At 52.2% G+C, this 286,764-nt stretch overlaps 3 protein-coding genes and 1 pseudogene across 6 annotated transcripts; 1 reads left to right on the top strand and 3 right to left on the bottom strand.

Annotated features, from left to right (window-relative positions):
* Positions 1-59,309: 59,309 nt before the first annotated feature.
* Positions 59,310-168,459, bottom strand: RNF144A (ring finger protein 144A). Of its 3 annotated transcripts, none has more exons than XM_062208916.1 (9): positions 168,404-168,459; positions 148,638-148,904; positions 97,117-97,262; positions 87,077-87,181; positions 85,957-86,017; positions 80,402-80,609; positions 75,815-75,962; positions 70,644-70,733; positions 59,310-63,142 (listed from the first exon to the last, which is right to left on the bottom strand). In XM_062208916.1, the coding sequence occupies exons 2-9, from the start codon at positions 148,780-148,782 to the stop codon at positions 63,011-63,013; spliced, it is 1,035 nt and encodes a 344-aa protein (XP_062064900.1). In that variant the 5' UTR covers positions 148,783-148,904; positions 168,404-168,459; the 3' UTR covers positions 59,310-63,010. The 3 variants fall into 3 exon arrangements, with proteins under 3 accessions (XP_062064900.1, XP_062064901.1, XP_062064902.1); XM_062208917.1 differs by having other exon boundaries at positions 148,726-148,904; XM_062208918.1 differs by lacking the exons at positions 97,117-97,262; positions 148,638-148,904; positions 168,404-168,459 and adding an exon at positions 96,949-96,959.
* Positions 168,460-181,123: 12,664 nt separating this feature from the next.
* On the bottom strand, positions 181,124-194,862 carry RSAD2 (radical S-adenosyl methionine domain containing 2). Of its 2 annotated transcripts, XM_062208913.1 has the most exons (6): positions 194,403-194,861; positions 192,116-192,277; positions 188,092-188,321; positions 186,923-187,072; positions 184,682-184,714; positions 181,124-183,434 (listed from the first exon to the last, which is right to left on the bottom strand). In XM_062208913.1, the coding sequence occupies exons 1-6, from the start codon at positions 194,752-194,754 to the stop codon at positions 183,270-183,272; spliced, it is 1,092 nt and encodes a 363-aa protein (XP_062064897.1). In that variant the 5' UTR covers positions 194,755-194,861; the 3' UTR covers positions 181,124-183,269. The 2 variants fall into 2 exon arrangements, with proteins under 2 accessions (XP_062064897.1, XP_062064898.1); XM_062208914.1 differs by lacking the exon at positions 192,116-192,277 and having other exon boundaries at positions 194,403-194,862.
* Positions 194,863-201,368: 6,506 nt separating this feature from the next.
* CMPK2 (cytidine/uridine monophosphate kinase 2) lies at positions 201,369-217,992 on the top strand. Its single transcript, XM_062208912.1, has 5 exons — positions 201,369-202,064; positions 203,348-203,462; positions 205,790-205,991; positions 211,817-212,050; positions 213,532-217,992. Exons 1-5 carry the CDS (start codon positions 201,384-201,386, stop codon positions 213,653-213,655), a joined length of 1,356 nt encoding a protein of 451 aa, XP_062064896.1. The 5' UTR covers positions 201,369-201,383; the 3' UTR covers positions 213,656-217,992.
* A 56,766-nt stretch (positions 217,993-274,758) lies between these two features.
* LOC133772981 (uncharacterized protein C1orf131-like) lies at positions 274,759-275,599 on the bottom strand (annotated as a pseudogene).
* Between the last annotated feature and the right edge of the window lie 11,165 nt (positions 275,600-286,764).

The following is a 286,764-nucleotide window of genomic DNA, read 5'->3' as shown; positions in this document are numbered from 1 at the left end:
TCCTGTTAATAATTCCACACACATCGATCTCACAGCAGCTGGTGATTATTTGGCACAAAACCCTCTGGATTTATTTTAAATTTAGAAAAATTTTGCTCCTGTACCTGCTTCCTGCTTGGGCATTTCCTTGGGAGACCAGAGTATTCTGAATACGTTGATGAAAATGACCAGTGTTCTGTTCTCAACAACAACAAAGCTTCACACTTTTCATCCAGCTGCCCACGGGAAGAGGAAAAATTTTTTTCTATTCAACTGAATCCCTTCAAGCAGTGTTGGAAACAGGCCATTCACAGCCATCGCAGCTCGCTCAGGCATAAACTGCTGCACAGGCGCTGGCTGGCTAAGACCAGCTTGCTTTCTCTGTTCTCCCCACTCCAAAAAAGAAAAAAAAGTCATCATGGTTATTTGTCACCAACTTCCTGCTGCCCCTCCTGGGAACACATTTCCTGCTGCAGTCGAAGCCGCCTTAACGCAGTGCTGGGTCATTCACGGTAGCACCTGTAACAGTGCTGAGTATACAGTAGGTGCTCAAACATTTTTTTTTTAACTTATTTGACTGGTAGAGTTAGACAGTGAGAGAGAGAGAGACAGAGAGAAAGGTCTTCCTTCTGCTGGTCCCCTCCACCTCGCAAATGGCCGCTACGGCTGGTGCTGTGCCAATCCGAAGCCAGGAGCCAGGTGCTTCCTCCTGGTCTCCCACGCGGGTGCAGGGCCCAATCACCTGGGCCATCCTCCACTGCCCTCCCGGCCCACAGCAGAGAGCTGGACTGCAAGAGGAACTGCCTGGATTAGAACCCGGTGCCCATATAGGATGCCAGCACTGTAGGCGAAGGATTACCCAAGTGAGCCACAGCGCCAGCCCCTCAAACATTATTGTGATTTATCAAGCAGACTGTACGCTGTTGTCTACTGGGTGCTTATGGTTACCCTTGTCAGGTACTGAAGGTGGATGAAGCTCTCTCTGGGTATGTACAGCTGGCTCTCTAACTGTAACTGCGTTCCCAAGAGATTTTTGGCCCTTCTGAGATAATGGTGCACCTGCTAATTCAAGGGAGGGAAACATGTCACTGGCAGGCAGGGAGGGGAATCAGAGGAATCAGCAGCCAGAGCCAGCCCATGCTAAAACAGTGGTCGGGGCAGCCGAACACATTTTGAGCTGTTTTGAGGTCTCCTGGCAGCTTGGTCTCCCCCCGGCAGGTCCTCCCTGCCCCTGCCCACTCCTCCTTGTGTAGCAAAGCTCTCTGGCCAGCTGAGTGTTTTGCCCGTCCCTCGACGCGACCCTCCATGGTGTCCCTCTCTCCACTCTGAACAACACTTCTGATTTTCCTAGTGCCCTGGGGCAATGGGATTCGAAGGTCACCTTCTCCATGGTGCTCTCAGCCCCTGGTCAAAGCCTGGCCGCAGCACAGTGCCCCCACCTGGCTCCTCATCTGTGTCACCTGTACAGCATGGGGACCCTGCCCACTACAGCCAGAGGCTCTGAACACACACATTACACCTGCTTTAAATGTTTATCAATTGCATGCAACTGCCATTCAAGCCATCCTGGTCAGATCCAGGGTCGTGGAGGGTAAAAGAATCTAACATTCCAGAAAGATATTTGCGGGCTGATGCCTCTACCTATGGTTATAGTAGGCAATAGACTGTCGTGACCACAAATGATTCTCACCAAACATGTGGGTCAGGTAATATCGCTGTCACCACTTCACAAATGAGGTAACTGGTGAAGGGGTTTTTCCAGGTGTCACTATAATTGTCCTGTAGTCAAAATTAGCAATGTGATTTTGGCTTTTTCTTGTCCTCAAACTCAGAACGAATGATGCAAAAGACCTTTTTTTAAGATGTATTTATTTATTTGAAGGGCAGAGTTATGAAGAGGCAGAGAGAGAGAGACCTTCCATCCCCTGGTTCACTCACCAAATGGTCCCAGTGGCCAAAGCTGGGCCGATCCAAAGCCAGGAGCCAGGAGCTTCCTCCAGTCTCCCACATGGATGCAGGGACACAAGGATTTGCACCATCTTCTGCTGCATTCCCAGGCACATAGCAGGGATCTGGATTGGAAGTGGAGCAGCCAGGACTTGAACCGGCACCCATAAGGGGGTGCCGGCAATGCAGGCTTTGTTTTTATCCACCACGCCACGGCTCTGGCTCCGGTACAGTAGGTTTTCACAGGCACTGAAGGAGGAGGGCTTGCTTTTGCTGCCTTGCTTGGAGGAGGCTTCTGGAAATGCGGCTTGGAGAAGGAAAGCTGACGAGTGGAGCAGCTCTGACAGCCAGTCTGTGCACAGAGGAGAGAGCGAACATGTGGCCTTCGGGGTGCAAAGTTGCTGGCTGGGGATAATTCCAGACAGTCGCAAGCGCTGGTTGGAGCTCAAAGTCACCTTAAAGACTATTGGAGTGCCTGGTTCCAGTCCTGGCAGTTCTGTTTCTAATCCACCTCCTGCTGAGTGGGAGGGGCTTCCTGGCTCCTGGTTTTGGCCTGGCCCAGCTCCAGCCCTGACAGGGATTTAGGGAAGATTCTCTCTCTGCTGCCCCTGCTCTCTCTGTCACTCTGCCTTTCAAATACATAAGCAAATCTTTCAAAAATGAAAAGAATGAAATGCAGAAAATTGCTAGAGACACTTAAGAACTTAAAACAATAAAAAAGGAATTCTATGCCCATGATTTAAAAACCTTAGATAAAACTGAGCAATTCCTTGAAAGGACCAAAATACCAAATCTAACTGAAGAAACAAGTAACATATTTTCCTTTGTTAAATAAATAAATTGGATCTGTACTTCCAAAAACATCCAATAAAGAAAACTGCAGGCCCAGATATTTTATTAGAAAAAAATACAACAAATATGTAAGAAAGAAATTCTATCAATCCTATGCACTCTCTTTCAAAGCATAGAGCAGGAAATACCTCCCACATTATCTGATGCAAATTTTATCCTCTTTGCACCAAATCCAGAAAAAGAAATTTCAATAAAATTATTAACCAATAAGTCTAAAAATGTTTGCAAATTGAAGTCAGTAGCATATAATGAGATATTTAATGTAGCTTCATGGTATACCTGACTCCAGGATGTTAATATTTTTTTCTCAAAGCATTTTTCTAAGTATAGTTTGTAAGTAGAGGAAAGACAGAATTTTTATCTCTTCTCCTCTGTAGGCAAAGTGTCTCTTTCTCTCTCTCTCTTTCTTTCACTCTCACTTCTTTCTAGGTTTTTCTTTATCTTCAATTCTCTATAGTTTGATAATAATATGCTTAGATGTGGTGTTTTTGAAATTTACCCTGCTTGGTGTTCTTGGAGTTCAAGGTTCTATGGTTTAGTGTCTGGCTTTAAATTTGGTGGAAATTCTCAGTCATTATTTTCCCAACTATTTTCTTATGTTCCTTCCTTTGTTTCTTCTCCTTCGGATGTTCCCATTGTACCCAGTTCCACCTTTTGTAGGTGCCCCACAGTTTTGGATATTCTGTTCTATTTTTTCATGGCCTTTTTTTCTTTGATTTTTCAGGTTTGGAACTTTCTAAGGAGCTATCACCAAGTCAGAGTTTCTTCCTTCAGCTACTTCCAGCCCAGCCACTAGCCCCTGTCCAGTCTCATTTCCCAGCCACTAGCCCCTGTCCAGTCTCATTTCCTCATCCACGTCCAGTCCTTTGGTTCTGGCTTTGGCAAGGCAATAGACACCTGTACCTTTCCATGGAGCAGGTAACACAGTTTGAAGTAAACACATCATGAGATCAAACTTGGGAGCTGAGCTGCCTTGGAATACAGACTGGGAACAACCAGTTGTCCTTTGGGTGCTCGGAGGAGCAATGTGGGTGTCACAGTTTGACGTCATCTGGGACCTGTGGCAGGAAGAAGAAAGTGCCTGAAGAAGAGTTAAAGACTGGGAATGGGAGAGGGCTTGGGTTTGGATCTTAAGAGGTTGCCTGTCCCCTGGAGTGAGGAGTGTGCAATAAACCCAGAGGAAGAACAGGCAGGGTGTGGGAAAGAGTCAGCCAGCCTGTTCATAGAGGCCCAGGGGCTGCACTTTCTTGCCAATTTCTTCTTCAGAATTGCAACTGAAATGGAGGTTTAAGTGCCACTGTGCTCCCGTACAGAGGCTTCCAGATCCTGAATGGCTTGAGATTGTCATTGTCTAGCAAGACTCTTCATGGCCTTTTTTTTTTTTTTTTTTTGGTGAATGATGTTAATCCTTCAACTTCTGCAACACCCATAATCTAAATTTGGCTACTTAGAAGAATTGCAAGGTCTTATTTGAATTTATATTTGATAAAAATAATAATCTTAGCTTTTGAAGTCAAAGAACACTGCCTCCAGTTTACCCAGAAGTTTCCAACTGTGTGACATTCCATACAGAGCAGGTAAGACTCTCCTAGCTTCAACATTTGCAAGGAGCTTTAAAAATTTTGCAGAGGATGCAAACCACGAAAGAAACCACACATGGATTTCTGACATTTTTTGCACCAAAATAAACTTATATTTTTATTCTGTTTTTCCACAAACTCTTTGAAGTTCCTTCCTGTGTGTCTATTCCCAATGTGTCTACCAATACTTATTGCTTCTCACTGCACTGTATGCTGTTGAGATATAGCTGGTAAGTTTGTAATTGCTGTGTACAAATAACTTTCTTTTCAATAGCATAGCATAATGTTATTTTCTAAGCAATATGTTATGAGACACTCAGGGATTTAAATTTAAATTAAAATTCAACTATGTGTTGTACTACCAAGGCATGTAATTTACTTGGGATGACAATCTGAAGTCCAGAACTGTTTACACATGGATAAGTTTGCCTGTAGAACAGCAGCTTCAATGCTATGACAACTCTTTTCCCTTCAAGGCAGCCGACAACTCCAGCTTCTTACAAAAAATGAAGACAAAACTCAATATTATAAATATTCATGGAGTAGGCAGGTTAGAAAGGCAGAACTTCAGCATCAATCAATGGAACAGAAAAATATTTGGAAAGATAATGGCTTTTTTCTAAACCTGGTGGGAGATATAAACTCACAGATTCAATAAGCTCAACAGACTCAAATCAAGCAAAATGTAAAGAAATTTACAGGTAATAAAACTAAGCACATATTGTCAAATTGCTGAAAACCAAATGCAAAGAGAAACTCTTAAAAAGAGCTAGAAAAAAATGATCCATTATATTCAAGGGAGCCACAATAATATGTCTCAACAGCTGGAAACCAAGATAATAGAATCGCTTCCTTAAAGTGCAGTAAAATTATATTTTAAAAAAACCTCTCAAAATATTATCTTATCCCCAATTAAAAAAAATGGTTCTCCAAAACAGTGGCAAAATAAAAACCAAAGAGTCATTTTCAGACACAAGAGAATTTATGGTTAGCAGAAGGATATCACAAAAATTACTAAAGAAATTCTTCCCAGTGACAAAGGTGATGGTAACATGCAGAGCAGAACCACGGTGAGCAATGTGACAGACAGAGATGGAAAGCAAGGGCTTCACCATATAGTGGGGTTCTGTATGGTTTTGCCACATTCACTTTTATTCTTCAAAAAATAATACCAGATATATAAAATTCTGGACTTTATATGAGTAAAATTATATGGCATGTGTTCTTCAGGCACTTGCCTTTTTATTTAAATTTTTTTCCTAAGGTTCAATTATTCTTTGACTACAACTGCAATTCATTTCCATTTCTCTCTCACATCTAATTTCACAAACAAATCAAGCGATCCATGTGCTATGCAGGACGTTACGCAATTCTCACACTTGTAATGAGCATCAGGGGATCTGTTTCTGAGGTGTGTACTCGGTGCACAGCCATTGCCTCACTGGTGAGCATCACTCTGACAGCACTAGACAGTGTGGTTTGCTTCCCAGAATTCAGATATCATGGGCAGTGCACGTGACCCAGCAATGCCCCACTCTTGCCTACACTTGTATTGCCGGTCTTTCAAACTGCTGCTAGGGGTGAGTGTTTGGCACAGCAGCTAAGACACCTCTTGGGAAGTGCACCCCCCATATCAGCATGCCTGAGTGTAAGTCCTGGCTCTGTCCCAGATTCCAGCTTCCTGGTAATATGTACCCTGGAGGCAGCAGGTGATGGCTCAAGTAGTTGGGTTCCTGTCACCCACATAGAGACCCAGATAGAGTTTCTGGCTCCTGGCTTCAGCCTGGACTATCCCTTGCTATGGGCACTATGGGCACTTGGGAATGAAACAGCCGATTAGAAGTCTCAGTCTCATATAGTCTCATATTCTCTCTCTCTCTCTCTCTCTCTATATATATATATATATATATATGTGTGTGTGTGTGTGTGTGTGTGTGTGTGCATGTGTGTGTGTATATATATATATATATAAAATAAATAAGTTTTAAAAATAAAATTGTTGTGGATGGTGTTGTGGTGTAGTGGGTACAACTACTGCCTGAAATGCTGGCATCCCATATGAGTGCCTGTTCGAGTCCTGGCTGCTCTACTTCTGATCCAGCTCCCTGCTACTGTACCTGGGAGAGGAGTGGAAGATGGCCCAAGTGCTTGGGCCCCTGCAACCACGTGGGAGACCTGGAAGAAGCTCCTGGATCCTGGCTTCAGTCTGGCCCAGGCCTGGTCATTGCAGCCATTTGGGGAGTGAACCAACAGATGGAAGATTTCTCTCTGTCTCCCCTTCTCTTTCTGTTAACTCTGTCTTTCAAATAAATAAAATAAATCATAAAAAATTAGTAAATAGAAAATAAAAATAAATAAAATTGCGGCCAATCTTGTGAGCAGATTGTTATTGTGTACTTAGTTCTCTTTTGCTGATTACTAATCAAAGTGAGTATTTTTTTCAGTTTTAAACAATTTTATTTATTATTCCCTTTTTTTTTTTTTTGAAAGAGAGAGACAGAGATCTTCTATTTACTGGACCATTCCCCCAAAGCCTCAACACAACAGCCAGGACTGGGCCAGGTTGAAGTCAGGAGGCCATAATTCAGTCTAGGTCTCCCACATGCATGGCAGGGACCAAGTGCTTGACCCATTGCCTGCAGCTTCCAAGGTGCACATTATCAGAAAGTTGGAATTGGAAACAAAGCTGAAACCTGAACCCAAGCACTGTGATAGGGGAATTGGTTGTCCCAAGAGCAGCAAACAGCAGCCTTGGACATTTTTTCACATACCTATTGGCAATCTGAGTTTCTTTTTCTGTGAAATTCCTTTCTAGCTTCGTGTTGTTATTTCTATTGAGTTGTTCATTTCATCATATGGGTATATAGTATTTTTTTAAATATATTGTGTATATAGATCACTTTTCAATTACATGCTTAAACAATAACTTTCCAATACATTGTATCCATTGTCTTTCTTTGAGGTATATCAAGGGTCATCAAAAACTTCATTGAAAGTGTATTATGAAAAAGATATGCATGGGTTTCAAACCTGTTTATACCAACATAAATATATCTTTTGGCTCTACTTTTCCATGAACATTTTGAAGTATTCTCATATTTGATAGGAGAGATTCTTAATCTTAAGGGAACTTCATTCTGCATTTGTTAACTTTGTGATTCTTATTAAAAGTTATGTCTCAGTATGATTAAAAAACAGTATCTTCAATTCATATTAAAGGTTTATACCTATGCCCTCTCTTCTCTACGTACCTGCAACACCAGGGATGCCACCAGATCTCTAACATCAAATGCTGACTATGGGTCCTTGGTTCCAATGCCTGGGTTGACTGGTCTACCATCACCAGTGCCCCCACTTTCCTTGTCTTTATTAACATGGTGCCAGGAGCCCCACTGTCTCACAAGGAGCCACCTCTCACTGTGCTACCCCAGTCATTGCCATGTTCTTCTTCAAAGTTTTGGCTCTTTTGAGCCATTTACTATTTCACTTAAATTTCCAAACCTTTATATTTTTAATGTTTATGTAGCTCCTAACTTTATATATAGTAAAATCTATTTTATATGTCTTATGGTAACCTTGAATAGATCGCACCTCCTTCTCATGTACCGCTTTCTGCCTTCAAGTTTGATGCGTCTGACATCACAGCTCTTGGGGGTTAGTATTTGTGTTCTCCTTAAGCCTTTATTTCAGATGTGGTTCTTGAAAGAGCACATCACTCTCTCAACAAATCCATTTTCACCAAGTCTCGTATTCTCTGTCCTCTAAGTGTAGATGCACACATACGCACAGGCACTCACCTCTGCCACAGGATTCGCTGCTTCCACGCTGATCCATGCCTCACTTTAAATTGGGTAAATGCTCCTTTAATATTCTTCTGCTCCATTAGTTTGGAAATTACTCACTCTGTTAGGTTTTCAGGGGTTCCTGTAGACAACTTAGCTTGCAAACACAACCACTTACAGACTAAACAAAAAAGAACTGCACCTTCCACATCAGCTCTGGAGATCTTGAGATGCATACATTCCGTGGCTCTTCTCCTGACTCCTAGGCTATCACTGTCACTCACTCTAGTGCTTTCTCTGATATCAGTCTTCATTATTGCTCACGGTGGTTTGGATTCCTCTGTCAGTCGTACGTGGTCCTCAGACTTCCTCACAACACTGACTTTCCTTCTGTGCATAGAGCAGCCTTCAGACATGACTCTGCCTGCTGTAACAAGACTTTCTATGTGCACAAAAATCCTTGCTCTATTCTCTCATATATATATATATATATATATATATATATATATATAAATATTCTCACTTTATATATAACTTTACCCTATTATGTATGTTCCCTCAGCCTATTCCAAATATTATTTTCAGCTTTAATTGTGGCTTTTAATAAAGCAGGTATAGCATTATGAGTCTTGTAAGTATGATTCTGTTCTTTCTGTTTTAAAGGTCTGTTCTTTATCGTTGTTTTTTGTGCTTTCCAGCTTCATTAAAATGTGTTCATTTAAGGTTTTCTTTTTACTACTCACCCTTGGAGTTTTGAGATTTCTTTGATCAATGGATTGATTTCTTTTGATAATTCTGGTAAGTCTGAAGCCATTACACACTTCAATGTTGCTTCACCTCCCGCCCCCATCCCCACTCCTGCAGGAACTCCTGTTTGACACCTGTTAACAATTCTCATCTGTTCTTCCAGGGTTTCTACACTTTCCTGTGTGGCATCCATTTATCACTCGCTACTGCATTGACTGTAATTTCACTAAGTTTCTCTTCTATCATATCTGATCCTCTCTTTATTCTCTCCAGCAAAATTTTGAGTTCAGTTAGAGTGTTCTCATTTCAACCACATAAGTTATTTCTCTAACAACATTCCTTATAATTTTTTACTCTTGTTTTTGGAGACATTATCAAGCTAATGTCTCTAAGTACACAGATGCTAGACAGATGTGTGCCATACGAAAGATGTCCAGAGCCTGAAATCTGTGAATAGATTACTTTAAAAGGCAAGGGGGACTGTGCAGATGCGATTGAGGTTACAGAACTCGAGAAAATAATAGCAAAAAAGGAGGGCACGTTCTGTTGTGGGAAGTGCCAGAGATTGCAACAGACCTGCTGTGGGACCTGCACACCTTGCTATAGGATGACTGTGACTGACAGGAGGTGTCTTGGAGTTAACACTGGCTCCCAGGTGACAGTCATGAGAGAAGTGGGTCCTTATGCACAAGGACACAGATTCTGCCCAAGATGTGAGTGTATCTGGAAGTGAACTCTCTCCAACAGCCCAGCCACCTGACACCTTGATTTGGGGGTTGTGAAACCTTGAAGAGAGAATTCTGCTGAGCCAAGGCAGTCTTCTCACCTGCAGGCCTATGAGATTGTGAGTGGGTTGGTTTCACTGCCATGGACAATGAACATTGCATTCTTAAACATGATAACAAAACTCCTCTGCTTACGGTGTGGTCCACAGAGGAGCAGCACTGGCAAGCCCTGACTCTTTGTCAGAGATGCAGATGCTCATGTCCTACGGTTAGCATTTCCCCGGGCATTCAGACACCCACTGTGTAGTCACATCCACGGGCCACGTCTGGCTCCCGTGATGGCTCTGTCTCTGGTTTCTGCTCATGCTTGCTCATGGTGCCTTGACCCCCTGTGTCCTGTACAATTTCTTTTTGACTGTCAGTTCCAGGGATTTGGAGCTTTGGGGAATTTCTGTACACACATGTGCTTACAGGGGTGAGCTGAGCAGATCTGGGAGTGGTTCTGAAGTCAACGTTTCTAGCAAGGAGAATTCTCCCAGACAGGAATTGCATTTGCTGATACCTGGCTTGACATTTTCCACGCTACACAGGGGGTGGGAATTCGATGTCCAACCCTATGTCAGGTTCTGCTTGTGGGTCTCAATTCTACAGGAGGGTTTCTTTTTACCTTCCACATAGACTAATGTCTGAGACAGGTGGATTCCCTCCTCATTGAATGCCAAGTGAGTAGATTTGAGGCAACAAGAGTTGCAGGACCAGGAGCTGGACCAGGCCGAAAACAGGAGCCAGGAACTTCATTTGGGTCTCCCACGTGGGTGCCAGAGGCCCAAGCACTTGGGCCATCTTCCATTGCTTTCCCAGGTTCATTAGCAGGGAGCTTATCAGAAGTGGAACAGCCGGAAACAAACCGGTGCCCATACGAGATGCTGGTGTTGCAGGCGGCCATTTAACCCCCTTTGCCACAACACCATTCCCAACTTCCTCTGTTTCTAAGAAGGGATCTTAGAAGCCGGGTAAGTGGCACCATCTTAATGGTTTTCATCACTAATGTTAATCAGGAGAGGAGGCTCGAGCAGCGAGTCCCCGACGAGGGCAAGGCAGGAACGGGGCCATGCTCACGCCTCCCCGTGCTCCCATTACATCCTCAGCACTGTGCCTGTCATTCCCACAGATTCTCCTGGGATTAGTCTGCGCCTGGTTTGTTATCACTTTCAAGATCAAACAATGTGGCCAGCGCCGCGGCTCAATAGGCTAATCCTTCGCCTTGCGGCGCCGGCACACCGGGTTCTAGTCCCGGTTGGGGCGCCGGATTCTGTCCCGGTTGCCCCTCTTCCAGGCCAGCTCTCTGCTATGGCCCGGGAGTGCAGTGGAGGATGGCCCAAGTGCTTGGGCCCTGCACCCCATGGGAGACCAGGAGAAGCACCTGGCTCCTGCCATTGGATCAGCGCAGTGTGCCAGCCGCAGCGTACCGGCCGCAGTGGCCATTGGAGGGTGAACCAATGGTAAAGGAAGACCTTTCTCTCTGTCTCTCTCTCTGTCCACTCTGCCTGTCAAAAAATTTTTAAAAAAAAATGGGGGCAGAAAAACACAATGTGTAACAACTTGGAGCAACCATGATAAGGACAAATATTTCACACAGTCAGCAAGACAAAGCTGTGGCTCCTGGCAAGGAGATTAGCAGAGTCACAAAGAAGGCTTCTTGGAAGAGGGGGGCTGTAGGATCCGGCCTACAGCCTACAGGCGGCCATTGGAGGGTGAACCAACGCAAAAGGAAGACCTTTCTCTCTGTCTCTCTCTCTCACTGTCCACTCTGCCTGTCAAAAAAAAATGTTTTTGTATGAATGATCCATGTGTACTCACAGCAAGGCTGCTCTAACAGGAGAATTCTGACAGCAGGCACACCTGAGAGAGGTGGGCAGGAGACAGAGGTGTTTGTTTACCTCATTATCTCCTTGCAAAAAGAAGTCCTCAAGATTCAATTTATTTTCAAGTGGTATGATGTTGTATGCGGTTATTTAATCTTCTTCTAAACAAACAAACAAAGCAGGAGCAACAGAAGGTACATGCCATAAACAGAAGCTGAGAAACCTCCAGAGAGGTAATCTGAGCTCCGCCTTCCCCAGCTCAGCTTAGCTCCAGGTGCTGCCTTGGAGCACCTGCAGAATTACAGCCCCAGGGAAGAAGCCCCAGGCGCAGACTCCGCCTGACAGTGGACAAGTCTGGACTGGCAGTGGGTGCTTTGCCGGACCTGGAACCCAGGCTGTGTGGATCAGTGGGACCCTGAGCTGGGACGCTCTCTCTGCATTCCTGTACCCACGCTGGTGCCACCACTTGGCTCTGGGTCCTGCCCGGCTCTTTGCACCGCCTACAGCCCAGCCCAGACTTCTCTATGCTGAAGAAATCCTGGAACTGATCTTGGCTAGAATGTCTCCATTCAGACCAGGCCACCCTGACAGTGACACTGGCGAGGAGCTGCCACCCCCAGCCCCTCCCCACCCTGGCTAAGTCTCTAAGTCTCTTGAGACGGCCCCCTCTCCGTTCAGGCGATCTGGGGTGGACCCCGCAGCCAGCTCTGGTCTGGTCACGGTGTCCCTCCCCTCCACATCAGCGCAGGCCATCACCTCTGCAAGCCCAGGTGGCACAGAACTGTTTAGAGAAGGGAAGTCCACGAAACCTGGAGTTCTCTAGATTTCCTTGCTTTACTCGACAAACACTGATTGCTGGACTATGATGGGTGCCCCAGGCTCTGTGGCAAGAAGAGCAAGAAAAGAGGTCCCTCTGCTGACCTCGGCGGGCGATGGTCCAGGGGAGTGCAGTGGGAGAGAGGGCAGAGTGGTCACATGGATGGAGCTGTCAGGTGGAATGGAACCTTAGAGCAATAAGCAAGACGAGGGCAAAGGAGTCCCCGGGGAGGCGTGAGCAGGGGGAGGAGTCCACGCAGTCTGCAGGACCCCGGTATTTGAGCAGAGGCCTGGCGCAGGGGCAGAAGGGTCACAGTGGGAGGCCCAGGCAGATGCCTGCACAGCTTGTTCAAGGGACCAATGGACGGAGCAGGGATGTCAGAGCGGCCTGGGAGCTGGCGGCAGAGCAGTGGGGACAGAGAAGCGGAGACACGTGGGACGAGACGGGAACCCTCAGAAGCTGTGAGCAGAGGAGGCACATCGCTGGGCTTCCAGATGAAGGGCTCACTCTGGATTCTGGGTGGGAACCAGACAAGAGGGCTCGGTCCGGTGGAGGCAATCCCAGTCGTCCAGGAGTGAGGCATGGGTGTTGAAGCCAGGAGCACACAGAATTTGGTCTGCTCCCCCTCATGGACCAGAAGGGGTAAGCAGGACTCGGCGGCTACTAACAAAGCAGCAGAACAGTACGAGAGCCTGGGCAGCCCCCCAGGGCCTCCATTCTGGATTGCTGTGTGCAAGTGGAGTGGTTGAGCCCTGAACAAAATTTGAATTCTACACTGTGGCTGTGAAGAGCCCATCTGTCAGGAGACGTGTAGAGGGGCACCGGTTCAAGACCCGGCTGCTCCACTTCCAATCAACTCCCTGCTTATGCGCCTGGGAAAGCAGTGGAGGAGAGCCAAGTCCTTGGGCCCCTGCACCCACGTGGGAGGCCTGGAAGAAGCTCCCGGCTCCTGGCTCCAGCCTGGCCAACCCCTGGCTGTTGCAGCCATTTGGGCAGTGAACCAGAGGATGGAAGATCTCTTTCTCTCTCTCTCCCTCTCTCTCTCTCCCTCTCTCTCTCTCCCCCCCCCTCTCTCTCTCTCCCTCTCTCTCTCTCTCCCTCTCTCTCTCTCTGGCCTGGGAAATCAGTAGAAGACAGCCCAAGTACTTCAGCCCCTGCATCTGCATGGAAAACCCAGAGGAGGCTCCTGGATCCCAGCCTCAGATCGGCCCAGCTCTGGCCGTTGCAGCCATTTGGGGAGTGAACCAGTGGATGGAAGACTTCTCTCTGCCTCTGCCTCTCTGTAACTCTCCTTGTCAAGTAATTAAGTAAATCTTTAAAAAATAATGAAAAATAAATAAATCTCAAAAAAAAAGAGTGGTACAGCAGGACACGTGGAAAGGTTGGTGAATTGAATCCCCAACACATCGCTGTTTTTGGAAAAGAGCACCTGTTTGTCTTTCACAGGATAGCAAAGTTCTCTCTGATGGCCAAGTCTCTGACAGCTGATGGTGGATGGGATATAGGATTCAGGAAGAGAAGTGATGCCAAGTCTTCCCTCTCTAATGGTGTTTACTTAACATATTTTTATGTTTTAAAAAAAAGTGTGCTTTCCATCATAACACCTCTCCCTCACCTCCATCAACCCTGAAAGACAGGAGAAACTGCCCCCACTTTACCTGTTTGGCCGAAGGTCATGTACCAACTCTATCAGAGCCTGGATGGGAGTGAGCATCCAGACCAGAGGCTGAGACACCTACGTCCCACCCGGGAGTACCTGGGTTCAAGTCACAGCTCCGGCTCCTGACCCCAGCTTCCTAACTGTACAGCTCGGGAAGACAGTGGTGGTTTAAGGGACTTGGTTCCTGCCATCCACAGGGCTGTGTTCTCAGCTCCCAGCTCCAGCCCTGGCTGTTGCAAGCATTTGGGGAGACTCTGTCTCTCTCTCTCTCTGTTTCTTTGCTTCTCTAATAAAATAAAAAAATCCATATTTATATATAATAAATATATGAAATAATATATATTTAATATGATATATAATAATATATTATATATAATAATATATAATAAATATAAATAATTATATGAATTTAAGACCTTGGTTCTTTTAACTCCTAATACTTCTGAATGGATCATGTGGTCTTTTCTCATCAGATTTAACATGTGACACTTCCCATTTTCATAAGGCAATACCAAAGAATCTCAAGATTATTCTAATAACGCAAGGTAATGGGTTCATTTTGAAGACAGAACCAGCTGCAACACATCCAGATAGTTGAGCTAAAACTTAGACAGAAATTCATCTGCAGACTCGCTCTAGTCTGAAGTCTACAACAAGAAGATTTTGCCATTTAAAAAGAAAAAAAAAACCACAAATTTTTAAGTTGAAGTAAATTTTCACCTGTGGAAGGATACTGTCTATTATATGAATAGCATTAAAACCCCAAGGCAAAGCTAACAGAAGTAGCACATTTTTTACAAAACTGCAGAAGCATGATTTAGTCAGTGAGAATTTCTTCTTCACGTGAATTTTTGTCATCTCTCTCAGCTCCAGGGGCCCCTTGATGACAGATTAGCAAGGTGCCACTGTCTTGAAACTCGAAGGCGTTTTAGCACATTACATCCAGCATTGTGACCTGCTTCTTGCTAGACTGCTAATTAATATTTGCACTGGCTACAGAATCCACTTGTATTTTAGACTCTTTCACATTCAAAGGCTCTAAAAGAGGCCATTTTTTTATCTGCAAGCCAATTCCAACTTTGTGGTGTTAATATTCATCAGAAGAACTATTCCTCAGTTCTATTTTTTCCTAGACTGTGCAGACAACGTGCATACTTCACATCATCTCAACTGTACTACAATCAGGCGAGACAAACAGCATCACCCCCATGTGGCGGGTAAGCGAGCTAAGCTTTGTAAGCTTCGAGAATCTTCCCAAGATCCCGTGCTTGGTGAGGGCTGCAGCTGAGCACCCGATGCCCTGTCTTAACCTGAAGATGCTCTGGACTCCACCACACAATGCAGATAAAGAAGCCTACTGGGAAGAGGACTAGACATGGATCCAAAATGCCAGCAGGTGCACTCCCGCTGTGGACTGAGGGTTTCATTCCATGTTGAAGCCTCACTTCCCATGCAATCACGTTTGGAGTTGGGGTCTTCGAGAAGTGATTGAGTCACATGGATGGAGCCCTCTGAGTAGAATCAGTGCTCTGATAAGAGATGAGAGGACCTGCCTCACTGGGCCTCATTCTCTCTCTCTCTCTCTCTCTCTCTCTCTCTCTCTCTCTCTCTCTCCCTCTCTCTCTCTCTCTCTCTCTCTCTCTTCCTCTCCTCCTCCTCCTCTCCATCTCCATCTCTCTCTCTCCGATACCTGGAGCAAACAGCCATCTGCAACCAGGAAGAGAGCCTTCCCCAGACTCTGGAATTGCTGGTGCCTTGATCTTGGACTCCCAACCCCAGAACTGTGAGAATTAAATGTCTGATATTTCAGCTGCCCAGTATTTTCTCATAGCAGTCCTGAGACAATTGCCTTAGCAGACTGTTACTAACTGCTTGCTCCAAGAAGAGAAGCAAAATACTCTTCAAAGCCAAACGGTTAGACGGTAAGTCATGTGAATGGTCCGACAAGAAGTCATGTGAACGGTCCAACTGGAAGTCATGTTGCCAGAGTTGAAACATAAGATCTCTCTACTGTTCACCAGTGTGCAAGTGTGAGCACCAAGAGATTGTTGCTGAACAAGCTGCCTTCGTTACCATAATCAGAACTGGTTCTGAAATATTTTGAACATATCAACAAAGAACAGGAGATGCCTCTTCCAGGGCTTCTTTGTGGAAAAAGACCATTTCCTTGATAGAAAAATGGAGATGCATCAACAGATACTCTGCCTGTGGGGGCGCTTCAAAAAGTTCATGGAAGATGACATTAAAAGAGGGGACTTTAGGCCAGCGCCGTGGCTCACTTGGCTAATCCTCCGCCTTGCGGCGCCGGCACACCGGGTTCTAGTCCCGGTCGGGGCGCCGGATTCTGTCCCGGTTGCCCCTCTTTCAGGCCAGCTCTCTGCTGGGAGTGCAGTGGAGGATGGCCCAAGTGCTTGGGCCATGCACCCCATGGGAGACCAGGAGAAGCACCTGTCTCCTGCCTTCGGATCAGCACGGTGCGCCGGCTGTCAAAAAAAAAAAAAAAGAGGAGACTTTAGTGCAATTTTTAAAAAAATTTGTTTTTTGTTTTTTTCAACTTTCATTTAATAAATATAAATTTCCAAAGTACAACTTTTGGATTATAGTTGCCTTTCCCCCCATAACATCCCTCCCACCCGCAACATCCCATCTCCCAGTCCCTCTCCCATCCCATTCTTCATCAATATTCATTGTCAATTATCTTTATATACAGAAGATCAACTTAGTATATACCAAGTAAAGATTTCAACAGTTTGTACCCACACAGACACAAAAAGTATAGAGAACTGTTTTAGTAATAGTTTTACCCTTAATTCGCATAGTACAACACATGAAGGACAGAGATCCTACATGGGGAGTAGGTGCACAGTGACTCCTGTTGTTGACTTAACAATTGACACTCTTATTTATTACATCAGTTATCACCCAAGGCTCTTGTCATGAGTTGCCAAGGCTATAGATGCCTCTTGAGCTCACAAACTAATCTTATTTCTACAAGGTCGTAGTCAAAGCGGAAGTTCTCTCCTCCCTTCAGAGAAAGGTACCTCCTTCTTTGATGGCCCATTCTTTTCGCTGGGATCTGACTCACAGAGATCTTTCATTTAGGTCACTTTTTTGCCATAGTGTCTTGGCTTTCCATGCCTGAAATGCTCTCATGGGCTTTTTTGCCAAATCTGAATGCCTTAAGGGCTGATTCTGAGGCCAGAGTGCTGTTTAGGACATCTGCCATTCTATGAGTCTGCTGTATATCCCACTCTTATATTTAACAGGGATCACTTTTCAGTTAAATTTAAATGCCTAAGAATGATTGTGTGTTAATTACAGAGTTCAACTAACGGTATTAAGTAGAACAAAAAATACTAAAAGGAATAAAGTAGTAAATCTATGCACAAGAGGGGTCTTCAAAAACTTTACAGCAGATGCATGTTATGAGACAAACAACTGCAGAGCTCAACTCTTCCAGGGCACAAACAAATCTCGAGCTCCTGCTTGACTCTAGGAGTGGCACCTGCGCCACAGCCATGTGCTGGTCACTGTTTCACGTCTGTAGGACCACACACACCACCAAGCACGTACCCTGCCATGGGACATGGGGACAGCCTACAGCTAGCAATGGAAATAAGAGGCTCATGACATGCATACATGTTTGTGAATTAGCTATGTTGAGAAAGTAGGACACAGATTGAACACTTGTTATAGTTAAGATTGCAAACATGATTTGTATGTTGGGCAAGGACATGAATGGGATCCCAGGAGACTCTCCTTAGGAACAGCTTCAGGACCCAGGGGGCTGTGCGCTCACTGCCTGGACGCACCCAGGATCCAATGCCGACTGTCCCAACACCTCCAGGCTTCTCCCAGGAAGTGTACTTTGTTCTGTGATTTGACTGTGCTGTAAGTCTCAGAATTCTCTTCCGTATTCCTGTTCTAAGTCCACTTTTACTTCCCCCATGATCTAGGTCAATCCTGGAACAGGTGGCAGCTTGCATTTCCAAACTGGAGCATGGAAGACATTGAGAGAGAGGCACACAAGGTCCTAAACTGAAAAACCTTACATTTAGAAAGAACTTGCTATGACAAAGAGGTCAAATAACTGTCAATTTCTTGTTTGAAAGAAGAGATGTTCAAATTCAGGCTGACAATTTACTCATTTTTAAATTTTTGACTTTAATTACTGTGAGCATACAACAAATGCAGTTATCTGGAAAGGTGGGAACACAGGGAATAAAAAAGTAAGGAAAGGGGTAATGAGCTGTCAGGATCAGCTTGCTGTGGCTCAGTCTTAACCCAACTTGGAATAAATGTATTTCCTTATAACACTTTTGGATCTTGTCTTTTTTATATCCTATAGATTTCTAGTGTGCTGTATGTGTGTGTAATAGACAATGAAATCATACTGTCTGCATTCATTGTATTATTTAATTGGTTTTTTCAGATTAGTAAATAAAGTGCTCATTGTAAGTTCAGTGGCCAAGCTGCTCCATCAGTCTTTTTTTTTTTTTAAAAAAAATATTTATTTATTTATTTGAAAGTCAGAGTTACACAGAGAGAGAAGGAGAGGCAGAGAAAGAGAGAGGTCTTACATTTGCTGGTTTACTCTCCAGTTGGTTGCAATGGCTGGAGCTATGCTGATCCAAAGTCAAGGGTCAGGATCTTCTTCCAGGTCTCCCACATGAGGCAGGGGCCCGAGGACTTGGCCATCTTCTACTGCTTTCCCAAGCCATAGCAGAGAGCTGGATCAGAAGTGGAGCAGCTGAGACTCGAACCAGCTCCCACTGGGATGGCGGCACTGCAGGCGGCAGCTTTACCTGCTACACCACAGTGCTGGCCCCTCCATCAGCCTTATTGCTGTTACTTGCTACACATACCTCAGTTATTGGTGTTGCAATTGATTAACTCTGTTATTTTAAGAAGCGTTTTGACGACCATCCTCATGTACCCCCATTTTGACACTTGACTCATCATTTCCTAACAGTAAATCCTGAGAAGCAGGTTAAAGCAGCATTTTTAAGCATTTGATGCATTCCCTCAAGAGGTTAAGCAATGTGTTTTCAGAAAAGCTGTGCCTGAGTATGCCAAACCCCTCTTACTCTCTCCTGCACTGTGTATTTTTATTCTGTTTAATCATTGTCTCTCACTGTGGCCTAATTTAGCCTACTCATTTCAAGCTATGCATGATACATTGAAAATACAGCAGAAAACCTGAACGTATTTGGGTTTTATGCTAGACGTTTTTAATACTATTTTTAACAGCATATCCTTACTGAGATTCTCCCCCCTGGAAGTTCAACATCTACTCTAGCAAGAACTCAAAGCATAAAGCCCAGGACTGGGGCTTTTCTGGGTCTTCTCAGCCTCACAGGTGCAGGGCAGGGTCAACCGTAGAGTGCCCACCGCTTAGGGACTCCCAGGAAAGGACTCCCACGTCTCCTGGCCATCCCTCCACCCGGAATAGTGGCCTGCGTTTATTTTCTCTTAGTAGTTACCCTTTCAAAATTCATTCTTGGTGCTTTCTACAAACTCACTCATTTTGCAAAAGACAAAGGCCTGGGGCTGAAGGAGAGACGTCCCCCTTGCTTTCGGCTGGATGCTGCTACATAGGCATGGCTGCCCCGCTGGGGGACTGGACAGACAGTGGTGCCCAGCAGCCTCAGGCTCCCTGAAGCTCCTGCGATTCTGCATCGGCCACCACAGGGAACTGGATGAACAACGGAATTGGGAGAGGCAGGGTTCGGGATATCCTGAGTGAGGCGCTCCATCCTGGATGGGAAATGGGTCACACAAGGTGGCCCCTTCATTGGAACCCCCACAGACACGAACGGGTTAAACACTGGAGCCCTAAGCTTTGGTCATCCAAGGAACCTGGTTGACATTGGCAGGATGGACATGGATCTGTTGTCATTTCAGAACAGAATGTAGATGTCATTCTTCAAAGAGGAATGCAAGTAAACAAAACCCACGGATTTTAAAGAGCTCCTGAAATATCCATGGCATGGGAAACACAGAATGTTTGCATGGGACAGGTAGAAGCAGTTGATGAGCACACGTGGGCACACACAGAGCTACGCCTGCCCACGCAGAGAGAGAGGTAATTATCCCACCCCACCTATAAAGCAGAGGGAGGAGGACAAACCTTCACAGTCACGCTGTTGATAAGGAAAGCCACTCACATTGGACAGCCAGGACTTTCTGAAATTATTAAAAGAATATAATAAAATGACATCCATGTTGCATGGGCCCAGGGAGCACGGCACCTGGCACCTGCAGAAGTGATCGTCGGAGAGAGGCAAGGAGAATAAGAGCCAGCAGGGAGACTCAGGAGAGATGTCCGCAGAGATAAGCATCTCAGTCGCCCTTGGTTGCAGAAAGTAGCATTCCCCGGGGAGGCAGGAGGTGGTTGTGGGTGAACAGGCTCAGTAAAATGTGAAGAGCGCTGCTGCCCGCTCCACTCCACTCCTGAACTGCTCATCTTGCCATTTTCAAAGGAAAATGAAGGAGACCTTGGATACTGTAGGAGGGAGGTGCTGGATCTACGACAAGCTGAATCGTGCACCAAGACGCAGGTGGGAGAAGGTGCACAGGCTAAGGTAGCAGCCACCACGGGGAGTGGCCTGGGGCAGGTGTGCTGGGCTGCACCTGCTACATCCTGTGCTCCACACTGTCTCCCAGGCACTTGATCCCTTCCCTGGCCTCACGCCTGGGATACCCCCGCATGTCTCAGCTCAGCAGACAGCACAAAGTGTGACGGTCGCTCCAAGGGAGTCCAGTCCCTTGCAGCTCCAAACCAATCAAGTGGGGCTCACGCAACAAGACCGCGGCTTGTCTGCTATGGCAGTGCAGAACTCAAGTCCTTCCACCCCCAAGTTCACCCTGGCCCCGTCTCTGAACCTGCTCCCACCGGAATGCAGGAATCGGAGGGGTGGGGAAAGTGCAGGGAGGAAAGAGGAGGGAAGAACTTGGCTCCTTGGAATGAGAGCTGCCCCAAGCCCCAGAGGGTCATCTCGAGCTCTTGCTACCCTGCTTCCAGTGACAGTCATGTCTTAAATTATGGCTCTTGGGCCCAGCACAGGGCCCAGGCTGAACCTGCTCTTTGGCCGGCGTCTATCTCGAGTGCTGTAGGTGAGTGTTTTGAAGGACACTTGGGCCAGAAGTTGCTCCGCTGGGGTCAGGGAAGAGTCCCTACAGGTTTCCGTCTAAGCACATCCTCTTGTGTCTTTCTGATAGACACTTAGCCTTGGCCCTGTACGTGCAGCCTAGGTAGAACAATTGCAGCTGCCCATAGTGGTGAGGGCTTCAGCTGTCACCAGTCCCACTGCTCTGCTCCCCAGGGAAGGGTTTCCAAGCCCTAGGCACGGCATGTCGTGTTGCACGGATGATTTCCAGTCTTCCACGAGGTCGTGCGTTCGTTTTGGAATCTCTGTGGCCAAGTCTGCGTCTCACATTGGGCCTTTTCTCTCCTGTATAAAAATATCTCCCAGCTGGCCCCAGCCCTGCAAGCGGCGGGGTTTTCTGCTGCAGCAGCGACACCTGCTGTTGAGGACAGCACGGTTGATGCTGCAAAGAAAACCCCCAGTGGGGTCAGGATTGTTTCAGATTTCCAACATCTGGGAAGATAAGTGGACTCATTTTGAGGGGAATAAGTACTGCTGCGCTGAACAAGCAAAATCAAAGGCGAGGCCAGGGACGGGGAGAGAGAAGAAAAGGAAACAGCGTTTGCTGGGTTGAAAAACAAAGAAATCAAAGACCCCTCTGGCACAAGGCAGCCAGACCGTGCGTCTGCTCTGACCGGGAAGGCTCTAGAAGACGAGGCCTTTTCCAGGGAGATCCCCCCAAATCTCAGCGGGTGCCTCCTCTGCTTCTATCCCGGGAGCCAAGACTGGACTTTGGAGCAGGAGGGGAACCCTACCCACGCAGAGGCTCTGCACCCTTTCACACAGCCGCAAGGGGCAAGGCAAATCCTGGGCCTTTGTCTTCCCTGCATTTGGGGGAGTGTGCTGGGGCCGCAGGCTCACCCGAGCTTGCCGTGCAAGGCCGCCTGCAAAGACACAGTGCTCTGATTTTATTACAACCCTACAAGTTGTAACAGCATTTACACGCCACACACAATACACAGGTTATAATAGCATCAACGACTAATTTGCATTTGCTTTGCATCTTCAGAAATCATTCTATCGTTGCCATTTTAGTTCATCTGAACTTTATTTTTGAATTCTTTTTAAAGTTCTCTGTGTGTCTCTTATTTATTTATTTATTTATTTATTTATTTATTTGGAAGGCAGAGTTACAGATGGCTGCAATGGCTGGAGCTGTGCTGATCCGGAACCAAGAGCCAGGAGCTTCTTCTAGGTCTCCTCTGTGGGTGGGTGTAAGGGCCCAAGACTTGGGCCATCTTCTAGTCCTTTCCCAGGTCATAGCAGAGAGCTTGATAAGAAGTGGAGCAGCCTGGACTCAAACTGTCACCCAGATGGGATGCCGGCACTGCAGGTGGTGGCTTTTACCTGCCAGGCCACAGTGCCAGCCTCTCTGAACTTTAAATTAAGGCAGAATTTCATGTTTCTACAAGTGATCAAGGGGGTACCTTATTAATATAAACTTTAAAAGACAACCTTTAAAATGATCTGCTTTTGAAGTGGCTATATAAATACTTCTTTTTAAAAAATATTTATTTATTTATTTGAAAGGCACAGTTATGGCGTTGGGGGACAAACAGAGAGAGAGATCCTCCATCCGCTGGTTCAGTCCTCAAATGGCTGCAACAGCCAGGGCAGGGCCAGGAGCTCCATCTGGCTGTGCCTTGTGGGTGCAGTGGCCCAAGGACTTGGGCCATCTTTTGCTGCTATCCCAGGCTGTTAGCAGGGAGCTGGACTGGAAGTGGAGCAGCTGGGACTTGAACCAGCAACCATCATATGGGATGCCAGCATTGTAGGTGGCAGCTTAACCTATCCGACTGCATTAGCGGCTCCTATAAATACATTCAAAATGATTGTTTTCAGGTTCCAAAATTATTTTCTCCCCTTTCTGAATCTGAAGCTCAGCTTCTATTTCAAGCCCAATCTTCCTCCCCAGTGGGAAGTTCCTCAAGTGAGCATCACTGGTGCTTGAAAGGGAAGAAGTCCAGTTTGGTGGCAGCCATGGAGGTCTTGGCATCACTGGGGTGCCCCTGGGGGGCAGGGTCTTCTTGCCGGGCTGTTGTCCTTACGGAACCAAATCAGGAAGCCAGAGTTATCCCCCATGAGTTTTCGAACTTCCAAGAAAATCACTGATTCCTTTGTGCATACACAGACACCGGGCCTCGTGGTTACCGTGGGAATCAGCGCACACGGGGCCTCGTGGTTACCGTTGGGAATCAGCGCAGGCACCGCTGGCCTCCGGGTCTCCACCAGGAAGTAAGAGCTGTCAGCCACGGGAGCAAGAGTGGCGGAAGCATGGCCGCCTTGGCCCTGGGTCACGAAGGCTGTTTCCTTCCCTCTTCACACCAGCTCCCTAGGACTCTGCCTGCAGCTCTGCAGGTTCAGGGGAATCCCGCCGTCCAGCCGCTCACACCAGGGGTGGTCCTCGTACCTCCTTCCTGGGACTCCAGCCCAGGGCTCATTGGGCCACTGCCCTGTCTCCCCACCCACACGCCCAGTTGCTTTGAGCTCTGTAATTCTGGAGCGCACCCTCAGGCTCGCTCTGCAAAGGGGCACGGCTCTGCCCGAGGACAGGAAACCAACCATCCGCAGGCTCCAGCGTGTGGTGTGTGAGTGCTGCCTCCCCCTGCAGGCCGGCCCACATGCAACGTGTGAGCAGCAGCTGCACCTGCCCGCCCTGTCTCTCCAAGGTGTTTCCAGCACGTTTTCCTGGGCTGCCCTGACTCCTCTGCCCCAGGTGTGCGTCTTCATGGGTACCTGTGGGAGCCTCCAAGGAACACACTTGCATTGCACATGGCACCTGCACTGGACATCACAGCGACACCTCCTTTTCCTTTGGCTCCCTTGTTGATTTCCCCCTTATCGTTCTAGGCCTGGGCCTCTTGTTGGCATCTGGACTGAAGGCTGCAACACCAACACTGAAAGACCAAATCAATTAAAAAAAAAAAAAGGAGCAAAATATTCCCATTTCAGATGGAGGAGCAGATGGGGCTCTTGGCACTGCAGAGGATTAAAACTGACCACCAGCACCAAGCCAGGGGAAGACAGGCTGTCACCACCGACGAAGAGGCACTACAGAGCCACAGCGCCTGGCGCACGCTGCAGCATTTCGGAAATCTCTGCTCTCTGAGCGTGGGGCGAGAGGAAACCGTCAGACTTATTCTGAACCTCCTGGAATGGGAAAACACAGCTGCAGAACCTGAGACAGCCCAAGGCAGCCAGGTCCCCCCTTCCCCATCCCCTCCCCACCCCTCCCCACCCCTCCCCACCCTCTCCCCACCCCTCCCCACCCTGTCCCACTTCTGAGATCTGAACTCGTCTGCTTCTGAGCCTATTTCCCACTGGGAGATGGGAATGAGCCACCTGGTCCCCCATCGCTGAGATGGAACGAGATCCACGCAGGCACAAGTGCACAGCTCGGCTCCTTGCACCTAAGAGATTCGGTATATTTGACTTTCTTTCTTTTGCTTTAGTGCACGTGAAATGTTTGGACTCTCTTCACAATTTTCTCTTTCAGTGCTGGAAAATTAAGGGTCAGGTGGGCAGTGCCGACCTACCGTTAGATGGCATTTATAAAGTAAGCTCCATCTATCCATAGGACGAGTGCAATGAGCACTTGAGATACGGGCGTCTTGCCTTAAACAGGTTTTGAGCTTGCCTGCAAATCTTTAAAAATGCAGGAACCTTGGGCAACCTTTAGTCACAAATCTGGAAGCTGTCCTCCTGTTCCCTTATCAAAATATGTTCCAAATCTCTCTGTCCGTGATCCACGTTCAGCTATTTTCAGCACTGGCTTTGTTTGATATGTGTGAATTGTTCATTTTAATAGCAATTTAAAAACTGCTCCAAACAAATCAAGTTCTCTGTGCTCATTCCTGAAAAAAGTGGCCAAAGCCAAGATTAGCTGAACTAACTAAAGGGTTCCTTTATTACACATCACTTCAAAATCAAAGAAAGGCAGAGGTTTATCAATAAAAATATTATCAGAAAGGTTGTGAAAGCAGAAATAGGAGTAGGAAAAGAAGAGAAACCAAGTGGAGAGGCCAGGGCAATAAAGGAGAGAAAGGCGGTGAGCACGGCCTCGTTTGAGCTGCTGGACAGACACCGCTTTTCCATTTGAAACTCTCCGTAGACACTCTTCATCCACACAGTGAGTTCCACCTGCAAGGCACAGCACATGGGCGCTTTCCCAGATGGTTGGGTCTCAATCTCTCCGGACTCATTCTTGATGCTCTCCTCCGTACCCCCCCCCCCCCCCCGGCGATTGCACTGCCCAAAGCCTCACCTACCCCAGATCCTGCCTGGCAGAACTGGGCCCTGGCATGGGTTCAGTGGTCCCAGCCAAGAGACAAACCTAAAATTAAAAAAGCACTGTATTTAAGTCAACAGGACCATATCAGTTCTCAGAAATCACAGCATCCACTTACTTCTAGAAGCAGGAGTAGGAAAACAGGCAGAGAAGAGAACTGACGGATGCCCTCCCAGAGTGCACTGCACCTGCAGCACCCACGCATCTTCAGGCATGAATGCAAGATGCTCACCGGAAGCAGCAATCAGCCGGCATCTGCAGACCAGAGGAGAGGGCAGATAAAGCGGAGACAGACGACAGGGAACAAGGGAAGCCCTCGTGATGAAGAGGACCACATCCCTCCCCCTTCTCTCACAGGCTCCCTGCGCAGCACAGGCAGAATAGGAGAGAACCGATGTCAAGGATGCAAAAGCCAGGAGACAGGGCATGGCCCAAGGACACAACCGCACCCAGGCCAAGTGCCAGTCACTCTCCACGAGGCTTCCCCACTCAGGAGCTGTCCACGCACACACTTCCCAATCAGTGTTTTAGCTCTTAACTTCCTAAGCAGCAAGACAAGAAGCTCCAGACATCTGAGGGAAGCTTCCAACGTGAAAGACGTGAAAGACGGATCAAAACTTAAGAGCAGGGGGGAAATAAACTGAGACAATGTAATGAGACCTCGCTAACACCCAGATGCAGAGTTTCTTTTCTTCTAGGCCATCGCATGCAGTCATAAAAATCAGATAAAATGAGTTACTGAAAAAACTTTAAAAAACCCCAGAGCAAACAGCCATGGCGAGACTTCAGAAGCCCAGACGCAAGGCTGAGAGCCAGGTTTGCAGAGGAGAAGCGAATGTCTTCGAAGGCCCAGGACTCGGGCAGAAACCACATTTATGTGACGTACAATGATTTAGAACACAACGCAGCAGGTCTGCACAGTCTAACCTTCTGAGGGTGAAATCACGTCTGATCTAGAATGCAATATCCAATGAACACAAGACGGCAGGCCCATAATTTCATGGTGGTCAGGCCATGTCTCACTGAAATCACCTCCCACACTCCAGTTCTTAAGAAGACCCGGGGGGATACGTTCTGGCAATGGAAGGAGGAAACCCCAAGCGAAAGAGGAAGTCTCAAAACCCAGCGAAACGGGAAGCCAAGTCAGTGCAAAGTGAGTTTCCAGGAAGCTGATTGAGGGAAGTCCCAAGCGGACAGCTGTGCCGTGGACCCCGTGAGGACTCATCAGTGCTGCAGCAGGGTTGGGAGGTCCTGAAGGACATCGCCACAGCAGCCACAGACAGCAGCTGGCGCCCACGGCCTGGGTGTGGACCGCCGTGGTGGGGGTCCACTCTCCTTACAAAGGATCTGCTGGGTACATAGGAAAGAGTCAGGTTTTGTTGTTGTTGTTGTTTTTAATGAATGAGTGATGTGGCATAATCCTAAATCCTCACCATCCACAGAACATCTTAAATGTTTTTTTTCCAAAAATGAATAATCATATTGGTTAGAAATCAGAAGTTGTGTAACAGAAGAAATTAGCAAAGGAGTTTGAAGTAGTTTGAATAACCTAGGTGGAATATGACAAAGGTCTGGTTTTTTCTTAGCCTGATTTCCTCTTTGATTAAAAAAAAGCAAACTTGTCACCACGATTTTGTGAAAAATAAATCAGGCCTCTGTCTGCAGATGGTTTTACATGGGTCATCATCTCTCCTGTGTAGTTAGGTAACTTCCTGTATCTTTCTTTGTTAATTCCTCTCCATATTATTACAACCTAGTTCAAAAATGCGAGTTTAAGGCGACAAAACCAACGGTTAGAGAAATCAAGTTGTACATACTGCAGACAACATGATCCAGGCTCCCCACGGGTTGCCCCAACTGTGGGTCCTGCCAAACCCATGAGCAAGGTGGACCTGTAAGGCAGGCAGGGTAAGAGATCGGCAGCAGTGACTCAGAGTAAAACAGAGCACTTCTCCCTCCCACGTGGGAGCAGGGGCCCATGAACTTGGGCCATCCTCCACTGCTTTCCCAGGCACACTAGCAGGAAGCTGGATGGGAAGTACAGCAGCTGGGACAGGAACCGGCGCCCACCTGGGATGCGGTGCTGTAGGCAGCACCTGTACCCGCCTTGCCACAGGGCCGGCCTCCGTGGGTAACTCAAGCTGTGAGTCACACACTGTTCCTTCTGAGTGGTGTGATGAAATTCTCACCTCACTGCCCCACCGTGTTGCCCAGTGTATCCACACTGTGTGTTCTCCCGGCCCAAGGGTCACTCAGCAGCCAGCCTGACCAACAGGCTGCAAGGCACCCAGAGGAGGCCCCTGGCTCCTGGCTTTGGCCTGACCCAGCCCCAGCCATGGTGGCCATTTGGGGAGCAAGAAAGTAGATGGAAGACCCCTTTCTCACTATCTCTGCCTCTCTCTGTGTCACTCTGCCTTTCAAATAAATAAGTCTTAAAAAAAAGTTACCGATTGCTTGTTACTGGAATTTTCCATGTAATATTTGTGAACCATGGTTGACTGTGGGAAACAAACTACAGAAAGCAAGGCCACGCATGAGGAGGGACCACGGCATATCCGTGGCAGAAGAACAAGGCAGAGCAAGGAAGCCCACAAACCATGACTACCCTGACGTAGGATCTTCCACCCAGCAGTGCGCATCTCTGAGTATTAGCTCGTGGCTTCCCCTCTACCTTCCCACGCGGTGGGTTAGGACAGATCTTTCACCAAGACTGACCGTATCTGGGTGGCCAGCGGCCTTGATGTCTAGCACGCAGTGGACTCAGCCCCCGTCTCTGATCTGTCCCACCTGGTCCTCAGCCTTCCAGGCCGTATGGAGGCCAAAAGCACCCAGTCTCAGCAGGAAGTCCGGTGAGCCCGAATCCTGCCCAAAGAAGAGACATGTGCTGGGTGTCTGGCCATACAGGATGCACCACGCACTGCCTTGGAGGCCCAGGAGTGTGGCACCGGCACAGGACATCACGGTGAGAATGCACATGTACAGGTCGGAGAGAGGACAGGGAGCTCTCTGGATGTACCTCACTCCAGAACTCACTGGATCCCTTCCAAGGCCAGCACCGCCTCTGAAAGGTCCCGCCACCTCTTTGTGTGGCTCCACGGCAGCCACACTCCCTGCCATGAACCCCTGGGGCACACACTCAGGCCCTGTGTACCCCACAGCAGTGGCCACCGCACAGAAATCACCCACTCAGAAACATTACAAAACATTACAAACACACTTTGGGATCCAACACATGGCCACACAGGGGCGAGAAAGCCCACACAGACTCCTCACGGAGATGACAGCTTTCTCGAGAGCATCCCAAGGAGCCGTCCCTGTGGTCCACTCACTCCCCACCCTGTCCTCCCTGGCTCATCTGTACTTCTGTACTTCACATCTCATCTGTACTTCACAGTGTCCCCTACATACATGTGGCTCCGTGTCCCTCTCTCCCCTCTACATCTCCTCAGGGTTTGGGTTTCCCTAAATCATAGACCCTAGAGGGTTTGGCATTTATTGGCATCTACTAAAAATAAGTGCCCAGCACTAGGGGAAAGGACAGGTGCTCCGACTGCCCATGATGGCCATGTTCAATTCCTGGGAGCTGCTGCATGGGGGTTCTCGGATGCTGGGGGCAGAGAAGCAGTCCTTTTCGGGGGGAGACAACCGGTGCAGTTCTGTGGGTCCACAGTAGACGGGGCCAGGCCCTGGTCCAGGAACACACAGCACCGCCAATGCTGGAGAGATAGCCCTGTGCAATCGGTCATTTCAAAGAATGGTTCTGAAATGGAAAGTCATGGAAATGAATGCCAGACGACCCTTTCTCCTGAGAATCCTCGCTCCCCTGGAGGTGGGGTTTGCAGGCAAACTGAACCTTGACCTGGCCAGGGGCTTGCGCCTGCTGCCAGAGTGGAGACCCCCACGCTGGGGGCTGCTAGCTGGGCCTGGGGGCTGCGACCAGGGGTGGACAAACTGAGGTGCCTCTTGCTCTGTCTGCGTGGGCGTTTTTCCTGACAGGAGCTGATTTTTCCACTGCCATTCACTGCAGCTGCCAAGAAGCAGCAATAACGGCCCCCGGCGCGGCGTCCTGGCCGGAGCCCACGCAGTGGCCCAGCTGCAGATGGACGCAGCAGCTGCTCCTGAGAGCGACCGAGCAGCCCCAACACATGCGCACACAGGACTGGGGCCAGCAGCCCGCCCTGCCCGCCCACATGTATAAAGCAGAACAGAGAAGGCCCGCGGCTCCTTCTGCTTCTTCCTGGGACAACACACACCTAACTGTCCCTTAGCTCTCTCGGCTGCAGCCAGTGCCTGTCACCTGCAAGTCTGTCGGGAGCCCTGGCGCAAAGGACAGCGTCAGGTGCAAGTGACCTGTGGTGCCTGCAGGACAGAGCAGGCCGACAGCTGCCCCTCGGAGCTGGACTCTCGCTGTGGCTCTGCTCTGTGGCCACAGACTGCCACCGGACGGTGGGAAGGGGGGCGCTGCTCAGATGGAGCCGTCAAGGGAGCTCCTGGGGCCAGCAGAGCTGTCTCTGAGAGACCTGTGCCCGCGAGCACCTCCTGAGGAGCCTCGCGGACTGGCCATTTAACCACAGGAGGTCCACCCTCGCCCAGTGACAGCGCTGTCTCTGCATAGAGCTCCAAGACTCAGATTAGGTCTGGGGCTGGACTCCAGCCACTCATTCTACACGTAAGGAGACCGAGGTCTGCGGAGTCTGAGCAGCTTGCCCAGGCTTACCCAAGGGCTCTGAGACAGGGCAGAAGTAGAATTAGCTTCCCGATACATACACTCACTCCCCAGGTAAATTTGGGTCAGCAAGGCAACCTCGTCATTTCTGTCCCAAACGAAAACAGATGACGTGCTAACCACACGGCAGAAGGCGTCAAATTCCCTGATGTCACCCGACGGGCGGTGACCTCAGAGTCCGAGCTGGGTCAGCTCACCAGTGGATGCGACGGCAGTGGATTGACTAGGGTAAATGTGCAGACCGTGTTTTAAGTGAAAGGAATCGTACAGAGCCTGAGGCTTTACATCTATGATGTCAACATCTGGATTTGGGGGAGAAAATGTAAGAGGCAAGGAGTAGGGGCCGGTGCTGAAGGAGCAGAGCTGTCAGGTGTGTGTTTGGAGCCTGAAGCAGACACCAGCGGCCAAGGCTGAGACAGACTGGGATTTCCACATAGGCCATTGCTGTATAAAGGGTTTTCCTTTGTTGACCCCGGGTTGGGGTCATCCAGCTCCTTGCTCCCATCACTAACTAGATTATGACTTCCTTATACATAGAGGTCAGCTATATCATCCTCAGAGACCCTTGTGTCCAGCACAACTCCAAGCACAGAGTAAGCCGATTGTTATGGAACAAACACGTGATGGGATATTTGAGATTGCAAACATTGCCTGCTCTCCATCCCTAAAGTTCAACAGATGCTGTATTGCTGGAGTTGAAGAACTAAAATCACCACCACAGCAAAACCGAGCTATTGAAAAATAGGAAACACGGCTGTCCCGGAAGAAATGGGTTTCTCCACCTGTTGCTTGCATTGCTCCTCAGCCCATGCCACACAGTGATATCTGGAGCTGAGAGAGGACACCAGGTCCTTGGTCTCAGCCCCAAGTTTCTGCTTTGTGCTCTGCGTGCGGCCTTGGCCTTGCTGTGCTCCCAAGCTTCCTGGGTTCCGACATGCAGCGATCAAAGCTTGAGAAACCCAGCGCTGGTGGGCTGCACAGCCCTGGACCGGAGACCAGGCCCTCTACTTCCGCCCATTTACTCCTGGACAAAACGGGACACACGGTGGAACAAAGTCACGTAGCTCCCAATGGACTTTTGATGAGGTGCCCATGAGCAGTTTGGGACTTGTCAAAACAGGATGGCATCCAGCTGTCAGCCGTCCCTTGGGACACTCTGCACACAGAGGAAGCCCATGAAACTGCAGATTCAAAATGGGACAAGATCGACGAACGATGACCCCAGGAATTGTTGCCCCAAACTTCCTGTGAAATCTCGAACATTAACCCCCACATTCGGCCCACGAGTCGTCCTCACCGTCAACAGCTGCTTCATGTACAGGGCAGTTCTGCAGGCACCATCGGCTTGGTAAAAACCAGGTCACATTTTCTGCAGGCTGACGGCTTTTAGGCGGTGCTGGCAATGGCTGCCGCGTGGCTCCCGAGCTCCTGGTTCAAGCACAGTAGGGGTCTCCTGCCTCTGAGGATTCAGGGGAGCCACAGCGGAGGCTCTCCAAGTGCGCGCAGGTGCTCGGTGCTGCTGGAACACAGAAGATTGGGGCGACAGGCGGCCTTGGCCAGACCGACGCCCTTGTGCACCTGCCTTTAGGTGTCCAGACACTACAGTCCCCAGTGCTGGAAGTAAGCAACCCCCACCTACATAAACAGTCATAATGGACTTCAGAAGACGGCTAAATACAGGGCAATCGAGGGCTCTCAGGGGCCGCTTCACACCCTCTGCGTGCTGGGGCTTCTGGTGGGGACGCCCACTCTGCGTACAGACTGCCCTGTGCCTCCATTCGCCCCAGACCCCAGGTTTCATTGCTGAGAAGAGCACCTGTTTTTAAAGGCACATGGCTTTGTGATCATTAACCTCTGTTCCATAAAGTGAAACCTTTAAGCAGGCTAAAGAGAGCAGATGTTCCCGGGGCTCCATGAAAACGCGTTCTGACAGGAGCTGACCCGCTCAGTCGCGTGCCTTGTAAAACAAACCTCCTCACGGGGAGTCTGGATGAGATGGGTGGGATCTGCCGCTGGTTGTCCCAAGTCGGGATGAGTAAACAGCACACACTCGCCAATGCACACCTGCTCCCGGGCGTGTGCACACACTCACACAGCACCCGGCTGCCTGCAGAAGACATGTGAATAAACACACGGCCGTGAGTGCACTTCAAGCTGGAGCTAACCCTCCGCTGGCCTCTGGGAGCCTGGACAAATGCAGAGCCCTGAGGCCAGGTGCCAGAGAGGGCAAGGGCACCGACTGTGAGCCCAGTCACTCTGGGTTCCGCTCTGGAGCTGCGTGAAGCCTGGCATGCGATCCATCTCCAAACCCTTTGCTTCCTCTGCAGCCCGAATGGGGGTGGTTTTGATGACTAAATACCCTATACACAGCAATTCTTCCACGGCTGGGCTGGGAAAGTGTTTGTACAGCAGCTGAGCCCTGGGAAGGATTTTCACAGATGAGGGATTGGCCCATCTCCGTGAGCAGCCTTCCTGCTCTCCACCGCCTGCAAGCTCTCTGCACCGTGGACCAAGGGTGTGCCGGGGATCTTGTTTTCCTGACCGGGTACCCAAAGACCTCCCTCCAGGATGGAAGGTGCCCCTGTCCCAGGCTAACGGCGCTCTCACAGTCAGAGTCAGATGCAAGGCTCTTCCAAGCACTGGGAGAGCAAGGCGCAGCAGCAGTTTGCACTCAGGCCACACGGATGGTGGCAGCACCTCCAGGCCTCCGTCCAGGCTGGCCAGGAGCCCCTAACCCTGCCCAGTGCTTGAGCTCCTGATACAAACCTGGTGTACAGAAATCACCTGAGCTCAGGCCACTGCTCCAGGCTGGCTCTGTCCCCTGTACTTTCATCCTCCCACTCAGTCCAGCTCAGTTTGCTTCCCAGCCCGCGGGGTCCTCTTCCTTCTGACTGCCCACAACCCAGAACAACCCGCTTGCCCAAGCATGCTGGCTTCTCAGAAACACACAGCCTCACTCATTTCCCCTAAGTCAACTCGTCATTGCAAATGAGCCCCCGGGTGGACACCTGCCCCTGGTAAGAAGCCAGTGCCCAGAGCAGCAGCCTGGGTAAACTGGTGCAGACAGCCCCGTCCACCCGTGAGCAGGCACACGCCTTGCTCGGAGACCATCTTCTGTAGAGTGGGCTGTTTGCCATCTGTGAGCGCTCATGATGTGCACCATTGAGAGTGTTTGCGTGTAAATCACAACATTCCCCAATTCTACTCATCTGGTTGGTTCTTGCCAATCCACGGTCACTGCCTCGTGTTCTAATGCCCAATGCTGTGTGTCCTCTTCCGGCACATCGAAGCAAAAGTGACATGTTGTCTACACCCCCAACACATGCCAGGCCCTGGGTCAGGTCTACCCACAGCCAGGCCCTCTGCGTTACTACAGTAATGACTGTCACTGATTGAGGGGCCCAGGCACACTCAGTTTCAAACACTTTTGCAAGCACGGTGCCATTTACTGCTCACATACACCAGAGTGAAAGCTTGGCAAGGCTGCTCCTGGGACACTGCGACCTGGCCAGCAATGGTCACACAGCGACCTGGCCAGCAGTGATCACACAGCGACCTGGCCAGCAGTGGTCACACAGCGTCCTGGCCAGCAGTGATCACACAACGTCCTGGCCAGCAGTGGTCACACAGCAACCTGGCCAGCAGTGGTCACACAGCGACCTGGCCAGCAGTGGTCACACGGCGTCCTGGCCAGCAGTGGTCACACAGCGTCCTGGCCAGCAGTGGTCACACAGCGTCCTGGCCAGCAGTGGTCACACAGCAACCTGGCCAGCAGTGATCACACAGCGTCCTGGCCAGCAGTGGCCACACAGAGACCTGGCCAGCAGTGGTCACACAGGCTGTTTTGTGACATCACTTCTGGCTCCAGCTAGGGCACCAAGGGCACCACTTCCATCCTGCAATTCGGGTGGCTCAGAGACTCAGTCAGGGCTGGGGTCCTCCGAGTCTCTGGCTCTCATCCTTCCTTGGCCACAGGCCCATGCGTTGTCCTTTGACCCAGAGGCTGGACCGATCCCCTGGCTGTGCAGGAAGTCTCTCCTTGAGTTGGCTTTGCAGCTGGGACATGGCACATAAGACAGGAGCGATGCTCCTGGCGCCTCCTCCTGGACCAGGCCTGGCTGTCAGTTTGTGCAGAATCCTCAGCCCCTCGCTGGAGTCTAAGCTGGGTCTCCTTGTTATCTGTGCACCATTAGAAGTCAGGTTAGGTCCTAAAGCATCACTCATCTCAGCCACTGCTAAACCCCCCATATGCACTTTTTTTCCCAGTTAACAGAACGCTGAATGTATTTGAATTCCCACCAGTAATTCATGGGCGTAGAGTGGATAAGCAAGCTGTAGTCCAGTGATGGACAAGGTCCCTGGTCTGAGAAGTGGACGGGGGAGCCCACTCCCCAGCCCAGAGCCCCTTCAGAGGATCAAATGGCATTGAGTACTGAAGCCACTGGTGGAAGAGGCGGCTGTGTGCGATTGGTCTCACTCTCCCCACCCTGGGGGCCAGGGCCCAGCAGGAACAATGTCCCCAGTGAGGCCATGGAGGACATGTGCAGTGGGGTGACATGCCCAGGCTGCACACGCGTGACTGGCAGAACACAGGCCACAGCCCCGTGTGTGTGTGTGTGTGTGTGTGTGTGAGCCTTGGGGGCTCCTGCTGTTTTTTTCACAAAGAAGGAAAATCGCCAGGCAAAGACATGATTGCCCCAGGAAAGGCAAAGGGAACGTGACCGCAGGCCTCTAAGGCAGAGGTGAGGACTGTGCCGTCCTGGAGGCGCTGGACCCGGTGCCCGGAACAGGTGCCTCTTGGCCAACTCCCCCAGGACTGCAGGCCCAGGCCCAGGCACGTGGCCGCAGAGCTCTGGTTAGAGCATGGAGCTGCAGAGCACAGCCCAGGTGACTGCCCCAGACCACACCGTTCTTCCTGAAAGTGACCACCCCTTTTCTCTCTCCTCACTGCCTTTTCGTGTTCCGGATTATCACAGCGCAAAAGTGTTCTGGAAGAAGCTGGGAGGGGGCTGGGCAGGCATAGGGTGGAAGGTCCTGGAGCAGACACAAAAACCCACCACAAACCAGAAAAAACAGAGTCCGGCAGATCCACTAACAAAGAACCCTGGAGCGCAAGGCTCCAACATTTCCACGAAGTGCGTGCCTGCCCCCTGCTGGCCAGCTTCTGACACTGCATTGTGCCTTCTGCCCCTCCTCTGGATTCCAGGTATCCTGCTACCTACAGAGGTTCTCAGGCCAGTCCTGAAAGCCATTCTGAAATTGAGTCTTAACTTTCACTTCCCAGGATAACCCCTTGGGGGCCCCCGTTCCATAAAAATTAGTGCTAATTCCCTAGCCTGGTGCCCAAGGATGCGAGACCCCGGCCTCAGCTGTGCCCCAGCCCCGCTTCCCCAAGCTCTGTTGGTCAAATCAAAGCCTCTTTGCAGGTTCAGTACCAGGCCCCTCCTCCCCCATCTCCTCAGAAGCTCCTCCTCCCCTGACTTCCAGGGTCCCACCCCTTTCTCTGGCTCTTGTCCAGCACTAGGCCCCTCCCCCTGCACATCCTCGGACCCTAACCCAGGAGACCCTGGAGGAGGAAGCATCTGACTCATTCCTCCGAGCAGGACACAGTGCCCGCCATGCCGGAGCCTCCCAGCCAACGTGCGCTGGGTCACCGGGGGTCGGCTCCGTGCTGGCAAAGTGAGCTCCAGTCCCTTTACCTGGGTCTAGCGGCGCTTGGCCTACGCCGTGAATTTCAAGGCTTCCGTGCAGTGGTCATTTCTGTAATGACACTGACGGGGAGTCTGGCGTTCCCCCCTCCCCTTGGCCCTGCCTCTCAGGTCTGGCACAGGTGTTGACTCGCGGATGCGCAGACCTGCCCGGAAGAGGCTCCGTCCTGTCCGGCACGCCCAGCAGATGAAGCTGGCCCAGGGCAAGCCTGTGCGTCAGCCTCTGCCAGAGAGGGTGACCCTGAGGCGTCCTTTCCCCCACTTCCTTCCCCTGGGGCAAGACCATGGCCCCTCATCCAGGATTTCTTTTATTTATTATGTATTTATTTGTTTGAAATGCAGAGTGGCAGAGAGAGAAAGACAGGGATCTTCCATCCACTGCCGCATTCCCCAATGGCCTCAACGCCAAGGCTGGGCCAGGCCAAAGCCAGGAACTCCATCCTGGTCTCCGGCATGGGTGGCAGGGGCCCAAGCACTTAAGCCCTCTTCTGCTGCTTTCCCAGACACATTAGCAGGGAGCTGGACTGGAAGTGGAGCAGCGGGGATTCAAACCCGTGCCCATATGGGATGCTGGTGTCACAGGCGGCAGCTTAGCCACCGGGACACAAGGACTTACAGATTTGAGCTTCTCCGAGGACACCATCCCCTGTTTCAGATCACCAGCATCTACATGGGATTATGACTCAGGCTCCGGGTTAGGGACCTGTTAGATGCAATGAGGGAAACCGGCTGCAGCCCGAGTCCGGCCTCTCAACCCCAGCTGCAGACATGCAACAGCCCAAGCCCTCTGCCACAGCGCCCACTGCAGTCTTCCTCTTCAGGGCTACCTTGGGTTCCCTGCACAGTGACCCAGTCCCCTCACCAGGTTTACGTCAGTGAGCACGCACATACATGTGCACACACACGCACACGCATGCACACCCACACACCTACCCACTCACACACACACGTGCATGGACACACATGCACTGCACTTCAGCCCCACAAACTAAAGAGCTAAGATGCTCTGGGCCAGACCCAGGCACCCTGCACCCCCCAGCCCTGTCTCTGGTCCTGCATCAGCTGCCCAGGCCTGATGCCCCTTTCGTCCCAGGTCGGCCGACCACAGGCAACTTCAAAAAGTTTGTGGAAAATGGAATCCGAAGATAAGCTTATTTTAAAACATCAGAAACGCAAGCCCATGAGAAATGGCATGTGCCCCTCAAAAGTTTTTGCCCCAACATAAACTCGTCTTCGGATCCCATTTGCCCCACGTGAGCTGAAGCCCATGTTTCCGCAGCTTCGTCTTCGAGCCAGCGTGGAGGGTTGCCGGTCGGCAGTGCAGGCCCTGGCCACACGCCCTCTCCTCCTGTCCTCTCCTCCTCAGATGGGACCAGCAGCTCAGCCCCAACAGTGGGGAGCAGGCGGCCGTGCTGGGTCCCCTGCATGGCAGCCCCGGTGTTCTCATCTCTTCAGCCTTAAGGAGGGCCCCGCGGGGTACAGGGGCAAGGGGGGAGCAGGCAGAGCTGGGCTCCTGGGTGTTCTCCAGCCTGTCCCGAGTGGAGGGCTGAGGCCCGGAAACTTTCCTCTACCTGTCTTTGAAACAGGATTCCTGTTTGACCAGCGGGAGGCAGAACACCCAGGATCCAAGCGCACGGCATCCCCACAGCCAGCTGAGTGCATCAGGGGGTGAGCATCTAACTCGTTTCCCAAACACATCTCAACCTCCCTCCACGCCACCCCTCACCTTCGCTTTATCGAGTCGAGAGCAAGGACAATGTTTGCAAACACCTGGCAGCACCCCTAGAACCTAGTTTGAGAAACGCCAGATCACAGGACAAAGACCAAACTGCCAGGTGCGGTGACCAGGGCAGCCGCCTCCTCCATCCCCCCTCACCTGCGCGGGTGTCTCTGCAGGGGCATCACACTCACATCCAACTCCGCACCAGCCTGTCTTCTCCATGGCGTTTGTGTCCGTTAATATCTCCCTTCCCAACCTGTCCCCCTCGAATGCCATGTGCCCTGATCACGACCACCTTCCAGGCCTGGCTCGAAGCCCCTCCCAGCGAAGCCCACACCCTCTTGCTCTTGGCTGAGCTTCCTGGCAGGCTGTGACCTCCACTCCAGCAAGCACGTGGGGGATGCACACCCAAGGCCGTCCTCCAGCGTCTCCAGTAACGGCTGGCGTGAGCCCGGCCTCCGAGCCCCTCAAGCCAGGATCCCCTCCTGCAGCGCCTGCCTCCCGGCACCCCCAGCCTCCTAACCAGGGCCCAGGGCAGCAGCGCGGGCCTCGGGGTCTACTGCCATTTAAGCTAAAAGGCACAGAGGCACACAGGCTGCGGAACGCGACCTCGCCCGCGTGGCTCTGGGAGACTCAGTCTTTCTAAGGCTTAGCAGCCTCGCTGGCGAGTCAAGGGGAGGACCCCGATGGGGGTGTTGAAACGCCGAGCGTGGCGGAATCTGGACGGGAAGCTTGGGGCACGAAGGAAGGAAGCCCCAGTGTGCGAAGTGCTGCAGCTGCAGGCGGCAGTGGCCTGACGTCCGCGTCCTCGGGCTCGGTGACCTCTAGAGCGGCCTTGGAGATCAGCAGTTCACGGAAAACCGGGGGCAGCCTGGGGAAGTCTGCTCTCAGCCCAGCCGGGTGAGGTCGTCAGTGGCGGCAAAGCTCCGAGGATGCATCCCCCCGGAAGTCTGAGTCCCCCTCGGCCTCCACCAGCTCCTCCGCTCCCCGCGGGAGTGCCACCGGCAGAGCAGTCCGCACAGAGGTGTTCGACGCTGGGCCTCAGAAGAAACCGAAACGCACACAGGAGCAGCAAGAGGAGCGGGAAATGTACTTCCCTGGGTATTTGAAAATGCTGGTTCTGGCTGGGTTCGGTCGCGGCGGGGGGTGCTCTGTGGTTGATGCTCATGAGCGTCACCAGGGGGCGCTGGACCTAGACGGGTCCGACAGGCCTCCGCCCCACCGCTGGATGTCCTAGGTTGGCAGAGGTCTATTTGGAGGAGCAATTCCAGGGAATTCCGGCACGCATCCCAGTGTAAGAGCCACTGCAGGCCGTGGCTGTGTCAGTGAGATCCCAGGATTCCCCCACTCGATGCAGAGCTGAGCGTCCTCGTGTTCCCGGCCGAGGACTTACAGGTGGGACGGGCACTAGGGAAGACAGGCTGCAGGGAGCAGAAGGTGGCTGGCGGTGAAGACGGGCTGAGGGCTGACCACAGCCGCTCAAGGACAGAGCACAGGCCTGGCCCTGGCCGGGGTGCTGGGCAGGCCTCCCGCCAACCTTCCCTTCCACTGGAAGCCTGAAGGACCTGCTCCCTGGATCCTGGGATTGAAGCAGGGGACTTATTCTTGGCCGTATGTGCACGTGTTTGCTTGTTGTTGGCAAACCATAGCCTGATATTTCTTTTTTACAAGTAAAATTTTGTCGGCACATCCACCACCATTTGCTGACACTGTCATGGCTGCTCCTGGCACTACAGCCAGACCGCACAGCTGCGCTCGACACAGGTCTCCTGCAGGCCCTAACGTGCTTACTCCCCAATCCTTCATGCACAAAGCCAACCAGTCCCTGCTGTACAGCATCCTGCCTGCCACAGCAACCCACCTGGTCAGGAGCCGCGGCAGAGCAGCAGAGCACCACAGACCAGGGGCAGACGGCAGGAGTGTCCCACCTCCTGGGTCTGCTGAGTTCTGTGCCCTGGGGGTGTGGCCAGCCACCTTTTCCATTTATATACTAAAATTTTTAGCCATTTTTTAAAGATTTATTTTTTATTTGAAAGTCAGAGTTACACACAGAGAGAGAAAGAGAGCCAGAGAGAGAGAGAGAGAGAGAGGTTTTCCATCCACTGGTTCACTCCCCAATTGGCCGCAACAGCCAGAGCTGCGCTGATCCAAAGTCAGAAGCCAGGAGTTTCTCCGGGTCTCCCATTCAGATACAGGGGCCCAAGGACTTGGGCCATCTTCTGCTGCTTTCTCAGACCATAGCAGAGAGCTGGATTGGAAGTGGAGCAGCCGGGACTCGAACTGGCACCCATATGCGATGCCAGAGCTGCAGGCGGCAGCTTTACCTGCTGTGCCACATCACTAGCCGCAAGTCACATCTTTTTAATGCTTCAGATATGAAAATGCCATTCCCCTGGGTTGCCCTGAGATACTGGTGGGGGGGCATCTACCACTCCCAGCTCAGCTTCTGACATGTCCATCCCGCAGTCTCCCTTAAACAACTGCCCTGAACACACTTATGTGGGAAGGGATGGTGCTCCCTCCTCCTGCTTCCATGGCCTCTACAAAGTCTCCTACTTCTGACCGTACTGTTTCAGCAGCAATGATAGCAGTAGCTTTTCTACCTCCTTCCACATTAAACTAGCACAAGTGCCTTGCTAACTATCTGTGTGTGTTTGTAAGGTTTTAATTAGAAAGGAAGACAAGAAGGGAGGGAGGGAGGGAGGGAAGGAGAGAAGGAAGGAAGTTAATCAGGCGAGAAAGAAAGCAAGGAAAAGAAGGCAGAAAAGGGGGAGGGAGGGAGGGAGGGAGGGAGGAAGGAAGGAAGGAAGGAAGGAAGGAAGGAAGGAAGGAAGGAAGGAAGGAAGGAGAAATAAGACTCTCGTTTGGGGGTGATCTGGAGAGCTCCTTTGGCCCAGCTTTCAAGGCAAATGCCCAGGGCCTCTCCAGCTTAACGCAGTGGCACAAACCGTGGTGGTCCCAGAGGGGCGGGGTGGCTGTGATAATGGAGAGCGTGCTCTAGACAGAACACCTGTCTTTCCCTAATGCCCCAGATGATGAGAACTGCACCTGTGGACAATGTTGACTGGGGTGTACAAGCATTGTCTGCTCAAGGGAGTTCGCGTTCATTGCCAAGCTCAGCTGCAGTGAGAACAGAATTATCGCCATGAATTAATGTGACTTTGTCGGCCAGCAGGAGCTGGTGAGCCCGGTAGGTGGATCACCGTGGTGGAGCAGAGGGCTGGCAGCCTGTGACCTTTCCCGTGACAGTGGGATCCTCTCAGCCGGCCATTGTCTGGATCTGTTCTTGAGAAGTCAGAGCTGAGCTAAGGAAGAAGACAGCCTGGCAGCTCGAGCAACATCATGTTGGGTTCTAGACCCTACAGACAAGTGAGCCCTGGCCAGTTCCCCACAGCACAGAAGCCTCTGCCATTCTGGAAGCAGGGGTTCAAGACACAAAAGCAGAGGTCTGCTATGACGTATATAGAGACGTCACACAGGAGGCCTCAGAGAAACCTGGGGATGTTGTGGGGGACTTCTCGCAGCTGGGGAGGGAGACAGCAGGGAAGAAGGTAAATGTGTAGACACGGCTTGTACTCCCCATCTACTCCCAGTTCATGCATTAGAAACTTAATCCCCAAATTCAAACACTAATGGTATTTGAAGTGGGGCCCATGGCACAGGATCGGGGTTAGATGAGGTCAGGTGGCCAGGGACCCCACAAAGGCAATGGTGTCTTCATAAAAGAGCAAGGGCAGCCTGAGCATGCCCATGTGCCCCGATCCACCAGGCGATGCCCTTGGCCATGCTGGGACACGGCAAGCGGGCCCCAGCCACACACTGGGCAGGTGTCATGCTAGGCTCTTGGACCATGAGCCAAATACGCCTCTACACTGTAGAGTGCCTGGTCCTGAACAGACCAGCAGAGTAACAGGACATGCACTGAGTCAGCTTCGTCACCACTCCAGGATCAACTCTTCAGACTGAAGACTCTGGGGTCAGCCAACTCCAGCTTAGCACTTCCTAATAATGTCCTGTTAGGCAGGCTTCCTTGGCGTGTCTGGCACAGTTTCTCCTTTGTCCTTTTCAAAGTAAAGCCCACTCCTCAGAGTTGAAGAAAGGCTTTGAAACACTAAGGAGCCATCGCTGGGCACAGTAGGTGCCTCCTAAACGGCATTCCAGAGGTGGCTCGGCCTAGCTTTTGCAAGGATGCTGGCTGCTGGGTGGAGAGAGCAGCTGGGGACACTTCCGGGCTGCTCCAGCTCTCATTCCTGCCACAGGATAGCCTCAGGCAAACAGGGCTGCAAGAGGCAGAACATTCCAAGTAGATGTCATCGCCCACTGCCCCGTGCAGCTCTGAGTAGAGCCACAGTGGCTCCATTGTTAAGGAAGCTGTGTCAAGTCACAGCACAAATAACGCATTTATTTATATTGAGTTATATTGCAAAAATTATGGGGAATGAAGGGCCCCACATGTTTATTCAGTGGGGAGTGACGGTCTCCTCTGTATTCAATGGCCCATGGCCCAGGCGGCCGGGAGCCAGCACCTAGCTTCCTGCAGGCCAGTCTTGCATGCCAGCTCCCCAGGCATGCTGAGCACTGCACGAGGCCTTGGCAAGAGAACGGGCTTCTGGGTTACTCTGGAAGTCAGGAAAAACTGATCTCAGGAGCTGTGCCGGGCGTTGGGGCGCTCGTGTGTGATAGGTAGATTTAGGCCTGAATTCTCCAAGGACAGAGCTGATGTGCTGGCTTTTCCTCAGCATAGAACACCAGAGTCTTTACAGCACTAAGCAAGGCATGGCGGACCAGCCAAGGGTTCTCTCTGACAAAACAGTGACCTTGGAGGCAGAAAGCATGACCCGCTGTGCTGAGATAGCGATCCCACCCCTGCTGCACACTCTCGACATGGCCACTTAACCATGGTGGGGTGCAGACAGCAGCTCCCCACTCTGGAGTTCTGGTCTACCTTCCTGCTGGCAGGACACCCTGTAAGCTCAGGTCACTCCCCAGTCAACGGACAAAGCATCTTTGTCCATTAATTGTCCCTGCCTGCCATCATCTCCCTTCTTTTGTCTGTACATTGAACACCTCATCTTTCAAGTCTGAATTTAAGTGTTAGCTCCTTTGGGAAAATTCCAGAATGCCTTCTTCACTCCCACCACTGGACCGACCCCATGAAGGGCATCCTCTTAGAACCTGGTATTCACAGAAGGGTGAAACCACTTGACGCTAGTTTGCACATGTCTTTGTTACAACCTGTATCTCATGGTCTTAGAAGAATTTGCCCAAAAACTCATCTGTGTCTTGCTGACAACCCTCCCCAGCAAGGAACCAGGAAACACAGCAAATGGCATCCTGGGGAGTGAACACCTCTCCTGTCTCTGTCTCCTCTGTGCAAGGTGTTGGCATGGGCTCTGGGCGACGTGCAGGGTCATGCCTGCCCTCCAGAACTCGCAGTCTTGTCTGGGGGACGGGGCAAGGGATGTGTTGTCAGCTGAGTAGTAAAACAGATGGGCAGACACTCCTTGGCAGGGTTGAAAGAGCCCGGGAGAGGGGGCAGGGAAGAGCTGCTGTTTGTGGTGTGCCCCCTTCATGTCCTCCCAGGCCAGCCAAGGACCTGGCTGAGGAGCCGGCGGAACATTCCAGGCCAATTTTGATCTCCGTGCTGCCGTTCCCTTGTCTGGGGAATGAACACCTTGGAGGTATCTGCCTCCTGCAATGCCGTCAGGATGAAATGAGGTCACGCACTTGGAGCCTGGCGCCACGTAAGTGCTTGACCAACATCAGTGCATCATAGTCATTGCTTTTTGCTTCCCGGCATTCGGTCACCAGGCATTGGGTTCCTCTGCTTGCCTGGGGTAGCAGTGCCAGACCTCCAGCAGAAACACAGTTATCTCCAAGGGTGAGTGTGAACTTAAAAACCCACCCAGTCCTCAGTCCTCAGTCCTCGTTCCGTGGGACACTCTGCTTCCTTCTTCCAGAAATTATGATGTCTATGCACGTCTATGAGAAATGTGAATACGAATCAGACGCTCGAAGCAGGGTTCCGATACTTCACACACAAGTGAAGCCAGGTCCCTCCTGCCTTCCAGGGATCACAATCAATGTCCACGTGGTGACACGCGTGTTGGTAAAGTGGTGTGACAGAGGACAACAGAGTGTACACACGGCAGACGGATTTCCCAGCCGTCAGATGTGGGGGGAAGAGGACTTGGACTCACATCCAGCACACAACAGCTCCATCCCCCTGGCTCTGCCCCTAGAGCTCCATGCTTCCGGAAGCCCCCAAGGGTCCCCAAATCCAGTCTGGTTAAGCCTGGCCCAGCCCTGACTTGGGAAGCACTGGAGACCTGCTTCTCCCTCCATAGGCCATGTTTTGATTAAGACAATTGCGTCATTATTTCAGCATTTTCCCACACAGAATAGAGACAGCTACAAGCTCAAGCAGGAGAGCTGTTAACAGTATATTGGGGCCAGCGCCGTGGCTCACTAGGCTAATCCTCCACCTGCGGTGCTGGCATACTGAGTTCTAGTCCCAGTTGGGGCGCCGGATTCTGTCCCAGTTGCTCCTCTTCCAGTCCAGCTCTCTGCTGTGGCCCGGGAAGGCAGTGGAGGATGGCCCAGGTCCTTGGGCCCTGCACCCGCATGGGAGACCAGGAGGAAGCACCTGGCTCCTGGCTTCGGATTGGCGCAGCGCGCCGGCCACAATGTGCTGGCCGTAGAGGCCACTTGGGGGGTGAACCAACAGAAAAAGGAAGACCTTTCTCTCTGTCTCTCTCTCTCTCTCTCTCTAACTCTGCCTGTCAAAAAAATAATAATTAAAAAAAAAAAAACCAGTATATTGGGGGCCAGCGCTGTGGCCACAGCGGGTTAAAGCCCTGACCTGAATCGCCAGCATCCCATATGGGCTCCAGTTCGAGTCCCAGCTGCTCCACTTCCAATCCAGCTCTCTGCTATGACCTGGGAAAGCAGTAGAAGATGGCTCAAGTCTTTGGGCCCCTGCACCTGCGTGGAAGACCTAGAAGAAGCTCCTGGCTCCTAGCTTCGGATTGGTGCAGCTCCAGCCATTGCAGCCAACTGGGAGGTGAACCAGCAAATGGAAGACCTCTCGCTCTCTCTGCCTCTCTAACTCTGTCTTTCAAATAAATAAAATAAATCTTTCAAAAACAACAGCAATATATCAGAGGCTAAGCTGATTCTCATCATTAAATGTAAAAACTAAACTTTTCAGGGAGTTAGTCTCGGTTCTCTTAGAGTGATAATAACTTGCATCCCCTTGCCATTTTATAGAGTGTCTTTCCACTCCAGCTTACTGAGTATAAGCTGGCCTGAGTTCTCAGATACCTGAACTCACCCTATTCTCAACACCCCAACTTTTGGGAGCAGAAGTGAGTGATTAAGTAGCATTTATTTACCCACAGAAGAGATTCTACTGCAAGCTACTAACATAAGGAAAAGAGAATCAGGCAGTGCGAGAAAGAGAGAGAGACGAGCCTGCAAAGTCAGAGACAGGAAGAAGTGAGGTAGACACAGGTAACATGAGAAAGAGGCCGGCAAAGAGAGAGGATGTGGAATGAACGAAGGTGAGGCTGGTGCCCAGCAGGGTGAGCAGACATTTCTGGAATGATGCTACAAAAGCACACAGCCTGGCAGAGTGCCCACACTTGCTCTCTTACCACTGGAAGGACGGCAGGGAGCTGTTACGTCCACAGCCCGCGCGCGGGGCAGGCGGCTCTGGCACCTGGGAGGGAGGCCCTGGGCTCCTTTGCTTTCAGATCGCTGAGTCAGGGAGCGCTGCTGCTCCGCACCCGGCACCCACTAGCTCCACCTGACAGGGCTGACGGGAACCCACGGGCATGGGCGGCTCACAGCCGATCAGTTTCCTTGCTGTGCCACCACTGCCTTTAGGCAAATTAGTTAATCTCTCACTCCCCAGGTTTCCTCGACTGTGGCGCTGCTCCGAGGACGAGCCTTGACCTGGAACGTGGGAAAGCACCGGGCTCAGAGCCTGAACAGCGGGAGGTGCCTGTCGCTCCCACATCCGCATATGTGGTGGCTTCAGCGTCTGTGCAGGGGACACTCAGGTCTCTGCACACCCCATGGGTTCCAAGCTCTCCTTGCCCACATCCTTATTATCAGGGACCCTGCCGTGATGGCATCTCTCCATGACCATCCCTTCCAGGAGCTGGACGGCCAAACCTTCCTCTCTGATGACCTCTAATTTCATCAGCCTCACACACACCTGCTGCTGTGCTCAGAGCAGCCCACCGCCCGCCCTCAGAGTCTGGCTTCGCTCATCTCACCTGGAGCCTCCAGCATGGCTCCCCATTGTGAAGTTTTCTTCCACTCTTCTTGATGGTCATAATCTAGACGGATGCACCAACACCCCGAGTTCTCACTATGTCCCTTTCCTTCTGACCATTCCATTTGTAGTTTATGTTACTAAGACCAGCCTCTAGGCTGGAGGAAACCAAAGCTCAGTCCACTCTTTGTGTCTGTGTTAAGATTTATTTGTTTACTTGAAAGGCAGAGTTAGAGAGAGAGGGAGACAGAGAAAGTCACAGAGGGCTTCCATCTGCTGGTTCACTCCCCAAATGGCTGCAACAGAGGCAGCTGGGCCAAGCCAAAGCCAGGAGCCTGGAACTCCATCCAGGTCTCATATGTGGATGCAGGGGCCCAGGCTCTGGGGCCATCTTCCACTGGTTTCCCAGGTGCATTCGCAGGGAGCTGAATCGGAAGTGGAACAACCAGGTTCTGAACTGGAGCTCATATGGGATGCTGGCATTGCAAGCAGCAGCTTAACCCAGTGCACCACAAAGCCAGCCCCTCAACTCACTCTTAATTCTCTGTTCTTCCATAATATATGAACGCCAACCAGATGCTACCATCATTTTCACTACAAGTTTACCTTTACCACTACTTAAATTATTTAACTCCTCTGTTTTAGCTCCATCACCTTTAAAGTGTGGGAAAGGCTACCCATGTCTCAGGATTGGCTATCATGGAGAAGGGACACCTAATGTTATATCTCCAAGAGTCCCCTCATTTTACTACAGAAAAACTAGCCAATGACACTTGTTAAATCACAAGTCAGAGTGACAAGTCCATCACCTTATAGAGACCATTGCAATGACATTTTCTAATGGAGGAGAGAAACTGGTTCAATTCTAAACACATCATGGGCAAGTGGACACCAGGAGATAAGGGCACGAAAAACACCGGAGGTGGTGATGGGAGTCCTAGATAAAGCAACATAGCAGGATTTTGGTGGAGGCAGAGCAGGGTGGTAGCCAGCGCCTGGAGGACGGTGGAGGACCACAGAGTGACAGTGCGAGGATAGCAAGGGTGAGGATTCCCGCAGAAATGACCTTGCTGGGTGTTTTTGGTAAAACTGGACTTTATCCAGAAGTACTCAGATAGCCCAGAGAAGGTCAGGAGCCTGGCTGAAGTTTACCAGGCAAAGAATTGTTGTCATCCCTTACTGTTAAAGGAGAGAGGAAACGCTCTTTCTTCTGAGTGACAAGTCCACCCCATCATTTACCAGTCTCTCGGTCATTATCTCTGCGTCATTAAGGACCACTTAAGTCATTTGTTGGGACATCGCCATAGAGGATATTTGCCAGATGTTGCTAAGGCATTTAATGAAGAAAAATTTCTGTGACCTTAAGGAGGAACAAAGGTTACTGGTTAGAGGCCCAGCGTCAGAGGCAGGGCAGCCGGTGCAGAAGAGCACTTGCGGCTGCACTTGCAGGCGGTGCCAGTTCTCCCGGTCGCGGTCTGCATGCCCAAGGTTGGCATCACAGACGCTGCTGTGATTTTCTGAGATCTGTGTCAAGTTGTCCAGCTTCGTCTTGCCAGGTTTCAGGGGAAGGGCAGCTTTGACTCCAGTGATTCTAAGTCAGAAAATGGGAGGGATTTTGAAATAGCAGAACTCTGGCCAGGCAGTCGAGCAAAGTGGAGGGATTCGGGATCAGGTTTAGTTCGCAGGTAAATAACAAAACCTCAAGACCAATGAGTCGGGCTATAATTTAATAACAAGTGGGTTGGGGCCTTCACTGTGGCATACTGGGTAAAGCCTGCAGTGCCGGCATCCCATATGGGCACTGGTTCAAGTCCCAGTTGCTCCACGTCCCATCCAGCTCTCTGTTATGGCCTGGGAAAGCAGTGGAAGATGGCCTAAGTCCTTGGGCCTCTGCACCTGCATGGGAAGACCAGAAGAAGCTCGTGGCTCCCAGCTTCAGATTGGTGCAGCTCCAATCATTGTAATCATCTAGCGAGTGAACCAGTGGATGGAAGACCTCTCTCTCTCTCTCTCTCTCTCTCTCTCTCTCTCTCTCTCTCTGCCTCTCTTTAACTCTACGTTTCAAATAAATAAATAAATCTTAAAAAAAAAAAAGTGAGCTATGGTTTTCTGCTGAAGCAGATTATTCTATATCAGCCCCACTCTAACAAAAGAAAGTAAAAGGCTGCTTTGTTTGTGAACATGTTCAGATTGTGGCTTTTTATTTACATAAGCCCATGTAGTATCTTTTGGAGCTCTCTTTACCTGAACTGTTTCACAAGAAATCTAAGCTTGGACTTTGGAAAACCAGGAAAACAAGCCTAGCTCTTACCATGAGACGGCCTGCAATATTGGGTGAATTCCTCTCTTCTCATTGTCCTCAATATACCCTGGTGTTCCTGTGCCTTCCAGGAACACCTACCTACATCTGAGAGACCCAGGTAGGGGAACCAGTGCTCTTCTCCAAGGGGCGAAAGTTGCTCTGTAAAATCAACCATGGTTCCTTTATCTGAACATATCTGAAAATACAGCATTCCAGTCAAAGTGTTGGTAACATGAGGGGACGGCAAACATGTTGTGGAACATGGAATTAAAAGATAAATTTATTTGGGCACATTTTTGAAGTCCAGGAGTAATGTTTCCCTAAGACACATTTTCCATGAAGCTTACTTATTGTAACCATGCTTGCAACCATGCTCTGTCTACCCGTCCACCAGCCTGGTAGTCCTCACATCATCACTTCTGACCAAGTAATGTATGTCACAGCCAGTGAAACGCAACAGTGAGCTCACGCTCGTAAACTCACTGGACCTGCAAGCATCTGGCATGGTCGCATGGGGGACACGATCTCTTAGGATGCAGTTACAGGGACAGCTGGATGACAATGATGCACGGGTCTCGGGAAACGTTCTCCAGCAGCTACATAACCTCTAATTCAGAATCCACTATCGGATGCTACTTTTCTGGCAACCTGGATTCACGGGTCCATGAATTAAGAAATAGAAGAATCACCAGCACTCCTAGCCATCCACTACCACGTTTTCCTCCTTACTCCCATGACTTTAGCCCCTCCTGGCCTGGAGGTCTTGGTTCAAGAAGGAAGAATGCTCCTAGGAGGAGACTCAACAATAAAGCCATTGGACTGGAAGTTAAGCCTCCACCTGGCCACTCTGGCCTCTTGTGTCTGTCAGTAAGGGGTGAGAGTTGTGGTGCTGGCTGGGGTGACTGAGCCCCACTACCAAGAGAAACTGCATCTGTGAGATGACCTCAGCCGGCCCTTCCCCACCCTCCGGAGCTTCTACCAGAGTAGTTCCCGGACTTCTCCCCGACCTACAGCCTGGGAGCCACATGCTCACCACCCTGTTTTCCACTGTGACTGAACCCAAGGAGATCCCTCTTGCTGCTTGGCTGAGGTCCTGGGCGTTATCACAGAGGAGCCCCTCAACTCCCTTCAGCCTCATCCAGGAGCTTGCCTGCCCCCGCTGCCTTAGCCTAACCTCCTGCAGCCACAGTAGGAGCATTTCCTCTTTCCGGGGTGCCCTCTCCCCAGGGTCTCCCCAACAATCCTTCCTGCCCAGTGACTACATCATGTAAACGCATGCGACCTTATTGCACCTGCATTGTTTCCCCTCTCTGGTACCAGTCTGTGTCTTCTGTACTTCTTCATTCAGACCTCTTCGAAGCGTGGTCCCTGCCTCTCACCCTCTGGTTTCCATCTCTGTCTTCCATGAAGCTGAACTCGCCAAGTTCACCAGCCATCTCCTCCTTGCCTGCGATAGCGGATACCTTCACAGGCCTGCCCTGCATCTCTGCTGCCACTGGGCCCTTCCTTCCACGCACAGCATCTCCTCCACTCTTCCTCCCTGCACCCCATGCCGCTCCTCGTCTGCCAGTGCTGAGCGCTGCCCTGCTGTCTTGAGCCTCTTCCCCTCAGGAGAAGGCCACCAGAGTCCCTCCTGGCTCCCATAGTCCCTTTACGCCATAATGATTAAAACTATTCCTGCCCTGAGCTGTGTTCCCTTGTATCCACCTGCCCGTTGGACTGTTCTATTAGTTCCACAGAAGCAAACCAGGTTCAGCGTCTGTAACTAAAGCCCACTCCCACAGCCCACTCCCATCCTGCGTTCACCGCTGTGGGATGCTCTGCACCTTCACCCAGGGTCGGGACCGCTTATTTTCCCATCATTGCCACACCTAAGCAGCTTGCAAGGTCCACTGGTAAACCTCTTGTAAATGTGTCGCTCTCTTCTCCGGACTACCACCAGCGCTCTGGTGAGGACCTTCCTCATCTCCTGCCTGAATTCCTGCTCTGTTACCTGCTTTTGGTGCTCTGCAATCTGGCACTGCCGTCTACACAGGGTGCTTCTCTCAGATGGCAAGGTTGAGTGCCGCCCCCTTGTTTGTCAATTAGCCTCTGGACAGGGGTCAAGCCTTTTAGCTTTCCCATGTCCACATATTATGTGGAATACAAATATTTTTCAATGAATTACTGCAGTTTTTGTTTGTTTGTATTATGTCTGTTGTTTCCCAAAATGAAGAGCTTTTAGAGAAAGAAGATCCATGGGTACACGATGCTCGCCAAGACCATCCCACGCCTAGTTCTGTGCTGGAGTTGACAGTAGCACACCAGTCACCTCCTGCCCCAGGGGAAGACTGCACCCCAGGTAGCAGGGACACAGTGAAGCCAGGGATAGCTGAGGGGACTTCAGAAAGTTCTTGGAAAATGTGTGAGTGTGTGTGTACGTAAATAAACTATGCATGGATTTCAAAGTGTTTACACCAAAACAAACTTATCTTTTAATTCCACTTTTCGACAATCTTTTGGAAGTGCCCCTCATCCTTTGTCCCCTTCCTCAGATCCCTCCACTCAGCACTGGGCCCTGGCATCAGCAGTGAGCGACCTTCATCCACCCACCCTGTTTCAGAGTTGTCCAGAACCAACTTACTTTGCCCTGGGGTCCGCATGTCCTCCTGCCATGAATGCAGTGTCTTTTGTGACCTCTCCCCTTTGAGACGGGAAGCCCCCTTCTACTGCTCTTTGTCGGGTCCCCATCATGTTCGCAGAAGGCATCTGTGATTGGTCCCAGGGCTCCCTCTGTGCATAAGCTTGGCCGCGTGACCACCAGCAGTGCTGGCCAGAGGCGGAAGGCCTTTCCCTCTCCTGACTGCAGCACCACTCTTGAGTCCTAAGACAAAAACAGCTGCAGGCCAGCACTGCCAAGAAAACAACACCATAGAATTCAGCTCTCCGTTTTAAGCCAGACTTCAAGAGACTATGCCTATCTCTGCTCATTCTGGAGCCACTGCCCAGGCTGCTACAGACAATTCCAGCAGGAAGTGAGGCTGCAAGGGGCAGAGCCAAGTCAGTCCATCTGTCCCAGCAGAGCTCAAGACACGGGAAGGGCCCAGCCTTGGTCAGCAGAACCGGGAGCCCCACCAGCCAGAGGTAGCTGCAGTTCATTGTCAACGCTGAGACCAGAACTGCCCAAGTGACCACTGGACCCAACACTAAGCACTTTGAGCCACTGGATTCTGGAGGGATTAGTATTTGCAATAGCAAACAGACATACTATCTCTTACCTATTTTCTGTATCAGAGTGAAGTGAGAAACAGCGGCTATCCTATATGTACTATTTATAAAACATACTAATACTTGATAATTCTTTGCAAATATATATCAAAAGCACATAGTAGGCACTCAGAGTATCAGTTCTTCTTTTGTATTAACTTCTAAAATTCTAGAAATATTTCTCATTCTTGTGTTGAGATGTTTGAGGAGCAATGTTATCACAGTGAATGTGGCTGCGGGGTGGGCGTGCAGCACAGGGTTAAGACGCTGTTTGGGACCCCACATCCCACCTGGGAGTGCCTGGGCTCATATCCTGGTTCTTCTCCCTATTCCAGTTTCCTGCTAAGCCCAGCTCACGAGTGCCTGCCACCATATGGGAGACCCAGGTTGAGCTTCTGGCTTCTGGTTTGGGCCTAGCCTTTCTCTCTCTTTCTCTCTAATAAATGAAATAAATATTTTTTAAAAACTGAGTGCCAGATGCAACTCCAGGCCTCGGAATTTGTCCTAAGTCATAACCTCCAAGAGCAGGTGGGCCGACGTCCGCCAATCCCGACAGAGCAGGCTACTGCAGAGCTTCACCGGCTGTGTGGCGAGGGAACTCCAGCCGGGCCTGTGGGAGTGCTGCAGACCGACACGAGAGCTAAGGAGTCTCCGTGAAAGCCTCGGCTGGGGCTGTACTCTGTTCCTCAAAGAAGACAAATCATAAACCTCCCCGTGTGGCTTGGCTCCTCTCGCCCTAGAGTACAATTGAGCTCTCTGAACAATAAGTCTTCCAGGAACAATAGAAAGCAGCTACTGTGGAATCTTGATCAATATTCAGTGGAAGGCTGGAGGGAGGGCTCTGCTGCCACCAGGGCTCGGTGCTGACACTGGGAATCAGCAACCAAGTTGGAGACTGAAACCGAGCAGGGAACATTTACACAGTGAGCTTGGGTGAGACGGCTGAGCGCCATGCTCTGTTTCCACGAGGACACTGGGCATTGATTTGGCCCTGACGCAGTCTGGATGCAGGTCTGCAGTGCTAGCCTCCTCCGTCCACCTGCAAGCAGCCTGGGGGTGCAATGTCGGGGGGAACAGAATGAGGTTTCTCAGGCCACCGCCCCAGTAGAGCCCAGGGCACCCACATAGCACTTTATTTCCTCTTTGCGTCTACCTACTCTTTTCGAAATCCTTTGTTCTCCAGCTACCAGACACCAGGAAAAACAAAATGCTAGACTCAGACCCTGTCTGCTGTCAAGGCAACGACATTCCAGAGGGAAAGACAGACAGGCAGGTAGGTCATTGCAGTTCAACCCGAGCCCCAACGAGGGGATTTGACCAAGCTCTATGGGAGCCGGAAATGGCAGGGCAGGGTGGATGGATGCACAGAGAGGGAGAGAGGCTCTCTGAAGGATGAGACACTGGACCTGGGTCTCTGGATGGAGACCAAGAGTTCCTGCAGGTGAGAGAAGTGGGCGGGAGGAGCCGCGTGTCTCCACAGTGGGCAGGGACACAGGCAAGGACAATAATCCGCTTCGGGAGCCAGGATCGGAAAAGTCAGTGCTGAACCTGAACAGTGACCTGGGGTCCAAGAATTGCGGTGACTTCCCCCCTCACTTCACTTGGGTTTGTTCTGGCTGAAGTCCTGCAGGAGGGCATGCCGATGCAAGGCAGTGGGATGTGCACCTGTACAAATCCCTGGGGAGGTGGGAGGAGTAAGACGCAGTCAGGCCTGCAGGTCCCCATGGTCAACAGCCGGTTCACTATTCGAGTCTTAGCTGAAGTCTTATTCTCGGAGCAGAAACCCCCAGAAGTTGCACAGTGCTTTGGACACGGATGAGCAATGAGAGCTCCCAAGCCCTCTTCTCCTGGGACCTCAACTCAAGACCTCAGACACAGCAGCAGCTACACAAGTCCTTCCGTGGGTTTGGATGTCCACAGCAGCCTGACTTCATTGTTCCACCTCCAGCATCCCTTCCATTCAAGAGCAGAAAATCAAATTTCAAGCAGTTCCAGTGAGACAAACAGCTCAGGGCTCCCTCTAGCCCAGGGGCTTAGCATTCCTGTCTCACGCGTTCCCCCGGGTCAGCATAACCTCTCCAGCACACGGGCCCTGGCAGGGAAATGTTGGGGTCCCAGGCGTCTGTATGTCTCCCCACTGGGATATGCTGAGGGTTGCATGTGACTGCTGCACTGGGGTGCAGTGCTGGGGGTGTCCACCTCCATCTGGTGCCCAGGCTCTCTCCACGCCGGTCCCTCTGCATCCTCACCAACCTCTTCAGCCACGTGAGAGCCTTCCTTGACTCTTGGGTCTCTACCTCTCCGTGTGCTTGATCTCGTAACTCTGCCCACAAAACTCCAGCACAGACTCCCTCCATGCCTGGCTTGGACATGGTGGGCTGGAGGGGAGACCAGGAGGCACTGGGCCTTTAAGGGGTATTTTACATTACGACCCTGGTACATCTGTAGCATTTCTCTTAAAGGCCCTCATCCCTTCTCCTCTCCATTCCCTGTACAACACCTGCTTTAAGCTCTGTAAATGCACCTCACAGATTAACCATAGCTGCATACGTGAACACTATGCAGGAGGGGGAGAGCATACTTACAGCTCAAAGGGACACAGCACACAAAATGCCCAATGTTCCTTCAAAAAAAAAAGTACACATAAAAAATTAGAGGGGAGAAAAATCTAGTCAAGAGAATTAGGCATGGCCAGCAATTACAGCGTGTCCCCCTTTCTTGGATCTCCATAAATCCAACTACTAAGAAGTCTATGGCATCATAGAGATGTAGACGCCAACCAGGGCTCTGTGGTGTAAAAAAATCTTCAAAGCTCTTCGCTGAGATAGTAGTGCTCGAGCTATGTTTAATTAAGAACCTCACCCTCGACAACCACTTTGGGAACCATTGCAGGTTGGTCACAAACACCTGCTATTTGCTTCAGAAGCCAAAGTCAGAAAGTGCAATGCAGAGAAAGGCTCCTTTCTAAGCATCTGTGGAAAATGGAGTTAAAAGGGAAGCTTAGTTTGAGGTAAAATATTCTGAAGCCCACGCACATGTGGGTCCTCAAAATGTCCACGGAAAGTGAGCTCTAGGAAAAGGATCAAGGATTTCGACTTTGTTTGCACCAAAATAAAGTTACCTTTGAAGTCCGCCTTCCACAGATGGAACAGGCGGGTGGCCCTGGTCTGGAGACGGTTGCAGATGCTGTTTAATTCCTAGAGGTCCCTGTTCTACTCCGTATGTTTCTGGAGGTAAAGTGAAAAGCTTTAAAGAACCTGAGCATGGCTTCCTCTGTGCTGTGCCTGCTGCATGGCCTCTTCTCTCACAACCAGGGCCAAGGCTCTGTCCTCCTCTCCGCCTGAGAGCCCTTTCTTGATTACAGGTGGCCTTCCCTCTCCTCCCTCATCCAGTTCCTGCCCGCCTTCCTGTCTCAGCTCCTGAGCTGTCCTCGGACCCCGGGAGGAGCTGGGTGTCCACACCGCAGCCATATCAGGTACCAGGCTGGCTCACTCTGTGCCTTACCTATCAAGCACAGGGCCTGCGTGCTGCCAGCATTTTCACTACAGAGAACAGGGTGGACACTTGCACAACAGAGCCACTGCTAGACCACACCCCACATCTGTGTGTCTGGGATGGAGGCCCGCATACACCCCCGATCCAGCTTCCTGCTAATGCACATCTTGGGAACCAGCAGATGATGGGCCAAGCACTTGAATCTCTGCCTCCCATATGGGAGATCCACACTGAGCTCTAGACACCTGCTTCAGCCTGGCTGGTCCTGGATATTGCAGGAATTTGGAGAGTGAACCAGCAGGTGGGAGATTCTCTCTCTCTCTCTCTCTCTCTCTCTCCCTCTCTCTGCCTTTCAAATACATAGAAAAAAGTAAACTTAAAAAAAATGATGCTCTTCTTACTGCTCAGCGGGCACAGATGCCTAGACCTTGTGTTCCTTCTCCCAACCCCTGTGGCTTAGAAATAACCATGGAAACCCTCAGACACACTTCTACCCAATGCCACAGCTGGCGTTTCCCTGTCTTAAAAATCATGACAGGCAGAGGGCCCCGTCTCAGGTCGAGCTGCCATAGTCAATTCTTCATTCATTCATTCATTCACTTATACCACGGCAGGTGAGTTGTGTCTTCAAAGGCGCATGTACCCATGAGGAGGCTGCTGCTGCCTCCAAGGACCCGGCATCCGAAGGAGAGGATGAAGCAGACTCCAAGGAAAAGGAGTGGGGGCTGCAGACAGCAGGGATGGCCTCCCCTGCACACCCAGGCTTGGCGTCACAGAGGACTCGCTACTCGAGCTGGGTCTCAGCAGCTGAGGTGTGGAATGTCTAGAGAAAAGAAGGAAGAGGAGTTGTTGCTGGTGGCTCTGCAGCACAGAGGCGGCACAGCGGCCGACAGCGCTCCTCTGATCCGGGGCTGCCTGCCCTTCCCCAGGGCCCCAGCCATGCTTACCTGGGAAATATGAGTTGCTTTGAGCATCTCTGCCGTGGGGTGAGGGTAAAGTGGAGTCTCAGGGGCAACGAAGACTTTGGATGTGGTCATGCAGGTGACCAGATGGGTTTAGTCCCCGAGGGCCCCTGGTCATCTCTTTATTTATTTGTTTGTTTAATTTGAAAGGCAGGCAGAGTGACAGAGATCTTCAATCTGCTGGTTCACCCCTCAACACCTGCAATGTCTGGGGCTCGGCTGGGGTTAAAGTGAGGAGTCAGGAGCTCCGTGTGGGTCTCCCACATGGGTGGCAGAGACCCAGACACTTGAGCCATCACCTGCTGCCTTCCAGGGAGCACGGTAGCAGGAAGCTGGAACTGTAAGGGGAGCCTGGACTCAAACGGGGCACTCCTCTATGGGACGCCGATGTCCCAAGTGGCGTCTTAACCTCTGTGCCAAGCTCTTGTGCCCACAAAGAGTTTTTAACAGAAGCAACAGAGATAGAGAAAATGACATTGGAAACAGGACGGTGTGGGGGCAGGGCTGCAGCAACAGAGGGACGAGTCTGGGGGCCCTGGGCGCATCTGCGAGAGGTTGAAGAGGACCCAAAGCAAGGCTGCGTGAAAAACTGAGTCTGGCTCCGGGGCGGATCCACCCCCAGGAAAGACAAACTGTCCTCTGTTCTGAGTCCTGCCAGGCTTCCAAGGTGCAGCCCAAAGGAGGCGACAGGGTGTCCAGTACATTTTCAGCTGGGGGGAGGGAGGCAGAGGACAGATCCCTGCCATCACCACGGCCATGGCTATCACCAGCTTCATCACGTGTGCACTCCTGGCAGCTCCAAAGCTCACTGCCCTGGGACTGCTTCCCCACGAAGGCTGCTCTGGGCTTCTCCACAGCATGCATCTTCTTGCAGGTGCCTTTGCTTGCTGCTTTGTCGTAACTTTCCCTCTTTGTCCCTTCTCATTGTCACAGCTCCTCACTGGTGTTTGTAAAAACTCCCAGTTTAGTCTCATCTGTGTATTTCATTAACATGCTGATTGCTCCTTTGTCGTTAATAAAAACATCAAATGATTATTTAACATCCATTGTGCACCAACAATGTATTGGGAGTTGTGCAGAAGAGAGCTAGATTCTGCTCTAACTCAACCTCATTTCTCCTCTCTGAAAAACTCCTCCCATAGCCGAGCGCAGTTGAGGTTTTGTCTTTTTCCTCCTTTGAGGACCAGAGGGAGGTCACCTGGCAGCATCTTGTGCACAGAGGGGCATCAGCATACACAATCTCCTGGGAGCAGGTGATGCTGCCTCATTGGTGACTTCACATCGACTGCTTTGTCCCTGATCAGGAATTTATACCCCACCTGCTTCACTTCATCCCTGAACTTCAACCATGCGAACGATTATTGATTGGCTCACTCAAGCAATTAACATTAACTGAGCATCGATTGTGCCCAACCACTGTGCAAGGATCTCTGAACATGTCACACCATCACACCTGTTCTTCCTTCCTCCCAGCCAAGCTCTGGTCAGCCCCTGGTACCCAGCTTGGAGAGCTGCACCTGGAACCTTCTCAGAGGTTCTCTGCAAGTGCTCCTCCCCCGTGAGCCCCACACAGCATCGTGACCTCTGCACTGCACCTGCTGCCACACGGTATTCAGCCAGACCTGAAGGTCAAGGAGTACTGCACAGAGGATGCAGTACCTGCGGGGTTTTAAGTGTCGCTATGGCTCCTGTTTACTCAGATGGTGAGGGATGTAATTTCCAGGGAGACCCTTCCCAAGGGGTTTTGCTGCCATGGGAACTGTTTGGAGAGGTCCGTGGCCTGGGGCTGGTGGCCCTCATGACCAGCCCTACTCACAGCCTCTCTGCAGGGAAGCAGGTGCCATCACTTCCCCTCAGTGTCTGACAGCTTTGGGCCTCTTCCTACGTCCAGCTCCAGGCTGCAGGGCTGACTCTGACGCTGAATCTGGATTTCTCACCTACAAAGTGAAGACTGTGACAGTAAGAATGCTCCTGTTCTCCCTCCAGGAGGCTGTGGGATGGGCTCCTCCCTAAAACAGAATACTGATGCAGGCACAGCGTGTGTCCTGCAGAGGGCAGTGCCTCCAGCCCCATGCTCCAGACACCCTGCAGGGCCCTGTGGTGGCTGGGGCGGGGGCGTGGCTGCAGGATGTGAAAGCATCCCAAGTGGAAGGTGTTTCTGAGTCCTGAGGGTCCCCTGGGGATTCCCTGGGCCACCTTTCTCATGCATGCAGCTGACATGAAAACTGGGTCTTCCAAGTGTCACGCTATCCTCAGGCAGGGGACAGAAAGCAGCCACTACACACGCTGAGGGACATCCCACGGGTCGATGGGGGTGAGTCAGGAGGAAGGCTCAGGACAACTGTGAAGCAGCTAGGACGTGGGCACCCCACTCCACAAAGCCACTTACCGTGGGTGCCGCCCTTGGCCCCTGGGCATCTCTGAGCCCGTTTGCTCGCAGGAACGTGGAGCTGATGAGACTTGCAGGCTGTGCACCTTCCCCCCAACTGGGACAGTGAAAACCTGCCCTGAGGTCCTGTTACAGCAGCCCTAGGCGACTCACACCTCCACGGCCTTACAAGGAAGGCCAAGTTCCCGAGCTATGCACCTGCTGCCACCCCTAGGAGGCCAGACATGTGAGTAACCCTCCTCCTCCACCTGCCCGTCAGACCAAGCCACCCACACTGGCTGGATCAGCCCACTCCCTGGGTTCCCCGTCTCGTCGGTGTACTGCTAATGCCTGCTTCCCTGCAAAGCCTGGCTCATGGTCAGCATTCTCTGTGAAGTACTCCTTGGCCTTCAGGCCTGGCTGAATACCCACTCATGTGTCCCCAAAGCCTGCTGTATACAGCACTTGTCACGCCTCATTATGACAGCAGGCTGCCACATCTACCCCCTTTCAGACTAAAGGTCCCGTGAGCACAGGTACGTTGAGTCTTCACACCCACGTGGCCCAGTTGGCCGTACGCCACCCTGTCTGCACCCTGAGACGCTACGGGCGGTGCGTTAACTCCAACTCTGGACAGGGCGCTCCTGTTCATGGTGACGTACAGGTTCTCCCATGAAGCTCAGACAAGGCCAATGAAAATCAAGGTGGGCAATTATTATTATTTCTATTAAACAAGAAACATCCACATCTATCCCATATTTTCCCAGCAGAGAAAGGCTACACCCTGGCTGTTCTGATACCCCACGCAGCACCGCGTAGCTGGTAAGGTGCTTGTCCCACGTGGGCTGCTTCCTGGCGTGGCGCTCCAGGCTCAGCACCACAGAGGAGCCAGGGGATGGTGGGGCACAGCAATCTGCATTACCCTGGCACCTGAGGGTTGAAACACTCCTGAGAGAAACCCTCAGGATACAAAGGTTGATTCCTAGTGACATCACACACACACACACACACACCTCGCCCTCTCTCCCCTTCCACCTTCACCTCCACAAAATTTGTTTTCAGGGCCACACTAAAGAAAGCATCCACAAAACACAGAGCCAAGCAGCTTTTACAAAAGTCACCTGTATTCCAGCCAAAATATCTTGAAAAAGACACCCCTTCTGAAGGGCGAGGAGGCAGCCTACGTCGGACACAATACGTGTAAAATATGTACTGGAATTACATCAGGAGTCCCAGGTACAAAACACAGCATGGAACGGCATTCGGACAGCTCCTGTATACATCACAGTGTTGGTGGCACACAATGTACTGATGTTGCAAAAACACAAACCAAATCGTTTTACCACACTTGTCACACATACATAATGCATGCGTGTGCAGGAGCCATCCATGCGTATTTTACACAAGATTAAAATACACCCATGGTCAAGTGAGCCGAGGCAGACGGGGGATCAGGCATGGGCACGGAGCGGCCCCCAGCTGGACCTGTGGACGACTGCACGGAGCAGAGGCGAGGCGTGAATGGCGAGGCAGCAGCTCGCCTGGTCGTGAAGCACTAGCGGGTGTGTGCAATGCAGGCCCCTCCGTTCCACGCGGTGCTGCTGGCAACACCAGTCTTCGGCGCTTTGCTTTGTTGATGCTCACAGGGCTTGGGTTCATTACAAGAAAGAGACAAACTTTGGTATTTTTTTTTTACAGAGACCTTCCTGAAGTGTTATTTATACATGCGTGTCATTTATACGTGTGTGTGTGTGTGTGTACACACAAGTCTACTTATTAATATAGGAAAATCTGAGAACTATACAAAAACCCGCCCTAATTCTTCCCAAACCCCTGATTGCTAAAGAGAAATTTTCTCTTCCAACTTGATAAAAAAAAAAAAAACTTTAAATTTCGTAATCTAAGGGGGAAAGAGAAACTCCTCTTGAGGTCCTGTCTGTATCTGATGACCCCTCTCTCTCTCCAGGGGCCTGAGTCAGGATGTGAGCTGGCTTCTACGCTGGTTCTGTGGAACCGTCTGCTGTAAAGAGAAGGTTTTCTTCTCCAGAAGGTTGCCTGCGTGGTGGATGCTGGCTCCACGGTCTGCAGGGACTTCTGGGAGTGGGGGAAGAACCGGCCTGCATGGTGTTCCCTGAAATCAAGGGTTTTGTGTATGCTCATTGCTAAGCCACTCTCTGCTGCATGGACGAACACCCCACTTCTGGGGCGCAGGCCTCTTGTGAGGTCACACAGCTGTGCTGGCCGGGCCCTAGGGTCCACGGCAGAGCCTGATGGACGGATCAGACATCAAGTAAAGCCACATAATGGGGTCAGCTGCCCAAAGGCCTCAGATGACTGCAGGTCAGTCATGTGCTCGGCAGGCACAGCCCCGAGCAGCCACACAGCCTGGCTGCACGGCCAGGGCGGAAAGGCCTCTGAACAAGTGAGCGTCGTGCTTCCACAGTGCCCCAGGGCAAACCACCGGGCAATGTGCGCGTCCTCTCCCACCGCAGATGGGCCATGCTGAGTGACAGCAACAGCATCGGCTCTGCCTGCCAGGTGGAGAGCTCCCCATACCGACTGGACCACAGAGGGACGGCAACATTCCAATCTCCATCTCCCCATGTTCTATAGACAGCGGACATGGAGCGTGGGGAAGACTGCATCAGGAACACAAACGGGTCTGGCTTCCCGACTCCAAGCAAGGTGTCATGGGGGCGGGGAGGGGGGGCAAGCTTACCATGGAGCAATTATTGGATTACTAAATCAGACAGAGCAAATAGAGGCATGCTGGACAGGAAAACTCCGGGCAGGCAGGTGCTGATCGGATTGTCCCTGGCTGGCCCCGGGACCGCTGGTCACTTCCTGGGTCAAACCATGTGCTGATGAAACACACAGGTGCAAGTGAAGGCACAAGGACGTTTGGGACTACAGACATGCATGATTGGGTCAGAGACGCCCCTGAGAGGGGAGGACATCCTGTCCCCCTAGGAATGGGGGGTCTGAGCGGTAGCCCTAAGAGTGCAATCTTTCCAAAGGCCCTGGCTCCCACCTAGAGGACACGGCTCCCCTGAAGACCCAGCTACACTCGGCAGGAAAGACAGGGCATCGTCAAGGCTGTCCCGTGGACCACCGGGGACTGAGCCACAGGCCTGCCCCCTTTGATTGGCATTTCTGAGGGCAGTGGCCACTGCTGCAGCCGCACAGGGCAGCCCACGACTCACGGAGCTGTCACCCCTCTTCCAGAAAAGCCATTCTACCATCACAACATCTCAAACGACAGAGACTCTCGGCCCGGGCATCATCCGGAAAGACGGGCTCCGGCATGATCACACAGAGCCGCAATCCCGGGAGCTCCGGAGCATCCGGCTGACACCAGCTGAACTGTCTACGGCTTCATCTGCACAGACAAAGCCGATGCACATGGGGCAGAGGGCTGTGCTGTTGCTTCTGCTCATCGGTGCCTGCAATGGGTAAGCCACTTCGATGGAGAAATTGTGTTCTTGTTTGCTTCTCTGCAGGATGCGTCGCACGTTTTAAGAAATTCCACCCTGATAAATGTACAGCCTCTGCCTTCTGCTCCTTCAAAGCACGCGTGGCTTTGAAAGTGACTTCTTGGAAGAACGCACGTTCCCTGCTTTCGTCAAGGTCAGTGGATGCAGGGGCGTGTGTCTTCTTCGTGACTGGTGCATTTTGCTGCCACACATCACACCGCCCTACGGTCACCAGCGGTAGAATCTTCACGTGGAAGCATACAGGACGCGCGAGTTTGTTGCTTGATTTGTTTTTTCCAGCAAGGGCAAAATGGTTATTAGAACGTGACTCGAGCTGTGTAAGACACACACGTTTTCAAAGTAAAGAGTGGGCAAATCCAGCAGCTGCTCCTTAGCCCAGGCCTGCCGTGGAGGCTGACGGCGCGAGAAGTCAGCGGAGAAAGCACTCCGACTCTATGCAGAATGGGGTCCTGGAAAAACATTTGGTTTGAAGACATAGAAAGGGGCGCGCTGCTGCCTGGGTGAGAAGGGCTGACCCCCGCTAGAGCAGACAGCACGGGGCCATCTGGGGGCAACGGTCCCTTAGACACATCCGCACCGTCCAAGAAATGCAACCATACAGGAGCCGCACTCGGACAGTACACAGTTTACAGCTTTCGAAAAGTTATCACAGCAAGCTTCCAGAGGGCCACACAGGGCGCATAAGGCTTTCCAAATCTCCTGGAAGTGGCCACGCCAGCAAAGTCGCTTCACCGTAACTGCTCAAAACGCACATTTCAAGAAAGGCCTAGGATGGTTTATATGCACCTTATTGATTTTTTCACTACTCAGTTGGAAAGAAAAAGAAACGCCTTCTAAAAAGGATTTTACTAAATGCCATTAGTAATAAAAAAACAGTTGTCATAAACAGAGTGTTTCTCCCAGGCCACACCGGAATAATCAGATTCTGCCTGAAGAGAGGGGAAATCCTCGCGAGACTTCTCTCAACAACACGGCGCCATCTTGAAGCCAAGGAGGAGACGGACAAGGTTTCCTATGAGCAGGTCTCAGGCCCCACCAGACGCTCCCAGGCCATCGCCCAGTTTGCTTCCCACAGCCCCCGTCCTGCCAAGTCTGCAGAGACCGACGGTGGGGGACCTGCCAGCCCGATGCCTGCCTCGTCTTCCCCACGCCCAGCTCCTGACACCGGTCCCTGAAATCATGGCGCCCGGCTTGACCCTGTGAAGCTCAATGGGGCACATAAGGCAAGAAAGATGTTTAGTGAGAGAGGGGCAGCAGGGCAGGGCGGGGAGAGCCACGCTTCCCGGAGGCGGGGTCTGGTCCAGCACTGCGTCTTCCTCTAGGTGGGTAACGGGTCATCGTCACCTTTACTGCACTTGCACTTGCAGCAAAGTACAAACGGGGTGGCCAGGAGCAGGAAAGGCGAGGCCACCAAGAGCAGGAGGCCGAATCCAGCAAAAATGCCCACAACCTGGAAGAAGGACACAAGGGGGCAGAGGTAAGAGGCAGGCCCGTAGGTTCCACAGCTGGAGCTGCAGTTCCACAGTCAGCCACCCAGCCGTTATCCACCCATCCGTCCATCCGTCTGTCCAGCTATCCATCTATCCAGCACCCACCTATCCATTACCCATCCACCCATCTGTCCATCTCTCCAGTCATCCATTGAGCCATCACCCACATGTCCATCCATTTACCTGTCTAGCTGTCCATCATCCACTCATCCACCCATCCATGAATCCATACATCCATCCACCCACCCATCTATTCATCTGCACAGCCATCCATCTATCCCTACCCATCATTCACACATCTGTGCGTCCAACCATCCATCCAAGGATCCAACATCCCTCCATTCATCTCCCCAGCCATCCAGCTGTCCACTCATCTATCATCGACACATCTATCCAACAGCTATCCATTCATGTGTCTGGCCAGCCACCTATCCATCATCCACCCAACCATCTATGGTTATCCATACATCTAACCATCCATCCACCCATAATCTACATCCATCCAACCATCCATCCATTCACCTGACCACCCTCTTATCCAGCATCCCCACACCCACTCATTCATCCAGTCATCCAACCACCCATCCATCAAACAAGCACAATTCACCTATCCCAATCAACAAGCCACCCTCCATGGACCCATCCGCCCACTAGCTTCCCACCCATCCAGATGTTCTGCCCTTCACTCTTGTCCACTCCCTCCCCTCTCTCCCTTTTCTTCCTTCTCCCCTTCCATCTAAGCACCCAAACACCCATCCATCAATTAACCAACAAGATTCCCATGAGACAGACACTCCATGATGTGCTGCAAACACTAACGTGCATGAGATCTTGGCCTTCAAAGAGCATCCTGTCCAGTGGAAAGAGACCAACAGCCAATCAACTGATAAGAAACATTTTACAGAAACTACCCCCGGGGGCCTGGTGCAAAGGGATCCCCATGTGACAAACAGGTACAGTCGCTCAGGGTAAGGGGGCTTCCGTGGGAGATGGCTGGAGGGGATAGGACACACGAAGGCACGGGGTAAGGTTTTCCAGGTGACGGTACAGTAGACACAGGTGGGGGACATCAGAGGATGGCCTGACACTTGTCACTCCAGGAGCTTAAAGCTCAAAACCGTAGGTATTGTGATTTTTTGTTTGAAAACACATTTACCCCTACGTATGGGTAAACGCTGAAAGAAAAAAGTCTCAAAGGTAGACATGTTGTCATTTAAATGTCACCTTGTGGCTGACCGAAACCACGTGGTTTGCTTTTGTCCATTAAGGGTATCAGGCCCAGAACAGCACAGAACCAAAATCAGAAGATGGAGTTAGACCGCCACCTAGTGTTCACAGTGATGAGCGCATGAATGCGCTTGGCACGTGGTTCTGTCTTCACTTCTGTTTTCTGGCTATAAAATAAAGGCGCTAAAAGCTCCAAGAGCCACTCTTCACTCTCAAGCATGCTGGCATGCTAACGCATCCCAGATGTGTGAAACCAGGGGCTCCTTGACTTGGACTTCTCCTGAAATGCCCCCCACCTGCTCGGCGCCCGTATGCCCATGTGTGCGTTTCTAATTATGACTGCCTTCTAAGATGGCATTTACCAATTGCACCTGCTGGATAACTCATTCGTCTGAAGGGCAGAGCCACATGGTCTGATTCCAGAACAGGCTTTTGTGAAATCACATGCAGACTGGTATCCGAGCACACAGAAGACAAGCTTGCCCATCGCAGGACACCTGAGAATCCCCGTTACCCAGACACAGCTGTGCACCTCCAGGGAGCCAGAGAGTCTGCGGTTAGAAACAGCCAAATCCTCTACCCTCCTCTTAACTTTTCATTGTTTGTCCTCTTATTTTGCACGCTATGTGATACGCTGGGTTACCCAGCCCATTGCCAAGTAGCGTGGGCAGATATTGCCAGCAGCACATCACAGCCGATGAGATGAGAAACAAATATCACAATAAAGCACTGGCTTGGCAACACGCTATGCAGCCAGGCCCTGATGACGCACGTAGGCACCAGAGAGCCAGGAAATGGCTTCAGGCTCCAGGGAGACTTGCTGTCCGTCACAGTGGATTGTATTCTGGGAAACGCTGAGATCGGAAAGAATGGGAGAGTGTTGTGGCACGGCGGGTGAAGCTGCCACCTGTGACATCGGCGTCCCACATCCCACATGGGCACAGGTTCATGCCCAGATGTTCCACTTTCCCAGCTCCCTGCTAATGATTGGAGCAAAGCAGCGGAAGATGGCCCAAGTGCGCCCATCTGGGAGACCCCTCAGATAAAACTCCTGGCTCCTGGCTTTGGCCTGGCCCTGCACTGGCCATTGCGGCCAACTGGGGAGTGAACCAGCACATGAAAGGTCTCTGTCTGCTTCTCCCTCCATCTCCATAACTCTGATTTTCAAATAAACAAACAAATATTAAAAAAAAAGCCCACTCCTTCCCCCCAACCTGTGTTTGTCACGCTGTACTCTACGTAAGAGCAGAACCTGTTCTGTGAACATTGTAAGGCCCCAACACAGCTCAATGCCCCCCGCTTTAAAATATTTATTTTTAGTTATTTGAAATGCAGAGTTACCGAGGAAGGGAGAGATCCACGGGTTCACTCCCCCACTGGCTACAATAGCCAGGACTGGACCAGGAGCCTGGAGCTCCATCTGGGTCTCTTACGTAGGTGACAGGGGCCCGAGTACCTGAGCAGTCTTCTGGTGCTTTCCCAGGTACACCAGCAGGGAGCTGGATCGGAAGTGGAACAGCCAGGCCTGGAACCACCAGCACCTGTCTCGTGAGCATGTGGCATGTGTTCAGTTTACGGCATGAAGCCGTGAACAGAACACCACACTCAAGGGCTTGGGAAAACCCAGTCCACAGCAAAGCTGCAGGCAGGTGAAGGGAATGTCTAAGCCACAGAAGGCTGGCAGTCACACATGGCTCAAGGAATAATCTGGTCCAATTTTCTCATCCCACAGGCACACAGCCAAGGGCCAGAGAAGCTGTCCAAGGGTCCCAATGTTTGCCTAGGACACACAGAGCTGGCATCCTAGTGTCAATGCCAAGATCTTGTGCACATTTCAGCGAGTTCTGTGAATAACACCCTTCGTCACTGCACACAGCTTCCAAGACACGGGCACGTATGCAGTCCCCAGGCAGCCCTGCCCCTGCACTCAGCGGGGGAGGGCACTCACTGCGCGTGTGACCGCGGGTCAGTGGTAGCCAGCTGGCTCTGCTAATGGCCACCCTTTGGCTGAGAATGGGCTCTTCCCTCTGTCACAGGGGGAGCTGGGGACAGAAGGAAGAGGCCATGCGGGCGGCAGCACCCCATCAGGTGCATCCCCAGCAGGTGGACTGCCTCGAGTGCAGAGACAGCAGCCCCCCTGGGTCTCCCGCGGGGGCCGGGTGCTGGGACAAGGCAGGGAGATACCTCACAGCCATCATGTAGGCAGCCAAGGTGGGAGGGGCAGAGGAGCCCAGGGCTGCACGGAACGAAGCTCACACCCAGGAGCTCGGGGCTGAGGATTCAGACGGCCGCTCACAGCCAGCATCACGCACGCCTGCGCGTCACCCCACCGTCCTTACTGCTGTCTGTCAGAGCAGGAGACCTTGGGACCACTGGGGACTAAATACACGTACAAACCCTGGGGCCGGCGCTGTGGCCCAGCAAGCCAAGCTGCTTCCTGCAACACACAACACCAGCATCCCATACGGGCGTCCGTTCAAGTCCTGGCTGCTCTGCTTCCCATCCAGCTCCCTGCTGATGCACCTGGGAAAGCAGCAGAAGATGGCCCAGGTGTTTGGGCCCCAGCACCCTTGTGGGAGAGCAGGAAGAAGCTCCTGGCTCCTGGCTTCGGTCTGACGCAGCCCTGGCTGTTGCACTCATCTAGGGAGTGAACCCGCATATTGAAGATTTCCCTCTCTCTCTCATCATTCTCGCTCTGTAACTCTTTCAAATGAATAAATAAATATTTTTTAAAAAGTGTACAAAACCTTCACACAACGGAGACACAGCTTCCTGTTCACAGCATGAGGTCTGACTAGAAAGCTACATCTGACACAGGTGCCAGGCCAAACGGACTGAGCGTGTGACGCTTTTACTCCTATGAAAACAGTGACAGCAACCTGCCATCGCCCTGACCTTCGTTCTAATCTCTCAGAGCAACGTTACTGAGCGTCAGATCTCCAGGCAGGAAGAGGTAGGGAGCAGGGACCCTGCTGTGGGACTAACACCATGGGTTTAGAATCACAGCACACAGACTGGAGGGTGCATTTTCTTTTCATTTGAGGAGCAGAGAGAGCGAGCAATCCAAAGAGAGCGAGAGGGAGCCCTGAAGCCAAAAGCCAAGAACTCAGTGCAGGTCTCCCACAGGGCCGGCAGGGGCCCAGCCCACTGAGCCATCGCCACTGCCCCCGGGGTCTCCATCTGCAGGGAGCTGGAGTCAGTGGCTGGCCCGAGCATCCAGCCAGGCACTCTGGTGCGGAATGGAGGCATCTCAGCTGCCTGGCCAGACGCCCTCCCCAGGGGTGTATGTTTGAGGACCACAGAGGTTCAGGTCAGGCAAGGCGCCGAGGGAGACAAGTCTTTTCCCCAGGAAGCTTACGAAACCCAGCTCTGGCAAGAAGTTCTCAGCGATGGTGCCCCTGCCCCGTGTGGGGGCATTGGATCAACACAGCGGATCAAGGCTTGGATGTCAGGCAACAGAGGAGAGTAGGAAACACACGCAGGGAGCACGTGTGGGTGTGCACAGGCAGGCTACAGTGTTGCCCTGTGGCTGCCTGGAGGAGGCGGGCTGGGGCATGGTCTTAGCAACAGACAGCTGATGGTCGGGATCCAGTGCAAGGAGCAGGTAGAGTGGGTGGGGGAGGAGGAGGGGACGGGGGGCCACCTGAGCAGGCAGGTCCCTTCTGAGGGGCCGCCCGACAGGTTACTCCTGCTGTGTAGACACGGAGACGAGGCGAAGGCCAGATGCAGGAGACCGGAGTGTTCAACTCTGCTGCTCTAAGACCTTCTGCTGCTCCCCAGTGCCGTGCAGCCTGCAGCCTCAGGTCTGCACCCTGACTCCCCATCCTCTCGTTTCCTGTCAGCTGCACCCCCAGAGGCCCCCCCACAGCCCACCAGGGTCTCCTCCTGAGCCTACACTCCTGATTCCCTTCCCCAGCCCCCAGATCCTGGTTTTCCGGAACCTTCCAGGTGGTTATCAACAAGGAAAGCATCTTTCTCCCACTATCTCAGCCTGCCTGGCCGTCTCCTGCAGACCCGAGCCTGGTACGTGGTTTTGCTCAGAGCCGCAGTGCACAGAGGCTGCAGGATCACTACACACACACACCTCCCCCCCTGCAAGGCAGCTGCAGGCTCTGAAGCACTGCTTTGTCCCAGGCACAGGGTCGGGGGGGTCACAAGCCCCTGCCACAAAGAACAGTTCTGGGTGTTTATCAGAGAAGAGATGGAGACTGAGAGAGCAGGGGCCGCTGGCAACGCTGACGCCAACGGGGCCACCGCATGGGGGAACTGAGGCACGGAGCTGAGCACCCCGGGAATCCCGAGGGGCAGGTGGGGTGAGGACCTGGCAGCGGAGGGGCAGGGAGCTCACAGGGGTCTCAGTGCCGAGGCCCTGGAGGTGCGAGAACGGGGCGACCACCCACGTGCAGGCCCAAATCCCCAGGGCTTCAGCCGTTAGCACCACCCAGGCTGGTGCAGCTCTGCCAAGGCCATAAAGAGGCCGGGAAGACGCTGACATAGGAGATACTGAGGCTGCTTTTGTGCGTCGAGAGCTCTGCCACAGACACAGAGCCAAACTGTGAGTCCCAGGGTCATTATCTGCCAAGGCCAAGTCCTGCTCCCAGCTGAGCAGCCTGCAGGAAGGGGAGGGGAGCAGCGGGCTCTTGGAAAGAGGACTTTCTGAGTGAGCAGCCTGGGGTCGGCCTCACTGCTGGAGGTAAACTGCAGGACCAGGAGGTCACCACTGTGTTGGGATGGATCAGAGCTTGGAGAGCCAAACGCAAAAGCCATACACAGCCAACAGAAGAGGGGTGTCTACACTGGGTGGGCGTGCCTCGTGCACAGCATCCCAAGGGTGTCTACACTGGGTGGGCATGCCCCGTGCACAGAATCCGGGGGGTGTCTATACTGAGAGGGGCCTGTCCTGTGTACAGCATGCCGGGGGCGTCTACATTGGGTGGGGCCTGTCCTGTGCACACCATCCCAGGGGTGTCTATGAATGGGAGGGGCCTGTCCCGTATACAGCATCCCCTGGGGGTGTCTACACTGGGTGGGTGTGCCCGTGCACAGCATCCCGGGGGTGTCTACACTGAGTGGGGCCTGGCACATGCACTACATCCTGAGGTTATCTACACTGGGTGGGGTTTGCCTCGTGCACAGCATCTCAAGGGTGTCTACACTGGCTGGGCATGCCCCGTGCACAGAATCCGGGGAGTGTCTACACTGAGAGGGGCCTGTCCTGTGCACACCATCCCAGGGGTGTCTAGAATGGGAGGGGCCTGCCCCGTATACAGCATCCCCTGGGGATGTCTACACTGGGTGGGTGTGCCCCGTGCACAGCATCCCATGGGTGTCTACACTGGGTGGGGCCTGCCATGCGCACAGCATCCCCGCAATGTCTCCATAGAGGGCGGCTCTGCCAGCGCCTGCACTTCAGCCGGTGAGCTCTGAGCGACCACGCACCACCGCCATGCGGGGCTGGGTGTCCCGAGACACGCACCGATACGCCTTGTTACCGCGCCAGAGCCAACTCACATGGGCGTGTGGGGGCAAGCACGGGAGCTGGGTGCTGAAGAGAACGACGGCTCCCTGAGGGAGGGGCATGCACGTCTCACGCACGGGTGTGAAGAGTCACTCTGGAACCGTGCCTGGTGGTGCTAGAGAAGTGTTGCAAACACAAGGAACGTGGGCGCAGAGGCCGGCCCTTGACCAGCTGTGCGGGCTGGGCCGGCCTCACAGCTTGGGTTCGCTCCGTTCCTCCCCGCCACGCTCTCCCTCACCAACAAGCTGGCCTCGGGTCTGGATAGCAAACCCTCCATTAGGGCAAAGCAGTCCGTAGCTGGACCATGACCCGGGCCAGGAAAAATGTGGATCCAAGGTCTGCTATTAACTCTCCCCCGTGTGCTAAAAGTGAGCCATATTTACCGTGGCTCGGTAAGTTCAACCTCAGAACAGCTAGAATCCCAGCAGGAGCCACGCTGGCCAGCTCTGCTTTCCTGTATGGCAGGCCTCAGGAAACCACACGCACCCGCACACGTGTAATCCCTCCTCCCACCCCGAGCAAAGCCCCCGGCCTGCCTGCCTACCTGCGTCCGATGCCAGATACACCTGCACACATGTGCCCACCCCCCACCCCCACCCCGAGCAAAGCCCCCGGCCTGCCTGCCTGCCTACCTGTGTCCGATGCCAGATACACCTGCACACATGTCCCCACCCCCCACCTCCACCCCGAGCAAAGCCCCCAGCCTGCCTGCCTACCTGCGTCCGATGCCAGATGACAGAGGCGCGGGAGTGGCCCAGCTTGTTGCGGCAGGGTCCCTTGTCGTAATGGATCAGGAGGAAGTCGTCCTGGGAGGTGCAGAGAGAGAGAGCAGCCATCAGCGAGGCGTTCCTGCTGGGCCTGGGGAAGGCTGCACCCGAGCCAGCTCACGGTGACTGGAGGCCCAGGAGGGAGCCGGCCAGGGAGACAGGCACGCCCCTGGGCACCCTGGCTCTGCGTCCGGACCAGTGGTCCCTCCCGATCTCTGGGGAGCAGCCCAGAGGGCACAGCCAGCCTGGGGCACTAGGAGGAGTCTCGGCCAGAATTCCATCTGCAGCTCCAGGGAGGGCCTCCCTGGGCACAGGGGCTACCTCTGGAGCTCACCAGGAGGAGCACATTTTGTGTGGACACACGGCAACTGTGAGGGCTTACACAGGATCTGGGTGTGCACTCACACAGGTCGGTAACCCGAAGTCCTAAGTTAACGATACACAGAGGGCGTAAACCTAACCTGAGTGCTGGGTCCAGGCGGTGGCATGCTGCGAGGCCCTGGGGTCACTGGGGTCATGCCCTGGGCAGGCGGCTCTCTCTAGGAGGCTCTGTCTGCTCCTGGCTCCCAGGGGGTGCTCCCTCTGCAACACCCCAACTTTGCCGTGCACCAGCCTCACAGAAGCTGGCCAGGGGCCACCAACCTCAGACATGAGCATCCTAGCCAGGGGCTCTAGGATCCTCTTCTCTTCCTGAAGTGAGTGTTCTCGTGCACTTCACCACAGGCATGAAAAGCCGACCACTACGGCCTGAGTGACAGCTCAGAGGCCTGTCCTGGCCCTGGCTTGGAGTCCACAGCATCCCCCAGATGGATGGCGTCCCCCACCGCTGCCACACAGGCTTCCGGCAGGTCAGACCCCAGCTCCTCTCGGTGGTCACAATGCAGCCTAGCAGCCACTGTCTTCTGGGTGCCCCAGGAAACACCTGTCAAGGCCTTGTCCAGGTGTTCTCACTCCCCAACCCCAGGACCTCCAAGCACTGCCTTAGGGCAACCCTCATTGGCCACACAGGGTCTCCTGGAGTCCGGCCGCTCATACGTGCCGACTTCTCGAATGACGTGGCCTTCCCCAATTCAGGGTTGGGTCCCAACTCCCTGCACACCCCACTGAGCAGGAGTGGAGTGGCCTTTCTAAGCGAAGCCTACAGGAGGCGCTGCCTTCCAGTCTATGCCAGTAAAGGATCAGGGAAACAGGACCAGGAGGGGCAAGGGCTGTGCGCTCGCCGCACGGAGCCTGGACACAGACCGCCTCCTTCTGCGAGGAGAGCCGATAAACTCAGGGCCCTGTGTGTCCCAGAGAGTAGGAAGTCACCTCTGAACCAGGCAGACGGGGACAGGGGTCGCTGCTCCCTGCCCCTCCCAGCACCTGTGCTACCATGAACCTTGGTGACTGTGGCTCATTTTCCTTTTGTACCGAGAAGGCACCAGCCTTGCATCCACTGATCCGAGTCAAGCTTCCGGTGTCCTGGTGCCTCCTGGCATGTCCATAAATCCTGGCTTTCAGTAGGCAGGGGCAAGAAGCCTCTGCAGGGACTGCAAGTCCAACGGCTACTGCCTGCTCATCTCCATCGGGACACCCGGTCTATGCCATGGATACAGGAGGGGCAGACACAGACAAGGGTTCTCCCAGCCCCCCACGTGCCTCCGGCTTTTCCATGTAGGATGAGCTCCTCCTAGAACTCTCCACCGCACCCCACGCCACACAGCTGCCGACGCACACAAGGCTGGAGCCCAGCTGCGGTTTGACACCTGGTTTCCCACGCTGCCGATCATGACGGCTTGTGCCATAGGCTCTTGCTCGAGCTTGCTTCCTGAGACACTGCACAAACCACATGGCCACAGGGTTGAGAAGCCATTAGGGTCTCCAGCTGTGGAAGAGGCCACAGGGTTGGCACGTGGGAGTCACCAGCAGCGCAGGTCTCAGGCAGGGTCCCCACATCCTTGGACGGCCACTTGGGAAGCACAGGGCCTTGCATTGGAGGCCCAGGTCCTCAGCTTGGCACCCACACCTGCAGGATGCTCTCTTCCCAGCGTTCGTGTCGGTGCTCAGGCCACAGGGATCTCCGTGTGCTTCTCGCTCGTGTCCACATCTTTGGGAGCTCCGGGCTCAGCACCTTCTTTCCCTGATGAGCAAATTCCCACTGAGCCTTGTGACCTCCGCTGTCCCCCATGCCCCCAGACCAGGGCCTCCTCTAGCTGTGGGTGGACTTTTCTCCCACTGTAGATGGCCCTCATCACAGGGTCTTGATAGCACATGTTACGGGGGTCTTTGCCAAGAACAAGTCAGGTCCCTTAAGGCCAAGGACTTCTGCTCCCCTCCTCCAACCCCAGCAGAGCTGGGGACGCTCAGCGCAGGGGTCACGAACAAGATGAACGCGTATGTAGGATGCACCGATCTTATCGCCTGATCAAAGTGCTCTGTGGCGCTCAACGTATAAATATCTCAGGTTTGCCATTGAAGCCCCTGGGTCTGGCTTCCCTGGCAGCTTCTGGGAATCTGGCTCCCTGTTCACGACCAGAGCATTTCCCTTGCTGTTGTTCAGAGACGTGTCATTAAAGCCTTCTCCAACCTTCATTGAAAAGAAGCACTCGCACCTGCTACAGAACAGTGCAACCTGGCACAGGCTACAGAGCAGTACAACCAGTGAGATGCTCGGAGATCAGAACAAATCGATGCCGCGATTACTGCACGCACCTGCAGATTAACGCTTCCTGCCACACTCTGGATGGACATAGCCATCCAGGTGCAAAGATGACGGCTCTAGAGTCTGAAAGAGGAGCGACTGGACCTGGATCCCGCCTGCTGACCCCCTGGACTTGCTCTCCTGAAGGCATGAGACGCGGCTGGCACTGTGATGTAGCGGGTAAAGCCGCTGCCTGCGACATCAGCATCCCATGGGAGTGCTGGTTCCAGTCCTGGCTGCTCCACTTCCCGTCCACCTCCCTGCTAATGTGCCCGGGAAAGCAGCAGAGGATGACCCAAGAGGATGGCTTGGGTCCCTGCATCCACGTGAGAGACCTGGATGAAGCTCCGGGCTCCTGGCTTCCACCTGGCACAGCCTTGGCTATTGTGGCCATTTGGGGAATGAGCCAGCAGGTGGAAAATTCCTCTCTCTGCTTCTCTAAGTATCTCTGCTTTCAAATAAATAAAAAATAAATCTTTTTTTAAGAAGCAGGCATGAAGCAGTCACTCCAACTCATAGACACACCACACTCAGTAAACAGAGCAGGCATGCAGGGCAAGTGACACAGGGCAGCACGTCACAACGATCTCAGTCTACGGCAAACTCTCCCCTGTCCCTTGAAGAAACGAAGGGGGAAGGAAGCTGCACACGGCCCTTTCGGCCGGAAGCAGTGGACGCTGGGCCAGCGCTTACTGCTGAGATCCAGGGAGGGGCCCCCCAGGTGCCCACCACAGGGAGTAGGGACACGACGAGCCGGAAGCGCTGGGATAGTCTCTAACTGCTGGAGCCTGCGTGTGCAGGAACGTGCACCTCGGTGCAGCACCCTGAGAGCAGCGAAAAGCTACGGACGCCCCCTCCGCTATGAGGACGACCTGGGGGCCTCGGGCCACGTGTGTTTCCACCCTCGCGCTCCATCACTGTCAGTGCCCCTGTCATCACCCCAAGGCGGATCCTCTTCCAGGTCTCCATGGCAACAGTCGTTTCCCAGCAGCGCTGCATCTGTACAGGCAGCCCCCGGCTGACAGCTGTGATGGAGGGCCAGCGTGGAGCGGCTCCTGTGGCGCAGGCGAGGCAGGAGTGGGGGTGACAGCAGGGGGTGCACAGCTTTCAGAGCAGGGGAGGACGGCGGTGCTCCCCCCGCCAGCCTGAGACGGTGTCCTGGCAGCTGCGGAGGGCGCTGAGAAACCTCAGTCCGCTGGAACTCCACCTTCCTGTCTGCAGACTTCCAACGCTGGTCCCCGGAAGTCCTCGGGTGGGCCTGACGACACGTCGGCAAGCTGGCCATCCGCGTCCCTCCTCCTTAGGCAGAGTCATGGCCGCTGGCTGGCAGGCCCGACTGTTGCATCAGGTTCGAAAGGGACAGGACACAGTAAGATGCGATCCATCAGCAAATGCATTACCAACGCGAGACTCTGAAGGAGAACAGGTGCTGACAAGCGGCGGCGATCGTGTGAGGCCAGGCCGCTCCAGGACAGTCTGGGCCTCTGTGTGTGTTGGGGGGGGGCACCCCGGCAAGCCCGGCTCCTGCAGGCGCAGGCAGCTCTGCAGGCCGGGCAACGCTCTGAGCACAGGAGCCTCAGCACACAGCTCGCCCGGGCTCTCCAGCGAGCGGACGTCTTCCTCCCTGACACCCAGCAGAGCTGACCCTTCAGGCCCTGCAGACCATGTGGGTGTAGACACTGGAAACTGCCCCATGCCTGGCGAGCTCGGCCATCTGTGGCCTCAGTCCCCCTGTGCCACTGCCCTAACAGACCCGCACGTGGTCTCGGTGTCTGTCTGACACCGGCATCCCATACAGGTGCTGGTTCATATCCTAGCTGCTCCACTTCTGAACCAGCTCCCTGCTAATGTGCCTGACAAGCAGAAAATGGCCCAGGTGCTTGGGTCTCTGCACCTGCATGGGAGACCAGGAAGAAGCTCCTGGCTCCTGGCTCCTGGCTTCGGATCAGCCCAGCTCCAGCCATTGCAGCCACTTGGTTCTGGAGTGAACCAGTGAACGGAAGACCTCTCTCTCTGTCTCTTCCTCTCTCTGTCTGTAACTCTGCCTCCCAAATAAATAAATTAAAAAAATCTTAAAAAAAAAAAAAACAAAGAAATAGCTGTTGTTTAAGCCACACAGTCTACGCTAGTCTCTTATTGTGGCCTGAGCTGACCAAGACAGTGGCCCCTTAGATAAAACCTGAGATCCTCCACAGCCCTTCAACACCCAGGCTGAATCTCAGGCCGGCACCGGGCCCCCCAGCCTCAGAATCCCTATCCCTGCCCGAGCTGCTGCCTCCTGATACCACTGCACACAGTGAACAAGCGCTTTCACAGAGGCACCGGGTAACGGGGCGACTTCTCTGTCCAGCTCTTTAGACCGTGACTGCCCTGCTGTTGTCCTTGCAAACCTGAGCCTGAGAGCCCGGCACAGCGAGCGAAGCCGGGGCGGGGTACTCACGTCCAGGGACTCCAGGCAGTACCAGCAGAAGGCATGCTTGCAGTTCTTGCACATCATCTGCGCGCAGCCCTCGTCGCGTTCGATGTAGACTTTGCACTTGGGGCAGCGCTTGATGGAGGCGTCGTCGTCTCCCAGTTTGAACGCGGCGCTGCGGGAGACACATCGTGAGGCTCGCGCACAGGGGCCCTGCCTCGCTGGGCAGCGTCGGCACACTGCAAGCATTTGCTCAGCTGGAGGGACCGCGGTCTCCGATAGTAAATGAAATAAAAGCAAGGCATGGAAACTCCAGAAAAGACAATCTAAACATCGGGAACCAGCCAGTTCTAGGGGAAAAACAGAGCGATGGCAGCATCCATCTGAATGCATACATGTACAGACAAAGCCCAAGAAATTGTGGCAAAGAGCTTATAGTCGGGGTGTCTGAGTAAGGCTCTTACGACCAACACCATGTCCTTATTCCTGTATTTGCGTGCTTTCCAAAGGGCTGATAACAAATTTAATGCACTTTCCTAGTATCAGAAAAAAACAGGGGGCCAGCACTGTGGTGTGGTGGGTTAAGCCACCGCCTGCAGTGCCGGAATCCCATGTGGATACTGGTTCAAGTCCCGGCTGCTCCACATCCAATCCAGCTCTCTGCTATGGCCTGGGAAAGCAGTGGAAGATGGCCCAAGTCCTTGGACCCCTGCAGCTATGTAGGAGACTGGGAAGAAGCTCCTGGCTCCTGGCTTTGGATCGGCACAGCTCAGGACGTTGCGTTCAACTGGGGAGTGAAGACCTCCCCTCCCCCCGTAACTCTTTCAAATAAATAAATAAATCTTAAAAAAAAGCAAAAAACAGATGCTACACACACACACACACACACACCCCAGCACACCCTGGTTGCTTAGACAGACCTAACTGGCTTGCTGGATCAAGTTGCCTTCCTGAGAAGTCTGGCAGGGTCTGTAGTGGTTGGTAGCACAAAGGTCTTTCATGTATGCCTGGGCAAGCGCTTGCTCTGCTACACACGAGCTGTGTGACAATGTCTGAGCTTCACAGTGTGAGCTGGGAGGAGACGAGGCATCAGAGCACAGGCAGCACCCCGCACGTGCACAGCGTCCAGCGAAAAGCAGCGACGGCCCAGATACTGAGGCCTCATGAGGGAGGCTCGCCCCCTCCTGCTGCTCGCGACGTCAGTGACAGCACCCGCCAGGATACTGGTGCGCTGTAGAGCAGTGATCCCCGTCGTGGGAGGCTGCTCTTGCTCTACCGTTTGAACTGACTACAAACCATCTAATGGCACCAGGAGAAAAACCACTCCCCTTTGAGGGGCGTGGTCTTTGAAGAACTTAACACACGCATGAGTGGCCATTCACCGAAGCTGAGAAACACTGGTATTGTGACTGCATTCCCGCGGAAATACCTCCCCCAAGCATCAGGGGACACAAGGACTGAACACCCTTTAGGGTGCGGCAGCTCAGGATGAGCAGTGGGACGTTTCTTACGGGCAAGGTGAGTCTACTTTGTGAGTGGAGAGGGTGACAGTGAAGAAATTCTGGAAGGAAGCCATGAGCCCTGCAGGCAGGAGCGCTCTGGAGACTAACGAATCCTGGCTGTGCTACTGATGAACCACCAGTCTGAGTCTCCTCCTTTGCAAAATGTGCTAGCGACATTGCTCCCGCAGGGCTGCCGTGAGGATTAAGGAGTGCATGCAAGTTACGCACACAGGCAAAGAAACCAGCACGCTGACAACCACTCAACAAGCGGTAGCTGGTAGCCATACTATTCCTGAATGATCCTAAAACCACGGCTCTAAGCCTACTCCGGTTCAGAAGACCAGGCAGGCTGCACACCTCGGAGTGTCCAATGAGCAGGTGCTGCAATCCACACAAGAGCCAACATGCAGCAAGTGCCTCCAACAGGACCCCACAGCGTAACTGCGGCCTCCTCCTAAGACCAGATCTGGTTTTGCAAAGACCAGGAGTCATGAGGTACCAAATCCCATGACCGAGGAGGGTTATGAAGTTCGGTAAAGACTGTGGTGGCGTGACTTTGAAGTAATGAGACTGACACTCTCAAGTGACTCGCAAGCTAAGCCTCACATAAATGACAGAGCAGGGAGGCAGCCACTGGAGTGTGCAGAGGAGGTTAAAATCTGTAGGTTCCTGTGCGTGGTTTCATGCGGCAACATGTGCATGGTGGTGACAACCAAGGGTTCTCAAGCATGCCCTGGTGTCTGGGTTATATGCAATACTGTCACTGATGAAGTCGAATTTACTGGGGGAGACAGAGTTTGTGAATCCATCCTACCTGCCCCCAGCATCTCCAGGCGGCACACAGGGTGCCGGTCAGAAGCATGGGGAAGGGGAGGGGCCACCTTAAGGAAACCCCACACAGGAAGAGTGAATGAGCATCTGCTGGTCATGGACTCATGCTCGGCCTCTGCTCCTGGGAGCCAGGAGCGGGCGTCGAGGGCTGAGAGCTTTGCATCCCCAGATGCTTCCAGAGAGGTGGCCGCTGCACTGCTGGCTATGAGTGCAAGGGCCCGAGCTCGGTGTGGCTGGACCTGCTCCTCTCCTGGAGGAGCGTTTTTATGTGAAATCTTCTGACTTGTAAATTTCTACAAAATGAGAGTCGTGAATTTTGATTTCACTCGTCCCTGTGGAAAATCACAGGAGAAGACAAATCGAGCCACCAGACCCCAAGGACTCCGCCTCTTTCCCTGGAACAGGGGTTCACACTAGCAGCAAAGCTGGCGCCACTGCATCTGAGCAGGACAATGCTCACTCGTCCTCACTCCTCGATGGAGCCGGACACAACGCCGGCAATGCACGCACTCATGCCAAGGGGGTTCTCTTGGAAGCACAGGGCTCTGCTGCTGTGCCAGGGCGCATGTCACAGTCTGCCTTCTACTCACCGCCTCCCCACCATGGAAACCAAGCCCTGCCAATTATTTTAATCTCATCAAACCAAGGAGCAGGGTTCTTCTTGCAAAAACCCCTAAGTCTGGGTGACACGATGCCTGCCATTGTTGGAGAGAGGGGGACCGAGATCCAACACAGGCAGGTGCCGAGGGCGGCTCAGCCTGATGGGAGAACCAGCCCTGTCGACAGGGGCACCAAGACGCAGTGTGTGCACACACAGAGGGTGCCGGCAGCAGCCCTGCCCTGGGAACCGGGAGCTTGACAAAGGGGACGCGGGCCCTGTCCTGCAGGGTGGTGAGCAGTCTCCAGGGCAGAGAGAGGTGCTCCAGGTACAGGAACAAATGTGTGAACAAGGGGTGGGTGGCAGGGATGCTGAGAGCCCTGTGGCTGGAACAAGGTGCCCAGGGCAACCGGGCTGGGCAGCTGGATGGGAGGATGGAGGAAAGCAGGGAGCAGCTGGCCACACTTCCGGGTGCGGGGCAGCCAGGCAGTGCCTGGCTCAGGAGCGGCCTCAATGCCTGTGGAGTTGGACCTTGTGACATTGCAGGCATTTCAGGACAGGAAGACCCAGATACTAGCGATTTTGTGTGGGTCCATCCATGAAATTTCCAAGTGCACAGAACGACGCTGCAGTGTCCACTGGGCAAGCAGCCCGGCCATCTGGCTACCCAGAGAAGAGAGCAGAAACACAAGTGTTCCCACATCCTCCACAAACAGGAAAACGCAGCCCGGGGCCCAAGTGGCTGCGAGCCTGTTGTGGGGGAGCCTTCTGGGGTTGACTGCTGACCCCCCACTCTCATTCCTGTGCTTACACCTCCATTTTGGATCATCCTCAACACAGTGGGGTCTCGGAAAAACCTCAGGTATCTGTGAACTTAAAATCCACACGGCAGGGCCCTGTGCATGCATGTGTGCTTCCAGCAATGCACTGTGCACACGTGTGTGCATCCAGCAATGCACTGTGTACACGTGTGTGCTTCCAGCAATGCACTGTGTACACGTGTGTGCTTCCAGAAATGTACTGTGTACACATGTGTGCTTCCAGCAATGCACTGTGCACATGTGTGTTCTTCCAGGAGGCCAGGCAGAGTGTGGTTCTGAAGCATCTGTCTGTCCGTGGGGCTTCACACAACACCTGGTGCAAAGTCAGTTCTCAAAGATACATACAGGGGCCAGCACTGTGGCATAGTGGGTAAAGCTGCCGCCTGCATTGCCGGCATCCCATATGGGTGCTGGTTTGAGTCCTGGCTGCTCCACTTCCAAACCAGCTCTCTGCTGTGGCCTGGGAAAGCAGTAGAAGATGGCCCAAGTCCTTGGGCCCCTGCACCCACGTGGGAGACCTGGAAGAAGCTCCTGGCTCCTGGCTTTGGATTGGTGCAGCTACAGCTGTTGTGGCTATATGGGGAGTGAACCAGCAGATGGAAGACCTCCCCCCACCCCTCTCTGCCTCTGCCTCTCTGTAATTCTACCTTTTAAATAAATGAATAAATCTTTGAAAAATGCATGCATACACCCACAGATAAAACAAGAAGGTTGACGTGTGAGGAAGAGGAAGACGTGTGAGGGCTGACCCAGCAGCAGCCGTATCCCCACCCTGGTAGCACCTTCAGGAAGGCCCTCTCCTGCTTCTCTCAGCCCAGGCCTCCAGGCCACACCCTCTGCAGCAGCTCGTGCGCCAACGTACCTGCTCTCCCCAGGAAGGAAGGTGATGGGCCTGGTCTCTGGGCAGCCTTGGCCAGGGTGCCAGCGGGCTTTGCAGGCCGAGCAGAACTCCATGTCACAGGCCTTGCACTGCACGAGCTGGGGCGTCTGCAGCCCCAGGTCCTGGAGCTGGCACACGGCCTGGCAGGTGGACGCTGGGCACCATGTCCGACAGGGATCGAAGAGCACCTCTGGCATGGGGAGGAAAAATGCACATCAAAGCCAGGAGCTACAGGGTCTCGGGGTTCAGCACAGGGGACCCTCTGGTGCCTTCCCCAACATGCCACCATTGAGACAGTGCATGACTGGCCAGCACAGCTCTCTGCCCGCTGTGTCCTTCTACCTCCCCTCCCAGCACTCCCAAACCCCTCCCCACTCCCACAGGGCAGCAGCAGGTCTCCAGACAGCTGCATCGTCTTCAGAGAAGCTGTCTGCATCCAGCATGCTCGTGGTCCCTGGGAGACCCTGGGTGCCCTGCAGGCTCAACGCTCTGCCCCCAGGCCCCACACCTGCAGCCAGGACCCGGCCCCAGGCAGACTGCACCGCCAGTACTGGGAAAGCAGGACAGGGACGGAAGATGGCTGAACTGTCCCAAGCCAACTGCGGCGAGGAAGTGCCCTCAGCAGTGTGTTTCCCTCTGAAACAGAGTCCCCACTAAGAGGAATTAAGACGCTTGTTTTTATAAACAGGATGCACTTGCAAGCCTGGTCCCTAGCATCCTTGCCCAAACATTGCAGTAACTGAAATAACTGGGCCTGAGCGCCCTTTGTCTGGTCCAGGCTGACGCTGAATTCTCAATGAGGGAGGAGCCACCCAGAACACGGGTGCCCTGCAGGAAGCATGGCGGCCTAAAGTGGTGGGTTGGGGGGCTGCTCCCCAAGGTGTTGCAGTGGGCCGCTGGCTCCAAGCTGCTCAGCAGGGCCCTTCCTGGGATGGAAGGGACACCGCTGGGTTTGCTGGGAACCTGGAAGGCAGCGAAAGCCTCAGCCTGTGACTGGCAGCCAGGCAGGTGGGCTTGCCTGTACCAAGGGCAGGGTGGAAGCTCACTGGGGATCCCCACTGGGCATGCAGGAGGTGGCCCCAAACCACCCCTGAACACCTGGACACACAACGGCGTCACTAGCTCCCTGGCTGAGGTGTCCAGGGACTTACAGCAAGTGTGCAAAAAACAGAACAAAAGATGGGGCGAACGCTCTACAAACTTTCTGATGCCCGTCATAAACGTGCCCACCCTGGTGCCTCTACCCTGGTCCCCAAGTGCAAGGGGCAGGCAGAAGTCTGACACACTCGCGTGGCCTACCCCAGGAGTGCTGTTGAACTGTGCTGGCCCTGGCTTCTGTGCACCCGGCTCCGCTTTGCTGGGAAGGGAATGCCAAGTGGAGCCTGGTGACAGCAGCTGCCCCCAGAGGCCACCCTGGCCAGCTCCTGGTGCACCCCCCTACTTCTCGCTCTCTTTTCTTTTTATTTGGTAAATTAATCAAGGCTCGCAGCCCTCCAGTGGGCCGGTCTGGCTGAAGATTACAAAGACCAGGATGGAGTGCAGGAGCTGAAGGGCTCAGCACCTGTGCCCGCTTGAAGTGGCTTCCGTTGCAACAGAACATCTGCAGGGTGCTCCCCACACTCAGAGGATGACTCTTAGCTCTTCTCTAATTAGCGGACTGCGTCAAAGCCTGCTTTTCTAAGAATGTTCCTGGCTGTCACACGGCATGAGGTGGCTTTGGAAGAAGCTGGCTGCTGCCTGCAGGGCACACATGAGGACAGCTGTCCCAGCTAGCTGGAGTAGAGATGACTCAGCCAGAGGAGATGGGGATAAGGGGGCGGGGGAGCAAGGTGTGGGGACTTGTGGGGACTGCTCCCATGAGTACGTGGCAGCTCGCACAGTAGCCTACCCAGGGACGGGGGCTGCAGTGTGTGTGTGGGCTCTGCAGCACCTCAGCCCACACAGCCCTGAGCCTCCACTGAGTGTGCCATACCCAGCCAGGCCCCCAGAAAAGATCCCATCGGGCTTTGTGGAAGGCAGACGGTCAAGGTCCTCAACGGCCCATGGCACGGGAAGAGACACCCCCGGCCGGCCTCGGCTCTGTCCACCGTGACGGGGTGGTGAGAGCAGAGCCGGACCACAGCATTGGCCTTCGACCCTTCCAGCCTCCCCCGCACTCCCCGCCCGCTCGTCGAGGGCTCCCAGGAGCCCTGACACTGGGAGGAGCAGACGGCCAAGGCTGGGCCCTGTCTCCCAGGCCCCTCCAGGCCTGAGCTCTGTCTGTGCTCCGGGCTAACACTGCAGCTGTTGACTGCTCCCTCCTCACCAAAGGCCCTATTAGCTCTTGGGCTGGGGCCACGGGGAGATCTGGGAACGGTTTCCAAGGTAACAACCTCCACTTAATGACTCCCATCCTCAGGGAGGCACGACAGCGGCGCCGCCTGTCCCCACGTGGAGGGAGTCCCTGCCTGCCTGGGCTCCTGGCTTACACCTCTGACTCATAGTCTCATCCATCATCCCCTGCTGAACCGAGGAGTGAGAGAGCCCAGAGCTGGCGACACCAGACAGCTTCTCTCTCCATCATGTCTCCCTGCTACACAGACCACGCAAGACCCGGCAGCACGCAGCACAGCCACCACATGCTATCCACTGGGATGCACGGAGCAACTGTCGTGTATCCATCCCACCAGGAGAATCCAGTCTCTACTCCAACTTTCCGAAGACCATTCACATCACTCCCTCCCTCTAGTCAGCAAAGTCCAAGCTGCTTTCAGAGGCCAGTTTTCTACCAATGGTTGCATCCATTGCATCCACTGGGCACCTGTGCTCCTGGCTCTGAGTGTGCGGCCGGGCGTGGCTGCCGTCCTGGTGCCCGGCGGGGACGGGGTGTGACCCAGCTGTGAGTGTGCCCGTCAGGAGTCCTGGGTTGCAGGCCGCCTGCGTACTGCCAGATAACCCGGGCACACGACTTAATCTCTCTGACTCGACTTTCTCCTAACAAACAAGCCATGACTTGGTGCCCACTTCCCTCTGACCAGGCACTCTCGTGGCACGGGACAAAGAACTGAGTAAGTCACGGTGTGTCAGTGGTTGCCCAGGCTTCCAGGCGGGCAACATGGAACAGACACTCGCAGCCTGGCGCGGCTGGAGCTCAGAGGCGTGGACACGGCGGAGTGGGCACCCAGCCAGAGTGGAAGCCAGTCCCCGCCCTCAGGCGTGGGCGTCACCTTTGCTGGCACCCTGCCTGCCAGGGGCCCTGGCTGGATCCGAGACAAAGTGGGGCAGGTAGCGTAGACTTTTGTCAGGAGATCACCGACGCGGCATCCCTCTGTGTGTCCTCCCCTGACTGCAAGTCAGGAGTATTTTAAGGTGGTAGAAATATGCTTTCTGATCCCATCCCCAAGGCTGTCCAAGGACCTGCTCTACCCACAGCAGTATTTTAGCTCCACCGTTCTCACATTTCACACAGACAGGTCTTTTGTGGTATTCAGTCTGAATCATTCTTTTTTAAAAAAAAACATAACATTAGGAAAATATTTCAGAGGGTTATTTGTCTGAGAGGTATTTTTTTAACCTAAGTTGAGTTGGCTTCACTTTTGGGCAAAGGAAGAAAAAGAGAAACTTTTTGCCTGAGCCCAAGCATGAAGAAAGAGCAAGAGTTAGAATTCCTGGTAGGGAGATGTGTGCCCGCTGCATTCTAGACTGAACTCAATGCCACGGAAAGGTCACCTTCTTGTGGCCCCAGCGACTGCTTGTTTCTGTCAAGGTCCTCTCTGTGAAATGCTTTCAGAAGAGCTGAAACCCTCAGGAGTCCAGATGAACTCCAGCCACCAACTGCACCATGCACCGTGCACCGTGCACCTCGTGGCTGCGCTCAGGCTACAATTGCCCCAAAGGAGATGACTCAGGCCAGTTAAGTAAACACACTTCAAAGCCAGCCCAAATCCTGTTTCCCTGAGTTTTTTTTTTTTTCCAGTTTGGACACATTCTTTCTTTCCTCTAAAAAGCTTCTTGGGGCCGGTATTAAGTCAGCACTTGTAACACCGGCATCCCGTGTCAGAGCACAGGCTGGAAGCCCCACTGCTCTGCTTCCGATCCAGCTCCCTGCTAATGCTCCCAGGAGGACAGCAGAAAGTGGCCCGAATGCTTGGGCCCTGCCACCCATGCGGGAGACGGGATGAAGTCCCTGGCTTCTGGCTCTGAGCTGGTCCAGCCCTGGCCGTTACAGCCACTTGGAGAATGAACCAGTGGATATGAGTTCTCCATCTCTAACACTCTCTCTCTAACCCCACCCCCAGTCTCTGCTGCTTTGCCCTTCAAATAAATAAATCTTTTTAAATGAAGCCTCAAAAGGGAATACAGTAGCATTTACTTAAAGGATTAAAAATAAAACTCTGAATTCAGCTAACCTAGAAGGCTCTGGATCCTTCCCTCCGGGCTGTCATATGCCCACCTCGATCAGGTGCGTGGCGTGGTAGTAAATCCCTGACCCAGGTGAGAACTGGACGCCAGCCCTGGGAGAGGGGAGCAGACGTCACCGTGACAAACTGAGGGGACCCTGGGGACACACTGGCCGTGTCCTCACGCTGAGTTCTTCAGCGGAAGCAGCGTCACCTGCACACATCACCTGCCATTGTGCTCTTGTGCAGGTGAGCTCGAGGCCCAGGAGACGCTCATATGTGAAAGCAAGGCCACACGGAGCCCACACACCCCTCTTTCAAAGGGCATTCCAGGACCCTGGGTCCTCGAGAGAGGACATTCAAACTGAGGCATGCTGAACGCTTGGCAATGCCATCCCGAAGAGCTCATTCCCACCACAGAGTGCATGCTGCCCCATGCCCCCTCCTTCGTTCTCCCCGGGGTCTTGGTATCCGCATCAGGCCCAAGGCCAGCTGGGAAGGTAGAAGAGACCCCAGTGGGAGGGGTCACAGGGAACGGTCTGGGAACCAGGTTCCCCCACCCCCCACTAGAAGCCAAGGGAAGGCAGTCAGTCTCCCGGGCCGTTGGCAGAGAGGTACTGACAGATCAGTCTTGCAGGACTGCTGGGATATTCTGAGACACAGGGCACGGTAACTTGGCCAGCACCGGGGCCTGGGGCTGCTGCAGACTGATGATGGCAGCCCAGGAATGCGATGTCCCACTCTGACAGCTGCCACAGCAGCCAGTGCCGGGCTCAGCCTCGGGGTTCCTCCCAGCCTTCATGTCTAAGGAATTCAGTGTTGGTCAGGGCTCAGCCTTCAAGCTGCTACCCTTAACCCAGCTGAAGAACTTGGGCCCCGTGGGTTCTGTCTCTTGAAACCATCCCCGGAGGCTCCAACCTCAATAAACAAATTGTGTGTCACGAATTCTTCCTGCCACCCAATGGATCCCCAGCCACGGCCTTCAAACTGTGCCCGTTCTGAGAATTTGAAATGTCCTTGTATTTTAGAAATTTAACTCATGTAGGTTTTTTTCACTCTTACTGTAGTTTTTTTACTCCTACCAAGTGTTTTACAATTGTATCTCCCAAAAGAACTCCTCCCACATTATCCACATTCTGTTACTGACTAGGTACTTACCTCTTTCAAATTGTAGCTTTTTATATCTTTGCATAATTTCAGCTGCAACCATGCATTCAATCTAAGGAAAAAATACAAAAAGCATAACAAGCTGAGGGTCTGAATATAAAGCAAAAGCCACAACATCCTGACAGCTGAGTGGAGTACCCCAGCACACACCGAGCAGGCCAGATCTGCTACTGTGCACACACACATGTACACACACACATGTACGCCATGGCAGCACACGCCAAGCAAGCCCGGCCCATTTCCATGCACGCATACAGCTCGCCAGCACATGCTGAGCAAGCTTGGCCTGTTCCTGGGCACATGCACAAGCACACACACATGTACACACACACGCACACCACGGTAGCACACACCTAGCAAGCCTGGCCCGTTTCCATGTGCACTCACAGCACGCCAGCACGCAGAGTAAGCCTGGCCTGTCCCTGTGCACATGCAGAAGAAAACACACATGCACACAATGGCAGCACACGCCAAGCAAGCCTGGCCCGTTTCCATGTGCACACAAAGCACACCAGCACACGCAGAGCAAGCCTGGCCTGTTCCTGTGCACACGCACATGCACACACACATGCACACCATGGTAGCACACGCCAAGCAAGCCTGGCCCGTTTCCATGTGCACTCACAGCCTGTTCCTGTGCACACGCACAGCTCACCAGCACACGCAGAGCAAGCCTGGCCCGTTTCCATGTGCACTCACAGCACGCCAGCACACGCAGAGTAAGCCTGGCCTGTCCCTGTGCACATGCAGAAGAAAACACACATGCACACAATGGCAGCACACGCCAAGCAAGCCTGGCCCGTTTCCATGTGCACACAAAGCACACCAGCACACGCAGAGCAAGCCTGGCCTGTTCCTGTGCACACGCACATGCACACACACATGCACACCATGGTAGCACAGGCAGAGCAAGCCTGGCCCGTTTCCATGTGCACTCACAGCCTGTTCCTGTGCACACGCACAGCTCACCAGCACACGCAGAGCAAGCCTGGCCCGTTTCCATGTGCACTCACAGCATGCCAGCACACACAGAACAAGCCTGGCCTGTTCCTGTGCACACGCACACGCACATGCACACGTGGCAGCACACGCCGAGCAAGCCCACACGTGCCTCGTTCTCCTGCAGGTGGCCCTGTTTAGGGCAGGCAGCGTCTGGGCAGCTGATTGCAGTCTCTAAGCCTTCTTTGATCAAGAGCTCCACGTACTGTTTCAGGCACTGAAAGAGAACCAGAAGCATCTGTAAACGTGTGTCCTTCCTCGAGGCGAGAACGCCCAAGCATGTGGCTCCACTACAGCCCACGGCAACCACTGAATTCCAGGGCCAGCTTCTGCTCACTAGCAAATACTTCCAGGGCACCGACTTGAGCCTGGGATCACACTGATTCCCAAAGGGAAGGCGGGGTTGGGCCCCCACGCAGCCTCACAGACACAGAGCCGTCACTGCATCGGCAGGAAGGAAGCAGCAGGGTACAGGGAAGTGGAGCTCACATACCCCCGAGACAGCAGGCACTGGGCCAGGGTCTCTAGCACCCATCGCTGCACTCGATCCCACAACGTGAGAACCAAGCCACGGTGCAAGGAGTTGCCAGCTCTCCACACAGCGAGGGTGGAGCCCGATTCCAACCTGAGCTTGCTCAGCTAAAACGCCTGCGCACTGCCCACTGGGAACCTGGGAGTCTGCTGCGGCGTCATCTGTGACACGCTGCTCACCGGCCACACCCTGCCAGGTCACACAGGTGGGAGACAAGGAACATACATGCACAGGATCACGTGGCCTCTCGAGTTCAGGTTACCCTTCCAAAGCCTATGAGTCAGAAACACGAGGTTGCCCTCTAAGGCACCTTACAAACAGGAGACGAAAAAAACCATGACTGTCCCCAGACAGCTTCACCGCCGAGAGACTGGAGACGGAGAGCTAAGGCCAGAACTCGGGGGCCCAGGCAGTGATGGATAAACTCAACGAAACCAAGGTGACCGGGAAACAACGGCAAACACCTTCCCAGCATCACGAAGCAGAACGCAGGATCACGGCCCCAAGGCACATCTGCAACACCGTTAGAATCTTATGAAACACTACTAAAATATTATCACTCACCAAGGCCCACAAGCTCCATGTGCTACACAGCTGCCTCTTCCCATAAACATGGAATGCATTTCCTTAAAGGAACACACGGTTACGATGCACGGGTGGGCATGGATGGAAAGCCAAGTGAAGTCCAGCGTTTTCAACACTCGGGGCGACTTTGTTACTCTCTCTGCTTGTCTCACTGTCCCTATTAGCAACATAGGGTGCACTGATCGACCTCACAGTGGAGCTGTGAGAATCTTACACAAGGGGGAGAGCGAGGAGAACACACAGCAAACAGCAGACGCCCGATACATCAGGAATAATCCAGTCTCAGTAGATAATGGTCCCCGTTCCGGCACACGAGAATATTTCATCCACTAAAGATTCTAGAAGCCTCGTCTTTAGTAAATAGGACCCAGGCAATGCAAAGGGCCATTCCCCACAGTGTTTCTGAAGACAGCACTCGGCGTGTGAATGGAGAGAGCGCAGCACTCAGCCTGCGCCCTGTGGATGGATCTGGGCTCTGACAGCTGCAAACGCCCTGGACGTCAGCCACTCACGGCTGCCACCTGCCAGCCCGTGTCTGTGACCAGTGCTCCTGGAGGGTCAGCGTGGAGCAGTCCGTGCTGCCCGTGGGTGGCAGAGTTTTCTGAGACAAACTCCTGAGACCGACGTGAGTGCCTTCTGCAGGGTGACACCCGAGATGACAATGAAGAGGACAGAGCAGTGACACCGAGCTCCCATCAGAGCCGCGGCCGTGTCTGGGCAGCGCTGGCTGACCTGTTACCTGGGGATCAGCAGGTGGGGAAGTGTTGCCACCGTGGCCTGTTGATGCCCCACTCAGGGCAGGGACACCTGAAGAGGGAGCTTGAACAGAGGCATTGGAGCCACGCGCATTCCCAGTCCACAGAGCGGCTACCGATGCGGCTACCACGACTCCCTCTCTGACGAAAGAAAGACAAAGTCTGGCTGGGCTTCTGACAGGAGGAAGCCCCAGCACAACACCTGGTGCACACCACCAGCCAGGCCAACAGCGGCTCAGCCAGGCCTTGCTTGTCCCTCTGTGTGATGCACTTCTCACCATCACAGGCATGAAAAAATAAAATAGAACAAGCCCTTAGCAACAAGATCATAAGGTTGTTTTTTTCAATTGTTTCTCTACACGGAGTCTCTGGAGGACAGGACGACGTGTTAAACCTACACTCACAACGCACTGTGTGGAGCTGTCTGCTGTGACAGAACACTGTTCTCCCTCGGCAGCCAGACGCAACAACCAAAACTGGTGTGAAACACACCCCCTGGGGAAGCCTCAGAGCAGCAGGGCTCAGGAGCTCGCATATGGCAACAAGTAGTGCGTCACGTCTGGCTGGCAGCCACCCAGGAGCCAACACGCCCTGCACCCGGAATAATCTATGTGCGCAATCTGCAGAGTGATTATGGGCTGGGGTATCGGTGTGTTTACTACGTAAGACAGACGATGTGAGCGCCTGACCTTGCCTACACCAGAAACAAGCAGCCCTCTCCCAGACAGAAAGTGGGTCACGGCTCACTCACTCATGTTCCCCAGCCTAACAGCAAAGAGATGTCTTGAAACGAGCACGCACACAGAAAGAGGAAACTCGGTTCCCAGAGACACTGCTGGAGTCTGGCAACAGATAGGCAGGCGCCTACTGAGGATCATAAAAGTTGTGCTAGCAACCAAAGCCCTCGAAGTCCCAGACCCTGTGCTAGCACTTCTCCCACGTGAGCCCACGGGACGTGTGCTGGGATGTAGGAGGTGACGCTGCTCCCATTTCAAGGATGAGAAAGCGAAGGCTTAGGAGACAAGAACCACTGCCAAGTCATCCTCTGTACCCAAACCCACGTGCGCCTGACAGCGCCTGACACCAACGTGCTTTTCTGCTTGTCTGTTAAAACGTTCACTGACTTCCTCCGCGCTGAAGAATTCTTTCATCAGCAACTGCTTAAGTGTGTTCCGCTACCTCACGTCCTCCCCAGAAGAACAAAGCAGCGCACACACTCTAAGCTGGCAAAGCCTCCTCAACACGGAGCTCATCTGATCGACAGCTTCACAAGGCCACCAATGCAAAGATGACCCCCGACCTCACGTACTGGGGCCGCCGGGGGCGGGTGCAGAAGGGGTCCTGGCTGGATGGGGTCAGGGGAGGCTTCCCAGTGGTGAGCCACCGCTGGGAGACAAAGCGTTCCAGGAAGAGGCATGGGCTGCACAAAGGGAAGGAGGAGGAGGGCAGTGGTGAGAGCCACAGACTGTTCCAGACATTTCATTTTCCACTGCGGCTTCCAACGCTTTGAAACCCGAAGAGCAGACAGTGCTGCTGACTCGCTAACCCCTTCCCCATGTCACAGGCGCCTTGCTGAGCAGAAGCGGCCACAGAAACGTGTGCCCCCCTCCTCCATAACCCACAAGCCTGCTGCGACCCCAACGGCACCAGCAAATGCCCACAAACTGCACCAGAGGTGCCCAGAACTCGGCTGATCGCAAGCAGCATACTCGGGAAAGTGCAAACCGAAGCAGGGAGACCCCAAACAGGACCATCTAAGGGGCAGGGACTCTGAATCCCAGCTCAGCCACGGCCAGCCCTGTGCCTGGGACGGGGACCCTCCTCTCTCCCAGCCTCACTGCCCTGGGTGTGGGGTAAGCCTCGGAGGCAGAAAGGTGCTGCCGAGCCAGCAGGCTCCACACGGTTGCCGACACCCCGCATTTCACTCAGCAGTTGGGACAAGGATAAGCAAGGGTCTGCTCCCGTGTCTCTTCTGTTGCCGAGTGCTGTCTCTCAGTCACCTATCCAGTCTCCATGCCTAGCAGAGTGCCGGTGAGCACCGAGTGCTGAGTCAGTGCCAGCAGCAGCACGGTGGTGATGGGTGGACGGGCAGATGAGTGCAACGGGATGGAGCAGCCGGACACCTGGCAGCAGGCTGCCTTGGGGCCGGTGCTGTGGTGTAGCGGGTAAAGCCGCCGCCTGCAGTGCTGCCATCCCATATGGGTGCCCGTTCGAGACCCGGCTGCTCCACTTCCGATCCAGCTCTCTGCTATGGTCTGGGAAAAGCAGTATAGATAGCCCAAGTGCTAGGTTTCCCGCACCTGTGTGGGAGACCTGGAGGAAGCTCCTGGCTCCTGGCTTTGGATCAGCACAGCTCTAGCCATTGTGGCCAACTGGAGAGATAACCAGCAGATGGAAGACCTCTCTTTCTCTCTCTCTCTCTCAGACTCTCTTTCTCTCTGTGTCTAACTCTGACTTTCAAATAAATAAATAAATCTTAAAAAAACAAAAACAAAAAACGGGCTGCCCCTGCACCTTGGGAGAGACTGGAATCACAGACAGAGGGTGTGCTGACTACACACCACTCCTGCAAGGCGGTCGGACTGGAGACCCTGGTCTCTGACAGGCAGGGAGGCTGAGCCACGCCCTGCAGGGCTGGTGCCAGGGAGGCCTGCAGTCTTGGGGGACAGTGCCACAGGAATCCCCAGGGGGACCCTCGCTGGGGACCTGGAGTGAACCGGCAGCCTCCACAGGGAATGTTCTGGCACCGCCCACTTTCCTCGAGGCCACAGGAAAAGCACTTTAACTCCCAAGCCCAGGAGCTGAAGGCCGGAAAGCCGCTTTGGTAAAAATATTGGAATAAAAGATACTGAGACTTTACATGCTAAGAAAAAAATATTCTCATCTACGTGTAGCGTGCACTGCCGCCACTCCACAAAGTCCACCGTCCCCTGGATAAACGTGGCCTGTGGCTGCTGACCACCAGGGCCTGGCTAAGGATCCAGCGTTGTGTGTGTGGCAGGGGCGGGCTGGGCAGGCTGTACAAGGAACTGTGGGTGCAGACTGGGACTCTGGTCCCCCTGGCTGACCTGGGCCTGGGCGCCTGTCGCTTAAGCTTTCCCAGGCTGGCTTCCCTCAACTACAGAGCGAGGACCACAGCCCTGCCTGCTGGGCGGACTTACTTTTCCCACAGGAAGAGGGCCTCAGCACAAATTCGTTCCTTTGACCCCGGTCAACCCCTGCCCATCGACCTGATTGCCCTGATGCAACACTGGTCTCCCACAGAGCCTTGCAGCCCACAGGCCCCATGCAGGCAGGCGCCCTGCACCTGTGGGAGCGCTTCCACCTACTGAGTGCATCGCAGCCCAGCACACGCCCGGGCAGGAAGGGCCTCCACGCCTCCCTGTGGCCCTCACCGGCCGCACACATTGGCCAGGGCTTGTGTGCAGTGACGACATGGGCTCAGAGACGGCTGTGAAGCTCTCTTTCAGGAGCACCGAGCAGCAGAGCTGTAAGCTTGTCACTTGTCTGGGAGTTTCCCGTCAGTTCGGTAGCTGTCACCGAGTCTCTGCTGCTTGTGGGAAGGCCAGGACCGGGGGTGGGGCCAGGACATGGAGAGTCCTTGTGCCCCGGCCATCAGGAGACAAAGGGAGCCCAGGGTGCAGGCGAACACTGTCCATTCAAGATTGTCACACAGGGAGGACACGGCTGATGTCTCCAGGCCAAGACTTCCGGTATTGAACATGGCAGCGTCCCAGGCTAGGGCTGTGCCGTCAGTGAGCACGGTGCAGTCAGTGCCACGGCCGTGAGGGGAGCCTCAGAGCTCCACATTGCGCTGTGCTGCTGACCTGGGGCGCCTAGCACGTCAGGGAAATTGCAGCCAATTTCCACTTGGGATACTTCTCACTTAGGATGGGTTCATCAGGCTGCAGCCTGTACAAGCCCTGCCCACCCCAACTGCCCTCCACCCAGACCTACACCCCCTCCTGGGCACAGGACCAGGAGGCCAGGTGTTGTGACTGCTAACAGCCAGGGCACTTGCAAAAGGAATGTCCAAGAAAGCTTGAGCAATTAAGTGCATCTAAATCCAGCATGCCAGGGAACACACGGGAAGGCACAGCTGCAGCCACGGTGTGTGGGAACAGTACCCACAGCCACCACGCACGGGGACGCACGTCCACAGCCACCATGCCCGGGAACGCACGTCCACAGCCACCGTGCAGGGGATCCACATCCACGGCCTGCTGCTGCACCACCCGGCTCGGTTAACTAGCTGGCACCAAGCTACTTAAACTGCTGAGCGCTGCCTTTACCATAGCTACACATTCTGTGTAGAAACGATTCCATCTACGAAAGTTTCATTTTTCAGTGGCAACATTCCATGCTTGCTCATCAAAACACTGTGATCTGGGCTCCAACTCCCGAGATCAGCAAGAAATGCCTCCTGTGAGAGAACACGTGTTGTTGCAGCTCCAAGCACACACAAAACAGACCACATACACACAGAGGTTTGGCATAATCCTTCCATAGTTACAGTTGTTCACACACCTTTGCATCTAAGTACTGCAAGAAAAGTAGACATTTCTCCTTCCAAGGTAACTGGGGACTTGTAACTAGGGGTGGGGCCCCCAGAACCTTGCTTCTGGGAGCCTCACGCTTTCCATCTTTAAAATGAGAGTATCATCATCTCGGATTCTGTTAGCCGTCAGGCTGGATAAAACTTTATCAGCGCCAGTACAATGTATACATTGTAACTGTCAAATGCTACAAGGAGGGAGGGGGTACAAACTGGCATTGCTATGTCCAGTTCTGGCTTAGAGTGTCTTCTCTTTTGGATTTTGGTCCACAAGGATTTCCTCAGGCCACCAGACACACAGCTTTTATCACCGATCGGTGCAGGGAGCATGGGGCTGCCTCTCACGGCAGAAGCACGGCCTCCTCACTCGGGCCAGGTCTACAGCCCTTTCACTTCAGCAGAGAAACTACTGGTGCACCTGCTTCTCTCTTTTGCACACAGACGCTCAGGTTTGCACTTGGCTGTCGAAAGTTTCAATCATCAGGCAGCCAAAATGAATCATTTGTGATGTGTGGAGGCTCTCACCACTTCCAAATTCCCAAAGTGTGGCACAGCCCTGGGAGCCCCCCCAGAAGCAGGAACCACTGAGAACCTTCTGTCCAAAGTACCTGGTCCTGCCTGGGTCACAACCACAGCCCTGCAGTCCTGAAGAGCACTTACGCACTCAGCCTACTGCCACCAGATCCCCAGCTCCAGCGGCAAGCCATGGGAGCAGGCGTCAGGGCTGTGACACGTGGGTTAACTGGCAAACATTTTCATGCACAAATATGTTAGGGAGGTGCAGGTTAAACAGACAGCTTATATCCTGTGTGGGTTTCCTGTGCTTTTTGCATATGCCTGGGTACCCAGAAGGTCTTGGGGTGGGGGCAGGGGGGCAGACAGGAACACGGGGTTTAGCAAACCCACTGAACGACAAAAATCATTCCTGAATGTGTCCATTAGGACACGTGCTCCTCAGAACACATGATGGACAAAGCTGCTCAAATTCTTTTTGATTTTTTAATCCCTGCCGTTCGAAACCCAAACTCAGAAGCAACATGAGAAGGAAGTCAGCCTGGTGATGCCTACTGCGCGGCCCCAGGGCGGGTACTTTACAAAGCTCCAAGCTGAGTTGTTTTTCTCTCCATCACACAGGTGGGGTGAACGAGGCCTGAGGGAACCAGCATTTTTGCCCCCAGGAAAAGGACAATTTCAAGAGCCGTGGCCCAGGTCCCGGAGTTAAAAGTGACCTGAAGTCTGGGCAAGGCGGATGCCCTGTGACCCAGGAAGCCCTGGTGGGGGCGCCCTCCCCCCTGCCATGCGCCAGCACACAGGTGCTTCCTTCTCGTCACGCCGCCCTGCACTGCACACAGGAGCTGAGCTATTTTCAACACTTTAATTTGTAATAAATTGTTTTGGGGAAAATGAAATAAAACCCCCGCCGTGGTCTCTGTTCCTGGGTGTTCCGGGCAAGGCTTTTCGGAGAGAACAGGGCTCACTTCCTCCTATTGCATCCCCCGACGTAAATACAGCAAATACAGCTTTAAGTCTGAACTAGACGTGCTGGCTGATTTTGACTCCGGTTCTCTCAAAGTAGAAACCCCAAACAACAAAATAAAAGTCTTGGCCAAAAGGCCAGGAAGAATCAACTGGTTAAAGGGGCCCGGATGAACCAGGGCCTCGTGGCAGCAGGCAGGGCACCACGTGGACAGCACAGGGCACTGCATGGACAGAACAGGGCACCATGTGCACGGCACAGGGCGCTACATGGACAGAACAGGGCACCATGTGCACGGCACAGGGCGCTACATGGACAGCAGACTCCTGAACGTGCCCTCCCAGATGGGGAGCCAGGTACCTCGTGGAGTGCACAGCCGTGCCTTCTGGGGCAGGTGACTGTAGCAAGCTGTGCCATGTCTTCCCTGGTGCCCGTCCCACCTCATCCTCTAGGCGAGTCCCGCTCCCCGCAGTGACCACAGGGAGGTCGGCCTCTCCTCTCCCTGCAGCCCCTCCCTCCCCCAGCCTTCCTCATCTCACAAAAATGCCAGCGCAGTGTCCTCTCTTCCCTGCAGGGCGAGGCTACCTTCTTGGGGTTTTAACAAGGCACGTTTCTTGGGAGCCAAGTTCAGTACCGAGATCGGTTTCCTTCAAGTCACAAGTCTTTACTGATCAGCTGCAAGAGTCCTGCGCTAAACCAGGTGCTCAGGGGCTGGGGGCCAAGCCGGAAGGAAGTCTGAGTCTGGCGCAAGGGGAAATCGGAGCACACGGACTGCAATGTCTGCTGCTCCGTCCCCTCCCCTCGCGAGCAGAGGCGCCAGCACGCACCTGTACTGCGCCTGCTGCCCAGCAGACCACGGGGCAGGAGTGGGACAAGGCCAGCAAACGCCGAGACGGATGGACACAGGGAGAGCACAGGGCGGGCAAGACCGCGTGGGAGGCAGGCTTGGGTCCAGACCTTTGGAAGAAACACAGGCCGGCTGCCCCTGCAGCCACGGTGACAGCAGCTCGGCGCAGGAGCCGCGATTTTGTCGCTGCATGGTTTGCAGAGCCGTCTTCCTTTCCCTTCCCTGTGCCTTTTTGAAATGGAAAGTGTGGTATTTTATTTTTCAGCTTCACTGAGGTGCAACTGACAAGCACGTTCAGATTTAAGACGTGCAGCTTGGACACGTGTGTGAGCAGTTAAATGGTTACCACGGCTGAGCTTACACAGCACCCATCGTCACCTCCTAGCGACTTGTGTGTGGGGGTGAGGACACGTGAGATCCACCCCTACAGCAAACATCCCATCTACACTGTCCACACCCCAGCCTCACCACCAGCTCCACAGAACTCACACCCCTGCAGGACCAGCACCTGCCCAGGTCCCCGCTCTGTGACAATCCCACCCCACCTCGGTGACAACAAGCAACTTACTCCCCACCCACCTTTCTGGGCTGGGGACAAGAGCCAGCTCAACGGAAGGAGACGAATGAGAAGCAAATCGTGTCTTTCTTTACATCTCACATTTCCTTATGCAGTTTTATTTTCTGACGGATAAAATGGGGTCTGAGTTAGATCCAACCCTGAAAGGTTCTGAGCCAGAGTCTCCTGTAACCACGGGGAACACAGCATTTGTCCCCAGGTGGACACTGGCTGCATCTGCAGGAAGTTGAAACCTGATGTCCAGATGCAGCTCTTCCAGCTCAGCACGGGAGCAGGGGAAGATGACACTGACCACTGGACACGCCAGACAGACACACTCGCTAGGTTCGCACTGATGGAGGCTCCAGATTAAATGTCAAGTGAGACGAGGGGAGCCCTTCCGTCCAGTGTGGAGAACACGCTGTGGCACGCTTTCTCCAGCGTGCCACTGCCTTCCTAACTCTGCAACTCCCTGCTTTTGCAGCCCAACCAACCGCCCCAGGAGTCGTCCACTGTGGAAGCCTGCCTGACTCATGGGAACCCCTCGCTTGCCCGAGGGAGAGCCCCAACACGGGAACTCCACCACCCAGCAGTAGTCAGTGCCAGGGTGCTCTGGGTGTGCCCCGGAGTGACAGCCAGCACTGTGCGGAACGCGTGCTTTATCCACAGGGACCAACCAGGGTACAGAAGATGCCTGACTCATGGGAACCCCTCCCTTGCCCGAGGGAGAGCCCCAACACGGGAACTCCACCACCCAGCAATAGTCAGTGCCAGGGTGCTCTGGGTGTGCCCCAGAGTGACAGCCAGCACCGTGCGGAACGCGTGCTTTATCCACGGGGACCAACCAGGGTACAGAAGATGCACTGGCACTGAGCGATGGTCGTCATCTGCTCCACGGGGTACTCGCCGAGGCAGAGCTTGCACGACACCAGTGGGTCGAGGGCCAGGTCCCAGGTGGGCCGGTACCTTGCTGTGGTCATTGCAGAGCAGTCTGAAATGAGAGAGGCACACAGGTCAGACCCTTCACCCAAAACCTTCACCAAACCATGCAGGGCTTGGCCCGTGGAGGGGGTCCTCCGAGAAGGGCTACGAGGGGTCCCTGATTGGTCTGTGGTGGCTCCTGTACCCTTCAGGTGGAAACTTCCATGTCCATGCTCCAAATGGCAAACAGCCCACCCAGTGCCGCTTTCTCAGCTCCACCCTCCCAACCCATACTCAGTAAGATGCTCCCACCACCAAGCCACACAGCCCAAGGGGAGCCAAGCTAAGCCCTGCATAGAGAAACTTTGTTAAGAGTAATCGCTTGTGCTTATTGAGGTACCTATTGTTTTTTTTAAAGTGAGCATTCTCTATTTTTTGATGGGAACATTCCCGGGACACCAGCAAGCAAAGCCCTCCTCCCCAGTTCTCTGCACCCTCCCTATGGAATGCACCTGCCACAACAGGTTTCTATCCATGGCCCAGGGTTCCCGTCCACGGCCCAAGGTTCCCTCTACCTCCACAATCAGTTCACACACCAGTGCTTCGTGAGCCAGCAAATTTTCTAGAACATAAGCTTCAGGAAGGCAACAACCTTTTCCAGATGCATTCGTTTAGGTGGGGGGGGGGGGGGGCGCTCCAGCAGGGCCTGGGGCTTGGTGAAGGCTCAGTGAACAAGGGAAGTGCCCTCGCTTCCAATCCTCCTAGAACGTCCCCTTACGTCCCAGCCCGGCTGTGGCTGGGGCTCCTCTGGCCCAGGTGCTTCCTAGGGCTACCCTAGTCACACTGCTGGCCTCCGATCCGTTCAGCCAGGGAGCGTGGCGGACAGGGCCAGTGTGAATCCTCAGTTCTTAGTCTGGCATCTGGCACAGAGGACCGCCAGACCCCTGCCTGTGGACTGCACACACAAATCCTTGCATCTGTGGTGCTAAGTTCTCAAGCTGAGCCCTGGCACTTGGGCGAAGCTTCCAGGGCCTGCAGCAAGTGTGTGTGTGTTTTCTGATTCCAGTAGCCCTGCTCTCTGAGCCCACGCGTCCCGAACTCTGAACAGAGTGCAGCTCAGGTGAAATCGCGGGTAAGACTGCCGGCCACGTGCACACTCGCTACTTGCTAGCCGATCTCAAGATCCAAACTGACAGGGCCAGTGTGGCGCCCTTCCCTTCTACACTTGCTCTGTGAACTGAGGAACCGCACAGCTTCAGATGGCAAGAGATACTTTCATTCCCTGCCAGTCCAAGAGGCCAAAAACACTAGAGGATTGTTCCTATTTCCAGCGGAGGGTTGCATACACGGTGGCAAAGACAGATCCCGTGGAGGACAGGGAAAGCAAAACCAGGCACCTGATGACCAGCACGCCAGGCGCTCAGGACTTGGGGGCTCAGAGATGAGAGACCGCCCCCCACCCGCGCCACCACACTGAGTTCAGGAACATTCTAAATGGAGAAGAAGCTAACATAGTAAACAGCAGAGTCTGACCCAGTGCTGGATCAGTGCTAGAGGTACCTGACACAGGCCTGTGGACAGGGGTCCCGACAGAAGAGTCTGATGGAGGAGGTAAGGCTTGAGTTTTTGGGGAGGAAATGCTTCACACGGAGCAAGGGAAGTGGGCATCAAAACAAGAGGAAGAAACGTTCTAGTGCCTCTCACCAGACAGACAGGGTGCAGACACAACACAGGCAGGACGAACCCTGTGCCCGCATCGGGCAGAGCCACACCTCCAAAACACCTCCATCCACAGGAGCATGGTGCACAGGTACTGAGCCGCTGCCAGCCTCAGTTTGTGCATCTGTATGTTGGGGTTGATAATCCCAGCAGAGAGCTTTCCCCATGCTGCCTTGTTCAGCCATGGATTCCCAGTCTGGGAGAGAGCCTGCTGTTTCCACACTGCCGTTGTCTCCAGCCACTCCCGGGGTCAAGGAGCTACCATGCCTTTTCTGTTTTAATCTAGATCCTTCTCAGGTGGTATCAACCAGAGCTTGCTGGGTGTCCCCAGCACATGTTCAGTTAGGAGACGTTGCTGGCTGAATACCAGTAGGGAGAAGGCACCAGTGACTCGGAAGGAGGAACCTGCGGGACCCTGAGCGCTCACAGAGCAGATAAGACATGAGGTCGCGGGACAGAGCAGCCCGCAGGTGGAGGGCAGACCTGAGCACAAGCGCTCGGGCAGGAGGCAGGCCTGTGGGCACCCTGGGATGTGCACAGGACGGGACAGTGCAGTGGCCAGCAGCCTCTGCCCAGGAGCGCCGGGTCTGATATAAGCACATGTCCACTGTCACCAAAGTTCTCTCGGATTCGAATCCCACTGACTGGGGGCTCTTTGCAGCCGTCCAGATAACATAAAGGAGCACCATCACTTGACCCGAAGCTGACGGATCCAAAAGAAACAGGACCCGAGCATCAGTCCACTCTGCGGGGACCTGGGGAACACTGGGCTGGGGCCTGTCACCTCCCCGAGGCTGCCTCCTGCACCATGAATGGGTAATGGCGTTGAACATCCTGGAGGGATCTTAGGGCTCAGGCGCCATGATGTTTTTCTGTATGCTGCTCTCTTCGCTTTCTCCCTTGGAGTTTTTATTTCCCCAAGGTACACGGCCTGGGGTTCACTACACGAGGTGGCCCTGCAGGATCACAAGCCCTGCCTGATGCTGCCAGGTGTGGGCAGGCCTCCAGAATCGGGCAAGCAGGGAGCTGCTTCCCTGGGGGGCCGGGGGGCCGTGGCGGCTCTGGCTCAGAGCCTGGAGCCTGGTGGGTGGGCTGCGGGCAATGTTGCAGAGACTCAGGTCCAGACTCTGGGAGGCATCGGGCTGAACTTTCAGGGCCAAGAGCTCAACCTTGGAATCCGGCAAACCTGGGTTCAAATGCTTGTTCTGCCGCAGGATTTTGTGAAGTGGGAGAAATCACCCCTCTGAATGTCCGCTTTTCCCTCACCTCCGTGTAGACTTGGGAAGAACAAGAAGTCACTCGAGTGCACTAAGGCCCCTGGGACAGGGGCCATCACTACACGTCGGGCTCAAGAACATGGACATGAACTTGCAGAGGTCAGCACGGGAAGAGCAGCTGAGGGTGGAGAAACACCCCATACGAAGCTCCAGCTGCAACTGAAGTCGGTGGAGGAGGCCAGCACCGAGGCCTGTACCCAGGACGCGACACAGGACGGCAGAACCCCAGAGCCCAACCTCTTCCCCACGGGAGCCTTGGGTCCCCCAGCCCATGCTCACTGTGAGACCTGGACAACGGGACTCACGTGACAGCCTCCCTACCCCTTGGCCCAGCAGGGCCTCTGTCCCAGGCGGCTGCCCTGCACCCTCTTGCCTGCTCCCAAGGCTGCTCTGAGCAAGGATCCCTTTCCTGTTTACGGCCCCTGCCCTGACCCCTGGCACAGAGCAGAGGGCTTGCTCTGACTTCCTCTCTTCCTGGACCACGGTTTCTGGGGTCCCCAGACAATACGGCTGCCCAACACCCTGGGCACGAGCCAGCCCGCAGCCCTCAGCTTGGCTCTGACTGCGTGAGCCAGGCTGCCATGGTGTCCCAGCCCCGTCCCCAGCCCCACATCAGCCTTCTTCCACCTCTGCAGCACACGGGGTCTGCGCTGCGCTCCAAGTCCGGATTTCACACACACGCACAAGTAAAGCCCCCTATTGTCTAACTCTGCCAGGGGCTTCCCTCCACACAGGAGGGCCTCAACCGGATTCCACAAACACCAAGCAGCTGCACACTTGCGGAGGAATTTGCTAGGAGAATCACAATGCACAATGGAAGAAACAATGGCCTTTGTTTCACCGATGAGAACGTCAAGTCATGTGGAAGACAAAGTATTTGAAGGACATCTGGGCAATTGTAAGTATTATTCAATTTGAGCAACTCAAAATATTTGTGAGGCAAGTGACTGTTCATGCTTTACTGAGATTGTGTGGGGGGTGAGCGTGACGATTCAGGTGGTTCTGGGACGATCAGGCCTGCGCCATCCCACCTCAGGACATGAGGGCACTCACCGCCGGGGGTCTCCCTCCTCCCCCCCACCCCACTTTGCCTTCAAAGCAGAGCAGCTCCCAGCCAGTCCTTGTCTGCCTCTTCCTCACCACCTCCTCCAGCAACCCTGCCAACCCTCCATGTTCCTCTTCCCCAGCTCCCCGGGCCCCTTCCCCGAGTCTCTGTTGTGTGCAGCTCACTGAATGCACCATTCTTGGTGACGCCAAGGTGAGTGCCACTGGACGGGACCCCGCACAGTCACTTTCACTCAATCTCACGACCGTCCGGGTGAGCAAGGCCTCCAAGTTGACCACATGTGTGTGTCTGCCTATCTCCTGGCCAGCGTCGGTCTCAGCAGATAATCCAAAGTGAGAACAAACACACGTACGTGGTTCCACTCGGGAAAGGGGGAGGGGAGAGGCACTGCGTTCCTCCCTTTCACACTCTTCATTTATCTGCACAACGACAACACTGGGACTCTGCTGGTGGGGTGGGAGGTGCAGACAGGCCACAGGGCATGTGCTAACAGAGCAGAGCTGGAGATGAGCTCAAGGGCAGCTCAATATGCACACACGTGGCTGCGTGGAACTCTGGACATCCATACACACGGGGGAGCAGTCAGCATAGACCCTGGTCAGGACACAGGGCACGCAGTGGTTAGGACACAGGAGTGTACACTGGTCAGGACACAGGGGTGTACACAGTGGTTAGGACACAGGAGCGTACACTGGTCAGGACACAGGGGTGTACACAGTGGTTAGGACACAGGAGCGTACACTGGTCAGGACACAGGGGTGTACACAGTGGTTAGGACACAGGAGCGTACACTGGTCAGGACACAGGGGTGTACACAGTGGTTAGGACACAGGAGCATACACTGGTCAGGACACAGGGGTGTACACAGTGGTTAGGACACAGGAGCGTACACTGGTCAGGACACAGGGGTGTACACAGTGGTTAGGACACAGGAGCGTACACTGGTCAGGACACAGGGGTGTACACAGTGGTTAGGACACAGGAGCGTACACTGGTCAGGACACAGGGGTGTACACAGTGGTTAGGACACAGGAGCGTACACTGGTCAGGACACAGGGGTGTACACAGTGGTTAGGACACAGGAGCGTACACTGGTCAGGACACAGGGGTGTACACAGTGGTTAGGACACAGGAGCGTACACTGGTCAGGACACAGGGGTGTACACAGTGGTTAGGACACAGGAGCGTACACTGGTCAGGACACAGGGGTGTACACAGTGGTTACTACACAGGAGTGCACACTGGTTAGGACACGGTGGTTACTACACAGGAGTGTATACACTGGTTAGTACATGGTGGTTACTACACAGGAGTGTACACTGGTTAGGACACAGTGGTTACTACACAGGAGTGTATACACTGGTTAGGACACGATGGTTACTACACAGGAGTGCACACTGGTTAGGACACGGTGGTTACTACACAGGAGTGTACACTGGTTAGGACACGGTGGTTACGACACAGGAGTGTACACTGGTTAGGACACGGTGGTTACGACACAGGAGTGTACACTGGTTAGGACACGGTGGTTACGACACAGGAGTGTACACTGGTTAGGACACGGTGGTTACTACACAGGAGTGCACACTGGTTAGGACACGGTGGTTACTACACAGGAGTGTACACATTGGTTAGGACAGGTGGTTACTACACAGGAGTGTACACATTGGTTAGGACACGGTGGTTACTACACAGGAGCGTACACTGGTTAGTACACGGTGGTTACTACACAGGAGTGCACACTGGTTAGTACACGGTGGTTACTACACAGGAGTGTACACTGGTTAGTACACGGTGGTTACTACACAGGAGTGTACACTGGTTAGGACACGGTGGTTACTACACAGGAGTGCACACTGGTTAGGACACGGTGGTTACTACACAGGAGTGCACACTGGTTAGGACACGGTGGTTACTACACAGGAGTGCACACTGGTTAGGACACGGTGGTTACTACACAGGAGTGCACACTGGTTAGGACACGGTGGTTACTACACAGGAGTGCACACTGGTTAGGACACGGTGGTTACTACACAGGAGTGCACACTGGTTAGGACACGGTGGTTACTACACAGGAGTGCACACTGGTTAGGACACATGGTTACTACACAGGAGCGCACACTGGTTAGAACACGGTGGTTACTACACAGGAGCGTACACTGGTTAGGACACAGTGGTTACTACACAGGAGTGCACACTGGTTAGGACACGGTGGTTACTACACAGGAGTGCACACTGGTTAGGACACAGTGGTTACTACACAGGAGTGCACACTGGTTAGGACACGGTGGTTACTACACAGGAGTGCACACTGGTTAGGACACGGTGGTTACTACACAGGAGTGCACACTGGTTAGGTCACGGTGGTTACTACACAGGAGTGCACACTGGTTAGGACATGGTGGTTACTACACAGGAGTGCACACTGGTTAGGACACGGTGGTTACTACACAGGAGTGTACACTGGTTAGGACACGGTGGTTACTACACAGGAGTGTACACTGGTTAGGACACGGTGGTTACTACACAGGAGTGTACACTGGTTAGGACACGGTGGTTACGACACAGGAGTGTACACTGGTTAGGACACAGGCGCACACTGGGTGGCAGACGGCGTACACTCTGGTTAGCAGATTCCACACGCCTCCTGGCTCCATCAGCTGAGGAGCGACGTGCAGGTTCCACCAAACACTGAACACGCAGATCTCGGTTTCTGATAGATCGCTCCAACACGGAATCAGTGTCAACTGGACAAGGGATGATTGGAGGACTCCCAGCCTTCAGGATGAGCTGGGATACCCTGGAGAACCACAGGGTGAGGAAGCGGCCAAAACTACAACACTAACAGTGTCTAAGCGACACAGGAGGCCGCTGAGAGAACTCCCAAACGCTGCAGCCGAGAAGCTCTGAACAGTGACATAACGTGGACTACAGCCCAAGTGCAGAACAGACACTCACGAGCCCACGCCGAGACCAGAGGTGCCTGAACAACAACCTGAAGAGGAGACATCCCCCCTCTGTCTCTAGCCCCCTCACTTTCTCTCTCTCCCTCTCTCCATCTCTCCCTCTGTCTCCTTCTGTCTCTCTCTTTCTCTCCCTCTGTCTCTCCCTCTCTGTCTCCCCATGTCTCTCCCTGTCTCTGTCTCTGTCTCTCCATCTCTCCCTCTGTCTCTCCCTCTCTGTGTCTCTCCCCTGTCTCTCCCTCTGTCTCTGTCTCTCCCCCTCTGTCTCTCTCTCTCCGTCTCTCCCTCTCTCTCCCTCTGTCTCTCTCTGTCTCTCCCTCTCTGTCTCTCTCTGTCTCTCTCTCCCCCTCTGTCTCTGTCTCTCCCCCGTCTCTGTCTCTCCCTCTCTGCCTCTCCCTCTGTCTCTCCCCCCCTGTCTCTGTCTCTCCCTCTCTGTCTCTCCCCTGTCTCTGTCTGTCTCTCCCCCTCTCCCTCTCTCTGTCTCTCCCCCTCTGTCTCTGTCTGTCTCTCTCTCCCCCTCTGTCTCTCTGTCTCTCCATCTCTCTGTCTCTCTCCCTCTCCCTCTCTCTGTCTCTCTCCCTCTGTCTCTCCCTCTGTCTCTGTTCCTCTCTCTCTGTCTCTCTGTCTCTCCCTCTCTCTCCCTCTGTCTCTGTGTCTCTCCCCCTGTTTCTCTCTCTCCGTCTCTCCCTCTGTCTCTCTCTGTCTCTCTCTCCCCCTCTGTCTCTCCCTCTGTCTCTCTCTCTGTCTCTCTCTCTGTCTCCCTCTCTGTCTCTCCCTCTCTGTCTCCCTCTCTGTCTCTCTCTGTCTCTCCCTGTCTCTGTCTCTCTCTCCCCCTCTGTCTCTCCCTCTCTCTGTCTCTCCCCCTGTCTCTCTCTGTCTCTCTCCCTCTGTCTCTCTGTGTCTCTCCCTCTGTCTCTCTCCCTCTCTCTCTCTCTCTCTCCGTCTCTCCCTCTCTCTCTCTCTCTCTCTCTCCCTCCATCTCTCTGTTTCTCTCTCTCTCTCTCTGTCTCTCCTTCTCTCTCCTCTCTGTCTCTTCCCAGCAGAGCATCTTTCAGTGAGCACTTCATAGGGCAGAGCCACGGGGAGACGGCCCGGCCAGCATGGGGACTCTGCAGGTGACTCCATGCTGCTGCCACTGCACAGCACATGACTGAGAGAGGCAACCACACACACACATACACACACAAAAACACGCAAAACCACACACACAAACTCACAACCACAGACATGCGACTACAATCACACACACATGTAGCCACACACACAAGCACATACACACAAATCACACACAACCACACATGCACAACCACAGACACAGAACCACACTCAACTATACACATACAACTACACACAACGACATATACAGTCACATATGTAGCTACACACCACACATAAAAGCACATAGACACAAACAACACACACATATATACACACAACCACATGCACAACCACACATACAAAACCTCACAACCACACACACAGAACCAGACTCAACCACACACATACAACTACACACAACCACATACATAGTTACATACACAGCCACGCACTGCACACATAAGCACATACACACACAACCACACACATGACACACACAACCAGACACACACACAGGACAGAAATCTGCCATAAACTCCCCTGGAGAAACGTCCCCTGGGCTGAGGCCTGGCCAGGCACACCTGCAGAGTTGCCCCTGCCTCTGTCGCAGGGCACCTCGGCTGGGAACCCACTTCCCAACAGTGGGAGCACAGGCGTCCGTGTCTTACATCAAACCCTCCTGCCCAGGGCTAGCTCCTCGGAGTACTGACGTCACGGCCACTGGCCACAGAGGCCAGGCTAAGGGCACCTTCCTACCCTCATCCAGCAAGGCGACGCAGCGAGAGTCCCCAAGGGCCTGTTCCCCCACTGCCCGCTCAGACCCACATCACAAGGTGGCTACCAGGAGGAGCACTACGAAGGCCCAGCACCCACTCACTGCTCCGGGGGCGCCACGGAGGCCCAGCACCCACTCACCGCTCCGGGGGCGCCACGGAGGCCCAGCACCCACTCACCGCTCCGGGGGCGCCACGGAGGCCCAGCACCCACTCACCGCTCCGGGGGCGCCACGGAGGCCCAGCACCCACTCACCGCTCCGGGGGCGCCACGGAGGCCCAGCACCCACTCACCGCTCCGGGGGCGCCACGGAGGCCCAGCACCCACTCACTGCTCCGGGGGCGCTACGAAGGCCCAGCACCCACTCACTGCTCCGGGGGATCGTCCAGCTTCCCTTTAGAGAGCACTGCTTCATTCCAAGCTGGCCAGGGAGGCACGAGGAGGCCACCACCACCCCACTCCAGCCCAGCACTGCTCTCTGACAATGAACTGACTGATGGTTTGTGGCTGTTCTCGCTGCCAGGAACACGGTGCCCATGCAGAGAGGGACGTAGAGTAGCAAGCAGGAGGCTGCAGGGACGCCCAGGGTGAATCTGGAATCCAGCGGCCACCGGCTTCCCCGCTCTGGAGCACCCCTCATCATGCTGTGTCGGGTAAAATGCACCCCTGGGCGTGGGGCTGGCATGTCTCCTGCACTCTCACTGCCCCTTCCTATCGGTGCTTGCCCATGATGGACACAGCCCCTAGTCAGCGAGGGGCACAGGGGCCGTTTTCCTTCCAGGTGCCGGACAGACACCTCATCCCCCACGCAGCGAGGCTGCGAAAGCTCTGAGTCGGGCCTTTCAGCACCTGGAGTCAGGATGTGAGGAGATACTGGGGCAGCGAGGGAGAAGCTGGACTGCCCTAGGCCCCCACGAAGACCCAGAAAGCTGGCTTTGAGGGGTGGGTGTCTGGTGCAGCGCTGAAGATGCCACTCGGGCAGGTGGCCCAAGTCCCACATCTGAGTGCCTGGGTTCCAGTCCCAGCACCACTGCCGATCCCAGCTTCCCATGAACAAGCACTGGGAGGCAGGTGACAGCCCATGTAGTTGGGTCCCCACCACTCACACGGGAGACCTGGATGGAGTTCTCCTCTCCTGACTTCAGCCTGGCCAAGGCACGGCTCTTGAAGGCATTTTGCTTTTAAAATAAATAGAAATGTAAATTTAAAATGCAAAGAGCCTGTGTTTTAACCTCACCTTTGGGGATGTGTCCCTGCGAGCCTGAGGCTGTCACTGCACTCCCAGGGACCAGCAGCCTCACCTGCAACCTGGAGATGCTGGCCGGAGCACCTGCTTCCAGGGTTCCAGGGACCACGACCTCCTCCAGCCCCAGCTCCTCGTGTCCACCTGAAGTCTTGAAGTGAGAGGCCTCTTCCACGTGGGAAGGTAAGGAACCTCAATGCGAGAGGCTGCCCAAGGTAGCAAAGTGCTTCCAAATCCCAAAACCCCGTTCCTGCTGCTGCACTCCAGGGAACACGCCACACCTGCAGCCCAGCTGTGCTTCCAAGCCCTGCTTTCCAGGGCCAATGCCAACAGCCGCGGCCCCTCTCTGCCTCTCCTACATTTACACACCTCTAATGCTTCCATCACCCATTATCAGATACTGCGCAAACCGGCATTAAGTCTCCGGAAAGTTCTAAGCCCTACTCTAGCTCAAGACTCAAACAGAGCCAGAGTAGCCACCCGCAGGGCACCATCCAATAACAATCAAAGCTCCTTTTCTCTAAGCCACCTGCTTTCGGAGATCTTTTTATGGTAGAAAAAAAAAGGCACAGAGCGAGGAGTTCAAAGACAGCAGTGGAATCACCCGTCCTTTCAGCAGCGGGAGGCTTGAGCACTGGACACACATCCATCGGAAAACTAAAGTAACACTTGAGGCTCCCGAACACGTGCAGCAGCTTTCCTACTGCAGCAGGTCCTAACTGTTCACAGCAACCGCAGTGTAGTCTCTGCTTTCTGATAGCTGGCAGGGAACAGAGTTCAGACCAGGGGACACGAAAGCAGAAGAGTCGGCAGGGACAACCAACTCCGGGGGGATGAGAAGAGCTCGCCTGTGCTTCCAATGGGAGAGGCTGGTGGACTCCACGTGGGAGAACAAACCCAGTCTTAGGTTACAGTGGCACCCTTGCCTGTCAGGGCCACGTGGAGTCCCAGAGGCTGGGGACACTGAACATCCCTAGGACCACGAAACGTGCATGCACTTGTGCACATGTGTTTTTCCAATGCCCAGCTGTGTTGTCAGGATGAACAAAGCATGGAGAGTGGGAACCCACCTTGCAAGCATTCATTAAGCCATGAGTCTGGGCACGCTGGACATGTGAAGGGGAAAGGGACAGACAGTTTATCCTGGCCTCCGGGGACTCACAATCTAGGGGAGAAACAAACACAGGCATGGTCCTTGGGCACAGCGATTCGCACACCAAGTGCCCGCGTTCCAGTCCTGACTGCTTCCTGCTAACGCGTGCTCTGGGAGGTAGCAGGTGACAGCTCAAGGACTTGGTTCCCTGCCGCCCACATAGGAGACTGGGTGAGTTCCTTGCCCCTGGCTTTGGCCTGGCCCATCCCCAGCTGCCAAGGGGCATTTGGAGAGTTAACCAGCAGAAGGAAGATTTCTCTCTCTCTCTCTCTCTCTCTCTCTCTGTGTGCATTTCAAATAAATAAAAATTACACACCCACAAAGAAACACACGAGACAAATCTAGCCAAGGTACAAGGTGTTAGCTAGCAATGTGTGAGTGGGGCGAGGGAGCCGGGGTCTTGAGGGTGGGTTGGGCACGGATTCCCCGAGGCTTAGCGATGGCACCGATCCAGGCAAGAGACACAGCTCGAGGACAACGGTCACACCCCACGTGTGCTCTGGGAGAACCGCGGTGAGGACACGAGGCCAGGTTGGCACGTGTGTGGGAGAAAGGCTCACGCACAGGCCTCTGTCCTCCACAGCAGCGGGACTTCGGCGTGGTGTCCAGGACGTCTCCCCGCCCCCAGGCCTGCATGGCTTTGGGAACACCCATGGCCCCCCGCCTCAGCCTCTCCTTTCCCGTGGACGCAGTGTGGGGCACACAGGCTGCCGGCACTCAGGAAATCCTGGCCTGAAGGCCCCCAGGACAGTGGGTTAGCGGCCACGAGCCACCCGCCTCCTGGCAGCGTCACAGAACAGCCACCGTCCAGCACCACCGGTCCTCAGGAAGGAGGAGAAGCAAGTAGGCCTGAGCTCGGTTGCACCCAGGGCCCACGATGCTGCAGGCTCCACGCTGGCTGCCCGGCTGCTGTGAACGTGGCCTGGCACCTGTGCCTTTCTCCACACAGACCCTGGGGCTTGTCCTAGAGACACAACTCACAGGGACCGTGGAGGGCCCAGGACGCACGTGCTCAGCTTCCAGGACATGACTTAAAGGCCCCCTTACCCTCGAGGAGTGTGGCCCTGGTGGACCCTACCCTAACCCTGACCGTAACTCTAACCCTAAAACCTAACCCTAACCCTAACCCTAACCATAACTCTAGCCCTAAAACCTAACCCTAACCGTAACTAAACCCTGAGGCCTAAACCCTAACAGCTCAGGCTGGGCAGACGCTCAGCATCATGAGCCCCCCTGGGCCTTGAGTCTCGACTGCTGAAAACAGCACACACAACCTGATGCTGTCACACACAGTCGATGACAAATATCCTTCTCTGTTGTCTCCTTCCTCCTCCTTACGTCATTTTTTTTAAACACAAAGAGACACAGACAGAGAATTCCTATCGCTGATTTATTCCCCAAAGGCTTGCAACAGCTGAGACAGAGCCAGGCTGATGCCAGAGGCTAGGAACTCATCCAGGTCTCCCGCAGGATAGCAGGGCCCCAACTACTTAGCCATCGCCCGCTGCCTCTCAGGTGCACGCTGGCAGGAAGCTGGAATCAGGAGTTGGGCCCCAGGGCAGACCTAGGATCCCAACTCGAGGCTTGCGACTTCCAAAGCCTGCATTCTTCTCACACCTGAAACTGTGTCCTTATTCCATGTGTGTGGCTCGCTCACAGACAGCAGCGCCGGGCCCCCCACATGGGGACCACTGCTCATCTGCATGGACAAAAGAGGCTGCCTCCCCCCCCCGCCCCGAGAAACAAAAGCTACCGATTTCTTCAGCTTGTTTCCCACCAGAGAAGAGCGTCCTTTCCATCAGAGTCCCTCAAGTGGGGAACAAGGCTTTGGCCTGGGGGTGGCAATGGCAGACCCTGCAGGTGAACCCAGGTGCTCTGATACGGGATGAAGGTGTCCCAAGCAACACCATAATCACCAGGCCAAGTGCCCACCCCCAGAGCTAACTTTTTATTTTTTTGCGGAGTGGAAAATGAGAGAGAGAGACAGAGAGAAAGGTCTTCCTTTTTCCATTGGTTCACTCCCAATGGCTGCTCCGGCCGGCGCACCAAGCCGATCCAAAGCCAGGAGCCAGCTGCCTCTCCTGGTCTCCCATGGGGTGCAGGGCCCAAGCACTTGGGCCATCCTCCACTGCCTTCCCGGGCCACAGCAGAGAGCTGGACTGGAAGAGGAGCAATAGGGGCAGAATCCGGTGCCCTGACCAGGACTAGAACCCGGAATGCTGGCGCTGCAGGCAGAGGATTAGCCTATTGAGCCATGGCGCCAGCTAAAGAGCTAACTTTTAATCACCAATAAACTATCAGTGCTGTGCCAGGTGGGCACAGCCGGGTATCTCATGGGGCTGTGGCTGTGTCCCCTGTGAGGAACGTCTGAGAATTATTGCAAGGTCCTCACGTAAACACTGCTGGTTCCATCCTCTCCCTCACTGGGACCTCAGCTGGGCAGTGCCCACTTCCTGGGGTACAGAGGGCAGTTCCTTTCCTCCGGCACAACCAGGGCCATGCCAACGTGATGCCAGGCCTCCCCCGTGCTGAGAAGAGAGGCTCCCCCCATCCCCAGCTTCAGATCAGACGACACCGCCCAGCATCATGACACACACGCCTATGAGCAGCTGCAATGCTTTCTGACATCTGCCTCCCACCCTGCATTTTGCAATTCGTCGTCAACACCATGGAGATGGGAGTCAACTGGACGAACTTCATCTATAGCCTGGGCGGTGAGGTTTAAGAAGGATCCACGATTCGGGCCCCAGGGCAGACCTAGGATCCCGACTCGAGGCTTGCGACTTCCAAAGCCTGCATTCTTCTCACACCTGAAACTGTGTCCTTATTCCATGTGTGTGGCTCGCTCACAGACAGCAGCGCCGGGCCCCCCACATGGGGACCACTGCTCATCTGCATGGACAAAAGAGGCTGCCCCCCCCCCCGAGAAACAAAAGCTACCGATTTCTTCAGCTTGTTTCCCACCAGAGAAGAGCGTCCTTTCCATCAGAGTCCCTCAAGTCGGGAACAAGGCTTTGGCCTGGGGGTGGCAGTGGCAGACCCTGCAGCTGGGAGGCTGCAGAGAGGAACTCCACGCTCAGCGTTCCCATGATGGTCACCCAAACAGCTGCTCCCCTCCCTGCGCTGACCTCACAGCCTGTCTGTCTCAGCAGCTGGGCAAACAAATCTGTGGTCTCGTCGGAGTCTCCCAGGCTCTCTCTGCAGAGAAGTCCCCATCAGCAAATCCTGGGTCAGGACAGCAGGCCACAGGCTACTGTCCAGCCCCCCACAGCTCTAGCCCATCCGTTCAGAAGAGAGACCTCATGGTACTTTTCAACCCCACAAGCACAAGTCCCACCCAGCCCCCGGCCACCATTCCACTATGCACTCAGAAACACCCTCCAGCCTGCTTCCTGACCCCAGCCGAGGACAGCCTGGTGCAGGTGGGCTCCCGAGAAGGACACCCAGCAGCAGAAGTGAGGTCTGCCAGATGGGAGCCCCTTCCTGCACCCCGCATCCATCCTTTCACTGGACCCCACTGTAGAACAAGGAAAAAGCAAGAGAACACTCACTCAGGATGAGCTCCGACATGGTGGCGGTGACCCACACAGGTGCAGACAGAGAAGGGTGAAGGCTCACAGGGCCCAGCAGCCACCGGTGCCTGAGAGGCAGGCTTTGTGCACAGCCCCGCCCTGGGGGCGCTGAGCATAATCAGATCAACTGATGCAACCTTCCTGCAGGGAATCAGGCTACAACCTTCCAGTTACTCCTGAGTTATCCCCATGGACAACCTGGGGACACGGCAGGAAGTGCTCCTGCTGGGAATACTGGTTACAGCACTAGACTACAAAAAAACCAGACTTCTAGCCCCATGTCCAAACTTGGGGTGCTGCTCCCAGCCCCTGGCCGGGTCCCTGTGCTCAGTAGCACCACTCACGGGCAGTGCGGAGGGGAGGACCTCACTGCCCAGCTGCTCGTGAGTCGAAAGGGCCAATGGGCTCTCAAGGACGTCCGACCCTGTGGTCACTGGGTAATCCTCGGTATAGAGTGACAGCACCAAAAATAACAGAATCCACAATATCCAACCAACGTCTTCCACCTTCTTAGGTCTCCAGGACCCCGACACACAAAGACCCCCAGGAAGTCACTTCCTGACTTCCCAGATAGGAGCCCCACAGAGGCCGAGCCGCGCCCCTCCCTGGGCTGTTCTCCCCGTGTCCATGCAGGTAGGTGTCCCCAGGTGACCACACCGCTGCCTGTGACACTCTTTCATCAGCCTCTCTCCACCGCTGGAAACTTCCAGCTACTCCCCAGGGACCTGGGTGAACGCCAAATCTCCCAGATCTTCCCCAAGGCTTCCGGCAACCCTCCGTGGTGTGCTTTCACTTCCTCCCTAAACACAGACTGGGCACCGCGTGTGTTGAGTTCATTTCTCCTTATTTTCTCTCTCCTGCCCTAGAGAAGTCAGTCACTGCACGGGGGTTGGGGCACTGGCTTGCTTTCCTGGCTATAGCATCCCAAGAATGTCCAAGGTCCTCCCTGGTGTGGAGTGGCTGCCTCCTAGGAGCGGGCCCATCACGTGCACCTGCCACACCCGACTCAATGTGGGTCAGCCTCCCACAGTGCAAGACGCGCCCCTAAAAGCTGCCTGGAAACAGCACCACTCCACATCCACATGGTATCAACAAGCTGGTACCTAATGTGCTACAGGTACAAAGTCAATATTTACCGAGGGGATGGCTAGAGAACTGCCAGTGACGAGGTGTGACTTTCTCAGCAGTGAAATAAAAAATGCTTGTTAAACAACCACTGAGTCACGATGTTCCACAGTGATTTGGGCCCAATGAGTTTATGGCAAAATTTTCAAGGGAATGATGGCTGTCCCCACGCTTTGGTGTGAGGACCCCAAGCGGAAGTGAGCCAGCCTTCCCCTTCCGAGAGCAAGAGGTCTGGCGGCCAGCCTGCGGCCTGCCTGAGCCAGCTCCATGATCCCGGCACATCCCCTGTGCTCTCCCAACCCTGATTTGCTCCGGTGGGGAAGCAAGGGCTCGTGATCCACCTACAAAATCGACTGACATTTCCAGCACTGTAACCTGGCTACAGCCTCGGAGACACCCATAAACAAGCACGGCTTGTGGTAACACACCAGGAAGCAATGCTTTGGGAGGGGGCAGGCAATATCCATCATGGGACTTGGTGCACTGTTCACCCAGGAACTTGGACATGTCTAAATGCTTTGAGCAGTAGCCACGGTCATGGGAATTCAGCTATAGAGCAAAAACTGAGGGCATGGGAAGGTTCATCCTAAGATATTACAAATATTAAACAGCTATGAATACAGAAGTGCAATATTTTCAAAGGGAGATCAGAAAGGTCACAGTGGCAACACAGAAATGTGTGTGCCACAGGCGACGTTCTGCAGTATTAACCAGAGGCTTTGGGATATAACCTTGGTAGGAACGGAGTGAACATAAAACCGCCTGCTCATTACGAGGCCTGCTGAAGACAACGAAGGAGGGACGCAGGGGCACACTCACACAGGATCAGTTTTGATTAGAAATAGGGGACACCATTTTTCTTCCTGTGATGTCTGTCTCTTTCTCTCACACACACATACACACACACACACACTTCAAAAACCCCTGCAAAGCCAAAAAAAAGTCAAAATAAGTAGAAAAAGTTGGGGGAAAAGTTGTGCAACTTATCCCAGATAAAGTCCCTCTCCTTCCTACACACAGAGCAGTGGAAAGCTGAAGAGCAGCAGTTAACAGAAAATGAGCCAGCAACAAGACAGGGCTGGCAGGGAAGGGGAAGCCGACGTCCCCGTCTGTGCACACCCCCAAGGAGGAGTGCAAGTCACCTCGGCCAAGATGCCCCCCTGGACCCACGCAGCCGCAGGGACAGTCGCTCGGCACACCACGCTGCTGGCCTGGCTGCCGGCCCTCAGTCACTCTCTCACCGGAGTTCACAAGCACACAACACTCAAAACCCACCGGCGTTTTACCTACTTGTTGCTGACCTGGTAATCCCGCTTCTAGGCACGCGACCAACATACAAGGTTAGTCATTGCAGGCTTTCAATCTGGAAGCAACCCAAGTAGGGAACTGGGGAAACAAACCGGGCACACCAGCAGAGGGGAGCTCTGTGCTGCTTCTGCAGCCACACCAAAGGCCCAGGCAACCAGCGAGTGCAGAGAGAGAGAGCACACAGTGGGGGGCCATGCAGGGCTCCATGCCATCCGCACTTCTCTGTATTTGCAGGCACACACACCAGCTGAGCGGGTGAGGCACCCACCTGCATTGTCTGAAAGTGGGGAGGCCTGGGCAGCAGAGAGAACAGATAGCCACAGACCACAGATGCCAACGGCTTCCCAATGCACACCTTTAAGGGAGCCTGAGAAACACACGCCATTCAGAAATTACAACTATTTTAATGAAGCAAGTGCGGACGGATGGGCTCTAAATCCTCTTCTGGTCTGATTCCCCCCGAGGAACCAGGCCACTCGCCTGCACCTCGCCTGCCCACGTGAAGTTAGGAGATGTGCGTCAGTACTGGGAAAACCACGGAAATCTCCAAATGACATTTTCACGCACATTTTCTTCTCTGGGCCAACTCAGCATTCCAAAAATGCCAGTGTATACGCGATCTCCTATTTGCCAATTCCCAATTTAAAATCCGAAGTTTATCTTATTGTCAAAAGGCGCCACATCCCTGACTCAGCTGCTGTGGGAGCAAAGGCGCTAGACAGGTGCCAGTCGGCTCACAGGGTACAACTGTCACCGTCGCCGTGCCTACCTTCAGAGGAGGGGTTTGCTTTTCCCATAAGAAAAGAAAAGAGATGTGAGTTCAAATGAAAACCAACACCAGTTCATAAGCATTCAGACCTTACTGGGTGCACAACCCCACTGCCCTTATCCTTACAATAGCTTGGTGAGGTCGGCTATATCCCCCAGTGGGGACGAGGGAGCAGGGCACAGAGAGGCTGGGGAGCCTGCTGAGGGTCCCACGGTCCCAGGGGTGTGGCCTGTGCAGGCTGCATCCAGTCCCGTCTGCTCACACACACCAGTATGTCCAACGGCTTCCTGAAAGGAAGCAAGAAGGCACGGAGCAGCACCTGTCTCGGGCAGACACAGCCTGGCCAACAGCGCGCAGCCTCTCGCTGGCACGGCTGCTCTTCCGTCTGAAGAGGTCTCAGACCCGAGGAGCAGGCGTGAGAGTAAGCAGTCACCACCCCATTCTGCAGATGACAAACTGTGCAACCAGCGGACGGCCAACCTAAGATCCACGTGTGCGTACAAGCCACGGCCCCAAAACCACCGACTCCAGAAATGTGCACTTCGTGGCCACACCCTTCCTTCCACTGATGGACAGCCTGCGACCTGACCCAGGAGCAGCACAGGCCAGGGGGCCCTGCGTGCTGTGGGTCCCGGGTAGCAACTCCTCACTCCGAGCTGTTGGCACAGAAGCAGCCAGGGACAGCACATCTGGAATCCTGGGAGCACAGGCCGCAGCTGGACTGGGCCACACTGACCCTGGCCTGGGTCCTGACGACCGTGTCCTGCTGGTGCAGATCCCTCATGCCATTCCTACCTGTTCCCATCTCTAAACATTGTTCTGTGTTCTACCAAAGTATGTTTCCAAAATCCCATTTCCACAGAAAATACTTGACACTGACATGAAGATGTCACCTGAATACAGGTGACACATCCACCTGTAGCACCTGAGCCTGCGCCTAGCCCGGCCCTGCACAAGGCCGCACGCCCTGAAACCACCCACTCTCTGGGGCCCTATTGTACCCAGCTCTCCTGTGGGCTGGAGGGGAGCAGGATGGCCCTACTGAGCCGATAGACGTGGCAGCAATGGAGCAAGTGCACTGCCGTTAACCCACCGAACCTACGTTTGAGCAGAATCTAGCGGCAATTCCAGGACAAGAGCCCCGTTTCTTTATTCATGGAGGCCAGGACGCCACGTGAGCCTGATGTCATAGACCATGTCCTAGACACAGATCACGTCCCACTCTTCCAAGTCCACAATCGTCCCACTAGCCTGAGTCTCGGCTCAGCCACCCGACGACAACCCACAAATCCCTTAAACCCAATGGCAGCACACAGTTATGGGGGTGCACCTGCCTCTCTCAACCTCCCAGAAAACGGGAAGTAGGCATTTTCATCCTCATTTTGGAGATTAAAAAAAAAAAAAAAACAGAGACTTGAAAGTCCCACAAGGCCTCCAATGTGCCAAGGTTAGGACGTCAGAGCCCGGTTCAAACAGAAGCAAGCTGATTGCAGAATCCCACTGTTCAAACCATAACCGCTACCCACTTCCTGGGCATCACCAGTGCTTCTGTCTGCTGTTGCCGTGGCGAATATCCCGGCCCCACTGTCGGAGGACACGCACCTTTCTAGCCAGGAACTGACCTCATCTACCCTCCCCTGCAGATCTGTTCCGCCAGACGCAGCCATCTGTCGGATGTTCTCCTGTGGAGTTGCACGGAGCCGCAGCCCAGGAGCAGAGCCCCAGCCCCAGCCCCATGAGGACACACGGAGCCCTCCCTGGAGAGGGCGCAGCCCCACGACGGTCCTAGGATGCACCGGCAGCACATGTGGGTCTCTGGGGAAAGATGTTGCAGACCCTGGAGGGGCCAGCCAACAAACCACCAGGGCCGCGTCCCTTCCACCCTACCCAGCAGAGAGATTCTCCCCAAGAAGAAGGAGCCACACAGAGGAAGCCTTGTGCAGTGTAAGGGGGCTGAAGAGCACCAGGGACAGACCTCCCTTTGGCAGGCGGGACAAGCTGTCTCCCGAGAGTGACGGCGACACAAAGCTGCACTGTGCATCCTGACCGTCACTCACTCTCACGGGAGAGTTGCCCTCACACGAGCAGGCAGGTGGCACCCAAGGTAGGCCTGAGGAGGAGGTAGCCGGGAAAACCGGATTCCACCCTGCTGTCTGCCTTTGCTCAGACTCAAAGGAAGCAGTCGGGCCCAGGTGGCTCCAGCTGGATCAGCAGCTGCAGGTTTAAGGCTGGGGGCCCCCTTGGCTGTGCCCCCACAAGGAGTGGGCACCACTCCCAGGAGCCTGTGCTCCAAGGCCATGAACCCAAATGCAGTCTGTGTTGCAAACCAGTGAGAAAAGACCAGGAAGGAAATGGCGTTCAGTGCGAAAGAACCAAGATGGGAATCTGGAATCGACCTTACAGCCTCTTCCTGTGCCACAGCGGAGGAACATTTCAGGCCCCACGGAAGGGCCCCCAGGGAGAGGAGCCGGGGCAGAAGTGAGTGCCAGAGCTCCGGAGAGCAGGGACACAGAGGAGGGTGCAGGGTAAGCTTCCAGGGTGCAGAGGGGCCACACCACCCGTGTCAGGGACAGCCACGGCCAACACGCTGCTCCCCACGGCTGGACGGACAGGCAGACGGGCAGAGGCGCACGAGAGACGGGGTGCTGGGAGATGGGGCTCCTCTACCTAGTCTATGGCTTATTCTCAGCCAGACCCCACCTGGGGGCTCAACTTGCTCCTTAGTTGTCAGAGTCCCTGTCCTGGGCTGCTCCAGGCTGACACCATCTCTGGCTTGGAACCAGATGGGACCCGCCACAGGCACCAGACAGGCCAGACCCTGGGAGCCGACCCCCTGCCGGCTCCGTCCTCCCCTCCAGGGCTCACAGGACACAGCCGCTAGAAAGCGCACAGCGAGAGGACACTAAGTTAGCAGCGGCTCTCAGGCTGAGAACAGGATGGGACGGACGTAAGAAGGCTTCACACACTGCACTCCCCCCGCCCCCAAAGGCCGCACACAGCTTCCAGCAAGAAGCTGCCGTTGCCAGCCGGAGCTTCTGTGACAGGGACAGGCAGGAGGACCACGGGAGAGCCAGGGGACACAAACAATAAAGTGACTTAAAAAGGCGACCACGCACTGCTTGTCGTCTACGTTTCAAAGGCTGCGCTGCAGTTTGTAGCAAGACAATGGGGCAAAAACAGAGAAATGCCTAGGAAGACGAGGGAGAGGCAAGAGTGGCTTTAAGTGCACAACATTCACGCCCTCAAAGAGTCATAGTTTTCTTGCACAAATCCCTTCGGGCACTACATGTTAAGCAGATCACAATTTAGGGGCAGTAAGTGCGGCTCAAAGCTTCCAACAGGACGAAAGTGCAGGGGAGGGTGGAACCATCGGCACCTGCATTGGAGGGAACTCGGACAGCACCATGGGCTGGCAGCTGAGTCTGGGTGCCGGAGCCACGTGCCCAGGCTCACGGGCCCACAGTAGCCTCTGCTCGCTGAGAGGGAATGGCCAAGACCTCCCTTCCAGGCCTCCGTCTCCTCCACCTGTAAGTCGAGGGGCATGGCACCTGTCTGGGGGTTCTGCAGCTGCCGGGACAATGCTCTATAGCAAAGGGGGGCCATGAGCCACCGCAGAAATGGATCTTACCATTCTGGAGCTCAGAGGTGTGGGCGTGGCCGGACGCTGCTGAGGGCTGCATGGGAGCAGCAGCCTGTCCCAGACCCCGTTCCTGGAATCCAGGGCCGTTTTGTCCCCATGTCTCTTCACACCATATCCTCTATGTGTAAGGACCTTGGGCCTCCTGGGTCAGAGCTCACCCTCATTTCAACTCAGTTCTCTCGACCAAGACCCCACCTCGAAACAAGCTCACACTGCAAGAAACTGGGGGCTCCAACGCATGCATTCGGGGCACACAGTTCAGCCTGGGGTGGGGCTAATTTGAGAGGGGCACAGTGAGGGTTCTGTGCACAGTTTACACGGCGCCATCATGCAGGGCTCGCAGGCCCTGGGGGCTCTGTGGCAGCTCTCACACCTCACCCCTGGCCATGGTGACCCAACAGGCAGCGTCACAGGCCTGAACCAGCCGGCAGCAGGGCTGCAGCACACTGCGCCCCCAATGCCGTCCTCTCGTTGCAGGACTACACTGGGGCCACAGCTGCATCCCCGGCCTGAGACCTGGCTGTCCAGCTCAGCTGCAGAGATGAGAGGACCAGGGCTCACAGGGCGAGACGGCTGCGGCTTCACACCCTCATGCTGCAGAGAGCGATCTGGGGCTACGTTGGCGATGCCTCCCCCAAGCTCTCAGCCCTGAGAAGAGCATCTCTGCTTTTCCCGAGGTTGGGGCTCCACTCATTCACAGGCGACTCAGGTGCAGAAAAGGGATGTCATACTGCACCTGTGGTCCCTGTGAGGGGAGCAGGCTGGCCTCCCTGCGCAGACGGAGGCCGCCGTGGTTTCCGATGCCGGGGAACAATGTTCACCGACAGCTCCTGCCACGAGCACACGTCTGCTCCCGGAGTCTGTTTCTCCATTGCCAGAACAGGGCACGGGTTGGTTGAGGGGCTGAGTCTGTTGAGCTGGGTGCAGATAGTGACCTTGCCTGCTCCGAGCCTGACCTGTTCCCTGTTGCCTCCTGTAGCCAACCACATGCCAGGAACTCCTCTGCCCACGCACGTGCACCTGCGAGTCACTCCACAGGACAGGCCGGTTGTGCCTCCAGGAGGTCCAGCCTGTCCCTTCAATGTCTTAAGGGAGGCCATGGGGGAGAAGGTACTGGAGGAAGGGCCAGCCAGGGGGAAGGCTGCCTACAGCCCACTGCTGCCTGTGCATAACTCTGTGTCCACCAGTGAAGGCCCATCCAGCCGTGGCTGCAAGGCCCTTGGGAGGAGCCAGGACCAGCAGCAAATCCCACAGAATGAAGACTCCGTGGAAGAGTCCACTATAAAGATGATCCCACTCACTATACCTGACTCCCTCCTGAAAACCAACAGTGTCCCGTGAGCTGCAGGCAGGAGGCCCACCAAAACTGGCATCCCACACCGAGTAGCCCAGTGCTTTGAGTCTGAAAGGACGCCGGTGCCCCTTCAGTTCCTGGGGTGCTCCCTGGAGAGCCCTGGTTGTACCCTTGCTGTGCACATAGGAAGTAAAAGCTGCAGCACTGTTGCGTAGATCAGCTGCCTCCGGAAGCAGGCCCTCAGACAGCTCCTGCCCAAGTGAGAGGTTCGCACGGGAGCTTCCTGATCACAGACAGTGGCCAGGAGCTGGGATCCCTGTCCACCAACCCTGCCTCCATCCACAGAGGCTGCTCCTGCTCCACAGCCAGCCTTCACATTCCCTTCCTGATCCAGGGGCCCTGCAGGGAAAACGCTCCTGCAAATACACACGGGTGTGGACACTGAGCCAGCAGGCACAGAGGGGCCAGGGAGGGGCATGTGGAGCTGGCTGCAGGGAGTCCTGGTGGACCCTGGCCTGATCCCAGCACCCACGTCCTCATTCTCCTATAGTGCGGGGGCCACGCACCCGAGGGAATGTCCGCTATAAAGATGATCCCAGGTCTCTGTGTCTCTCTGCGATGGGGAGATGCTTGCCCCAGGCAGCATTTTCAAAGCTAGAGGAGCACCAGGCTCTCCCTGCAGGAAGAATGGCCCGATGCAGAGTAATGGGCGGGAACTTAGAGCAGCACATGTGTGAACGGATGAGAGCTGCATTTGGGAAGTGACAACGGCCAGGTAAAAAAGCAAAGGGGCAGTGCTGGGGCACGTGGGGAGGCGGGGAGGCAACAGCACAGAAGCCAAGAAAGTCGCATTTGGGGGAGGGCACCGTGCACACTGGGAGAAGCCACTGCTTGGGACACCACCTTCCACCTAGGAGTGCCTGGGATCCAGTCACACTGCTACTTCCAATCAGCTTCCCTCTCCTGTGCCTGGCAGGCACATTATGTCCAAGCACTTGAGTCCCTGCCACCCACATGGGAGACCCAGATGGAGTTCCTGGCTCCTGGCTTCAGCTTGGCCCAGCCCTGGCTGTTGTAGGCATTTGGGAAAGGGCCAGAGGATGGAAGATGTGTGTGTGTGTGTGTGTTATGTGTCATTCTGCCTTTTTTTTTTTTTTTTTTGACTGGCAGAGTGGACAGTGAGAGAGAGAGAGAAAGGTCTTCCTTTTTGCCGTTGGTTCACCCTCCAATGGCCGCCGCGGTAGGCGCGCTGCGGCCGGCGCACTGCGCTGATCCAAAGGCAGGAGCCAGGTGCCTCTCCTGGTCTCCCATGGGGTGCAGGGCCCAAGGACCTGGGCCATCCTCCACTGCCTTCCCGGGCCACAGCAGAGAGCTGGCCTGGAAGAGGGGCAACCGGGACAGGATCGATGCCCCGACTGGGACTAGAACCCGGTGTGCCGGCGCCGCAAGGCGGAGGATTAGCCTATTGAGCCATGGCGCCGGCCCATTCTGCCTTTCAAATAAATAAAATATTTTTTAAAATCTGGCTGGTGAAAGAGATTTCGTTTTGACATCACAATTAATCACCCACTGTGTGTTTATGCTGGGCCTATTTCACGGTTTACCTGGAAAGGACAGAACGGCTTCATGGAAGACATCCTGAAGCAGGAAGGGATCCTACAACATCTTCCAAAACTGTGCATCGATCTGTCAGCTCTGCAGCCACAGGAAAACCCTCCGCGCTGAAATCCCACACAACGTCCAAGCCTCAGCAAGCTTCTGCCGCTAGAAGGCACAGCCCCATACACCCCACACAGATACCTGGGTAGATGACGGAAAACTGCCCTCCCACGTGGGCAACCCACTCACCTGGGCACGTCCCCCCGGCCTAGCAAGTGTGGTGGGGGTGAGGGGAGAGGTGCCTCAGGGAGCCGCTGCAGGTACCAGAACCTCAGCCACTGCCACACCCCGTCTTTACCGTCTTTACCACCTGCCCCATGATCCCCAGGGCCCAGGGTCGCAGTGCTTCCCACCTGTGTGCAGAGCTGCTTCAGTTTCTGACCGCCGGCTGCACGGCTGCCTGGCTTCGCCATGAACGCAGGCAGGCAGGACTCCTGTACAGGGAGCCTCCTGTACAGCCTAGGCCTCTCTCCCTTGCTGGGCTCAGAACCACATACTGCCTCCTCCAGAGCAGGAGAGCAGACCGCCAGCCAACGTGTCCTCCCGTCATCCTCCTCTGCGTCTTGCTTTCCCTTCCCATATCCATTTCTCTTACTATGGTTTTTCTCTCTCCTTTCTGGGCCACTCTGCCCATTCTTTCAGAGCTCAGCCTCGGAGCCCGTCAAGAGGGCCAGGAGGTGAGTAAGGAAAGGTCCAGGATGGACCAAGCGATCCCCCTTTGCCGTGGTCGGAGGGACAGCTCCCAACTGCAAGGCCTCTGGATGGCACGGAGTGCCCAGGCCTTGCTCCAGCACAGGCTGCCGGCCAGCAGGGAACTTATTAAACTGGGGCCTCTCACTCCAGTGACTGCTACATGAAGGACACATGAGTCGGAACCCCGAGCTTCGCCTGCACATCTGTCATTAACCGGCTGGAAGACTTGGTCGTCATTAAAGCCAGGGCAGGTGGGCAGGTGGGCAGGAGGCAGGCGGGGAGGGGAGGCAGAAGTCAATGGAACAACGGCTCCGCCTGGCCCTCTGCACTCGCAGTATACTTTCCGGTGGTCTCTTGCACGTGCAGCCTCAGGTCGATGGCAACTCTGCAAACATCACAGCTCAAGCACACAGACACAGGCTGAAGAGCAGGTAGGAAGAAGGGGTTCTGAGAACAGGCCATGGAAGGCTCGGCTGTGCGACGTGGAACGCTTAGATGGTGGGGGGGCCCCTACGCCTCGAGGGCCTCTCTCAGCACAGTGGGGTGCACATTAACTTGGATGCACCAACAAAATGGCTGCAAGTCAGTTCACCTCCAAGATACGTGCAAGCATTTCCACCCAGAGCTTCCGACCTCCGTCGGTCAGGCTGAAGGCGCTGCCTCTGCAGACCCGGTTCAGGCACCACCTGCTGACGGCTGCCCAAGGACTCCCGACGCCAGCTGCGATCCTTCACTCTCAACTTGCCTGTTTCTGTGCAGGGCGCAGCTGAGAAAACGTGGCCCTGTGGAAAGACACGCTTTGTGCACCCAAAGACTCTCAGCCTGATTCGAGGCCGGGCACAGCTCTGTCCCTGTCTTCAGCTGTCCTACGCCAAGGACAGTCACTTTGCACATCCTTCTTTGAAAACCACCACCATCCCCACATTATAACCCCTGGCACGACACCCAGTGCTCCAGAGTCTGCAGCAGGGTCACCATGGCGTGCACCCGCACGCCCTCACCACTCATTAGCTAAGAGCTCCTCTGTGAATGGCCTGGACCAGACAACAGGCGTGGTGTCCCCTCCCCATCCTCAGGAAGCGTCTGGTGTCACTGACAGAGAGACACGCGCATAGGGAACCACAGGGAGAGTGAAGGTTTCCCTGGTGGCCTCCTAAGTGCTCCGAGCTTTCCCTATTCGAGACGGTTTCGCCAGCATCAGCGTCATCAGGTGGGGACAGTGACTGCGTGGATTAGGCCACTGAGGGTCAAAGGCTGAACAGTTCCACACCAAACAGGACACAAACTCAGTAAACAATGGGGGTTTCCTAGGGTGGGTGCCACACCATGGCTGATGCACGGCCTGGGAGCTCACAGAGCACGGGCAGTGTTCCCAGTGCTCTCCTCAAGGCTGCTGGAACAAGAGGCAGAATCTGTGCTGGGCTTTAAGAGCTCACAAGGGCGTTGCCCTGGGAGTGGGAAGGAACCACAGGCAGAAGGGCCAGAGAGGGCTGGGAATTCACAGGCTGCGTGCAGGAAGCAAAGGCTCGACCTGCGCATCCACATTGGCTCTCGCAATAAAAGCTGCATCCTGTCCTCACGGTGCAGGCCTCAACTCCCAGCACATGTGCATTTAGGAAGGCTGGTTCCGCAGAGTGTGCCGGCCGAGTCGTCAGCCAGCCGAAGGCAGAAAACGCACACTGCCACAAAACGCCTCCATCCCGCCCTCAACACTCGGTCTTTCCTGTTCCACCCAGCGCTGCGCAGGACCAGCGTCATCTCAGCATCTGACGGCAGCCAGACACAGAACCAGCAGGGCTGGGAGTCCAACACCTGTGAAGCAACGGGTCGCCCTGTGTTGCAATCAGAGGTGATTAGAACCCCGTGGATGGATGTGCCATCCAGATCCAAAACACAGGAGCAGTCACGGTCCCCAGTTGCACACGTATCACATGATGCTGTGAAAAGAAACAACAAGAAAAACAAAACAGACCGAAGATCCACAAACCAAGAACGAGATCCAAAGGGCCTGGTTTTACTGCACTCAACCACAGCAGGCTTTGGTAAGAGATTTTTGCAGTCCTGACACATGCACGCATGTGCACACACACACACACACACTGGCAGGAGACTGACCCGGGACATCACACAATCACTTCACTGTCAAATTCAAGACCAAGTGCAGGCCTGGACTCTCTGCAGCTCCCCCTTCACACTGCAGGAAGTAAACAAACCACTCGTGATTGTGAACGCCGCGGGCGCCCTGAGTGCCGTGAGAGAACTCTCTGTCCCCAGCCCGGCAGCACAGCGCTCTCACACCCCCAGCTGCGGGCCCACACACTGGCCATGGACAACGCAGACATGGACAGGCCTCAGCGCTGGTCTGGCGCAACCTCTTCTTTCCACAGATGGCCGAGAGCAAGCCAATGGCTCGTCTAACGTCGAGAGCCTGCTTTCTGTCCTCCCACACTTCAGGGTCATGACTGTCTCCTCCTTAAACTCAAGACGGGGCTCAACTTCTTCAGTCCCGCAGTGTGGCCATTTGCACAACACACGTTTGTGTAACACACCCATGGCCGCTCTCATGGGCTTGATTGAAGAGCAGGGTCCAGGAGCCCGTGCGGAGACATCCCCCCCAGGCTCTCTACCAGAACAAGAGCGAAGGCCCCTCCATGTTGAGTCTCTCGGATGCTAGCCCAGCGGGAGGGGAGGAAGTGGAGTTGCTCGCATACCTCAGAGGCTTGGCTCTGCTGCAGATTCCATCCCCAAGGCAGAAACAGCAGAGGCTGAGTGTCCCCCGCCCCCAGCCTGCTCGGGGGCAGGGGGGAGGGGGGAACTGAAGATTTAAGGGCTTCACTGAGCAAAAATGCAGAACAGCTTGCTTTGCTTCCTCCCAGGTTTCCATGTAGTTTTCCAGTGGCCTCCACTGCCATCAAATCTCCTCTCTGAAGCTACAGGCAGGCCACACACTGCCTGGAGCCATGAACCACGAGGCTGGGAGGGTCTCAGGGCACTGAGGGCCTGAGAGAGGAGTGAGGTGGAGAAAAAGCGCAGGACACAAGGGCAGCTGCACACAGCACCTGGAGACCAACCAGCCTACTCTGGGGAAGCCCAGGGGCTCTGGCTCTGCACCTGCTGCCCCAGGCTGACACTGCACACTGACGCCACAACCCTGACTCCTCTTTTTAAATCAACATAGCCTTCTTTAAACGTTTGTTTATTTCAAAAGTAGAGTTTGGGGGCCAAGCCAAAGCCAGGATTCAGGAACTCTATCATGGTCTCCCACATGGGTAGCAGGGGTCCAAGCACCTGGGCCATCATTCGTGGCCTTCCCAGGTGCATTAGCAGGGAGCTGGATTGGAAGTGGATTAGCCGTGACAGAAACCCACACTGATTTGTGATGCCGGTATCGCTAGCATTGCAAGCAGTGGCTTAACCCATCATGACACAACACTGGCCTGATCCCTTCTTAACGCACAATCCAATCATCTGCCCTTGTGCCACGTTTACTTTCATTTCTAGCCCAACTCTCAGGTCCTCTACTTCCTATCTGCAGTCTGCAACTCCTGGCAGCCTGCAGACCTCCAGAGAGCGAGCGAGCTGTGAAGGCTCCAAGCTTCCTGAGAGCCAGGGCACCGGTCAGCTCCTCAGCATTGCAGACTTCCTGGGGTGCACCCGATCACCAACCTCACCCAGAGCTGATATGCAGAGGCCCTGCCCTCCACCAAGGGAGCAGATTCAGGATGAGGCAATGGGGTTTCACAGGGAGCAGCCCAGCTCCCTGTAAGGATGGCAGGGTGGGTGAGCACCATGGGGCAGGGGCACAGCCCTTGCTGCACCAACAAGAGGTGCAATTTGGAAACTGCCTGGCCACTGTAAGAAATGTGAATCTTTGAATAATATCCAGGGCCGTTCTTCTTTTTTTTTAAATATTTAATTTATTTATTTGAGAGGTAGAGTTACAGATGCTGAGGAGGGAGAGACAGAAAGAAAGGTCTTCCATCTGCTGGTTCACTCCCCAAATGGCCGCAATGGCCGGAACTGCACTGATCCGAAGCCAGGAGCCAGGAGCTTCCTCTGGTCTCCCACGTGGGTGCAGGGGCCCAAGGACTTGGGCCATCTCCTTCTGCTTTCCCAGGCCACAGCAGAGAACTGGATTGGAAGAGGAGCAGCCGGGACTCAAACTGGCACCCACATGGGATGCAGGTGCTGCAAGGGGATTAACCTACTGTGCCACGGTCCTGGCCCCAACCCAGGGCCTTTCTGATGGGCCTACTCTCAGCCTTGATTGCCTGACAGCCCAGCCCAGCCCAGCACATCACCCGTGTGACACGTGTGTGCCCTGGGTCATCTCCTCCACTCCCCTTGCAAGTCTGCATGGGAAGCAGCGTGGTCTTAACAGTGATGCTCCAGGACCCCTAACGTTTGCCCTTTGCGGCGCAGGAGTGAAGATGCACAAGCTGAGTGGAACCGGCCCAGTGAGCGGGGCAGAGACACAGAGGCACCGCCCAGTGAAAGCGGCACGCCCTTCCTGGAGCGCGAGGGAAAGGAAGTGTGAGAGGGAAAGCAGACGGGGCTGGTGCTGAAGCAAGGCCGGCCTTAGAGTCCCCCGCAGCCACTCCATCAGGCTTCCAGGGCTGGCCTCCTCCTCCCCGTCGCTGGTCGCTCAAGGACTGAGCCAGGCAAAGGCGTGAGGAGCCCGTTCCTACCTGGCCAACGCAGAACCGCAACAACCACAGTTCTCCAAAGAGCCTAGCTCCTCCTCCGGAGTCAGCACTAAACTGGAGAGCAAGGGCTTTTACACCATTCCTTAAAGGACAAAAACCACAACGAACACTCCCGAGCAGTGACTACACGCACTTCTCACCCTCGCTCCAGTGCTGGGCAGAAGGAGCAGAGGGGGGCTGGGCATCCTGCATGGTCTCACGTGTGGCAACCCCAGAACCAGGCCGCAGGCGAGACTTAGCGTCCTCCAGCCGGGCATCCCCGGGGCTCCTGGGACACCTGAGTTCGTCTCCATGAGGGCGGGGAATCCGTGTGCAGTGCTGCCTGGAAACTGAGGGCAGCAGGTGCACAGCGCCTTCCTGCTAGAACCTGCATCTGAGCAGGTTGCAGCCCCCAGGCCTCAGGCCCTCCCGTGATGGCAACACTGGTCAGGGAGGCGCCCTGTGAGATGCAGGGCAGAGGGGGAGGGGTGCCTGAGTCGTCCCTCACATTGGATTTGGGGGGAAAAGTTACGTAATTTGTGAACACCTGGTCTGCGTTAGCTGTTAAGGCCCAACAGGGTCTGAAATTCTTTGGTTTAATTCTATGAATATGGGTAAACACAGGGTATTAAAAAATGTGCAAAAATGGAATTAAAAGATAAGTTCAGGGCATGCATTTGGCCTGGTGATCAACATACTGTATCGCACACGAGACAGGGTACCTGAGTTCAATTCCCAGCAGTGACTCCTGACTCCAGCTTCTTGTTAACATGAACCCTGAGAGGCAGCAGTGACGGCTCAAGTGACTGGGTCCCTGCCACCCACATAGGACACTTGGATTCAGTTCTGTCCCCCGGCCATGCGCCTGGTCACTGCATGCATTCAGGGAGTGAACCAGTAGCAAGGACTCACACTCTGTCTCTCTGCTTCTCAAATAAATAAACTTTTAAAGAAAAATTTTATTTTGCTACAAAACAATCCATGTAGCATTTTTTCAAAACATAACCACCTTTCTGAAGGCCCAGCACAGACTAAGGCCAGCTACCCAGATGGCCACAAGGATACAGGGGAAAGAAAAGACTTGTGCTTGCTGGAAACCAGGCAAGTGCAATGCAGAGACAGACACCTGTGCCCACAGCGGCCCAGGCCAGCCTCGGCCACTTCCTGTAGAAGCCACAGAGGCATCGTCTGTCGGGAAGGAGGGGTCAGCAGGGACCCCCACCCCAGGGACATCAGTTACAGCCACATGGACTTTCCAGAAGAGTGGCCACTGAGGCTTTGGCCGGCACAAGAGAAGCCACACCAGAGTCCCACAGACTGACCACAATGACTCGGGAGAGAGGCTGCCACGTAAGCAGGCTGGCACGGGTCACTCACTGGAGGGGGCCATCGTCCAGCGAGGACAGCAGTGGCCACACAGGCCATCTTCTCAGAGTGTGTCGGGCTGAGAGGGCTGTGGTCACCGGGCCCCTCCCTGTGGGAACTTCCTCTGGCGCAAGCTGCTCTTCCTGCAACACAATGAGTTTGTATTTTATGTGATAACCCGAGGAGGAGAGGAAGCAAGCAAGGCCTTCCTCGCGCGTGGTCCCCCGCAGCAGTCGGCTGAGTTAGCGGGGCTGTGTCTCCGGCCCGTTCTGTCTGCCTTCCACCCCTTCAGCATCCTTTCTCAGGGAGCAGTGCCCACAGCCGGGGCCCTGCAGGAATACAGCCGCGGCCAACTGAGAGGCCATCCAGCTCCCACTTTCAGGAAAAGACTTGCTCAACTTTTGCTCAGGGTAGAGCTGGGAGCCGGATGCAGGGCTGCTGAGTGGCAGACGGATCGGGCCTGGGTGGTGGAAGAGGAACCCGCGAGGGCCCACGGCTCCTATGAGGCAACGCCTGGCTCTAAGTTTGGAAAAGGGGTGGGAGGCAGCGAGGACATTTCTCTTGCTTAAAATAAGAGCGTTTGCTCCCAGAATATGCTTTCTCGTACTCTCTAGGGTGCCGAAGAGGCGCTAAACCAAAGGCCTGCAGAGTGCAGCATCTGGAGAGATGATGGCGACATCCAATCCACAAACACTCGTGGGAGCCAGCTCACAGCTGGTTGAGGAAGGCAGGGCGAGCAACGCAGGGCACCCAACCGCCCGCCCAGGCCAGTGCCTCCTCTGAGCCCAGGACCACCAAGGCCACAGTGGGCCAGGTTTCCTCTGGGGAAGTGCAGCACCACACAGGCACCTGTGCAGCCACCACCCTCCTGAAAGCCACCTCCACACATGCACAAAATGCATTTGCTTAAAGCAGCAGATACCTACTGAGTGGCTCCCAACCGGGCGCACTCAGTGCCCAGGCAGATGCATGGCCTTCAGTGCTGAGGTCAGAGCCCAGGCACAGCCAGGACAGCCCTGAGAACAGGGTGGAACAATGCAAGAGAGACAGGTACACAGGTCAGACGAGGCGCTTCTCAGACAGCCCCGTTCTCAGGACAAGCTTCCCGCAGGGGAGGGAGTGAGGAGTGAGACACCGGAGCGGTATGAGCTGAAGCATGCTGTGCACCCCGTCGGGGCGTGCTGGGGGGCCCGAGCGGAGCTGGGGCTGCAGCCAAGGCCAGGGGGTGCTGCGTGGGCTCAGAAAAGAGCCCCCATGAGAGCCACAGATGGGGTTCCCAACAGAGCAGGGTCATTTTAGTGATACTCTGCCGTCCCAGGGGCACACGCCCCACGGGGAACGGTGCTGCAGGTGAGTCGCTGGTGTGGTTTCAACACGTTCCCTTGTGTTGAAAACCTGACTGCCAAACTCACAGGCTCAGGGCACGTGGGGGGAGGGGGTGGGGAGGGACTCAGGGAGGTGACTGGAATTTGACAAGGTCACAAAGATGGGTCCTTGCAAGAGTGGGCACAGGTGCTCTGTCCCACCACAGGGTGCTCCCCATCCCGAGAGCAGGCAGCACGAAGGCTCCTACCAGGTGCCAAAGCTACGCTCAGGCTCTTCCCAGCTTCCAGAACCCTGGGCCAAACAAACCCCCATGAATGACCCCTCCCAGGTACTCTGTGACAGCACTAGAGGATGGATGGAGGCTGCAGTCACCTGCCGCAGCTCACACAGGCACCAAGAGGCTACCAGACATTGTGCGAGGGGCAGGACCATAAACCCCAGCCTTCCGGAATCCGAGCAGGGGCTGAGGACACCGCAAGATATACAAGAACATCTCTGAGATAGTCCGGAGGTCCAAAGTGAAACAGGAATGAATCTCAATCTACGGTCCAGAGACCCCAACTGGAGACGCCACTGCCCACGAAATGCTGGAGGTCTCGGACCACCCCAGCAGCTCCAGGAAGCCTCGGTGCTACCATCTGTCATTTGGATTCACCAGGACTGCCTTGTGATCACTGAGATAATTAAAGTCCAAAAGTCTGCGGAAAATGGATTTTACGAAGTTTCTTTATGGGGCTGGTGCTGTGGCATGGTGGTGCAGCTACCACCTGCAATGCTGGCATCCAATAAGGGCGCTGGTTCGAGTCTCAGCTGCTCCACTTCTGATTCAGCTCTCTGCTGTGGCCTGGGAAAGCAGTGGAAGATGTCCAAGTTCATGGGCCCCTGCACCCACGTGGGAGACCCGGAAGAAGCTCCTGGCTACTGGCTTCGGATCGGCACAGGTCTGGCCGTTGCAGCCAACTGGGGAGTAAACTAGCAGATAGAAGACCTTTCTCTTCCTTTCTGTAACTCTGCCTTTCAAATAAATAAACAAATCTTTAAAAAAAAATCTTTTGAAATTCATACACAAGTTTTTCATAACACACGCACCTTTCAGCAACTGTCTGAAGCCCCTCCATCTATGCGTGGATTTTAAAACTTTTTGCACCAAAATAATCTTCTCTTCCCAAGTCCCATTCTCCCACAAACATTCTGCTGTCCCTTCATTTCAGCAGGACACAAATGAGACCAGAGGCAGGGAGCGGGGGGGCCCTGCACTGCGAGGCTCTGGGCACTGGGGGCTCCTCACACTGCTCCACGGCTGCCCCAGACACACGAGGGTTCCAGAGAAGCTCACCACCCTCAGGCGGTTTACAGCAAAACGAGTGACAACTGCTGTGCGCCTTGGCCCAGAAAAGAGCAGCAACAGGAAGGCAGCCAGGCCCTGTGCGTGTCAGTCAGACCCATCTGCTGGGAATGACGTGAGCCCCTGCTGCGCACTGGGGCTGTTCTGTACCCCGTAAGCATTACACCAGTGAGAAGGGAGCGCCTCTTTCCTAGCGGCCTCAGAGGGCTCCCAGCCGTGCCATATTTTCATAGCTCCTCTCAGAGCCAGGAGCTGTACGTATTTTGTACTCGCTCTGCATTTAACTAGTATTTACGCGTGCCGATTATAGCTGCAAACACACTTCTTGTTCCCGAGTGTGGTTGGAGAGGTGGATGGGGAAGGCGCCCTGGAAATTTACAGCCCAGAAATAGCATGCGGTCTGTCTCCCTGAAACCCAGCAAGCCCTCTGCGACCAGCAGCGTGAAGCCCAGCAAAGGGCCGGCAGCAGACAAAAGACAACAAGCAGGGCAGGGTGTCGGCCGAGAGCCACCCGAGGAAGCCAGCAGCTGATGCCAGCTGGGGGCTGAGGCAGACACGGACGTGGGAGCCACATGCCAACGCATCCAGCTAGGACGCCCTTCAAAGGGAATTCTCGTGATTGAAAGCAGACACACACCTGTGGAGTCCCAATGGGCTCTGCAAGAAGTAGCTGTTCACCTGCTGTGCATATGAGTTGTGCAGGACGGCCTGCAAGGGGCCTCAGAGAGCTGGACTGTGCTCCTGCCACTGGCCAGCCCTGTGACCCCTGGGGCTCCCAGTTCCTCCTGGGCTGAAACAATGGTTTTCAACGTCATGGGAGCTCCCAGGGGCTCCAAAGGCTCCTTGGTGTTGCCTTAGGGCCACAGTGGGCAGGCCATAGTGGGCGTGGCCACAGCACCGATACTTGTCCCAGTCTGAGCCCAGGCAGAATTTTATTTTAGGGCACTGGGCTTGCATGGGATGATCTGAGAAGGAAGGATCACTACAGCACCACGCCCAAAGTAATTTCTGGAAACTTCTACACTGCAAGATCTCCATGATCTGCTTTGAACTGGACCTCAGACAGTTCTATATTTAGGCACATCACTGTCACCATACACAGAAACCTTCAGAAGATCGGGACTTCTTATCCTACCCTAAGGACCCAGGACCCGAGGCACACACACTCTCCTGCCCCAGAATTTCAGGTGGCTGAGGAAAAAAAATGGAGTTTCTATTGTTTTAGAAGTTCACTGTTTACCTTTGGGGAGCAGAAGGGAATGACATACATTTACTTGGCAGACACGGGTAGAATGAATCAGGGAAGGAGAATCCAAGATCGGCCTGGTGACAGCTCAGGGTGACACCGTGAGATGTGCGCAGGGCAGGGCCCCAGCTCGTTCACACAGGGCGGTGTACAGCACCGTTCAGTTCAGGTTTGCCGTCACTGGTGTTTTGCTGGGGCTCCTGCACTGCCCACCTACACAGGGTCACGCACCCACTCCAAGCGGTGAGGGGGGTCCCAGGCCGTCTGACTCTGAATGCTGCAGAACCAGCAGCAGGAAGATCAAACTGGAGATACGCACTTCCCCCACTGCGACGAATTTTACTTTGCAAAGATCCCTCCCACAGGAAAATAACTACAGCTCAATTACAGCAGTTGAACTAAAAAACTAAATAAGGGGCCTAGTGTTGTGGCACTGCCTGCGACGCCAGAAACCATGTGAGTGCCAGTTCAAGTCTCGGCTGCTACACTTCTGATCCAGCTCCCTGCTAATGTGCCTGGGAAAGCAGTGGAGGATGGGCCAAGTGCTTGGGCCCCTGCACCCACGTGGGAGACCCAGATGGAGTTCCAGGCTTTTGGGTTGGGCCTGGGTCAGCCTCTGTTGCAACCATCTGAGGAGTGAACCAGTAGATGGAAGATCTCTCTCTCTCTATCTTCCCTCCACACCCCATCTCTATTCCTCTCCCCCTTTCCCTCTCTGTTGCTCTTTCACATAAATGAATAACTCCTAGGAAAAAAAGAGAAATCTACACATAAGACCATAAGAGGCTAGAGACTTGAGTCAGCAGGTGGAGAAGATGCCAGCCAGAAGAAAGCCATCAGCTAAGAACAAACCACAGCCAGAGAAGACACAGGTAAGCTGGAACGATAAAAAGGTCACTGCAAATGAAGCTGTGATAATTCTAAATCTGCATGTGTTAGACCCAGATTTAGAACTATCAGAGCAGGGCAGGGCCCCAGATGGTATTCTGAGCTCTGGCTTTGACTTGGCCCCTACTTAGCTCTTACAGCCATTTGGGGGTGAACTAGCAAATGAAAGATCTATCAGTCAATCTACTTCACTATTATTTTCCAAGGAGATGATACTAAACATTTTTAAAAAATCAGAAAGCAGGCACCAACGCTGTGTTGCAGAGGGTTAGGTCACACCTACAGCACCACTTCCCACATGGGCACAGGTTAGAGTCCCGGCTGTTCCACTTTCAATCCAGCTCCCTGCTAATGACCTGGGAAAGCATCAGAGGAAGGCCCAAGTGCTTGGGCCCCTGCACCCATGTGGGAGACCCAGAAGAAGCTCCTGGCTCCTGGGTTCTGCCTGGCCCAGCCCAAGTCATTGTGGCCATTTGGGGAGTGGACCACAGGATGGAAGACCTTTCTCTCTTGGTCTCTCTGTCTCTGTCTCTACCTCTCACTATAACTCTGCCTTTCCAATAAATAAAAATAAATCTTTTTTAAAAATTCAGAAGGCAAAGAGTGGGCATTCAGCCTCCCATGTCAGAGTGGCTGGATTTGATTCCTGGCTCTGGTTCCTGACACAGACCCTGGGAAGCAGCAGTGATGGCTCAAGTGACTGGGTTCCTGCTACCCACGTGAGAGACCTGGATTCTGGCTCCCAGCTTTAGCCCCACCCCAGCCCCAGGTAGTGTGGGCATTTGTGGAGTGAAGTAGCAAATGGAAGCAGTCTCTGTCTCTCTAGTCCTATGCCTCTCAAATTAAAAAAAAAAAAAAATCAAAAGAAGGCTAATAATTATTGAGCTGTTTTCAGTTTAAGAAGTTAACCTGTCTCCACCTTTTACAATAAAGCAGAAATAAATAAAATATAAAGTCACACAGGAAAAAAAAAAGAGTCAAAGAAATCAAGAGTATTGACTTTTAAAAATAATACTTAAGCACAACACACTCGGGCAGGTTGGTCCAGGAAGAAGAGAGAGAGATGGCCTCAACTGCATTTGTAATGGAGAGTAGAAAAGATTTTAAATTATATGAATGATTTTATGCTAATTAACGCGAAAAGTAGGGAATCACGGACCAGAGAAATACAACTTAGGAAGAAATGAGTGCAAATAATTTTATAGGCTATGGGAAAAAAATTAAATAGCTAGAAATATTCCTACAGTGAAATCACTAGACCTCATTTCCAAAATTTTAAGACCAGATAACTCAAATCATAACAAAAATCTTGTGGGAAATGGAAAAAAAAACAGAGGGAGGAAAAAAAAACTTTCCTCTTAAATCAGACAAAAGCAGTTAAGAAAGGGAAAATGCAAGCCAAACTCTCTCATGAGTAAAGAAGCAAAAATTTAAAGCAAAACACAAGTAAATAGAATCCAGATGTGTATCAGATGTGTACTTAACCAGCTAGATGTGCTGTACAAGTTCAAAAGAGTTTCATATTGCAATAAGCTTTGAGTGTAATGTTCCAGATAGAGAATCAGTGGGAACCATACGGTCCTCCTAATACATACAGGACGGCTTCTGAAAAGATCCAACAAGCATTTATGACTACAGACAAAACACAACTACAGAGCAGGAACACAGCGGATGTCCGCCTCCTAATAAAAGACATTCAGATAAAAGTGACAGCAAGAATCACCCTTAGTTATACTAGAACAAATAAAAATCAAGCACGAGAAAAAATATCTTTTATTGCTTCGATTTAACTTGGTAGTGTAGGTACAAATTCAAACAGGAAATCAGGACAAAGAAATAAACATATGGGGTTTGGAAAGGGATAAACAATATTTCCCCTTATTCACAAGTGACATTTTATAAACAGAAAGATCTCAAGACAAAACACCAGGGATTCCAAAGCTTTGCTGAGACGAGAGAAGGCAAGGCCAACACACAAACATCAACTGCGTTTGCACACTCCAGCTGAGGTGCCACTCCCAGTGGCAACAAAAACTGAGCTATCTAGGAACATGGAGAAAAGACATACATGAGGACACATAGATAGATAGGTAAGCGGGTACATAGATTCAAAGGCTCACTACCATTAACAACTGTCAATTCTTTCTATATTCACTTGCAAAACTAATACATCAAAGCTGTATTACCAGAAGGGGTTTATTGTTATGCTACTGTTGTTGTTGATGTTGGTTTTATAATTTTTACACAGTCGCAAGGCCCAAGTACAGTCAATTATCACAGAATAAGAGGGAGAAGGTGGGGGAACAAGATATGAAGTCTGAGGAGGAGGTATGGTAAGTGAAAGCACGATGCACTGACACAAAAGTAGGCCAATTAACTGACAAAAACAGACACAGACACCAACACAGGGATACAAGGAAACAGGACACATTACACAGTGTGTATTTCAAATCAATGGAGAAAAATGACCATTCAACACATGGTACTAGATATTATTTTCCCTTATGGATAAAAGTCATATTGGATTCCTACATAACAAATAATTTCAATAATATTAAAACAAAATACGGGAGGGCAATTTATGACCTCAGAATACAAAAGAATGTCTGGATCATCCAACTGGACCAAGTAGGATTCACACATGCAATAAAACATATGCAAATCAATAAACATGATATATCACATTAATAAATTGAATAAAAACCACATGATTATCTCATTAGACACAGAGAAAGCATTTGATAAAATAAAACAACTTTTAATGATAAAAACCTTAAGAAAATTGGGTAGAAGGAACATTCCTCAACACAATCAAAGGAATATATGACAAACCCACAGGCAGCATCATATTGAATGGGGAAAAGCAGAGAGCATTTCCACTAAGATCTGGAACCAGCCAAGGATGCCCACTCTCACCATCACCATTCAGTATAGTCCTAAAAGTCTGAGCCAGGGCCATTAGGCAAGAAGACGAAATCAAAGGGATACAGATGGGAAAAGAAGTCAAATTATCACTGTTTGTAGATGATATGATCCTATATACAGGGAACCAAAAGACTGCATAAGAGATTATTGGAACTCAAGAGAGTTTGGTAAAATCACAGGATGTAAAATCAACACACAAAAAGCAACAGCCTTTGTATATACAAGCAATGCAATGGCTGAGAAAGAACTTCTAAAGATCAGTCCCCTTCACAATAGCTACCAAAAAATACAAAAACCTTGTGATAAATTTAACCAAGGATGTGAAAGTTCTCTACAATGAAAATTACAAAATATTAAGGAAAGAAATAGAAGACACAAAAATGGAGACATCTTCCATGTTCGTGGATTGGAAGAATTAATATCATCAAAACTTCCATACTACCCAAAGCCATTTACAGATTCAATGCAAGCCCAATCTAAATTCCAAGGATATTCTTCTCAGACCTAGAAAAAAAGACTCTAAAATTCATATGAAAATACAAGTGATCTTGAAAGTTAAGCAATCTTAATAAATACAAAGCTGGAGGCATCACAATACCAGATTTCAAGACATTATAGGACAGTTATAGTCAAATCAGCTTGGTACAGGCATAAAAATAGACATGTGGACCAATGGAACAGATTAGAGACCTCAGAAATTAATCCATGCATCCATTCCCACTTCTGGGAATTTACTTAAAAGAAATTAAATTAGCACAGGAAAGTTATCCGTACCACCATGTTCACAGCAGGTCAACTCAGCCACTTAATCTTTGACGAACATGCTAAAAATATTCCCTGGAGAAAGGACAATCTCTTCAGGAAATGGTGTTGGAGAAACTGGATCTCTGTAAGCAGAAGCATGAAACAAGACTCCTACCATATCCCCTATACAAACACCAACTCACAATGGATCAGGGATCTAAACCTAGAACCGAAACCATCAAATTACTAGAGGAAAACAGGGGAAACTCTGCAAGACACTGGCATAGGCAAAGAGCTCTTGGAAAAAAAAAAAAAAAAGCACAGACAATAATAGCAAAACTAGACAAATGAGATTACATCAAGCTAAGAAGCTTCTGTACAGCAAAGGAAACACTCAACACAAAGGCAACTGGTGGAATGGAAGAAAATACTTGCAAACTGTGCATCTGGTAAAGGATTAATATGCGGGATATATAGGGAGCTCAAGAAACTCAACAACAAAACAAACCATCCATTTGAGAAACAGGCTAAGGATATGAGCAGACACTTTTCAAAGGATGAAATGCAAGTGGCCAACAGACACTTGAAAAGATGGTCAGGATCACTGGCCATCAGGGAACTGCCAATCAAAACCACAGAAAGGTTTCACCTCACCCCAGTTAGAAAGGCCATTATCCAGAAATCAGAAAACGATGCTGGCGAGGATGTGGAGAGAAAGGTGCCCTAACACACTGCTGGTAAGAACACTAACTAACGCAACCATGACAGAAGACAGTGTGGAAACTCCTCAGAAATATGAAAACAGATCTAACATATGACCCAGCCCCCCCACTACTCCTGGGAATTTACGTAAAGGAAACTGAAATGACATAGGAAAGGTATCTGTACCACCATGTTCAGAGCAGTTCAACTCACAATAACTAAGATATGGAATCAACCCAGATGCCCATCAATTGATGAGTGGATAAAGAACTGTGGGATATGTACACTATGGAATACCACACAGCAATAAAAAAGAACAAAATTTGATACAATTGGAGACTATTATGCTGAGGGAAATAAACCAGTCCAAAGACAAATATCATGTTTTCTCTGGTTTGTGGCAACTAATATATAGAGTACAAAAATGAAAAATATATATATATATATATATGTGTGTGTGTGTGTGTGTGTGAAATTGAAAAAAATGGTTAAAATGATCAATTTTATGTTACATAGAGCATCATTTTAGACTTGAATAATTTAAAATATTGTAATTTATTATATTACCAAAAAATTATAAAGCACTTAATTACAAATGTGAAAGACTGGCATATTCAAAACATTAACATGGAAAACTGCTGATCAGTTTAAGGATCCTACAGAAACTGAAAACACATGACACCAAGCGGGAGGTAGTACTTTCCTACATGAAACTAACACCAACGATCTTCAGAGTACATAAAAAATTTTGTTGAATCAATGAGAAAAAACATAATGCCATGGAAAACCACACCAAAGGTGCAGTTGTTTCTCAACAGACCAAGCAGAGGGTGAATGAGTGTGTCAAAAGAGGCCTGCCACTCTCAGCACATCAAATCCACTCGGCAGCTGACGCGGCATGCAATACGCCGCCTGATGCCCAGTGTCGGGACAGGAAGAGCATGCATTTTCCAGGAGCCTTTCATTCACTACGAAGACGATGAGAACTGGAACATTCACGCTCTGTGAACCGCCACGACACGTTCTTGTCAATGCGATCCTCAATGAGCCTGTCTCCATGTTCAGACTCTCTTCCTCGGCTACAATCAAGGAAACCAACACACAACTGTGCTCACGTGCCAGGCGAGAGACAGACACCTGCCAGAAGGTGTGAGACGAGATCCACATTATCCAACCTCGGATAATTCAGACCAATGAGTCAGCACAACCAGACCAGAAAGACAGTTACAATTCAAAACCGAACACCGCGCAGCGCAGCCGGCTTTTGACGACAGTGAACCCTACACAGAGAGAAGGCTTGGAGAGCTGGCGGTTCGGCAGCGCCAGTGGTTTGGTGCCTGGTGAGGGAAGGGTGTGGTGGAGCAGGGACAGAGGACAGGTCGTGTGGCCAGCCAGGGAGCAGAGGGTGCGGCTGGGCCCAAGCTTAGGCTTTTATCACAATTTGCTCCCCCACAACCCCAAACGCTCCATTGACACAAGACTTTGGGGCTCAGATCCTGAGACTGAGGGCAGCAAATATTCAGAGACTTGAGGGAACACGTCTGCTCCTGGCACGATAGGAGCTGGTAAAATAACACGTGCTAAGGGATACACCTGCCTGGGTGCTCAGGGCAAAGTGAGGCTTCAGAACAGCCAGACGAGGAGGCACATTCACACCCAGGTGGCAAAGCGGACAACGCCCACAGGTGAGAGGCCCACGGACACGGCCTCATTATGTTTCGTAACCGATGTACACGGAGCTGCCTCTGGATGGAATCCTTCTCTAAACACGGTGCAGCCCTATGGCTTCATCCTGCTCAGATCAAAACTGAGCAGGTGTCACTGCTACAGGTGGATAAACCCAACAAATTCCAGAGACAATGCAGAAACAGAGCATTGAATTTCTTACTTCGTACCGTAGCATAATGACGTGGCCTACTGCATGTATCTATTTTTAAAAGTAATCATTCATTGTTTAATTACTTAACTAAGTAGTTAGTGAACTCTCAGAACACAAAGACAGAGCCTTCCCCCAACCACATCCTAAAATTTATCCTCTGGGATCCTGGAAGTTCCTTGATTACCTATTAAAAAAAAAAACAAAAAGTTCCTTCATCCTTTGGGTCCCCTGGGGCTGCTTCCAGGACCCCCCTCAGACACCAAATCCCCAGATGCTCACATCCCTGACATCAAATGGAGCAGCAATGACCTACAGCCAACACACACTGCCCCAATTCTTTAAATCGCCGGGGTTGCTTACGACACCCACCATAATACACAGGCCGGGTATGTATCTGCTATGCTGCATCTATTCATGGATCACGACAAAAAAGCCCCACAGGGTTTAGTGCAGATGCTGGCTCTGCCGTGTGCCGAGTCTGCAGAGGGGGAGCCCGCAGGCACCGGGGCTGCACTGTGAGCCTTCGCCAGGCAAGTCTTCAGGGATCCCGACACCGCCCTCCACATCACTTCCTCACACAGCAGATGAAAGTTTATCACAGCAGCTTCTTCATCCAGATCGCTCAAAACCTCCAACTGCCTCTGACTTGCCTTCTGGCGAATACGTATGATACCAATTTCATGCTCAGCTTGGCTTCAGGTTGCACCTGCTCGCCTGGACGTAGGCAGCATCCTACAACACCATGTGGTCACACTGTGTGGCCCACATCTTTAAGGATCCATCTGAGAGTCCCCGGTGCCTCCCGCTGCCCACACCGACCTCATGTACATTACATATCCGGCAGAAATGAGACTCAGCAGTCGGGCAGCCGGGTTTGTTCATGTGCCCTAATAACTGGCTCCAGCATCCTGAGCAGGCGTCTCCGTCTCAGTTTTCTCAGCTGTGCCTCGCAGGGGTGTGGCGTGAGTGATAACAGGACACACATTTGGAAGCCCATTTATGAGCTTCAAAAGGCTACACCCTTGGGAGCAGTAAGCAGCCACTGAACTATTGCTTGCTCCTGGACAGTGACCAAACTTGCATGGCTCCAGGAATCTGAGGCTCAAACGACCCCTCCCAGGCTGGCCTTTCTCTCTGTGCCCTGACGGGAGACATCCCTTACCAGAACCCCCAAATTCCTCCAGCCTCTGTCATCATCAGAATATCCTCTATTCAGAGAGCAAATCCCGCAGGCCCTCTCAACACCTGGCCCTCCTAGTGGGCGAGAGTGAGAGAGTGAGAGCAAGAGAGAGAGTCTTCTATCTCCTGGTTCACTCCCCCCAATGGCCATAACAGCCTACAGTTCAGCTAGGCTGAAACCAAGAGCCTGGAACTCCACCTGGATCACCCACATGACTGGCAGGGACTTGAGCCATCACCTGCCACCTTCCCAGGGAAGCAGAGTCGCTGGGACTCGAGCCAGCGCTCCGATATGGGATGTGGGTGTCCAGGCAGAGGCTGAACCCACTGCTGCACAACACCAGCCCCTCCGGGAATCGTGTTTGCATCTCGCTGGTTCCAGCTTTCAGCACGGCGCCCCAGGCATACTCCCACTTACCTCCTGCCCCGGCCCGCAGGACCCCAGATGGGCAGCAGGTACTCAGTGCATCTGCTCTTACCTCTCAGTGCCTCCCTAACATTTACCTGACCCATTTTTGAGCACATCTTCATGAAAACACGCCCGACCCTCACTCAGGACATCGTCACTCCCACTGCCATGACCAAATCCAGGCCCCATGAGATGAGCGGATCCCAGATCAGCTGCCAGGGAGGGCAGGGCTGGCTTCTGGTGTCCACCTCTCTCACCAACCTACAGAGCCCCACCCGCCTGCTGGGCGGCCTGAAACACAGGTCCACCTTTCCGTTCCACGAGCTGATGGCCGACACCAGGGACGGCCGCATCTCCTACCCGAGGGCCTGCGTTCCTGCCCAGCTCAAGTGATTCCAGCTCCCTGCCGACGCACTCCCGAGAGGCAGCAGTGAAGGTTCAAGAGCTGTGTCCCTCCCCCCACGCGGGGGACCTGGACTGAGTTTCTGAGTTCTTGGCTCTTGGCTTCGTTCTCGCCCAGTCCAAGCTAATAAAGTCGGGGGGGGGGGGGGGGCGCAGCTGAAGACAGAAGATCTCTCTCTGTCTCCGTCTCCCTTACACTTTCTCTCTGCCTGCCTTTCAATTAAAGTGAAAATAAAGAAAATGTTCTTTAAAAATCTAACTTCTGGCATCTGGAAATACTGTTTTTTAAAAAATAAATCAGTAACAGTGGAAGATGATTTAATTTTCAGTAGAATGCTTACTTTTTAAACATGCAGACTTATTTTGCTCTGAAACTTCATAACGTTCTTTCATCATTCTGTAACCATGTGAGAATTAGCATTCTTACTCTCCTGATGTAATTTTAAATCCATGCAATGTTATCTATGATTCTTAGTCTATATTTTATTACTGGAAGTATTTTATTAATTTTAAAATAACTCGTTACTTTAAGATTCCAAGTATTCCTTTTTAAAGATTTAGTTTATTTGAAAAGCGGAGTTACAGAGAGGGAGAGAGAGAGAGATCTTCCACTTGCTGGTCCACTCCCCAAATGGCTGCAATGGCTGGGGCTGAGCCAGGACGAAGTCAGGAGCCTGGAACTCCCTTGGGGTCTCCCATGTGGGCAGCAGGAGCCTGAGCACTTGGGGCATCTTCCCCTGCTCTCCCAGGCTCATTACAAGGGAGCTGGATCCGAAGTGGAGAGGCCAGGACTTGAACTGGTGCCTGTGTGGGATGCCGGCATCTCAGGGGACATCTCAACCCTCAGGGACAAAACACCTGCCCCAGATTCTAAGTATTAAAAAGCACTATTGGCCGGCACCACAGCTCAATAGGCTAACCCTCCACCTGCGGCGCCGGCACACCGGGTTCTAGTTCCAGTCGGGGCGCCAGGTTCTGTCCCAGTTGCCCCCCTTCCAGGCCAGCTCTCTGCTGTGGCCCAGGAAGGCAGTGGAGGATGGCCCAAGTCCTTGGGCCCTGCACCTGCATGGGAGACCAGGAGAAGCACCTGGCTCCTGGCTTCGGATCAGCGCGGTGCTGATCCGCAACGGCCATTGGAGGGTAAACCAACAGTAAAGGAAGACCTTTCTCTCTGTCTCTCTCACTGTCCACTCTGCCTGTCAAAAAAAAAAAAAAAAAAGTATTATGATTGGAGTCAGAGGTTGGCCTAGCAGTTAGGACTTTGGCTGGGATTCCCACAACACACACCCGAGTGCCTGAGTTCCAGTCCCACTCAGCTCCAGGCTCCAGCTTCCTGCTGCTCCCAGACGCTCAGAGGTACTGGTGATAGTTTAAGTTGTGGGGCTTCAACCTGCAGCCAGGGGCCACTGCAGATATTTGGGGTGTGAACCAAAGGATGGAAGTTCTCTCACTCTCACTCTCTCTCTCTGCCTCGCTCACTCTCAAACACTACTATGGTTGTAATTATTATATAATTGAGAAAAATAGCATAAACATGATAACGTTGAGATATATTATTCTTATGTATGTCTAAAAAATAGATTTCTATTTAAAAAAAGAAGGCTTAGGGGCCAGCACTGTAGCACAGTAGGCTAAGTATCTGCCTGCGGCACAGGCATCCCAGATGGCACCTGTTCAAGTCCCAGCAGCTCCTCTTCCAATCCTGCTCCCTGCTAATGGCCTGGGAAAGCAGTGGAAGATGGTCCAAGTGCTTGGGCCCCAGCACTCACATGGGAGACCCAGAAGAACCTCCTGGCTCCTGACTTCGGAATGGTCCAGCTCTGGCTATTGTGGCCATTTGGGGAGTGAACCAGACATGGAAGACCTTTGTCTCTCCCTCTGTCTGTAACTCTGAATCTCAAAAAATCAAAACATCTTTTTTTTTAAAGAAAAGAATGATTTGTATTTTCTCATGAATTTTCTGTAATCATAGGTATTACTTACAATAAGATCCAAAGCAAGATCAATTTTGTGTTTTTCATTTTTACAGCTATAATGGCTTTACTCCTTTGTTCACATATATACACAGATAATTTATTATAAAAATGAAACTCAATTTTACCAACTTTTTCCGCACATATGGCAAAAATCACATAATAAAAGTAATAGAATGGAGATGAATTTCCGTGGTCAGCTAACAACTGAATCAGCAGATCTCCCCACAAATGAACAGCTTTGGAAACCACCAGACTTGCACAGGAATTTAATACCAAGACATCCGTCATTCAGGGCTGGGTTTCTGGGAAGTTCATCCTAACACCATTCCAAAGTTTGGCAAAGAGACCAGTGCTGTGGCATAGACAACAGGCTAAGCCTTTGCCTGCGGCACCAGCATCCCATATGGGCTCCAGTTCATGTCCCAGCTGCTCCTCTTCTGATCCAGCTCTCTGCTTATGGTTTGGGAAAGCAGAAGATGGCCCAAGTGCTTGGGCCCTGCACCCACATGGGAGACCCTAAAGAAGCTCCTGGCTCCTGGCTTCAGATCGGCCCAGGTCCAGCCATTGTAGCTGTTTGGGGAGTGAACCAGTGGACGGAAGACCTTTTTGCCTCTCCCTCTCTCTGTCTGTAACTGCCTCTCAAATAAATCAATTTAAAACAAAAATCTTTAAAAAAAGAAAAAAAAAAAACTTGGCAAATAATTTCACTGCACCCAAAGCTTTTTCTCTTAGAGGTAACTTGTTCAAGCAAAAATACTCCAGTGTTTAAAAAACATGTGTTTTAATAAAAACACATGACCCCAATTGCAAGTTTGTCAATATTGTAGACATATTTAAGTCATTCCAATAACCTGAGCAGCAAAGGAGATTTTCATTGTCAAATCAATCAGCCAATCAGACTTAAGTGAGGCGCTTAACCATAGTTCAAATTCTCAAAAATGTTTATATTTAGTATAAATATATTTATATGCATTATGACATTACATACATTTATATTTCGTCTCTATATAGGAATACTATTAAAAATTCTGAGAAGTCACAGGATACAACTCATAAAGTAGATCAGCACAATCACTAAAGTCAAGGTTAAAATGAACTGGATCTGAATTCTAAACCGATGGAAAGGTCTTCTCATAGATACTGCAGAACAATGTGGGACGCGGCTGACATTAGGAGTTATTTACAAACTGTACACATGAGAGAAGGCACGGCATTCTTTGGCCAATATGTGTGTGTACCTGTGCAACCCTGTGTTAGCATTCAGAAAAAAATTCATTGGTTTTTGGTAGGTGGCGTGGGCCCAGTTTCCCATCCAGGCCTCTCCACTGCTCACAAGCTCATCCGTGTGCACAACACCCATGCAGCACTTCTGCTGGCCCCCTCTCACTGTCCTGCTGGCTCTCTGCACCCACAGGGTAGATTCACATTCCTCGAGCTGCCCACAGTCAGGCCCAGCCCCAGCTGGCCCCAGCACTGCTGTCCAAGGTGTCCCCCTGCCCCCAGCAGCCATGCTTGGCTGTCTTAGCTTCTTGTTAACATTACTGGACCAGAAACGTACTTCTGAGCATTTATCCTGAGGGCACCGTGCCCATGACCTTGTGCAAACACATTCTCCCCCGGGGAAAAATTGACACCATCCCAGGAACACGCCAGGAGGGCTATGGGAGACTCACCTGCGACAGACTGACCACCACCCTACATACATGACGTCACAGGACATACATGAAAGTAGCCCGGAGTGCAGCGAGCACAGAAAACCATAACTGATCCAAACGTGGAAAATGCGGCTGCTATGGTTTCTCTGAACAAGGGCAGCAGCCGCTGCAGCCCCGCAGGGCACCTCCAACCACATGTAGTTCTGAAAACATCACGCGTTTCTCCCCACCTGCAGCCCTGAAGCTACCGGGGATGGGAGCTGGGGGCCACCAGCTGCGTGTCCAGCTCACCTTTGACAATGACCTTTGCCCTAGAGGCCCAGGCGCCCAAAGCCTGGGCTCAGAGACAGCAGCTGCAGCTCTCCCAACACTGCTGGAATAGAGCTGAAGGACAGCCAAGGACGAGTCCAAGTTTCTTAGCCAGAGATTTAAAAAAAAAAATGATATTCTGCACTTGGGGGAAAAAAGAAAACAGAACACCACACTGTCTTTCAGATTTAGCAACTCCAATCACAGATGTGCGAATGGGGGGGCGGTTTCCAGTCCAGGGACACCGTTTCCCTTTATAAATCCTAAACCCCTAAAAATAGCTGTGCCTGGGCTGGAATGTCTTTCTCTGGCATTTCGTCCCCTTTGACACGAATCCTTTGTGAAGAGGAAGCCGTGTCACCGTTCTTGGAATGTGCTGGGGACCAGATTCCCGAACAGCACGGCCCGTGAAGACGCGGGAAAGAATGCAGAGTTCCAGGCGGGCTTGGAGGGCATCAGCCCACGTGCTTCAAGGTGCCCCTGTGTGCCTGCAGGGTCCCAGGCCTCTCTGCACCCGGCCGTGCATTGCGGGGACAGATGCAGGGTCCTACAAGGGTAAAGTCAAGTTTGAAAACATAGGTAGATCAAGTTTCTAATGCACACGTGGCCCACGGACTACAAGAGGAAGAAGAGCAGGCACGAATGTCAACCTTCCTCCTCGCCGCCATGTTCCTGAGCAGTGACTCAGCACAGAAATGCTTGGGTTCCGGGTTTTACCCTAGGGGCACAGCAGGCACGTGGCGGACAGTGCTGGCCAATGAAAGGGCGAGGCAGCTGGACGTGGGGCTGGAGCCGGGGAGAACAACGCTGGAGCCCTGGGTTACTGCAGATACCAGAATTCCCACCTGCACGTACCACCAACATGGCAGCCCCCACACAGGTCCTCCAGGGCCCTGAGCTCCAAGTATCTGACTACCCAACCCAATCGTCTCCTCTCCTCCCCGCACCACCCCCAGCCCCTCTGCAATGGGCTCGTTTCTCTCTGTGTCACTCTCTGATTGGCCAAGGGCTCGCTCCATTCTACCACATCAACGGCAAGTCCCAGCTGACAAGCCTGGGGAAACAGCAGAACCCAAGTGATATTATTCACATGGGGCCCCAAGCTTCACGGGCCATTCCTGTGACCCAGCAACCCCTGCACAAGCCCCTCTCTGGAGGGCTCCCCACTGCCCCCCATCTCTGCAGACACAATGCTTCCTCCCCACAGCGCCATCAGCTGGTCACTTGCATCCTATGTCACTGGGAAATGATAAATACTTGTCCACAACCTGTCTCCCTTCCTCCCCTCCCTGCTGCCCTCCTATCAAAACCCAAACTGCGCTCCCTGAAGCCACATGACCCCACGGCACAGCCCAAGCGTCAGCCTCACACTGCTTCGTGAGACGACTTCCTGCCACCTCCCGCCCCCCCCCCCTCCAATCTGGCTGTTCCCTCTCGGTCTCCTCGCTGGCAGCCTCTTCCCCGGCCCCTCCTGCAGCTGGAACGACCCAGGATCAGTCTGTGAACCCTGCTCTTACGGAGGTCTCAGCTGACCACCTTCAACCCGACGCCAACCACAGGCTAAGACGCCCACCGCGTCCTGTACATTTTTGATGTGGACACAGCTCCAGCTCCACACCTCCTCCTGGGCATCTCACGCTCTTCCCAGGTTCAACCTTGGCTCTGCAGGCACTCACACCAGAGTCCTGGCATCCCATGGACTTTCTCCTTTTCTTACCCCACCCCCACAACCTCTCACTCAGAGGACCCCAAGGGCACCCTCTCCAAACTCCATGCAAGTGTGGCCACTTCTCACCGCCTGCACTGCCACAGAGGGTCACACATCACAGCCCGAATCACCCCGGTGGACGTGTCCAGTGGTCTCTGAGATGGGACCCTGGACTCTGCTCTAGCCCTGCCCCCCCCCCCACACACACACACAGCCTATTCACAGCACATGAGCCTATGAAAACGAAAGGCAGACCCAGTTCCTCCTCTGTTGAAAACCCCGAGGACTGCCCCAACAGCGGCAATGCCAGACAAGCCAGCTCCCTGCATCCCACGCACTCCTGCCTCCATGGCACCCACCATGCTCAGCCCAGGGCCTCTGCACCTCCCCTGCCCTCTGTACTCTTGCCCACAGGCTAAGTGGCTGCTTCCTGGAACTCCTAAGTCCACGTTCAAATGCGACTGCTTACAGACGCCCGCCCGTCTGACCACTCCATTTAAAATCGGCACCTGCCGCCCCCGCCCCAGACAAGCCTAATCTCCCTTCCCTTTCCTCCACAGCACCGGTGCCTTCTCACAAAACAGCATTTACTTCTCATGCAGCGGCTGGTCTCTGCACCTGCCCTCCCACACCCACCCACCTCTGCTGGCGTCCCCTGAGACAGAGGCGAGGCCCCCTGTGGGCAGGCACCTATGCCACTGGGCTCCCCACGGGCCCCGAGCTGGAAAAGTGCCCGGCACAACATGGGAGCCCGGGCAACAGGTGTTCAATGAGCAAGGCACGAGCCTCAGCATAGCTCAGTGTGACCTCCCACTCGTGTTTCCTGTCTCTAACACGAGACCAGCAAAGCCATACATGAAGAACCGTAGAGATCTTTGTAAATCACCAGTCACTGCAACCATTTACTATGAGGTCCCGAGGACGTCCTCAAAACTCACCCCGGCGCTGGAGCTGGGCTACAAAGGGCTAAGCAAGCCACTGGCTGCCATGATGGCATTCCACACTGGAGTGCCAGCCCCACCTGCTCTGCCTCTGAGCCAGCTCCCTGATAACACATCTGGAAGGCAGGGGATGACGGCCCAAGTTCTTGGCCCTGACACCTAGGCCGGGAGACCAGGATGGAGCTCCCAGGTCCCGACTTCCACCTGGTCCAACTCTGGATGTTGTGGCCATTTGGGAAGTGCACCAGAGGATGGAATTTTTCTCTCCCTCTCACTCACTCTGGCTCTGCCTTTCAAATAAATACAAATCTTAAGCAACTTCATTCAGGGAGACTTAGAAGGTAACTGCCTGTGTGACGAGGTGTGAGACGAGGGTTAAGAACCACAGGACAATCCATCCGGGCACACCTGTGTGTCTTCTCCACAATGGCCTGAGATTCCACTGAGAAGCAACAGTGGCAGGTTTCCGAGCTTCGTCTTCCAAATTCAAGGTTACCTCGGGAAAGTCCAGAGGGGAGCAGAGGGACTGTCTTCGGGCCAAGCCCTGCGTCATTCAGCCGGCTCGTCCCGGTGTCAGGCAGCCATGGGGACAGGTGGGAGACCAGCCCTGGCGCCAAGGATCCCTCCAGTCCAGGCGGCCAGGGAACGTATCACACTCTGCGAGGGACCAGGCACCTAGGAAGCGAGAGAAAGCACCAGCGGTCAGGGAAAGGCACGGGCAGGAGTGCGAAGCCAAGCGTACCAGGAATCGTCCCAGCACCCGCCTTTCAGAGCTCCAGCCCAAAGGGGAGGCTGGTGACACTATGAGCACAAGTCTTATCAGATTCAGCATTTGCCAAGTAAAATACACAGCTCGCTGGAGAGGGAACTGAGGTTTCTCAGGTTAAAGAAAATAAACTCCACCAAGAAGTTAGGTAGCTCCATCAACACACATAATACAGGTCACGCACGGCCCCAGGTCACAGTCGGGTCCAGCCTGGCCCCAAGGGGACTCGTGCAAGGAAAGACTCATGTCCACAGGAGAACCTGACCCCTGAGCAAGCACACACACTTCTCACACACACATCTCACACATACACATACACATACACATACATATACACCATGCCATACACACTTCTCACACACACACCACACACATACACATACACCATACCATACACATATCTCACACACACACCACACACATACACATATATATACACCATACCATACACACATCTCACACACACCACACACTTACACATACATACCACACCACACACACACATCACATCACATAAACCCACACATATCACACACACACTCACATATACATACATACACATCACATATATCACACACATACACACACCTCATATACATACACACACACATATATACACACATACATATACCATACCATACACACACATACAAACAACATATATATCACACACATCTTACACACCACAAACATGGCATACACATGCACATACATATAAATATATGCACATGACACAATCACATACATCACACACATGCATACACCCCACACATGCACCATGCACACCACATGCACATCTTGCATACCACACCATACACACTGCATATACACACACCATGTACCACGTGTGTACACTCATACACACATATATACACCACACACACATATACATACCACACATAAACATGCACACATGTATATGCACACCACACATACACACAAACCATGCACACCTCACATGCCACACACCAACCACACCTACACACAGATACATGCATATATGTCACACACATTGGACATACCACATACATATCCCACACATGCTTATACACCATGCCGTGCATACCACACACCAATACATACATGCCACATATACATATACACATATGACACATACATAGCACACATCCATACCACACACACATACACGCCACACATGCCAGACATACACACGCCATACACATATGCACCATACCACATACACAGACATACCACAAACACCACATACACATATCACATACATGCACATCACACCACGCATACACACCACACATGCCAGACGTACATACTCCACACACACACTCACACACCACACACACACACCATGCACGCCCCACACCTACACATACCATATCCCTCCCACAACACACACTCCCCAAGGGAACTGAAATGTATCTTTATATTAAAACTCATACATGAGTGAGTGCTATAACTGTATTACTCTTCATAGCTCAAAATGGAAAAGACCCATATGTCCATCAACTGGTGAATGTGTTTTACAAACATAGAAAATCCATGCAATGGAGGTGCCTGTAAAAAGTACTACTTTGGGGTCAGCGCTGTGGCATAGAGGGTAAAGCCGCTGCCTAAAATGCCTGCATCCCATAGGGCACCAGTTACAACCTGGCTGCTCCACTTCCATCCAGCTCCCTGCTAACGGTCCGAGAAAGCAACAGAGGATGGCCCACGTGTTTGGGCCCCTGCACCCACATGGAAGACCTGGAAGAAGCTCCTGGCTCCTGGCTTCAGCCTGGCCCAGCCTTGGCTGCTGTGGCCATTTGGGACCAGCAGATGGAAGATTCTCACCCCACCCCTGCCTTGTCCCCCACCCCCCATAACTCTGCTCTTCACATAAATACAAAATAATCTTTAAAGAAAAAAAAAAAGGCCCAGTGAGTTGGTTCATGCTCTATCACAGATGATCCATGGAACCACTGAGTGAAGGGAAGGTGTTCCGGGAGAGAAAACCACAGAGGGCACGGGATGTCCGTGTGGAACTTCCTGGACAGAAAGATCCACACAGAGAAGAGCAACGCCGGACCCGGACCACAGAGGCTCAGAGCACAGGAGGAGGAGGAGGAGGAGGGCTCTCAGGTACAGGGCTTTCTGAAGAGGAACCGAAAACGCTCGGGAGAGACAATGGCTACACGGCTCAGAATATGCTAAAAAAAAAAAAAAACAAAACATGGGATGGAACATTTAAAACCACAACTTGCATGCTGTGTGAATTATATCTCAATGAAACTACTATTTAGACACATGGGTGGGGGGAGGGAAGGGAAGGGAATGGGAGGGGAGGGGTGGAGGGGGAGGGAAGGGGAGGGGAGGGGGGAAGGAAGGAAAGAAAGGAGAGAGGAGAAAATAAAGAAGGAAACACAGAGGAGGAAGGCAAGACTGCACGCGACCCTCACAACATTTTCTCCTCCGGCATAGCTTCTGCTCACCAGGACGGCGGCCCCCGCAGCTGGACTCTATTTTTAGGCCTCTCTGATCAGGGAGCGAAGCACACCACCACCCATCTTTCTGTTTCCTGCCCTGCCTCTCTGGGACCATCCTGGTCTCCAGAGCAGGGTCCCGGGGCAGCCCCGCAGGAAGCACACCCGGTGGAGAGACCCCCAGGCTGCCCTGGCAGATGCTCCTCCCTCCTGCTCCTTCACTAAGACCACAAGCCTTGCACACAGGCAGCCTAGAAGTGCTGACTGTCTTGCAGGGCTCTTGACCCGGCTGCTCAAGGCCAAAGCCTTCAGGGCTGAGCACCCTGGCCACACCCACAGACCCACCTGGCCCCACACACAGCAAGCCTCTGGCCTCCAGAAAGCTTCTTCCGCTGGGTCCCAAGCAGCACCAAGCAACAAAAAATACTATCCGCTTGGTTGCAAATCTATCATCTGCCTTCGCTGGGTAACAGATCCCAATTCTTCAAGCAGAAGACAATACAGTGTCTCTTACTCTGATTGTGCCAGCTTTCCCAGGAGACAGGAGCCTGCAAATAGAATCAGAATAGCAGGAAGAAACGAGCTCCGCTCGGCAGGTGCACTGGCAGCAGGAGGCTTCCGGAGCTGCACTGGAAGGTGGTGTATAAAGACAGAGGCTGCCCACACAGCTCCCTGCCCAGGGGTGTGCCCGGAGCCCATGTGGCTCTCAGGCTGGTGGAGGCGGCACAGCCCCACCTTCCCAGCAGCCCAAGGCCGCCCCGGGGCTGGTCTATGCCTGCACTGCCTCAGCACCCGTGGGCAGGCTGCAGACTGTGCCACCCATGTTTCTGATGTTCGGCCTCCAGCCACAGCACCTGCCAATCAGCGAGAAAGCGCTGGCCCTTGTAGCACGGTGAGCACAGCACACGGCAGCCGGTCCACTTCCTATGTCCTGCCCCGTCCTGGTGCGAGTAGGAACAGGGCTGGCTTTTACAGAACAGCCACTGTGTGGACACCGGGTGTGAGCAGAAACACCTGCAGAAAACAGGCATCCGTTCCTCCACCTTTTCATGCCCTCTCCACACCGGTGAGACACCGGCAGGCATGAGACCAAGAGGAGTAGCACGTGGTGCCCGCTTCAAGCTCAGTCGATGTCGGATTCTGCACCCCTACTCGTGACCCTTTGGGTGACTGAGAGTGACACTACCGCTGTGTGCTGTCGAAGCCAATGCGATATGCTTGCTACAGGAGGGGCCCTCCTGATTGCTAAGAAGCCTCCACAGAGCTCGTCTCTCCCAGCCCTTTGTGCAAGCCGCACAGCCACTGGCACCTGGAAACGAGGTCTGAACGGTTCGGGGTAACCCACGAAAGGCGGTCTGCTGCGGGCACCTTCAGCAGAGACATCTCTCCACTCACTTCTCTCGCAGGCCGATGTAGACCAGCTCGCAGAAGGGCCCTGCTGCTGAGTTATGACCAAGATGGCGCCTTGCCAACAAACGCCCCAAACTATGAGGGGCTGGAAGGACCAAACGGAGGAGGCTTAAGACCAATGAGCAGGGCTGGGCCCACTTGAAGCCTTCAGAGCTTGGGAGTCTCAGTATTCATACACACACACACAGACACACACACATATAGATACATACATATATAATATGTATACATACATATACATATAATATGTATCTATATACATAGATACATTAGTGAGAAAAGCTATCATAAATCAGAAGCAGATAAAGAAATGGGTACTACTTTTTAAGTGTTGATTTATTTTCATTTTATTTGAAACACAAGACAGAGAGAGATCTTGCATCCACTGGTTCACTCCCCAAACGCCTGCAACAGCCAGGACTGGGCCAAGCCAAAGCCAGGGGCCTGGAACTCCATGCAGGACTCTCATGTGGGTGGCAGAAAGGGGAGCAGAGAAGACTAGACTCGACCCAGGCATTTCTGTGTGGGCTGTAGCTCCCCGAGCAGCCACCTGCCCACTGCACCCCACACCGGCCCAGGGAGCACTGTTTTCAGAAGCGGTGACATCTTCAGTGAGACCCTGAGAGTGGATGGACAAGAGCAAGCTCAGCTAACAGGGAGGTGGTGGTGACAGGCAGGAGGCAGGGCTCGGGTGGATTCTGAAGACGGATCCAGAAACAGTGATCAGGAGGGAGAGGGGGTGGGAGGCAGGGAGGGAGGGGAAGGGAGAGAGAAGGCAAAGATGCTTCCAGGTTTCTGAGCTGCATGAGTGTCAAAGGCAGAGAGCAGGAGAGGTGTGAGGCTGGCACCTGGGCCGCAGTGCCTGGACAGGAAAAGACCACGGAGACACCCAGGAGGGCTGCACACGTGTGACGGGGCTGACTTCCCATCAACAGCAGCCTTGTGTGGCCTCAGGAGAGCCTGTCTGTTGCCACGCCTCCTGGACTGTGAATTGCGCACTCCCAACACAGGGCCCACACCTGTGACTGCCACACCCCTGCTGCCTGCCTCTCTTCTGCAGCGGAGGTCTCTGTCCAGCGCCAGCTTCGGAACGCACCGATCTGCACCTGTTATCAGCTGAATGAGTCTTTAAAATTCCTGGTGGTGAAAAAAGGTACTCGGCGAACTCCTACCTCCCTCCTGATTCTAAGAAATCACTCACAAACATGAAGGCACAGCCTTAAAGCCATTCCCAGAGGACCGACTGATTTGCCCACCAGGATGTTGAATTCAGGACAAAATGCAGAGCATGTTAGAGCAGAGGCCTCACCATGGGAGAAGAAAGCTTAGTAGGGCGAGATGGGGTGGCGCTGTGGGGCAGCAGGTTAAAGCCCAGGCCTGTGGTGCCGGCATCCCACAGGGCCCCAGGGTTCGAGTCCCAGCTGCTCCACTTCTGATCCAGCTCCTTGATAACGCACCTCGGAAATCAGTGGGAGATGGCCTAAGTGGTTAGACCCCTGCACCCACATTGGGGACCTGGAAGAAGCTCCTGGTTCCTAGCTTCAGCCTGGTCCAGCCCCAGCAATTGTGGCCTTCTGTGGAGTAGACCAGCAGTTGGAAGACCTCTCTCTGTCTCTACCTATCTCTGTGACTCTACCTTCCAAATAAATAAAAATAAATCTTTAAAAAAAAGTGAGATAAAAGGCACACCAACTCTAAAAACTCAAAGTGGGCTGGCGTTGTGGTGTAGCAGGTAAAGCAATGCTGGCATCTCACATGGGCACCAGTTCTAGTCCCACGTGCTCCACTTCTGATCCAGCTCCCTGCTAATGCACCTGGGAAAGCAGCAGAAGACGGCCCAACTGCTTGGACTCCTACACCCACATGGGAGACCCAAAAGAAGCTCCTGGCTTTGGTCTGGCCCAGCCTCAGCTGTTGCAGCCATTTTGGGAGTGAACCAGCAGTTGGAAGAAATCTCTCTCTCCTCTTTGTATCTATACCTTTCAAATAAATAAATAAATACATCTTTTTTTTTTCCAGAGAAAAGAGAAGCCACAGAAGGTACCAGGGAAAGTGGCAATCAAAACCACAGCTGCTACAGATTCCAGTGTCATCTGTATCAGAACCTGACCAGTCAGTATATGAGAAGGAGATACAGGCTGACCAGGGCTGTGGTACCTCCTTTCCTGGTCTCCTTCCAACATAATCTGATAATATTCTGCCTTTTTGATATTAGATCTGGCTTGGAAATAGTACCTATAAGCCTTAATCTCTCAGCATATTTTAGGTACTTTTTTAGATTATTTACTTATTTTTAAAATTTATTTGAAAGGTGGAGTTACAGAGAGACAGAGAGATCATCCACTGTCTTTCCCTCTCCCTTTGTAACTCTTTCAAATACATCTTTAAAAGAAAAACTCAGAAAGCAACTCCTTTGATTATGTGATTTTTGAACAGGAATAGGGTCGACTTGTAAGGGCTGATAAGCAAAACAATCTCCACATAGCCAATGCAGTACCTTCTACTTAAAAAGTGTGGCGAGGGGTGGGGAGGGAGGTTGGCAATGGACAGACACCACGGGTGGAAACCAGCCGGAATGAACAGCTCCAGCAGAGAAGAAAGACTGGTGGCCGGGACGGGACAAAGAGCCGCTCTGCACCGTGGCTGCTCGCCACCTTGTCACATGCACACGTTTTCACTGAGATCAAAGCCGCAGGGCACTCAGGTCCCCACCTGAGCGACACTTACCCCCTCACACTGCTGGGGACGAGACCACTGTGCAATCTGAGAGCATGACCGTCAGCCGGGCAGAAACCCTCCCCGTACACGGTCCCCTCTCCCCTCCTCCCCAGAGCCCCTGCGGCAGCAGTCTGAGGTCCGCATGGATGCTTCTACACGTCCTGGGTATTTCCTCTGAACTGACCATACACTCTGTGACCTCCTGTGTCCAGCTCCTCTTGTCCTTCTTTTTTTTAAACAAAATTAAAGTTTAAATAAAATACCTGTTGGGAAAATCTCATCATTATTTTTTTCCAAAAATGCTGTGATGCCTAATACCTGTGAACCAACTGTGTCACATCCCGTGGGTGACAGAGGATGACAGCACCCAGGAAGACAGCACCGGTTCCTGATCTCCTGCCTAACAGGGCACAGTCATCAGTCCACACCCAACCTGTGCAGAAGACCGTGAGCAAGTCAGAAGAAGCTGGAAAGAAGTGACAACGCCCATTACACTCAGGAAGTCAAGACCCTGAACCACAAAGCCACCCAACCTCGTGCCAGTAGTTCTGAGGGCCCATCTCCACCCGAACCCATGGCCAGTGCATTTATGGGGTGCGTGAGGTACACCCAGGAATCAGGCACAATAGCACAGGCGGCTGTAAAACTACACATGTGGAGACCCGAGGTTTCAGCTCTGACGTGTGAACAGTCAGAAAGCCCTCACTCACTCCCATCCGCAGAAGTCTGGTCAAATAGAAAATCAATGACGGGGCCGGGACTGTGGTGTAGCTGTAAGGCTGCTGCCTGCAATGCCGGCATCCCATACAGGCGCCAGTTCAAGTCCCGGCTGCTCCACTTCTGATCCAGCTCTCTGCTATGGCCTGGGAAAGCAGCAGAAGATGGGCCAAGTCCTTGAGACCCTGCACCCACGTGGGAGACACAGAAGAAGCTCCTGGCTCAGCCAGCGAGGGGCGCCCAGGGAGGGGTGTGGACGCTGCAGGCAGGCAGTCCCATCTATGCCGGGGTCTCTGTCCTCCTGATCTGTGCAGCCCCCGGGGCCAGCCATGGACCCACTTCGGGGATGGGTCTCTGACGACTTCTCCACATGTTCTCGGGCCTGAGTTATTTACTGCACAACAGAAGTGACCCCGGGGCTCTTCTTAGTTACAGGTGAACAGGATGGGGATGGTGACAGAGAGGTGGAGAGCTGTGCCGGGTGCAGGATTCTCCCGTCTGTACCCAGTCTTCCTAACTCAGCCACAGGCGGCCCGTGTAGAAGCCCGGGTGCTCACCTGGACTGTGGGTGCCACACCTGCAGGGCTGGGGTGTCAAACTGACCTTGGTGTTTAGCAGCCCAGGTGTGGTGCTGAAAATCCTAAACTCAGCAGAAGGCGCCCTGTGCTCCTGCAGCCCAGCAGGTCCCCACCATTCCTCTACACGTGGAACAGAGGCTTGACAAGCTCTGAGTCGCAGCCATGCTGCCAGGGAGGGCTGGGGAGAAGTCTAAAGGGGAGGCAGGACGTCCTTCACACGCCTGCACCTGCAGTAGGCCAAACCCTGAGAAGCACATCACTTCCCATTTCCACAGCCACCTCCATGACAGTCACCTGTGCCGCCATCATGCAAGCCGCACCTTAACATCAGTTCTGCTGCTTTTTAATCTTTGGAGTTAAAACTTGATGCCAGGTTTGAAGAGCCTTACACGGAGCAAAGTGCCCAGCTACCTGCTGGCATCTGGCCTCCTGCCTCCCAGGGATAAAGGGAGGCTGCCCTCCCACGCCACCTTCACCACGGAGGTGGGCAGAGGGTCCAGGCAGGAAGAGGAGAAGCCAGCTTTTGGCCTGTGGAGAAGACAAGGTGTGCTTCAGAACACATTGAGACCAGACTGGGGTGCAGGAAAGACAAGGGATGGGGCAGGCGAGTCCCCCAGGAAACCCAGGGCCACCCAACCTAGGCGACAGCCAGCAACAAAGCCAGAGGTGGCAAACGGGCCAGGGAAAGCCACCAGCTTTGAAGACGCAAGAGCAGTAACAGAGCAGCTCAGAGAGCAGAGACGCAGACCTGGAACGCAGCCTTGCCAAGGAAGAGGTGAGGAGCATGGAGGAGGGCAGAGGGGTAGATCTGCAGTCGGGGGGGGGGTTGGAAAACAAGAGCAGTAACAGAGCAGCTCAGAGAGCAGAGACGCAGACCTGGAACGCAGCCTTGCCAAGGAAGAGGTGAGGAGCATGGAGGAGGGCAGAGGGGTAGATCTGCAGTCGGGGGGGGGGGTTGGAAAACAAGAGCAGTAACAGAGCAGCTCAGAGAGCAGAGACGCAGACCTGGAACGCAGCCTTGCCAAGGAAGAGGTGAGGAGCATGGAGGAGGGCAGAGGGGTAGATCTGCAGTCGGGGGGGGGGTTGGAAAACAAGAGCAGTAACAGAGCAGCTCAGAGAGCAGAGACGCAGACCTGGAACGCAGCCTTGCCAAGGAAGAGGTGAGGAGCATGGAGGAGGGCAGAGGGGTAGATCTGCAGTCGGGGGGGGGAGGGGGGGTTGGAAAACAAGAGCAGTAACAGAGCAGCTCAGAGAGCAGAGACGCAGACCTGGAACGCAGCCTTGCCAAGGAAGAGGTGAGGAGCATGGAGGAGGGCAGAGGGGTAGATCTGCAGTCGGGGGGGTAGGGGTTGGAAAACAAGCAGGGGGCATGAGATTTCATGTGCTGGACGTGCAGACATGGGCTGGGCGCAGACTCCGGGGCTGGGTGCAGACTCCAGGCTGGGTGCAGACTCTGGGGCTCGGGGTAGACTCGGACTGGGCGCAGACTCTGGGGCTGGGCACAAACTCCGGGCTGGGTACAGACTCCAGGGCTGGGTGCAGACATGGGCTGGGTGCAGACTCCAGGGCTGGGTGCAGACATGGGCTGGGAGCAGACTCCGGGCTGGGTGCACGTGCAGGGTTTATGGAAAGAGACTGCCCTTAGCCAGTCGTCTCTGGTCAGCTAATCCGCACACAGTCGGGTGGGGTCCACATTTCTAGATCTTTAAAGCCATGATAAGGTCAAGGACAAGACATTGGCAGCCATGGGAGACAGAAAGGCTCCCCGGGGGGAGGCAAGGAAGACCCACAGCAATGAACCTGAAGTAAAGGTGAGGGCATCCAGGTAGATTTCAACAGCTGAGGAGTTTCCTAAGGAAAAACATTCAGCTCATCTAACCCAAGCCCTTCTGTGTACACATTCAACAAAAACGTCCCAGAACCCGTGAGTCCAACCGGATCAATGTGAGCAGCACAGGCTGTAGAAAAGGGGGTCCGAGTCTGCCAAGCCGGGGAGGAATCCAAAGCCTGGACAACCAAACTGAAGACAGCAGTGAGAAGCGTGCAGTGTCGGGACAACACTGCTCCAGCCAGCTCTCACACAGCTGGCACAGCGCCCCTGGTTCTGGCCACCCTGGCCCCCAGCGCACAGCCGGTCAGAAGGGCGTGAACCTGTAAAGAACAACCTCCTCCAAGTCCCTGCAGAGCAGCACCCGGGCTCAGGGAGGGGGGATGTGGAGTCACACCTGGAGCTTTCTGTTCTCTTGAGACAGAGACAGAGAGAGAGAGAGACAGAGACAGAGACGGAGAGACACACACACAGAGAAAGCTGCCATTTGCCTGTTAACTCCCCAAATGCACACGACGACCAGAGCTGGGCCGGGCTGAAGCCAGGAGCCAGGAACCCAATTTAGGCCTCTGATGTGAGTGACGGGGACCCTGTTAAAACTGAGTCATGATCTGCTGCTTCCTGAGGCCTGTGTTGGCAGGAAGCTGGAATCAAGAGTGGAGCCAGGCGTCTAGGCCAGGCACTCGAAGGCGGACATGGGCACCTTTACTGATAGGCAAATGCCTGCCCCAGCACCTATGTAATGAATGCTGTGGTAATCTCATTTTAAAAAGTACAACAGAAATCATTTAAGTAATATACTCTATGTATCCCAGTAGAGCCAAAATACAATCATTTCAACATGCCATCCTTATAAAAATCATTACTGGGAACAGGTGTTTAGCACAGCAGCTACGATGCCCTCATCTCCCATCAGTGCAGCTGGGTTCAAGTCCTCTGATAACAGGGGTGGCTCTGATCCCACCAGTGCAGACCCGGGGGTGCTCAGGAGCAGAGATGGCTCAAGGAACCGGGTCCCTGCCACCCACCTGAGACCTGGATCAGTTCCTGTTTCTCCATCTTGGTCCATCCCAGTCTCAGCCATTTCAGATATTTAGGAAAGGAACCAGCAGATGGGAGCTCTGTCTCTCACATAAGTAAAATATTATAAAAAAAAAAAAAAAATTGGCTGGACCTTTGCATTCTGTTTTCCACACTAGACCTCTGAAATCCACTTCAAGCACAGCCGTGGTGGGGACTGGCCGGCGTTCAGGGCTCCAGAGCCCCAGAAGCTCAGCAGCTCCCACGCTGGACAATGGGGTCCCAGGACAGCACTGGCCTCCAGCTGGCTGCAGGCACAGGAAGTCCTGCCCGCCCGCAGAAAACAGCCCTCGTCTGCCAGGCTGGCCGGACACGGCGGTGGGCCGCGGGCAGTCCCTCAGCAGGCACGGCTGAGCTGCTCCTCCTGTGGCGAGGCCGCCACGCTGCCTATGGCTGGGGACCTGGAGAAAGCAAGGTCACTGTCCAGAACGCAGAGCTGTGGGCTGAAGAGGAGCACGTCCCCGGAGCACAGGCAGGAGCTGCCCCGACCTCGGGAGGGGCAAGACTCGTCCTCCCGTGTGGCACTCACGTGTGCCCTCCCCGGCACGGGGTCTGGTCTACACCGCGGGCTCCTTGACTCTCTACTCCTCACAAGCAGAACCTCCTTACAAGTCAGAGAAAGGACGAGCAGCCCACTGGGCCGGACAGCAGGGCTTGCTTGCTGCGCGTTCCCACTGCTTGGTGTACAACACATGTGAATACCACAGTGCGTGCCTCTGGATGTGTCTGGACTCGTCCACCTTTCAAGGCAGAAGACGCAGATTGGGTCAACGGCCGTGGGTTGAGCACCTGCTACGTGAAGGTGCCGGAAGTTTACTGAATGAATCAGGCAGGACTGGGACTTGCCAGCCCTCGCCAGACCCCACCCTACACGTGCACACAGAAGTGCCGAGCACCACGAGAAGGACATGGAAGCCTCGCGCACCTGGATGTGAACCCTGACCCATACGGGCTCTCTGCTCCAGGAAGAGCAGGTGAGAGAGAGACAGAAAGGCGGCCCCAGAAGCCCCAGCACGACCGGCACCGTGGCATCACGTGGCTGTCGACTGCTTCATCTTGCCCAATCCTCCAGCCGCTCTCACTTCCTCACTTCTCACGACTCCGGGAGTCGCTCTGCAGTCCAGCTCGAGCCACGGAGCCCTCCCCAGAGCCGGCTGAGGTGCTTCTGGAAAACACTGTTCCTTCCTGTCACAAAGCAACAGGTGCAGCTGACGCCCACTCCCCCACTTCCACCACTGCCACACACACAGACGTGAGCCCGCCGCTCTGGTGGTCTCCCTGGTCACAGGGCACCCGGCATGCCGGCACAGGTCATGGAACATGGCGCGGCGGGAAGAGCAGAGCCGGGGCTCTCAGGGACACGGCAAAGCAGCTGCTTCAGTGCCACGGCCACCCATCCTCAACACCTTCTTGCTAGAGGAGCAAAGTCTTGGTACAGAGCTCTGCCACATGAACAGACAGACACTGCTGTGTGCCTCTGTGCTCTGGCCTGAACCCCTGGCGCTTCTGCCTCTGATCACATGGGGTGGGCTCTTTGCGAATGAATTAAGCGAAGATGAGATCAACAGGGCAGTCCCTGATCCTCATGAGAACCAACACGGACACTGGGACAGAGAAGACAGCCACATGAACATGGAGGCAGAGCCCGGAGCGACACATTCCCCTACAATCCGACAAATTCCCCAGGACTTTGCACCTGTCTGTACCTGTGCTTTGCGTCCCCATGTTCTGCTTCCTGCCTGCTCCTGTCCTAGGGTACACGGGAAACCTTACACTCACATCTGGCCGCTGGTGCCTCTTTACATGACGAAGAGAGGGTAGCAATGAGGACATCACCCAAGAGCAGTGCTGGGAAGAGGGTGGGGGGTGCACCGACACAAAGGCAGGTTCACGGGACCCTGCAGGCTGACGGAATAAAGGGATCTTTCTTTCCCTTCTTCCTAAGACATCTGGCCCTGTGCGCCACTCTGCTGGCCTCCCACTCCCACAAAGCCTCAGCTGTTGGGGCTGCAGCTAATGCTTCATTGAGACAGAGAGAGGAAGGAAGGAGGGGGGGGAGGGAGGAACTGCTCTCTGAGCTCAGGGAGCCAGCTCTGTCCCATCACCATCCGGGACTGCAGTCGCCTCCCCCAGCCAGGCCAGGAGGAGGAAATACCAATGAGCTTCAGCTCCTCGGGCCCTGGCGCTCAGTCTTCGGGAGCTCCGTGTGCTCCACTGCACTAAACCGTTCTGCTCTGCCCCACGCACTTCCAGGAGGAGCTGAGGCAATGGAGCCTTCGGGAAAGAGGGTGCGAGGAGCCCCGGTGCTACCTCCTGTTCTCAGTCAGGGCCTCTGCGGGTCTGCCCCCTGCCCATCACGCAGGCTGCCTTGCAGCACACCGGGAGGGCACGTGTGGGTACACACCTGCCACGCTCGCCGGAGGAGAGCAGGTGCTCCGCGTCAGTGGCCGTCTGGAACCGGGGACTCGTCCTCACTGCAGGTCTCCAGCTCCCACGTGGAAGAGCCACATGAACGCAGGCCCTCGCGCCCTCCCACGGCAAACACTTCCAAGGGGCTCTTCGCAGAAACTCCACACTGCACAGGAGACGTAGCCCCGCCTTCCACTCAACACCCAATGGCTTGTCCAGCAGCCCTGCCTCCTCCTCACCCTCCAGACCGGAATCCTGCTCGGCCTGAATCATCACCCCCTTCTGCTCCAGCTCCTGAACCCTCTCCCCCACCCCCTGCCTCCTCTTCACGCCTCTCCCCTCACCTATTCTACCCACTGAGCACTTCCTCCCCAGAAGTCCACGGAACATGCCCGGATGAGCCTAAGCTGCACTTGGTTCTGTCACCACAGTACACACCCCTCTGATACAGTGGGGCCATCACAGGGTGAGGCCCAACTCACTCCACAGGCACGTCCCACGGCATTCCCACTGATGGACGCCCAGAAGTGAGTCCCTCAAAGCTGTGTCTGTTCCACACAAATGGGCTTATCTACTGTGCAGGCGACCACTGCACCCACCACCTGCCCCGCCTTGGTACTTATATGGCAGCACCACTACACCTACCACGGGGTCCAGCATGGCACTCACCACTGCACCCCTGCACAATGCCAAACACAGCACCCACCATGGCGCGGAGCGCTCTCTGGGGCATCCTCCCCACATTCTGGACCACCAGAGCTGCATCTGTGATCCTCACTCTGGACCCAACCAAGCACCCCCACCACCCAGCTCCCCACTGCCCGGGCGTCTTAGAGCTTTCCAGGAGAACACGCATGTCCCCCAGCTGGTTCCATGATGGTGGCGCACAGACTTTCTGGTTCCTCACTGATCCACTGCCTGAGAGCCCCCTCTTGACCCCAGTTTCTCCATCGTGTACTCAATCATGTTAGAGAAACCGAAAGAGCAGGATGGGCCCGGGGGGGACCCAGTGATGAGGATGTTCCTACCTTGGCAGAGCTTCTAGTTTAGTAGAGAAAAATAAGATGGTTACATAAATCCCTAAAATTAGATTAGAGAGTTTCAAATGTAATCAGGGATTCTGAAAAGAAGTCGCTATGGAAGCACCTGGGAGAGAGAATCTTTCTGGCTGAGGAATGGGGAGGGGACGCAGGAGGGTGGGAGTGAAGGGACTGCTCTGCCCCAGGTCTGCGATCCTGGCCGCCTCCGGCCACACACGTCCGTGCCACATCTGTCAAACGCCAGGAGCAGAAGAGCGGATCTCTGCAGTCACCTCCGGCAGGGTTGGCACAGCTCTGGGGAAAAGGCAGCACGGGCTGCACCTTCAACGACCATCAGGGCTTGGCACAGGGAGAGCGGAGAACATCCCCGGGTGTGAGCTAGCCTGGAGACCTGCACGGACAAGGCTGGAGCCAAGGGGAGCTACAGCCGAGGGTGCAGATGAGGCGGTAGCAAAGGGCAAGCCAGGGGGACTCACAGGACACCCTCGGCATGAATTCTCAGATGCCCTCGAAAGGGCCAGGCGCCCAGGGCTTGTACTGCTCACAGGGATGCAGTGGGAGTCTTCATGCATCTGCACAGGGCCTCCCTCCAAGTGGCCTTAATACGCAGCCTGCCAGTCACCTCGCATGCCCTACTTGAAGAACAACCCTTCTGAAGTCTGCAAGTTTTCCCAGGAACACAACACGGTAAGAGGTGAGCAGAGCCCTAGGAGGGTCCCAGCACCCGGCGTGATCAGTAACTCTCACGAGCGAGCTGACCATCACCAGCTCCAGAACGTGGAATCTCTCCCTTTTCTCCCACACGCTTCACCTGCAGGGCTGTGCTGGTACAAGCAGAAGCACCTCTGTATCGACGCCATCGACGCCTGGACTAACTTATAGCTCAGAGCAGCAGAACCACACCAGCCTACGAGACCGCTCTGAAGACGGCGCGCGAGGTTCCTGGACAGTCAAGAGAAAGGCTGCCAAGGGCAGGTGCTGTGAGCCTCCCTGGCACTCCCCACTCCCCTCCAAGGAATCGGAAGGTAGGGAAACAACTGGAGGAAATACAGGGAAAGAGGCTCCTCCAAAAGGAAACAATGCAAACACAACCGCATGGCTGAGACTTGCTGGCGGATACAGGGCATGAAAGCAACAGTGCTAGCCTGGACGCCTTAGCACCAGCAGCTCCCAGAGACGGCCAGCGCCACCCGCGCACAATGCGCCCCTGGCCGCTCAGCCCCGCCGTGCTGGTTCTGAGCTGCCCACGGACCCCACGCTGTTTCTTGCTGTTCCCAGGCTCCATATTGACACTGATCCTCTCGCCTGCTGGCTAGCTCAGGTGCATCCTTCCAGTCCCCCAAGCAGACCCGGGCTGAACAGGCGTCCCCGCAGGTCCCACTGCTCTCTGCACGCCTATGCCATCGCCCTGACCCTGATGTTACATCAGTCTGGGAATGTTTTTGCTTCCAGCTCTCCAGACTATAGCTTGCTCAAGGTCATGGACTCATTTCCTGCAGGCCTCTGAGCTCAAAGCCGGGCTTCAATACTTAACATCTGTGAGAGCCTGGGCAGCTGTCAGATGAGGGCAGTGGTATGCACGTGTCGTCTGGGACCAGGTCAAAGCTACACCTTCCATAATCCATGCCAGGCACCGATGCTTAATGCCCAGTGCATGGGAAACACCTAATGGACATTAACTACTGTCTGTCTCCAGGCCCACAGACCCGGGAGAGAGCAGAACACAGGCTGGCAGACCTCTTCATAACATCGAGGAACTGACTTCTCTCTGCAACACTGCAACCATCTTGTGAACCGGCTCCTTAGAGGAAGCCTTTCTCCCACTCCCAGAAACCAGTCTGGAAACATGCCAACTCAAGTTTTGGGTCAGGGAGCTAGAGATATTTAGCTGCAATGAACTGCTCATCATCCCTGAGAAAAATCCGCAATTTGCATTTTTTTTCTTGCAAAAATCCTTACAAATAGTTGCATCTGGAGTGGTCCTGCAAAATTCTCCTGTAACATGTGATTAGAACAGGAGTATTTTTATTTCTGGATCTGGGTAAACATTTGGGCCAACATCTTGATTTTACCCTGAAGGAACTGTGGCCACCTAGGGAGGTGAAGACACGTGCAAGGTCACGTAGCTGTGCCACTCACACAGCTCTGTCCTCCTGCACTGGCACCGACAGGGAAGGGAGCAGAGGCTTCAACTTAATTTCTTCATCTCATTAAGAAAAGGTCCTCATGTGTATTGGTAACACACAAAGGGAGAAAGGAAACTGGTCCCAGGAACAAAGACCCCAAATGCTCTGCCAGCCGCACAGACTTGGCTGTCAGAAAACTGCCCAGAGTGACTGTGAACCGTCCACCTTCCCCGGAAGCATCCCATTCCCTTCATGGCCTTTCTGCTGCCTCTGAGAACCCCCCAACATGCACATATGCTCCCCAAAAAGCCAGGGGCCCGGCCTGGTCAGATGCGGGGAAGCACCCGAGGGCTATACGCCAGCCAGAGTGCTGCTGACCACCAGACTCCCGGGGACACCAGAGGCCCTCAAGTGCAGCCTGTGGAAGGGACCACACACAGAGTCGGAAATGCCGATGGCAGGGCCAGGCTTCCAACCTCAGCCCGCCGTGTGCCCCGGGCTCCCCAGCCCCTCCGAGCCGAGCCGCTGTCCCCGGGCTCACAACGAGGGGGTTGAAAGAAGGGATCCGTGGCAACCCACCTGGTTCTGAGAGTCTCAGCCTCCAAGGACAGACTTCCTCTAGCTCCGGAGAGAAAGACTCTCGGGAGGGAGGAGCAATGTAACAAAAACAAGCAGCAGGGACAAATCAGGAACCACGGTGGGAAAGGCCACGTTCTCAGTGCGGCCACGTGGCTCTGGGCCCTGGGCTGCCGAGGAGCAGGGGGCAACGTGTGAGGTCTCCCAAAGTCCCAAACCACATCCAGTTCCCAGCCGACACACGGTACCCAAGCAGCAGTCTGGACGAGAGACTGCAGGCCAGCAAGCCCGGCACTAGACGGCCCCTGGAGAACAGAGAACCAACGGAGCTCTGGGCGTTCTCAAACTCTGCCTCGGCCGCAGGCCCGCGGCTGTCCCCGTCACTCACTCCAGTTAGCACCTCACTAGTTCCCTTCCAGGGACAGCGATGTCACTGTCAGGCCTCTTTAAAAACTGGAAAACCCAACTTGTGCTGAGCCTGGGAATTTCTCGTCCCGCTTCCTCAAGAGGGCCTGGATCCAGGAGCAGCCCTCTGAGAAGGGGCAGCCGTGGAGGCCCACCCACGGCTGAAGGAGAGGCAGAGGGAGAGGGTCCCCACACGAGACCCAGGCCTGCCCCTCTCCGCACACCACGCTGACCATCACTGGCTCCCGGCGCCATGGACAGCCCCAGAGCCCTGGACTGGAATTCAGAGATTTCATGACTTATCCCCGTCTGACCCCTCTAGTCACACTTGCTCTGCATGTCTTAAAAAATTCATGAAAACGTCGGGTGCACGCGGGGCCCGGCGGTTAGGAGGCCAGCTGGTATGTCTGTGTCCGGCCTCAGCGTGCCTGGGTTTGTGTTCTGGCTCCACTCTGGAGTCCAGCTCCCTGCCAACGCACACCCTGGCAAGCAGCAACTGAAGGCTCAAGTGCCTGAGTCCCTGCCGCCCACGTAGGCGATCCAGATTGAGAACCTGGTTCCGGGGCTGGCCCTGTGGAGCAGTGGGTTAAAGCCCCAGCCTGCAGCGCCGGCATCCCACATGGGCACCAGTTCGAGTCCCGGCTGCTCCTCTTCCCATTCAGCTCTCTGCTATGGCCTAGGAAAGCGGTAGAAGATGGCCCAAGTCTTTGGGCCCCTGCACCCACGTGGGAGACCCAGAAGAAGCTCCTAGCTTCTGGCTTTGGATCAGCTCAGCTCTGGCCATTGCGGTCATTTGGGGAGTGAACCAGTGGAATGGAAGGCTTCTCTCTCTGGCTCTACCTCTCTCTGTAACTCCGTCTTTCAAATAAATAAAATAAATCTTTAAAGAAAGAGAGAGGGAGAGAGAGAGAACCTGGCTCCAACCCTGGCCTGGATCAGTCTTGGCCACGGCCGGCATTTGAGGAATAAACTAGCAGATGGGAGCTCTCCCTGTCCTCTCTCACGGCCTCTCAAGTGAAATAAACCATTTTATTTTGCATTAATGAAAGGAACACTGGCAAACACTCTCAAAGCACACAGACCAGGTTCCCAATAGTTTAAGGAGACCCACGGGTCTCTGGTCTGGTCTCCCACAGAGCCAAGGGGCAAACCCCTGGCAAACTGAGGGCCCACACCTGGGCTCTCCCCACACCTGCTGGCCCAGGTCCCCCACGCGGGCCCCTCCTACCACCTGAACGCCCCACCTGCAGGTCCCGCCCACACACTTCCCCCCAAAAGCCACCCCACCCCTCCTCTCTCTGGGAAACCCCCACAGCTCCAGGCCTAATGCTCACCGCCACGGATCCCCGGGGCGTGTCCTTGTCCCTCCTCCCGGGCCTCACCCGCGCCAGGTGGTCAGAGCAAGGAGTCTGGTGCGTTTCCCGCGGCCGCCGCGGGTGGTAGGACCCACGCACAGAGCTCCCCGGCTGGGCCTTGCCCACGCCAAGTCCTCTGCTCGCCAGCGGCTGCCCTCGCGCAACGCCAACGAGGGACAGCTGCTCAGTGGCCGTTCCTCTTCATTCACCGGGAAGGGTGGGGACAGGGACACGCGCGGGAACTTTTGGAGTGACCATCCCGAGACTGGCCTTCGACGACCCCGGAGGGCCAGGGGCGGGGGCTTCCCCAGGGACTGGGCGGCAGCGGCTGCGCCCCCTGCCCGGGCCAGCGCTGGCGGGGCGTGCGGGGCGTGCAGGCCAGGAGGCCAGGGGCCCCGGGCTGCACGGGACCCGGCTCTCCCGCCCCCTGGCGCTCCCTGGCGCGGCCGCCCTGCCCGAGACTGCGCCGCGGGCCTGCGAGCGACCCGGATCACGAGAGGCGCCCGGGACGCGGGGCTAGGCGCGCGCGGCAGGAGGGAGGTTCCCAAACCGCCACGGCGCTGCGGGCGCGGGCGCCAGACCCCCGAGGGGCAGGGCGGGCGTCCGGGGCTCAGAGCCGGCTGGCCCCGCCCCAAGGCGCTGCCGGTCGCCCCAAGCGCCCTGCAGCGTCCGCGGACCGCGAGGCCGGCTCCGGGGATGCCGACACAAAGGGGACGCGCGCGTCACCCTACCTGGTCCCGCGCGGCCCGGAGCTCCTGCTCGGCCGGCTCCGCCCGGCGCCGGTGCGCGATGCGCGGTGCGCGGTGCGCGGTGCCCGCCGCCGCCGCCTACCCGCGCCGGCGCTGGCGAAGCCCGCCCGGAGCCGCCCTTTATGCGCTCCCCGCCCTCCAGCCGCCGAGAGCCGCGCGCACGGGGACCGCGAGCGCGCACAGAGGCTCGGCCCGGCTCCGCCCGCCGCGCTGCGCCCCCTGCCGCCCGCCCGCCCGCCGCGCGCCGCCCGGTCCCGGGGGGAGGGGGAGACCGCGTGCGACCCGCAGACTGCGCGGAAGGCCCCACCCGTGTCGGAGTCCGTCCCTGGGCGAAGCGGGAGGACGCGTCCCAGCCTCGCAGCCGGGCTGCAGAGCGCGCGGAGCAGGCCCTGGCACCCCGGGACCTCTCTCCGACTGTCCCGGGGCCAGTGCGTGGAGAAGAGGGGCCCCCGCGCGGGCCTGGTGGCCCCCTGGGCGCCCGCGATGCCGGCAGCGCAGCGGGCCGCTTCTGCTGAAGCCCTGGAGCTTTGGGGTGGAATTCCTAGATCTTCTGCCCGCGGCCTGCTCGCGAGCACAAGCGTTGGATTCCGTTCTGTTGCACGCACATGCGAGCAGAGCCTTTATAAAAAGCTTCAAAAAGGCTGTGCCAACGCGCATTCAAAGGTAGGCTTATGTTGGTGCAGAAATTGTTTTGAAATCTGTGCATACAGGGGGTCTTTGAAAACATCGCGGAAAATGCGTATTATAAAAAAAATGGATTTCAGAAACTTTTTGCACCAAAATAAGTTTTAATTCCATTTGCCCACAGAGTGTTTGAGATACCCTCACATAAAGTCTTCCTCCCCTATCGAGGTGACCTGAGGCGAGTGACTTCACCTCTTTATACTCAGATTTGCTTATCTAGGAAACGCAGGTGGCTGTCCTACATGTGTCCCCGAGCTCTTGGGAGGGACTAGGTCTTATTTCTCCCAAAAATTTAGCAACACATTTGTAACTTTCTTGAAAATCTCCATGATTTGTCTTCCTCTGTTACATCCACATCTCTTAAAAAAAAAAAAAAAAAAAAAAAAAAAAAAAAAAAAAGTATGTTCGCATCTTAAAAACCAAAAAAGCCCAGATGTGGTCGTCTGCATGGAGCAGTTATTCTGGTAAGTAGCTCCCCTCTCCAGACATATGAACAAGCACACGCCTTCCGATGCCTCGGTGCCCATCACATGGGCTGTGCAAATGCAGAACTGGACGAATGCTAAGGACAGCACTTTTCACCTAGGCCTCTGGCTGGAGAGGAGAGAGATTAAGGGCCTGAGCTCTGTGGGAAACACGTGTGCGCCCCACATCTGCACAGAGCACCAGGGCAGTGCCCGTGAGACCACTGGTGAACCAGCAAACTGGCGCATACATGGGTGGACGCCTGCAGGTGCACAGGGAGCTAGAACTGTGCCAGTGCTGGTGATGAGGTGGGCTGGGTCCAGGAGCGGACTTTGCTGGAATGCACAGGGGCAGAGAAATCCAACTGGGAGCCTTCAGGGAAGCGTGTGGGCTGGAGGAAGAGGCTTGAGGTGCAAAACCAACCCTGACCCTGCCTAAGGCTTGTAAGTGCTCCCACGCTGATGGGTGCGTTCACTCCCAAACTCTGCTGCCGTGTGGATGCCGTCAGGGATGGGGAGAGAGGGCGCCCACACGGGAAGCTCGGCTCACAGCAGATCCCCCAAGGCAGGTCTGCTGTGGTTCCCTGTGTGAAGTCTTCCCAGTCCGTCACGGGGAGCTCCTAACCCTGAACTGTCACACGCTTTTACGTGAGTTACGGCACCTGCCACACTTCAGCCGTGGAGTACTCTCTCATCTTAGGACTGTACCGGACAGTGATGTCGTGTTTCTGCTTTGCCTCACAGGGCCTTGAGTGTAATAAGCACTCAGTCAGCAATGAATGTGATACCTCCTCTGAGCTGTGCCTCTGAACCACGGCCCCGACTGTCTCAAGGTCATTGCCAGCCGTCATGGCTGGTGTCCAGTCCAGGCCCCTGCACGTGTGACTGGCCCACACCTCCCCCTTTGCAAACATGCCCACTGTTGCCGGTGGGGCATCAGCAGTGTGACTCATGATTGGATCACTGAGCAAGCGTCTCCTCGATGACTTGCTCTGAGTGTCATCATGTGTGGGCCGGAAGGCAGGACAGAGGACCAGTACTGCCATCAGCCGCCCAGGGGCTGGGAAAATGGAAACCCGTTCTCGAGTTTCTCCTCTGGACGCAAGATCAAGGAAGCTCAACACGCACACCCATGCAGTAAGTTAAAAACATAAAAATTAGAAAACGGATTTTGTGTGAACTTGTGATCACACATTCTGTTAAGTGTAAACAATTCATTTTATCCTTTTTTTTAAATGGACTTAAATTCAATTTTGGATTCCAGAGAGTCACAGTAAATTGCCTGTCGGCTCCCATTCTGGCTCGCAGGGGTGTGCAGGGCTCTGGAGGGCTTCACTGTTCGTGCCGAGACAGTGGAACGTGACCGCCTGTCCTCAGCCAGTCTGTGGCCCCTGGTCGCCTTGTTCTGGATGACAGGAGGAGAGTGCTGCACACTGCCTTCCTGCCAGGTGTGCCACGCCCAGGGGCTTCCTGTGTCTCTCTGGGGCAAAGACAAGGAGTGGGCAAAGTCCCTGGGACTCCACATCTTCTTGGGAATGCTTCCCCTGTCCGCCCCTCCACCTGCCTTCCCTCAAAGGCCTTCTCTTTTCCTTTGCCAACCTTGGCACCTTCAGCTATCTCCTCAGCGGGCGGAGCCTCCATATAAGAAAGAGGTGGTATTTAAGCAGCTGCAAACTTCAAGAAAGAGGATGCAAACAAAGCAGAAATTCACATTACAGGCTGAGCTGTGTCTGCCAAAGATGCAAATGGCGATGGTCTAACCTCCAGTACCCCAGCTCATGAGCTTATGTTCACGCAGGCTCATTACAGATGCTATTAGTTAAGATGAGGTCATAATGGAATAGGGTGGGCCCTAATCTCATACAACTGGTATCCCCGTGACAATAGCAATTTAGACTCAGAGGGAGAACACCAGTGAGCATAACGGCAGAGATTGGGGCAGTGGTTCTACAAGTCAGGAGACACCAAAGAGAGCCAGCCACTATCCTGCACCCCTGCTCGTGGGGGGTGGCCTGCACAGATTCGCCAGCACAGGCTCAGAGGGAGCCAGCCTTGTCCACACCTGGCTCTCGGACCTGTAGCCATGTGATGGGTAATCTCTTGTGCCAACCTGGCTGGACATGGTATGCCCAGGTAGCCAGGAAGACATATCTGGGGGTGTCTCTCAGTGTTTCTCAGATTAGCATTTGGATCAACAGGTGGAGTAAAGAAGACCCCCCCCCTCACCAATAGGTATCATTCAACACCTGGGGGCTCCAAACCGAATGAAAACGTGGGAGAAGTGGGAATGGGCTCTCTGTGTTGGAGCTTCTCCTGCGATTGGACATCCGACCTGCTTGTTGGTTGGTGTTTGGACTCCAGGGCTTGGAGCAGCCTGTGTCACCCCCCTTTCCTTAGTCTCACTGCAGCTTCTCTGGCCTTCAGCCTCAGGCCAGATGACACCAGTGGCTCTGCAGCCCAGACACAGAAGATCGCAGGATTCCCTGGTCTCCAGATGCACGTGAGTCAATTCCCGTAATAACCGCCCTCTTACATGTGAGACTGTGTTGTAGAGTGTGTCTATGCATTGATAAGGAGGTAGGTAGATAGAAGATAGATAGATAGATAGATAGATAGATAGATAGATATTCCACTTCCCTGGAGAATCCTGGAGAAGACACCTTCAGAAATGTGAAACAATGTAACTCTTGTTCACATCCCCGAGCCGCTGGTACCTCATTCCCTCGTAAACTACCATGAGCCCCCAGAAAGTACCTACGCATGACTGTGATTACAGAATAAGTGTCATAATAAAAGTGCTAAAACAAGGTACTAAGATAACCAGCAATAAATGAGAATGGTTAATATGTCGATCAAAGAGTGGGCTTGTGATCCGTCTTGTTCACCACCACTGCCAGCCTGGCTGGAAGTATCCCGGGCATTTCACAAATATCACTGAAGGCAGGCCAGTGCCGTGGCTCAACAGGCTAATCCTCTGCCTTGCGGCGCGGGCACACCAGGTTCTAGTCCCGGTCGGGGTGCCGGATTCTGTCCTGGTTGCCCCTCTTCCAGGCCAGCTCTCTGCTATGGCCCGGGAGTGCAGTGGAGGATAGCCCAAGTGCTTGGGCCCTGCACCTGCATGGGAGACCAGGAGAAGCACCTGGCTCCTGCCTTGGGATCAGCATGGTGCGCCGGCCACAGCGGCCATTGGAGGGTGAACCAATGGCAGAGGAAGACCTCTCTCTCTCTCTCTCACTATCCACTCTGCCTGTCCAAAAAAAAATCACTGAAGGAAATAAACGTGGAGCTCTCTGCGTGGCTCAAACGCGAGAGCCATAGGCTGTAAATAGACACTCTGGAACTGAAAAGACCAGAGAGGAATTGTGCCTAATGTTTCCATTCAACATATGGAGCGCCCGAGGTTTAGAGAGACCTGTGCCAGTTCCCAGACGACTGCCGGCTGGCGGCGTCCGTGGTGCTGTGGCTCACGACTCGCAGCTGACTCGGCAGGCTTTTCACTCTTCATCACCACACTGCCTCTCTGTATTAATACAATAGGATCCGGGTGGCTTGATGACGTTGCTGAAGCCCTCTTCCATGCTGAAGCAATGATTGTGTTGCATTCAACAAATGTGGGTGAAGACCCAGCTCTGGATAAATACTCATGTGCTCTTCTGTTTCTGCCAGGCTTCTTCCAGTCAGTCCGGCATACGTGACTCATTGTGTTTGATAGGCTGTGGGCAGGGTCTCCCTCACGGGCCTGGGGTGCTGAGAAGACCTTCAAGGCCCTCTACTCGCTTGTTCCCATCACAGTGGCCTTGCAGCCACGTCTTGAGCTGGTGGAACCACCAGAGAAAACCAGCCTGGATCTGCAGGCTGCCCTGTGGTAGGCCAAATGCCAGTGGCACATAGACTTGCACCGTTGGTTGGGCTACTGAAACGTTAGGGTCTGCTGGCAATGGCAGCGTAGTGTAGGCTGACGTACACATTGACCGTAAACTGGTTTGGGTGTGGCAGTAACTCCTGTGCACTTGTGCCTTGACAGACAGCCCGAGTGCTGGACGAGGTGAGGAGGGGAAGGTATGCTGTCTAGGACTTGAGGGCATGTTTGAGGCAGGGAGCCACGAGCCAGGAAGGGATGGGAACCTGAAGGAACAAGGCACCACACGGGCAGACTGTGTTCCTGACAGTAACTCAGATCCTGGAGCTCACTCCGAATGGATGCTGCCATGTGCCCTGCTGTTTTAGGCACTTGAGAGGGTCACAGGAAAACAAGACGTCATTCTCCAGCCACCAGCTGACCAGGAGTGGTGAGCTGTGCACAGGTGCAATGGATGTTTTCATAAGTCATGCAGACTCCTGTGCACAGGGAACCAAGGCGCTGCTGGAAGTGGTGCATACTGAAGGCCCCCCGACCCATGGAGGAGGCCTCCTCAGCCAAAGGCAGCTGCCTCGCCCAGGCTGCTTCCAGGAGCCGGTTCCTGCAGGGTCAGCACCTGCTCCGTGTGCCCTGCCTAGGGACAAGGCCCTAGTGCTCTCCACCCCCATCCCCCAGCTCTGTAGCAGCTTGTCCAGTCCTCTGCTTGCCTTGCCTTCCTCGGGCGCTGCTCCTGAGAGCCTGTCACGACAGCCGATCTCCAGGGCAGGCTTTGATCCCCTGGGAGCCCAACACACACCCACACACACACACATACACACACATCACTACAGCACAACCCCAGCAACAAACACAAGTGCATACCACACACACACACACACACACACACCTTTTCTACCCATTGACAGCCTGGAACATTTCTCCTAATTTCAAACTTCAGATGAGATCAGTGTCACACATTCAGTGACATGTCCATGACTCCTCTTGGTTTCCCACCTGTCTGCCTGAGCTGCAAGCCCCCTGTCGCTCTTCCATTGTGAAATCACATGTGTACCTCGGGCTTTGAATTCAGCAAATGGAAGATCTCTTTCTCTCTGCCTCTCTATCTCTGTCTTTCCCTACCTCTGTAAAAAAATAAATTTACAAATAAATAAATAGATTTATAGCTAAATAAGTTATTGATTTATCAAATAAGTCTTTTAAAAAAAATACCCAGAAACGCAGGAATGACATTATCCCAGGCATGTAGGAGAGGAGAGGGAAGCGGAGTGTGACGGCAGAAGCAGGGTGTGCTCACCACAACTTGGCGAGCCTCTGTGTCCTGAGTGAGACTGCGCCACCACCACTGACCATCACCATCCTGCGAGTGGTGTCAGAGTCAGGCTGGACCCAACACTTGCTGGCTCCCTTGTGGTCAGCTGGCTGGACTCCCTCAGCTGCAGGTTCCTTAGCAATCAAATCGGGGATCCTAATACCTCTTTCGTATGGCTTTTGTGAAACATAAGAAAAACAATCCAAATCCATGCAAAGTGCTTAACATAATGCCTACCACCTTCTACAGGACTCAAAAATTATTCTAAAATATATTCTCAGCCCTTCAGGGTTGTGGGAACCAGTGGCTCCCTCCCTGTGGGTGAGGAGCTCCCAGGGGTTGGGGGCAGCACCTGCACAGAGGATGCAGATCTTGGTCATTGTGATGGACTGGGGTTATGAAGTCCAGCGCTCCAAGCCCTACTGGAGTCACACGGCTGTCACCAACCTTGAGTAATAGCGTGCTGACTGGAGGGAGCATTCTGGTCAGGGCAGGCCAGCTGCCACAGGGACAGGTGACCTCCAAACGTGGAGGGCCTTAAATGCACAGGTGGCTAGGGCCAGGTGTGCACAGGACCCTCCCCGTCCCTGTGTGTACCCATGAGCAAGGTCACCGCTGCCTCCAGGCTCTGCCAGCTCCCTGTGAGGCGTCCTTTGTCATCGCCCGAGAGCAGAGAGCGAGCGCTGTGGACTGGGGCTGGCAGCTGAACACGTCACGTGGCCGTGATGCAGCACCGGCCACACTCGGAGCCTCACTTCCCTGAAAGTGGATGAGAAAGTGACGTTTTCTCACTTAACCTGAATGAGGAAAGAGCTGCAGACAGGAGCCTGTTCCAGGTCCCTGTGACAGGGAATGGACAGATTTCCCCAGATAAGCAAATGATCTAATTGATGAAGGTGTTAGTTCTCGATGAGTAGCCAATGTCCGGCACGTTGCTGAATACAAGACTCCGGGGATACAGGGTGATTGACAGGTGCTAGGTTGCAGCTAGACAGGAGCAAGAAGCTCTGGGGTTCTATCGCACAACGGAGTGACCACAGATGATAGAAATGTTCTGCTGGCGCCGCGGCTCACTAGGCTAATCCTCCGCTTTGTGGCGCCGGCACACCAGATTCTAGTCCCGGTTGGGGCGCCGGATTCTCTCCCGGTTTCCCCTCTTCCAGTCCAGCTTTCTGCTGTGGCCATGGAGTGCAGTGGAGGATGGCCCAAGTCCTTGGGCCCTGCACCCCATGGGAGACCAGGAGAAGCACCTGGCTCCTGGCTTTGGATCAGCGCGGTGCGCTGGCTGCAGCACGCCAGCTGCAGCGGCCATTGGAGGGTGAACCAACGGCAAAAGGAAGACCTTTCTCTCTCTCTCTCTCTCTCTCTCTCTCTCTCTCACTGTCCATTCTGCCTGTCAAAAAAAAAAAAAAAAGAAATGTTCTGACATCTCTCTATTCTAAAAATCCTGGAAGAGAGGATTCCTGACGCTTTCACTACAAAGAAATGCTAACCGCTTGAAAGGATAAATATATTTACCCCGATTGGACATTTTACATTGTATACATGTAATGAGACATCACATAGTTCTCCATAAATATGCACAATTTTTATATGTCCATTAAGTTAATTTTAAAAACAAAAGGATCCTGGTATAGTCATGGTCGCATTAAACTTGAGTTTGAAAACCGTTGGACTGGGGGACAAGTCCGGCCTTCAGGACGACTTCTCTGGAGAGTGAGGCTTCTGTCAGACTTGAGTGCCCATCAGTGCTTGCTGGCTCACCTCAGATGCCCCACCCCGTTCTCCACGTCCAGCTGAGCCCACATATTTTAGTGTCTCTCTGGTTCTGAAGCCACTGGAGTTGGAGTTGTCCGCCCTGGACTCGATCCGGTGGCTCTGAGAGTTTTCAGAAAGCTGTGGATCTGAGCACTGTGTTAAGATCACATATAACAGTATATCCCTTAGACTCAGCACCGGGAGCCACTCTTGGCCATGTTTTCTGTGAGGACAGTCTTGCTGCTTCTATCACACGACACTTATTTTATCTATTTGCTTAGGAAACTGTCTTCCCTAAACTTCGAGTGCCTTAGTAACCAAATGATGCCAGATTTCCTTGTGTACCATTAGCTCTTCCTGCAGCACCTGGGGCCTGAGTGGTGGGAAGTGAGTGATAATGAACTCATGACAAGCCTGGCCTCATATCCTGGACATGTTTGCCCCAAAGCCCAAATGCCCTCTTGCACTGCTCACAGTTTTTATCAGGCCCTGACACTGTGTCAGGAGGATTTTGTATCTTTCCATCATAAATCACCTTGGATTAGGAAGAACAGCTGTGGCCGTGAACTCGCCGGAATGGCTAGCAGTTAGCAGCTTCTGATGGCCCCGGCTTACAATGGAGCTATACCGGATGGCAGGATCCTGCATTGCAGATGCATTGAATCCAACACCCTACCCCACGCCCCAGATCAACAGCACAGGGCTTACGACCATGGGACTCGCTGGACTGCACGGTGCTTCCCTGGGAAAGACCCAAACTCAACATTGGAGAGATGGTTTCTACTGAATGTGTGAGCTTTGTAAGATAATTTAAAAAAAAAAAATCTGAACTTGCACCATCGTAAGTCAAGGACATCTGCCCTGCTTCAGGCTCTTGTGCAGTCAACTGAGGTCCTTACAGCAATCACCGGGGGATTTGGCAATGAAAGGTTCGGGGCCCTGGGAGCCAGAGCCGAGCCTTGGGCCACGCACCCGGAAACTGACACCAGCTCCAACTCCAGCCCCCCGTCTCCAAAGCCGCTGGCCACCTTCCGGGTCACTTGGCCTCTCTGCTGCTCTCCTGTCCCGTGAGCTTGGCTCTCGTCCTCCGAATCTGCAGATCTCCCCTGGCGGAAACCCTAACTCCTCTGCTCGGATACTTCCCTACTGTCCAGCTCTGCTCTGGGCACTCACCGGTTATGCACCAAACCGCTCCCGAATTCAGTCTTCAAGCTGCCAGGATGCTGCAGGCCATCCCCGGTTATGGCAGGAAAATAGGTCCCAAATGGCCTGCAGCCACCTCCCCTTCCTTCCTCTCCACTGGCCTGGCCTGCCCTGGACCCGCAGGACAGCATGATAGGATTCATGTTTGCTACTTCCAAAAACTCTTTGAATTTTACACGCGAGCAGGACAGAATCCACATGTGTGATCACCATGAAGACATCCAGGCTCTGTCATGGCTGATGTGGGCAGTCTTTAAAGCAATGAAAACATCCGTGTGTCACCAGGTAACACTACCCGAGGAACACCCCACAGCATTACGGGTATCTTTCTTTTTTCTTTTTTTTTTGATTTATTTTGCTTATCTGAAAGGCCAAGTTTCAGGGACAAAGTGGAAAGAGAGAGAGATCTTCTATAGGCTGGTTCACTGCACAAAATGATCACAACAGCCGGATTCGGGTCAGGCTGAAGCTAGGAGCTTCCTCAGGGTCTCGCAGGTGGATGCAGGGGCCCAAGCACTTGGGTCTTCCTCCACTGCTTTCTCAGGCCATTAGCAGGGAGCTGGATGGGAAGTGGAGTAGCCCGGACTTGAACTTGCTCCTATATGGGCTGCCAGCGCTGCAGGTGGCAGCTTTTCCTGCTACACCACAGCGCCAGCCAGCATTACAGGCTTCAAACGGGCCATATTTAGATGGCCTCACACGAGGGAGGAGCAGCCAAGTCCATCAGGCGTGTCACAGCCGAGCACATTTCAGACTGGGTCATGCAGCGGAGCGAGTGTGTCACCGTGCCTCCCTCCCATGTGACCGTATCTGCAGACAGGGACTTCAGGAGGTGGCTGAGGGCATTGACCTCCTGGGACTGGTGGCCTTTCAAGGAGCGAGGTGAGAGAGCCACCCTCTCCTCCCTGTAAAGGCACAGCTGGGGGCTAAGTCTGGTGTACTCCGGCCTCGGGAGAGACGCAGCCCCCTCCCTGGTCTACACCGCCCTGGGCACGTTACGCTGTCAGGGCAGCCGGAGCCACCCACGCAGCTCAGTTCAACTCCAGCAGCTTCTGTGAGCCTTCGTGGAAAGCGTGAGATCTAGTGAGTAAGAAAGGACAGCGGTGTAAGTCATCAGAAACAGCACCAGCTTCCTGTCTTCAGGCCGACAGGTCTCTCTGACAGCGGACTTGCCTGTCACTCAGACCCCAGGAGGGGCTGACAGGCCACCGTGTGGCTCGGGGGCCAGGCGCAGCTCGAGACGCCCTCAACGCAATGTAAGTCACTTGTTCTTTTTTAATGATTTATGTATTTATTTGAAAGGCAGAGTTACAGAGAGGCAGAGAGAGAGAGAGAGAGGGAGAGCGAGCAAGCTTCCATCCTCTGGTTCACTCTTCAAATGGCTGCAATGGCTGGAGCTGTGCCAATCCGAAGTCAAGAGCCAAGAGCTTCTTCCGGGTCTCCCATGCAGGTGCAGGGGCCCAAGGACTTGGATCATTTTCCACTGCTTTCCCAGGCCATAGCAGAGAGCTGAATGGGAAGAGGAGCATCCTGGACTCGAACCGACGCCCACATGGGATGCTGGCATGGCAGGCAGAGGCTTTACCTGCTATACCACAGCGCCCAAAAAAGGAAGTCACTTTTGGACAGTTTTCAAGTTCCTCACAGAATGAACCTACCCAGAGGAGCTGTGTGTGTATGTGTGTGTATGTATATGTGTGTGTATGTATATATATATATGTTTGTGTATGTGTGTGTATATATATGTGTGTGTATGTGTGTATATGTGTGTGTGTGTATGTGCATGTATGGATATATTGGACAAAGTGAATGCGAGAACATGTGATACATTCATGTTCACTAACAAGGAAACAAATCAAAACCCAAATCTAATTTTTTGAATGAATTGTGGGTTTTTTCCGTTAATGCTAGTGAAAGTCTTCTCATCTATTAGTGTGAATTGTTAATTGCTATTCTCTTTACTGCTAATTGCCTTTAAAAACTTTCAGAAGATAGTACGTGGAAAATAAAATTATGGAGTCTAAACCCAGTTCTATTAAATATTATGCAAGACTGGAAAGGCATGTTCTAAATTAGCGGTTACCTCGTTTATTTTTGCTTTACTCTGGTTTTCAAATCCTCTCCAAATGTGTGCTTTATAGAAGGAAGAAAAACAAACACTGTTAAAATCCTTTCGGTCTTTCAAACTCATCTCAATGGTGTCTGAGCTGGACTTACTACCCTGACCTGAAGAAAATGGGAGGTTTGCTGTGTGACTTCCCTGGCCTGAGAAGACCTGTGTTCACAGGGGCCTTGCTGATGGGTCAGCCTCCCTCCCTGCCAGCCGCTGCCCACAGTGACAGCCACTGGTGCTTGCCCTTAAGTCTCCTTCGCTGTCCTCGGGCTCCACAGGGGACCTCGGTCCTCTGGGGTCAGAGCCTGGGTGGGCACGGACGCTTCCTGCCTGGCACCCACGTACAGGAGTGCGTTTAGGAGAGGAGGTCAGAGCCTGAGTTGGAGCTCACGGTGGACAGGTGGCTGCGAGAGCTAACAAAGTGCAGGCTGAAAGAAGGGCACACCCACCACTCACTCCCGGTGGTGGCAGAATGCAGAGCCGGCCCAGCCATACAGGAGTCCGGGCTTGAAGGGGCAGCCAGGGAGCAGGGCTGCCCGCTCTGCACCTGCTCGGACTGGGGACCAGCTCTGCCCTCACTCGGACTGGGGACCAGCTCTGCCCTCGCCCGGACTGGGGACCTTCTCTGCCCTCACCCGGACTGGGGACCAGCTCTGCCCTCACCCAGACTGGGGACCTTCTCTGCCCTCGCCCGGACTGGGGCCAGCTCTGCCCTCGCTTGGATCGCTCTGGGACACCAGACAACTGCCCGGCTGGTATCTCTGCACGCCACCTCCTTCCCTGCCACCCTTGGGCCTTCTCTGGTCCTCAGGCCAGCTCCTGACGGCACCTGCCACCCCTTGTGTGAAGACCGACTGGGGGACTCTCCTGGCCGTATCTGAGCTGCGCTCACTTCCCCCAGTTGGAGCAGCACTTCTGGTCCTGGCAGAAGGACGCCGGTGGCAGGACCCTGAGGTCTCACAGGGGTGATGGGGACTGGGGTGGCAGCTCCTCCACATCCTGGCCACTGACCAGGTCCCCCCTGAGGCCCCACGAAGCCCAGGTGCTGTCATCATTGCCCCCTCAGGAACTAGGTCCGTATGAGGCCACCAGATGACCAGCTCCTGTATCCCCAAGATGCTGGCACTCCCTTTACTCTCACTCACCCAGCCCTGCTGCTGAGTGGATGTCCCAAGTGGATTCATTGATTATTGATAACCTCCCTGAGTTTTAAAGTGTACGTCCCTATGGTGGCCTCAGTGTGCAGAAGCACACAGTTCCTTTAAACACACACCAAGGAGAGACTTCATTACATCAAGACACTGAGATGGAAGGCGGTGTACAAAAATATTTTAATATTTTAGAACTTCTTACAATACATTAGGCCAATACTAAAGAGCACCACATAGGCAAAACAAAAAGTGTCTATTTCCCTACAAAGTAAAGCTCATCTGCACACTGCAGACACAGCCTTAAAATCCAGCAGCAATGATTGGTCTCGTCCAATCACCGCTGATTAAACAAGGTCCTTGCAACAAGAGGGTGGAATTAAAGCCAGAGACAGCTTTATGGCTGCTTTGGTGGGTTGTTTTGCTGTCCATCTACCCAAAATCTAGACTCCAAGCTCCAGACAGAGCTAACCCATTCAGACAAATGACATCACTTCTGTCTACACTTGAAAGAAAACAGGCAAATGTCATCAGTGATCACCAAACTGTAGACATGACTTGCACTCTTCAAACTAACATGTCATCACTCACGTCCGGGCTTTCCAGGATCCCCACACAAAATGCCACGCTCTTTATTATAGTATAAACTCACAGTGATTAAAAGCACCACAAAATATTTTCCTGTAACTCTTAAATTACTCCAGTTTACTCAGTCTTTGTTTTACCAATAAAAAGGAATATATTTCACAAAGGAACTCCATATTCAAAATTGAAAAAAAAAAGCTAAACATTACCTAATTTGAACTTGAATTCTATTGTAAAACTGAAAGCCCCTGTATAAGAAAAGGGGGCATTAGAATAAGTTAAACAGTAAGGCTTTGCAGATCCTAACATTACATAAGAAATTAGGGGTTAGCACTTGTTAAAATAGCTCTAAATATATTTTAAATAGCTCATCCCTTTAAGTGAAAATTTTTTTATGTTTCTTTTTGGGAAAAGAGAAATACAGTGCCCTCAACTAGAGACGAACGCCCGGGGGCTTCAGATCCCCATGTGTTCCCAGGGCATTGCTGGGGCACTGGGTGCACATCAGGCCAGGACTCTGCCCTCTTGCACACCTGGTCTTTCTCTGTGGCACTCGCCCTCTTGTTGACTAAGTGATGGGCAGCAAATAGAACAGGTGGCTCTCTGCAGGTCATCACAGCCCACACTGTTGAAACCCAGGGAAAAGAGGGAGTAGGTAAAACGCAACATGCCCTGTTTGGTTATGCCACAAACATATCTCAGTTGAATCTGGGCGTCTTCAAAGTTGAAGTATGCTTATCTATTCCTAGGGAAAAAAATCGCAAAACCCAAAACCTTTCAAAATCACCAAGTCTTGCAAGTAGGCTGAAAGGGGCATTTTCACAGTGTAAGGAAATCAGGCGAGGAGAACGCGCCCCCCAGTGGCAGGCACTCACATTGCAGGGAGGAAAAAGTTCGTCTTAGTTGGGACCCGAAACAACAAAATTCCTTGACCTTGGTGTTTTTTCCCCAAACAATGACAAACACTTGCTCTTCTCCAGGCAACAAGGTACTTTCACGTGCACACAGAGCCTGCGAACCTCCCAGGCCCCTGGCGGGCTGTAAGCGGCGTTCCTTCTCAAGCTCTATTGTCTGCACGGGAGAAGGCGGGAGCCGGTTCTCCTCTTCGGACCGCGACGCCGTCAGGGCTGCGGGTCCGGCCAGCGGCTCAGAGAAGCCCGGGTTCCTGCGGGACGGACGTGCGTGGCCTGGACGAGCGTCCCGGCCGGCAGCTCACCACGCGGGCGCGCGCCTCCCTCACGCGGGCGGGCGCGCTCTCCGGACCCGAAAAGACCCCGCCAAAGGCTCTGACTGTCATCCACACCCGGGCAACGGCCGCGGTGGAGAGGCAGGAGGCTTGCCAGCAGCAGAAGTAAGGAAGGAGCGGGCCCTGGGGCAACATTCCCAGGTTTGGACGCTGCCATCTCGACCGTGAGGAGAAAGCCACGGGCGCCATCAGGAGACAAAGATGCGCTCGCGCTCGGCGTGCAAGTCCGGAGCGTGTTTCTTGCAAACTTTTTTTTTTTTTTTGGTTGCTGTTTCTTGTGCCCCTTCCCCCTTTAGTGAATCAAACTGAGACGCGCGGGTGCTTTGTAGCAGGAGGCTGAGAAGCCAGCTGGCTCGCCACGCCTTCGTCACGCGTGGAGCTTGGCCCACGAGCGTCCGTGGCTGATGTCAGCACAGCAGACGGGTTTCGGCTGCGGGGCAGGCGCCGCGGAGAGCTGAGGCCCTGCGCCGCTGTCCGCCCTACCAGTCCAGCTTCAGATCGGCCTTGCTCCATACGTATTTGCCGCCTCGCTTTAGGAACATCTTCTCGTCAAATCCACTGAATTTTATAGCTTCCCGCACGCCAACGTCCAGGATGGACTTGGAGGGGTCCTTGCGCCCGTTCCTGCAGTTCAGGAACCGCATCTAGGCAAGTCGAGGATAGAACTGGTTACCTCCGTATCCTTTACCCTGGGGCTGCATTCAAAGGTTCTGCTACCCTGGTCTGTAGACGGGTGTTTACCAGTGGCCAGATACTGGGCTTCTCGGCCATCATCCCCCGCTCTCAGAGCTCCTGTGCCCACCGAGGGAGGAGGCTGCAGGCCCACACTCCACCTGTTGCAGGCACAAGAGCCGTGTACTCGCTACCCCGGGTGCCTGCTCCCTCAAGGGCGCAGGTGGGCCATCAGGAACGATTTCCCCCAAATGTTGACAGCTGAGATTTTTTTTTTTTTTTTAATGCGAGGGAGTAGTAGTATAAAAGTACAGAAGCACGCCCCCACATGGTGTGCCTGTGTCTCCTATGACCTATGCTGAGCATTTTGGGGGGAGCTCACTTGTTAGATCAAAAAGTTATTAAATTGGCATAAGCAAATTTTGCCTCAACTAGGTTTGCTCCAGCTATGTTCATTTGCACTCTAAATAGTAAATTGTTTGTTCCTCTCACCGTGAGCCCATCAACTGAATATTTTCATTGTCACTTTCCCGTTGTACTCCCTAAAGAAAGTTCATGTGGACAAGAAATGAAATGGCTGCCAACTGTCCTTGAGGATCTTGAAAATAATGAAATACCAAAACCCATGGGACGCTGTTCTCAAAATTCTGAATGCAATTTAAATATTGACCCCATTTCTCTTAAAAAGCAGCTCTTGGAATGGAATCATTTGTTCTGTGCTAGAAGGATTGGCAAACATTGTGACTCTAGATTCTGTTCCCTTGGGAGGCAGTGGGGATAGGCGTGTGTTCACAGCGGGAAGGTAAGCCCCTCCCTGCCCGCCACCTGGCTTTATCAATCTGAACTAGCTGTCAGTGCCTGGTTATTCAGGATAACGTGCCACACGGGCCAGCTCCACGCAAGGTAGCCTGGAGACTCCAGAATGGGGGGCCTGTGCTGTGTGGGGCATTTCGGGCTCTAGGTGGCGACCTCAGAGGCATGGCTACCTGAGAGATGACAGGGCAAAGCCAGAGGCCTGGATTCAGGCTGGTGCCTGTCGAACTGCTGCATATAGAACCCGGCACAGTGGTGTCGGGGTCCCTTCATACTAACAAGCACTGACTAGAAAACTGTGGATACCCGCTAAGGGAAACAGAGATACGCTCATCAGAACTCAACCCAAGTGTTATTGCTGAATGAATTGTAAGTGATCATTTCATAGCTCATTAGAGGTACTCACGTATTCATCCAGAATAAGGTAGGAGTCTTTCATCTGCAAAGGAGACATAAGACACAAGTTTAGGTTTCAGTGCGTTTCCCAGGCTGTGTCCCTAGCTGGCCGTCTTGCAACGCCTGTGCCTTTGTGCTTTCTGTCCTGCTTGTAATGTGTCTTGTGTCTCGTCTGGCTCCAGTGCCTTTCAAAGTGACCCCCGGGGGGAGTCCATGCAAGCAGATTCCAGAGGATCCCAGCACAACTGGCTCCTATGCCCCACACTGGAGGGCCAAGTCCTCTGCTTAGTACTTGGAGGTTAAAAGATAACCTTGAAAGGGGCATTGAGTAAGAAAACCCCTAACAGAAGAGGTAGAGAGGGAGGAGCCATGTCCCTCCTACCTGCTGTGTTTTCTTTGGTATTTTAAAATCCAGCTTAGTTATGTAGTTAGTGGGAGAGCAGAGAACATATAATGAGCATTGCTTTTGCTGAGTCCTCTCTATGGGGACTGTCAGGCCTATGCTAATCTTGAGTCCCACGGCTGCCTCCTGAGCCACGTGTGGCTATCCACAGGGCACGCACAGGAGGCGGAGTAATGGCCTTCATTGTTGTTGCACTAACATTCTAACTAATCTCCCATGCTATTGTTCATCTGTATCTAATATCTGCTTCTGAGGATTTGTCCTTGTCACTTAACATTCCTTGAAATATGCTATTCAGTGGGAATAAATGTCACGTTGTGAACACACGCATCTACCTGTTCCTTATCTACTGAACGTTTGGTTACCTTCAGTGAAACCTTTACATAAATACTTCTCTGCACTGCTGGAGACTTTCGCTGTTTTAAAGTGGTATTTCTGGGGTTGGCGTTGTGGGACAGAGGGTTAAGTCACTGCCCGTGATGCCAGCGGCCCATATCGGAGAGCCGTTTGGAGAACTGGGTGCTCTGCTCCCCATCTTGCTCCCTGCCACTATGCCTGGGAGGGCAGCAGATGATGGCTCCAGTACTGGGTTCCTGCCGTCCATATGGGATCAGAATGGAGTTTTTAGCTCCTGCATCCAGCCCGGCCCAGGTCTAGCTGTTGTAGGCATTTGAGGAGTGACCCAGTGAATGAAAAATCTCTCCTTATCTCGCTCTCTCTCTGCCTTTCAAATACATACATAAATTAATTTTGTAAAAATAATAATAATAAAGTGGAATGTCAGAGTAAAATATGTGGACATTTAAAAGTTATTTCTCTGCTACCAATTTGTTTTCTAAGAAAGCTGCAATGATGTATTATCAATGCCCCAATGTGAAATTGCCTCTCTCACTGTCTTCATGCTTCATATTTACTTCGTATTTCTTTGAATACTGATAATATCAAATCACCCTAAAATACTTATTCATTGTTTGTTTTTCTTCTGTAGATGATCTATTTTTGTTCATTGCCTATTTTCCTTTGCTATTGTCAATAGATTCATATTGACATAAAGAACTTTTTATATATGATGTTGTATTTGATATAATTGAGTATATCATATCATGGGGGCAATTCTACTTTTCATATTTTTGGTGTGTGTGATGTATATTTTAAATGTTTACATTCGAACGTATGCCATTGATAATTTAAAATTGTATTTTAGATCTTTATATATAAGAGATATAAGGAGATTTATATAAGGAGATTTATATAAGGAGATTCCTTCACAGTGGCAGGAACATGCGCCTTTTCCCTTATCTTCTGAGAGTTCGTTAATTATCTACTCTGCCTCTGATAATACCTGGATGTTCCGTGCTGTGGCCAGCACTGCTTAATCTATGCATGAAATTCATCCTAATAGGATATATACACTTGGCAATTACACTAGAAAATTAAGAGTTGATGAAGCATTTTTCCACCGTCTGTTTAACTTGAACAGTAGCTGTGGAGATAATGCGAGTAAACAGTGTGATGATGTTGGCATCATGTGGTACCATGGAGTTCCTTCCGTGTCATACACGTAGCATATAAAGGTGACTCCCATGTACCACACCCGGAGAGCACACGCAGGAGTACACTTCTCCATGGTGCCATTCCAGCCTCTTGTGGACAGAGAAACCGCAGTGCAGTGAGAACCCCACGGCTCACAGGTGGCAGAGTGGGGCTGGCTTTGGGGCTGCACTGCTCCTGTTTCCCAACACTGAACACTCTGTCACCGCTGTGCAGAGACCTGGGGCAAGAGACCCTTCTCTTTGGAGTCCACCTGACTGTGTGATGGCGAACAAAGCAACGTTTGTGTTTTACAACCTTCTGGTTAGATTCCGGCACCAAACAGGACACTCCTTTGTGACGCTCTAAGAATTCTTCAAATTCTTCATCGCTAATCACGAATCTCGCGGCTTCTCTTAAAGCGTCTGCTCCGGAATTCTCACCCTCAATCAGGAGACACTGGAAGACCTGGAAGACAGAGCACTGTTTGTTTGGAAGGAGCCTCCATTGCTTGTCACCCCAGGCCCGCCTCTGCCCGAGGCTGACTTCCCCTCCAGTGAACAGGGAAGACCCTGGGAACCAGGAGCATCCAATCAGGATCACTCTGGGGAAACAGGAGCCAGCCCTGGTGGGATCTCGAAGCTCAGTCTTAAAATACAAACTTTCAAAAAGTGATGTGCGTTGTGTTTGATCTGCTCTTGTACTCTAATATTTAAAGACTATGAAACACTGTCTTTTTGTTGAAGAAAATAGGGACTTTAAGATGTATCAAATAAAAATCATTTGTAATCTGAAAACTAAAATAAAAGCAATTTCAACATTGTGTTGTTTCTGTTGATTTCTAATAAGTTCTCCTTAAAGTTTCTACAATGTGTGCACTTTCACTTAGTGCATAAGGATGGTTTCCAAAGCCATGAATAATCTTTTTTCAGCCCTCATTTAAGAAAATAAATGCATATGAGTGTGTACACCGTGTTAATCCTTCACGAGCAATACCATCAACCCAAAAGGAAAACTCAGAGAAGCCGAGCCATTCATCCCCCGTGACACTGGGTGCCAGCTGACCCCAGACAGAGCCAGCAGAGCCCTGGTCCTAGAGTGCACAGGGACTTGTGCAAAGGCTTGTTCTGCATGGGACTGAGTCCATGTCATCTTGTGAACGGCTCTGATGTCATTTTCATCAGCACAGGGACAATCATGAAACGCTCCAGATAACCCCTTTCTGAGTCTTCTCTCTCCACTTCCTCTGCACGCCCCATTCCTTTGGCCTCTGCTCCGGCCACAGGGAGTTCTTACGGGGCGCTCCCGAGGGAGGTGTGAGCACCCTGGGAGTGGTCGTCACATCTCCCGATGCCCATAGCCCTCAGGCCCCATCCAGGCCTTTTGACACGGTTCTCAGCATCGGCATTAGGTGTGATGTCATGGAAGGAACGCCTTCCAGAATGTTCTCTGGCTAAAAGCCGACAGACGCAGCCTCGCACACTTACTTTCCAGCGGACGGGGCTGAGAGCTTTGATCTGCTCATTCATGTCCTCCTGCACGTTGAACCGATTGATGACAGAATTGATCTTGAAAGCCACTCTGTAATCCCTGCACCACGCCCTCAGCTTCTGCAGATTGTCCACGTGGTTCTTCTTGCCCTGACCACGGCCAATCAGGACGTTGACCTGCTCGTCAAAGCTGTCACAGGAGATTGCGAGGATGTCCAAGTACTCGCCTGAGGGAAAAGGCTCATTTGTAAAGGGCTCCATCCCAGCCCCGTCTCCATGACTTTAGGATCAAACCCATCTCACTGTTTTCACTTTCCTCACAGCACTAAGGCTCACTGAGCTGTCAGTTACACTTGGCGCTACTGTGGAAAGCTCATCCACGCGATGAGATGATGGAGACTCCCCTATCACACCTTTTTAATCTTGCACATTACGCATGTGCACCCTTGCATTAGGAATTTACAGGAATTTCTAAAACAATTATTCCTGTGCAGAAAATATGTGATTTCTCAAGTGGGTAGATATGAGGGTACTTCAAAAAATTCATGGAAAAAAGGATTTTTTTTTTAAAAAAATACCTTATTTAGGTGCAAAATATTTTTGAAATCCACCCATAGTTTCTTCATAACATGCATTTTCCATGAGCCTTTTGAAGGTTTCCGTCTTTGGGAAGCTTCCAGACATTCCTATGAATGATTAAATGTATGTTTCTCCTTTCCCCAACACACAGATACAGATATACCGTAGGAGATCTCTAGTATTTTGCCAGGTTCCTGAGCACTTGCCAATACCCCTCACACCCTCGACTCACTACGTCAGCATTCACAGAGCGCTGTGTCAGGGGCAGCTGTCTTGGATGCTGAGAATGGCTGAGCAGGACCAGCCCCTCCCTGGCCGCCGCTGTGACAGGGCCCCACTGGGAGCACAAGGCGCACTCTCTCTAATTTCACCTTCCCTGCCCCATTGTGTCACGTCAGCTCCACGCGCCTTCCTCCTGGCTCTCCTTCCACTTCTTTTGTGTTTTCCTGCCATCCACTGACTCTCAGGGGTAGCCCTTCTTCTCAGCTGGGTTGTGCCTTATATTTGGTTCAGATCCAGTTTTCCAAGCTATTTGGATTTTCCAGAGCTGACTTTTTTTCCTTAAAAAATACTTGAAAATTATAGAATCCATAGGTTCAAAAGCTATAGCAGATAAAGCCACCGCCTGCAGTGCTGGCATCCCATATGGGTGCCAGTTCGAGTCCCTGCTGCTCCATTTCCGATCCAACTCTCTGCCATGGCCTGGGAAAGTAGTGGAGGAGGGCCCAAGGACTTGGGCCCTGCACCCACATGGGAGACCCAGAAGAGGCTCCAAGCTCCTGGATTCGGATTGGCCCAACTATGGCCAATTTGGGGAGTGAATCAGAGGATGGAAGACCTATCTCTCTCTCTCTCTTTCTTTCTCTCTCTCTCTCTCTCTGCCTTTGCCTCTATGTCACTCTACCTTTCAAATAAATACTAAATCTTCAAAAAAAAAAAAAGAGGAATCATTCTCTAATTTTATAGTTGGAGTAATTTTAGTTCCTGTTAGGAGGTTCATTACATGTTCCCTGTATGCAACATATGCCCCTAGAGCATCTGGAACACACGAGTGCCCAAACAGCGCAACAGACCGTGATTGTAGACAACTCAAAATGTTATAAAAGTTGAGCTCAAGGCTGGTGCCGCTGCTCACTAAGCTAACCCTCCACCTGCGGCGCCAGCACACGGGGTTCTAGTCCCGGTCAGGGCACCGGATTCTGTCCCGGTTGCTCCTCTTCCAGGCCAGCTCTCTGCTGTGGCCTGGGAGTGCAGTGGAGGATGGCCCAAGTCCTTGGGCCCTGCACCCCATGGGAGACCAGGAGAAGCACCTGGATCCTGGCTTCAGATCAACGCGGTTCACCGGCTACAGCGCGCCAGCTGCAACGGCCATTGGAGGGTGAACCAACAGTAAAGGAAGACCTTTCTCTCTGTCTCTCTCTCTCTCACTGTCCACTCTGCCTGTCCCCCCCCCCAAAAAAAAATATTGAGCTCAAGTAAATTCCTAGTGACATATCATAGTGGGAAGAAGTCACTAACTGAATACAGTTTCTCCCAAAGCCCCCAGAATTCAAAACGGAATCCTCAGGCTCCATCCATGGCATTAAAGCCTACGTAGTTGGTTTCCAAGAGAATCTCTAACCAAGGGCTACGCTCTGCCACCTGTCTGATCGTTGCTGTGTCTGCGGTAGCCCCCTCCTGTTCTCAGCTTGCAGTCAATGCTGTCATGAGGAACAGATCTGCTCAGTCACTCCTCACGTCTTTCCAGGAGAGCCTGGAACCTACTCCTGAGTGTACGGCTGCTGCCCCACTCTCTGTGACCCTGTCTCGCTGTGTGTGCAAGCCTGGAACCATCGGGGCACACTGGATGAACTCGTCCAGACTTGTTAGGATTGTTTAGCAAGATTCCTGATGCTCTGTGCACTGCAGGGGTCTGGTGACGGTGACTGGTACCTCAGCAGGTGCCTCAGACCTCCAAACCCAAAGGAGCCTTCCCGCAGAAACCCATCCCAGCCAGGTCCCTGCGTGGCGTGCGGTGGGGGACACCTGTCCCGCCTCCCGGTGGTGCTGTGCACACCCTGCCCATGTGCTCTGTAGCCTCTGTGCTCGTAAACCCCAGCCGTGAGAGCCAAGAGGGTTGAGTCTCTGCGGCCGTCCAGTGACTTAACAAACCCTCAGCCGTGGTGGGGGCTCCGAACAGCTCTTGCTCCTCTCACACCCACACGGGTGGGGAACTGAGGACGAGGGACTGCACAGGCACAGGTCGACATTGTGGTTGTTCCTCACAGCACCCCAGAATACTTGAAACTAACTGCAATTGGGCAATGTCACATATGGGCAATGTCATCACTAATGACCACTCCAAAAAGGGTGTGGTCTCCATGAGCCTCTCACTTCCTTTTGTGTCCCTCCCCGTGCCTCTGGGCTTCTCAGCCACCTCCGAGTTCACTAACTGACCTGTGTGCCATTCAGGCATCTGAGCTCTGACCGTGCTGTGCGGGGACTCACCTGCCCTGACCTCCCGCAGTGCAGCTGGCACACAGAGCCTGCCTCAGACTGAGCGCATTCCCCAGGCGCACACTCAGGAAAGCTTCCCTCTAGCGTTCGGCCACATCACCTCCAGATCTCTTCCTCCTGTCTCTCTGCCTCGGGTTCCCAAAGCTCGCCTTTGAACCCTGTGCCCTGTCATCTGTCACCAGATGACAGCTCACCGGTGCCTTGTCGTCTTCCTGGGTTCAATCTCCCTTCATTTGACACAAGGTCCTACCCATGCCTGCCACCTCTCCCCTTCCATGCTCCCCATTTCTGTACCATTGTCAAGGGGCACTGATCAAGGCTCTGTCAGCAACACTCTCAGCAGGTCACAAATGCCCACTTCCGCCTGACGTCACCGCTCCGACAGGTCACAGAGAGCTGTCAAGCGTTGTGTTCCTGTGTCCTGAGATGACAGCTAACATTTTCCCGTTGCTTACTAAATGTCAAGTCTCGCTGTTAGGACAAGCCGCGGATGTGAATCTTAGAATCTTAGCTCTAAGGGGCTTCAGCAATCTTAGGATCCAGCGATTCATGACCCTGAATGCACAATGGAACCCCCCGGAACATTCACCCCAAAGTGGCCACTCCACACCCTCTGAGGCTCTGATACGACGGGTCTCATGTCCATCCCAGCTTCCCACAGAGGTATTTAGTTCCGCAGATGTCAAATATGTTAACTTCCCCCAGCAGCGGCTAAGCTTGTCCCTGGCTCTGTACACTCAATGCACAGGCTCACCGTCTCGCCCTGCCTGCTCGCTTGGAGCCCCACAGGACTCACTGCCAGAGAGACACGCACAGCTCGCAGAGAGGGTCATTCTCCCCTTGCAGTTGCCCAGCTGGTCTGGCCTCGGGCCCTGAGCGAGCAGAAGGGTATGGAGACACCCACAAGAAGGGCAGCAGGCGGTGGGCACTGCGCTCGGGGGCTCACCGTAGTCCTTGAACCAGCGCTCCCGAATCAGACTCCCGTTGCTCACGATGCTCACGCTCTGCAGCCGCAGCTCCGCCTTGCAGAACCGCACCAGCTCGCCCAGGTACCTGCCGCGGTCGTGGATGAAGGGCTCCCCACCCGAGAAGTTTATCTTCTCCATCCCTGGGAGGGGCGAAGCGTCAGTGTGTCCACTGCCCAGGCGCCCTCCCTGATTTTCTTATTTTCTCAATGTAATAAATCAGATGACAGAAGTGCCTCAGCATTGTCCCCCGACCCAACCCTAGCTGCTCTTTTGAATTCAAGGGAGGTGGGGGAGGGTTGTTTTTTCCCTTTTCTGAAAGATGTGCACCACTGTCTGTCTACTCAGGGCACTTCCTTACACACAGGGAGGTGACACCCAGAGACTTGCAAAACAGGAAGCCACTTCTCAGAAGGCACTGGTGGGCCAAGCTGAGGGCTGCACTGGACACTTGCCAAGGGCCTGTGGGCAGCACGTGAGTCTGAGAAGCCATGTGATCGAGTTAGCAGGGAGTTAAATGATCACAATGGTATTTTTTTTTTTTTTGACAGGCAGAGTGGACAGTGAGAGAGAGAGACAGAGAGAAAGGTCTTCCTTTTTCCATTGGTTCACCCCCTAATGGCCGTTGTGGCCGGCGCACTGCAGCCGGCGCACTGCGCTGATCCGAAGCCAGGAACCAGGTGCTTCTCCTGGTCTCCCATGAGAGTGCAGAGCCCAAGGACTTGGGCCATCCTTTACAATGGTATTTTAACCAGAGAGTAGCGGCATGGAGGTGAACCTGACCTACACTGACACCGCAGGCAAAGACCCAGCCCCACCGTGGGACCTCGTCAGCCAGATCCAATCGGGGCACCCTGTGTGGTTTCATCCCTGTGTACTCTGCGTTGGGAGACCAGCCACTGAGCAGGGGTGGTGGTGGGAAGGCAGCCTGCTGGGTGCCCAGGGCCAGCTGCAGAGGAGCTCTGGACAGGAGAAGAAGCTGGACGTGGAAGGAAGAACAGATTCACGAGGAAGATGCTGCATTCTAACTTCACAGGCTGGGGGCCGGCACTGTGGCACAGTGGGTTAAACTCCTGGTCTGAAGCACCAGCATCCCATATGGGCACCAGTTCTAGTCCCGGAAGCTCCTCTTCCAGTCCAGCTCTCTGCTATGGCCTGGGAAAGCAGTAGAAGATGGCCCAAGTCCTTGGGCCCTTGCACCCACATGGGAGATCTGGAAGAAGCTCCTGGCTCCTGGCTTTAGATCAGCACAACTCCGGCCATTGCAGCCAATTGGAGAGTGAACCAATGGATGGAAGACCTCTCTCTCTCTGCCTCTCCTCTTTCTGTGTAACTCTGACTTTCAAATAAATAAAGTAAAACTTCAAAAAAAATTTCACAGGCTGGGCTCTCACTGAATGCCTGCAGACTATCAATGGGGTCCCTCTCAGTAAACAATCTTGAGAGCGAAGTCTGACACGTTTGTTAGAAGTACGTTTAAAATTTTTCAAATTAAGAGCATGCACATAATTCAAAATAAAAGACTCAACTATTGCTGTCCTTTTCAAAAAACAATTTATCTGAAAGAGCCACAGAGAGGGGAAGAGACAGAGAAATCAATCTTCTATCAGTTGGGTCACTCCCCAGATGGCCGCAATAGCCAGGGCTACACTGCACCAGGATCAAGCTGGGAGCCAGGAGCCTCCTCCAGGCCTCCCAGGGGGCTGCAGGGGCCCAAGTACCTGGGCCATCTTCCACCACTCCTCCCAGACCATGAGCAGGGAGCTGGATGGGACCTGGAGCGACTGGCACATGAACTTGCAACCATTTGGGACTCCGGCATCGCAGGCGTGGGCCCCACCCACTGTGCCACAACACTGGCCACACTACTGCTGTTTCTGCTTGGCTTTTACTTCCAACTTTGCTCGTGAACTGTGTCTGGAACAGCCAGATCCATTTTTAGTTTGGACAGAGTCAGAGAGTGGCACAGTCTCCCCAAACTGCCTCTTTCCAAGTGCTGGGAAGCGGGCAGGCACCACTGCTTGTAAGTAGAGGCGGGAGGGGGACGAGCGACCCAGGTTGACTCCGGGCCAAGCCAGCTGTGCAACGTGGGAGACCAGGGTGCCCTCCATAAGCCCGCCTCCCCCTCTTAGAGTATGCATCTCGCCCACAGTGGGAACAGCCACTCACTGACTGGGAGGAGCTGTCCAGACTGCCTGCCTGAGCCCTGGCGTCCCACTGCACTCCCTGGGGCGCAGCAGCCTGCTGCCTTCCCTGGCTGGGACTTACCTGCTTCCTTGAGCAGGAGCAGCCCTCTCTTGGCCTCCTCGAGGGGCAGCACAAAGGACGTCTTGGCTGTGTGGAAGCAGAAGCCACACCGGTAGTTGCACTGGCGGGTGAAGTGGTAGTTGACGCTCATGGGCGTGGTGGGCACATCGCTGTCCTCCTTCTCTTCTCCCCCTGGGGTCTCCCCAGGTCCTTCTCTAACCTGTTGCTTCTGTGCCTTCCAGGCAGCTGGGAATGAAAGGGCAGCCCTCAGCCAGCATAGGAGTGGGGCCAAGCTCCTGTACAGGAAGTCCAGAGACCACCTGAACACACTCAGCAACTTCCCCGCAGAGGTGGTGGTCTCAAGAATCCACATGGTGGACCCTGCGGTAGGAGCTACTCTGTCCCCAGGACACTCACTCACTCACCTTATATGAGGCTGAGCATCCTGTCACAGGGGGAGGGACAGACCTTCCTTGGCTAACTCTCAGCTGATTTGGAGTTTCGGTTTTCTTCTTCCTGAAAATGAAAGTTGGAACACGGCCAAGACTGCAGCGCCAGGACGTGGGCTGCTGCTGCCTCTCTGCCTGGCTCCACGCTCAGGAGCCCTCTGTGTAACCTGGCTGAGCCGTGGAGGAAGACACTCACACTCATCGGTAGCTGCCTCTTACGTCTGCCATAGATGAAGCTGTCCTATGCTTGTTGTGCTACTCAGGATGCAGTCAGTTTCCTTCTCCGAAATGTGTGGGATTTGGGATTTTTCACTATTTGCATAAACATAAGGAGGTATCTTGGGGATGCCATCGAAGTCTAACCACAAAATACATTGATGTTGCATATGCACCTTATTTACATAGACCGAAGGCAGGCTTGCTTTGATACTTTCAATAATTTCACACGGGAAATAAAATTTCACACTGCAGGATTCTCCACCTGTGACATCATGTCAGCATTCATAAAGTTCCATGTTTTGGAGCAGTTTGGATTTTTGGATTAGGCAAGTTTGACTTGTATCAGCTTCATCCTACATAGGGATCCCACACAGTCCTCGGGGAAAACACAGCATCCAAACCAATAAGCAGAACCTCGGTGTGATCCGGCAATCGCACTACGGGAGCCAGTGCCCAGAGGAAGTGAAGAGGACCAGTGTGAGGAGTAGACAGCTGCACCCCACATCCATCTCTGCACCTTTCACAACAGTCAGGACCTGGAGGCAACCTCAGAGTCCATTAACAGAGGACATGGGGGGAAAATGCGCAAATACACACAGTGGAGTACTACACGGCCTTATCCACACGACACGAAACGGTACAGCCGTATACACACACCGGGATCCAACTCAGCCACATACAAGAAGGAACATGGAGAGACCTGGAGGACACTATGAACATGAGATACCTCTGGTGGAAAACCACAGTGTGTGACCTCGCTCACGTGTGCGATATGAAAAAGGCAAGCTCACGAGAGCAGGGAGTGGGGTTTCATCTGCTATGTCGCAGCAGGTGGTATTTGGTTTTATAGCTTTCCCAGAAAGCTCTGTTGAATTCTGCACTGAGATCGTGCTCCTCTTCAGCCACAGTGGGGCCTTCCTCAGACCTGCAGAAACCGGCGCAGCGCTAGGGGGTGGAATTCTGGAGCCCCAGACCCTGCAAGGCGCTCCTCGGCTGTGGGACTTTGGGTGATTGATTTTTCCTCTCTGGACTCCCATTCCCCCATCAGCAAAGCTGACGGCGCCTGTGATTTGTAAACAGTAAAAGTGCCCCCTTGCAGACGCTTGGCGAACTTCCAGTGTTCGGTGAGAGTTGGCTGTTGTTATTCTACCGGTTTCCTATTCAGAATGGAAACAGAGATGACTCACTTAGCAAGGAAACTGAAAGCAAACTCTTCACAATCCTAAGCTCAGGTTTAATGATTGCTGACTTGGAGGTCATGGGTGTGACCCATGACCTTGAAATTCACTTGGCCCAGAGTATTTCAAGCTCTCACATCATGGCCTGGCTCAGTTGAGAAATATTTCTTGTTGGATCACATGTGCACGAGGAAATGAAAACCAAGTCAAGCAGTGTGGTACCAGACAGACAGTAACAGCACAGGTGTTTTTTTTTTTTTTTTTTCCCAAGCAAAATACTTTGAGTTAAGCCCTAGTTCAGTCAATGTTGTATAATATGGGGTACATTTCTTTACCTGCCTGATATTGCGAATACATCTAGGAAATACAGAAAATAATGGCAAGTCACATGAAGACTTTGAAAGAGGTAGCATAATGTTTCTTAAGCACGGAGCATAGTGCTTGCATGGTGTGTTAGAAATCTCTAACATACATGTAGCTATGGACATGGCATTGCTCATGCTACCCAGAGAGTAGAGACTTCTGAAAAAGATTTATTTATTTATTCATTTGAAAGTCAGAGTTAGAGAGGAGAGGGAGAGAGAGAGAGATCTTCTATTTGCTGGTTCACTTCCCAGAAGGCTGCAGCAGCCAGGGTTGAGCCAGGTCAAAGCCAAGAGCCAGGAGCTTCTTCCCAGTTTCCTACATGGGTGGCAGGGCCTAAGCACTTGGGCCATCTTCTGCTTCTTTTCCCAGGCCATTGGCAGGGAGCTGGATTGGAAGTGGAACAGCAGGGACTCGAACAGGTGGCCATATGGGATGCTGGCGTCGCAGGAGGCAACTTTGCCCATTATGCCACAGCACTGGCCCCAGGGGGTTTTAACACTTGCAGTGCTGCTCAGTACTTGACCACTGAGATGACATTACCTGACTATAATTGCCTAGGTCTACTCTATCTAGATCAGTTCCTTATATTCCTTTATTGGTTCTTTCTCTCGTTAAGAGCTCACAGAGGTCAACAGTTGTGATGGTCTTCCTTGAGCACAGGTTTATTCCCTTGTAACTTCTCTTTCCCCTGCCATCTAAGGGTAGAACTCCAGAGCAGACTTTCTTTAGAACTCGTCGAGGTTTCTAAGGCAAATGCCTTAATGCCACAGAATAGATTCTAGCCACAAATTCCCACTAAAGGCCTCCATATACAGCTAAGACCTTCTGTCTGATTTGCAAACCTGCTGCTTGACACACCTCTCAGGCCAGGCCTGGCAAGGACAGGTGGTTTCTAGAAACTTCTCTAAGATATTATCCAGGTCCCCTTTGAAGAAGGGGACAAAGGCTGCTGGATGTGCACAAGCCCCTGTTCTTCTCAGCCACCTCCAGCTCCCAGTGGGTTGGAGAAGGAGAGCAATGTTGCAGGGCAGAGGCCAGGCAGGGATGGATAGCTCCCCTCACCACTGTCCAAGGTGAGGGTGGATCAAGGTGGAGGCCAAGGCTGCTCTTACTGGCTCTGCATTCCTTAGGAGGAGGAGGTCTCTTGAAAGCAACTCTATCACGACAGCTAAACAGCTAAATGTCCTCCTCATTTTCTGTAGCCAGGGACTTTCCATGTAAAATACACCCCCTGCACCCCAGTGTGGGTCCCCAGGCTGAACAGTTAATGTACTGTTGAGTCTGTTTCATGACAACCATCCTGTTGCTTCTTCCATGTATCTTTTACCAACACCTGATATATAAAGGAGATGTGCACAGTTCACCACTACGGTGAATATTCACAGAATGAACACGGGTCTGTAGCAATTATCTTTTTTTTTTTTTTTTTGACAGACAGAGTTAGACAGTGACAGAGAGACACAGAGAGAAAGGTCTTCCTTTGCCATTGGTTCACCCCCCAAATGGCCGCTCTGGCTGGCGTGCTGTGCCGATCCGAAGCCAGGAGCCAGGTGCTTCCTCCAGGTCTCCCATGCGGGTGCAGGGCCCAAGGACTTGGGCCATCCTCCACTGCCTTCCCGGGCCATAGCAGAGAGCTGGACTTGAAGAGGGGCAGCTGGGACAGAATCTGGTGCCCCAACTGGAATTAGAACCTGGGGTACCGGCGCCGCAGGCAGAGGATTAGCCTAGTGAGCCGTGGCGCCGGCCTAGCGATCATCTTTATCCAGACACGACCATGGCAAGACCTTGAAGCTGCCACATATCTTCCCCCAAGTGCTGAAGCCCACCTCTGCCTGAAAGGGAACCCCACCTTCTCTTCTCAAACCAAGCTCTGGGGTGGCCTTTTTAGGAGCTTATATGAACGAAGTCACACAGTGTGAATTCTTAGGTGTCTAGCTTCTGCCCCTCCTAGTTAGAGATTCATCCATTTTGCTGTGAAGTGTGCTTGTTTTTTTTTTTTTTTTTTCTTGTCTTACCTGTTTTTCAACTTCCATGCACTTTAGTTTTCATTCAAAGACACCTCCTTGAAGCAGCTCCCAGCTTGGCTTTCTCTCCTCCCCACCCACAAAGGGAGGGCTTGCTACAGGCAAACTTATTCCTCTACACACCCACCTGGGATCCCCAGCACCCTTGTCCTAGGGATTTGAAATTGGAGCTCAAAAGCATAGTGGAGATGTTTCTTTTATGAGTCAGGATACGGTAACTTCAGAATCCTCAGCACACATTCAGTACTGACTGACAGGGTCAGTAAATTTACAGCTCCTTGTAGGGCAGAAGTGGGTGGAGATGGACAAGAAAACTTAAGCAAAGGTATGATGGGCTGGGCATTGGCCTAGCAGCGAAGATGCTCTTGGCTCACACTAGACTGCCAGGAATCAGTGTGATACTAGCTTGGGGTCCTGACCCCAGCTCCCTGCTACTATGGACCGGGAGAAGCGGCAGTGATGGCTAAAGGGTTTGGTTCCTGCCCTCACCTGCATGGAGTCCCCAGCTCCTGCTTTCAGGGAGAGCCCAGGCACAGCCATTGCAGACATTTGGAGAGTGAGCCAGCAGCTGAGAGCATTCTGTCCGTCTCTATATCTCTACCATCTATATCTACGTCTACATGTATGTATTTGTCACTACAATTTAAAAACAACATGACGGCTCCTTTAGCAAGTCACGTGCCATGTTGTCTTTTTGTGGCAGGCTCAGAAAACAAGTTAGGAGTAAGCTAGACTTTGTGCTTTCCTGTAGTGCTCACTGTGTGTGTGTGTAGCGGGGCATAGACTGGTGGGTGCCTGGGCAGAAGACCTAGGATGCAAATAAACCTGATGGAGCACAGAAGAGGCACTCTGGGAGGAGGGTGACAGCCACACTGTGTGCCCCCCAACCCCATTTGTAGGTTGAATCCCTTGTCCTCATTCCTGAGAATGTGATTGCATTTTGCTTTAGTGAGGGGGCAAGTTAAACCGAGACCATTAGGTTGGACCCTGGTCCAACTGGTGTCCTCCTCAGAAGGGGCAATTTGGACACACGAATTCACCAGGAATCTATAGACAACAGGTGTGCACACCAAGAGGCAGGGCCACGCGGGGGCGTGGCCAGAGGTGGCCGACTGCAAGCTACAACGAAAGGCCTCTGGAGCAGTAGAACCTTCTGGCACTTTGACCTCAGACTCTGGCCTCCTGGACCTGGAAGACGTGCACGGTCTGCTGTCTGCTGGGCTACGGCAGCCCCAGGGGACCGGGACAGCAGAGAGGGGCTGGCACAGGCAGGCAGCCCCAGGGAGTGGCGCGCAGCACAGCCTAAGGAACTGAGTTAGGGAAGATGCTACGCTCCGGGGCTCTTTACCTGTGAAAACTCCACTGCCTGGTCATCTGCAGAAGTCAAATTGCTCAGAACGAATGAAAACCATTTTGTTGTCAAAGAGCTAGAAGCATCTTCAGCTCCGGTTTTTGATAGCCCATTAATCCATACCCCCATCCCATGCTTATTATTTCATGGTTATCAAACATTTAAATAAGATTTATTTATTTATTTATTTATTTTAAAAGAGTTACAGAGAGGAGGAGAGACAGAGACAGATCTTCCATCCTCTGGTTCACTCCCCAGATGGCTGCAAAGGCCAGGGCTAATCCAGGCCCAAGCCAGCAGCCAGGAGCTTCGTCCAGGTCTCCCGCGTGGATGCAGGGGCCCAAACACTTGGGCCATTTTCTACTGCTTTCTCAGGAACATCAGCAGGGAGATGGATTGGAAGTGGAGCAGCTGGGACTCACATCCACCGGCTGAGGCTTAACCTGCTGTGCCACAGCCGGACCCGCCTCTGCTTGGTAGTGTTTTTTGCAAGTGGAGACAGTAAAGCAAGCCGTGGGAGCCAGACCCTGCCACAGGAAGAGAGCAACCCTGCAGCAGCCTGGCTTGTGGCCGCCAGGGCCTGCTGTCCTGCTCCCTGCTCCATGTCTCATTTTGCATTCATGCAGGAGACTTGAATTCGGTGGGTAAAAAGCAAAGTCAAGGGGCCAATCTGGGTGAATCGGCAAAGTGGGCGGGAGGGGTAATTCCAAGGTGATGACGGCGCAGGTGAGTGTGAGCACAGGTGAGTGAAGGAAGGACACAGGTGCGGGAGGGCACAGGTGTTTGAGGGTCCAGGCCCTGTGAGGAGCTCGCCTTGGTCAGGCAGCTCTGCAGAAGTCCAGGGTCAGCCACAGGTGGCGGGTATGGAGAGTCGCGGTCAGCGAGGTGGCCGCACCAAGCCGAATGCCCGGCCAAGGGCGAGGGAGCAGCAATGCGGGAGGACGAGGAGGAGCCCGCGAGGTGGCCCCTCTGTCTCTCCGCGTCCGGCGCGCGCGCACACACACACCCTGTATCGGGGAAGCGGTATAGCCGGAGTTCCACCTGGAGTCTGGAGGCCCCTGGCCACCCCCCGCCTCGAAGCTCTGGACCGGACCGGACCGGGCTGCTGCACCAACTTCGGAGCCAGAGTGCGGGCAGCGCCGCTGAGGCGGGCGCCCCAGGCGGAGGGTGAGCGCAGCACTGGGACCCGGCGTCCAGGGACCGCGCAGGCGGGCGGCCCCGTGAGTCCGGGGCCCCCGGGGCCGGCTGTTTACCGCGCAGATCTGGCGCCGGGGAGGAGAGGCTGGGCGGGGCGCCACAGACCCACGGCCCTGCCGCGCTCTTAGCTCTCGTTTTCTCGCCGGGCCGGCCCTCCACCGGTCCTCGCCAGGTTTCGTTTTCGCAGCGCAGCCGAGGGCGGGATCAGCCAGGCGCCCATGGCCTTCGCCCGCCGCGCGCCCGCCCCGCCGCTGCTCGGGCAGGTTTTAGGGCAGCTGCACGCGCGGCGCGGGACCTGCGCCCGGGCCATGGCTCCGCCGCGGTGCTTCGCGCTGGAACTCCCCGACTGCACATTGGCGCACTTCGCCCTGGGCGCCGACGCCCCCGGCCAGCGTTCGGACCCGCGTCTGGCAGCGCTGCTGGGACCCCCGGGGCGCAGCTACTCGCTGTGCGTGCCGCCGGCCGCGGGCGTCGGCTGCGGGGAGCGCGTCCGGGCCGCCCGGCTGACCCAGCGCCTGCTGCAGCAGCTGCGCCGGGGCCCCTTCCAGCGGTGCCGGCTGAGCAGGCTCCTCTGCTACTGCCCCGAGGGCCCCGCCGGCAGCGCGCAGCACGGCTTCCTGCTGCGGGACCCCAGCGACGGCCCCGACACGCGGCGCGCTCTGCTCCAACTGCTGGGCCAGGGCGCGGGGGCCGCGCGTCTGCACCTGGGCGAGTTCCAGGTGGACCGGCACGGCGGGCTGTGGCAGCGCCTCTGGGCGCTGCAGGACGGAGCGCAGCGGCAGGTGGGCTGCGCGCGGGTGGTGCCAGCCCAGGAGCCCGCGCTGCACCCCGCCGTGCCGGACCTGCCCAGCTCCGCTGTTTTCCCAGACCGCGCAGCCGCCCGGGACGTCCTGGAGGCGGTGAGTTCTGTTCCTCCCCTGTGTTCTGGGTGGCACCTGCGCCTTTCAGACCCAAGAGCTGGACCAAGCCATCTGGGAGGCTGGCCCCTCCAGAGCTCCTTGCTTGGGTGCTTTGTTTATTGCCGTTCACAAGTAAGTCGGGACGGCGTCCTGTGTGCCAGGCTCTGTGTTAGGCACTGTGGCTCTGGTGAGGTTCTTGTGCGCCAGCAAGGTGCAGCCTGCGGTGGAGCCCTGGCCACCAGGCTTGGTACACAGGCACGGGAAAGCACTGAGGGCGGGCGGGTGGAGAGGCTGTGGCCCTCTGTGGAAGAAGAGGCCACGGAGGAAGTCATGTTTTTTGCTATGTTTTTTTGCTGCTGGGACTTGGGAGCGCAGAGGGAATGAGTGAATTCGGGGTGTTAGAAACAGCATTGCATAGGACCTGCCTCCCTGCTGGGTGGGGACCTCCTGGAGGCTGTAGGTGCCTTCTGACCTCAGCCTAGCTGCCCCATGGAACACAGATGGATTTTGCAGGGTCACAGGTCAGGATTCCAGGGTGGGTGGCGATACAGGATCAGCTGCGTGGCCTGACTCTAAACCCTGGTATTTGGTCATTGTGTCACCGTCACCGAGTTTCTTCAACATTCTTTGCCCCAGTTTCCTTAATTCCTGAGCTGGGAGTCATGGGCTGCTCTGAGAGTTACCATGGAGATCAGCCAGCACCACACTCCTAAAGCACTAAGGAGATTGTCTTGCTCAGAGTCAGCGCATCAGCAAATAAATAAATAAGCCAATGGCTCTCTGGGGCTGCTGTGAGCTCGCAGTGAGGTAATGCAAGCTTGAGTTCCCGGAGGGTCCTGCTCTGCCAGCTCCTGCAGGTGGGCTGGCCCCTCCCTGCTCCCTGAGCCTTTTGGAGAGGGCTGGGTTGCAGGTGCAGATGGAGCTCCATAGAGCCCATGGTGTGGGAGGTGCCCATGCCTGTGACTCCCTGTTCAGGCAGACTTGTGGGCCCTGATGCTGCAGTGCCCAGAGCTGCGTTACCCGTCCTGCTTGGCCTTGCTCCTGATGGCGAAGCTGGTCAGTAAGAGCTCAGGCTGTGAGGTAGCCAGACAGCCTGAGCCTGAGCTACTCAGTATAAAATAAAGGAACGCCGGTTGTCCCAGCTTCAGAATACTGTGCATTCTACGTGCCCGGCACCGTGTGCAGGAAAACCCAGGCCTTCTTTGCATTGGGGCTCAGCCGTTGAGAGATGTTCCCGCAAGGCCCCAGAGTCTCGTTGCTGACAGGTGGCTGTTGCTTTCCAGTGCACACCTTTCATTCCTGAGGCCCGGGCTGTGCTCAACCTGGTTGACCAGTGTTCCCAGCATGCCCAGAAAGGAAAGTTCCAGGTTATCGCCATCGAGGGACTGGACGCCACTGGTAAGAGACTGTTACTTAGTAGCGATGGGTGGTGACCCTAATTGCTCACTGGCTGAAGTAGAAATAGTTCTTGCAAAACAGAACTTTAGTCCCAGCCTCCAGTGTGCCTCTGCCGAGCTAGGCAGGTCCCGGGGGAGCACAGATGGGTAAGAGTGCGGAGTGGAACAAGGTGAGGCTTGGAGCCTACCAGCTCCTGAGGGACTCAGGATGGGCCCTGAGCCCACCTCCTCGGGAGTCATGGAGGGGAGAATGCAAGGCCAGGCGTTGATCCTCAGACTGTGCTGTGAGCGTGCATTGGGGTTGGCCAGGTGAGGGGTGTGGGGGTGCTCCAGATGGAAGACTTGGCACAGGCAGAGGCCCAGCAGCTCCCAGGCAAAATGTGGAAGAATGAGATGATGGAGGGGGGGAAATTTGAGTTGTCAATCAGGCGTCCACATAGAATGGACATGCCCAGACTTACAGGAGGGCACGAGAGAAGTGTGGCTCTGGGGACACCCAGGGGAGGCTGGCTTTGCCACACACCTGCATCTGTGGGGCCCAGCACCTGGAGCCCCTCCTGCCTGTGTCAGCCCCGCAGGTGCGGGGGCTTTTGTCTTCAGCCCATGAAAAGGCAGTTCCCACGTAGGGGCCTCTGTGTGCACAAGCAGGTGGGCTGTGACCCAGGGGGCTGCTTATGTGGGCCTTCAGGACCCACCTGAGTGGCCAGGAGGTGTCCGTCTACCGCTGTGACCAAGTCAGTGTTGTTTTTTTTTTTTCCCAATCGCAGAAGGAATTTTCCATGTCAATCCTCCATCCTATGTGCTTTGTTGATTATTTTGTACTTAGAGCTCATGCAGGTCTCCTGGGATTACAGGAGAAAAATTTAGCTTCAATACAGACTCACACAAACACCCTCAACTTTCAAGGAGAAGGGAGGGATTGGTGAGAGGAGAGTGGAGACCAGAGACTCCATCTCCTGCTGTTTGCATTCTGGCTGCCGGGCCCCCAGCAGGGCGAGCTTGCACAGGTGTGTTAACTTCTGCATTGCTCCTTTTCTCCATCTGAAAAATGGCTAAATAGTAACTGTGCTGCAGAGAATCAGATGCACAGTGTGGGCTGAGTGCCTAGCTCATCTCACCCACTCAAGAAAAACAAAAAAGGTCCGCGCTGCGTCTCACTAGGCTAATCCTCCGCCTTGCGGTGCTGGCACCCTGGGTTCTAGTCCTGGTCGGGGCGCCAGATCCTGTCCCGGTTGTCCCTCTTCCAGTCCAGCTCTCTGCTGTGACCCGGGAGTGCAGTGGAGGATGGCCCAAGTGCTTGGGCCCTGCACCCCATGGGAGTCCAGGGGAAGCACCTGGCTCCTGGCTTCGGATCAGCGCAGTGCGCTGGCTGCAGCGCACTGGCCACGGCAGCCATTGGAGGCTGAAGCAATGGTTCTCTCACTGCCCACTCTGCTGTCAAAGAAAGAAAAACAAAAAAATCACAGCAATCATCAGTTTGGGATGAGGTTGAAATGCACTATAGAGACAAACAATGATGGCTAAACAGCAGAAGCCCAGAGAGGCTGGAAGGCAGTGTCCTTGGAGCGGGTTACACTCTCACCACCCACCCTGTGCACCAGGGAGCAGCCAGAGGGTGAGATGGGCCTAGAGAGGTGGCTGAGGTGAGGAATGGGCAAATGAATGACATTTTTCATGGCTTCCCAGAGGAACCTGAAGCCTAAGGCTAGGCATAGAAGCTAGAAAGGCCAGGTCCAAAGAGTCGAGAACAGGAGAAAGTACTAAGAGGAGTTCTTCAAAAATATCATGAAAAGTACATATGTGAAAAACAAACAAACAAAAAAAACCTGTGCACAGATTTCAACCTTTTTTTGCACCAAAATAGATCTATCATGTAATTCTGTTTTTCCACAAACTTGTTGAAGTTTCCTTGTAGAACTGAGGTTGACGATTGGAAAGGGATTCAATAAAGGAGGAAGTGGGCTGTGGTGTTGGCAGAGGAGGGGGTGAGGAGGGCGCTGGAAGGCTGCAGGTGGAAGAGGCAGACAGGCTGTCCAGTGGGGGCTGCTGTGGGACAGGTGACCAGGCGCTTGGGCTGGGAATAAAAGCAGGACCTTAGAGGGGCTCTGACATCATGGACTCACCAACAGGGGGCTGTTAGCCTTAGATCCCGAGCAGAGCAGGCTGACATTGCTAAGGCCCTGCAACGCCTTATGCAGAAGCGAAGCGTGCAATCGGCCTTTGAGTTACAGGTGGAAAGGCTCTCTGTGCCCCTTGTAAGTCTGGTGACTTTGGGAGCACTGTGGCGGCTGTGGTTAAGAGGCACCGTCTTGTGTGTGCGGCCTGCAGGTAAAACCACTGTGACCCAGGCAGTTTCTGATGCCCTCCAAGCTGTCCTCTTGAAGTCCCCACCCTCCTGCATTGGCCAGTGGCGGAAGATCTTTGATGATGAACCAACCATCGTTAGGAGAGCTTTCTACTCCTTGGGCAATTATATTGTGGCCTCTGAAATAGCCAAAGAATCTGTCAAATCTCCTGTGATCGTAGACAGGTATGTACGAAGATGCCGTGAGTCAGAGGTTTCCTCCCCAACATACAAGGGTGTGTGTGAGTGTGTGTGCGTGTGTGCACACAGCGTGCATATGCAGGGACACCACTGTGCTTAAGTCAAACTACACTCCGACTCTAAGAAGACACTGAGAAACATGGTGGATGGGGTGCTTTCTGCAGGAATGGGAAGGGAAGAGGGGGGCAGACCCGTAGGCCTGCTGGCTGTGGGCAGAGAAGGCGGGGACAGACCTGTAGGCCTGCTGGCTGCGGGGATGGAAGAGGGGGGCAGACCCGTAGGCCTACTGGCTGTGGGCAGAGAAGCGGGGGACAGACCCGTAGGCCTGCAGGCTGTGGGCAGAGAAGCGGGGGACAGACCCATAGGCCTGCTGGCTGTGGGGAGAGAAGGGGTAGGGACAGACCCGTAGGCCTGCAGGCTCCAGGGAGAGAAGTTGGGGGGATAGACCGTAGGCCTGCTGGCTGTGGGAGAGAAGGGGTAGGGACAGACCCGTAGGCCTGCTGGCTGTGGGGAGAGAAGGGGGCGGGGGGGACAGACCCGTAGGCCTGCTGGCTGTGGGGAGAGAAGGGGTAGGGACAGACCCGTAGGCCTGCAGGCTCCGGGGAGAGAAGGGGTAGGGACAGACCGTAGGCCTGCTGGCCGTGGCAAAGACCGGTTTTTGCTCTGAGTGCAATGGGAACCTTTGTGTGTTTTCAGATGAGGATGTGTCGTGACATGATTTACAGTTTTAAAATATGACAGATAAGAAATAGCTTTAAAATGCTCTACAAAAGGATGAAGGGTGTGGCCAGCAGGTCATACTAAGCTAAAATCACCATGGCTCAGGGACATGGAAAATACAAGCACAAAGGATTCCGTTTTCCTTCTAGCAGGTTGCTGGTGATGACCAAAATTCCCTGGGGCAGTGTGTAAAGCCACTGCTTGGGGTGCGTATGTCATGTATCAGCGTGTCGGTTATGTCCCAGCTGCTGGGCTTCTGACCCAGCTTCCTGCTAGTGCATTGTGGGAGGCAGCAGATGAGGGCTCATGTGCTCGGGCACCTGCCACCCTTGTGGGACACCCACGTGGGACACCCAGGTGGAATGCTGGGTTCTGGATGTTGGCCTGGGCCAGCTCTGGGTGTTGCAGGCGTTTGGGGAGTGAACCGGCATATGGAAGATATTTCTCTCTCTCTCCTCCTCTCTCTCTCTCTCTCTCTCTCTCTCTCTCTCTCTCTAAGCCTTTCAAATAAATGAAAATGAAGAAGTGAACATTTTAAAAAGTTTCCAAATAGCCAGGAGTGGAGATCATGTGATTGCACAGGGACTCTTGAGTGGTGCTGGTGGGGGACATATGCTGGTAGTTCCTTGGACAGCAGCTTGAGGGACTATAGCAAAGGGGCGGTTGCTTCCACCCATGGGGGAAACACCCATCAATGTTTATCTCAGCTTGGCTCCATTCACTTGGCTGAAAACATTGGAAAACCAAAATCCCACTGATGGGAGAAAGAGTTAATTAATACTGATACATTTTATAAAGATTTAAACACATGTATCTATTATTTGTTTACAAATTTGAGAGGAGGAGAGAGAGAACTAACTCACATGCTGGTTCACTCCCCAAACACCCACAGGGGCCAGGGCTGGGCCAGGGTGAAATCGGGAACCAGGACTCACTCCAGGTCTCCCACGTGGGTGGCCATCACCCGCTGCTCCCAGCGTGCACTCTAGTGGAAGCAGGAAGCCGGAGTGGAGCCAGGACTCTGGTAAGGGATGAGGGCGCCCCAGGCAGCTGCTGCTCAGTTGCCAGGCCCCGTGCAGGCGTGTTCATACATGGAGACTGTGCAGCGACGTAAGGAGGTGTGAAATGTCAGGTGTGCACAGAGCAGAAAGCCGTGCCAGAATGAGAAACAGAACCAGTTTCGGAAAGATACTCCGTGGCATATGTGGAGCAATCCTGTACACCAGACAGAGAGGTGTGAACAGATGCTGCCCCCCAGTTTAACAGCACATCCCCTGGGGAGGCTGAGAGAAATGTGACCCATGCAGGGTCCAGGAAGGCGTCAATCCTGATTGGATGATTCTTAGCAGGACTGGAGTGTTCTTCTGATTGTTCTCTCCGCAATTTTACTTATTTCTGGAGGTGTGAGTAATTGTTGTGAAGTGTGACACACACTTAGAGAAGAGCGTTACTCTAAAACGTAAACCTCAAGGAATTCCGGGAGTGACTTCACACACCTGTATCCAGCTCAAGACTGAGAGTCCCGCCCACTCCATTAGCCACCCCTTCTGCTTGCTGCTGAGGCTGGGACTCTCCTGCTGTCCACAGTAAGGTCAGCCCTCCCACGCCCGCGCTCACGCCCATGCCCACATCCACGCCCACGTCCACGCCCACAGCTTCTGCATCTGTGGACTCAGCCCACTGTGGATTGTAACTGTTTGAGGAAAATTTGCCACTCCTTTCTTGGAGTCCTGTCTTGGCCTGTGAGCTTCTCTCTGTCTAAATCCTCTGTGATGGGGCTGCCCTGTGTGGCGTGCGGGTGAAGTGTACAGCAGCTCAGAGGCAAGGAGGAAAACCATGGGCATGGGCTGGGGGCTGCTGCTGTCAGCCCAGCTAAGAGGCCAGGGGGTGATTTGAACTTTGGGGACGGCAGTCACTGTGTCGCAGGTGGTGCATTCTGAAGATGCTAGAATGAACTGTGAAAGCTAAGACATCTTCTTCCTCTGTGGGACACATCTGCCTGGGGAATGTTTCTGCCCTGATGTTACTGTGCCCGGTGCTTCTGTCTTTGTCCACCTTTTAGATACAGCCCACCCTCATGTAGACGGGAGACACTACAACTTTGTTTCTGGGATAATGGAGGTCTCGTGAAGACCTCTTGTTTCTTGGGACAGTGTCAAGTCCTAAAGCATCACCCCTCCCTTCAAGGGGGCAGGAGCTGAGGTCCTCTGCTTCCCCGTTTCCTAACCCATAAATGGGGCTGTACATGAGCCCTTCTTTGCCTGCTTGGATGAGTGAGGCACATCCAATGTGTGGATGCACATGGAACTGCTCAGGAAGTAGCAAGTCGCCATTACAATACAAAGCACCTGTATAATAGCTATGTGCGTCGTGTTGGCAAATGGCATTTGATTTGAACTAATGTGGTCTTCCCGATGGCAGCATAGGGGGAGACTGAGGAACGGGAAGAGTGTGGGATTGATGGCCAAAGGGTGTGATTCTTTAGAACGAGCAGCGCTGTTGTCAGTGAGCGCCGTCTATTGAAAGCAGCCCTCCTTCTTCCCTTGATTCGTCGTCTTTGTCTCTGAATTGTCTGCACTGTGGTTCTTCAGAGGGGTACTGTGTCACCTGCCAGACGGAAAGGAGACAGCAGTTATTTGTTGTCTGGTGGGCTTTCTCATGGTTAAGGGTTTTATTGAGATCCATTTTAGACAACCCCATTCTGTAGCTGAAAAAGGTAATCACTAATGGTGATTATGGGACAGGTTGGCGACTGAATCACCCCTATTACCATTAAAGAGCTATTTCTCCCTCATGGGTTTCCTACAATCAAGACTTTTTAAATTAAGATGATAACTGCTGTATTTGTAGCAGAGTATTTAAGTCCGTGGATTTGGAGCGTGCCCAGAAAATAGCGCCAGCTGTCACGTGGGTGCCAAGAAAAAGAAAATCTGCACCCAGTACGTCATGGGTTTAATGATGTTGGAGAACTAGATCCATCCCAGCGGAATATGAGAGCACAGGGTGGGAGTGGCAGGAGTCAGGGCGGTGATAGGCAGGCAGGCACCCAGGTGCATCCCAGGGGCCTGAGATTCTGAGAGCACACTTTCGGAGGTGGGCAAGGACGTGGAAGGATTAGGACTGATCCACTCCCATAGGAAAATTTTACTTTTACTTTTACTCCCATAGGAAAGTTTTACTTTTGTCCTTTCCTTTGCTGGATTCATAATAGAAATGATGCAACTTTAGTTATAACCAGCACCCAATGAGCATTAGATATTGTCTTATTACTGCAATAGGATATAGGGTTGTTTATTTTTTTTAAAAAAAACAACTGATGTATTTTTTGCAACAGTTGTGAGAGGAAAATAAAGCTTGCATGATTTGCATTTTTCAACATGGACACTGAGGCCATGTTGACTTAAATGACTTCTGCCTGTGTCCCCAGCAGTAGGCGGCAGACGGTAACATACACCTAGTTCGAGCGACAATGAATGTATTGTGTAGCCAGCACCGTGTCCTTTTCCCTCTGGAGAGTAATTCAAGCCTAGAATGGTTAAGACTTTAGGGATGTAGGGGCTGGTGACTAGAGCAGAGGTTCCGACACCTGCATTCTTCACCCAGCACCAGGATTCCAGCCCCAGCTCCTCTCCGGGCTCCGACTTCCTGCAGGTGTACTCACTTGGCAGGTGATGGCTCAAGTAAATCGGCTCCCTGCCACCCACGTGGGACACTTGGATTGGGTTCTGCTCCTGGCTTTGGCCTGTCCCAGTCCTGGGTGTTACGGGCGCTAGGGAGGTAAACCAGCACATGAAAGGTCTTTGTCTGTATGCATGTCTCTCTCTCTGACTCTCAAATGAATAATTAATTAATTAATTAATTTAGGATTTTAAAGAATTGACTCAAAGTTACAGATGAGTGTTAATGGTACCTGTTTGCACTGGGATATTTATAATTATCCATAAACATTTTTTGTGCTTTATCATCCTTTGATATCGAGTCAGAAGTTTTGCATTTAGTCACCTAGAATTGGAATATGGACAGAAAGGGCAGGAGGATCCTAGGTCAGACTGATAAATAAAATAGTTCTCACTCATTCTGCAACAGAACATTTATTGCATACTTCTTCATATGCCATTTTCAGAGTTTGGAAAACATAGAGGACTCTATTATTCAAAAATAATGGAGGAGACCGAAGAAATTGTACTTGTAACAGTTCGTTCTAACTGATGAAGCGAAGTTCTGCTATGGAGTCACAAACAGAGGGAGCTGAGAGTAGAGGCGGGGACCATGAAGCCTGCTTGGGGTCCTCCCAGGAGCTGGACTGTGGAGGAAGTGCAGGGCCCATGCTGGCTGGAACCGCCACTCTGGCCAGAGGAGGAGGAGGAGGGAGATGGAGCCGTGCCAGTGAGTGCCCTGGCACAGGCTGGGAGGGATGATCTGTGCATCACTGGGAGACCCAACAGTCTCCTGCAGGCAGTGGGGAGCCACACAGCATCTTGAAATAAGGGCTGATTTGATTTGTTTTGTGGGTACCTTTTTTTTAAACTTCTCCCCAAAGCATCTTTTCAGCTATCTGTTGAAAAGAATAACTTTGCTCAGTGAGGACCCCCGTGGGGCTGGCATGGGTCTGTCCGTCTCCTTGCCTGATAGTCATATATAGTCAGGCAATTGGAGGGCTGGGAGGACAGGGGGCTTCCAGCCCGAGGCTCCCTGGAAGTGGGTCTCATCGCCAGTGCAGATGTAAACAACAAAGGGGCTGGCGTGAGTTTGCTGGATTTTCACTTGGCCACAGCCCAGTGTCAAGTGCAGGGAACAGCTGAGCAGATGCAGTGGCCCTGCCTAGAGAGAGAAATCCTGCCGCAAGGCCAAATGGACGCGACCCTGTCCTCTCTCCTGCCATTGGCTGTTCTCGTCAAGTGTGGCTGTGTGGAGTGCCCCCTGCATTACGACTCTTGTGGATGCCATTTTCTGCCTTCTGTATGTTTTAAATATGATTCAATTTCTTCTGTTCGTCCAAGACCAGGAAAGCCTGCAGCCCCAGTTTCTGCGTCCTCGGGCACCTTGACTTCATCCAGAGACGGAGAACTCACTCCTCTTCCTCTCCCCAGGTACTGGCACAGCACGGCCACCTACGCCATAGCCACCGAGGTGAGTGGGGGTCTGCAGCACCTGCCCCCAGCCCGCCACCCTGTGTACCAGTGGCCAGAGGACCTGCTCAAACCCGACCTGGTGCTGCTGCTCACCGTGAGTCCCGAGGAGCGGGTGCGCAGGCTGCAGGGCCGTGGCGTGGAGAAGACCCAGGAGGAAGCTGAACTGGAGGGCAACAGCGTGTTTCGCCAGAAGTAGGTGTCCCACCGCCACCTGTGCCACAGATGTCCCGTAGGGAAGCCAGGCAGGATCAGCACCTGCGCTGGGAATGTGGAGACTGGCCCAGTGCCCTAGGGGCAGCCTCTGCCGGTCCATCTCAGTCCCTTGCAGGGGGCGTTGCTACCTTGGGGCTCCACCCTTGCTCCTGCAGAGCCACCGGGGTCTGCTGGGCCTTGGGCCTCGCTCCTCTGCTGACTGTGCAGCAGCGTGCCCCCGGGTAGGACAGGAAGCGTCCCTGGCCCTCATCTTTCCCAGTTACAATGCAGCGGTGCAGAGCTCTCGTGGGTAACCCACAGTGACTGTGACCCAGTAGCTGTGTCAGGCCCAACACAGCCTCCTTGCAAGGACAGCACCGGCCGTGTTGTACAGCTTACAAAACCAAGGTCCAGAGGAATAAGCGACTTGTCTCAGCTCACGGGGCTCTCAGAGGGTCAGACCGCTAAAGCGAACGGCCTGTCTGGCTTTGAAGATGTGCTTGCTTGAACCAGAACGTTTCAGGCATGAAGGCAGCAGGGAGTGAGGGCAGTGTGACTGCTTCCTGGCTGAGTATGAAAGCGCTGGTTTCAAAGCTCAAACCAAAATCGCATAGTTAAGCAGCGATCACCTTGCCGTCACAATATCATCACGTTCTAGAATTAATAAAACGACCACTGTGGTGCGTGTACAGAGACGGTGGTGATCAACTTACAAGCACTGGTTCAGTGACACCTCCTCCCAGACTTGCAAAAGAGATTATTTCAGGCTTCATTTCACAGGTGAGAAAACCAGGGGACCTGAGGAATGGGATAAGGGCACCCAGGTAGTGATCAGGGAGGCAGAGCTGTGGGCCACACCGTCTCGCTTCAGGCGGCTTTCTGAAGCCCCGGGGCATGGTACATCCAAGGTGAAAGCAGTGCCCAGCCAAGGCCAGCTCGCACCAGAGGGGAGGTGCTAATTAGCTTTAAAGGGGCACGTAGTCTCCTGTGGGAAGGTTAGAAGAATCACCAGTGAAACTGACGTACGTGCTGAGGTCTCTGTCGTAGGGATATCATTCAGAGCACAGACTGGGGATACACTTGACCTTGCGTAAGTTCCCTGTGCAAATTTCTTTGTGCCCGTTGCAAAGGACTAAACCTGCTCAAGCCTCTGCGGCAGAGCCTCCTGCAGAGGGAAGGGCAACGGCTCCCCTGCTTAGTCCCCCGAGCACCCAGTGGGAAGCAGCGTGCGGAACGTCCGGATGCCCGCCAGGTAGCAGGTGTGCACCACCCGCTGGCCGTCACATGCCGTGCCTGATTTATCATTCACCGGACAAAATGCCTGAAGCATCTTCCTTGGGCAGAGCATGTGGCTGAGAGGAGCAGTGTGATGGCTGAGACGGGGCCCTGGCTGCAAACTGTTTACACCGTGTTAGGAGAGTCACCTTGGCAGAGGAGCTGTGTGTAAGTTGGCCCACTCTTTTCTTTCTGCCTGTCCCCAGGGTGGAAGAGTGTTACCGGCGGATGGAGAATCCCGGCTGCCACGTGGTGGATGCCAGTCCCTCACGAGAGATGGTCCTGAGGACGGTGCTGAGCCTGATCCACAATTCTGGTGAATGCCGGTGACTGCAGCCACGTGCCATGTCTAGCCAGACGAGACGTTGTGTGCTCCGTCTGAGCCGCTGTTTGTGGTGCAGTCCTGTTGCACCTGTGTGCTGTGTGCTGGAACCCTGCAGCCGGGCGCTTTAACCCCACTTGCACCATTGCCCTCTCCTCAGAGGAGCCCACACACTTGAGAGGGTTGTGCTCCAGCGAGAGGCTCCCCTTGCTTTCTGTCCCGTGTGTGGCTTGTTTTCTTGGGACATGTTTTTAACTCCATCACTGCCAAATCTCTAGAAGACTTCTCTGTCCAGAGATCCTCAGGAAGCTTTTCCAAGTCCACGGACAGCACCCAGAGCCTGTCCCGCCTGCACCTGGCACACGAGGGTGGGGGGACGTGGCCAGAGCTGACCTCTTCCAAGTCTGGCTGCACTCCACCATGAGGCGCTCCCTGCTGCTCCCTCAGCCTCCTGCAGAGCCTGGGTGTCCTGGCCCCGTGGGAGCAGTGCCATTTGCAGGCTGGGGCCACTCACAAAGCATTGCTCCTACGTCTGAGGCTCATGTTCCCCCAGTGCTAAACCTTAACATCAGATGTGAAAACACCCAGCCCGAGGTGAACCGACTGCGAAGAACCAGCCTCCTCCAACTTCACACGTGCTTGTTTACCCTCGGCTCCTCTTGGTTGGCACAGGAGCGTTTTGCACTGAGCTGGGTGCATTAGCTAATCTGGCAGTTTATTTATGTTGGTGTTTGCGTAATGCCTGCTCTCAGCGCAGGGGCTGAGTCACTACGGAACACTGATGCCAGGAAGCGAATGCAATGCTCCTTTATGTTTTCATTACACAAATTTCCTATTTCTTGCTCCGTAAGCACAGTGGACGCTGGAATGGACTTTCTTAGTGAATTACCTTGGGCTTGAATGCTTTATGGTTACACATGAAGTCAGCTTTGAGATCGTTTGGTAAGAAAAGTAGCTGAGAAATGTGGAAACTTAGTATCCTCTTGGCCGTGGGTGGATCACGTGACATCAGTCGTCCACATTACTTGAGTTGTAGCAGTGGTAAAGATTCTTGGTTCAATCAGGCAATTGCTAGAGCCCCTTCGAGTTCTGACCCAGGTAGAGCTGTACATTAATTTTATCCTGCCCGCCATTTCTTAAGAAGACTTTAGCTCAAAACCATTAAATTGGTGTCCCTTTTGAGTTTGCCTTGTGGAATCTAAAATTAGAATAAAGTATAGTGCTAATATCCTACTATTTTCCAAAAGAACTACAGGAAATGTGTGTGTGGTGTATTTATGTCCATACGTATGTAACTCGCTTCAGTTGAAAATAATTTTTCCACCTTGATTACCGGCAGTGTGGTACCGTAATGTATGCAGGCAGCCTAGACAAAGCAACCTTGAGAGCTTTCTGTGTGCCCCTTGCCAAGGAGTAAACTGGCTGTGGTTTTCCCATTGCTGCTGTCGCCATGGGTACAAATGGATTTGTCTGCCAGGTGCCTGTCTATTTGCCCTGTCAATTCCATGCAGCCCTCAAATGGGGGGTGGGGAGCTTTGGGTCAGGAAGTTGGGGGTTGTGAGCTGGTGGCTAAGTAGGATTTGTGATCAAAGCGCTTTCAGAAGAAGGGAAGGTGATTGTTTTATTCTAAATATTTTTCTTCATTACAAATATCAAAGGGCTTCTTGGTGCTGCGCCCTTTACGCCTGGAAGATATGAGGTCTGTGAGTGTTCGGTGAGGCAGCACCTCCTGTCCCAAGACTGATGGTGAGGGATCGTTTGCCTCCTTCTGCCTCTGACAAGCTGAGTGGTGTTTCTGTTCTGGTGCGGGACCATTAGTGGTCCCAAATGTTTCCTCTTCTTTTCTTCCATAGGAACAGAATTTAACTCAGCACATGGCTGCTGAGAATTCAGAATGTGTTCACAAGGCTCCGTTACACCCAGATGGGGCCCGCTGGTTAGGTCCTTGTCAGGGAATACAGGCCGGGCGGGCATTTTGGCTTAGCACTTAAGATGCCCCGTCCCATCCTGGAGAGCAGGCTGGACTCCTGGCTGTGGCTCCTGACTCCAGCTTCCTGCTGCTGATGGCCTGGGAGGCAGCAGGTGATAGCTCGGGTGGTTTGGTCCCTGACACCCACGTGGGAGACCCAGATGACACTCCTGGCTCTGGCTTGAGCCTGGCTCAGCCCCAGCTGTTCTGGGCATTTGAGGAGTGAAGCAAGGATGACTTTTCTTTCTCTCTCTCTTTGTCCTCTCCCCTCTTCTCTCTCCCTGTCAATACAGAACAGTATGTGGGCAGAAGGCACACATGACACATTAGGACATGGAGTCCCTTTCTCCTTCAGCCTTCACTTGGTTGTACTTAAAGGTGGCAGTGAGCTGTGTAGGGACCAGGAGATGAGGATGATGCTGTAGAGCTCAAAAACTATGGGACAGATGGAGACCAGTGTTAGACGTGGCTGCAGCAGCCTGGGCCACCTGCTTGGGGTTTTATGTGCAATGAGTGCTTTTCCATCTGGTGTGAGCTATCCTGGATTTGGGTTTCTGATCCACCCAGTTGAGCCTGTATTTTACCTTTTACACCAAGACCCCAAAACACTCCCACTGATGCCCATGAGATATCAAATACAGTGATTACTGGAGAAAAATAACGTGACCAATCATACACAATTATGGGTTGATTAGCTTATGGGGGCTTAACACTCTCGGTCCTGTGGACTTTCCATGACCTCACCTGTGTGGAAGGAACTCAGCACTCTGCTGGGCACAAAGATGACATCAGCTCACATTTCTTATTTACCCCTCGAGGTCCTAGACACTGGTTGCTACAGAATCCAGACTATAATGAAGCCTGAAGTTTTTGATTTGAACAATAGGGGGGAAAGCCAGTGTAAACTTCTTTGAAGACAGGAGACACATCTCATGTCTCCCAGGATCTCCCACAGCCAATGTGGAGTGCTCATGTCCCTGGTGAGAGGTTCCCAACTCTGGTTATGTGACACAGTCACCTGCACGAGGCCTCAAAGATGGATACCATGCCCCCCCACACAGAGCAATGAGGTGGGTGTGTGTGTATTTTCCATCTGACTCAGGTGAGTGATTGGGATTGGCCACTGACCAGCACACACAGGTTAAAGCGCACGTCCAGCTTATTTGCCATTGTCCGAAGCATGAATCTGAATCATGGCCTGTGCTGCTAACATGGAGAGCAGTCATGCATCTGTGGAGAGAACAGGCGAGCAGATCCCATCCTCATGGTCTCAGGGCAGCTCTGCGGTTCCTGCTGCTCAGGACGCACTTACAGTCTGCTGCACACAACAGAGGTTACAAATAGGGGGATTCCAGCAGGTGTCAGGATATACTGCTCATGAGTTCCCTGGACCTAAAGGGTGACATGGTGCCGTTTGTCCCTGATATCCACTTACCACCCCTTTCATGGTAACAGAGCTTTGGCTGGGGCTTTCCAGGTACTCATGGCATCTCTTGCAACCACTTTCAGCTGTCTGTGTCCTCAGGGTAGGTTCTGGCCAGCAGGATGTGAGCTGTTCTTGCCCTCTCAGAGTTGTGCTTGAATCCCCTTGTTTTCTTCCATCTCTCTGCCCGCTGGGTTGGAGACTGGAACAGCCATGTTGGCTCCAGAGAGAGGGAAGCTATGTGCTCAGAGGGTGGATCTGTTTCGCCAGCAAATGTAACTTACTGTTGGAGTGTTACAGGAGAGAGACGTACATTTCTGTCCTGCTTAAAGCATTGTGATTTCTTCTCTCTCCTTTCTCTCTCTCTCTCTGTCTCACTTTCGGCTCTCATGCTCACTCTTCATTGTACAGCAGATTATATCTTAACAAGTATCTAATATACTCATTTATGGTATAGTGAGTTTATACAACAGGTCTCTGTTCCTTTCAACTTTACAATTCTCAAAGGAAAGTAAATTTACAACACAAGGCTATATGTTGTGTCATGGGCATTTGTGCAAAGACTGAATGTTGATGTAAGCGTGAATTGGCAAAAGAGACCTCATGGGAGGGGTACTCAACTTGACTTTGAGAATTGCACAGACGTCCTTCAAACTAATTTTTGTCCTTCACAAACTTGTGAGTGATGGGCTGAATTATGGTTGAAAACAGATGCTGTCTTCAGAAGTCTCCAAGGTGTATACCATCCGTTTACTGATGATAGCTCAATAAAGTATCTTTATCCCCATTAACTTTAAATAAACATTCATGTTCACCATTGGATCATGAAATGTTGAATTCATCAGTCATTTGTATAGACACAAGAAAAAGAAACACACTTCTTCTAATAAAGTTTTGTATATTCATTTCATAATTCATTTCATATTTTCTTTTTTAAGACATGTTCTTTTCCTTTATATTTTTGAGCTCTTACATGCCTTGAGATAATTTTTTTTATTTTTTTAACTTTTATTTAATAAATTTCCAAAGTACAGCTTATGGATTATAATGGCTTTTTCTCCCCCATAACTTCCCTCCCACCCCCCTCTCAGCTGAAGTATCTTCTGCTTGAACAGCAGCACATTGGGTCTGTTTCTGGTGTAACTGAGTACCTTTCTGTTACATCTGAACTTCCTGTGGATAACACCTCTAATTTATGAAGAAAAGCTGAAATGTTCTGCAGGCAATGTAGGGTGAACAATAGAAGATGGCTTTAAAGTGGACTTTAGACTTGGAGTAAAAGGATAGCAAGGAATAAGTATTGATAGTGATGGCTTTACCTTAATGGCAGTTCAGTGTCAACTCCACCCTGGTTACTAAAGTTCAATAGAAAATCCCAGTTTTTATGTAGAGGGTGAAGGACAATCCTGCAAAGTAGAAGCTGGACAGGAAAGGCACAGTCTGCACATGCTCTCTGCTTGAATTTCTGGCTAATTCCTGAGCTAATGTGTTTCGTGGAGAGTCCAGCTAATGAAGAATGATGTTTCTGGGATTTGAGACTCTTTCCAAGAGAAAAGTTTCCAGTTTGAGACCAATGAAGTTCATTTCCTGATAAAAACCACTGAAAAAGTTATTTCCTTTTGGAGTTACCCAACAGAATCCAGGTTTCCACAACAAGTGTTCACAATGTCTAGGACACAATTCAAAATCTCATAAGATGAACCCTACAAAATATGAAGCATCATCAGGAGAAAAAAAAAATCAGTGGAGAGCAGCCCCAAGATGATCCAGGTGTTGGAGCTAGAAGATTCGAGAATGTAAAGGAAATATGCAGAGCATAAATAAACAATAAGAAAAATCACAGAGAAATAGAAACTTTCAAAAGTAGTTCATGGGAATTATAGAACTAACATGATAATAGCTGAAATAAAAAAACCAACACTGGATGGATTTAGCAGAGAATAGAGTCAAAAAGTGAAAAGTCTATCAAGCTGAAGATAGATTGAAGTTGGTTAACCTAAATAAGTTCTATAAGAGAAACAAAGCACTGGGTAATTGGGAATAATATCATAACATCCTATAAGGATAAGAGAAAGAAAATGGAATATGAGAAACAACATTTCTCCAGTGTGGGGAAATATTTAGCCTATGTGTGGTGGAATGAGGTGGAAAGGTCATGCTAAGATGGCTGCTGAGGTGAAAAGGTCATGCTAAGATGGCCGCTGACAACAGAAACTGCCTGGCAACAGGCTGTGATTGGATGGCTTTAGAAACTGCCTGGCAACAAGAGCCTGACTGGCAACAGCCTGTGATTGGTAAGGGCATAGACCACCCCTTGACCGGATTGGCTGCCTTGGCTACATAAGCTACTGTACCAACTGAAATAAACGAGTCTGTGGGCTTCTTGCCTCAGGCCTGCTTTCACCCAACTCCCGGGGTCTGCGTGGTGACTCCTTGCCTCTTGCCCCCACCGTGCTCCTCCTCTCAGAACGAAATGAATCCACAGCAACATCTAGCGCCCAACGTGACTGAGAGAGAGACAGCGTGTCGGACTCAGCAAGGTCCCCCCTGGATTTCGGCAAGTAGGCCCCTCGGTGGTTTGTGTGCTGTTCAGTTCTGTGAGGGTGAGCACAGAACCCCCTCCTACACCCTTTCCTTGTCCTTGCCTCGGTCTAAGTGACCCCAGGTTAGGCACACACCGCCCAGAACCGTACGCCGCTTCTCAGCTCCACCTTTTACTTTTGGTTCGCTCGGCGAATTCACATAAGGGACTGGTCATCCCAGAATTCGGAACCAAGTCATCTTCCCTCACTCCAGAGAGGTGACACTCCGGAGACACCGTGTGGGCATACGGCCTTGACCTAACGAATCAAGGAAGTCCCCCACTAAGCACAGGACATACGTATGATCTGATACACCACTGTCTGTTCGTCTAATGTAGGGAACCCCTGCATAATGCCATCAACAGCTGAGGTGCTAGGAATTTACTTTGTTACGGCAGCAGTGCTGTGCGTGTCTTTCCTTTGGCTAGAGTTGGCATACCGTGCTGCTCTTAAGCACTCAGACATGGGAAAGATTACCCCCTCTCAGAATCCTGCACAGATTACCAAACATAGTGAATCTGTGAGTGATCAGAGCCTGACACTCCAGACAACAGTTGATGACTTAGAGAGAGAGAGCTCTGATGGTGAAAATGACATGACAGCAGACAAGGTAGCAATGCCTAGACAGCCACCCCCCACATACCCATGAGATGAACTTAGAGGACCTCTAGACAATAACTCATGCGAGGTCATCCCATCCTATGCCCCTTTCCTTGTCCTTGTCCTTGGTTTAAGTGACCCCAGGTTAGGCATACATCACCCAGAAGCATACGCAGCTTCTTGGCTCCTCCTTTTACTTTCAGTTTACCCGTCGAACTCACATAAGGGACTGATCATTCCAGAATTCGGAACCAAGTCATCTTCTCTCACTCGAGAGAGGTGATGCTCCAAAGACATACAGCCTTGACCTAACAAATCAAGGAAGTCTCCCAATAGTCACAGGACATACATATGATCTGATACACCACTGTCTATTCGTCTAACCTAGAGAACCCCCTGTATAATGTCATCAGCCACTGAGGTGCTAGGAATTTGTTTGTTATGGCAGCAGTGCTATGGGTGCCTTTCCTTTGGCTAGAGTTAACATGGCATGGTGCTATTAAGTGCTCAAACATGGGAAAGATACCCCCCTTTCAGAAGTGCACACATATTACCAAACACAATGAATCTGTGAGTGATAAGAGCCTGTCACTCCAGGCCTCTGCCTCACAGGCAACAGTTGACTTAGGGAGAGAGAGTTCTGACAGTGAAAATGAAATGACAGCAAACAATGCAGCAATACCTAGTCAGCCACCCCCCCCCCCCCCAAATATCCGTGGGATGAACTTAGACAACCTCGAGACAATAACCCATTCGAGGCCATTCCATCCACACCCAGTGAGGATCCCAACATTTGTGGCAATCCTTGGGCACCCCAGGCTCTCAGAGCAGCCACTAGACCCCATCCCACCTGCACGTTTGCTGTTAATGTAGGAGCGGACACAGAATTCAGGCCCTGGATTCCAATGCCCATCAAAGACCTTACTATGCTAAAAAAGGCTTCTCAAGAGTCAGGCCCCAACTCTCCCTACTTTGAACAGGTGCTCACACGATGGGCAGCGAACCTCCAAACTCATTTTGACTGGGTTATGCTGCTCAAAGCATGTTTGTCGAGACCACGGTTTTTACAGTGGAAAGCCTCCTATGAGGAAGAGGCCGAAACCATGGTAAGGACTAATGCTGCCTATGGAGCTGCAGTAACCTTTGATATGCTTACAGGCAGTGGCACCTACATGTATCCTCACGAACAGGCCCACATTGGAGTAGTTGCCTATTTTGATCAAGTCAGAGATTTGGCACTTAGAGCCTTAAAAAATATAAATCCTCCTATTTATAGTCAGCTCTTTAGAAACCTAGTTCAAGGCCCAGGCGAATGGTTCCCCAATTTCCTTGCCAGAGTCTTGGAGGCAGTAGAGAAAAGATTCCTGCTTGGCCCCAATCAAAACAATTTGGTCAAACAATTAGCTTAGGAAGGTGCTACCAAAGAGGCAAAAGCTGCAATTGCCCCAGTTTGTAATGAAGACATTTCTAAATGGATAGCAGCCACAAAGGAGGTAAACCCCACTGATACACCCATACAGGCCCTAACTGCAGCCGTTAACAAATTGAACACAAAGAAGTCTAATGACCCTCCAGTTTGTTGGGGATGTCAGGAAACGGGACTCCTACGGCAAAACTGCCCAAACACTGACAGACGGGGCAAGCCCAAAATGCTGTGTCCCAGATGCAAAAAGGCTTTCATTGGGCAAAAGATTTCAAGACCAAGCCTTTAAACTCCCAGTGGGGCAGCCCTCAGCCCAGCAAGAGGGAGTCCCATCACCATTAACTGGTCGATGCCTATCTTCAATCTGAGACTGAAATTGACCCTATATTTAGATGACATTGTCTTTGTGAGTTTAATTTATATGGGAGTAGATGTCACTCTCTTAAAAGCTAGGGACACAAGAAAAATGCAACATTGGAAGACAGCACCTGGGCCCGACCTCCAATTGGAGGATTACAATTGGCTGATCAGGTCATCATGCCTGTAATGTGGCGAGATGACAATGGAGATACAGGAACCATCATCAGCTAATTACTGAGTTTTCTGTGACCTTATGGAGGAGAGATGTGCTCTCACAAATGCAAGCGGTCCTTACTATGGATCACAAATCTCTACAAGCCAACAGCTTTAATGGAGAACCTGCAAGTAAGAGTCACCCCCGACTCTAGGGGCCACTGCTCACCTCATACAAAAGCCAGGCCCAATCCCCATTGAATGGGAAAAAACAGGAAACATCTGGGTAGAGCAGTGGCCAATATTACAACCCAAACTTAGCATCCTTAGAGAATTGGTACAGGAACAATTGGAAAAGGGACACATAGAGCCCTCCACTAGCCCTCATAACACGCCCATTTTTGTGATACCAAAGAAACAGGGAAAATATAGGCTTCTACAGGATTTGAGAGACATTAACAAAAACATAAAAAAGATGGGAACATTCCAGGCTGGCATTCCCCATCCAGGAGCCATTCCTAACAGATACCACATAGTTACCATTCATATCAAAGATTGCTTCTTTTTCATTCCCATTGCGGAGCAGGATAAGGCTTACTTTGCCTTTAGGATATGCTTGTGTCTTTCCAGAGAATGCAGAACAGCCCATTTGGGTACCAGCCAGAAACATCAAGCCTGCAACTGACAGCCAACCAGAACCAGCTGAACAAGACTGAGAATCCACCTTGTTTGCACCTTCCCTATCATCCTACCCTGAGAAACTGCCCATAGCCACATCTGTTACTGTTTTATACCCCACTAGCTCTGGTCAGCCACTCAAATGGCCCACAGCCTGTGTGTAGTCATGCCATTCCTGATTACTATTGTTCCTCATTCCTACCCTATCTGAGCAAGCACTCCTGTGGTTTCCTGTTTTGAGTGCTGATTAGTCTATGACGGGTAAGATCCCCTGGGGGACAACCTAAGACAGGCACAGCTGCATATGGAGACCAAATGGAAATGGGGTCAATCATGGTATGGCCAAGAATCATGACTCCTGTTGCTCAAAAATTAATGAAAAGGGGGGAATGTGGTGGAATGAGGAGGTGAAAAGGTCATGCTAAGATGGCCGCTGAGGTGAAAAGGTCATGCTAAGATGGCTGCTGACAACAGAAACTGCCTGGCAACAGGCCGTGATTGGATGGCTTCAGAAACCACAGGACAACAGAGCCTGACAACAGGCTGTGATTGGATGATTTTAGAAACTGCCTAGCAACAGGCTGTGATTGGTTAGGGCATAGACCGCCCCTTGACTGGATTGGCTGCCTTGGCTATATAAGCAGCTGTCACAACTGAAATAAACGAGTCTTCAGGCTTCTTGCCTCAGGCCTGCTTTCACCCGAATCCCGAGATCTGTGTGGTGACTCCGTGCCTCTTGCCCCCACCACGCTCCTCCTCTCAGAACAAATCCTCTCAGAAATGAAATCAACTTCAACACCTATGGATTTGAAAAATCTCAGTGTGCCCCCAGTACTAAAAATGCAAAGAAAGAATGTATGGGCCCAACATGATTACCCTGCACAGAGCCCCCTAATGTTGGCATCCTTCCTGCAACCTCAGAGTGTGATCCTACTTGGATATAGACTCTCTGCAAATGTCAACAAGTTAGGATGAGGTCCTACTGGATTAGAGTAGGCCCTGATCCAACATGATTGGTGTCCTTATAAGACAAGGAGACTGACAGAGACACACAGGGTCAACCCCGGAAGCACAGAAGGGGTAAGGACAGCTTCTGCCAGATTCTTGGATGGAGTGTGGCCCTGGGGGCACCTGATTTTAGACTTCCAGCCTCCAGAACTGTGAAAGAATTTAGCTCTGTTGATTCAAGCCTACAGTTTGGGGAACTTTGTAACAGAAAACCTAGGGAACTAGTGCAGTAGTCAAAATACTGAAGCCAAAGATAAAAAGAAAATTCTGAAAGCAGATGGAGAAAAATGGCTTATTGTAAAGATATATATGGTAATATCTATGTGAATTATTGCTGAGTATTCACTAAAAACCATGGAGAAGCCAGTGCAACAAAATCTTCAGTAAGTTAGTGTTAGTCATGAAAATGAAAGAGATTTTGATCTGCACTCTGTATTGTTGATGTAATTGATTGGATATCTGTTACAGATATCTGCTGGATATCTGTGATATTTGTGTGCCCCCGATGTTCATGTCACAGCCCCAGCCTCCAGCATCGTGCTGTCTGGATGCTGGGTCTTTAAGATGGAATTAAGGTTAAATGAACACTTGGTGGGGATGTAGATCTGATGCACTCTTCTCTCGCTGTTCCTCTTTCCTCCCTCCCTCTCTTTCTCTGCCCCCGTAGAAGAGGGCATGTGATCACATGGCTGGATGATGGCTGCCTACAGGCCAGGAAAGGAAACTCAGAATTAATCCTGTTTGGCTGCCACCTTGGTCTAGGACTTCCTAGGTGCTGGGACCATGAGAAAGAAACAGCTATTGTTTAAGTTCTCCAGTGCACTGTGTTTGGTTTTGAGAAGGCTAATATGATGTGAGATATATATATATATATGTCACCAAGCATAGTCACCTGGTAGCAAGTGGTGGGCTCAGTTGGTCTCTGCCTTTGCCTATGCAAAAGGAGATTTGGCCAAGGCAGGGAGAGACTCAGTGTTCCACAAAAGAGCATTTGTCCATTCAAGGAAATGGCTGGGAACCTGACACCATCTTTCCCCATGCTCTGCCTCTCTCGGTGGCACAGGACTGGCCCTCTGTTTTGTGTTTTGTGCTTTGTGCTAGACCAGAATCTCCTGTTTTGTTAATGCTTCTGTCTGAAATGTCTCTTATTTCCAGGAGGAATTGTAGAGCACCTTAAAATTGTTCAGACTCTGTGATCTTTCTGGAATGTACACCAAGGAAATAATTAGTGGTGCACACAAAAGTAGTTTACTTTAACTGCAAAATATCATCAGATGATTAGGATGTATTTGTGTATATAAATGTTAATATGTGAATATATAATGTAGACTAGTTAAATGCATTAAGGTAAATCTTTTTGCTACAATATCAAGGAGCTGAGATGTGCATTAGCAAAAATATTTTTTCTCAGTGATAACTAGTGATTTTTATTTTCCTCCTGTATCTTAAAAGTATCCCTTGTTTTGTACAATAACGTAGGAAACAGAAATGCCATTTTAGCAGCTCTGTGGAGCTATACAAGGCTGTACAAAAAATGCATACATTTAAGATGCACATTATGGTTTATGTGGACCTCATGTGGACCCCACTCTCCACAGTCAAGAGTGGGCCTTGTGTCACCTCCAGAAGCATCCACAAGCCTCTGGGCAGCCCCATCCTGCAGCCGCCCCCACCACTCCAGTCCAGGTGAACGGGGGTCTAATTACAAGGAAATCAGCATGTATTTTCTAGAATCACATAGAAATGGGATCCGACAGTATGTGCTCTTACCTGACCTCACTTAGCAACAAAACATTGAGAACCACTCAGGTTGGTGTGTGAGTCAAGGATTCGTCACCCATCACCCCTTTTCCTTTTCCTGAGTGGTACTCCATCTCTGGACATAGCCCCAGTAGCCTGTCGACGGGCATTTGATTCCCAGGTTTTAGCTGTCACAAATTAGACCTGCTTTGGACATTGGGCCCAAGCCCTTCTTTGGTCTTCATGCCCTAGCATGACTTCATGTTTCTTCTTCTGAATGACTTCCTTCAACATTTCATGTATTGTCTGCTGAATTGTTTCACCTTTTGTATATGAGAAAAAGCGTATTGTGCCTTTGTTTTCGAGGTCCGCTCACTTGTTTAAAATCCCAGGCTGAAAGGGTTTTGTTGCTGTTGTCATTGTTTGCTGATGGTTTGGTCCTTCCCAGCCCCAGCCCCACCGTCTCCTCACCTGCATCAGTTCTGCTGGGAAATCTGCTGTCCTCCGCCCTCTCTTCCCTGTCCACGTCTGGCTGCCTTTCCTCTTTTTCACTGGGACGAATAATTTGGTTGTGATGTGCCTTGGAGTAGATTTACGTACTTGCGGTTGTCCTTGTGAATCTGTGAGTTTATGGTATTCATTGCATTTTGAACAATTTTTCTTCCATTCTTCAAATGGCTCTTCTGTCTCCCTTGCCCTCTCTTCTCCCCTGGGGACTCCAATCGCACATATGTTAGATGGCTTGCAGCTGTCCCACAGTCACTGATGAACGTCTCATTCCTTGAAATCCTTTTCTGCCTGTGTTTCCTTTGGGGTATTTTCTGCTGCTGTGTCTCCTGCAGCATCTCATCTGCAGTCAATCACTTCAATGTAGTTTTGTTCTTAGACACCGAGGAGTCTAAAGTGAGAAGAACTGGAGTGAGCTCTTTAAAGTAATACAAGGGAGAGAAAAACAAAAACTCCTGGAACCTAGAACTGAATTCAATATACACTAATTCCTAGAAAGATGATAGGGTAGACATGCCTCTATGCCTTTGCTTATCTGATTTTTACTTGTGGAATGTAGTGAGGATGCCATGCCTGTAACCTCTAAAGTCATTATCAGCTCGGAGTTGGCTTTGATGGATCCTTCTGTTCACTCTTTATTTTTATATATTCCTTCTTTCCTTTTTTTTGACAGGCAGAGTGGACAGTGAGAGAGACAGAGAGAAAGGTCTTCCTTTGCCGTTGGTTCACCCTCCAATGGCTGCTGTGGCCGGCACGCTGCAGCTGGCGCACCGCATTGATCCGATGGCAGGAGCCAGGTGCTTCTCCTGGGCTCCCATGGGATGCAGGGCCCAAGCACTTGGGCCATCCTCCACTGCACTCCCTGGCCATAGCAGAGAGCTGGCCTGGAAGAGGGGCAACCGGGACAGGATCGGTGCCCCAACCGGGACTAGAACCCGTTATGCCGGCGCCGCAAGGTGGAGGATTAGCCTGTTGAGCCATGGTGCCGGCCCCTTCTTTCCTTTTGTGTAAGCCTGATAGATTTGATGGGATGGCAGGCATTCTGAATTTCACTTTGCCAAGTAAAATTCTTGAGCTTTGTTTTGGAGACAGACTGATCCTCCTGAGAACTGTGTTTATGGCTCGCTAGACGGTACCACCTAGTCTAGAACAATCACCTGCACACTTGAGGCAAGCTCCCTCTGAGCACACCACCAAGTCCCCCTGGACTGTGACGTTTTCCATTCCGACAAGTGAAACCAGGCCCTGTGCCCATCCCTGTGTGAGGGCTGGCATCGGTCCCCCTAACCTTCAGGATGGCTCTTCTCCTGTTTGGGGCATCACCTCCCTCTCGTGAGTGCTTTGCAGAACTCCCAGGTTCTCTCTGTGTGTGGCTCCCTCCAGCCCCCACTGCCTTGCTGTCGTGGGGCTCCCGGCTCCCTCTCCTTAGCTCAGATCTGCTGGGTGCTGACTGAGTTCCTCTTCAGTCTGGAAGCTCTCAGAAGTCAGGAAGCTGAGGCAACGGCTGGACTCACTTCATCTCCACCTTATTACGGGGATCATTTTTATTCACTGCTATTGTTTCATTACTGTGTCTGTCTGACATTCTGGTCGCTTCCATTTGGGGATTCACCCAGGTTCTGTTACTCTGTCTTGGCCCGAGGCAGAATTTCCATGTGTGTGCTGTTTCACAACAAGCAGGTTCAGCTTGTGTGAGCCAATTCCTTTGCAGCTAGGCAAGCAATAGGGGATGGTGCGAGAAGCCCAAGCTTAGGCATCTACAGGCCTGACCGCGAGTCTGACATCTGCTGTGGCACTCAGCAAGCTACTGCCCTTCTCTGAGCCTCTGTTACAAGGTAAGGATGAAGAGGTGTTGTCTGCAGGACTTTCATACCCATTAACACATTCCCAGTGTCCAGTGGACACTCATAGCCCAAACTTAAATAGAGATGTTTGCAGCTTGTGTGCCTGTTCTAAGTGTGACTAGGAGGCATAGTCCGTGCACCGCTAAGGGTGCATTGAAGTCCCACTAAGGCCTGTCGTAGGTGGAAATGCCGGATAGCAGCGTTCCCTGGTGTCCACGTAGATGCCCACATTTATATACATGCAAATTTCAGCAAAAAATTGGATGTCATGGTTTGAGTGCGATTTGCCCTTCTGCAGCTCACGCAGGACTTTCATCCTCAAAATTTTATGGTAGTGAGTTTAAAACAGTGGAAACTTCATGCAACTGTGGTTTCCAGAGGCAAGGCTTTTGGGAAGGGATCAGATGAGGTCATTAGAGCAATCATGCTCCCATGATTGAATCCTGGTGACTTTGTAAGAGAGAGAGAGAGCAAAAGAGAGAGAGAGAGAAAGAGAGAGAGAGAGAGAGAGCGCGCGCGAGCCACATAGACAGGAAGGCAATCACGGATTTGGACCCTTGGTATGGTGCCTCCAGAACCATGAGCCAAAATAAACCTACTTTGTATACAACACTAGCCTGCTCAGTTATTTCCTTCTAGCAGCCGAACACTGGCAAACACAGTGGAGGCACGGTTCAACCAGTTCAAGCCTCAGAGCAGGATGGCGGCTCCAGACGGAAGCTCCCCCAAGACGTCAGCACAGGTATCCCCCATCAGCATGAGGCAGGTGTGCGGGAAGACAGGCAGTCGTGCCCTGTCGCTGTCTTCGCATGAGACAGAGTGTAAGCTATGCTTCATACAGGCAAATATACCCACTAGCAAATTAACCTGAATCTTCAGGCTTCTCTAAGGGCGGTTTTGTTCCTTTACCCAGATATTTTCTTTGTTATGAGTGGCAGAGAGGAGCGATTGAGTCTGGCCTTGTTTTCTCCCCACTTCATAGGAGTTTTTTTCAGTCTCAGATGAAATCTACAATTAGAAGTGTCCTTTCCTATTGCCCATAAATCACCCAGTATTTCTCAAGAGTAGCCCAGCATGGTTCGTGGAGGTAAACAGATTTGGTTCTTACCTAATTGAAAATTTAAATTAATTGGTGATGTTGACAATTCCTTTAGGTGATATACCCTCTTTTTAATAGAAAATACTAGTTGTCAGAGATTTCTGAGTCTTCAACTCTTACCCTGGCATCTCCCGCAGATTCAACTGGGTCCCTTGGAAAAGAGAGCCCCTGGGAATCCGTGGGGAGTGAGGGGTAGAGAGGGCTGGGGCCACTTTGCTCTCTCTGCAGTGGGGAGTGGCTTGACCAGCTCCATGGCTGTCTGAGATTCGGGTCTGACAGCTCTTCGTGACCTGCCTGGTCTCAGGATAGGTCTCACTGGTGTCCGTGTTCTTGAGTCTTCCAACCAGCCCCCGCTGACCTGACCTGTCCCTAGCCACCTCACCCTCAGGATCAGGGCTGGCTCGTGGGGAGTCCTTTCAGTCTGGAGTTCTTGGAATTTCTGACAACGTGGCCCTGAAAAGTCCTGCTCTTAATTTTTGCCTCTTCTCTTTTTCTGTATATTCTGTAATTCGAATGTTAGATATCTTGGGCTGTTTTTTTCTTAATTTCTTTATCTTTCTCCTGCATATGTTTTTATCACTTCACCACTACATTTGGTAAGTTTTCCTCAACTTTTTGTTCAAAAAGTGTTAAGATTTTTGTTTCTGCTATCAAGTTTCTAAATTGCAAAGGCAAGCGCCCCTCCTCTGCTTCCTCCTCCCCCCCCCCCCCCTTCCCTGGCTCCTTCTCCCTCTGCATCCCCTCCTGCGGTATCTCTCAGTGCTCAGCTACAGCTACCCTGGGGTCTCTCTCTCCTTCTCTCCCTCTTAATGCTAGCTACAGCTCCCCCTTGTGGACAGTCTCTGTCTCATGGCCTAGCTGAATTGCCACTGGGCTTACTCATAGGTTGAATTCAGCCATCCTGTGTTGCTTGATTGTACTTTAAAAAATAAAAAAACTTTGCAGCAGGAAGACATTTCAATGATTGAGTGATAATGCCTTAGAGTCCCACTCTCTTCACCCCTCTCTGTTCCTTTACGCTGTAAGGAGTAGAAAATAATAAGATTAGGAAGCTCCTTGGAGAGGCAGATGGACAGATGATTAGTATCACTGTGGCCCTCCCTGTGACTGGCATCCATGCACAGACAGCGCAGGCTGGGGTTGGCTTTGCCTGGGACATCACCAAAGAGCTTGGCGAGCAGAATCGAAGGGTTCCACTGAAATGGGAGTAATGCAAGTGAGCTGGGTGCAAGTGAACACAGTTCTTGCCAGTCCACTCTGCTTTTGAACACTACTTCTGTCCGCCACGCCGCACGGTGTCACCTCACGTGGTGTTGCTGTCTCTTGTGCAGGCCCACTCGCCTTCCCAGGGGGACTGCTCACAGGCACACATCAAATGCTAAACACCCCATTTGGATCCAAGTGTGGCTTGGATGTGGAGACCACATCGGGCTCACTCTACTTTGCACCATTTCATCACTCATCTTGAATTTCTTTAACCAAGTAGAATGTTCTGCACATTTGTGTGGAGGACCTGTAATACCCGCAGGGCTCAGTCCTTGGTGATGAGTTAGTTATGCCAGCTCATTTCCTACGTTTAGTTTGATGAATAACTTAGCACCAGTTCCACTTAGAGGAAGTACCTGACACATCCACTAGGGGGAGGAAAAGTGCTGAATTTAAACATTCAGGAGGGCGCGGTTGTTTTGCTGGGATAATCACTTCTCTTATCGCAAACAAACTGCTTGGAAAAACAACAGTAGTTCCGTTCAGTTTTGTTTAAATGTTTGCCCTAATGGGAAAACAAAGACAACACATGGAACATTTCTAGGTCAAAGCAGCAAATCTTTAAAAGTGGCTAATTTCTTGGTTCAAGAATTCTGAACACAGCCCCGGGGTCAGAGAATATTCAAAGGAAGACCTTAGTGATCACAGAACGTCATCTCTCTCTTTAATGGTTGTGCAAAATGAGGCCCATGGAGGGACTGGGCCTGCCCGGGTCATAGGATTTGTAATCAGCAGGTGCAGGCACCAGTAGGAGTAAGTCCTGTGGTGCTTAAGTAAGTTTTCTAGTGTTATCTACAATGCCACAGGTCATGTCAGCATAGCTGGTGCACACACACACACAAGCTTATGTACATATGCATGCGTGTGTTTTCTTCCCCGCAGGGTTTATGCTTTGGGGTCTGGCATGAGGAGGTATCACGGGGCTCATCTCTGTGCCTGTGGATTTGCTCCTGCAGTCTGCATCTCTCTCTCACATTATGTAGCTCTAGATGCGCAGCACTGCTTGTGTTGGATGCAGGCAGTGGGCTCTGCACGGCCGGAGCTCTGAGCAATCACCAAAGCACCGTGGTAGGAAACTGTGTTGTCAATGTCGCCGAGAGTTTTCTTAATGCTCACAGCACTGACGGTTGGGCTTGTTTTGCCATAACTGAGGGTGCATCCTGTGTCTCTAAAATAATAAGGCTTTCTGGCAAACTATCCAACTCCATGTTCGGCTGGACCAGGCCTGAAGCTCTTCTACATCTAATGTGTTCTGTGTTCATCTCTAAGGTGGAAGAGATTATTTTCTGAGTTTTTATTGAGAAAAAAACCCCAAATACTCTAGTTTGAAGGTGTAGTAAAATCAAAAATCAACCCACGAGTACTTCTTCAAAGCTGTAAAAACAACTTCTCTCCACATTTTCTGTAGGGGAAGTTAGTTGAGGTGTTTTCCTATGTCTCCAAGTGTCTCTGGGCTGTTCAACCTGAGAGTCTGCACTAAGGATCAGGTGGAATGTCCTGTGAACCTTGGTCATTCTCTGAAGTAAAAATTATGCAGGTGGCCCCCACCTGCAGTGCCGGCATCCCATATGGGCTCCGGTTTGAGTCCCAACTGCTCCACTTCTGATCCAGCTTTCTGCTGTGGCCTGGGAAAGCAGTAGAAAATGGCCTGAGTCCTTGGGCCCCTGCACCCACATGGGAGACCTGGAGGAAGCTCCTGGTTCCTGGCTTCGTCCTGGCTGGGAACTGGCCATTGTGAATATTTGGGGAGTGAACCAGCAGATGGGAGATCTCCTTCTGTCTCTCTCTCTGTCTCTATTGTTGTGCATTTCAAATCAATAAATAAATCTTTACAATTTATTCATGCTTTCTTTCTATGTGCATAAATACAAAGTCATCGAGGAAGTAATGCCCTGGCTGTCAGCAGTCGGAGGTTCCATTCCCAGCTTACAGCCCATGACCTTGGAGGAGTCACTCGATGTCCTTGGACTTCAGTTCCGACCTTGAGAGGCTCGGCAGCCCTTTCATGTCTGGAGGGCTGTGATGTCAGCTGCAAAGCAGGTGGAGTCAGGACACGGGGGTGGTGCCCTTGTGCCATTTTGTTACTGCTCTAATAATATGGGCAAACGTGGTATTCTCACATACAGTGCATTATATAATGCTTTACTTCCCATAACTCTTTAGGTAAATCGATTTCTTGTAAAAAGAATCCCCTTTAAACTCCAAGGACATCTGCGTGATCTATGATGTGGCCAGTGAATGACCACTGCTATCATTTCCTAGGTCCAGCCGCCTTGACCTTCCACGGAAACTACTCTGAAGGCCTCCCTGGTGTCTCTCTAGAAATGACTCTCTATTGCCCCCTACAGACTACTCTCTGAACAGCACCCAATGTGATCCCTGCAAAACTCTCAGATCAAGCACCCCCTACCCACTTAGGGCTTCAGTTAGGTCTCTGTGTCACATTACTCCTAAAAGAGGCTGCACTGGGGCTGGTGCTGTGGCGTAGCAGGTAAAGCTGCTGCCTGCAGTGCCGGCATCCCATATGGGCCTTGTTTCAAGTCCCAGCTGCTCCATTTCCTATCCAGCTCTCTGCTGTGGCCTGGAAAGCAGTGGAAGATGACCCAAGTCCTTGGGCTCCTGCACCCACGTGGGAGACCTGGAAGAAGCTCCTGGTTCCTAGCTTCGTATCAGCCCAGCTCTGGCTGTTGCAGCCAATTGGGGAGTGAAGCAGCAGATGGAAGACTTCTCTCTCTCTGCCTCTCTGTAACTCTGCCTTTCAAATAAATAAAATCTTCCATAAAGGAGACTGCCTTTCTACAGTCTTCTTTTCTTTCTTTTTTTTTGACAGGCAGAGCTAGACAGTGAGAGAGAGAGAGACAGAGAGAAAGGCCTTCCTTCTGTTGGTTTACCCCCCAAAAGGCCACCACGGCCAGCACGCTGTGCTGATCTGAAGCCAGGAGCCAGGTGCTTCCTCCTGGTCTCCCATGTGGGTGCAGGGCCAAAGGACTTGGGCCATCCTCCACTGCCTTCCTGGGCCACAGCAGAGAGCTGGACTGGAAGAGGAGCAACTGGGATAGAATCAGCACCCCAACCGGGACTAGAACCTGGGGTGCTGGCGCCACAGGTGGAGGATTAGCTTAGTGAGCCATGGCGCCAGCCTACAGTCATACTTTTCCTCCTGAATCTCACTCCTTCCCCTCTCTCTGCCTCTTTGTCTATGTTTAATCCCCAGTCCACACCTAAGATTTGGGGAGCACACCCAGGTTTCCCATATTTCTGGGCTCCAGGGGAAGCCCACCTGCTAATAGTCACTGATGAGTTGCTCTGAGAGTTGGCTACCTGGGACTTGATAGCTGCACAAGATTGCACATGGCAAGGTAAACAGAAACATTGTTTTCACAGGAGAGACGGTGGTGAAGCATAGTAGGTTGTCCAGTGAGTTTAAGCTTGGCAATGGTAACTGTATTTTCCCCCAAAGTCAAAGGCAATAGCAACACATTCCTTGATTTTATTTGTAGACAGCTATGTCTAAGTGTTTACATCATTCCCTAGCACAAGTGATCCTGTTAAATAAATTAAAAAATTTCAAGGAAGCTTTTTTGTTTGTCATTAAAAACGAAATAGTTTTCCAGTGGAGAGCTTCATCCAATCTAGCCAATAAAGAGTTCAGTATCAAGTACCTGCTAAGAGTCTCATTTCCATTATTGATACAGTATTGTGGTATTCTTGTACATAGTGCTGTGAGGACTATGGTGTTACTTTACATGGTGTTCGGCGTACTGTTGTGGTGTTATTGTACATAGTGTCATGAGTACTGTTGTGTGATTGTACATAGTGCTGCGAGTAGTGTGGTGTTACTGTGCATGGTGTTCAGAGTACTGTTGTGGTGTTATTGTACATAGTGTCATGAGTACTGTTGTGTTATTGTACACAGTGCTGAGAGTATTTGGTGTTACTGTACATGGTGTTCGGCGTACTGTTGTGGCGTTATTGTACATAGTGTCATGAGTACTGTTGTGTGTACACAGTGCTGCGAGTATTGTGGTATTACTCTACATGGTGTTCAGAGTACTGTTGTGGTGTTACTCCACATAGTGTTCAGAGTACTGTTGTGCGATTGTACATAGTGCTGTGAGTATTGTGGTGTTACTCCACATAGTGTTCAGAGTACTGTTGTGTTATTGTACATAGTATCATGAGTACTGTTGTGTGATTGTACATAGTGCTGTGAGTACTGTGGTGTTACTGTACATGGTGTTCAGAGTACTGTTGTGGTGTACATAGTGTCATGAGTACTGTTGTGTTATTGTACACAGTGCTGAGAGTATTTGGTGTTACTGTACATAGTGTTCAGAGTACTGTTGTGTTATTGTACATAGTATCATGAGTACTGTTGTGTGATTGTACATAGTGCTGTGAGTACTGTGGTGTTACTGTACATGGTGTTCAGAGTACTGTTGTGGTGTACATAGTGTCATGAGTACTGTTGTGTTATTGTACACAGTGCTGAGAGTATTTGGTGTTACTGTACATGGTGTTCAGAGTACTGTTGTGGCGTTATTGTACATAGTGTCATGAGTACTGTTATGTTATTGTACATAGTGCTGAGAGTAGTGTTGTGGTATTATTGTACAGGTGGTTGTGAGTACTGTTGTGGCATTGTTGTACATGGTGTTGGGAGTATTGTTGAAGTGTTATTGCACACACTGTTGAAAGTGTTGTTGCACTGTTATTGTACCTATTGGGGGTATTGCTGTGGTTTATTGTACATACTGTTGAGAGTACTCTTATGATACTATATTATTGTATAAACTGTTGGGAGTATTGTGGTGTTGTTGTAATACTGTTGAAAGTACTGCTGTATTATTTAAAAAGTTTTTTTCATTAATGTAAGTTGAACAAATTTCAAGTATTTCATACATACAGCTTTAAGAATACAATGATGCTTCCACTCTGCCCTCCTTGTGCCTATGCTCTCACACTCCTCCATCCCTCATTTTTTCTTTTAATTTTTGCAGTGATGAACTATCAGTTTATTTTATAATCACAAGCTTAACCCTCAACTAAATAAAGAATCCAACAGGGACCACTGTTCCTGAAGAGTATAGACAAGGGTTGTAAACAATACTCAAATCTCAAATGTCAGTTATGCTATTTTACATTACTTTTTTGTACTCTGTATATTAGCACAAATCAGGGAAAACATACAACATTTTTTTTTTCATGGGACTGGATTATTTCACTAAACATAATGGCTTCCAGTTGCATCAATTTTGTTGTAAAAGACAGGATTTTGTTCCTTTTTACAGCTGTGTAGTGTTCCATAGTGTATATATCCAGTAATCAGTTCATGGACATCGGGGTTGATTCCATATCTTACTGTTGTGAATTGAGCTGCTATGAACCTGGGGGCACAGAGAGCACGTTCATGTGCTGATTTCATTTCTTTTGGATAAATTCTTAGGAGAGGGGTGGCTGGGTCATATGGTCGATCTAGTTTCAGATTTCTGAGGAATCTCCATACTGTCTTCCTTAATGGTTTTACTAGTTCACATTTCTATGAATAATGGGTTAGGGTACTTTTTTTTTCACAACATCCTTGCCAGTATTTATTTATTGATTTATTGATTTATTTATTTTTTTAATTTTTGGAAGACAGCTATTCTAACTGGGGTGAGGTGAAACCTCATAGAGCTTTTTATTTGCATTTCCTTGATGGCTAATGATCCTGAGCAATTTTTCATGTGTTTATTGGTCATTTGATTTTCATCCTTTGAAAAATATTTGTTCATTTCCATTGCCCATTTCTTTTTAAAAATTATTTATTTATTTATTTGAGAGGCAGAGTTACAGGCAGAGAGAGAGGCCTTCCATCTGCTGGTTCACTCCCCAGATGGCTGCAATGGCTGGAGCTGGGCTGATCTGAAGCCAGGAGCCAGGAGTTTCTGTTGGGCCTTCCAAGCAGTGTAGGGGCTCAAGCACTTAGACCATCTTCTACTGCTTGGGCCACCTTCTACTGCTTTCCCAGGCATTTCTCCCACATGGATAGGATTCCAATCACTTGGTCCATCTTCTGCTGCTTTCCCAGTCTCATTAGCAGAGAGCTGGATCAGAAGAGGAGCAGCTGGGACTAGAACTGGCACCCATATGAGATGCTGGCGTTGTAGGCACAGGCTTAGCCTACTAAACCACAGAGCAGGCCCCCATTGCCCATTTCTTAACTGGATTGTTTGTTTAGTTGTTGTTGAGTTTCCTGAGATTTTCTAGATCCTGGATATTAATCCTTTATCAGCTACATAGTTTGCAAATGGTTTCTCCCATTGTATCAGTTGCCTCTCCACTTCGTTGTGTGTTTCCGTTACAGCACAGGAGCTTCTTATCTTGATGTCATCCCATTTGTCTATTTTTTTCTTTTATTGCCTGTGCTTCTGGGGTCTTTTCCAAAAAGTCTTTTTTTTAAAGATTTCTTTACTTATTTGAAAGTCAGAGTTACACAGAGAAAGCAGAGGCAGAGAGAGAGAGAGAGGTCTTCCATCCACTGGTTTACTCCCCAGTTGGCTACAATGTCCAGAGCTGTGCCAATCTGAAGCCAGGAGCTTCTTCCAGGTCTCCCACGCAGGTGTGGGGACCCAAGCACTTGGGCCATCTTCTACTGCTTTCCCAGGCCACAGCAGAGAGCTGGATTGGAAGTGGAGCAGCCGGCACTCAAACCAGTGCCCATATGGGAAGCTGGCACTGCAGGCGGTAGCTTTATCTGGTACCCCACAGTGCCAGCCCCCTCCAAGAAGTCTTTGACTTTGTCAATGCCTTGTGTAGCTTCTATGATGTTTTGTTCTAGTAATTTGGTGGTTTCAGGTTGTAGATTTAGACCCTTGATGCATTTTGAGTTGATTTTTGTATAAGGTGTAAGCTTGGCACAGTGATTGCTCAGAGACCCAGTTATGCCCCATGGCCTATTGTGCTGTCACAGAATTCCCAGTCATGGAATGCAAGGCTCCCACAGTCACAGGGAGCGGATGATCCACTCTCAGTCCCGTCAGGCTGCTCAGTCCATGGAGAGAACAGAGGTGTTCCCAGAGCCTGCTGCCTGGTGGTGCTCCACCTTGGCAGTTTGACTATGGGTAACCTTGGTGGAGTGAGGGGAGGATCAGCCCTGCTCCAGTCATTGCATCCATTTGGTGAGTGAACCAGCAGATGGAAGACCTTTTTCTCTCGCTCTGTCTTTCAAATGAATATAAAAATAAATCTTAAAAACAAACAAAATAATTCCCTTTAAGGCTTGAGGTCTGTACTCCAGAGAGAGGTGCCATCTATTTCAGCTAAAGTTCTGCTCCTGGAGCGCGGCGATGCCCCATGGAGTGAACCCACAGCACCTTTGGAGAAAAGGCCCCCTTTGAGCCTCAGGGCACAGCGGGGCTGCTGTGTCCCCAACAGTCGGTATGTGTCCTGCCCTTTGCTCTATGTCTCGGGCCCAGGGTGCTTTGGGCTGAAAATGGTCTTTCCCAAGGGACTAAAATCTTTCTGGCAGAGATCACTATTTTTAGCTTCTTTCCCAGAAGATCTCAGGGTCCATACATGTGAATTATCTATAGTGCAGGGGAATGTCATCAAGTCGTATGAGAGTTTCTAATTAATGGGACCGGTAAGTGCTCGCTGGAAGTCAGGGGTGTGAAATCCATTTTCTCCACTTGACATTTATGCAGCACTCTTTCACATGTAAAATATATTATCTCATTTTATTGTCACAACAAGCCTGTGGAGGAGTTGAGTGGGGAGAGGTTCTCCCTTCCCTGCCCCATTTCTATCCCCTGAGGAAACCAAGTCAAAAGCATGAGGTAGGAGGGAAGGTGCTGGAAGTCTGGGGACCTGCTTCTAACCCTAGACACAAGAGAAAGTGTATCCCACGCACGAAAACCAGCGGCACTTAAAGACACGAACGTGTGTCTGCTGAGAAAAGTGCTTGGGACAGCACCCACAGCCTGAGACAGCACCCACAGCCTGGGGACAGCACACACAGCCTGGGATAGCACCCACAGCCTGGGATAGCACACACAGACTGGGGACAGCACCCACAGCCTGAGACAGCACCCACAGCCTGGAGACAGCACCCACAGCCTGGGACAGCACCCATAGCCTGGAGACAGCACCCACAGCCTGAGACAGCACCCACAGCCTGGGGACAGCACCCACAGCCTGGAGACAGCAGCCACAGCCTGGAGACAGCACCCACAGACTGGGACAGCACCCACAGCCCAGGGACAGCACCCACAGACTGGGTACAGCACCCACAGCCTGGGGACAGCACACACAGCCTGGGGACAGCACCCACAGACTGGGACAGCACACACAGCCTGGAGACAGCACCCACAGCCTGGAGACAGCACCCACAGCCTGGGACAGCACCCACAGCCTGGGGACAGCATGCACAGCCTGGAGACAGCACCCACAGCCTGGGATAGCACCCACAGCCTGGGATAGCACACACAGACTGGGGACAGCACCCACAGCCTGAGACAGCACCCACAGCCTGGAGACAGCACCCACAGCCTGGGACAGCACCCATAGCCTGGGGACAGCACCCACAGCCTGAGACAGCACCCACAGCCTGGGGACAGCACACACAGCCTGGAGACAGCACCCACAGCCTGGAGACAGCACCCACAGCCCGGGGAATGCACCCACAGCCCGGGGACAGCACCCACAGCCCGGGGACAGCACACACAGCCTGGAGACAGCACCCACAGCCTGGAGACAGCACCCACAGCCCGGGGACAGCACCCACAGCCCGGGGACAGCACACACGGCCTGGAGACAGCACCCACAGCCTGGGATAGCACCCACAGCCTGGGATAGCACCCACAGCCTGGGACAGCACGCACAGCCTGGAGACAGCACCCACAGCCTGGGACAGCACCCACAGCCTGGGATAGCACCCACAGCCTGGGATAGCACACACAGACTGGGGACAGCACCCACAGCCTGGGACAGCACCCACAGCCTGGGATAGCACACACAGACTGGGACAGCACCCACAGCCCAGGGACAGCACCCACAGCCTGGGGACAGCACCCACAGCCTGGGGACAGCACACACAGCCTGGGGACAGCACCCACAGCCTGGAACAGCACACACAGCCTGGAGACAGCACCCACAGCCTGGGATAGCACCCACAGCCTGGGGATAGCACCCACAGCCTGGGACAGCACCCACAGCCTGGGATAGCACCCACAGCCCGGGGACAGCACACACAGCCTGGAGACAGCACCCACAGCCTGGGACAGCACCCAAAGCCTGAGACAGCACCCACAGCCTGAGACAGCACCCACAGCCTGGGGACAGCACACACAGCCTGGGATAGCACCCACAGCCTGGGGACAGCACCCACAGCCTGGGGACAGCACCCACAGCCTGGGGAGAGCACCCACAGCCTGAGACAGCACCCACAGCCCGGGACAGCACCCACAGCCTGGAGACAGCACCCACAGCCTAGGATAGCACCCACAGCCTGGGGACAGCACCCACAGCCTGGGGACAGCACCCACAGCCTGAGTACAGCACGCACAGCCTGGGGACAGCACACACAGCCTGGGACAGCACCCACAGCCTGGAGACAGCACCTACAGCCTGGAGACAGCACCCACAGCCTGGGATAGCACGCACACATGGGGACAGCACCCACAGCCTGGGGACAGCACCCACAGCCTGGGACAGCACCCACAGCCTGGGGACAGCATGCACAGCCTGGAGACAGCACCCACAGCCTGGGATAGCACGCACACATGGGGACAGCACCCACAGCCTGGGATAGCACCCACAGCCCGGGGACAGCACACACAGCCTGGAGACAGCACCCACAGCCTGGGACAGCACCCACAGCCTGAGACAGCACCCACAGCCTGAGACAGCACCCACAGCCTGGGGACAGCACACACAGCCTGGGATAGCACCCACAGCCTGGGATAGCACCCACAGCCTGGAGACAGCACCCACAGCCTGGGACAGCACCCACAGCCTGGGATAGCACACACAGACTGGGGACAGCACCCACAGCCTGGAGACAGCACCCACAGCCTGGGGACAGCACCCACAGCCTGGGGACAGCACCCACAGCCTGGGGAGAGCACCCACAGCCTGAGACAGCACCCACAGCCCGGGACAGCACCCACAGCCTGGGACAGCACCCACAGCCTGGGATAGCACCCACAGCCTGGGGACAGCACCCATAGCCTGGGGACAGCACCCACAGCCTGGGGACAGCACCCACAGCCTGAGTACAGCACCCACAGCCTGGGATAGCACCCACAGCCTGGAATAGCACCTACAGCCTGGGGACAGCACCCACAGCCTGGAGACAGCACCCACAGCCTGGGACAGCACCCACAGTCTGGGGACAGCACACACAGCCTGGGATAGCACGCACACATGGGGACAGCACCCACAGCCTGGGGACAGCACCCACAGCCTGGGACAGCACCCACAGCCTGGGATAGCACCCACAGCCTGGGGACAGCACCCACAGCCTGGAGACAGCACCCACAGCCTAGGATAGCACCCACAGCCTGGAATAGCACCCACAGCCTGGGGACAGCACCCACAGCCTGGGGACAGCACGCACAGCCTGGAGACAGCACCCACAGCCTGGGACAGCACCCATAGCCTGGGGACAGCACACACAGCCTGGAATAGCACCCACAGCCTGGGACAGCACCCACAGCCTGGGGACAGCACCCACAGCCTGGAGACAGCACCCACAGCCTGGGATAGCACGCACACATGGGGACAGCACCCACAGCCTGGGGACAGCACACACAGCCTGGGACAGCACCCACAGCCTGGGATAGCACCCACAGCCTGGGGACAGCACCCACAGCCTGGGATAGCACGCACACATGGGGACAGCACCCACAGCCTGGGACAGCACCCACAGCCTGGGGACAGCACCCACAGCCTGGAATAGCACCCACAGCCTGGGATAGCACGTACACATGGGGACAGCACCCACAGCCTGGAGACAGCTCCCACAGCCTGGGGACAGCACCCACAGCCTGGGACAGCACCCACAGCCTGGAGACAGCACCCACAGCCTGGGACAGCACGCACAGCCTGGGGACAGCACACACAGCCTGGGGACAGCACCCACAGCCTGGGACAGCACCTACAGCCTGGAGACAGCACCCACAGCCTGGGACAGCACCCACAGCCTGGGGACAGCACGCACAGCCTGGGGACAGCACCCACAGCCTGGGGACTGTATGCAGATGCAAAATTTAGAGGCAGATACTTGGGAAATGTAGCAAGAATTTCTAAAGTGTGTTTATTTTTTGACACAAAAAAACTACTTCTAAGCAATTTCCCCAAAGGTGTAATTAGAACTGCAATACAAAGTTATTTCACCCAGCATTGCTTAGACCAGGACAATTTTTGACAAAGCTGAATGCTTAACTGTGGGGGAACACCCAGCTAAGCTCCAATGGTAAAATATTCTGCAGTCACAGGGGCCATTGCCCACTCTCCGAGGGCAGGTTGGCTGTCCCCTGGCCTGCCTTAGACATGACCTCCTGGCCTCCCAGCTTCTGGCAAGGCGATCTCCAGCCCCACAGGTAAGGGCCAGAGCAGAGGTCTGGAGGTTAGCACAGGGTGTCGGCCACTGGGGCCAGGGCAGCCTCCTGGGCTGGGGCCGAGCAGACCCTGCACGAGAGGCGTCGGGCGAGGGCAGGCGGTGACGGCCTCTGGGCCCCTCGCTGTGTCTGCGGAGACTTCGTCTGCTCCTGAGGATGAAGAATGTGGTGACCCGGTTCAAGGCCGGGGGAGTCACCACATAGGGGAGAAACCTGCAGGAGTGGTGACGCTCCTTCAGAAAAGGCACGGAAAGCCCAGCTCCGGACAAAGCCACAGGCGGCTCCGAACCCTTCTCGCCACAACAAGCAGGCCTTTCGTGCCGTTTTCCGCAGACTCTCTGCAGTGCCCTCACTGCTGGGCTCTCATTTGACAGGAGGGGGTGAGAACTGTGTGTGTGTGTTTATTTTTAAATGTATGGATTTATCTGAAAGGCAGATTGTGTATTTATTAGAAAGGCAGAGATACAATGAAAGAAGGAGAGAGATCTTCCATCCGCTGGTTCACTCCCCAGATGGCCCAAAGGGGCCAAGGCTTGGCCAGGCTGAAGTCTGGAGCCAGGAGCTTCTTCCAGTTCTCCCACATGGGTGCAGGGGCCCAAGGACTTGGGTCATCCTCTGTACTGCTCTCCCAGGAGAATTAGCAGGGAGCTGGATCAGAGTGAAGCAGGTGCGACTCGAACTGCATCCATATGGGATGCCGGCACTGTATTTGGATGTTAAACGTTCTAGACCACAGCACCGGCCCTGGCACAGCCCCAGTTCCCCCTAAGCAGGGCTCCCTCTGAAGCATTCCCAACAGCACCTCCTGTGGGTGCCCTCAGCACGTCGGACTGACTGCTCCCCCCACCTCCCTGACCATGAGCCTAGGAAGGAGTGTGTAGGTACCTGCGCAGACCACAGGCGAGCTGCCTGCAGGTGCTGTTCAATTCTTCCCTCTGTCAATCCCCAGTGAAGTTCCCTCGCAGCCCCCTCCTCCAGCGAGGAGAAGCTCACTGGGAGTTTTCAGCCGAAGAGAAGGCTCTACACTGGTTTCTCCCTCCCTCTCCCTCCCTCCCTCCCTCTCTCTCTCTCTCTCTTTTACACATTCTGTTTGGCTCTTTTTATTATTAGGGTTGATGATTTCTTTTTTTTTTTAATTGTATGTATTTGAAAGTCAGTGTTACAGAGAGAGAGAGAGAGAGAGAGAGAGAGAGAGAGAGAGAGAGAGAGAGAAACTTCTATCCACTGGTTCACTCCCCAAATGGCTGGGATGCTGGCACTGGGCCAGGCCAAAGCCCAGAGCCTGCCCTGGTCCCTTAAACCAGCTGCACACACAGCCTCTTCTTCCTCCTCCTCAGAGCCTGCATCTGAATGTGCACGGTGCTTGGAATCACGCAGGGCCTCCGTGTACCTAGATACCCAGGGTTATGTTCCTCTCTCTCGTGTTTTGTATTTGAGAGACAGACAAGCAGACACATGCAGACAGATAGCTCCCATTGCTGGTTCACTACCGAAACACCAAAGCTGGAGCCAGGGCTCTACCCAGCTCTCCCATGTGGGCAAGGAGATGCCTGCCTCATGGAGCTGGGGAGTGTCACAGCCTCCCAGCAGCTCGCGGGCAGCCCCAGCACCAAAGACAGCAGCCTTTGTTCACCTGCACTCCTGGCTTCCTTCTCTGTGGCCCCAGGGCGGCGGCCTCTGCAGGAGCCCAGGGCATGTGTTTCTCTCCTGCTGCTCCAGCCCTTTCTTGTGGACCTTACAGAAGATATTCACGCATAAAATAGGGATGCATATTCTGCTTCTATTTCTTTGTCATGGACGTGGCACTAATGATGTATGTTTCTCTACACCTTGCTTTCTGCTTAACGTATAGCCTGGAAAATGTATCTTTTTTTTTTTTTTCTGCATGAGAACATAGCTACTCCTTTCATCTCACATCTGCACCATGTTTCATTGCAATGATAAATTGTAATTTCCTTAATGGATTCTTGACTCTTATTTCCAGATATTAATTACAATCATCAATGCTGCAAATGAACCCCAGTATGTGCCTGAGAGTATGTGCATTTTTGTGGCCCTGTGAGCCTCTCTGTAGAACGAATGTGTGACGGAACAACTGCTGTGCGTGGGAGAGACGTGTTCATTTTTAATTTGCTCAAAAGGGATCACTTTGGCCTCCAAAGGCAGTTGTAGCAGTGTAGTGCCCCCAGCTGTGTAAAAATATTCCCGTTTTCATTTTCGTGACTCTTGTCCATCAAGAATCCTGTTGCGTAGTTTTAATGTGTACATTTTAAAACAGGCGTCTGGCTGTCAGTTTACGCTCTTGTCTTTTCTGTTACACACGGACCATTTTCCTGTTGGTCTTGTCTTTTTAGAATGCTGGCTTGTATCTTCCCACATGTGTCATTTGTATAGTACGTATTTTCCCACTTTGGCTTCATGTTTTTTTTTTTTTTCCTGAAGAAGTGTTAAATTTTTTATGTGTTGAAATCTATTGATCTTTTCCTTAATGGCTTCTGACTTTTGTGCTTTGCTTAGAATGTTTTCCCAAGTCTAAAGTAAATTTATTTTACTATTCTACTTTTCTCCTGGTTGTAATATTATTTTTAATTCTATTTTGTAATCCAGCTGAAATCATCTAAGTTTCCATCTTAATTTTTTCTCTTCACCTATCTTGCAAATTCTTTGGAAGGCAAGAGTTGCATTTTGCACTTGGCACCTACCTGAAGTCCATGGCAGGTGAAGTGTGTTTGCATATATGTGGCTCCAGACACTCTCCCTATCAGCTGCCATGACACAGTTTGCTTTGATAAATATTGAGCAATGCCCCTAACATGCAGGGAACTGCTGACGTAGTAATGATTGTACTACCCAGTGAGCTTTTACTATGTACCAGGCAAATCCTCTAGAACCTTATCATCTTAAATCCCACAACCTTACAAGCATGGATTACTGTCCTAATTTTCCACCTAAGGGGATGGACAATCTTGGGAGCTGGAACTTGAACTCAAGTTACTGTGTTTTCCAAACATCAGGGTTTTCCCACCTCCGACCCTGCCAGTACAGGTGGAAGACGTGAAATGATGCTCAGGGACCTGGAGTGACCTCTTTCCGGTCCACAGACTGGAATTCATCCTCCTAAGCACTTAGTCTTTGCATTCAGTATTTTGTTGAACTGGATTTAAACCTCTTCCCCATCGACTACACCCGAGGAGGTCAGGCTCAGCAATGTTCCATGCTGGCTCGGGTCCAGTGCGGGAGACATGGGCACTCTCCAGCCATAATTTCCTCCTAATTGGTTGTAACTAATGCACTGCCACTCTGAAATGTGTCGCTTACCGAAAGGTACCTTAGCAAATGGACCATGTTCTCTATCTGAATGTAAATTTGCACACATTCCAGCCCAGCTCGGTGAGAGGCAGGTGGGATGAGGAACAAGTGAGCTGAAGAGTGTGCCCCGTGGGCAGTGGTTGACCTTGTGAGACCTTCACTTTCTTTCCAAGTCTCCTTTGGAGGGGGAGGGAGGCAGGAGAACGTGGTGATGGGGATTGAGGGAGCGATGGAGAGGAATGCCTGTGCCGAAGCTGCTGTGTGTTTCTCGCCTTTGTAGATGGAGTTCCTTCCGAGAAAAATGCATGGCTTCAAGCTCTGCTCTATGGGGGTCCTTTGGGGGTATTGTGAGGAAGGAGAAGGGCACCCAGAGGCAGGGACCCACCCTCTGCTGCCACCCAACCCCCTGCTCCATGGTTCAGCTGTTTCACACCTCAGGGCTGCACGGTGACAGTATCGTAAATGCTGGAGGGCGCACTCTTCCTGCGAGCCTGCAGCTCCGACATTCTGAGGTCTTGCACCTTAGCTGCCATCTCTGGTGGCCACAAATGCAGCTGCTTTGGCGGTGGCATGGAGCCTCATCATGCTGTTGCTTGGGAAACGCCCTCCTGGTTTCCAGGTGCCTCCTCCCCACCAGCCAGAGAAGGGGTCAAAGCAACGCCTGGGTTAGCCCCGGTACCCACAGGAGCAATCAACAAACCCCTCGGGGCAGCCATCCCATCCCTGGCAAAGGAGCCAATGCAGCTGTGCCCCTGTGCTGCTTCCAGGGCTGGCACACACTGAGGAGAGGCGTGGTACCAGCCGGCCTCAGCTGACAGCCTGCAGGCAGCTGTCCGGGGCTGGGGAAGCATCCAACTCTGGCAAGGGGGGCGAGGAGCCGCAAGCGGGTGAGGGGGACACAGGCACCTGCAAGTGACAGGGACCTTCGCTTTCTTCTCGTCAAAGACCACATCAGTGACGTCATGTCGCTTGTTTCCTCTCTCTCTATCCTTCCATCTGAGGCTCTGCTTCTGCTTCTCATCTATCTTCCACCACCCAAACTCGTCAGGCAGCATAAACAGTCTGGGCTTCAGGAAGTCTCGCTGCCTTGGGGCCAGGTTGAAGTCAGTCAGCTTGGAAGAGCAAGACCTTGAAGGAGAAGCACTCTTAGAAGAGGGGGTAAGAGAAAAAAGTGAATTCAGAAGTGTTTGCTAGGAAATGCATTCCTTCCTTTTAGAAGATGGAGGGGAATTATTAAATTACTTGGCTTACTGGAAGGTCACTGTCTACATCTGCAAGTTCCCAAAGCTAATCCTACTAATGACCTTCAAAATTTACTTCGAGAATTGTTAGCAAGTTGCCTGACTCACCTAGTACATCTACAGTACTTGGTCAGCAGAGGGCAGCTGCTACCTTACGCAGGTCAACCTGCGCTCTGTCGGCTTGGTGCCCCTGTGTCATTAAATATTGCATCCTCTTCCCTGTGGGCAGGCGGAAGCTGCCGTGCACCTGCTGGGTTGTGTCAGCCTCTTTTTTATTTCTGGACTTGTGGGAATGTCGAAGAACACAATTTTGGAGAAAAGGTTAAAAGAAAGAGCTATTGACATCTCAAAGGGCAGCTTTCTACCCTCGGATTCTTGTCTTTCCTCACTGACTTTCCCACCACGTTTGCAATCTTCCCATGAGTCCTCCTGGACCATGGCAGTGGACGGGAGCGTGGGCACCATGTTGCCCTCCCGCCGGCCGTCTGTGGGTGCGCCACCCCCTGCCGGGCACTTCCTCTTTGGACGAGTCAGACTGCAGGATGTAAAGATAAACCAGTCTTTTCAGCTCTCGAATTCCGTGTTCCTCTTCTTCTGCCTCCTGAGACCACGGTGTCGACTTTAACGTTCGGGCACACAGTCTGACATATCAGGAACCTGGACGAGATACTTGACGTTGACATGGTCTGCAGTGGGGTCCCTGCGCAGAAGCTTCTAGAAGACTTGACTCATTCCCTACCTTACTGTGGAGCCACATACCACCTTGTGTTTTCTGTTAGGAACCACACACTTTGAATTTTCCAGATCTTCTTTCCCTGGGAAGCAAGTCTCGGCCAGGGTGATGGTTGTGCTGTGCTGGCTGGACTCCACCAAGATGCACCAGATTCTAACTGGCTGCGATGATCCAAGACTGAGACAGCATTTCTGTTGAATTTTCACTTTCCAGCAGCCTGATTTTTATTAGCCAAGAAACTTCGTTCTCTCAATATTCTCTCCTATTTAAAACACGTAAAACTGTTTAAACAATGCATATAGAACAACACGACGGAGGTGGCCTGTGTGCCTCTTTTTCCCCAGCCACCGACTTGACAACTGGAGTGTTTGTGCCATGGCAATTAGCAAATGCACAGAGGGCATTCTCCCCAGCCTCAGCACACTGTTAAATGCTTCCCAATACCTGACTACAGGCAGTGTAGACACATGGACACGCATGCACACACACGCCATGTGGGCTTTAACTGTAAGTTGGTGTGGATGCCCTTTCTGGACAACCCCCACTCTAACTGCTATTGGCTTTTATACCACCTAAGACCCTCACTTTCGATGCCCTTGTGAATGTCCTCTGTGGGTCTAGCTCTGTCCTATGCCTGTCCCCAAGTGGACCCTGCAGGTTTCTGTGTGTATAGACTCTTGCTAGAGGATGTTCCCCTTGAAGGGCCCTCCTACCTCCTTGGCCTGTGGCCTGTCCTCTTTGTAGCTCTGCTCACATCTCTCTGAGTCCAGCACTCTATTCTGGAACTTTGGGGACCTTCCCTGGACACGGAGCTTCCTACATCTCCCGTCCCCAGCCAGGGTCCTTCTTGAGTGCCCAGAGGCTGTGGCAGGAGGGGCTGGGCAGCCAACAGTCCCTTAGGTCCCAGCGAGGCAGATGTATGGGAGTGCCCCACCTTGCCCTGGGCTGCCCTGGCCCAGGGGTCTGCATTTCCCTTGGGTGGTCCAGGAAGGCTTAGGGACTCCTGTCTCCCACCCCAGATGGGCCCCAGCCCCCAGTCCTCGTGCAGTCCTCGTGGAGATCCTAGCCTATGACCTCTTGTCTGGAGTGCTCTTGGCCAGGAGGCTCTGTAGTCCCTGAAGCCAGGGCAGAGGGATACCAGTGTGGGTCTGGAAGGCAGACTGGCTGGTGCTTTGTGATTTGGGGCTCAGGGAATACAAGGACTTTATTTCCAAATAAGACTCCTACCTGTGCCGCTGGTGTTGTGGTGTAGCTGTTGAGCTGCCACCTGTGATTGGCTCGAGTCCTGGATGTTCCACTTCTGATCCAGCTCCGGGTAACGCCCCTGGGAAAGCAGTGGAGGATGGTCCAAGTATCTGGAAGACCTGGAGGAAGCTGCTAGCTCCTGGCTTTGGCCTGACCCAGCCCTTAGCATTTGGGACTATTTGAGGAGTGAAACAGCAGATGGAAGCTCTCCTCCAGCCCCAACATCTCACTGTGCAATTTCCTATTTTTAGAGCACAGACTCTCCAGGTCGCTGAAACACCAGAAATGAAGACAGGAATAATGGAGGTCTCCTGCCATCACTCTAAAGTCGACTGGATTTCCAGGCAGAACGCTGGCTTCCCAGCCGCGCCAGGCCTGGAGCTCCCTGGGCGAGGAGCCGGTTGTCTGTGAGCCGAGGACATATCCGAGATCAGGCGCTCTTCTCCCTGGGTTCCCGAGGGCATCAGAGCCCTGGAAGGGGCGGGGAACAGGCCCCTTGGCAGCAGGGGAGGCCTTATAGTCCTCAGCTACAGCCCTGCTTCCCAGGACAGGAGAGGCTGGAAGGCAGGGCCTCAGATGCGACCCACTGTGGCTGTTCCCGGCAAGTACATGCTCTCCTCACTCCTGCGATGGGGCGTTCCGGAAGTCCTGGAGAGGGATGAGGCCCTGGGACCAAGCAGCTGGGGTCTGGGGAGACCAGGTGAGCAGAGCCTCCCCAACCTCCGCCTGCATTGTTGGACTTGGGGTAGACCCCCTGACTCCACATGCAGGCAGCTTCAGGGGACAGCAGTGGCAGTGTGGGCCCCTGGGGCCTGGCCATGGAGCCAGGAGAGAGGAAAACCTCTCTGGCTTTGCATTCAAAACCCGGGGCACTGAGACTCATCCACTCATTTGTTTCCTAACAGATGTTTTCCAGACACTCTTGGTGACGTGACGAAGAAGTAAGGGCATAAAAATAGATAAAACGCAGCCGGAGAAACTTACACTCAAGTGGGGAAGGCAGAAAAGCAAATACATTCTCGAAATAAATGGACCAGTGCTGTTTTGTGCACTGGCATTGGAGCCATAATTCTGTCTGGGAGCGATGGAGATGGTCCCAGAACCGAGGTGCAAACTGAATGTGACCAGCTTGAGTGGGCGGGGCAGGAGCGGGGACAGAGGGTGGGTTGGTGCAGGAGCTCCCACGGGGGCTAAGGGTGCAGCTGACCTGTCCAGGTAGCCCAGAGAACCAGGTGAGAGGCACACCCTGGAGACTTTGTAAGCCACACTCAGCAGTTTGTTCCTTGCTCCTGAGCCTAACGGAGTGTGGAGCAGGCTGATGGAGAGGGAGTGACTACAGGGCAGCAGATCATACAAGGCTCGGATAGGTGGGCGAGCTGGACCGCCCACAGGCAGGAGTGGAGACAATAAAGCAGCCTCTCTCCTGCACGAGTCTACACATTGTCTTTCGCCCTGAGCTTCAGCTGTGCAAATCCAACGTTTTACCAAAAATAAAGAGTATCATCTATTTGTTTTCTAGTTGGAAGCTTTTGGGCTCGGAGCATCTGAAGACGTGCAGGAGGGCCACAGAACTGTTACTCTGAGAGACTGCGTGGAAATCTCATTAACTTAGTACACGAGGGAGCAGACAAAATAGATTCTGAATTAATTAGGTTTGCAATATGTGAAAGCATTGCTGAGAAATATAGGGCATCTCGCTGGCTGAGGAATCCCCATTCATTTTATTAACCCATGCAGTGTTTTAAGCCAAAGTGACAGTGATGCTTCCTACGTTTTGGGGAAATGATAGGTGGTTTGGGGAAGGTAAAATTCAGCTCTTTTGGCCACAGAGATGGAATTCATCAGCTTCTTGCCTGTTGCCAAAGCCTTGGGATACTTCTCAGCAGCTCTCAAGGTCAATACTTTAAAAATGTTTCTTTTTTGTTTTTGAGCCCTGATGGTTAATCAGCTATCTCATGTCTTGCCCTTAAACGTATTGATTCCTAAAGACCCATATTCCCTTTCTCTTCATGTAAAGATCCTCAATTCTTCCTTTGAAAGTGGCTGTGTTCAGGGCAGGCGTTTGGCACAGTGGTTAAGACATTGCTTGCGTCTCCCACCCTCTACATCAGAGTGCCTGGGTTCAAGTCCCAGCTCAGCTTCCAGTTCCAGCTTCCTGCCAATGCAGGTCCTTGGAGGCAGGAGGTGATAGCTCAACTGCTTGGCTGCCTGCCACTCACATGACACCCACCCTGGATTGAGTTCCTGGCTCCTGGCTTTGGCCAGGTCCAGCCCCAGCTCTTTCAGGCATTTGAGGGCCGAGCAGTGGATGGAAGATCTCTGTCTGTCTATCTTTCAAATAAAATAATAATAAATAGAAAAGGCATCACAAAGGAGGGGTGTTAAGAAAAGTGATTGGTGTTGATCAGAAAGTGCTTGGCTTCTTAAAATTTGTATTTTAAGGAACTTGTAATTTGCATCCCATTTTCTGCAGTGCAATCATGCTAATAGGTTTCCATGACACTGGGCTTCCTCCTTGGTGTCTTCCAGCGGCCGCGGTGAACACGGCTCACTGTCAATTTTGGTTGCTGTGGCATGACTTACCGCACATGTGGATAGATATAGGAGCAATTATCATGTCTGTGCTTATTAACCTTTTCCTTCTGTGTGAGAGTCAGTGTGACCCAGGGCTTTGAGATGATTAAGTTGTAATGAAATATTCAACACAACAACCAGGAGAGCCTAGCAGTCAGAAGTGGAATAATGGAATTGGAGAGGGAGGGTGGAGTGTGGCAAAGAGCACTTGGAGTCAGGCCCTGCTTCAAAGTCTGCAAGGTGCCCCTCACCCCCTGGCCTGGATCTCCCCGCCACTCTCGTCCCTTCTCCATGTCTCTGCAGGCTTGGGAAAAGCGCTGGTGTTTTTGGAGGCTAGAAGGGCTGAGGCCACCCTCCCTGATGCTTCCCAGGGGATGCACCTGTGCTTGTTGGAGTGTCTCTGGGTACCCACACTAACAGTTGGACAGGCCCTTGACTTCCAGTTTTACATCCCCAGCCCCTGGAATGGGGCTTGGTAGAGCTCAGGTGCTTGACAATCAGTGGAATTGATGGGTGTGAGTGGTGCCAGACTGTCTGGAGGAAGAGAAGAAGTAGAGGAATCCATGTTGTCCTCTGTGGCACCCAGTTGGGTCTGCTTGCCTCTTTAAGATTTGTTTAAGGCAAAATTGCACATTCAGGGATGGGACAGGCAAGCTTCCAAGAGAATGAGCTCCCATCAGCAAGGTTCCTTTGGATCATCCTTTCCTTTTGTAGGTTCTTTTTTTTTTAATTAAACTTTTATTTAATGAATATAAATTTACAAAGTACAGCTTATGGGTTACAATGGCTTCCCCCTCCCAAAACTTCCCTCCCACCCACAACCCTCCCCTTTCCCGCTCCCTCTCCCCTTCCAATCACATCATGATTCATTTTCAATTCTCTTTATATACAAAAGATCAGTTTAATATATATTAGATAACGATTTCAACAGTTTGCCCCCATATAGCAACACAAAGTGAAAAAAAAATACTGTTGGAGTACTAGTTATAGCATTAAATAAGAGTGTACAGCGCATTAAAGACAGAGATCCTACATAATATTTTTTTAAAAACTAATTAATTTTCTATGCCATTTCCAATTTAACACCAGTTTTTTTTTATTTCCAAATATCTTTATATACAGAAGATCGATTCAGTATATAATTAGTAAAGATCTCATCAGTTTGTACCCACGCAGAAACACAAAGTGTAAAAATACTGTTTCAGTACTAGTTATAGCATCACTGCACATTAGACAACACATTAAGGACAGATCCCACATGGGATGTAAGTACACAGTGACTTCTGTTGCTGACTTAACAATTTGACACTCCTGTTCATGGCGTCAGTAATCTCCCTAGGCTCTAGTCATGAGTTGCCAGGGCTATGGAAGCCTTTAGAGTTTGCTGACTTTGATCTTGTTCCGATAGGGTCATAGTCAAAGTGGAAGTTCTCTCCTCCCTTCGGAGAAAGGTACCTCCTTCTTTGATGGCCCCGTTCTTTCCACTGGGATCTCACTCACAGAGATCTTTCATTTAGGTCTTCTTCTTTTTTTTTCTTTTCCATGGTATCTTGGCTTTCCATGCCTACAATACTCTCATGGGCTCTTCAGCCAGATCCGAATGCCTTAAGGGCTGATTCTGAGGCCAGAGTGTTGTTTAGGACATCTGCCATTCTATGAGTCTGCTGTGTATCCCACTTCCCATGTTGGATCCTTCTCTCCCTTTTTGATTCTATCTTAGTATTAGCAGACACTTGTCTTGTTTGTGTGATCCCTTTGACTCTTAGACCTATCAGAGCCATCGAATGTGAACTGAAATTGATCACTTGGACTAGCGAGGTGGCATTGGTACATGCCACCTTGATGGGATTGTATTGGAATCCCCTGGCACATTTCTAACTCCATCATTTGGGGCAAGTCTGATTGTGCATGTCCCAAATTGTACATCTCCTCCCTCTCTTTTTCCACTCTGAAATTTAACAGGGATCACTTTTCAGTTAAAATTTAAACACCTAAGAATAATTGTGTGTTAATTACAGAGTTCAACCACTAGTACTAGAACAACAACAACAACAACAAATACTAAAAAGGATAAAGTATTACATTGTACATCTAGAGTCAGGACAAGAGCTGATCAGGTCATTGTTTCTTATAGTGTCCATTTCACTTCAACAGGTTTCCCCTTTGGTGCTCAGTTGTCGCCGATCAGGGAAAACAAATGATATTTGTCTCTTTGGGACTGGCTTAATTCACTCAGCATGATGTTTTCCAGATTCTTCCATCTTGTTGCAAATGACTGGGTTTCATTGTTCCTTACTGCTGTATAGTATTCTATGGAGTACATGTCCCATAATTTCTTTATCCAGTCTACTGTTGATGGGCATTTGGGTTGGTTCCAGGTCTTAGCTATTGTGAATTGAGCTGCAATAAACATTAATGTGCAGATGGCTTTCTTATTAGCCAAATTAATTTCATTTGGGTAAATTCCAAGGAGTGGGATGGCTGGGTTGTATGGTAGGGTTATGTTCAGGTTTCTGAGGAATCTCCAGACTGAATTCCATAGTGGCTTAACCAGTTTGCATTCCCACCAACAGTGGGTTAGTGTCCCTTTTTCCCCACATCCTCTCCAGCATCTATTGTTGGTAGATTTCTGGATGTGAGCCATTCTCACAGGGGTGAGGTGAAACCTCATTGTGGTTTTGATTTGGATTTCCCTGATGGCTAGTGATCTTGAACATTTTTTCATGTGTCTGTTGGCCATTTGGATTTCCTCTTTTGAAAAATGTCTATTGAGGTCCTTGGCCCATCTCTTAAGTGGGTTGTTTGTTCTGTTGTTGAGGATTTTCTTGATTTCTTTGTAGATTCTGGTTATCAACCCTTTATCTGTAGTATAGTTTACAAATATTTTTTCCCATTCTGTCGGTTGCCTCTTCACTTTCCTGACTGTTTCTTTTGAAGTACAGAAACTTCTCAATTTGATGCAATCCCAAATGTTAATTTTGGTTTTGACTGCCTGTGCTCCTGGGGTCTTTTCCAAGAAGTCTTTGCCTGTACCTATATCTTGCAGGGTTTCTCCAATGCTCTCTAATAATTTGATGGTTTCAGGTCATAGATTTAAGTCTTTAATCCATGTTGAGTGAATTTTTGTGTAAGGTGAAAGGTATGGGTGTTGCTTCAAGCTTCTGCACGTGGAAATCCAATTTTCCCAGCGCCATTTATTGAATAGGCTGTCCTTATTCCAGGGATTAGTTTTGGATCTTTGATCAAATATAAGTTGGCTGTAGATGTTTGGATTGATTTCTGGTGTTTCTATTCTGTTCCATTGGTCTATCCATCTGTTTCTGTACCAGTACCATGCTGTTTTGATAACAACTGCCCTGTAGTATGTCCTGAAATCTGGTATTGTGATGCCTCCAGCTTTGTTTTTGTTGTACAAGATTGCTTTGGCTATTCGAGGTCTTCTGTGTCTCCATATGAATTTCAGCATCATTTTTTCCAGATCTGAGAAGAAGGTCTTCGGGATCTTGATTGGTATTGCATTGAATGTATAAATTGCTTTTGGGAGAATAGACATTTTGATGATATTGATTCATCCAGTCCATGAGCATGGAAGATTTCTCCATTTTTTGGTATCCTCTTCTATTTCTTTCTTTAAGGTTTTGTAGTTTTCATCGTAGAGATCTTTAACGTCCCTGGTTAAGTTTATTCCAAGGTATTTGATTGTTTTTGTAGCTATTGTGAATGGGATTGATCTTAGAAGTTCTTCCTCAGCTGTGGCATTGCCTGTGTATACAAAGGCTGTTGATTTTTGTGGATTGATTTTATATCCTGCTACTTTGCCAAACTCTTCGATGAGTTCCAGTAGTCTCTTAGTAGAGTTCTTTGGGTCCCCTAAATAAAGAATCATATCATCTGCAAAGAGGGATAGTTTGAGTTCTTCCTTCCCAATTTGTATCCCTTTAATTTCTTTTTCTTGCCTAATAGCTCTGGCTAAAACTTCCAGAACTATATTGAATAGCAGTGGTGAGAGTGGGCATCCCTGTCTGGTACCAGATCTCAGCGGAAATGCTTCCAACTTTTCCCCATTCAATAGGATGTTGGCCGTGGGCTTTTCATATATTGCTTTGATTGTATTGAGGAATGTTCCTTCCATACCCAGTTTGCTTAGAGTTTTCATCATGAAAGGGTGTTGTATTTTATCAAATGCTTTCTCTGCGTCTATTGAGAGAATCATATGGTTTTTCTTCTGCAGTCTGTTAATGTAGTGTATTACATTGATTGTTTTGTGAACGTTGAACCATCCTTGCATACCAGGGATAAATCCCACTTGGCCTGGGTGGATGATCTTTCTGATGTGTTGTTGCATTCTATTGGCCAGAATTTTATTGAGTATTTTTGCATCTATGTTCATCATGTATATTGGTCTGTAATTCTCTTTCAATGCTGCATCTTTTTCAGGCTTAGGAATTAAGGTGATGCTGGCTTCATAGAAAGAATTTGGGAGGATTCCCTCTTTTTCGATTGTTCTGAATAGTTTGAGAATTGGAGTTAGTTCTTCTCTAAATGTCTGGTAGAACTCAGCAGTGAATCCATCTGGTCCTGGGCTTTTCTTTGTTGGGAGGGCCTTTATTACTGTTTCAATTTCTGTGTCAGTTATGGGTCTGTTTAGGTTTTCTATGTCTTCCTGGCTCAATTTAGGTAGGTTGTATGTGTCCAAGAATTTGTCCATTTCTGATAGATTTCCCTGTTTGCTGGCATACAAGTCCTTGTAGTAATTTCTGATGATTCTTTTTATTTCTGTGGTGTCTGTTGTTACGTTTCCCATTTCATCTCTGATCCTATTGATTTGGGTCTTTTCTCTTCTTTTTTTAGTTAGTTGGGCCAATGGGGTGTCAATTTTGTTTATTTTTTCAAAAAACCAGCTCCTCGTTTGGCTGATTTTTTGTAATTTTTTTTTGGATTCAATCCTGTTGATTTCTTCTTTGATTTTAATTATTTCTCTTCTCCTACTGGGTTTGGGTTTGGTTTGCTGCAGATTTTCTAGATCCTTGAGATGACTTGAAAGCTCATCTATTTGGTGCCTCTCCAATTTCTTGATGTAGGCACCTATTGATATAAATTTTCCTCTTAACACTGCTTTTGTTGTATCCCATAGGTTTTGGTATATTTTGCTTTTATCCTCATTTACTTCCAGAAAATTTTTGATTTCTCTTTTAATTTCTTCTATGACCCATTGTACATTCAGGAGCATGTTGTTCAATCTCCATGTGTTTGCACATGCTCTGGGGATTCCTGAGTTGCTAATTTCCAATTTCATTCCTTTGTGGTCTGAGAAGCTGCATGGTATGATTCTAATTCTCTTGAATTTGCTGAGACTTGCTTTATGGCCTAGTATGTGGTCAATCCTAGAGAAGGTTCCATGTACTGCTGAGAAGAATGTAAAGTCCTTAGATGTAGGATGAAATGTTCTGTAGATATCTGTTAGATCCATTTGGGCTATAGTGTCATTTAAATCTATTGTCTCCTTGTTGATCTTCTGTCCTGTTGATCTGTCTATCTCTGAGAGTGGAGTATTGAAGTCCCCCAGTACTATTGTACTGGGGTCTAAGTCTCCCTTTAAGTCCCTTAACAAGTCTTTTAAATAAGCTGGTGCCCTCTAATTAGGTGCATATACATTGATAATCGTTATATCTTCCTGTTGAATGGATCCCTTAATCATTAAATAGTGCCCCTCTTTGTCTCTCCTAAGAGTTTTTGTGGTAAAGTTTACGTTGTCTGATATTAAGATGGCTACGCCCGCTCTTTTTTCATTTCTATTGGCATAGTATATATTTTTCCAGCCTTTCACTTTCCGTCTGTATGCATCATTGTTGGAAAAATGAGTTTCTTATAAGCAGCAAAAAGATGGGTTTTGTTCCTTAACCCAATCAGCCAATCGGTGTCTTTTAACTGGACAGTTCAAGCCATTAACATTCAATGTGACTATTGAGAAGGAGTAACTTTGCCCTGTCATTTGCCAAAGATTTTTTCTAATATATGGTTTGAGACTCCTGTGATCTTTTGCTGTGAGGTTTCCTACCTTTATCTTCTTTCACATTGGTTACCGTGTTTCTGTGTTTCTGTATGTAACACATCTTTAAGCATCTTTTGCAGGGCTGGACGAGTGGCGACAAATTCTTTCAATTTCTGTTTGCTGTGAAAGGTCTTTATTTCACCTTCATTCACAAATGAGAGCTTTTCAGGATATAATATTCTGGGCTGGCAGTTTTTCTCTCTTAGTACCTGGGCTATATCTCGCCATTCTCTCCTAGCTTGTAGGGTTTCTGATGAGAAGTCTGCTGTGAGTCTAATTGGAGATCCTCTGAGAGTAATCTGACGTTTCTCTCTTGAACATTTTAGAATCTTTTCTTTATGTTTCACTGTGGTGAGTTGGATTACGACGTGTCGTGGTGAGGATCTCTTTTGGTCATGTTTATTAGGGGTTCTATGAGCTTCCTGTACTAGGATGTCTCTGTCCTTCTCCAAACCTGGGAAATTTTCTGCTAGTATCTCACTAAAAAGTCCTTCTAATCCTTTCTCCCTCTCCATGCCTTCAGGAACTCCTAGAACCCGAATGTTAGGTTTTTTAATAGTATCCTGTAGATTCCTGACAGTATTTTTTAGATTTCTGATTTCTTCTTCTTTTCTTTGATTTGACTGTTTCCTTTCCTGTTCTCTGTCTTCTAATTCCCATATTCTCTCTTCTGCTTCACCCATTCTGTTTTTAAGGCTCTCTAATGTGTTTGTCATTTGATCTATTGAGTTCTTCATTTCATTGTGGTTTTTTGTCACTATCGCAGTTTCATGTTCTACTAGTTGTTTCATTTCATTTTGATTCCTCCTTAATATTTCATTTTCACGAGAGAGATTTTCTATCTTGTCCATTAAGGATTTCTGTAGTTCAAGAATTTGTTTTTGAGAACTTCTTAATGTTCTTATCAATTTTTTGAGATCCGCTTCTTGCATTTCCTCTATTTCTTCATCTTCATAATCTTGCATTGGGGTTTCTTGTTCATTTGGGGGCATCATAGTGTCTTCCTTGCTCTTGTTACCTCGGCTTCTATGTTTGTTGTTTGGCATGTTGGAGATAATTTATGGTCTTTTTTTTTTTTTTTTGCTGTGGTGTTTTTTTTCTCATTATACTATGCCTCTAAATGGGCTGTCTGCTTTGTTGGATCCTTAGGGGCTGTGATGGGTGTGGCCAGAGAGCTATGCTTGATTCTTCAGGTTTAAGGCTGTGCAAAGAGCGACTCTCCCAGATTGTTCACTCCCTTGCTCCTTGCTGGATCACTCTCTCTCTCTCTCTCTTTTTTTTTGACTCAGTTGGGAGTGGAATTGAGGGTAGTTGAAATCTGGCCTCTGTGAGTATTCGTTTGATCTACCCCTGGGACCACACAAAGAGTTTATGCAGCCCTCAATGTGTTCTCGAGTTTCGCCAAAGTTACTGAGTTTGGCTGCGCTTTACATATGTAAAATGGCGGTGTTCTTTGTGAAGGGAGAGGCCTCTGTTCCCCCCCCCCCAATGTCTCGGGTTTCTGAGGTCTTTGTCTTACCTCCCGTTGGTTCCCGCGCTGGCGAGATTCTGCGGCTCGTCTCCCGTGGCTCGTCTCCTGCGGTTGGGTTTCCACGTGGTGGGCTCCCTGTAGGTCCTCTGTGTCACATCCACTAGATCCGGAAGCACTTCCTCTGCAGTTTTTTTCTTGAGTCTTTTCCAAAGGCTACAGTAATTCCACTTTTATGAAACTTGATTTTCCCAAACTACGGTGCACGTCCTCACTATCCGCCATCTTGGCTCCGACCTCCTTTTGTAGGTTCTGAAGGTATAGGGGGTGGTGTCTGAGATGGAGTTTAATTGAATATTCAGAAGATAGAGTTTTGGGTGGGGCTTGAGTACTACCCATTTCCTTTGGAAATCTAGGGAGTCTCATGGTGTCAGGTGCATGGTGGGAGTGGGAGTGTAGGCCATAGCAGTTTCATTACCATGATATGATAATGAGCGAAGAGTCATTGCAGGTACAGCCTGAAGTATATTGGGTGCTTTTAGCTGGCTTTGTCTCTTTTCTTTCTTTCTTTCTTTCTTTCTTTCTTTCTTTCTTTCTTTCTTTCTTTCTTCCTTCCTTCCTTCCTTCCTTCCTTCCTTCCTTCCTTCCTTCCTTCCTTCCTTCCTTCCTTTTTGACAGGCAGAATGGACAGTGAGAGAGAGAGACAGAGAGGAAGGTCTTCCTTTTCCATTGGTTCACCCCCAGTGGCTACTCCACTGCACTCCCGGGCCACAGCAGAGAGCTGGACTGGAAGAGGAAGACTGAGACAGAATCCAGCACCCCGACCGGAACTAGAACCTGGGGTGCCGGTGCTGCAGGCAGAGGATTAGCCTAGTGAGCCGCGGACGCTGGCCTAGCTGGCTTTGTTTCTAAGTGGTTAAACTGGAAGCTGCAGTTTTGTGCTCTACAGCTGTGGGGGGAGACTTAGCCATGCAAAGAGGGAGGGTTGGGGCCACGCACAGAATGGTGGTTTTGGGTGGTGCCAGGAAGGGGGGATGATGCTGGATGGAGCCTGGTGGGCGGGTCTGCAGCAGGCAGGCACCAGGGTGCGCTGGCAATGCTCAGCTCAGCTCCTGTTGCTGCTGCTCCCTCTCTGCCTGCATCAGATGCCCTAGGCGTGTGAGCCTTATTTTTGTATTTTTTAAAGAACGTAGGGACTGGGAAAGTTGGATGCTGTTTGGATTTGTAAGGTCAGGAGAAAGGAGCTGAGGGAGGGGAGGAGACAGAAGATCCATAAAAGAGCAGAAATTTGAAGCGAAGTTCTGCAAAGTAGTGGAGAGATGGGGCCAGAGGTGAGCTAGGCAGTGGGAGGGAGAGGCTGGGCCAGGCAGGAAGACTCACTCTGCCCTTGAGAGAGGAGAGTGGAAAGAAGCTCTACGTTATAGTTTGTTTCTTTGTCTTATTTTCAAACCCGGGCTGCTTTATCACTTTATGAATTTTTCCTGTATGCTTTTTCAAACACTTAAACCCAATTCGGTTTCTGATAATTTTTTTGCTGTGGGCTAGTGGGTCTCCATTGAGGCCAATTGTCTGCCATGGAACCCCACCCCCTGCTGTGCCCAGGGCGAGAAACAGAGATTTTTTTTTTTTTCCTCTCTGAGTCTTAAATAGGAGCCTGTGTGGCCCAGCGGATTCAGATGGGGGGCAATCAGTTTGGTGTTTTAGCCTGAAGGGAGTGGGATTTTTGTAGTTGTTGAAAAACATCGTACATTTAAATGCAAATTCCCCATGCTTTTTCACAGACTAGAAGAAATGTCTTCTGAAAGTAGAGAAAGAAAATCAATTAAGCTTTTCTGAATGATATTGATTAAATGTGCACCAGCTCAGGCCCTCCCTGGGGAGGCACTGCATCTCCTGCAGAGAGAAAGCTGGGGGTTTAGTGTGAACGAGAGCATTGGGCACAGGCCTTGCCTCAGTTTCCCTCATTGTAAAGGGGGAGGTGTTTGGTTCCGTGCGGCCTTGCTGGACAACGCTGCTCGCTCACGGCCTCATCTTCATCATTTGAGCGTTTGGCTCAGATTTAGTCTTGGGACGTTTGATGTTACATTTTCCAAAATCTGGGATTGGTGGGTGGAAATTGACGCTTCTTCTATGGCACCAAAACACCTGCTTTCTTCTCCTCTGTCCCCCTCCTCCTCTTTAACCGCATCATTTCTGGGATTCCCAGCTCCACCCACTGTGGCCACAGCCACGGCTCCCCAGCTTGGCCAGTGCCTTGTCCCCTGAAGAGCTGTCCCGTGGTGCCCTCAGCTGCTTGCTCTGACCACTTCTGCTGGGCAGGGAGCGCCTCACTGGAGTCTTGCTGTTGTCTCCATGTGGGAGCACAGCTGTCTGATGGTAGAGCAGACCAGCCAGGGGCCCGGGGCAGCCAGCAGCCAGGCTCGTGCTGGGACTGGATACGGCAAAGCAAAGGCAGCTCCCCCAGCTTAACTTTGTTAGCTGGACCTGTAACTGCTTTGCTTATGTTCAAATTCACAATTCTAGCAAAGGTCTGCCTTTCCCTGCTCTACCTCTATCCACATGGTAGCAGATACTACGCCAACCCCCTTTACTCTCAGTCAGACTCTTCCCTCCTTTTCGTGTTACAGACACAAGCTCCCGTGCGCATCAGTCCACACAAATAGCCCCAGTGACACTGTGCTGCCCACACCAGCAGCACCCAGGGGCCTCTGAAGACCAACACACAGAGCCAGGACATTGGAAACCCAGAGTTCCTTGAACATAAGGAACTTGATTTCTGACCCAACAAGGAAACCCAAGTACACATGCCTACTTGTGGGAAATGGGACCGAGAGTTTTAGTCAAGACTATCCCAGGAAATCCTGAATACTGGTGGATCCTGCCTGAAGGTGGGAACCGGATGAAGTAATGTTTGGAAAGCAGACTGAGACTGGACACACGTGGTGTTAGACAACCCTGACAGTGTGCATGGTCCCCTTTGCAGGAGCCACTCAGGGTACATTAGGCCTGATCCTCATCAAGCTGAAGTGTGGGTGTCACTGTCTTCATATGGTGCTGAGAATGTTGGGTCCCAGTGAGGCAATTTCTCACACACACACAGCCAGCAGCAGGTGTCAGTACGAGTCTAACTCAGTGCTGGCAGGTGACAAAGCTTGCATCCTCGTCGCACTGCACGTGCAGGGACATGTCCAGTTACTCCATGTCCCTTTCCAGGTCAAGGTCATCTCATCCAATGGACATGTGCCATACAATTAGTATGAGATTCAGCATTCTTCGAAGTTGCTTTGATTCCCCTGGTCTCTTTCTTAATGTTGGTTCTCACGTGGAGACATTGTTTCCAGATTTTCCCGCTTCCAGTTTGTGCTGTGTCCCCTCTCCCACCACTGTCTTACTCCTGGGCCTGAGTTCACAGTTGCCTTCCCTGGTCTGACTCCCCACCAGCCATCTTCACAGAGGTTCCGGTTCAGCCTGGAGTCCTCTGGATCCTCTTGGCCTGGCTCTGGGTCCTAGAAACATCACCTGGCCTCCAGGCCTGGCTGGATTTTCTCCCTCTTGGAGGGGACTGGAGTCTCAGGAGTCTCAGTCTGGTGTGAGGTTGGGCTCCTCACAAATACTTAGAGAAGGGACGAAGTGAACTGAGAGTGGCCAGAGATGCACCAGAGGCACAGTGCTGGTCTGTCCCCTCGAGCAGGGAGCGAGGAGACGGGTCACCCTGGTGTAGCCCATCGCTGGGCAGTGGTCAGTGCGCAGAGCCCTCTGAGGACAGGGCAGTGGTCACTTGGAAACCGGCTGAGCCACCTTGGCTGCTTTACTCCGTGTGTGCCACTGGCTGCCCATGGCCCCAGGGAGGCTGAGACAGTGATATGTTTGCCGTGCCCTTGCAGGCTGCTGCCCAGAGCTGCCTGTGATGTTATAAATGGCCCACGTCAAGGCTGACCTCTGAAATGCTGACGCCCGGCACTTGCAATTTGCCTGGCAGAAGCAGAGAAGATCAGCTCTTCTAGAATATGCCAATAACGTTGCCCATGGACGGAAAGAACTGCTGGCCCTTCTGATTTACGTCTACCGTGGCTGTTTGTCAAATGTACTTGGAGGCTCTCCTCCTGAAAATCCAAGCCGTAAATAAGACGGCATATTTGCCCAGGGGGCACCTGCTGTCATACCTTCATTTTGATAATTAGTATGGTAAAATCAATATGGTGGAAACCAAGGGCTTGACAAGAATGAGCAGTGGTGTTGCCCACCCTGTGATCTAGCCTCGGTATGTGTTGGATGGCAGATCTTTGTAGGGGAAATTTTGAGAGTTATGTAAAGAGCCTGAAAGTCATTTTAAAAACAACACAAGGAATAGCTATGTTCTCTGTGGCTCCAATGGGAAGAGACAAATCAGATTTCTGCAATGGTTGAGGATAAAAATTCCAGCTAAGTAGGATTTCCATTAAGAAACACAGAGTTCTATACTAAGCTGAATCACCTGTCGTCGGCACTGTCTCAGGTAGATGTTTCTATAATTTTATTGTGGACCATTGTGCTTGAATAGAATGACCTCAAATGTCACTTCCAACTTTGAGATGCTCTGGTTTTGTTCAAATCACACTCCATGGAAGAGAAGAAGGCAAGATATGAGGTGGTCTGGCTTTATTTTGTTTTTTAGCAATTTTGTATTTTTATGGAGGAAAGCATACTCACTCTGAGGAGAGAGAAAACAATTATATATATATATATATGTATAATAAATTATACAGCATTACTCACAACATAGTAAATATATAACATTTAAACAATTATATAATATATTACAAAATATATAAGTATATAAATATACAAAATCAATTGTTAATATAAATACATAACAATTAATAATATATAATTTAATTACTATATATTTAATAAATGTATCATATTTATATTATGTAAGCATATAATATATATAATATATAAATATCTATGTATAATAAACTCACAGTGCCTTAAAGGAAATTTTAAGGTTTCCCATAATATCACTGTCTTCTCATAACAGCTATTTTCTTTCTTTTTTTTTTGACAAGCAGAGTTAGACAATGAGAGAGAGAGACAGAGAGAAAGGTCTTCCTTCCATTGGTTCACCCCCCAAATGGCCACTACAGCCAGCGTGCTGCACTGATCCGAAGCCAGGAGGCAGCTGCTTCCTTCTGGTCTCCCATGCGGGTGCAGGGGCCCAAGCACTTGGGCCATCCTCCACTGCTTTCCCGGGCTACAGTAGAGAGCTGGACTGGAAGAGGAGCAACCGGGACAGAATCCGGCGCCCCAACCGGCACTAGAACCTGGGATGCTGGCGCCGCAGGTGGAGGATTAGCCTAGTGAGCCGTGGCGCTGGCCATAACAGCTATTTTCACTTCTTTGTATTCACATAAAATCCATAATTTGGGGGGTGCCTGATGTTGGTGTTGTACTCATGGCACATTGCAGGTTTGGTAAGGATCAGGACTTTTGAACTTGGTTTCAAATAGTTAAGGATAGAATCATTACTCAGGTCTCATTTATTTGGGGAGTCACAGCCATAAATATAGTATTTGCCAATAAATATATATAAAAATGTTCATCTACAGATACATCAACTTGCTGCTAGCAATACACTTTTGGCCTTGTGCTATCTTCTCTGAGTTTTTATAATCTGGAGGTCCATGGATGGCCTCAGAGACACAGTAAACACTGGGAACCTTATATAAGTTTTGTGTGAATGCATGCTATGTTTTCTCCCAGGGGGAAGATCCAAGTATTTTGTCAGTTTCTCAGAGGTGGCCTTGGCCCCTAATCTAAGCACCGTAGCATCCAGAATGAAGCTTACGTTTCTTAGGTAGCTTATGTGAAGCCACCACGTACACATGTGCACACACACTGCACACCCTCACACACACCCACGCGGGTGCACAGCGCCCCTTGCTCTAATCACTTTTTCATTTCTCATCACCATGTCCCTCCCTGTGGCACCTTAGTCTACAGTCTTGTCAAAACTCCCTCCATTTCCTGAAAAGGTGACGATCTTCATGGAGGGCGGGTCTCAGGTCTCTAGGACATCACTCCCCAAAGAGGCCAAATGGGATGTGTCCGAGCTTCCGTGGGCGGAGGAGCAGTCAGCCCTGTTCTGCCAACAAAGGACCTATCTGTGAGGGCCTGGCTTGGGTGGGGTCCAATTCAGCCATGGAGCAATCCCAGCCGCCACTGCGTGCTGTGGGGACCGCAGCTGCTTACTCTGTATTTGAGGAAGAGAGAGATGAGCTAGCCACAGCAATGGCTACCCTCCCCTGAGAGCTCATGTTACACTCCATTACCCTCCTGGCTAAACAGCAAGCACGGCCTCCGTATGCCTCTGCAGAGGGACAGACGGCCGTAGGGCTGCCTTCTCAGTTCCGAGAAGTGCTGGTTCTGTCTCCCAACCACTCCACGCTGCTGTTCTTAATTTTCATGGAGGTTCTTGGCTCAATCACTTACTAAACTCATGCGTGTTGTTTCCCACGACTTGTGCATCCAGTCTTTTCTCTGTTTATCTTAGTTTGGTTATATTACATGGATTAGCAGTATTCTGAGCTCATCACTGGGCCTTTTTCACTCTTTAAAGATGTATTTATTGGCTGGCGCCACGGCTCAATAGGCTAATCCTCCGGCTGCAGCACTGGCACCCCAGGGTTCTAATCCCGGTCGGTGCTCCAGATTCTGTCCCGGTTGCTGCTCTTCCAGTCCAGCTCTCTGCTGTGGCCCGGGAGTGCAGTGGAGGATGGCCCAGGTCCTTGGGCCCTGCACCCCATGGGAGACCAGGAGAGGCACCTGGCTCCTGGCTTCGGATCAGCGCTGTGCGCCTGCCGCAGTGGCCATTTGGGGGGTGAACCAACGGAAAAAGGAAGACCTTTCTCTCTCTCTCTCTCTCTCTCACTGTCCACTCTGCCTGTCAAAAAAAGAGATATATTTATTTATTTGAAAAGCAGAATTACCTAGAGGTGGAGAGACAGAGAGAGAGAGAGAGAGAGAGATCATCCATCTGCTAGCTCACTACCCAAATGGCTGCAAAGACCAAGCCTGGGCCAAGTCGAAGCCAGGAACCTGAAATTTCATCTAGATCAAGCACTTGGGCCATCTTCCACTGATTTTCTAGGCACATCAGCAAGAAGCTGGATTGGAAGTGGAGCAGTAGGGAGTAAATTAGGTGCTCATATGGGATGCCGGTATCTCCAGTGGCAGCTTAAGCTGCTGCACCTCAACACTGGCCCCAGGATGGTTCATTTCTGTTGATTTCATAAGGTGTGAACAGAATTGGTTGCCAATGGGAGAGAAATTAAATTCTAAGAATCTAATCTGGAGCGAAGTGGCAATGAGGAAGCACCTAATGGCAGTTTGGTAGCCTCTCCCTCAAGACTCCTGTTTTTACATTCAGTCTGCAGACTACTCACCAGGAACTCCTCCTGCCATGAGTAAGCTAAAAGGTGTCCGATGCTGGCATTTTCTGGTGATACTCGTCCACTTTCTGTCAAAGCGTGCAGCGTCACAAGGTGTCGTGACACAGCTTTGACCTGACCGAGTCCCCTCCTCCCCCTCTTCCTCCCTTTCCTGGGAAGTGACAACAAACAGTGGAGTGGACCCTGGGGCCTCCTCTCCTCACTGTGAGGTGTCAGACCGATGAGGCTCGGCTGATCCGTCCCCTCAGTGACGTGGGAGATGTTCTGGAATGATCGCAATGCCTCGGTTTCGACTGAAGCTGGGGCGCAGGGAGCGGTAAGAGCATCTCTCCATGGCTCTTTCTCCCACGAGGCTGTGAAACATTTCGTTCAGAATTTTGGACTCAGGAGCTCAGCAGGTGTTCATCTTTGGGGAGAGTCTGCGGCTCGGAGCACTGCTTGGGTGAACGTGCTTCTCACGGCATCCACTCTGCTCACCTGCTGTATCCAGCTGCCACCAAACTCGAGGTCTGACCTGCACCCATGATTGTAAGTTCTCCTTCTGCACCATCAGTTCTGGCTCCGCCTCGGCCAGGCCACCCTCTTGCTGTCATTTCAGCTCTTGTCTCAGATTCACTGTGCGTGGCTGCCGAGAGAATTGACGGAGACGGGGAGAAGCAGTTCCTGGAGTGTTCAGTACATGAAGACCTCATGGAATGTCCTCTGTGTTTCATTTTCCTTTGTTTTGGGGCTGACGAGATCAAAATGGCCCCACCTGGGTAAGGAGTTCGTGGTTCTTCTTTCTTGGTGGCTTGTCCCTTTAAAAGGGCATTTGCAGGGCTAGCATTGTGGTGTAGTGGGTAAAGCCACAGCCTGTGCTGCTGGCATCCCATGTGGACATCAGTTCAAGTCCCAGCTGCTCCACTTCCTACCAGCTCCCTGCTAATGGCCTGGGAAAGCAGTGGAAGATGGCCCAAGAACTTGGGCCCCTGCTACCCACATGGGAGTCTCAGAAGGAGCTCCTGGCTCCTGGCTTCACCCTGGCCCAGCACTGGTCATTGCAGCCATCTGGAGAACAAACCAGCAGATGGAAGATCTCTGTCTCTGTGTGTCTCTCTCTGTAGCTCTGACTTTCAAAATAAATAAGTATATAGATCTTTTTCTAAGGGCAATTGCAGTGCATATAACCCCAGTCATGTGTGCTGGGCTCCTGACGCTGCTCTGGCCGCTGTTCTCACCTGTAGCCCTTCCCCAGGTCGTGGCTGACAGACCAGCAAGTTCTGCTCCTTGGTGTGCAGAGTCTACCGTGGGCTGTTCGACTGACCCTGCACACAGAGTTTCAGCTCAGTCTTTGGCCCTGAGCCCTACGCTGAGTCAGGCACCCAATGCTTTGCCTGAAAGACCCCAGAATGCCAGCCCTCTCCGTGTAGCTCTGTTTTCTCTGATTTGGGTGATGGGCGATTTCTCATCCTCAGCAGGAGCCCGTGCGACAATTCACACCTTTCTTCCAGGAAGCTGGCCTCATCCAAGGCCATCTGAGATAGATGGTTTGGATCCAGCCCTTGGAACATAAATACCGTTGGCCTCTGCCTCAGCTCAGCGGGACCAACTGGGGTGATTCTGTCACCCCCCTACACACACACACACACACACACATAGCTCTGCAGACACAGGGCTGGCAACCTGCTGTTCCTCCCTTCTGTTCTGTTCCCATTGGGATTATACTCTTTCTTCTCAAAAACTCTCTTCTTCTAAGATAAGCATTTAAGCAAACAGTTAAGGTTCTGATTAAGATGCCTGTGTCCCACATCAGACTGCCAGGGCTGGGTGGCTGAGTTCCCAGCTCCTGGCTACAGTTTCCTGCTAATGCATACCCTGGAAAGCAGCAGGTGATCTGGCTCAGAGTTGGGCCACTGCAGTGCATATGGGAGACTTGGGTGAATTCCTGGTTTCTACCTTCAGCCTGGCCTACCACTGGCTGTTGTGGGCATTTGGGGAGTGAACCAGTGAGGGGAGCTCAAGAGAGAGAGAGAGAGAGAGAGAGAGAGAGAGAAAGAATCTCCCATCTACTTGTTCACTCCCCAGATGGTCAGGACTGGGACAGACTGAAGCCAGGAGGTTCATCTGGGTCTTCCATGTGGGTAGCAGGAGCCTAAGTACTTGGGTCATCCTCCGCTGCTTTTCCCAGGCCATCAGTAGGAGCTGGATTGGAAGTGGAGCATCCAGGACAGGAACCAGCACTCATATGCGACCTGTGCAACACAAGTGGCAGCTTTACCTGCTGTGCCACGCCACCAGCCCTGTGACTGAGGTTTAGTAATAGAGAATATTTACTCTTTCTGTTTATGCCTCCTTATCCACTGACGTTTCTCAGTTATCCCATGAGGGGGGACTTGTAAACAGCACACCAGAGCCTATCTTGTGGACAAGGAGCTACACCTTGGAGCAGAGTCAGGCCGTGTGCTCGTGGTGACGCAGTAAATGAGTGGTCCAGTTAGCACGGGGGCAGAGCTGGCCCCCTTGGTGAGCTGCTGTGCTACGTCCTCTCCCTTTTCTTTGATTTTTCTGACTCTCATCTTTTGGTCTGGTTACAATGTGAATCTCGATTGACAAGTCGGAGCAATTGTCTGGAATTTTCTGTCCTATTCTTATCAATCGCTGCAAAAACCTGTTTGTTCTGAGGGGAATGCATTTGCCACGTGGAAAATGAAGTAGGAGTCCATTCTCTAAAAATATGAGCTCCAGAGAGCAAATCCCGTGTCTCTTCTTCTTGCATCCATTTCTGCAAGACTGGAGACCGGAGTGGGCCTGGGTATAGAACTTGTTTATAGCCCCCTATCCATCGTACTCGTTGGCATTTCCGCGCGGAGTAAAACCCCCAATGGACTCGCCTTCCTCCCGTTCCCGTTTCTCAGGTCGGAGAGTGACGACATGAACTGCAGGTGAGCCACAACTGCAGGCAGGGTCTGACTTAATTCCAGATGCAGAAGCACGTATGACATGGCAGGTGACTGGCAGCCGCTGGAGGCCAGCACCGCACACCCTCGTTTTCCTCTGGGAAATCACTCAGATCTCAGGGGAGGTCTGGCTGTGACGACAGTGAGCAGACACCCTTCTGTAACAGCCAGGGTAGCGATGGCGGGAGCTTGTGTCGGTCTAACAGATGCCTCTTCCTGTCTATCTTCCCTTAGTTTTCCTCCTCGCTCCCCTTTGATCGGGCTAGCAGAAGGACCGAGGGCAATGGAAGACTGGTGCTTCACGGGGATTGTCTCTGTGGCTGGAGTTTCTCCCCTCATAGCCATGTGGCATTTCTGAGCAGGTGTCGGTGGGTACGGTGTGGCCACTGTGGGGAGCAATGGTCACACTAGGAAGTGAATTGTTCCCTGGGCTCCAAGAGAGATTCCAGTGGTGCTTCCAGCCGCCAGTCTTTAGCTTGGACACTCAACTTACGGTAGATTGGACTCAGCGTGGAAAACTCTGGTAGCTTTATTCCCTGTCTTGTATTTTGGTCTCTACCTGGGAGCTCTGCCCAGCATGCTGAAGGTACTGTTTCAGATCATGGAAAATAAAAGAGCAAAACTGCACTGCATGCTGGAAACCATAGTGTCGCCTCCTCCCATCCACACCACTCCCCGGCCCCTCATGACCTCACACTGCTCTCTGCACCTCACACTGGGGCCACAGGGCCGCTGGCCGGCTCTTCTCCATCACGCTTGGGCGACAACTGCTGTCAGGGGAGCTCGTCACAGTAACCCGATGTGGTTCTCCCGTTTGGACTTTCATCTGGCCAATAGGCCATAACAACAAGAAGAACCAGCCTGTGGGCCAGTGACTCCACAGGCAATGGTGCTCCAAGATGGTGCACAACGGCTCTGCAGGGCAGCTGTCACCTGTCGGTTGTCCGGACCTCACCCTGCCCTTCCTTTGCAGGTGTGGCTGACCAAGCTGCCTCCTTCCACCTCTGAGTCAAGCTTAGATGTGCAGCCTCTGCCCCTCATCCCCCTTCTCAGGCACAGGGATCCACCCAGGCTGCTTGTGATTGACCTTGCTACTGCCGGGCCGTGCTGGCATCAGAGACTCAGCCCCTCCCCCAGTCTCAGGCGACGGTGTTACCACAGTAGCAGGCATCCGAAGCTTCTTTCGTGACACTTGCTCTGTGGACTCCTCCATGCCTCCCCTTCAAGGGGCGGCCAGGTCCTCCACCCAGGGGCTTGCCCCAGCGCTCACCCACAGTACTAACACCAATAACCACTGTTGATCTCACGTGCTGTTATTATTCTTCCCATCTTGTAGGTGAGATAATCGGGCCTCAAAGAGGATGTGATTTGTCTAAATTTAACATTCGACAATTATAATAATAACTAAAGACTAAGCATTGTGCCTACTCTGCACCATAAACTAAGCTATTGTATTCATACATACTATTGCACTTAATTCTTTTAAAAACTCCATGCAGGGGCTGGGTATTTGATGCAGTAATTAAGTTACCACTTGGGTTGCCCACATCCCATACTGGGGTGCCAGCTATACCACTTCCAATTTGGCTTCCTGCTAACACATATTTTGGCAACCAGTGGGTGATGGCTTAGGCACACGGGTCCCACACACCTATGTGGGAAAACTTGATTGAGTTCTGGGCTTCTGGCTTTATCCTGGCCCAACTCTGAGTGTTTTTGCCATTTGGAAGGTGAACAAGAGAATAGAAAATTCTCTCTCTCTCTCTCTCTCTGCCTTTCAAATAAAATGCAAATAAACACAAATTTTTTTTCTTTTTTTTTTTTTTTGACAGGCAGAGTGGACAGTGAGAGAGAGACAGAGAGAAAGGTCTTCCTTTGCCGTTGGTTCACCCTCCAATGGCCGCCGCGGTAGCGCGCTACAGCCGGCGCACCGCGCTGATCCGATGGCAGGAGCCAGGTGCTTATCCTGGTCTCCCATGGGGTGCAGGGCCCAAACACTTGGGCCATCCTCCACTGCACTCCCTGGCCACAGCAGAGAGCTGGCCTGGAAGAGGGGCAACCGGGACAGGATCGGTGCCCCGACCGGGACTAGAACCCGGTGTGCCAGCGCCACAAGGCGGAGGATTAGCCTAGTGAGCCGCGGCACTGGCCTAAACACAAATTTTAAAAAAATTAACCATCCCGTGTGATAGGCTGATTTAGCCCCGTTTTCCAGATGAGGATTGCTGCTTAGTCCTGCGAAGCCACTCTGTCGGGGATGAGCAAGGCGGTGCTGCCTTTTCCCTCACAGACACCGGGACCGGCTTCTGTGAACATGTCAGAGTTCATGCACCAGCACACACATTGTAAAGAGCAGCTAAAAGGGGCATAACCAATTCTGGGAACACGGACCACAGGACAGATTGGACACTGGCACCAATATGCCTATCCAAGCAGCTTGAAGGTCATGTGGCTTCCCAGGTGTGCTTAAGGAGCCTGGGCGTTTTTTACCTGATTGGCAGAAGGCAGGGGTGGGGAGAAGTGTGCCTGGGCTCAGGTAAGTGCTGAGATTGCCCACAAAGGATCTGACTCTGAGAGGGACGACGGTGGGTCCTGGACGTGGGCCTTAATGACTAGATCTTGGCTGCCCATCTGGCTCCATACTTCCTTTTGTCAAACATGTGACTAAAATGATTCAGTCACTGGCATTTATTATTACAGTCATTGTAAGAAAGGTTTGCTTATTTATTTAACAGGCAGAGTGACAGAGAGAGGGAGAAACAGGGAAAGAGTGAGAACTCCTCCATCCATTGGTTCACTCTCTAAATGTCAGCTGGGCTTGACCAGGCTGAATCCAGGAGCCAGGAGCTCCATCAAGGTCTCTCACGTGAGTGGCAGAGATCCAAGCACTTGGACCATCTTCCACTGCCATTCCAGGATGTGTGTTAGCAGGGAGCTGGATTGGAGGCAGAACAACAGGGATTCAGACTCATGTACTCACGGGAACGCATGTGAACTCATGAGATGCAGACATCCCAAGTGACTGCTTAGCTCGCCACTACATGCCAGAACTATCATCTTCATTTTTCACAGCGTTACTGATTTTGGAGAAAATGCCTCCTTCGCACTTCAGCCCTAAGGCTTGTGCTTGCTTGTGCACACGGCTGTGTAGACACTGGAGGGGGAGTCAGACTGTGTGCAGTTGCGTCAGATCTGAAGCTGACTGGAGGATAATAAAAACGGACATTGCAGAATAACCATGTGTCTCACTTTGTATCTGTTTGATTACCTAGTATTATCCAAACGCAGCTTCTACTCAAATTTTTGCTTCTTGACTTCCCAGTTCAGGTATTGTTCCCTCCTCTAAGTAGCTCTTGCATACTTCAGTGGTTTAGAAATAGCCTTATCCACACTAATGATGTGAAAATACGGAGTAATGTATGCTCAATTGTACATAATAGGGTTGTAATTCCATGGAGAGATGCAAGAGTGCTTTGCTAATGCCGTGAGGAACTCAACGTGGACTTGCGGGCAGGAGTTGTCATGCAAGAGGACCAGCTGGGTTTGTGTGGGAGATGACATGAGACCATGATGCTGCTGTCAATGGAGCCCCTTGAGAGAGCAAAACTGAGGGGGCAAAGCGGGCTGCAGGGCGTCAGCTGGTGCTCACTATGCATCTGAATGCCTGGCTCGCACCTCCTCCCCCCTGCCCTGTGGCTCTCATCCTGCCCATAAAGATCACACTCCAGGGCCCTTCTCAGTGTCCAGTGTGTTCAATGGAGGCTGACATTTCCAAAACTCAACGACACATTCTGATTTTCAATATGAGAATTTGCCACAATTTTTATTAGTAATCAGACATCATGAATGAGGCATCCTCACCCCAGCAGAACATCTTGCTGTAATTACTAAAATCTCCGCTGTTCTGCCACAGTCATTGCCAACCAACACCCAATGACCACTTAATGTAGGCTACCATGCTGAGCTGCAGTGGGCATCCAGGGATTCCCTGGAAGGCTAAGGTTCCCACCAAGGGGGCCCAGAAAGAATGTCCTCAGGGGCAGTAGACCTGGGTCTGCTGATCTGAAGGCCCCGGGCAGTGGGGCTGGGTGGTGGAGCAGAATCACTGTTGAGAGAATTTGCAAAAGAATCCAGAGGCTCATGTGGCTTGGGTGCAGAGTCTGGAAAGGCAACGAAGGGATGAGCAGAAGGAACGAGAGAGCTAGACTGAGGATGAGCCGGCTTGGATGGCTGGGGGCAGTGGCTCAGCGCCAAGGGTTAAGATGGGGAATGCACCCTACAACTCCCTGGAGGAGTACTTGAGTGTAAAGGAGCCCCGGGAAGGCCAGGCAGTGAGGACAAAGAAATGACCAATAGTAGTGATCATTCACATTCCACAATTTACAAAGGGGTCACTTCTATGATTTCACGTACTTTTTTTTTATTAACAATTTATTTTATTGATTTGAAAGATAGAGTTACAGAGAGAGGTAGAGACAGAGAGAGGTCTTCCCTCTGCTAGTTCACTCCCCAGATGGCTGTAATGGCTGGAGCTGCGCTGATCTGAAGCCAGGAGCCAGGAACCTCTTCTGGGTCTCCCACGCTTGTGCAGGGGCCCAAGGACTTGGGGCATCTTTTACTGCTTTCCCAGGCCATAGCAGAGAGCTGGATTGGCAGTGGAGCAGCTGAAACTAGAACCGGTGCTCATATGGGATGCTGACACTTCAGGCCAGGGCTTTAACCCGCTGTGCCACAGAGCCAGCCCCTCAGGTAATTCTTACACAACTTCGTGAGTGGTAGGGCTAACACCTTAGGTTCCATAATGTGGCCCAATATTTCTCAACCTGAGATCCAAACAATTGTTCTAACTCCAAGCAGGCATCAAGGCTGTGCCACATGGAAGTCCGACGCCAGGCTATGTGCACCCTCATCCTGGCTCAGCTGTCTCGGTCGTGCAACCCTGGCCAAGCTACTGAACTTCCCTGCTTAGAACGTTAGAATCCAAACGCTGCTTCCCTCGTGACATTGACTGCAAAATTGACTAGGGTACTACTAAGTTACTCCCGAATGCATTCTTTTGGGGAAGCTGTAGCTCTTATCCAGTCCTCTAAGTTGTATAAACTCCATACCCCTCACCTCCCCGAAACAGTGACTGGTAAGGAAGAAGAGACTGGCATGCCTGTGATCCGCTGAGCCGCTCCCCAGGCAGGGTATGAGATGAAGGGGTTCCAGTGCCATAGCGGCATGTGTTGGGGTGAGGGGAAGGCACAGTCAGCCCCCGAGCACCAGGCAAGGTGAGCCTTGCTCCTTTCTGTATGTGGGAGTAAGGGTCAGCATTCCCAGGGGGCTGGTGACAGGCCAGGCACAGGCCAACTTCCCCGTGTCCAGGGTTACGTCTCTTCTCAATGCCACCACGGGGATGGTTCCATCGCCAGTCACCTTACAGGGGCTCAGAGAGGCCACTGGTGGGGAACTCCCAGGACACAAACGTGTTTGTCAGAATCAAAGCCCAGGTCCTTCTGTTTTCTTTTTAAATGATATAAGACAATTTAATGTTAATTACTAATATTTTCAAAACAGTAAAATTATAAAAAATCTTATTACAATCACATGTATCAAACTTCAGTGAACAAGAAACAAAAGTGAATCTTCTGGAGAATATTCAAATGGTTTTCAGCGGGTTCACGTCACACTGCTGCTGCACGTGGTCCAGTTGTTCAGTGCCTTAAAGCAGACACTCCAGCAACACAGCGCAAGTTCTCTTGGCCTTTTTTCCCCGGGAAGGAGAAAGCAGTCTTCGAAACATGGAGTGAAAGCAGTCTGGGAGTCTTGCAGGGGTCCGGGTCAGCACAGTGGCCAGCTGCCATTCCCCCCTTTATCTAGTAAACTACTTCATTTTGCTCCTCTTGCAGAATTTATTCTCTTGGTATCCGTTGGGCTCAGAATCAGCGTTCCACTTTCGAATTTCCCAACCTGCCCAGTCCGTCCACTTGACAAAATACTGGGAGCCGACTTCTTTGGGTTTTCTTTCTTCTTGCCCTTTCCTCTTCTTTTTCTTAAAAATACCTGTGCCCTGGGCCAATTTCTTCTTCCTTGGCTGCCTGTTTTCTTTGACTTGCTCCCGCAGAGCCTTGTAATTCATCTGACCTTTTTGGGAGGTTTAGCACCCAGCGTTATGGCACATTCCCGCCGCAGGGCTCTTGCTGTTCCTTTTCCATTACCTGTGGGAACACAGACCGGTGTTCTTCCAAAAGAGCCTTTTCTAGGTTAAATTCTTGCACATCTACACCTTTCTCGGGGACACTAGATTTGGCTTTTGCACCTCATCTTGTTCTTGTTTCAGCTTTTTTCTTTGTGTCTGCTGTGGGATTCTACCACGTCTACTCGCTCCCTTGTTTTCTTCAGGGGAGAGGAAGATATTGCGGCCGCAGGGACGTCTGGTCCTGAGGCTGTATCTGGAGAGGTGACAGCAGGAGCACAGTGTAGCTCTTCCCGGAGTTGCTTGAAAAAGCTAGGAGCATTCTTGTTCTGGCTTCTTTGGGGTGAGCCAGGTAGGGGAGCTTTCTCTACCGCCAAGGATGCTATAGCACCCACACATTTTTTCTTGTTTTCCCTTATCTTTCTGGCCTTCTTCTGTTTATCCTGTTTCTCCAAAGTTGTACAGGTTCTGCAGCAGAGCATCCAGAAGCATCGGGGAACTCGGAGGCGCAGCGTGCCCCTGCCCTTGTGCCATCGTGGGGTCTGCAGTAAACTCCCGGCCACAGCGCCATCCAGGATTCCCCTTCTGTCTTCTACCACAGAGGCTGGGACCCCTCCGAGGCAGAGGCAACGAGTGGAAAAATCAGGGGTGGGGGGCTGTGGGACAGGGGCTGGGGCTCTGCTGAGGTGGTTATTAGCAAAGCCCAGAGGTGCGAAGACGAACTTCAAAGATATGGGAGTCACCTGATCTGGTCTGCAGTTGGAGAAGGGGCTGGGGTTGGGGGTGGCACGTCACTTTTCCTTTACAGTTTGCTGCTTTGCTTCTCCCTTCGTGCCATCATCTGACGTCTCCTGAAAACACAGCTCTTCCTACTCAGTTTTGGGGCTTTAGGTCATGAAGGGGCTGAGTGCTGTTCCTGTGGAGTGGGAATGGAGGGAGGGATGGGACTCGAGTGATTATTCCAGGACCACGTCACCTGTGGAGGGAAGACTTGTGGGATGCGCCCAGGATGAAGCTCCCAGGTGGCAGAAACACACGTTTTACTCTGGAGAATGAGCCTCGCTGTGGTCATTGTGTGTGCCCCAGGGTGTGGACAGGTAGCCTTTCTCCCGGCTGCACACACTGCTTCCAGTTGTGGACAGCAGTGCTATTTGGGGTGAGCGTGTGAGTCTAGCCACCAGTCAGGCTGTGTGAATTCATAAGACATTCTGTGCAGAGTTGGATGTGGGAGAAATGATCCCCCTGCCCCTGCCTGGGCCCATTCCGGGGGCCCTCCCTGCCTGCCATGCTCCTGCCTTGCCTCCGTGGCTGTGATGTGGTCCATCACACTGCTTCCTCCTCACTGCACCACCTCACAGGGCTACCCTCCCCTGGAACTGGGAGCCAGGGCTCCCTACACTCAGTACACGTGCAGCCTCAGCACAACCCCAGTGACAGCTGTGGACATGTGCCTTGTATCTTCACATTTGTCAGGTGTGAAGGTTGATTTTAAGCCCAGGTGGGGCTGGGCTAAGGGATGCCCAGGGACCTGGTAAATCTGTTGCTGGGGGTGTCTTTGAGGGCGTTTCCAGGAGACATCAGCGCTTCATTTGTAAACTGAGTCAAGAAGACCTGCTCTCCCCCACGTGAATGGGCATGGTCCAAGCAGTTCAGGGCCTGGACAGAACAAAGAGGAGGAGAAAGAGCAGGTCTGCTTGCTCTCTGCTTGGGCAGGCGCATCCATCTCCTGATTCTTGGGCCTTCAGACTTCAGGGTTCACACCAGGCTCTCAATTCTCAGGCCTTCAGACTCAAGTGGAAGTTATGTTGTGGACCCGTCTGTCTGTCTGTCAGTTCTCAGGCCTCTGAGTGTGGGCTGAGCTACAACACTGGCTGTTCTGCAGCCTACAGAGCTGAGCTTGGGACTTCTCAGCCTCATAAGCCCATTTCCATAACCCATATCTATCTATCTATCTATCTATCTATCTATCTATCTATCTATCTAACTATCTAGATATATCTATGTCTATATATATAAATAGATATAGATATATATATATAGATAAATAGATACATAGATATCTATAGATAGATGTATTGATGTGTCTATCTTCATTTATCATCTCCCTGTCACCTGTCTTCATCTCTATCATCTATCTATCTATCTATCTATCTATCGATATATCTATATGTATAGATATATATGTATAGATATAGATATATATAGATATATAGATACATAGATATCTATAGATAGATGTATTGATGTGTCTATCTTCATTTATCATCTCCCTGTCACCTGTCTTCATCTCTATCATCTATCTATCTATCTATCTATCTATCTATCTATCTATCTAACTAACTATCTAGATATATCTATGTCTATATATATAAATAGATATAGATATATATATATATAGATAAATAGATACATAGATATCTATAGATAGATGTATTGATGTGTCTATCTTCATTTATCATCTCCCTGTCACCTGTCTTCATCTCTATCATCTATCTATCTATCTATCTATATATCTATATGTATAGATATATATGTATAGATATAGATATATAGATACATAGATATCTATAGATAGATGTATTGATGTGACTATCTTCATTTATCATCTCCCTGTCACCTGTCTTCATCTCTATCATCTATCTATCTATCTATCTATCATCTATCATCTATCTATCTATCTATCTATCTATCCTCTATCATCCATCATCTATTGTGTTGGCTCTATTTCTCTGGGGAATGCTAAAACACCAAAGTCAAGGATAATTGACCGCGTCCCCTAAAAGTGTTTTCTTCATTTTTGCCTTGATCATCTCAACCAAGGAGTTCATAATCTTTGTTGTCAAAACAAATGGTTTTTTGACCTTTTTTACTTTAGTGACTAAAAAGGCATAGAGTTCCTTCTGTTTGTGTCACTCCTGCCTGGCGTTTTAGAGCCGAGCTTTGAGCTCTTGTGTGTGCTCTCCTCGTCTCTCTGTCTCTTCTGGTCGTGCTTGTCATGTAGCCTATGAGGAAAGAGCCCGTTTCCTGCTTCTCTGACATTTTGGACACCTGCCCATCCTCTCCCTTGGGTGGAAGAAGGCTTCACAGCAGGTGGTTCTGGGCCCTTATTCTCCTTTGTCTGGGCGATCTCCCTTCACTGTCTGCATGTGGAAAGTTAACACTGAAAGCATTGTGTTCCCTTGACTACAGCTGGGCGGAACACGATGCTAGACCTCCACAGAGACTGAGTGTGCCTTGTGCACCCCATCACCTCCTCTTCCTCCTTCCGTTCCAGTTCAGCTCCTCTTGCCCACTCTCTTCTCTCCCTGACTTTTCCTGCCTTGTCTCTGTGCAGCCGAAGAGCAATGGTGGAGCAGTGTGCCATTCCATGGGAATGCGAAGCCGGATAATCGGTCCTTACAGCCATACGCGGATCTCGTCTTTGCTGGACACTTTATGATCTGCAGAAACTCCCTCCTTGCTTCAGCCAGTTCCCTCTTCCTTCAGCAGGTGCGTTGTGCCTGCGGGGGCCTGGCTCGCTCCCTTCTGCAGGGTCAGGCAGGAATTTGCCTTTGCAGGTGTGGATGCACAGACGAGGGGCTGCTCAGGGTCCTGCCCTGAGGGAGGCCCCGTGCCCTTGGCCTCCAGCAGACGTAGTGGGTCTCAGGTAGCCACAGAGAGTGCAGCGGTCAGGAAACCAGGAGAAGCTCAGTGCTGCGTAAGAAGCCGGTGTGCCTCTTCAGTTCTCTTTTCCTTAGAATGATTTACATCGAGATTTTTATTCCAGAAAACTGCCAGCACTGAGTGATATTTGTAAAATGCTTAACCCCGCAGGGACTCCTTCTGACATGCAAAAAAAGCCCTTAAGTCATTTTCTTTTCTTTTCTTTTTAAATGGACAGGCATGACTTGTGTTCTTATGAGGTATGGCAATTTAGGTGCATAAGAAATTATACTTAAAATATTTGTAATGAAAAATGCAATAGACCAACCCAGATAGCTATTTCCTTCTGTCTGGAGTTCCTTGGAGAGTGATGGGGGACAGGCCCAGGATGGGACACTGAACCATCGGCTAATTCCAAGTGGTTTGTGAGCAGGGTGTGCAAGTGGCTGGGTTGGAGGGAGAAGGGAAGGGGGTGTCAGGTTCACAGCAGTGTGTGCCTGCCTTCAAGCCAGAGAGGTACTTCCACTGCCAACCAGGGAAGGGTATTGAAGACACAGAGGAGAACACAGATCAAGTGTGAAAGCCGGTCCATGTCCCGACAGCATGAGGGACAGGGAACACGCAGGAAGCAAAGCCTGAGCCCTCAGCTCCTGCCCTGGGCACTGGGCCTGACTGGTGAGCTGGCCTGGGCTGTACTCGCTTTGCCCAGTGTACATTTTGAAATTTGACTGTGATCCATGGGCATCGAATTTTGGGCAACTGGTACTTCTGTGAGTAAACCAGGCCCTATTCGTGTGCTGTATTGGTTTGAGAACACAGCCAAGGCCCACAGGTCTCAGAGCAAATGGCTTCAGTCCCCTGGAGTGCCCCATGATACTCTCCATCCCCACTCCTGGGAGGGCCCCCAGAGTGAATGAGAGCAGCAGATGAAAGTTGCCCACACTTCCATGCTTGTAGCAGATTGGGTCACAACAGCTAAGATACGGAATCAGCCTAGATGTCTACGGACTGACGACTGGATAAAGAAAATGTAGTATATACACATGATGGAATAGGACTCAGCCATCAAAAAGAATGAGATCCTGACATCTGCAACAAATTGAATGCAACTGGGGATATTACGATAAGTGAAATACCAGACCCCAAAATAAAAATATCACGTATTTTCTCTCATTTGTGGTCGTTAATTTAGAGAGAGGATAAACACTGTATGGATGTCATATCACTGAATTGTAGCACGTGAGTGACAATGCACTCTTGTTCACAGGTTACAAAAATGAAGGGGGATGAGAATGAGTGATGCTTTGCTCTTAATTCACGTGCTAGTGATGAGGGTGATCAGGTGACAAAAACGTCCACCATTGATCAGTAAACTTAAGTGCATTTCTTGGTATGTATGCTGGATTTTTTTTTTTTTTTTTGACAGGCAGAGTGGATAGTGAGAGAGAGAGACAGAGAGAAAGGTCTTCCTTTTTGCCGTTGGTTCACCCTCCAATGGCCGCTGCGGCCGGCACATCTCGCTGATCCGAAGGCAGGAGCCAGGTGCTTCTCCCAGTCTCCCATGCGGGTGTAGGGCCCAAGCACTTGGGCCATCCTCCACTGCCTTCCCGGGCCATAGCAGAGAGCTGGCCTGGAAGAGGGGCAACTGGGACAGAATCCGGTGCCCCGACTGGGATTAGAACCCGGTGTGCCGGCGCCGCAAGGCGGAGGATTAGCCTGTTAAGCCACAGCGCCGGCCCGTATGCTGGATTTTTATAATTTGTTAAATATTCCCGTCCTTAAAGCCTCCCCATTAAGGAGCTGGGCCCTCCTGGGACATCTGTGCCTCCCAGGCCTGAGGGCCATGTTGATGCTTCTCTCTGGCAGAGGAGCTGGGAAAGATCTTACCTGGGCGCACTCCACTTCCCTCCTCCATTCTAGGTGAATACATGGAAGGGACACAGCTGTTCCTGGGCCCGGGGCCCCAGTCCTCCAGGACCGGAGGCCAGGCTTTGGTGGGTGTAGTCTGGACCTCTGATCATTGCTATTGTCTTAGCCTGCAAATCAGGCACTGTAACCCCCACCGTCCTGCTGGCCAACGAGGACAGCACTCAGGTCAGCACTCACAAAGCACACGTTTGAGATGGGCTATGCTGGGGAATATGCAAAACAAGGGACGCCCCCCCCCCAACCCCGCCCTGAAGGAAGAGCTCCGCCAGTACTCTGCTGGATGTGCTGTGTGTGTCCTGTGAACGTGTACATTGCATGAGTGTGTGTGGGCATTGTGTGTGCAAGTGTGTCTATACTTTGCTGGTGTTTTCTGACCCTGACCTCCTTTAGTGAACTGGGGCTCTGGCTGCTGGGACCGCCCCTCCCCACCCCTCCACGGCCTCTCCCCTGTCTCTCCCCACTGGCGGCCCTCTCCATGCATTCATTTGGTCAGCTGCTGCTAAGCAAGCTGAGCCCACAGGGCCCCTGATTGGGCCACTTGCCCGTCAGTCATGGCCCTGTGGACTGAGGAGGACACTGAGCCTTCCTGGACTGCCCGCTGGATACCACACAACTGGGAGATGGCGGGGGCGGGACACACACCCAGGTCCAGTAGATCTCAAGTTCCAAGTTCTTTGCACTGTATCACAGTGCCAGAAACAGTAGGCTGGAATGGGCTGGAGTGGTGGGAGGGGGAAAATGGAGGGAAAGGAGGGGGAGGGTAGAGGGAGGGGAAGGAACAGGTGGAGGGGGAGGGGGAGGGGGAGGGGGAGGGGAGAAGGGGGAAAGGAGGAGGAGGAGGAAGCACACACAGGAAGGGGTTAAGGACCCAGAACCTTATCCTTCGGGGGTTAAGGACCCCACACCCTGGGGTCTTATCACAGTTTCTCCTTTCAACAATGTCCAGGCTTTAATTCTAGTTTATTCTGTGTCAGAGGAAACCGAAGCTGAGAGTCAGAGTGACTTTGTCAGCTGTGCACAGCCCGTGCCTGCTGCCACCCACTTGGCCGGCAGCCAGAGAGGGAACATCTGTTGGTGCAGAGGGGAACCGGGTGCCGTGAGAGTTCCTGCCAGGGCCAGGGCCCGGGAGCAGCTGTTTTCAGGTGCCGTCGCCTCCCTCGGAGCAGTCCATGGGTGGTGCTCCGGATGTAGCCACCCTGGAGGGCGGCCACCATGCGAGCTGCAGCAGCAAGAGCAGGTACCAGCATTATGTTGGGAACTCACTGAGTGAGGGCATTGGAGCTCATCCCACCCTTCAGTGGATGCAAGACAAGATGCACCCTAGAGGCACTACAGGTCCAGGAGGACAGAGATTGCATGGTAGACCAGATGACTCAGAGGACTGTGAGTGGGTGGGTGTTTATTTCTTACCCCAAAGGAGGTAACTCCTCAAAGATGTTTGAACTGCTTCTTTCTGAAGAGCAAGGACACAGGTTTTCTACCAGGACTAGAAGGCCCTGCAGACTGAAGGGCCAGAGGCTGGGATGCTCGGCCGTGAACCTTTCAAGCCAAGCACGATGGAACAGCGGCGTCTGGGTGTGGGGGCCCTTCCCTGAAGCCCTGGGTGAGGTGGGGCCTCTGTGTCCTGTGTATAATGTGACGATGCCTGTGTCCCGCTCACAGGGCTGCTGGGAGGGCTCTCAGGAGTCATGCACATGAAGCAGCTGATGCGACCTCGAGAGATTTGCTTTGGATTGGCCTGGAGCCATGTTCCCCCCTGTGCTGTCATCAGCTTGGATGCTCTGTCTCTGAGAAGTGTTCCCTGGCTCCCCAAGTCTATCTGAGGCTCTTGAAGAAGGTAGGGGTGCTTTAGACAACAATGATGGAGGAGACAAGAAAGTTGAGTTGTATGGTCAGCTCTGCTTTAATAGAACTCGACGTTGGGCAGCAAAAACTTCAGAGTGCACTGGAAAATGGTGCTAGGAACATATCACTCTCAATCTTTGTCCTCACTGTAAAATATCAGCAATCAACTACAGACATAAGCACAGATTTGCACATGTGGAATAGATAAACTTGTGTGAACACTGCCGTATACACTGACATTGACCTAAGGTTCCATCCAGGAAGTCGATGCTGAAGGTGAGCCTTGAGAGGTATGAGTGGGGGCAGGGAGGTGCCATGGGCTGAGTTTGTGCCCCCAGATTCAGTTGTGGGAAGCTAACCTCCAAGGTGTTGGCAAGAAGCGGGTCTTTGTGGAAGTGACTGGGTCTTGAGGGCCCACCCTCAGGAATGGGATCGGTGTCTTTCTAGAAGGGCCTGCGAGCTGGTTCACTCTGATGCCTCTCCAGGTCACACAGGAGATGTCACCTATGGACAATAAGCTCTCAGGGGACACCGAATTGCTAAGATTTCCACCCTTCCCAGCTATGACAGTAGATGAGCCTCCCAGCTGAAGATGCTGAGTTGTAACAGCCTGGATGGATGCACACAGAGGTCAATCCAGGCATGACAGTGGAAGGTCTGAGCCCACTCGTGATAGACATGGGCAGCACCAGCGTGCATACATGCGTTTTTGCTTTCTAGGTGCTACCAGCTGCATGCAATTTCTGCCTCTACCCTCTGTTTCTTTCCAGTGAATGCATACGAATGAAACACAACCAATTGCATTATTCTCACATTACCCTCTAATAGATCACGTGGCTAAACAAATGTGAGAGTCACAACAAGCACTGGAGGAGGTCTAGTGCACCTGCGCCAGGTGCTCTCCCTCCCCTGGGCACCTCGGAGGAGTGCCATGTCCCTGGGGTAGGGATCCGCATGCTCTGGTGTTTCCAGTGCCTGAAGCCACAGCTGTTTATTTGCCTCTAGCAAACAGCATTTGTAGATTATCTAATCTAGTTTAGCTTTGCCAGCCTTTCCAACTGGAGAAAGACCTTAAAAATGTTCTTGCAGAAAGCTACGGATTGAAGTTAATAGAAATACTGCAAGCACAGTGAACACAGAGACTGCAGAGCCGGTGACTGTCCTGCTACTGAGGCCAGCTCCCCATCACTCACACACAGGTTGAGACCATGGGGGTCCAACAAGCCCTGACAGCAGCACAAACAGATGTCCATGCTAGGAAAAATTATCTGAAACACAGACTTTCATCCAGTGTGACTCACTGTGAGCCCACCTCTGTGGGTACAACGCCTTGATGTGTTAACTAATGAATACACAAGTCCAGCGCAACTGGGGAATATTTAAAACTATGTCTTCAAACACAGAGCAGCTGGTGTGACTTTTTAGGCAACACTAAAAGTTTTGCATCAGGTGATCCTGTACTTTGTCAGACCTCGGTCAACTCAATGGCAATTCTTAGAAATCGTTTCATGTGTGACAAGGACGTCGTCATCTGTTGCCTCTTAGGGTTTGCTCTGGCAGGAAGCTGGAGCTAGGAGCTGTATCTGGGACTCAAACCAGGCACTCCAGCATGGGATGGGGCATCTTGACTTCTAGGTCACCCCCACACCCGCTGTGGGTAATTTTTAAACAGTACATGAGAAAGCAAATGATTTTTGAGAGCAACATATGCAATGGGAAGATAGTGATTTGGAATTAGATGTCTCAAGTGGGGACTTCATCGTCAAACCATATGTCAACATTGACCACAAATCTCTCAAATTTGTGTAATGTAAAAATGTACAATGATAGCTTTAATTGCTTTCAAATTTTCCAAAATAAGAGCTATGATGTATTGAAGCCCTTTGATAAAATTGTAAAAGGATATATATATATATATATATATATATATATAGGACAGGCAGAGTTAGACAGTGAGAGAGAGAGAGAGAGAGAGAGGTCTTCCTTCCATTGGTTCACCCCCCAAATGGCCAAAGCCAGGAGCCAGGTGCCTCCTCCTGGTCTCCCATGTGGGTGCAGGTGCCCAAGCACTTGGGCCATCCTCCACTGCCTCCCCAGGCCACAACAGAGAGCTGGACTGGAAGAGGAGCAACTGAGACTAGAACCCGGAGCCCATATAGGATGCCAGCGCCGCAGGTGGAGGATTAACCAAGTGAGCCGTGGCGCCAGCCCCGAAAGTGGTACATTTTTTTAATGTGCTTGAAAAATAACTGACTGACACTGAAGAAAAAGGAATACAGTAGCTGGATTTTAACAACAACAACAACAACAACATAAACAACAAATCCTGATGGGATTGCTGCATGGAATTGACACGTGATTCCGAAACTGAGAAAGAACAGCTCACGACCCACTTCTGTTTGAATTTATGTTCTGTGAGGGATTTTCTCAACTGCGTCAATGATTTAATACCAAGGATAAACTGAACTTAGAACTTCACCTTTACTTTTTCACAAAGTGTCAGAGCAACAAAAATCAAAACCATATTTATCTTTCTACATTTGTTATTAATACAATATTTCTTTAAGAAATATTTTTGCTTTCATTTATAAGTAAAAATTTAAAACTGATTACAATGTTGTACTCACTTTCTTATCTTTTCAGGTGCTTATTTTTTTCTTTTGCATTGCAATTTATGAGGAGATAAATGTAAACACATGTTCATGGACAATGTGAATTATGAAAAAATGTGCATGGATTTCAAAAATGTTTTGCATCAAAGTAAGCTTGTGTTTTAATTTCTTTTTGTTGAACTTTTCAAAATCTGTTCACTCCAGTCCTCAGGAAGATGTGTATAATTGATGCAAACATAAATATGATTTTTTTATGTTCTTAAATTGTTTTACCAAATAGATGCATGATCAGAAAACAACAACAACGACACCATTTTGGACAATCACCAGACCTAAGGTTGCATGCCCTATTTGTCACAGGGGCACTGTGAACACAAAAAGAAAGTGAAAGAACGTGACCTTATCAGTAATTAACTCAGGTTTTAAAAATCCAGGGCTGACTTGATGGTGCAACAAATTAAGCTACCACCTGGGATGCTGGCATCCACGTGAGTACCCAGTCCAGTCCTGGCTGCTGCACTTCTGATCCAGCTGTTTGTATCTCTGTAATGTGCCTGGCAAAGCAACAGACGATGCTCAAGTGCTTGGCCTCCTGCACCCATGTGGGGGACTTGAATGGAGCTCCTGGCTTTGACCTGGTCCAGACCTGGGTGTTGTGACCATCTGGGATGTGAACCAGTAGATGGAAGACCTCTCTCTCGCTCTCTCTCTCCCTTGTCACTCTGACTTTCAAATACATAAATAAATTTTGAAAAACACACCTGTGAAATGATTATGAAGTGTTGGCCATCTATTAGATCTACTTCCAAGACATATTTCCTGTGTTTATAAAGAACAGTCATTGTGACACTTCATGGAATTCTGGATTCCAGCGACTGTTAAGACAGTGCTATACCTTTCACCTTACCTCTCAGTACAATTGCAAATTGTTCCCTCAAGACTGCGCACGTGGCACAGCAGTGAAGAAGTTGTTTGGGACACCCAATCCCAAACAGGAGTGCCTGGGTTCCAGTCCCAGGTCTGCTTCCGACTCCAGCTTCCCACTAACACACATCCTGGAGGCAGCGGGTGACGGCTCAGATGGTTAGGTCCCTGCCACCCCCGCGGGAGCCCCAGATTGACTTCCGAGCTCCTGTCTTCAGCCCATTCAGTCTCAGCTGTTGTTTGCCTTTGTGCGAGTGAATCAGAGAATGGAGGATCTCCGTCTGTCTCTCTGCCTTTAAAATAATATGAAGATAAATGAATACAAATTTTAAAAGATTTCATCTTACGTAAAGATGAACACTATATAGGGAAATGTTTTAAAAATCATTGATCTTCCAGCTCTTGCCTCTTTCCAGTGCTGTCTTTGGGTGATCAAAGCAAAAGTCTGCCCAGAGGGGTGGAGATTTAGCACGGCGGTTAAGATGCCACTTGGGGCGCCCACACTGCATATCACAGTGCCTCCACGTGAGTCCCAGCTCTGCTCCGGATTCAGCTTCCTGTTGATGCGCAGCCTGGCAGGCAGCTGGTGAAGGAGCAAGTATTCAGGTCCCTGCCACCAACGTGAGAGACCTAATAGAGTTCTGGGCTCCTGGCCTCAGCCTGGCTCAGTCCTGGTTGTTGTAGGTGTTTGAGAAGTGAACCAGTGGAGCCGTCCTCCTGCTCCGGGCTCCTCACATGCACGCGCCT

This window comes from Lepus europaeus, chromosome 13 (genome assembly GCF_033115175.1).
Source record: "Lepus europaeus isolate LE1 chromosome 13, mLepTim1.pri, whole genome shotgun sequence".
In the NCBI taxonomy this organism is placed as follows: domain Eukaryota; kingdom Metazoa; phylum Chordata; class Mammalia; order Lagomorpha; family Leporidae; genus Lepus; species Lepus europaeus.
This window is presented reverse-complemented; position numbering and strand designations above follow the sequence as displayed.

What these genes read in the sequence shown, in the direction of transcription:
- RSAD2 (XM_062208913.1), bottom strand. Translation starts at nt 194,754, where the DNA reads ATGTGGATTCTTGAGACCACCACCTCTGCGGGGAAGTTGCTGAGTGTG. An exon ending in GCTCCTGCTCAAGGAAGCAG is followed by an intron (nt 192,278 to 194,402) that starts GTAAGTCCCAGC and finishes CGCCCCTCCCAG; the next exon opens with GGATGGAGAAGATAAACTTC. An exon ending in GCGCTGGTTCAAGGACTACG is followed by an intron (nt 188,322 to 192,115) that starts GTGAGCCCCCGA and finishes CTTTTCCCTCAG; the next exon opens with GCGAGTACTTGGACATCCTC.
- CMPK2 (XM_062208912.1), top strand. Translation starts at nt 201,384, where the DNA reads ATGGCCTTCGCCCGCCGCGCGCCCGCCCCGCCGCTGCTCGGGCAGGTT. An exon ending in TCTCCTGTGATCGTAGACAG is followed by an intron (nt 205,992 to 211,816) that starts GTATGTACGAAG and finishes TCCTCTCCCCAG; the next exon opens with GTACTGGCACAGCACGGCCA. An exon ending in AACAGCGTGTTTCGCCAGAA is followed by an intron (nt 212,051 to 213,531) that starts GTAGGTGTCCCA and finishes GCCTGTCCCCAG; the next exon opens with GGTGGAAGAGTGTTACCGGC.
- RNF144A (XM_062208916.1), bottom strand. Translation starts at nt 148,782, where the DNA reads ATGACGCAGGGCTTGGCCCGAAGACAGTCCCTCTGCTCCCCTCTGGAC. An exon ending in ATTGTGGAGAAGACACACAG is followed by an intron (nt 97,263 to 148,637) that starts GTGTGCCCGGAT and finishes CTCTCATTTCAG; the next exon opens with ACTGCTCTGCAATGACCACA. An exon ending in GCCACCTGCAGGAGAACGAG is followed by an intron (nt 86,018 to 87,076) that starts GCACGTGTGGGC and finishes TTTTTTCCTTAG; the next exon opens with ATTGAATGCATGGTTGCAGC.